General features: G+C 39.6%; 3 protein-coding genes across 3 annotated transcripts; 2 read left to right on the forward strand and 1 right to left on the reverse strand.

Moving 5' to 3' along the window:
• Nucleotides 1-1,383: 1,383 nt before the first annotated feature.
• On the reverse strand, nucleotides 1,384-201,196 carry PPP2R2C (protein phosphatase 2 regulatory subunit Bgamma; the record flags this gene model as incomplete). Its single annotated transcript, XM_080344403.1, is given in 13 exon segments — nucleotides 1,384-1,675; nucleotides 11,897-11,988; nucleotides 16,572-16,741; nucleotides 29,535-29,699; nucleotides 51,280-51,457; nucleotides 53,366-53,478; nucleotides 57,777-57,942; nucleotides 58,552-58,649; nucleotides 97,873-97,923; nucleotides 97,926-97,982; nucleotides 97,985-98,023; nucleotides 200,894-200,974; nucleotides 201,181-201,196. Coding segments are annotated over 13 exon segments (1,518 nt in total).
• Nucleotides 201,197-207,464: 6,268 nt separating this feature from the next.
• MAN2B2 (mannosidase alpha class 2B member 2) lies at nucleotides 207,465-239,151 on the forward strand (the record flags this gene model as incomplete). Its single annotated transcript, XM_080343612.1, has 19 exons — nucleotides 207,465-207,593; nucleotides 211,706-211,852; nucleotides 215,481-215,586; nucleotides 218,636-218,808; nucleotides 220,046-220,161; nucleotides 221,159-221,336; nucleotides 224,347-224,545; nucleotides 227,311-227,501; nucleotides 228,356-228,542; nucleotides 229,462-229,595; nucleotides 231,700-231,956; nucleotides 233,879-234,070; nucleotides 235,000-235,252; nucleotides 235,353-235,463; nucleotides 235,571-235,763; nucleotides 236,399-236,551; nucleotides 236,906-237,018; nucleotides 237,912-238,029; nucleotides 238,922-239,151. 19 exons carry the CDS (start codon nucleotides 207,465-207,467, stop codon nucleotides 239,014-239,016), a joined length of 3,045 nt encoding a protein of 1,014 aa, XP_080199738.1. The 3' UTR covers nucleotides 239,017-239,151.
• Nucleotides 239,152-266,212: 27,061 nt separating this feature from the next.
• Nucleotides 266,213-269,125, forward strand: S100P (S100 calcium binding protein P; the record flags this gene model as incomplete). The annotated part of the gene is made up of 2 exons (XM_080344010.1): nucleotides 266,213-266,350; nucleotides 268,976-269,125. The coding sequence occupies 2 exons, from the start codon at nucleotides 266,213-266,215 to the stop codon at nucleotides 269,123-269,125; spliced, it is 288 nt and encodes a 95-aa protein (XP_080200136.1).
• Between the last annotated feature and the right edge of the window lie 19,233 nt (nucleotides 269,126-288,358).

Genomic DNA, 288,358 nt, shown 5'->3' on the forward strand with positions numbered 1-288,358 from the left:
TTTCTGAGGAGTTTTAATACGAGCAGATTAACAGGCCATCTGAGTTGCGCGCTTTTATTCATGGTTTGAGGAGAAATCTTTTGGGATCTTATTTTTTCTGCCAGAGCTATTAGGAATGCAACAGAACTTAAGAGGACTCCTTGCCCACTGCACCCTTCCCACGTAATTCCTGCATGTGGTACAACACTTGCATGTACCTTCTTTTTCCATTTACATCACTATTTATTTGAATAAAGGTATTTATGTTGAAAAAGCTTTTGTTTGGTTTGTAGTTTTTATTCCTCCAGGAATAATTCTGTCACCCAGCAGTGGACTCATTTAAATTCACTGAGCAGTGCTGAATCTCACAGCACCTTCCTTTTACAGATCCCGTGGCATCACGTGTATTCCCCCAATGCCAGGATTAAAATAACCATGCTGCAGTAAATAAATGAGGGACTTTCTGAAATGTCTAGCAGTGACGTAACTTTATTCCCATTTAAGTCAATCATTGCCTGCAAGGACAGCACTTCTAGCCAAGGTTTGCATAACCCCAACCCCCAAGTGGTAGGACGGGTTTGTGTGTTAATTGCCAGGCTACATCTGACCAGTCAGTCACTCTGGAGTGGCAATACCAAGATTTGTTATAGTCCTCCACACGATGAAGATACTAGTTATTGTTTTAAACAGAGCAAAGAGATTTATGGAAAATGAACTTCTGAAAATAAGCTGGCTGAGTAACTTTACCAGTCTGTCAGTCATTAAGTTGCAAGCACAAGGTTAGTAATGCGAATAAATAAATAAATAAGAGGGTGGTGTAAAGAAGGGAATAGGATGGGTGAGACAGGGCAGCTTTTCAGCAGCAGAGATTCTGCTTCCAGTTATAATTGTCAGGAGGCTCTTCCATTGTGCCACGTGCTCAAAGGGATGTGGCTATTCAGTCGCTCCAACAGGCTTGGCCTAGTTGAAAGACAGGAAAATGTTGCTGGAAAAAAAACAAAAAAATGAGGCAAAAAGCTCTAACAATGTGGTAAATGCTGTGGACTGCAAAAGCAGGCAGCGCAGCGGAACAGCATGGTCCTGCAAACCACTGAGACCCTCAAAAGGATTGATGGGCTTTGAGAAGTCTCAGCCCTCCTCAGGAACACTCCCAAAGTGAATAATTACCCCTGTTTGGGTAAAAGAACCAATACAGACCACAGTACTGGATTTGCAGTCGTGCCTTTTACTCATACAGTTGCAGTGATGGAAAATAGTTGGCTTGCCACCAATAATGATACAGGCTGAGGGATGAAAGGATGCAACCTACAAATCCCACCACAGAAGCCACAATATTTGTGAAGATAACATCCTTCTACAACTCTCAAGAGGCTGGTTTGTAAATATAGAGGGATATTGTTAAATCTAGTGCATTTCTGAGTTCACTTTATCCTGAAATATGTACAGATTGTTTGTCGCTGCTATAGCAATGATGTTCTCAGTTGGGTGCCACGCTGTGTGCAAGATCTTCTTAGTAAAGTCCAAACTGTCAACACTGATGTCATCTTTCCTCCGTTTGCCTCCGACGCAGACTCTCCGGGGCTTAAGAATAGCTCGTGGTTTACTGCTCTCTCGGGATGCCTCCAGGGTAACATCCCGCTTGGTATTTCGGTCAAACATTCGAAAAAAGTTGTTATATGCACCTGTCATTATCACACTGTAGAGAGAAAGAGAGAGAGGGAGAGAGAAAACCAAGACAAAATTAAACAGCAGCTTGTGGGATGTCTACCAACATGACTGGATTGGGACAGTTGAGCTTTAACCTAGAGATTACACATCTTCTAGGTTTAGCTGAGAAAGAATATAAAACAGGATTTTTCCCAGTACTCCCCAGAGTGAATAAGTTTCTTCCAGCAATGTCTTCCCTTTCTCTATTACAGTATTCAATGAAAATTACAGTTACCCCCAAACTAGCACCCTGAAGCATGCACAGATGTCAGAACCCTGACATCAGAAGACTGACTTCAAAAGGCAATAAAAGTAATATGTTTTAATAAGTTATTTTTAATTACCTTCCAGCTTTTTATGAGCTTTTAAGAGTCATATATTTCAGGCTTTTTTCTTTCCCCAGAGCTTTACCTTTTCTGACAGCTAAGATTTAACATGTTTCTAGAAAAAGGCTTAAAAAAAAAATCCAAGTATTTCCAACCTTGCGACATAATAGCAAGATTTAGTACATAATTACATATTTTAGTGAGTATTTTGAAGAAAGGTCTTTTAAAAGGCTCTGAAAAAAAATCACACTGAGTTTGCACAAGTAAATTTACATCCAGAGTAAACCCTTTTCCTTCCTGAAGCCATAGACCTTGCAAGTCTAGACACGGTTACAATTTGCATGTACAATGCTTCTCAGAAGTAAACACATTGATAAACAGGATTCTGTCATCTCTTGTATGAAGTTTGAATGAAGATTCAAGTCAGGATATATTTCTGGGTCTGGGAGAAAGGAACAGAAAATATACCTCGAGCTGTATAAAAATTACCCCATTAATCAGCTTGTAGTTTGAAATAATGGATTGCCAGTTGCTTCATTCCCCCGGTCCCGAGGGGAGGATATTTTGTCACTAACTTTAATGAATTCAGGATTTCATCCATGGCCCTCAGGTTATTGGATTAGCATAATCATGGGTTTCAGAGCCTCGTTCAAAAGCTGTGAACTTTTTCCATATGCGAAGCCAGAGCCACGCTCTGCTCTCCTGTCTCAACCCCAAATAGGGTGTTTTTTCTGAATTTCCATTCTGGAAGGGGAATCCACTGCAAACAGTTAGGTCTCCACAGGAGAAGCTGCACAGTTCTAAACCTCACACAATCAGGGACTATTTTCCTTTCTAGTACAGCCCAACAGAGCATATTTCACATGTTTTGTGTATAATAAACTAACCTCCATCTCAAATGACAGCTACATTTGCTGTTGCTTCCCATTTAGGGGGAATCTGTGTCGAACAGCACACCGGCAGGAAACCATGGCATATGCAACTGTGGGAGAATAAGGAATAAACTACACTCTCTGCCATACAGATGCTCACTAGCTGATTAGATTAGGAGCTCCTGGATTCAGGAGCTGTCTTACACTATGTGCACAGCCTCCAGCCAGTGCTGCCTTGATCTCATTTGAGGCCATTACAAGCTACTGTAATACAAATGAATAACATACTGCAAAACGCACAAATGGGAGCTGTGCAGCTAACGGCTTTTGTACTACCAGTACCGCCTGACAGCAGCTCTGCTCGCTTCAGAGCCACCCAACTAAAGCGGGTGAGTTGGATCTGTATGCTGTGAACCACTAGCAGGACTGCCAGCTCCATCTTCCTTCCATGTTTGCTGATGGCACACTGGAATTTGATGGCAGGTGATTCCACACCGAGCTTTTTGCAGCTCCTGAAGTGCTAAAGGAAACTGCTGCAGATCAGAGGGGCGTAGCACAGAGACACAGTATGTGCTGCCCTCAGCCACAGCTCACCTACAGCTTACACCCAGTGGAGAGGCAGCTGCTCCCCCGAGCTCTGCAGGCAGCACACAGCTGGCAGCACCGCTGCTCTGCTGCTGGGGATGGGCAAGATGCTCTTGTCCATACAGAGCGGCCACCAGCCCTGGCAGGCACCTGCCTCACTGCGCAGGAGAAAGCAGGAGCAGTAAATGCCCTTTCCCATACCTTCCCCACCTGCAAAAGGCCTGGCACAATCCTGCTTAGCTGCTTAGTGAGGCACAAGTTAACAGTCTCACAAGCTAATAAATAAATAAATAAGTTAACAGTCTTACAAGCTAATAAATAAATAAATAAATAAATAAATAAATAAATAAATAAATCGGTGTGACAGCTTGATAAAATGTATCCCAGAAGCTGCAGAAAACCTATTGATCAAGATTAGTGCCCATTTCAGAAATTGAGTCAACAGCACTAAATCTAATGTTTCACTCCTTCCAAATCACCGTGTCTTGTCATTATGGCTCCTGCTGTAATGGTTATTCACAACAGGAGAATGTTGAGGTTATTTCATATCTCAGCGCTAACATACACAATTTGTGATGCAAACAGCCCGGCATAGTACTGCGTTATTTTTTTTGCCCCCGGGCGAAATTTTGAAACAGGTTCGTAATGCCAGGGCAGCCTGTGCCATGGGCTGCAGAGCTGTGGTCCCCAGGGGAATGAGGAGCATCCCTCCTGCTGGAGGCAGAAACTGTCAGGAGAGCAGTTTTCATACAGGCAGAGCACCCGTGCACCAAACGCACAGAGAGATGTTGTCAAGAGTCTGATTTTAGGAGGTTTTGCTTGCAGTAAAACTGCATTTACAGTCCATTTGCTTTTTAATTTCTTTAACTCTTGCATATTTTTTAAAGTCTGGGGCTTTTTTTTTTGGTTGGATTTACTGCAGTTATTTTTTTTAACATATGTAGATGACTACTTTTCATGCTGGCCCTGTTTTTCTGCAGTTTAATGGCTCAGTAAAAAATAGCATTATGTAAATGAGAAAGTGCCCATTCTTGTTCAAGGTCACAAACACAGATGGATTATAACCTTACCTGCTGCTTAAAATAACAATAAAAGAGAGCGAGAACTAGATCGAAGCCTACAATTTATTCCCATTCAGGATAATATAAAATACAATAATGGAATGTAATGTGGTAGGGATAATTATATATGTATATATATGTAAGAACAAAAATTGTAGCTGAATATAGGAAGAGTCTGTTCTATATTTCCAGACTCATTGCTCTGCACAGCAGTGTTATTATGAGTACTTGCACAACACCCTTGCGAGTGTGGCTGGTTCAAGAAACAAAATTAAGCCTCCCCTGTGGGAAACTGCAGCGGGTCTGTGGAATCCTTGACAGAAAATATGGGAGTAGAGATCAGCCTTGAGATATTAAGATTTACCATTGAGAAGGATGGGAGTAAAGGAGTATCCGGAGAGAGGAGAGATGTACCCGTGAGAGAGAAGGGGATAGAAGAATAATATGGATGATAGAAAAATTAACCAATGAGATGTTAGTGCTGTAACTTGTGACCACTAGTGAAAAGACACATGAACTGGTTGGTAGAATTGTATAAAATGCACTTGTAGCAATAAATGGCACCTATTACTTTCATCTTGAAAGAACCTGGTCCATGTCATTTGTCCGTCTCAACTGCGACACTCCCTCCAAAAACCTCCCCACACTAATTCACAGGTATGTAAGGGGGCAGCCCTGAGAAGCTCTGTCTAACCACCTTTAATTTCACTCAGGAAGCAGGTTTACAAGTTGTTCTACCCACAGCCAGAGGTACCGTCATCTCATCCATGCAGGGGTATTTAGGATGCGGAACACGCTCCAAAGCACCCTGAGGAGTGGCGCACTGATAGCTCAGGCTGGAGCAAAGCTGCTGATGGACTGCACCACAGCTACTGCTGACAGGATTAAAAAATATAATTTAAATAAAGGAAAAAAAGAAAAAAATAAGGCAGGAAAAAACACCAATGGCAGTGACATGGCTACCACTGCCTTCATTTCACACATTGGCAGCCTGGCTGGTGCTCTGGAAGGGTTGGCAACACCCCGTATCTGTAGGGTTGTAAATGCATTCACACAGTTCCACGCTACCCCTGGGCTGCCCCGCAAGGGAAACGTTTTAGTCTCTGCACGGTGCCGCCCTGCAGGGCACACGGAGCTCTGTGCTCCCCCTGTCAGAGCTGCTCCAAGCAAGGTCTGAGGGTTTCTGACCATTCTTCAAATGTGCGCCAACACAAAATGCTACTAATTCATCCAGCCTGTCCTGTCACTGGGGCTTTCTTGCTTATTAAGGACACAATCTGAGGCATGTCATTGCCAAACTCCAGTCCTCATGTGGGGTCACTATGGCCCAAAGTCTTATCCTTTTTTCTTTTTCTTTACAAGCAGGGCAAATGTATTCTTACAGAAGGTAAAAGAAGAAACCCCCAGTACAGTCCATTCCTACTTATACTGACTTTTTTTCTTACTCTCTCCCTTGTTGTCATCCTGTTCTCTCCCTCACTTTCTTATCCTACAATCTTTACTCTGGTCTTTACCACATTCCCAGTTAGGTTTACCTTTCCCTCCTCTCCTCTTTTGGCATTTCCCTCTACCCTGCCTTACAGTTTTTATAAAACACTATACCTGCTTCTCTCTCCTGTCAGTGAATAGTCCTCCTCAGCTTCATCCTCTGTTCCCTGCTCTGTCTTGTCTCTTTTGCTTCGCTCTGTCCTTTCCCCTTCTCTGCTCCTTATTTTTGCCTCTCATCTCTTCATTTTACTCCGGGAGGTGTCACTGCTCACCCTTTCTTTGCCATAACCCACTACCTCCAGTCTTGCTTACTCTCACAGACAACTTGCTCAGCCCTTGAAGGCTTTGGGCTTCCATCCTCGCTTTTCTCCTTTGGGTTGAACAATCAGTAGTAGTAACACTGATGTTTAATTTAGGGCCACAGTTTTAGGGTCTACAGCACCACTCTAACAACTGCTTATGGCTTCAGCATCTTGAAGAATCTTAATACCTTAAAACATCTGTCTCTCAATATTTTGCTTTTGGTAATGACTCCTTGTTAAATGAAATGCGTCAGTATGTGGTCTCCCTCTCTAACATTCTGCTTCTGTGGGAAGGTCAATAAATTCCCTACTTCACCAACCTCAAAGGCATCTGAATAGGACTTCATCATTTTTTCTAAATTTCAATGAGATCTTCTACAATATTTTTTAGACATTAAGAATCCATCAAACATGTCAGTCACTAAGAACTATCATATCTCTGCCTTTCTCATTTCTGTTATTTGCATACTTCATTCAGGTTTCTTTATTGCAAGACAAGCTCTTAAATGTCATCCATGTTGTGGCCATCCTTGTGTGCAACAGCTTTTATCAAAACTGTTCCATGCAGCTGTATTCCTGGATGTCAGGGTTTGCCCTGAAACTCTGGGGACAACAGCTGCAACTAAGGCTTGCTTAAAAACCAAACCATACTAGCTTCACATTGTTTTGTGTTGATTTTGTTAATGGTGGTATTTTGTTTTGTTTGTTTTTTAAGACTTTTCCATAATCATTTTTGGGCTAACTCTGACCTAGATTAGTCTTCCTACAGGCACAGAAATTTTTCTTCACCTGCAGATTTCTATCATCCAGAGAAATCCAGTTCATGGCATAGTTTCCCCCCTCAACTGTTGCTCAAGAGCCTGTGGAAGCCATGGAATGGTGTGACAGGACTAAGGGTGGACAGGCTTCAAGGACTAGTGTAATACCAGGCTTAAGGGTGATAGAAAAACTAAACCAGCACTGCTAACCTGCCCCTCACTGCAAATGTGGCAGCAGAACTTCATTCCCTGCAGCAAGAGAGGCAGGACATTGAATCCAAGCAAGTGTGAAGGGAGGAGACTCAGAGCAGCTTCGAGCAGAACTGCCTCCAGACTGGTAAATCCCTGCAAAGGAGTCCCTCAAGGCACCCAGCATGAAAAGGGACCATTTCTTTGACCTGAAACCATCCCTCCAGTTATATTTTGAGCCTCCAAATTTGCAAGATTTCACTAGCATGTGTACCAGTGCAGAACAGCACATCTGCAGTCTCCTGGGACACACAAGCAAGGCCCGCCAGATCTGGTTTCATGACAAGCTGACCTAACAAAAAGAGAAGATTTGTTCCAGGAAAACTCCTCAAAAACATTTTTTCATGGGAATGAAAAATGAGATTTATTATGATCAAGGGAAATGAGGAAGGACTGTTGCAAACAGTGAGAGCCTGTTGGCATACTGGGGAATTTTCCTTTATTCTGCACTGTGTGAAGCAACTGACTCTCCATCACAAAGGACTTTCTTTAAAGTTCCTGGGGAGCTCCAATGGGAAAGCTCGAGACACAGGGTTCAGGGCTTTGGGCCTCTGGTACAGCTGGCTGGGATAAGACCAGGAATTAGAACCAGGGATCCCCAAGTCCTTCCAAACTAATATTTTACACACCGAGCCTTGAGAACAAAATGATGTCTTCTAGCTCTCCAGCATGGAGTGTGCTGCCAGACAGGAATAGACTGTTAACGTCTCATCCACTGGGACCTGCCAATTCCGCCTAATTGGAGTGAAGGCTGACAGATACCCAGTGGGATGAATGACAGTTCAGTAGGAAAGGACTGACTGAACAGTTGTATGTGACTTCACTCATCTGCTTACAGCACGTCACTTATCATGACGGTATTCAGAAGTTTCCCTGGAAGGGTTCCCATACACCCATTAGAAATCTTGAAAAAAATAATAGCAATTAAGGTATTCACTTACTACCATGTAAAATTACTACACTATTTTTTTCTTTTACTGGTTTCTCCTGTTACTCACAAAGAGCTCCAGAAGTGCTAATTTTTGAGGTAAAACAATATGGGTGTGGTTGACAGTGAGAAGAAAACAGTGTCTTGCAGGTCATTATTAATAGACCTGACTTTGGAAGCAAATGGAAGAACTAAATTAAATTCATGTAAAAATAGGGCTCACATGTTCTACACAGTCATGTAATGATATATATAGAATAAAGATGGCATGATTTTAGTGTAATATACTCAACTACAGATAATATGTGCTCATCTGCTTGAATTATTGTAAGACCCCTGCTTGACTCCCTCCCTGACCACTGTTGTTGCCAAAGTACATAGTGATTAATGTGCCCTTCAGCAAATGAGATCGGCTCTGTCTGATCATATTAGTTCCTGTTCATTGGAGTAACTGAGCATCAATCACGTTCTAATCAGAGCTCATGTACATTGATTTCTTTTTGTAAACAGCCTCACTATCAGGTTCTATCATAGCCTAGATTAACTCCTTAGTAATGACAAATATCAATAACAAATATTTTCACCTAAATAATAAATATGCTTTCATTTTTAACTGAACAATCCTGTCACTTTAAATTGTCATTGTAGCTTTAAAGCCTTCAAAAGATAAAAATACCATGTTTAGAACTGCAGTCACTACTGTTATGTATACGTATCAATAATATAAATACTGTATTGCAGCATCTTTTAGGAGTACCATTGTTAATAAGCATTGCTTATCTTTAGCAGGAGTACTTTTTAAAAAAATAAATAAGGATCAAATTAAGTGACCCTACTATTCAAATAAGCTGTTCTTTAAGAGTTACTGGTACCCTAATATAATTTAAATCACGACCCACTAAAAAAATACTTGTAGTATGCAGCAAAATAGTACAATGCATATACACAGAAGCAAGAAGCTCAAAAGAGTGAATGTTCATCCAAAAAATGAACATGAATGCTGATACATCTGACTCTTAAAAAGAAACAACTAGATTAAAGAGAACCTTTTTCTTTTGTCAAATGTTGCCAGCTGTTCTACTCAACAGTTTCTTACAATCAAGAGAAGTGTCGTCTGTTTAGTGACAGATTTGGTAATTGTGCACGACTAACAACGCCCCAGTGTCTGGGCAGTACAATAAATGAAGCCCCCACAATCTAATGTTCTCACTTAATAATTACTCACTGCATTGATCTTTCTAATCTGTCAAGTAGGAACTAAAATATTATGCTCACTTTAAATCCTCATATTGAATAATATTTATATTATTAATTGATAGCTACCCAGAGAGTGGTCTTACCACATTAATGAGGACGGCAGCATTTCATTCAACTGCAGGAGAAAGACTCTGTGTCCAGGAACATGTGGCTGTCCATCCTGTACAATGCACTGGGAATTCCCATCAAGGATAAGCAAAATGGTTTGAAAGGACTTGAAAAGCCCTGAATCTTTGCCAAAGTTTCACAAAATCTGAATGATTCAATTGCGCTCTTCTTCTGTGCCAGATTAAGGTAGGGACCAGCACTGTCCATATTTCCAAGAAAGACTTTAATTTTGGTCTTTCTAATAGGACCAAACTCAAGCAGTAACCAGCCTACTGATACAACCCTGTGCTAAAGCACCATTCATGGATGGGTTTGGCAGGTTCAGAGAAAAGCTCCAAAACCTGAACCTTCCCCTAAAACTTCTGTGGGTAATTCCCACTTTCCAACCATATCAAAGCCATTTCCACAACAGCTGGTGCCCAAGTTGCCCTCATAGCAATCTGGGAAGGGTTTTGCCCAGTGTGGTCCCCCTATGTCATTTTAAATGGCCAGCAGTTTGTATCACAGGGGATACTCAAAGCTGAGTCAAATCCTTGTCAGAAAACACATTACTCTGGCACGCAGACAACAGAGGTAATGAAAGTATAGAGTTTCATTTGCATAATAAACAATACAAGGGAAAAGTTTTATTTTTTAGCAAAGACAGAATCTCTCTGTTGGGTGGGTACAAGAACTGGGCAAAGGAAAGTAGTCCAAAGAGAAGACACCCCTTGCATAGTGTACAGCCTTACACTTCATCTGCATTTGTGGAACACAGGACTGGAAGAGACCTTGTTCTGCACTTCCAAGTTCAGATGCTTGTCATTTTAACCAATGTCACATATACCTGTTAATTTCCAGGCTATAATTACCTGTTGTCACTCAATACCTATTTGCTGTTGTGTCATTATCATTCACATTTATCTTAGCTAGATCATCTTCTTTCCTATGTATACCTCCTTGATATACTTCCTAGAATCAAATATAATCTTGCCTTCTCTTCTGCTAAGCTGATCAAAACCAAAATCCTGCCCTTTCTTCTCTTTAGGGGAGTTGTCCATTTGCCAATTAGTTCATCCACCTTGGAGATGAGGGACAATAAATGTGTAACTGCAGTCCAAAGGTCTTTGAGTAAGACCCAAACATAATGTCACCACTACTCCTTTCTCTGCTGGATATCCCAGTCTTGCCCATTTGAGAATCATATTTGTCTTTTTCACAGCTGCCCCACACTCTGTTCAGTCTGTTTCATAGTCCTTGTGCAGTCCAGGGGAGCAAGCCTGCTTCAAGTACAATGACATGGACCGTGAGCTGAAGGCACAGTTCCAGGCTCTCAGTAAGTGCCAAACTTTTGCCTCTTGGCTCCTAGCTCTGCTGAGCCAGAAGTCACTGTGTGCCATTCAAAACTGGCTTCTATGCTCTCTTTCAAATGCATTTTGTAGACTGATAATCCTTTCAACAGTCACCTAGCATATGAATGTCCCCGTGAGTTGCTTCTAACTGATAAGATTAAGGTTTGTGTTTTCTTTCAACTAAAATCCTCACCTTGCATTATACTCTTGGATTTCATCAATTTGTATTATCCCAATCCTCTCAGCTGCTCAGTTCTTCCTGTACAATATTCCCACTCCCCAAATTTTTGCCATCATTTGCTAATATGATGGCATTAGCACATTATATCCTCACTCAAACTCTCTGACTTGTTGTGCTAATGTTTCCTATGAAAATATCCAATAAGATATTATGTCCAAGATAAAAACCAGGACCCCTCCCTCAGTGCACAGGTAAAGGGACTACTCTGGTGGGGCAGGTGTCAGAAGAAAACGTCATTTATGTCAGTAGGAAGGTGGCAGCAATTTGTGGAGGATCAGTGGGTGCCTGTGACTGCCTTTCCTCACTCCCTGCTTCCAGTAAATGGACTGGAGTGCTGAGGTAGCTCATGTGTAAATACAGGATCACACAAACTTCCTTAGTGTGTTGGTGGGGCTGTGCAAGTTGGCCGCATCCTTTTAAATTTTTGCAGGCTACTTATGATTTTGGTGAAAAGGGACAGAATTTGACAGTTCATTTCCACGAAGGCATGAGCAAAGATTAACAACATCATGTCTAATGAGGTCAGAGACACAACTACACCAATATCCAAACACCTCTTATCCACCTGAACAATGATACGTGACAATGTAAATTGATGTGGAAAATAACCATGTGTAACACTTTACTTTCTGATTATTCCACATCATATGGGAGCTCTTTTGCTATTATAAATGAAGACAGTGATGGACAAAAGGATGGCTTACCTGTCTGATCCATTCCATGCACATTCAAATTTGTCAAAGATGCAGTCATTTTCATACAGGGAACACAACTTGCTCCTAAGGTAATCGTGGACCTGTTACAAATAAATTAAATGTTATTCTTGAAATAAAACAAAATATTAAAGTCCACAACCAGCGCTCCACTCTCTGCTTTATCTCCCACGTTCACTTTCAAAATAAACTGCACAGATTGGTAGCTTTGCAGAAGATACTGTGTTTAAACTCTAAAGAAGCTATCTGTACTTTTCCACAGTCCAATTAACCAGTTGTTACAGAATTATTGTTGCAGGAAGGTGTGAAGCATACCTCCCTTAGCAGGCTGCAGACCACCCCTCTTCAACATATTTGTTTCCTGCTTGGGTGATTTTCTCAGTGCTACCCTAATTCCCAAAGACATTTCACCAGCTGATACCCTAGATGTGCTAATTAATGTGCAAGAAATCTAATTTAAATAGTAGCAAAAATGTCATATGCCGAGATGGGTGGATTCTCATTTGTTGTGGCAGAAAGAACGTGGCTCTATTAAAAGAAGCTGTAGTGTGTGGTATTGCATGTATTTGTGTAAGGTATTTCAGAAGCCAAATGCAGTACAAGGTTGCAGTTGAACAGACTGCAAATTAGAACACTAATTTAGCCCAAGGTTATATCCTATTTGGCTGAGACTTAAAAACAACATTGTAAATTTGCACTTACATACTTGAAAAGTGGGACTAACCAGCAGAAGACTTCTCCTCTGCACCACATATCTCTGCTGAACAGAGGTTATCATAAAGATAGAGATCTCAAAACAAATGTTTCCATCCTTTGCTGAATTTTATGAGTTTTTCTTCTGGATGATTGGTTTGATTCCTCAAGGATATAATGAGCTAGCAAATTTATTAATGCACTTTCACTCCTCACGTTTTCTTCTAGCTGTTGTAAACTGTAAAAGATGTGTAGATGGCCTCTCGGAGCACACATACCAATCCAACAGCTGAGGGGCGTAATTGAGCTCTGGCATACAGAGGTACTGGTTCTTGCAAGTCCAGGAAGACTATTTCTGCTCATGGATGCTCAGCATCCTCCCTCCTCCAGCCTGAGGGCATAAACATTTCTTCTAGTAAGATAACTTCTATCAAGACCAGATGAGGGACAAGGACCTTTCACTCATATTTTCTTTAAGCAATTTTCAATAGCCAAATTGTACAGCATCCTAAGAATATTTGTATCATAAGGTTATGAAGGATTATACACTGTAGTCATGGATAACTTTCATTAATAGATGAGTGACCACTGAGCTGCATATCAAGAGACAATGTCTTATACAGCAAATAATAGGCAAATGGTAGATGCAGATGAAACATTTCACAATTAAATGCATTTCCCCTCATTGCGAGTGATAGGTCAGAACATTTTTAGTACTGATGCAGTTTCTTGCACTCTCTGTAATTAAATCCTTTCATTTTCTCTTTACTTAAAGACTTTATGTTAGCAGTGTAATTTCTTACAGAACTGGAGTTCTTTTGTTTGTCATCTTCATGAGCTCCCAACACTTGGAAGAAATATAAAAGCCAGGTAAGGTAGAAGGAAGAAGTAGATCACATTTGCCTCACTGACTGTCATTTCTAGGTCTTCCTCTTGTTACCATTTCTAGCAGCCATCTGTCATGAGCACTGTCCTGTATACTCCCTTCACAAAGTGTATCCAACCCCACAGCCTGGAGCTGTGCCTTTCTGTCAGCTCTGTCGAAAAGCATTTTGAAGTTCCTCTCTCACATAACTTACTGATCTCTTCAAGGTCTTAGCTCCTTTTTTCTTAACTAACTGCCTGCAAACTTGCACTACTGCCCTGAACAACCAGCTCGCTCTTCATGTGGACCCTTCACCACATTTGACCACATTCAGACCCTCAGAATGACTACAAAAAACTAGCTAGAATAAACACTTGATTTTTATCTTGTTTGCATGTTCATCTGCCACTGCCAAGTGAGGGTAAAATCAGATTTGCCTTGTCTGTTACATATGTTCTTGCCACATATGAATAGCGCTTGAATCCCAACCAAATTCATCCCTAACTAACTACCATTGTCTTTCTCCTTTTCTTCATGGCACTGGTTTAGGTCAGACCTTCATGGAACTATCCAGCCATTCTGTGCTCCAGACTAACACAGCAACATGACTACAAGGGAAGCTGTCTCAGTGGGACCGAACAGTCACAATCAGGAATTGCAGCGGTGACACATCAGTCCCCATCCCTGTGCAACAGACCCTGACAAAAGGGGATCAAGCTATTATCAGCTATGAACGTGTTCAGCTCTGGTTGGTGCCGGTATGGTTCTGCTGGGATTATTCACCTGGCAGAGTATCCTGGTAGGGCTGGCTTGCAGCCTTCAAGCTGGGGCCATTCCACTGTATTGCTCTTTTAGTGCTGTCCAGTGCACGATACTCTGCCCTTTTTTCACTTATGTGAAGCATAAATGGGGGAAGATAATGCTGAATTATTGTCAGCAGATAACAAGTCTCAGCAAGGCTGCTTGGTGCAATAGCGTTCTTTTAGCCACAGCACTGATGAGGAAAAAAACTTGCCTGAGGAATGGTTTGTGGTTTTTTTAGTACTAAAATTGTAACCTGACTGTGAAGTACTACAGTTATACACTTCACTCTTTCTTACAACCCTGTAGGGAAAACTCCTGTTGTGATCCTATTCATCCATCTCTCAGCTAGACAATATCTAAGCGGCTACCATGCAGTGGATTAAATGAGAAATTCAATCTTTTAATGATATACATGTCATCATAATTATGTGAATACATAACTAAAAATGTTAGGTTTATTTGGGTGACCCACCACAAAAACTTTTTGAGAGATTTCCAAGTTTATATATAGAGATTTAGGTATGTGTGAGATACCTCTAAGGCAAACTATTTATTATAAAAGAGTAATTTAAACCACTTTTTCTTAAGACCATAATTCTTTACTCTCTGCAGTTGAAAAACACAAAGGATTGCCCAGCGCAGTTTGATAGTGCGAATCCTATGGAGTCCTGTAACATTGGCTTCTTAAGGCTCCTGAGTTCCAGATTCTCCTTTAGTCACTGCAACGCTCAACAATGCATCTGTATACTCTTTACAAGGCATTGGATAAATATTTGAAAATGAAAGGCAATCCATAGGCTGAAGGAAAGCAGCAGGAACACTGTTATATTTGCAGGGGTTTTGTTGTTGTGGGTCTTTTTTTTTTCTATAGGCTTCTGATCACAATGATCAGTACTGAAAATAATTTTTTAATTGGCCCCACTGCTGAGTGTCAGACTGATTTAAAGGTGGCCAGCTTGTTTCACAGCTGCTGAGATGAGGAAATAAAAGCAGGTGTCAAAGTTAAGACAAACAGGTTGGCTTGATCAAGCTATTCCTCTCCAGGGACAAGGTTGCCTGCTCCATTAGCATAAGTATAAAATATTACCTAAGTTCCAAAAATCTGATATATGCTTCTGTTATATATATCAGTCTCACCCTCCCACTCCATTTTCTCAGCATTTCAACATTTCTAATACATTTAGATTACAAGCGCGGCCATTTTCAGAGCAAAACCAATTCTGTAGTTTTAAAGGTATACAGGCTGAGACTTCACAATGCTAACAAGAGATACACTGGAGATCAGTGACCAAAACGTAATGGGTGCACTGGAAAACACTGGGGCCCACTTTGTCTACTAAACACTAACTAATAAACACTTCCAATGTTGACATGTCACACTACCAAACTCTCATTACATGTTATTCTAAAACCAATCTTAATGATAGCTACTGTAAAGTCCTGTACCCCACCTGCCCTTAGACAGACAGAGAAAAAAAGGGGTTGTTCCACCAGTGTCGCAGGACTGTCTCCATGTAAGCAGTAAAAGCCAGATGAATTACATTTTTCCTACTTTGTGTCCTCTTCTGTAGGTAGCTTAACAGCTTTTTCTCATTGCATTTTCGTAACAAGCAGTTTCTGTCTCACAGACATATTTTCCTTCTTCAAGGCAGAGTTAAAAAACGTAAGCTCAGCCCTCTGCTGCCAAACAGAACAGATGTCAGAGAACAAACTCAGCGCTGGCTGGAGCCACTGGCATTTTGTCTGGATAATAACGCAATGAATTCAGGCAACCAGATGTGTCTGTCTGGCATTCGCAAACTGCTGTGTCAGTGGTGATGTCAGGGTTTAGCACTGATCGCTTCTAGAACTAGGCACAAGGGAGGAAAGCATAGGTGAAGCTTTTATAAAAAAGTTCTGAAATGACAAAGCTGTAAACTCTCAGCAGTCCCAACGGGAGCAGAATAGCAAACAATTAACAAGATCCTTTCCTCAGTTACTTCTGAATGTTAATAGTGGAATACATCACTTGAAAACAGATGACAAAGTGAAGCTTTTCTTTGTTAGAAGCGTCATTTCTTTCAAGAGCCTAATCCACAGAGAGTGTTACCCTGACTCCCCAGGCCTTACACTTCCTTACTAATGCTGAAATTGCCCTTTTCCAGCTACAAGTATGCCACTGTTAGGATTTGAACCACCTTGATTAGCAGCTCTCTTAGCTAGCTGCTTCTCAGATCAAACAATGAGAAATTTAGGAAAACATTCAGTTTTCAAACAGTGAGATGCTTTTATATTGCTGCATTTCAAGACATAGAAGATACCTACCTGGTATGTTTCTACGGGCTTTGTTTCCATGTTCAGATCCCAAACCTTGACAGTGAGGTAATCTCTTGTTAGCATGTATCTACCACTGTGACTGAACTTGACATCTGACACTGAAGAGATAATTTCTGAAAAAAATGATCTGTTACTGGGGTCTTCTGGTTCTTCATAAACTGTTCAAAGAAAAAGAAGCAAGCAAGAAATTAGAATTCTATAAAAATGCTCCATTGAACAATCTCTACTATATATTTCTTGTGAAACAATATAGGTCAATGTACCAACGAACATGATATAGAATTAATTATATGCCCAGCGCTTAATTTATTCTTTTATCTTTATATAAAAATACAACCTGTAAGCTTTAAATGTTACCATAGTTAACCATATAGCTATGGGCCCAAAGCATCACTTTGGGAAATTATGTAAATACACCAGTTTGTTGACTACAGCTACCTATAGCAAGGCAGTTCATCTATGGTCATCCCTTCTGGGGTCCCCATGTCCTTGATTCCAGACACATAGCCAAAATTCAGGTGTCCCTGTCACATGAAAGGTGTACATGTGGTCTCGTAATGGTCTTGGCATCCCTAGGAACAGTGGTTACTCAAAGCCTGCCCTGATTGCCAGAACCAGCTGGCCAGTCTGCAGGCTACTCACTGGTCGTGTCTGAAGGCATCTGAGACTAAGCATGAGAATTTCGAAAAGCAATTGCAATTACCTCTTCCTGAGAGGTGAGCAGAAAACAGACAGTGCTTTACCATGTGGATATGTGAGCTACTTAGTTGATGTGCAATTGCTGACAGTTCTGGAAAGCACTAACCTCACTGTATGTGCTAGTTAGCTGTTCTGTGCACCACATGATCCAACACGGCAGGGGATCATGACATATTGCTTACACCACTGAGGGAAATCCAGCTCCTGTAGCTAGGAGATTGGTCATTCCTGTTCAACAGTACATAATGATGATACTGGATGACTCCATTGAATTGCAGGACCTTAAAACAAATGGTATCAGTGGGCACCTACTTCACCTGTTACAAGTCCACTCATCACCAAGGCCTCTTCATCCTTCCCCAAAACACCTGTCCTAACTCTAGCCCTGCCTGCCAGGTGCCTACAGCAGCTCTATTGCCTTTCTACAGGTATCTGTCACCTTGTGATCCAAATGACCGACCGTATATGGTGGAACTTTAGAGAAAGTCACGCCTTCAGGGTCTTTCAGTGCTCAGCAAAACCAGTAGGGTTTTGGCACCTGGGTCTAGAATATTCTTTGAAAACAGGCAATTTGGTGAGTATCATTTTCAAGTTTCAAAAGCAGGTGAAGAAAAGATGTGTGATGAGACATAAAAATTCAGTAGAACAAGTACAACAACTTTTTACTGTCAGTCAAAACAGAGTTTTTTGTGAAGTCCACTGGAACATTTCTCTCTCAATTAATTTATCTATGACTATGATTCAGACTGTTGAAAGCAACGAGGTTACAGTTTCCATCAGGTGAAATAATGTTCTGCTGAAAGTTAAGGGTGAGTATGTGGGCGAACTATGTGGGGTAATGCAAAAAATTATGGGCAATTTTCTTTGGGGGAGGGCAGTGGAATGCAGCCATGCGTGCACATGGGAATAAGGTCTATATTTAAACATGTGCCCCACATCTAAATGGTAATGAACTACTTCAAAAAGGGGGAAAAACTTTTCTTTTCAGACAGACTGTAAACGAATGATTTTAAATAGCTCTTTCAAAATTTGCCTAGACATTCTGCAAAGCAGGTATCTTGTAATTATCCTGTCAGATTTTCAATAGAAGTCTGATGAGCACAAAGCAATTATCATTTCTCATACCTCTTCCCTTTAATCTGTCCAAACTATGTACTTGGCTGGCAGGAATTTCATCCTCCTAATTATGATGTGAAATTGCTATTAAAACCAGGAAAGAAAAAAAAAAAAAAAAGGCACCAAAAAAAACCAATACTAACTGAACTACACCTTAATGTACAGTTGAGATATATTTTCTTGGCTGTATGTGTCTCACCTAATTCCCAATGATTAGAAGAGGAATAATATTTATACCTGGATATTCCGTATTCTGTTAATTAATGAGATTAAACCATTTCATCCCTTATCTGCACTGTTTATTGCTTTTCTATCCTTACCACAGTAAGTATTAGAAAGCCTTAGATTAATTAATTGCAGAAACTAATGCAGGCATGAAAGCCTCATATCGCTACAGAAAGAAAGATAGCGGTAGAAATTTTAGTAACAGCAATTCTTTGCAGATAGCTCCCACAGTCAGCATAACCAAGCCAGGAAAATTTTCACAGGAAATTAAGCAGCAGCTCCCAGTATTACAGAGAAAAGCTTAGCAAATCACAGCAGATGTCTGAGCAACCGGAACGAGGCATTGCCCTCAGGAAATGAAGGTGAGAGACAGTGTCCTTGGGTCTCAGCTATATCTGGTTTAGCATTAGCATAAGGTTCTGCATACGCTGCAAAAAAAGCATAGTGTTCATTCAGTTTGGCTAACACAAGTTGAATAATTGGAGATAGACCAGCAGTGACAGCCATGCGACCTGGACTTCAGCTCAGGCAAGCAATTCACATTCCACCCCAGCCTCTCCAAGCTGACAGGAGAAAATGTGGTGCCAGACCACCGCTTGCTAAGTCTGCACCGAAAACACATTTTCTGTTCATTACAGCTTAAACTTATCTTTTGGAGGCCACTCTTATGCCAGGGGGCTATCAGCACCCAAACCACAAGACTTGAAATCCAGCTCACTTTTCTATACCTAAATAAATCTTGTTGGACCAGGGCCTGGAATCAGAAACTGTACTGAGATTCGATTACAAATCCTGTTATACTCTGATTAATTTCTTAATTAACTTATTAATAACTAACTTTTGCCATGAAAAAGGGTATTTAACTTTCATTGATATTGTTCTTTGTAACTTTCGCAGAGCTAGTTCTATGAAAGACACAAACCTACCTGTCTAGTTGCAAACTACTGACCATAGGAATCACAAATGGTGTGGTGTGGTGAGCTTTCACATTACACTGCTCAGATTTAAATATGACCTTGATGACAGGACTGTGGAATACAGAAATATCGCAGGATTACAGAGGGAAGCTGAGCATCTCTCTGAGTACAGCCAGTGCTGGAGAGGAGCCTCCAAGTAAGAAGCTAATCCTGCCCCTTACACCACTGGCAGATACATGGGCAAGCTGGGAAGCCTGCTTAGGGGAATAAACATGTCCAGTCCCTTTCTGCACGGCTTCCTTCTCCCAAGTTAAAAAACAGGGTGGCTTTTCACAGAAGTCCAGACTTCAGAGAGAAGGATGGGTTGAGGGAAAGATACTTGCCAGAGCCCTGTTTTCCTGAATGCTGGAGAAAATCTGCAGCCTAGAAATATGCTGTTTCTTTCTCAAAAGGAACTGCCATATGCTGCAAAACAAATTCTCATCACTTGCAGAAAATATCCTTAGTGTTTCTTTAATTTGTTTGATTTAACATGGACGTGGAGACCCTCTTTAGAATCAGTGGACAGAAAAGGCATCTCAAAGGTGTGCCTTTATCATGTAGAAATACATACGGGTGCCTGAAGTGCCACTGCAGCTTCTCATTTAATGTGGGCCTAATTACACAAACTTGAAAGCTATGTATTTTGGACAAGATGCATCCAAAAAAGAAAAACAAAACAAAAACCCACAAAAAAACACCACCACCATAAAAAAACCCAACTGTTCAGCTTCACGTGCTACCTTTCACTGCTGTACAATATTTCAGTTCCCCAAATAAGCAATTGTGAAAGAGTGAAATATCAAACAGTGAGGAACACAGGAAAGTAATAAACCAAACAGCATTACTGTGCACCCTCTGCTGAAAAACAGTGAGCAGATTGTAACTAAATGATATTTTAGGAGTCAACCAACAATTAACCCAACAATAGCCAAAAATAACTCAGCCTCAGAATACATAAAAACCCATGTTCTTATAAAAAGTTTTTCTCCTTGTTTGTTCCATTTCCAGAGATACATATTTTTCATGAAGTCATTGGTATTCTCCAGACTCCAATACCACTGACTATTAATATTTTTGTTTGCTGGGCAGAGCTTTAATCATTGCAGGGAGTAAATTCTGGCATATGTGAACTTTAAAAAATAATAATAATGCTAAAAATGGCTCATGTGGTGGGTGCAGTATCACAATCCAATACAGTGTATAAAACCCTGCATTCTTCCCAAAGTCATAACATTTTCAAAAACACAAAGAAGAACGATCTATTCAAAGGGAAAGCAATAACAGCACCTGAGATAATATGGAGCAGGGGTTAGAAAAGCTATCTAGCTAATATAACTAAAGTTTATCTGGAGCTACTTTTTATTTGTGACCTGAATTTAGAAGTATACAACGGATTGATAGCATAAAAGAAATGTCAACTGTATTCAGTTAAACAAATCTTCCATTGCTTTTAAAAGAGAGAAACATAGAGTAACATAAAGTATAAGCTTTGGCAAAATTTAGTTATCATGGCCTCAGCATTTGACCATAACTACAAGGGCTTACTGTGAAATATCAGTAAATAAAACAAAGAGAAAAGAGAACTAGCAAGGGAGAAGACCATCAACAATAATGCCATGTACCCCCTTAAAGCACAAAGATGTGAACCTCAAAAATTTCTGTTACTCCCAAGCAAAAGCAGAACTAGAGATAAAAGCAACTTTTTGCTTTTATAAAGCAAACTATATCTAAAAAAAAAAAAAAAAAGCCAAGATGAATCATGCTTACATATATTGCAGAACGTGTGATTATCCAGGGGGAAGCAAAAACAAAACCATGGAAAACTTGAATATGAAAGCTCACCAGCTGCACAGATTTGGTAAGAAATTCCATAGGATAAAATTATAACCAGCTTTAAAAAGTCATTCACTGTAGCAGAAAACCAGAGCTGCTGCCAAGGTTATTTTCTTTCTACTATGAACAAATAATAACTTATTAAAGCTTTTTTCCTAGAGCATAACTGTTAATAGTTTGTATCCTGTTCTGAAAACCTCTTTTACAGCATTTAAGTGCTGTTATTTAGATTTAAGCCCTTGGAAATCCTGCACCATGAAATAACTCTCTCCCTCCAAAGACAGTTAATGGATGTAGAAAACTGCCCAGTTCCCATGCAGGGGTCACAGGTACAAATGGGTGAAGATGGTTTTGGCAACACTGGAAAAAGGGGCAGTGAGGTTAATAAGGAGGGACAGGACCACAGGGGCCAGAACCAGCAAAGATGCTGGAACAAGAGAGGGAGAACAATTTTCTATTATGCAAGCATTCAAACAGTGTGAAGTTAGGCTGAATTAAGGACTTACTACAGATAACCTCTGGATTACACGTGTACACATATACCAAGTGTATCTCACCTGGACCTGGAAATACTGGTGGTGGATCAGGTATAATAATCTCCCAGTGGGCTTTAAGTTTCATAAACACAGAAAACAGATGCAGTCTCAGGCCAAACAATTTATTGTCTAAGTTAAGTCTTTCATTTCAGATTCCAAATGAAAACAGCATTAATTTGCCATTTAGATGGCAAATTAGCACCATTCACCAGGACAGCTGTGATTTTGTGTACAATGTATATTTAATAAAGTTTACTATAAAAAAAAAAAAAAACACAAGCTAAATTTTACTGAGTTTATATAAAAGTACTAATCATATTCATTTTTTTTTTTAAAGTCCATGACGCTTGTTACTACTCTTCAACACAGAAAGCATTAATTTTTTTGTGCCATTTAGTTCAACATGTGCTCCAATCTTGAGCTATGTGTAGTTCTGGTCTTACCTCTAACATGGCAGAGGTCTCAAGAAGACACAAAAATGGGCCATAACAATGACTGGAAGTATCAAATTATTTCCACACAGGGAATGACTAAATAGACTGGGACTCCTCAGTCTAGGAAAGACTGAGAGGTTCATAATTAGGAGTGGCATGGAAAGGATGAATGGGTGGCGACAGTTCACTTGTACACTGTCTCTTCCAATCAACAAGTCTGGGTCACCAAGTGAAACTAAGAAAAGGGTAAGTACAGAGCAGATGGTTCTGCACACTATGCCTAATTAGGCCACCAAAGACTTTACTGAAAGACATTCTGAATGGTACAAATTATACACAGGTTCAAAAGTAACTGCACAAATTCAAGGAAAAAAATCCCCAAACATCCATTGGATATGCATCAAGTTCGCCCTCACTAAATTCCCTGTACCCCAAGTTTCCAACTGCAGATTACAGAGGCTGAAGATCATACACTTGCTCTGTTTCTACATTTTCTGCTGATGTTGCTACAGCCCATTAGCAGAACCAGAATACTGGGTGGGAAGGACATCTGGTCTGCCCAGCTATAGTCACTATTATGCTCTGTTTAAAATCTACTTCAGGATTTCATACCAAAGAGTTCCTGAGTTCATTCAAAGTGAACCAAGACCAATTGCAAAGCTCCCTTTGAAATTCATGGTCTCTTTATGCTGTTTAGCTTCATTGTTTGTGGTTATAGTTTGATTTACCATTATTATTTACTCTTTCACTATCTCTGAATGTTTTATTGTTTTGTATTAAGCCAATCTACTCATACATGCACCTCCTTCAGAAATTCTCTTTCAAGATCAGGATGTTTTGCTTATGTGACAATCTTGCCTTCACATTCTACATTGATTATATGTGTGTGGGTATTTTGAGTCCACCTTCACAAACAATCTAAAATACAATTATTTTATTAGACGTGAGTTATAAACAACTAACCACAATTATTTAACATTTTATATTAGCATAGTCTGTAGTTGCTTACCCTGTTTTAAACTGAAAAAGTAGTATTCTTTTATATTTCAATTTTCTATTTGTTTTTATGTAATTCAGACAACACCTCTTCATGCCTTGGTTACTTACACATCGTTTTCCTTCTTTGAGTAAAAGCAAGTCTCTGAAGCTACCTCCACACCACAAGACTGAAATTCCACCTACTGTAAAGCATTCCTTTATCCAATGACCCAACATTAAAACTAGGCTTCTCATCAATACCTCTAGAGATTATGGCTTTTAAAAGTGGAGCCTCAAATCAATATTTAAGAATCTGTTTTACCATCTGCAGTGAGTTGCTGCAGCTTGTCGCAAACCACAAGGGAGAGTGCATTAGCGCTGAAAGGCAAAGCCAGATCAATAGCTACAGATCAGTGGGTGGGAACTTCACTACGCAGTTGCTTATTTTAATGTAACTTTGCCAGTGAGTTTGTTAATAAAAAGAAATGGCGCTAAAGAGAGTAAGGAAGTGAAAAAATGCAAAGCTAATCTAGGAGATCAAGCCTCTTTAAAACCTTGGTCTCACAAAGACTTATGTGTGTGTTTAACACCACATGTTGTGAGCAATCCCATGGAGTTAATGGGACATAAAACCGCAACTCCTCTGCAGGCAAATTCATGCATAAGTCTTTCCAATCTTGATATATAATTTTAGTGATAAGTGTTAAGTGATAAGTGATTTTTTTCTCTGAGACAGGATCTTGAAAGAATAATATTGGTTCATGAGACACTGAAAAGCAGTATTCATTGCTATTAAAAAATTAAGCAAACAAGATAGGAATTTTAATAGACTAAGTAATTAAAGCAATCGTACAGCAATTATTTGCTTTATCTGTGTGTGACTGTGGGAGAGGGGTTAAAGAAACACCTCTTCAATCATAAATCATTTAACATTGCTTCAGGCTTTTTTCTTTCCTCTTGCTATTTGATAGCTAGAAGTACATAAATCAGGGATTTTTTTCTTTCTCTGATTTAATTTTAACATATATTGCACAACTGGAGGACATACTATACAGACATAACTGTATTTCTGTAGAAAGACTTTGGAATTTTCATTAGCGATGTTTTAAATGTCTTTATTATACATTCATTGAAACTGAGCAGAGTGGAAGCTTTGGAGCCCACGTTAAAGGCAATCTTCTACCAAATTTCAACGGGATTCCTGCAGAAGGAAGGATCCCTTCTAGTACCTGCTTTAGCATGTGTGAAATTGTAGTAATGGATCTTTAGTGACAGTCATAATTACGAAATTATCAGGATACAGGCACATTTTTTCATTGGGGATATAAAATCAGCAATGAATAGGTGCCTTTGTAGTGCCTACTTATTTTTATAAATTTTTAAAATTTTATTTTACTTTATAGAATAAATCCAGCATCAGGATAAGGACAACAAGCCTTTATTAAAGCACAAGGTCAAATCATTACAGAAGCTGAGATAAGTTTCATTCCTGTCACATGAAACCTTGCAGATTTTGCCTGAAGTGGACATCACTTTGACAGTGGTTTCTCAGTACACAAAGGGAGAATTGTGGCTGTCTCTCTCAGATGATAACCTGACATGAGACCAGATGCAGAAATAAGAAAGTGTATTTTAGATGTAAAGCTCACATAAAAGAAAAACAAGTTGTCTCTTTTCCAGTCATACAATACGCATCATACACTTGGAAAGGTCAATATTAATTAGCAAATCCAGCAGGGATATTTTGTCATGGGCTTTTTTTTGTGCATCTGGTTGTTCTCTGTTGCAAATGAAAGATAATCCATATTCAGTCAGAGGTCTGAAAGCTGTCTCATCTCTGAAATTCCAACCTCCTTTAAACAACTGGTAAATATAATTAATTTAATTTTTAAAATTCAATATGTTCAAGTAGATTATCCTTGATTTCCATTTTGGCTGCTTCCACAGTTACGAATTCTTAAGTTTAAAGTCAAAGGAATATAAAAATAAATCCAAGCAGATAAACAAGTTGAGTTATACGCCAGACTGACAGGATAGTAGCATTTATACTTGGGGAAGGGCTGGCATTTCTTTCATATTTGGATTTCAAATAAAAATGTGGTAAAGGACTCTCAAGGAAAAGAAGATGATAGTACCATACCTTTGAGTCAAAACCCAAACCCCAAATTCACTCTGCATTGCTCCAAAGACCATTTATACTTTTAAGATCATGGTTACCCATGCCATGGGATTGGGTAGGTACCAGCTGAGATGCTTTGCTCCTTTCAGAGAGAGCCCAGAGAAGACCAGTGTTAGGATTGCCAGTCATCTACAAATGCTTCTTCGGTCAAAGGGAGGGGGGGGCCTTAAATGGACCCTGCTATAGACCCAGATGTCCACAGCTTGTGAAGTCTACACAGAGGATAGAAAGTGTGAACTGATGTTGATGGGGACTAAATGCATTAGGTAAACCCAAAGTTTGCATTTTAAAGACCACCACAGTACATGAGGAAATAAACTTGAAACTGCAGCTCCTCCTTCCTTGAAGTATTTTGTTGTATATTTTGCACATGGGTAATGGATTATTAGAAATAGGTTTTTTTAGTCTACAAATATTAAGAAATCAACAGTAAAAAAACCCTTAAAGCAAGATACAGTATTTAAATAGATTACAACTCCTGAAGTATGCAATGACTTCAAGATCTTAAGGCTATTACATAGAATTTCAGTAGGAGTTATACTCTTGAGTGACTCAAATTTCCATGTTGCATAAGTATACAGCTTCTATTTAGCTCTTAATTCTGAATTAAATAGTTCTGACAAACTACTGAAAAAGCAACTTCACATGCTCAAGCTCAGTTTTGCTTAGCTGACTGATTTATTAGATGATTTGTTGAAACAGTCATATGTACTGGTTCAGTCTGCAAGTTGTCTGGAAGAACAGTATTATCTCCATGCACATTTATAAGGACCTCTGAACATAACATAAGCAAGACAAGATCAAAACCTAATTAGCAACTATTTCTTAATTGAACAGTTGCATATTATACCATTATAAGATTTCTTTAGTCAAGATGTTCTTAGTGCAACGGTATCCTTGTGCTTGTCTTCCCTGTTACCTGAATCCCTTGCATGAGAATTTATGAAATTTGGGGTGGGAAGTAGGTCTTTTATTTCTTGGATGTTCCCAGCTAATTGCTCTAATGACACTTTTGCGGCTATTAGCCTCCCTTGTTTCACTGCTGTCACCGATTTACAGTATACTGCCTTTTTTCTACACTGCATTGCCATGCATGTCGCCTAAATAACACCTTAATCACGATGGTGTTTTGCCACATACACTGTTTTAATGAAAGCTTCCATATTATTTAATTCCCTATTTCTTTCTGCTTGAGTCCAATTTTCATATATGTTTTAAATCTTTACCTATAACCCCATGGGACTGCAATAACACCTTCTTCCTTCTTCCCATCTCTCTAATATTCTAAATAAGGAGGAATATGCATCTCTTTTTTCACCTTCTTTCTAGAATATTTTGATGGAATTTTCTCCCACTACTTACAAAGTCTGATAATACCATGGAACAGTATTATATATGTATCTCTCCTATGATTACAGATTGGGCTTTCCTGGATATCCATTTGTAATGGCCACATTTTGCTTCTGATTGCTCACTCAGCATTGCATGATCTATTAAAGAGGTGTTATAAGAAGCAGTTTCAGGAAGTCTGTTAGAAAAACAACATATTTTATCACACCTTATCATTATCTCAATGACCATTTAAAACTCAGGTACTGACCTGATATTCTATCAATGCCTTATGGATGGATTTAGTGCTCTGAGACTATTTTTTCTAAGGGAAAGAGGTCCCCATTACAACTCATCACACAAATCGGCAGCTTCCTAATAAATCTCAGCATAGGCACCAAGGATGAGTAGATATGGAAGAAGTCTCTTGTCTCCTCCGTGTCACAGCCATGAAAGATTTATAAGGGAAACCTCATAGTGTTACTGCCACTAATGCCGAACAGAGAGATTTTGCCACTGAGTTTAGCAAACCAGAAATCTTCAAGAGCACTATAATTTATTAACATCCTGTGTCAGAGACTTACCCTACAGATATTAGTATGTAATTTATTTATACAGTATGGCACATCAATTATTCATGGCACTCTCTAGCCTTGTATAAATGGAAGGGCCCTTGCCCCAAAAGCTGCAAATGGCTTTAGCCCAGCTATAGAGATTTGGATAACAAAAGGTCTCAAAAAGGAGTAAAATCAAAAGTTCACAACATAAAAAATACCTGGAGGCTGACCATATAAGTTTTACATTAGATCTTTCATCCTTAAAAATACAGGGTGTTTCAAAAAGACGGACCCAGTTTCAAAGCACTGTATTTCACAATAGCACTATGTTACAATTACACAGAAATTTACAAACGGTAGTAGTAATCATTTGAAACTCTATGCCTTGCTCTTTCAAGTGGTAGGAGTTCCATTCAGGGGCAGTTCGTGGTTGCAGAGATATAGGGATTCCAAACTGGGTCCGTCTTTTTGAAACACCCTGTATGTTACTCCATTACAATCTTGGAACAGCACCTGAAATCCAGCACATAGTGATATTAGACTGAATTAAGAAAGTGGGGTTGTGGAGCAGAATGTGAGAGTTTACAGTGACCATAGTTATCACTGTTTTGGCTGAGAAGTGAAATGTGGGGAAATGTGGAAATGCGAGCTGAGCTGGGAGAGCAGGGCACTGATAATGCATGTGCATCACGGGTAAAGCAACTCTAAAGAGGAATCAGTGAAGGTACTAGAGAGACAATCATACAAATATTTTATTTCCCAGACTGATTGGTTTTTATGACATATCCTTCTAGCTTGCTGTGGGCTTTATATAATTAGTTTTGTGTGCCTCTGAGAGCTATACTAGACAACTCCAATCAGCAGTACGTGGGTCGGTTCCTTTTAGCGCTTTGGCAGTTCAACCATGGTTGTATCAATTTTGTGTTGTGCATGTGTGTAGAGAAACAGCTTCTCACTGAGCTAGATTGAGCTTAGTGCAGCAATGCTACATTAAATGGCTATTTTCTATCTCACAGATCTGAAAAATGGAGTTAATCAATGACCATTAGACCTTGTGTTCCCTGCTGGCATAAAATGCCTTCTTTCATCCAGAGTTATTGTATTGTTGTTTAATAAGTTATGATTGCCATTTGGCACAGGGCAACTGAGGCCTTATTAGCAAGAAGAAATGAACGTATTATGGAATAAAAAATCTGGCACAACAATGTGCCAGATTGTGTCACATTGGCATTTCACTTCATGGTATTGAATTTCCCCTACAAGTACAAGGGGATACAGCTAAAAAATATAAAACACTGCTCTGCTTATGAAATTGTCCTGAAAAGTTATTTTCTATAATTGAAGACCACAACCTAAGAGGTTGTGAGCATGTGTACTTCTCCTTGCAGCCAAAAGGCCTAGTCATAGGCTCTTCACCACATTTATTTCAGTTAAAATTAGCTTGTATGCCTAAGCTGTGTACCACTTAAGTCTCACATCTTCAAGTGTTTTCTTCAACTCCTCCTGTCCCTACTAGTAAGATCCACCTAACTTTTCCTTTTCCCTTTCCTTTTTCCTTTTCCCTTTCCTTTTTCCTTTTCTTCCCAATATTATTTACTGCATTATGTCCTCTGTACAGACACGTTAATGAAAAAGTAAAGATAGGGAATACTGGGCTAAATTTTTAGGAAGGACTCTGATATTTTTTTAATCCAGAAAATGGATTCAAAGTTTTGAAGGCTGTTTGGATGACAAAATCTACTTGCTGCAGTATTCAGAACAGTACTTGTATATACAAGAGTATGGTCATCTACTTAAATACTTACCCTCTCCCCCCTGCACCCCGATTTTTTCTTTGTTAGGAATAATTTCTCTTTTGCTAGAGAGTTTTGGGTTCTTCATTAATCTGTGCAATAAGAACCACAAGTGTGACCAGTCACAGACATGACTGTTAGTAAGTTCACAGGTAGTATTAGTAGATGAGAAAACTTTCTTCCTTCTGCTGTTTTCTTTTCAACTCTGCCTGCAACTGAGAAGCTAATACACTGGGGTATGCACACATCTACATGCTGCCCGTGAATAATAAGACTTTAATGACATTTGGGGCTCAAGGAATCAAGGACTTACGCTTGGAATGTTTGTCACAGAGAGCCGATGCCCTCATGTCGCAGAGTCTCAGGGATCCTTTGCTGCTGCTGTAGACAAAGAGATTGCAGTGATGGGGATGAAACTCAGAGGCTGTAATCACTTCTGTCAGGTCCTCCATATTGGCTGGCTTTATATCTACGATGTCTGAATGGAAGTTTAATTAAGGAAAATCCAGTTATATGCAGGTAAACCATGACTCCCACTGCCTTCTCAAAGGAAGTCTGGGTATCTAAATGTCCATAAATTTAATGCTTTTTAGATAAAGATATACTAATTCGTCTGGCAGTAAGGTGTTTTTAAATTTTCATACCATCTGCACCAAACTCAAAGAGCCACTAGTCAACAAGTTTTACAGCAGAAGCCATTAACAGGTGAACATTAGTCCATGCTGTGTAAAGACATCAAAGAAACAGTATTCCAGGGGACTGGAACTATCACCTTCATTGAAACTAACAGAGAGCAGGAAGCTGTATCCCCTGCAGCTGCTATTGAAATCACTGCGCTATCCCAGATAATACAGACTGATAGGGAACATGGTAGAGCTCACATAAGCTCACTCCAGTAAAGGCTCACTGGCCTTTACAATCATGCAACTTAAGCTAAAAAAAAACATATAGCTTAATTTAAAAGCCTCAAACAATAAATGTACTCTTTTGCAAAGGTAAATGCAGCAAATACAGAAGCATTTATACAAATAGTTTTGTGTGAATATATACTAATGTAATATCCTTTCTTTTAAAATGTGCACAGTATTGTTCTTTCTATTTGAATACTTGTGAAAGAAGCATCTGAAACAACATTCTTGGGTTTTTATGTAAACAATGCTCACTACCAAAATCAATATGAATTTCTGTGACTGAGAACTAGACATCTGAATCATTTAAGTGGACATATCACCAATAAAAATACATGAAAGATCAATTTTCTCAAGCATAAACCTGTCAGTTAGATCACCAAAGATTATCCCCACGAAGTACAACTCACATATAGTGCATCTCCAACACATATATATCCACTCATACGTATTCACCTGCCTTGGTGAGCTTAAAACCAGGACTCTATTAGCATGTATTTGGAGGTGGCAGCCAGCCTGTGGAAGATTGCTCACAAAGAAAAGTAGGAAAGAGAGTCCCATTAAGGGCCTGTAAGAAAAAAGTAGATGTAGAAGCATAAAATGAAATAAGGATATATATGTAAAGCAGTACACTTAAATAAGATTGCACATTTTCATATGGCCCTCAGCAATCCACCGTAGATAAGCCATCCAAACATTAACAAATCCTTCGAACAAGAAGACTAACATTACTCTGTTTTACTGATGAGGCTGTGCGAGAGGCAATAAAGGATTTGCATAAGATAACATGGGAAATGCACAACAGAACAAACCCAGATCTACTGAGTCCCAGTTCAGTGCCCTAAACACAAATCATCTGAGTGCCTGGATTCCCTAAACATAAAATTTGAATCAGCTGACGTTCAAAATTTAAACATCTCAGAGGATAAGATAAACGAGAAAATCTGGTTTACTGATGGCAAGAGAAATCACATACCATGATACTAAGCCTGTTTCTGTTCCCACTGTGCCCACTCCCCAAATGGAAGACCTTTAATTGATTTCTGTGGGAATGGGGTACAGTCTACAACCCCCTCTACACTCTATACTTTGATCTTTCCCAAAAATTTAGATCTGGGGCACTCAATGAAATGAAACAATACAAAAGATTCAGAGATAATTATCTTGATGACTTTGCATAGACAAATGCATCACACTGATGGGTTTTTTTTTATATCAAGTAGTTCAAAAAGGAAAATATCAGCAAAATTATTAATATCTCGTGACATTTATTAGCAACTGGGAATGAATTAATGTTGCATTTCAACTGCATTCCCACTTACTCGCACTATCATATTTGCATCCATCTCCAAGAATCCATCACAATTAATATTAGTGCAATGGATATTAAGATGTAGCAATATTTATTTACCTCTTTTATAAGGCCTCACTAAATATTCTTGAAAATCAAAAGGAAAAGATACCTTCATTCAGTTATTTGTATTTGGCAAATCTGCCTCAAGAAATATCTTTAAGTAAAAGCAATTGCTTTCAGTGATTGAATTGATTTCAGGAGTTCAGAGAAATTATAGTAACTCAATACAAGAATTTTACCTCTCAGCAGAGAGATGAGTAATTGCTGAGTGATGAGAAAGATATAAAATATAAATAGAGTGTGTGAAACAGTCATGGTAAGTATCATTTTTCTAGAGGCTGAAGACAATATTGATGAATTTCCCTTCATTGTATGAAATGAATAATCCTATGCTGAATAATGAAATTAAATATTCCATTCTCCTGCCAGAAAAGCAGAAAACAGTTGAAACAGGCTGTATTTCCAGATGTGATCTAAATCTCCACTGAGAAAGAATCTCTTTGCCTACTGAGGATCACAGAGAAAATACACCACTGAAAATTCATTATTTCATTAGATTTAGAAAAAATAAAACAGTAACACTTGTATTGAAGTAAACAATCAAGGGAACAGAGCTGCACAAGAGATTTACCCCAAATGCATTTGTAATAATAGATGGGAAACCAGCCTCTGCTTTGACAGCTATAAAACCCAGTGTATCAAAAGAAGACCATGTTACACAAAAGAACATTTTCTTCCTCTCGTGATTTTTGCCATCTATTTGAAAACAATCAGGTACAGCTTGACATGTGATGTGTGGGAACTGTATTTAAACGAGCATGACATGGTAAGGGCAAGCATCTCCCATGGGACACTTCGCATTTCTGTTTTTCCACTTTCCCTTTGTGTCTTTTTCTTCCTTTTAAGTACAACATCGCATAGCAGGAAAATATAAAAAAATTGGACCAGACAGCTTGCTTCAGAAACAGGCCCTTTGGTGAACTTGAAGAGCTCAAAGAAGAGGGAAACTGGCAGAAACTGATTAAATGAAAATTCCATTGCTAAAGGGAAAAGTATTCAAATGGCACAAATCTGCAGAGTCGCCTCCTATAATAATGGCTTCCCTTGCAATCCAGTCTTCTGGAGATATGTCCTGAGTGGGCCACAGTCCTTCTCCCCCAGTCCACTCACATGCAAATGCCAGTCACACCCAACTCCTGTTGTACCACATGTAACGTGGTACATTTTCAGTGTGTGGACAAAATAGCTGGGACCAAAGACTTCCAAGAGACAGAAAGACCAAAGAGTTAATCACTGGCAGTGCCCTTCTGTTGTCCCAAAAAGGCTGGTGTTCCTGTGCCTGAACATGGTAGGAATTTCCCTAAGAAAATGAAAAATATCTTCCCACTACTTTCACTCCCACACACGCTTGCCAAGAACAAGGCATTTTGATCCCTGGTAGGTACTTGCACTAAGGGAAGGCTGAACTGATCCTTTGCCAGAGATGGGCTGGAATGCAGTGGCAGTCTTTTAATTCATTAACATTAAAACGAGGAAAATATCTTCTTGCTCACAAAAAACCAGAACAGATCTGTCCCTCCTAACCCAACTGTTTGCTGTCTTATACACCAGCTCTCCCCTCCATTGCTTGGCTCAGTGAAATAGGATAAAGCTATGAAGAGGCCAACAGATTTTCTAGATGCTCTCCACAGCAAAATGGAAATGAAGGGTCTAGTACGCTTGGAGACAACAATGGTGAGAGATGATGTTCTTACAGTTGGGTTAGTAAAGCTACAAGACCAGGAGTTAATTTTTGGAAAGGCAACAAAGGTACTCTAAGGCAACGTAACCTTTAATTTTGGCTAAGAGTGCCTATGCTGCTTTCCTGAAATAATTCAAGAACAGAGGTATAACACAGGAGAGCGAGCAGGCAGGACAGGACCTGACTGAGAGGAGAAAGGAGGCGTTAAGGAAAGATCTGAGGGAAGCAAAACAGAAGGAGAGGAAGGAGGAAAGAGCATAAGGCACGATTAACAACCTGTACGACACGCTGTGCGAGGGGTGCGATCAGAGTACACAGTTCTATGGTATGTTCAGTTCTCATCCAGTATTTTGTGCTGCTGTTGTGCAGCTGATATTAAAATGAGTATGACAGGAGGAAGAAGATTTGTTCCACTGCCTCTGGGCCACTGATCTAAGAGAAGTATCCTCCTCTGGGAGAAGTCACTCCATAAAGTTCCTTTTAGTGCAGGTTACAAAGATGACCCTCACCTTGATCCAAAATTTGCATTAATCAGACTTCTCCACTTGATCAGCTAGAATATAAATGAGCACGCCTGCTTTATGCTCATGCCAAAACATGTATAACGAGAATGTGGAAAATACATAGGGTTCCTGCTGAGCCAAAAAGGTTCCAGAATGAATTTCCTTGTAGGATAATGGAAACATAGCAGCCTCCTCAAAACAGATTAAATTCCCTTTGAAGCGAACAGTATGCATAAAGAAATAGCTGCTTTGTCTTCCTGAAAACATGAATGAATTCTATAAGAAACTGAATTTTGTAGACAACGAGCTTCAAGCTCACAAGCTGTAGCATATAGAGGAATGAAACCTTTATTATTTTGGAATCATTTTTATATGATTTGAGGGTTCAATGCAACAAGGAAATGCATCAGATGAAGGCTACAGGAAAAAAACTAAAACTCCCCTTTATTCAACTGCAATGGAGGACAGCAGCTTTCTTTGGAAAGATAGACAGAATTTTCCATAACAGCTTCACAAGAAAATGAAAACACTTACCTTTCTTATTTCAATATATGCTAATGTGATACTGCATTTTTACCCCTTCATGGGACTTGGGTTTTGCAATTTTTAAGCACTTTCAAAATGTAAACTTCAGCATAACGTATCTTCCCAAATCTGGCCATTAGTTCTGTTTTGCACAGAGGTTTGTTCCAGCTCCTAATTTTGACTGCATCTCACACCCACATTCTAGCCTAGTCCTACAAAGATTCACCGACTAGCAGTTGAAATCAATAGCAATTCATAGAAGCTGCCAGGGCTTCAGTTTAGGTAATTGATTACTGTGGTCCTGCTGAGGCTCTACACTTTTACTATAAGCACTCTTCTGAGTGGTTTCCTCTGTCAGTCATTTCGTGCACACTATTTTCATCACAAGGATGGAACTGTGGTGCTTACAAATCAAGCTCTACCAGTTTTACACTTCCTACATGGTGGTTATATCATTTCTATACCATGCACCAGCTGAGCGAATTAATTCCAAAAGCCTACTATTCCAGGTTGTGTACCTCAGGGGAGCAGAGGTAGAATCAGGCCTCAGTATGCTTTATAACATCATGATGTCATTACATCGATCTTTTTATGAAAGCAAGAAGCAAGCCCTAATTTTTAAATAACCACCCATTTACTCCTTTCTTCTAATTTCTTAAAGATACGCTGTATGTTTTCACTGTTGAATGACAATTCTACATAGGCATGTCATGACAGTAAGGACACCATTGGATAGGGTCCAGCTCCTGAATCTGTGTCTTTCTGACTTGTTGTCCCAGAGTCAAGGCCTTCTGGAATGGATAGTCAATAGGTTAATGGATTTGGCCTTTTATTCAAATTCCGGCGTTTTACCTTAGGCAGAGAGATGACCCAGGGTTTATTTTCTAAATACCCCTAATAGCCACAGTGTCAATGCTTTTTATCACACAGCATTCGCACACTGCTCCACTAAAAGCATGTACTGTACGGGTTTTATTAAAAGCTCAGAGAGTTGCAATTATGTTGTCTGTAACATGTGGTTCTTCTGAACCACAAAAGCAGAGACTGCTGCATAAGTGTGTGCTCCCTCAATTGGTCTTGGACCTAATATCTGCTAATACAAGGTATTGATCCACACTTGAAAATTATTTAGTGGTACAATATCAGCCCAATTCCATTTTTAATTCCATGGTCTTCATGAAAATGATTCTACAGATATCATACCGGAGTTGGGAACTCTGGCGACAGTCTCACATCAGTGGTGATTTGCTGAAAATATCAACTTAAATGGCTTGATTTTGATTGGCCATTAAACATCTCCATCAAAGGTGTTTAGATAGTGCCATTATGATAGTACAAAGGCTTCTGACAGCTTTTTTTTTTTTTCCTGTATTTTTCTTCATATCAGGGCTACCAGATACAGAAAGCATAAGAACTGCTATGAGGCCTTTCAGCCCTATGTGGAAGGGCAAGTCATAGACAATTATGCTGAGTGCTGTGCAAGCACAATGTAAATGGGTTGTTCATAATATAAAGAACAAGTACAAAGTGCATACAAAGAAGAGATTAAGTAACATTAACACACTTCTGTGGACTTCTGAGGTTTCTTAACTCAAGGAGTATAGCCCAAGTTAGATGGAAAAAGAGATATTAGTGGAAGAAGAAAAGACATGGACATAGCTAAGAGGCTGCACTAGCAATAACTTTCCAGCTACTCAGCTAGAACTAGCCATGAAAGAGAATTTGTCTGTGTTAGGTAAACAAGGGGTATAAAAACTAAGCTACTGTTGAGATCCTGCTCTACCCAGAGATAGGATGATATATTCGATACATCTCCTGTCTTATTGGTAACACACATTCGTACAGTGTGGATAATGAGGAGGTCTGTGTGCTGGAGTGGTGCTCCTTGGCAACAGCCTCACATTTATGCTCAGCACACCACTGTCAGCACAAGATTGCCCCTGCTTCTCACAATCTAATATCTCAAGCTTCAGCCAGATGTGTGCCTAATTTAGCTCTCTATTTCTGTTTTCTAACGCCATAAAACTTACAAAACATGAGGAGCACAGAGGTGAGTTTAAGAATCAAGATGGCACTGTTTTAACTGGCAGCTGATGGGAACCAGGGTCCCTGAGCACTAAGGGACTAACAAGATTTATTCAAGGCTGAACAGGAAGCCAGGGACAGAACTTAAATACCAAACTTCTGAACCAAACCTGCAACTCCTGGACTTCCCATCTCAAGCTTCATTCGGAATTGGGGATACTTAGCAAGAAATTGCAAGTATTACTAGAAAACATTTTCCATTCATTAAGTTCAAAGCAAAGGAGAGTCAGTGTCAGTGTTTTACAGATAATGAAACTAAGGCATGAAGTGGCAAAGACTTGGCAGAGGTCTGCTAAAGGGCCAGCAAGAGCAATAGTTCTGGACTCCAATTTAGTGGTCTCTCCCCTCTCTATCCACAGCACTCCAGGCATGTGAGTATTCACACAGTTCTTTTCTGGGTTAGTTGGTTCTGAGAAGTTCTTTTGTTATTATTACATTTGTCTTATGGAATTTTTCCCCAGAATGCAGACCAGTCTAAAAACTCATTCTGAATTTGAGAGATCTCATTCCAATCTTTGTAACATCAGAATTACTTTGCACTCCAATTATAATATCTCGGTAGAACAAAACCAAAATGCAGCAAGAAAGCCCCAAGTCTCTGTTACACAAATATTACTTGAAAGAAATAATCTACATATTTTAAATGTATTTAGTAAAACGCCCGCATTTTCATCTGTAGACACAGTCACATGCCTGCTTTAGTGACAACCGTATGCACATGCAAGTTTTCAAGAGCAAAGAAATAATTATCTGGATACACGCAGCTGAGAACAAAATTAAGTGGATGAGTCAACAGAGGAAGACTTGCCTTTTCAAATGCACATCTGCGCTTTCCTGTGTACAGTGCTCAATCACTGAAAGGCTGCAGAGTCATATTTATTTAATATATTTGCATTTTAATTAATTGTGATTTGTCTGAAACTACTGTGGGATGTTTAACGTTACACTTGGAACATAAATACAAGAAGAGCCTCAGGTACATATAAATTATTAACAGAAGAGACTTATTAAGTCACCTATCTCAGCTTCTCTTAGGCAGTATTATTCTATGCAGTAGAATAGGATAAGTGGCACCATGTATGACATACTAGCAAGGGTTCCAAGAAAAGAGTGCAACTTCGACACTATAAGACAAGGACAAACTATAAACTAAAGCAATATTATCTCATAATTCGCAAATCTTCTTTCCTGAAATCCATGAAATGTTTAAAAGATAACTGAGAGGGATTTACTTGGTTTGCTGAATCCAGTCCCCGGTAAGACACAGAAATACAACATATATAACTTTCTAAACTCCATTTTAGAAGTAGCCAGAGATTGTTTCCCACATAACTTTGAAAGAAGAGATAACATATCTATTTTTTTTAATGAATAACCTATGCACTAACTGGTAATACCATCAAGAAATTTCTTCTTGATAATTATTAAAATCCCATGCAGCTGAGGAAGATCTGCCTATTAAAAGGCAGGCACAGAACTTCCAGCTGGAGGGTATAGACTCTTTAGAGAATTTATTTCCCTATATGCAATTTAGTCTTCCATATACCTTTCAAAAAAGCCCAATACAGCAGTATTTGTACCCCTGTAGAGTAGAATAATTCCATATTTTAACTCAAGTTACAATTAAAGTCATAAAGGACTTATTTTTTTTTCAAAATCTAGCTAGATGGAAGTGTCTTCTATAGCATCACACTCTCTCCTTCCCTACATGTTTGTTATGGAAGTAGTCACATAAAATTATCAAAATAAAAAATAATCAGATACTTCTGAAAAACAGGTACTTTATAAACACTAAAGGCTTATATTCAGAATTTATACTGATATTTCTGACTGCAACTAAGCTCGTACTGCCAAGAAATCACTGAATGAGAGCAATGTGAAAATGAAAATGAGGAACAGATTCAGTTCTCTCAAACTCCACAGTGAAAGTTTTCCAAATTATCTATATTAAATTACATAAGACACCTGATTAAAACCTTTTGGCAGGATTTATTAACTAGTTACTTAACTTATGTGAAAGGATTTGCAAAAATGCCCATCAGCTTGGTCTCTAGGCACTGCAGAGAAACATGGATTCCAGGAGTTTTGAAACACCAAAATTATTCTCCAAGGCAAAGGGGTTCAATATTCACAGCTGTATGCCTGTTCGTTTGCTTGATGTGCTTTCAGAACATTGATTCCAGACAAGTCACACAGCTTGTAGTCAGTATGAAAACAGTTAAAATAGACCTATTCTTAACTCTGGTGCTGTAACTGTGTTAAAGTTAATATTGCCTTTATTTACAGGGCATTTTTGTTCCAAAGGCCCCAAAAGTGACCTCCCTTAACTATCGCAATGTCATATGCAACGGCACTACTAAAGTGTAGTCTTTGCAAGTATTATGACAACAGATAAGAGAGAAACATCTACATTAATAAGAATTATCCTGGCTACTTCAATAGTGAGAAAAGCCTCCACGGTCTCAGGTTTTAAAGACTAACAGAACACAGAGGTACAGACTGCAAGCTTTACAATACCCAGGGTGACTGTGTGAGTATTTTTATGACGCCTCTGATCCTGTATGGTATACTCTTCAAGATAAAAGATTTCAGCCATGAGTAAAGCCAGTTATATTTCCTTCTTCATGTTAATACTTTCAAAAGATTGTGCTTTGCGAGGTTAATTTCAAGTCCAAACTCACATGGGAACGAGAATAATTAGACTCATTTAAGAGAATTCTCCCCTCTGGCAGAGCTGATTAAATTATTTATACATTATCTTTTTGTATAATTGTACCCAGAACTGTGTAAATGGGTTTTTTGTCTAAATTTCAATAAATTCATAATACATGTTTTTAAGTTGGATATACCACCTGCACCTGTGGCAACAAAGAATGGCTCATTTTTAAAATGCTTCAATGAGAAATTAATCCAGAGGGAAACAAAAGTATGCAATTTAAAAGCTTCCACAATGACACCATACTGATTAAAACTCATCAACTGAAGAAATAAAATTAGTAAGACAATAAATCTCAGACTGAATGCTGTTATCCATTTCCACAGGAATAACTTCATTGACTGCAGCCCCATTACACTAACATATGAGTGCTACTTGGCTGAGTATCAGCACCATTATGTGGCCCTTTATCTGTAATTTAACATTCCTTGCTATTGTTCCCAAGTCCCTCTGTGACAGGTGTGCTCAACCCCCTTGACCAGACTGGCGGTGGTTCGGTAGAGGCTCCAAAGGAGCCAAAGGCCTGAGCCATGGCTGGGCCATGAACTTCTCCAGCTCCCCTACAAAGGAGCAGAGTGGCACAGTGAGCACCAGTGCCTGTGGGCCCAGAGCACACGTCATCCGAGAGACGTATGAGTAGTGTGTGGTTTTCCAAGCCTAAAGAAAGTTGTGGGTACAAGGAGTCTCATGCACACCTTTACCAGAAAGATGATTTGACTACAAGCCAACTACTTTATTCAATAGATGTGACAGCCTGGGTGAGCCTTCTTGGAGCTCTCCCTGTTGGGCAGCGTGGCTGTATGGGGGTGATCTATCCTTGAGCTGGGACACCTCTCAAGGTTGCTCCAAGACACCTAGAGACCTTTCACCAATGGCAAATCTTTGCTAAGCAATCAATATCACATACAGCCTTGCAGTACGGTATTTTTGAGTTTGCGTTGGTAACTTGGTAGTAATGAAACATTACCAATCCATGTGGCCACCCAATATTAATCACTACAACCTCTGTATTCTTTAACCTTATTCCTTGTATCGCTACCCTTTGACATATACCATTAACCAAGTCCGGGATTAAGATCGGACACAGCCCCGTGTAGGCTCCATAAGGAGTTTAGAAGGTGATGGGGTCCATTCTGAACCTCATGACTCAACAAGGGGGTCTTCCTTACCACCTGCATCTCCAGTCTCTGTATAAATCATTCTAACTTGAGGCTAACTCTATCTTCCTCTATATATTTCCTCCATGAAGTAATTAATAAGGTGAACCTTGCCTGGACCTTGCCATCAAACTTGGTGAACGTCGTAAACCACTCTTATCTTTGGTAAATTACATTATTATTTTACTTCAGTAAAACACATTGCTGCTTCTCTCCTTTGAGTGAGGTGCATTCCACTCACTTTGCGACATCCCCTTTGCTAAGTATCTCAGATTCTGGATAAAACCTGAAAATTCTAATGTAATAAACCACTAGGGTGAAAAAGGAAATATGTCTGGTGATGCTAACATTCATTTCAGGTCTACTAAGTGCTCCTTCTTTCTTTTATAGCAATGAACTTAAGAAAGCTCAGCTCTGAAATGGCTTTTATAGGCTCGGGATTTCACACTATTCTTTATCATTTCCTGCAACTCCAGTCAATTTTCTTTTTCCTTTTTACAAGTAACTATACAATATTAAAAAAACAAGAGTATTTTAATGCCTCTGGCTACATTTTTCCTTACCTATGCATCATTGAAATAATAGCTATGGGTCTCTATTTGGGGACAGCTGCATTAGGGAAGACAGAGGGTTAGATAAAGAAATCCATTAAAAGGATAACACAATCACACACTTATTCATTCAAGTTGTGTATGGACAGGAGTGATAAGTAAGAAAATTATGTATTCTGATTAACAAATTAATATTTTTATTAAACAATAAATCTGCAGTGCAGTAATTATCCCAAGGCTATAGCCATGCTCAAATCACGTTAAATTAACTTCTTTCAAAGCAACTCCAGAAAAAGAAACTGGCCTTTGCCAAGAATGGAACAGCCTCAGCTATAATGAGTTTTTCGCAGCCAGGCTCAACTCTTCCAATTTATTTATTTTGGGGGGACAGCTAGATAGGGAATATTTCCATAGCACTATCTCAGGCCCTGAAGACCCTGATGTCTAACACTCCAGCCATGTATTGTTTGCTTTTGCTGCACTGTGCACTTCAGCTGTCTGGCAGGAGGGTCTCAGGCAGTGATTCAATGCTAAAATATTGTTTAATTAGCTCTGATATTGTTCCTTTGGCTATCAGGCCTGCTCTGTCATCCAGTGCGCTCTGACTGGCTGATAGTCAAATTCCTGAAATAGGAGTCAATTTAAGGTGATGAGAATAGTTAAAAAGCAATTGTTTCTGACAAGGATCATGAAGGATCCTCTGGCAAGACACAAAACCAAACAAAAGTCTTGAAAGACCACTTTCGCAAATTTATTAATGGTTTTCAGAGCTTCCTAAATCTGGACCTAAAGCCTCCTAAAAGATGCTGAGACTTCTCTGTATTTCTTGGAAACAAATCATCCTTAAGATCTTTATAGTACCTACTCACACAACCTTACTGGCTATCATTATTACTTATTGAATTACAGCAATTAAAGACTGCAATTTGCACAAGATAACATGTAAACACATGACTGCTCTTGTTCTAAAAAGCTTAAAAACTGTACTCAGTTAAGATAGTCTACAATAGATGATGACCACATCAGAAACAATGTTGTGTCCAAACCAGACTCAGTTTACCTCAATAAGTGCAGAACTGATTCAATGCCTGTTGCAGAAGCTGTATCCATGTTAGTGTCTACAAGACGAAGTCATTTAGATGATCCTAGAAATGCAGTTCACTCTTGGGACTTTGCACTAGGGACACACAGAATTTTTCTTACAAATTAGTCTGTTGAGAGCTCATGAAAGGCTCTGTTTACTATCAGGATTCTACACAGTTCAGAGAAGATGACAACTTATAGTTACACATACTTACCTACTTACTGATTTTATTCCACAATTGACACTAAAAACACTTCTTGTGTGACTTTAATCAAAGAATTCCTACTGCATTCTCCTAACGAGCAACAAAAAGAACTTTTCCAGCTAACACATTTCTAAAATCCTTATTCTGGTGGTCACATCAGATATCTTGTTTAAAGCTTAAAATTCTTTACTTCATACCACATTTGACTACTGTGGTTACAAAGAACAGGTGCCTGATGCATTGTTTAATTACACACCCACAAAGCCAGCCTGGTCCCCAGCCTAGCAGAGAATTCTTTCCTCCTTTTATGTTCTTCTTAATTATTATTTATCTAGTATTACGTATCCAATTAGTGTGGACCCCTACAGAATCTAAAACAGTTTAAAGAAAAATCAGGAGTTATTTGATCATTGATATCTAGTAATACTACTTAACAGCTCCATTAAAATGATTATTGGGTTTTATTCTGTGAAGAGCTGTCTTTCTCCAGTATAATGTATATCAAAATATTCTTTTTACAGTGCATATACAATTTTGACATTGGAACTCTGCCTAGCGTTGCTTGTACACATAGGTAAGGTGTAGTATGTAGCTAATATTTGAACACAAATAAAGTGATTACTGTGCTTTGTTTAAATTGTCACAGTTTGAGGCTTAATGTTACAAACATCACAAAAAGTAAATGCAAATTGATGCATGAAAAACATATAAAAGAGGCCAAAATGCATTTCACTAATACCTTTTTTGTCTCCAAAAATACTGATTAACTTTACTGTAACTCTTACATCAGCTAACAAAGAGTCAGACACCTTCCTAGCTCGTGGATCTCTTAGGACAGGAGTGTGAAAGTCATTTTCACCAGGGCCACATCAGCCTCGTCGTTGCCTTCAAAGCACTGAATGCAATTTTAGGATTGTATGAATGTAGGAGTAGTTTCCACAGTCCTAAAATTACATTCTTGCCTTCAAAGGCAACAACGAGGCCGATGTGGCCCCTGGTGAAAATTACTTTGATACCCCTGTCCTAGGATGACGCATAAACTTTTGGTATTTGGAAATTCAAGCTATCCTAAACCCATATGATTACAAATCTGTGTCTTGATTTCCAGCGGAATTTATTTCATATACCATTATTTGCGAACGTCTCAACACAATGAGGAAGTCCTCCCAATGACTAAAGAAAACACGAAGTGATTTTTCACTTTCATGCAATCAAGGATTTATATGTGAATGACCCACCAAGAAGAAAATAAAAGGAGAATATCAGAATTTGGGTAGGTCAGCACTCTAGACATGAAATAACATATATGTACTTCACCTTGACAGTAGCAAACCCCCCTACTTTCCTCTTCAAAACTACTGTAAACAGATCAAATAGTACAGTCGTACTTGCTTTTCCTTATCCACAATACTAACTGGAAATGTCAAAAAATACTGTCTGCAAGAGCTCAACTTCAGCAAGCTTTTATATGAAAGACATGTCAGGCCTTGCACCAAAACATCCTCTAGTTTTCTGAGGCATCTGAAAAAGACTATAAGAATTGCTTATACAATTTAATGCAAGGAATCCTTCCAGAAATGAGGGATTACTTTTCATGATTTCAATTATTTTCTTCAATACCCTTAAGCACCATCATATGTATACAGGACAGCACTTTCTTGCGGTCCCATTACCTGCACTTTATAAGCCTCATGCTGGAGCTTGTTCCTATTTCTGAGCCTGGGTATATGACCCATAATCTGTTGCTACTCATACACCCGATGCTTTGCTGACACATAAATATTCAGCATTAGGAATAAGAGCTATGTAAGAACTATAGTACCTGTTGCTAATCCATTAATCACGTCTCAGCAAAACTAAATACTGAACTACTGCAGTGTAAATGTTCCTCAAATTACTGGGTGATTTGGTATCTACAGTTGCATAGGTAATTTCAAAATAGTTTATTTTTAAAGCACAAAGACTCTAAGCTGAAAGATCTCAAACCCAAAGATTAAGAGGCAAAGTCAGTGGAAACTGCCATTTTGCAGAGCTTCAAAAATTAGATTGCTTAAAACCAACCTGAATTTAATCGCTAATCATTGCTAAACAGATAATCATGAATTTCCATCTGATATAATTATTTTTCAAAAGAGAATATTTTCCATTGCTTCAGATAAGAGTAACTTAAAAGAAAAATGCTTGAGAGAGAGAGAAGCAGGGCTAGGTACTACAATCCTTTTCCTAAATTTACCATCAAATAACTAGATGCTAAGCATGGGTAACTTAAAATTTCATTTCAGTCATCAACAAAGTTTTTGCATCCAATTATCTTTCGCAAGGTCAGAATTGTCATATCTTTTTTAAAAAAAAAAACAAACACTGAATTATTTTGCTCTGTCCAGTAAAGCAAGTGATGCCCAACAAAAAACCTCTTTGCTCAGTGAAATTCCATCCCACTGCATTCTGGCAGTTAACAGACCTCTACAGAGCAAACATACACTGACATTTTTCCAAAATGAAACCATTTTCCTACTGTTTCTTCACCTCTGTTACCTTTTTTACAGTATTTCTCTCTCCTGAACAGTTTGTTACTTTACCTAAGGCAGAATTAGATTATGGATGGAAGCAATGGAAAGTGGGATCTCACTGGGCAACTTTTAGATTCTGGTTGAAATTCCAGATTTGGCTCTAACATTCTTTGTTTCATTGAGTATAAAGTGGAGCTAAGACTGACTAACCTCAAAATTTTAGTACAATTATTTTAAATATTTTTATTGCAAATTATTTCATTGTGTTAAAGTATGTCAAGCACTTCAGTAATACAGAGGAGGAAAGATCTCTATCGTGACCAATTTACAATATCATTATCAGCAGATGAGAAATGCCAATGCAACAAAGAATCCAACAGTTAAGTATTGATACTTGGTGCGAATGTTTTGCATTCACAAATTTCATGCAATAGAATTACCTTCTTTTTAATTTTTTATCCTTTTATCCTTATACTGTTCTTCCACATGGCTTTGTAAGATAGGGCACTGGAGCCCTTAGCATTTCTAGTAGTCTGCCGCAATTACAGCACAATTCTACATTTCTCAAAATGCACACAAAACCTCCAGTTGACAGTACTCAGATGTAAGGTAAGTCTCAAAAATCTTTACTTTTACTACTGTCAACTCTGATTTTTACTAGAAGGTCAGCATTCCCCTGCTGAAAAAAGTAGAGACTAAAGAGTACATTACATCAATCCAGTATCTAATCAGCTTGTTGAAAATATGGGTTTTTTCCCTCAGTTCGTCACATAGTAGTGTTTTAATTAGAAAAGCAAAGCAATCATTTCTCAATAGTTACACTTTAAAAGAGAGTGTTAAACCATAACAACAGGGTACATAGTACCTCTGCAATCGTCTGCTTCTAACTTACAGACCTGATTTTAGCTTTGTGGATATTTTCATTCTCCTTTAAAGGAGAGAGAGACAGCGACAATGTATGCAGGAGAAGAAGAGACTCCAGGAAGTAAAGAATAAAAGAAGCCCACAAATTTGAGTTAAAGCTACTCATATGTTGCTAGTAGCAACTCAGTGAGAATAAGATTCCATAGTATAATATATACTTTCTAAACACGTGATACAGATTGGCAGAACCTTTCTCGATAGAATAGGAAGTACTAAAATGTAATTCATGGAGCTCTCAAAATAAGAGAAATAATATCTGCCAACTCCCCAAACACAAAGTGTATGCTTGAGGAAAACAGTGCTGCTGGGGGAGGTGGCGGCGGGTTCTCACACACTAAAGGCATTTTGAGAGTGCAGAAAACACATCCTTGTGCCTGCAGCTTATACACAGTCATCCTGGCTGAGGACTTTTTATAGAAACAGCCTTATCTCACTCAAGGGCATAAACTTGCCAGCTTACAGCTCCACAAATGCCAAGAGAATACTGTAGGTTTACTTTCAGTTCAGCATTCAAATGCATAGAACTGAGGCACATAACAGGAATTTCCTACAGCAAGCTACCTTCCCCAGCCTGGGGGCTTCTCCCAGAGCAATATATATGCCCTATATGTGCACTTTATTCAGCTGCACAATGGGCTGCCACAGACCTGGTCTTCATCAATGTACCTTGTTATTTTGTTGGTTCTATTTATTTTCTTTTCTGTTGTTGCTTTCTTCTTAAGTAAATAGATTTCCCCAAGATACGGCGCCTAACAATCTGACTATCCATGATATGCTTCAAATACTGGAATACATTAGACTATAAGAAGGCCAAATAGTGATTTGCTAATTAGCTTAACCCTTTTGGGACACAGAAGAAAGAATTTTTTATTAAAACGGGATAACCCTGGACTATATTGATCTGACTGAGAAATGAGTATTTTAGTCAAGATGAGTCTCAAGATGAGTACATGCTGGAAACGGTGATGCTGTTTCCATAGCAATGCCATGACAGCCTCTAGAGTGAAATAGTGTGCTACCAGGAAATGAAGGGAGTTCAAGTGCTATGAGCTGCATAGTTCTGTGAGCAATCCCAACATATTCTCATAAAGAATATTTAGTACAGCCAGATAGTCCAAAGATTGCTGCTGATGTCAAGTAAACCTTATCAGTATGCTTCCAGCAGTCCTGTTTTCTCATTCACTACACCCAAGATGACTTATCTAAAGGCTTAAGCTGTGGGCAGCACTGCTAAGCCATTTCAGACTGAACATTAACAAATAAAGCAACCTTTACCTCCCTTTTTTTCCACTGAAGAATATCATCTATAATTAAGGATACTGACTCTCATTCTCTGTAACACAACCAAACACATTCAACCTTTTAGTGAAGAAAGGCTTCATATGTGCAACTATTTACCAGCTGACCTTCCCCCTTTCTCTTCTCTCACCTCCTTCTCTCTCTTGCCTCCTCCTGTCCAAATGATACTGAGCAAATCTGCCCGCACGTGGGAAGCAATGTGTAGAAGGCTTGCATATTCCTCATGAAAATTTACACAGTCCTAGCATGAAAATCACTTGCCTGCTTTTTACCCCAGTTTATGCTAATAGAAAAGCAAACCAGAAAACCACTAATTGTATTTTATTTGCCTAAGGCTTTACCTAAGGCATATATTCTGGTTGAATTCTGCAAGGCTGATTTAAAATATTTTCCAAAGGAGACAGAAAGATAATTAACTTAAGATCTGCATTGCTTTGTGTTTTCATTTTCAAAGAAATGAACGGTTCTCAGTGATTTGTAAAACTGCTAAAATAATGGTTATGACCCTGCTGTTCTTAAATTAAATTCTACAAGATACAGTACTTTACTTGAAAAACACCATAGCATACTGCTGCTAATCCATTCTTTCTCCAGTGTCTCCCTGCAATTTGTAAATGTGTTCCAACATGAGCTGAATGTCCAGAAATTCTAGCACTGTATTTGTTGTTTGTGTCATTGTCACAACCAGCCTCTTGGGTAAACAGATTCATTACATGCAGCAGTGCTGCCTCTGAGGGAAAGTAGAACGACAAACACACATCACTGCCAGATCCCTTATTAACAAATGCCATTTCAAACCAAAATGTTTTCTATTTATTGTTTCAAACATGTATTTCAAGCAATCAAGCCTTGTATGTAAAGTAGCAAGATGCTTCATTTCCATTTTGCATCTAGCAAAAAGATGTAAAGCAAGCATTTTTAAAACAGCCCAAGCCTCCTCCTGCCTCTCTCCATAAGTGTGTTGCAGAAGGCACCAAGCCCAGCAACATTCATTTATAATTTAAAGTGTTTGCTTCACAGAATTTTTTCATCTTAATACATTTCGTCCTAATTGCAACCGGCACACTCAATTTTTCCACCGGAAGCTCATCTGCTTCCAGGACAGTTTTATGTAACTGGGTTTTCTGTAGGACAGTTTCATTATGGGACATATATGCAATTTCTTTATGGGACAGATGTTGAAATCTAGCAGAAAACATGCCCTTGCAATTCTCCAAGGACTTACAGGCTTCTATATGGACAAAAAGATACCTGTGAAAAAACTGAAGCAAGTTTAACATATTCATCCTCTTTTTCCAGTTATGATGGTCTCCCAGTAATTCCCCAATATGAGCATTATTCTGGAATCATCTCACCTTCTTTTGGAACACCTATCTCAATTTTTCAATTTATCAAAGAGTTAAGTAAAAGCAACCTGCCTGATGACCTATCTGGATAGGACAAGTGAATACAGATACAGTTTATACTGTCTGAAACAGAAGTGAATACAGCCTATATAACTCAGTCTACTCTCATGAATATGTACTGGTATCCAGCCACAAAAGTCAATCTGCCACCACCATTGCCAGCATAGCAACAATGGTTTACCTCAGCATTGATCATCCCTATACCTAATGTTCTCTACTATCATTGCCTAAACTCTCTCATCACAATCCTCCCAGATGTTCATTCACGTGCATCCAAAAAAGCAGCAATAGCTGTATTCCAATCCAGGATAGAAATCGAGTTATCCCAAAGTCATCCACGTAAGTATTCCAAAGCTACTGTCTCAGATACAGGAAATGTTTCCTATCTTAAAATTCATAAGCAGATTCTTAATTCCTCTCCCATCACTCCTAGAACATACTCAGAAACCAAGCATGCTACTATAAATTGTATCATTTTTTAAGAGTTAAATCAATGATTCAACCACAGAGTCTAAAACACTTTTTAATCAGTAAATATTCAATGACAGGAGTGTGCTAGTGCTTGAAACAGAGTCCACACTGCTGTCACCAAATATAGGGGTTGAACATACACGAGCAGGAGCAATAACATCCTAAACAGTTATTCCATCTCAAATAATTTTGCTATCCATGTTGCTCTATCAAGACATATTGTAGTACTTATGACTGTAAGACTCAGTCTGCTTTTCATCTCTTACCTAGTATATTGCTAGAATTTGAAACATCACTGGAGGCCAAGTGCTTCCAAAGCCTGCATAAAAGTGTTTTCATACAAAGGGTAAATTAAATGTTGTTAATCAGGGCTATGAAATGTATAGTTTTCCTCAGACATTTATTTACATTTTCTGTCTCTATTTCTTCATCCACAAAATAGCAGACAAATTCATCTATCTACCAGCCTCTTAATTATTTTACACTACCATATTCACAATACTTTTCTTCTGATTGTATCAAAACTCCCATAGTAAGGCTGTTCTTTTCAAGGATTTACACACATTTGGGGTTTAAAAATTCATTTGTGGCTGATATTTCTGTCAGTAAGCTCTTATCGTGACAAATGACTTAATAAAAACTCCTGTTGTTCTCATGAACTATTATAACTATTTGTTTGTTTTAAAAGTTGTCAGAAACATTTCTCTTGGCAATCCACAAAACAGCTTTTAACACAATAAAAGGCATTGCCAAAAGCGAAGACTTATCTTGCATGAGTATTATGAAATGTGATCTGGTTATCATACACAGACACAGAGAGACTGCTGTGCTTGCTCCGCTTTACGTGAGGAGGAGACACAGGAGAGAAGAATTCACAGTAGCCACATATAAAAGTGTCCAGTGAGACTGGAAACTGAAGCTACAGTGAAGAGGATTCTCCATACACAAGTGCTGGCAAACAATTTTCCCACTCTTTCTCTCTTACTAAAGGATATCAAAGACAGATACAGCTGCTCTTTGAAGAGCCACATATCGATTGGTCCTATACAAACAGTCTTATTAAATAGGGCACCATTTACCTTGCCTAATCTAGACAGGTCAAAGACAGAAAAAGAATATGCACTCAGAAACGAGAAGATATTTCCTGCAGTCCCCAGGGTAAAGGCATCTGTCATTTAATCCTGCAAGGGCAGCTTTTTAAGTACACTAAGAGTTGTTTGATTTAATGAAAATGTTTCCTGCGACATTAACAAAGTACACGTTAAGCTCCACAGATGATCTGGCCTATGAAGGAAGAAATATAAACAATCACCAGAGACAGGTGCTTTGTTTTAGGAATTTGCCCCCAATGGGACAACTTCACTTTGACATCTGATAGTCCCTTGTACAAATCCACAAAGGAATATTCTTCTAACTCCTTCTGAAATGCTGAAGAAGAATGACATTATTCTGGGTTGAACCCATAACCTGTTTTTCTTCTTACTGGTTCCTTTATGTTCTTCAAAACACAGAGCAACACTTTTCTTGGCTGCATTTTCTTTTGCTCCTCCTCCACGCCACCCTACTGCAGTACAAGGGGCAGCCTCACAGATCACAGTATCACAGTATGTTTGGGATTGGAAGGGACCTCAAAAGATCATCCAGTCCAATCCCCCTGCTGGAGCAGGAACACCTAGGTGAGGTCGCACAGGAACATGTCCAGGTGGGTTTTGAATGTCTCCAGAGAAGGAGACTCCACAACCTTACTGGGCAGCCTGTTCCAGTGTCTGTCACCCTCACTGAGAAGTTTTTTCTCAAATTTAAGTGGAACCTCTTGTGTTGCAGCTTGATCCCATTACCCCTTGTCCTATCATTGTTTGCCACCGAGAAGAGCCTGGCTCCATCCTCATGGCACTCACCCTTTATATATTTATAAACATTAATAAGGTCACCCCTCAGTCTCCTCTTCTCCAAACTAAAGAGACCCAGCTCCCTCAGCCTTTCCTCATAAGGGAGATGCTCCACTCCCTTAATCATCTTTGTTGCCCTACGCTGGACTCTCTCCAACAGTTCCCTGTCCTTCTGGAACTGAGGGGCCCAGAAGATGACTGGACTGATCCTGTGACAGCTTTCAGGATGATGCCAGCACTTGATACAGCAATAACTGTGTTAATCACAGACCCAACGACTCACCCCAAGCAGGTGAGCCTCACCCCCAACCTCTGCACAGCTCAGACAGAAGGGTTCTGGGAAGCAGGATGATGGAGAACCGGGGGCACAGTCAGGGTAAGGACTGACCTTTCAGCAAAACAAGCTGGAGTAGCTCATCATAAAATGTCATCATGAAATAACCTTAAAGAGTATTCTTGTCAGGTGGATACTTACCATTCAGGTAGCATCGGTTTCCTGTTTACTTGTTATTAACCAACTACAAGACTGCTATTTTTCACCTAAAATTTCCTGATTTTTGCAACCCCTTAGCTGTATTTTATGATATCTGAGTAATTTCTGTTACAAATACTGCAGGGATTCTGGTAAGTAAAGGTATATTTTAAAATCTGCAGAAAAATATTTTTAAAAAGGTCTCTTAAGCCCCGCTACTACTATCAACACTGAGCAAGAAACCATAATAAAGGATACTGAAGCTCCTATCTGTGATTGCTAAATGCCAGAGGTTAATCCTGAGATCATCCGCTGACATGTATGTCTCACAGTCACTGTTGACAGATATTGAGTTGACGTGATAGGTGTGACCATTAGCAAAGATTCTCCGGGGAGTGACTTCTACCATCAAATCCATGGGTTTCAATACAGGCACCTGCCAAAAAAACAAAACACAAATGAGAAAGAGAATAAGATTTTAAATACTTTTTTGCTAGGGTCAGAGTTTCAGTGGAGAGCAAGCATTCAAAGACAGTGACATTATAAAACTCCCCAAAAGTGAATGTAAGCTGAATTTCCCCATGGATGAAATGGCTGGGCAAGGCCATTCCTGCCAAGGGGAAAGGGAGAGCCAGGAGAGGCAGGCACAGCGATGGGAAGTGCTGCGGGAAGGGTGGCACTGGCAGCTGCCACAGAACAGCCCAGTCCCACAGCAGCAGCCACTCTCCTACATACGCAGGAGGCTCTGACAAGCAGCGAAGTCCCAATACTTTGTGTTTGCTAAAGAGTTTGCTGTTAGTTGTAAATCACTTCCAGTATTTCTTCTGCTACTTGATGTCTCTCTCCCAAAAAGTCAAGTGGTTAGAAGGTTATAATCTCAGTGAAACGCAATGAATGAAGCCTTCGAGAACAAAGCCAACATGTGTACTGACATACCATACATATACACATACTCCTGAGAAGCCAAGACCGCTGACTATCACTCATCATTGCACCCTCACTGTTTCCCTGTGTGTCACTTCAATGTCATGCTTCAATAACTAGACACTGCCAATTTATTCCCTATTGCTAAAGCATTCAACACTGTAAGGCTGTGGTCCATGATCAGGACTATTCAGTGCTGTTAAACATGCGTCAGAAAGAACCTATCATGCATCAATCTGCAAGGTAGTTTAAAGAAGAATACACAGAAGTTAAAGCTTTGAGTTTAGCCTGCCACTAAAGGAGCCTCACGTTCACGGGAGCACAGACTAATGTAAATCCTGCTCTTCAGATAGGAGATAACTCCTTTATACTAGTGAGATAAAGAGTAGACTGAAATCAGGTGTACTGTTTTTAAATCAGTTGCTCTGAATGAGGCAGGAACACTGTTCAATATTAATTACAAGTAGAATGCTTCCTTCCATCACACCAGGCTAAAGAATCCCGTGTGAAAGCATGTTAAGTCATCAGGGAGTTATCAGGGAGAATAAAACTGATGTAAACTCTCTAAACATGTTTGTGTTGGTCACTACACCATTGTCCTGGTTTTGTTAAAAACAAGTTTCTCTTTCAGCGAATTTTGCCTGTCAGCTAAAGCCTTCCTATTAACTGCATTTTCCTGGAGAACCAGACACATGTTTTGGTAAAACCTAGCAATGGAATGCTAACTTATTGATAAGCATGGATGGACATCTCGTGAGAGGGGCAACGAGAAACAAGTGACCAACTGTGTATAACATTCCATTCGTGTGAATACTTCATATAAAATGGGAGATCACGAGGATCTCGTCCCTTTTTTTCCCTATGGCCGACATTAGGAGAGGACCTTGCTAGTCGTCCCTGTGAACTGAGGCCTAGTGACAGACTGAATCCAGCTCCGGTTGGCTGCAGAGTCCAATCCAGGACTTTGGGTGCCGGCTCTGCAGTTGCTGGGACTTTCAAGATTGGTTTTGTATATTTTGTGTTATTTTCTCTATTCTTATTAGTAGCATTAGTAAAACATCTTTAATTTTTTCCAACTCTCTTCTCTCTGTCCTTCTTTTTCTCTCCCGATCGCCTGTCCTGAGTGGAAGGGGGGAGAGGGAGGGGCAAAAGGGGGAAGTGGGGGAGGAGAGGGGGTTAACAATGCATCTGCCAGGGTTTTATTGTCACCCTGCAATCTTAACCCTCGACAACCATAAAGTGTTTGTGACTTGAAAATGTGTAATGGATTTAAGACTGTTATCAGTCAGCTAAAACTTCAAGAATAAACATATATATACTTAGCATTAGTAGATATTTATATCTTTTACAAACTTAGCTCCCATGACTTCCTTCTTCAGACACAGAAACAACTGGATTTTGGAAAAAGACAGCAGCTTACCTGCAGTGATGTCACTGTAGAAAGATCTTTAAGTTTTCCTTCTTCATCTTTTAAGTTGTACCCCTCTGGTCTCTTATCTCTTTCAGTAATCTTCCATAACTTGATTGTTTTATCTTTAAAAGAGAAGACAAACAACTGTCAGCATAAGAATTCTCAATGTAGTTATTTACCTTTCACAATATACTCCCTAAAGAAGTTTCTACACCTTGGTTTAGACAAGCCCCTTGCTGAAACAGTCTGGGTCACTTAATTTTGCACATCCAGAAAATGTTGCCAACAGAAAAAAATACTCATAAAGCACATGCCATACCTTCAAACTGAGTCAGAGGTTCCTGGCAGCTGACAGACCATGTAGAGCACAAGCCGCTCTCATGTCCAACAAGTAGAACAGACCAAAACCACTCAGTTCTCACTGCTGAAGCTCAGTCGTGACAATTTGACTTTGCAAAGAAATAACCTTGATATTAAAGCCAGTTTGCTAGTTTACTTGCAAACATGGTGTAGACAGACAGACCACTGATACCTGCCTGACCCATTTTGGGAACAGGCAGTGGTGTATTGGTGTAACATCCTGAGCTCCAGCAAATGAAAGGCTGCATGAAAAATGAGACCTCTCTCTCTCCTGAGGGAAAGCAGCCGAGAAATAACTGAGAAGAAAAAAAAAAAATAGGTGAATTGTGTTGTAAGGGTAAGAGACAGAAGTGGGGAGAAAAATATACTGATCTTACAGGGAATGGAATTAAAGCTAAACTGTCCCTTTTTTCATGACGACTGAAGAATATGATGACAGAGTTAGGATGCCTCTTGTTTAGCAAAGAACCTCTGAAGGCAACAAATAGAAGTTTTAAACATTTCAGACAGAGTTTGACCTGATTTTTGTAGTAGCTGAAGTTGCAGATTTCCCTAACATTGATCATCCACTCCCGTTCTGGTTGTGAGCCCAACATGCCAATCCTAACACTCCCCCACTGAAAAACCAGTGCCAACTCTTCTCCTGCAAAAAACGTCTGCCCCCAAGTCCCTAAGAGTTGTTTCACACATCTGTTCATGGAGCAGCCAAAGCCTTTCCAAAACTTTGGCACTTCAAATGCCACCACAGCTTTCATTAATCTCAGTTCTGCATCATTTGTGATTTCATCGCACTTTCTTCCTTTACTCCTCTTCCCCCAGGTACACAGCAAAGCATAATTCTTTCCCCAGTGTGGCTGATCCAATATTTCTTTCAAATTTTAGGACAAATCATTTTAAAGGCAGGATATCTGAATACATGAATCACTTTGTATTTCTATATTGACTTTAACTTTGATAGTTTTTTCTTTTAAAATTGATTGGTCCACTACTCAGACTGTTTTTACTATTATGCACCTCCTAACAATTGATATGCTAATTTTCAAGCAACAAAAGTACTGCAATTGATCAGCCTACAGAACAACAGGTTAGTTCAATCTGCAACTGAGAAGCTTCCTTTGAATATTCAATAAATTTAATTTGCATCAGTCATGTTAATTACTTATTAAAAATATATATAGGCCATGTCATGCACTTCAGATTTTTATTACATGTAAATAGTGCATTCCTGCTTATCTACTCTAAAATTTATAAATATAGCAATTATAAAATGAATTATAAGAAAAAACTATTTTTCATTGTTGGACTTGACCACTATTGATAAATCTCTTTCCTGAGTGAAAACTATTTTATTAGTAATTAAGGGCATCATAAGTGTTGGTTTTCTTCTTCATCATCTGTTTCTGGACTTTAAAAACTCCCCAGAAATTCTAAGCATGCTTATATTTCACAAAATATAGAAACAACTCTATGAAGTTCAGTATTTGGTCTCAAGGGTGTTGTGAAGTTTAAATTAATTAACGTCTGGTAAACAGTCTGAAATTCTCAGATGAAAGGATCTGTATGGGCCAAATTCTGATCTACCCAATGTAGCTCACATCAAAAGTGGCCCAAATATATTCTGGTACAAAAGATAACAATGAATCCTAACAATTTATTATTATACTACAAAATCAGTTCGGTTTACGACACAAACAAAAAATCTGCTAACTGCAAGCACTGCAAATCCACAGTGGGATTTGAAAACCTTGGTGGTTTTCTTCTACCTCCTTTAATTAAGACACTGCACTCAGAGCTCAGCTGATGACTTGGTGCCAATGTGTGAACTGGAAAAGAACCAAGATCCCCTCCAAGAGACATGACCTGCGCAGGAACAGCCTCAGACAAAAGTCCTTCTCCAAAGGACAGAAGCAGATTTGGGCAGGTGCCGACCTGTCAAGTCTCATATATTGACTGTGAGATTCAGACGGACTCTCTCCTCATGTTCCCTGGCAGAGGGATGCTCCTTCCAGCAAATTCACTGGGCACTGTCTACCTGTGCCACTGGAAAGAACGGATGCTGCTTCAGTTCACTTTTCTGACCAAAACTGTGCTTTGGGCCAAAATATCAAAAATTGCATTAAAATATCAGGCTCAGAAATGAGTAAATATCAACCACTAGTCAAGATATTTCTTCAACCTGTCCAGTATGAACATGTGTGGCAGGTAATGCCCTCATTCTCTGGAAGTCAGAGAAAACACTATTATCCCTTTTTATAGGCATGGAGTTGGTACACATTTCAACGGCTACTCACAGGTAATCTGCGAGACAGAAAGGAATTCTACGTGGACCTTCTATATCCTAAACTTAAAACTATCTTTAAGAGTAGGCCAAGAGGTGAATCTTCAGACTTCAGTCCTGCTGTGCCAGGAAGATAGGAACCCTTGACACACAGAAATGTTTTGTAATTCAAAGCCAAAATCCAAACACTAGTAGCAGCACTTCTGTTCTCCTCACCACAAAGAGGTCTGCCGGGATGCTCCAGAATTAAGGAGGAAAAACTGAGGTCAAAGTATTTTGCCGGGTCCTGGGCTTGCTCAGTGTTTGCTGCAACTGGATTAACACATAGCAACACTAAGACTGATTCTTTCTTTTTCCCATGTTAATATCAAGCAGAAAACTGATATAAAGTTGTATTAGGCCAAATGTAAAAGCAGCATATTTGAGGACTGGGCTGTATTCCTCAGTGTGTCAAAAAAAACCCATTTTAAAATTAAAAGGGAGAGGTTTACTTGTAATAATCTGCTTTTGTATCATGCACTTGGAAAAGGCTGTTCTTAAAGTTATCTGAAGTAGAAGGGATATTTTAACCAAGGGAGAAGTGCAGAAGTAAACTCCCAAATTTCATTATTTTGAGATCAGCAATTGGAATAATCCCCCCAGAGAAGTGGTGGGCTCCCCAACATTGAACACTTTTAAGACTGGGCTGGACAGGGTGCTGGGCCATCTTGTCTAGACTGTGCTTATGCCATGAAAGTTTGGGACACACCATCCTCATGGTCCCTTCCAACCTGGTATTTTATGATTCTATGGTCATTAAACTGGCTAATCATTAAATCAGCATAATTCATCTAAATATAACAGATACATTTAATTTCAAATATTGCAACAGTGCCCACAAAAAGTCAAAAGACAACTTAAAGGAAAACAGACTACAAAACATAATTTGCTATCTACTCTGAATTAATATAAATATTATTTGTTGCTGTAAGTTTTAAATAGAGGTAATTACTTTGCTCTAAAGCATTAATTCCCAAAGGTGAGATTACACTTTTTCTATCAGCTAATTCCCATTTATACTGAAACTTCTATGAGAAAATTTATTCTCTGATTACAATGAGATCTAAGACTTAAAATCAGATATTTTTGCCTCATGCATCACCAGCAGTAATAAGGGTTGTGGGTGTCCAAATGTTTTCTGAATTACATCCTAGGGGGAAAAAACATGAATGGATCCTATGTCAGATCTGCATATCCCCTCTTAGCAATAATACTGCAATTTTTTAACCAACAGGCCTCAAGCGTGTTAGAAACACAAGTCAGAATAAATATCTTATTATTATTCCTACTGCCTTTTAAAGATTTGTGTAACTCTTTAGAATTTAAATAAACCATTCTGAGGATAATGAATAAAAAGAAATTAATCTCTCTCACCTACATTCATTTACATATCTATAAAGCACAAAAGTTATGACAAGTGTAGCAGACAAAATTCTAAATTCCCAGCAAAACACAGCTGCTGAGTCAGGTGATGCCTTTGTCACAAAATTTACTTCAGGGCAGCACTGCACTTTAAATAGCAAAAATGGATAGTGCTCTAAATGTCTGTGGATCGTCAACACAAAAACCCCTATGAATAAAATACATGAATAACAGATATCAGAGTTAGCCTCACATTCTTGGTAAATTCTGAAAGAGGAAATTACTACAACAGTAGATTAAAATGAACAAATACATATAGTCAGCACTAAAATGCACAAAAGGAAAATGCTGGTATGTCCCATATACTCCGATCTATCTTACCATTTGTTGATAAAAGTGAGTGAGCTGCATTTTGCTGTGGTAACCACTTGATCTTGTTTATTTTTTCTTCTATTTCCAAGCTCTTCAAATAATCAAATTCAGGTTCATGGCTCTGGAAAGTGCTGTAAACATTGTACTCCCCCTGATTGTAAGGCTCATTTTTACTCTATGGAGAATAAGAACAAGAAAAACATGTGGTTATGATGGCAATATATCTCCATCTCTTAGGAAAGGTGTATAAGCAGCGTTAAAAATACAAAAATACTGAAAGGGTAATATAATTTCCCATTTAAAACATTATACTGACAGATTTCTTTCTACAAGAATGAAATTTCCAGTAAGTATTGAAGCAACATTTAATAAAAGTCAGAATTTCTAAAGAAATGTCAATTATTCGGGAAAGCTTTTTGCAAAAGATACCGCAGATGGACTGGATTTAAAAGTGAAACAAAGGTATCACAGCAAAGCCATTGTTTTAAATGGAATGGTTCCATCAAACAGGCAAAAGCTATTAAGATAATGTAGAAGTAAAACAAAAACAACCTTCTTTTTTTCTTAGCTTAGAATTTTGGGGTTTTGAGGCATTTTTGTTTGCAACAGCAAACTTCGGAGTAAAAGTTCCTTACTCTCTTCCACTTCCTCTCCAGAGAGGGGACATTCTGTTTTACTGAATCTTGAGCTTATAAACAAGTTTGTTAGTTAGATCCAATTAAAGTATTAAAAATAAGACCAGGTTTTAGCATGCTATTAAGGACTACATTGGTAACTCACATACCTCAGGTTCCCTTTGGAATATAACAACCCGACCCCCCTTGTCACCAGTAGCCAGCAGTTCTCCAGTGTGGTTGAACTCAACTGTAGAAATAATATCAGCTGCGAGGGGAAAGAGAGAAAAAAGGCCAATTTTAGACTGCTACTACAACACAAAGACATTAGAAATATACCAAGCCCTTCACAAAAGATGCAACAATGAGGGATTTGAAGGAGTACAGATGAATTCAACAGCAAGTCATTAATGCAAACAGGCTGCATGCCATTACAATCTGAGTGCTACACAATGAAACAAGTGCAAACATAACAAGGCAAATTTGCGTTTCTAGTACATCTGCAGTTTGGGAGTGGAGGAGACCTCTGGAGAGGTTACGCTTCAAGAAGAGCAATTTTGGGCTGCTACAAAGCTTTCTTCAGTACTGGACACAGCAACAGCCTTGGTCTCCTGCTCTTTCCCCTATCAAGAATCAACTTCTCAGTCCTATTGCATGTATTATTTATTCTTCATCCTTTGTGAGGGTTTTAACATAACCCCCTAGGTCTGGTTTTCTCAAATATGTGTTTGAGCCAGGAGAGCAAAAGCAAAGTACGTGTAGCCAGTCCTGACACAGGGGAATGAAGACAAAACCAGACCTGCTCGCTGAGCAGTGCCGGCAAGAGCACATTCAAATAATGATCTTTGGTAAATCATTTCAGCACCTTAAAAACGTGTCATCAGAAGATAAAAAGATCCCAGTCTCTTCTTTTTCTGATTTTCAACAATTCCCCTTCCCTAAGCAATTGCACCAGCTTACACAAGAGAACTCATCAAAACCTGAGGCTAGTCTGAGTACAAATCACTATATATCAGGATGAGAAGGGAGAAAGAGACTGTGGGGGCAAAAGAACTGGTTCTTCTGTTTGTATGACAGTAAATGCTAGCATCATAATCCACAGTTAATCCTACACTATTAGCATAATTTAAATGCCTAGTGCAATAGTAAATTAAGAAGCCATCATATATAAAATCACAGACAAATGCAGGGTATTACCCAGAGATTGCATGTATGAATCCTCTATAATGATCAGCATTCACTCATCAGAAACATGGGCCAGATTTTTAGAAGCATCAGTAGTTTGCAGCTCCCCTTTAGGCATAAAAAGCTGTGGTTTTCAAACACGTTCATCATCCATCAGTTCATACTGAGAACAATGAGGCAACAGTGGGCTAAGCTCTTTTGAAAACCTAGACCCAAATGAGTTTGCTAAAATTCAAAAGACTTGAAATAACAAGTGGATGTACCATTTACTTGATACATTTTATGAATTGAAAACATCTGTTCCTATTTTTCTTCTAATAAACTAGCAGCTGAGTGTTAGAAAGATTCTATTGCCAGTAGTGCTCATCAGTGAGACAGCCATCCAAAAGCCAGATTCTTACTGGAAGGTTATAAACAATTCATCATCTAAACCAGAAAACTTTAATAATTCTAAAGAAAATATCCTTTTTTTTTTTTTTTTTTTTTAAGAAAACTTCACCAACAAATTGTCCTCCTGTCTAAAAAAACCCAAACAACCAAACAAACTTTCATCTTTTTTTCCTCCACATGTTACATACATAAAGGAAGAACAGGGAATCATAAAGCATGTTTGTAATTTTATTTTTTGCTGAATAAAATGCATGGATGTGTAGACTTCGAGAAAAACGGAACATAACAAGGTGCAATATTTTGGGCAGGAACCCAAAGCTTCTCCAAGTTAGTGGCACTTGATTGTTATGTGGGCTTCCACAGACTGTATTTTATAGGTAATTATCTCAAAAGCTCTAGTCTTACTAGAGTACTTAGGAAGAGTAGTGAGACTCTGCTTATGATTGGTGATGATCTGGGGCTTGGGATGCATTGAGTTTGACCTAAAACATTGCCTTTTTGTTTTTTAATCTAAAAATCTAATCAGCTTTTCTGGCACGTAAGGTTCATTTGTAGTCCTTCCAGGGGAAGATAAAATAACTGTCTGTAAAAGGAATGAATGGCATTTGAACCCATATGTGTGAATACACTTGCTACTGGCCGGGAATATTTCCACAACGGCATGAAATACTCTTCTCTATGGTCACAACGTTCACAAAATATTATATCACACTTTGCAGGGGACATCAGCAAATGCTTAGTGAAGTCCACAGGACAACTTGCACAGACTTCAACAGTAATTGAACCAGGGTTAGAAGACGGCAGCTCTGCATTTTATTATATTGAACTTGTCATTAAACATTGTGTGCAGTTAAGTCATCGTTGTTTAAAGAAAAGCAGCTAAAACATTAAGTATCTGTGGGCAGTGTGTAATTATGTTGTTCTGAGGCAAAACTGTCTCTTTCCCTCCCAAGGTGTTTCTTTCAGATGCATCCCTTCTTTCTATCAGAAAAACTAATTCTGAACTGTAAGCTACCTATCATTTTTAAATTAACTTGTTCTGAAAAAGAGCAAATCCAATATTCCAACCTTAGAGGCTATGCAGTTTGTTGATAAAAAATTATCCTTGAATTGTAAAATCACTTTTATTGATCCTGTAAATAACAGCTGAAAACAACAGCCAAAAAAAAAAAATCTCGTTCAGCAGGTGAACATTAGTCATGCTGTTTTCATAAAGAGATTAGCTAGGCTGGCTCCTAAGACAGAGGAGGTAGGAACAGAATCAATCAAACCAGCTCTTCATACCCTTCTGCAGAACATTCCCCTACGTATTTTTCAGTGCTGTAGCAACATCAGCCACTATGGCCCCATCCTGAAGATTCTTCCATTGGAGAACGGCCCCTTGAGCATACAGAGCAGTTAACTACCAGATTTCACCCTCTCTGGGATCTATAAATGCTTGACAATGGAAGAGCTGATGAATTTGCATGTACAGTAAGCCCTTGGCAAGGGATGGCAGGGATGAAAGACTCCTTCCAGCCTCCTTTGCACTACACCTTCCATATCTCTGCTAGCAGTGCCAAGCTTTGCATTAACGATTAGGATTATCAGAGACAGAGATAATTTACCTATTAAGAGCAATTACGGGTAACCTCAATGCCAACAGGCAAATGTTTCCAATCAGACTTTTTCAAATCCCAACTTTCATCCAGTATTAATCTTCATTTAATCTCCATTTTCAAATTCCCCATTTTGTCTGTGCAGAAACGTATTTAAACTTTGATTTAAAAGTCACGGTGTTCAACATTTTCACTCTGTTAAAAAAGGACAACCTGGACATTCAAAACACAGAGGCTGGCTGAGAAAATCAGATAAAAAAGCTTCAAAAGATGAAAATACTCCAAAGTGGGACACACCTGATCTACATCCCACTACAGCAAATTGTTCCAGCAGGTACTATGCATTGCAGACTTCACTCTCCAGACTAATCTTACATATTCACAGAAAGACATCACATTACTCTGCAGCTTAAAGTGACAGAAAGTTTTTCCTGATCCAGTCTGAAGTGTTTCATCCCCTGACTCTCAGTCACCTCTGTCCTTTTGTTCCTCATTAACTAATTCCTTAGCAACTTCACAATCTACACTCTTTAAATGTGCTTAATGGCTATATTGTACCCTACAGCTGCTGCTTAAGCAGATATATTCAGCTTTTCTAGCAGATCTATGTCTATCAATGTACATCTGTGCACATGAAGTTATCTCCAGCTGCCGGTACTGCTCTTCTCCCACCACCAAAGCAAAGGAACCCTGCAGCAGCCCTCCCTCAGGCTCCGTGTGGTGTGGGATGAAACAATGTTTGGTACACATAGCACAGATTAATTCTGACTCTTATTTGGCACCATCACATACTTTTCAGTGTTCACTTTCTAGCCTCTTACAGGTTTATTTTAAGGGCTTTTATTTGCCTATTCCTATATAACACATGAGGTCCAAATACCTTTAGAATAATTAGGAAAGCCTTATCTATATAATAAATCTTTGCATCATTTGGGGGTACTCCAGCATAACTGGATGTCATTTTCTACCTAGTATGCATTCAGTGAAGAGAAGTCTGAACATACTCATCTTCATACAGCCTTTTGGTCAGAAACCTCAAGCAACTTTAAGAAATGCCTAGCTATAATTTCCTGTGTGTTACTTTTACTAATAATTTCTGCCTTTTGGGGCCTTTCATTTGAAGGCCCTGGTATACTTTATTTTCCTTCAGAAGATCAAGAAAAAGCAAAGAAAATTTTGAAAGCATTTCACCCAGCACAGAAATGCAGCTTCTTGGGCAGCAGAAGCAAGTTTTGAGGGCAAATAACATCACACAACGGTAGAGGGAAAAGAAGATCACAGAATATAATATTCTGTTGAATTGCAGTGTAATCCTGATAGAGACTTAAAGGATTTAGAATGAGCCAGAACACTGGAATTAACATCAGTATTTTTCTAAAAAGAAAAAAAATAGCTGTGAAATCCTCCCAGGCAGAACAGGACAGAACTTCTGTATATCACATCCACCACAATCAGCATGGCAACTCTGCCAGCCCAAACTGACTGAATCAGCATCTAGGTCAGTTTTTTGTTATGCCTGTTCCCAGTGGCTAGCTGGCAATCTTATAGTCTACGTTATTTCAACCAAGTTCTGACCTGGCCTAACCTTGGGTTGTGAAATCCAATAAGATCACAGCGCAATCTGGCATGGCTGCAAGCAATGTTCAGTCAGACTGATACAAAGTCCCTGCGGAGCATAATCTGGATAGAACAACAAAGCAGCTTGCAAGAAAGAGAGCTGTAAAACAAAAGGACAAACAGTAGACAAAAGAGGAGCAGTATTACAGTATCTCATGTGAAGGGAAGGCTGAAACAGCGAGCTGTGTTGTCAGAATTTAGTTTAGACTTGGACCAGAAAAAAAGAGAGTGGAGGGAAAAAAAAAAATTCTGCTACTGTTTACCTTTATTTTTAAGCTGAAGTTTCAAAGGTTTCCTGAAGCAGCTAGTAAACAAGGTATGCAAAACCTCAAAGCTATGAGGGTCAGAGGAATTCTTTTCTGAAATAACTAGTGGAGAGATCTCTGACAAGAAAAAATTCCTACTTGAAACAGCAGACTCTGTAATGTGCATTCACTTTGTTTCACAGCAGTGTTATTCACAGTCTTGCATCCAGGGATTGTATGACACCAGAAACCACCCTTCAAAATTCAAGTAAACACGATGCAAAAATCTCACACATCACACTGTCCAGCCTGGTTGGGTCGGAAACTTAACACTAAAAGCCAACTTGCCAGGAAGCCAACTCCGTTCTATTGGCTAAAAAGACAAGTTGCTGACCTACACAGAAATGACCTGATCACCTCTCCAAGTCACCAAAAGAACACAGGATACAAGCCAGTACACTGGTGGCCATATGAGGACAGATGAGAGAAAAAGAAAGTGCAAGGATGCAAGAGATGGAGAGAGAAGGAGAAAGAGCACACAAACATTTAAAAAGAGTGACAGCATGAGAAAGGGAGCAAAAGAGCATATGTGAGACAGCACATGGACACACGAGTTTGAGAAAGCATGAAAGAGCACAAGGAAATGCCACAGCAAAAGATAAGAAGTAGCTGGAAATGAAGGATCTATCTGCCCCTTTGCCCCTGGGACTACGCATCACCCTGGAAAATCTTCTGGTTTGTGTGGGTTGTGGTTTTTTGGTTTGGCTTTGGTTTGGGGTTTTTTGTATGTGTATGTGTGTTTGTTTTGGTTTGGGTTTTTGGTGGGGTTTTTTTTGTCTGTTTTTGTTTTGGGGTGGTTTTGTTTTTGTGGTGGTGGTGGTGGGTTTTTTTGGTTGGTTGGTTGGTTGGGCTTGGGGTTTGTTTTCTTCTCATTTGTTATAGCTGTAAAACCTGAGAGTGTTTCTGCTCCAAAACACTGTTTGCTCCATGTTCAGTGTATGGGCAATGCAAAACACAACAGGCAGCTGGTTTTGGCCAAAGCAAACTTTCAACATAGATGCTAATAGTGCTTCCGGAATCGGTGAAACAAGGTGATCAACCAATAACGGAATAAAATCCAGAGATGTGTGTCCACTACACTCCATGTAGTTGTTTTCCTAGCTGACACCTTGGAGCCTGGCTTCATTGCTAGCAAGGACAAATACATCAAGGGCAAAATCCAAACAGCTCCATTTAGTCCTGCCAAGCAAGAACAAGGAAGTTCATTGGGCTAAATATCAACTTTCTTCCTGAGCAAAACAATCTCCTCCTGATGTGAAATCCAAAACCACAAGGTCAAATGCTCAAAAGCTCCTGAAACGCTGCTTGAAACATTAAACACTTCAGCAGGGGATGGTAGTAAATAATAGTAAAGGTAGTAAAAATCTTCTAGGCTCAAATCCTCACCAGCACTGAGCAAATCTTTCCCTCTTTCCCTTTTCTCCATCTTTAACCATCCAACTTTTGGATTTTAGAAATGCTACACATATGCATTGAGCCTGGCTGATCATGAGAGGAAAGCAGCTTCCCATTCAGAACACCTGAATGCAGGTTCTGTGCTCACTCAAAGAGATAATTTACTTGAAACAGAACCTAAAAAACAAATCCAAAATTTGCACCCCCTCTAAGCACCTCTAACCACTCGTATTTACTGTTTCTAGCGTCAATCTTTAATACAGCTGTTTTTTCCTCCAATGTTTTTGTATATATTTATTTTAAGAGCTTAGAAAATGCCTACAACAGCTTTTCAACTACATGCTAATTTCTAGCTATATTTCTCAAATTAGAAAAATCAAGAAACAACACCCAACTATTGTAGCATAGTCAATGTGATTTTGGTTTTTTTGTCGACATGACAAATATGAAAAATAAATCACCTGGGTTCTGTGCTCTACGCTAAAAACACTTCACGCTGAATACAAGTCACTGAGATTCAGGCTTTCATTAAGTGACTCCAAGTTTTATTCCTTATTTAAAATCTTAAAGCTTTTATTTCAGAGGTTCTGGCACCCAGAGTACAAAGCCTCCAGGAAAAGAGGCAAAGAGACTTGACCTTCTGCCCATTGAGGTAAATGGAAAGTTTCCCACCATTTTAGTAGCAAATAAGGTCAAGGAACATTTGTCAGATGTGCTGTAGCTGAAAATTAGGACACATTTCTCAAAACTTCGGCTTCAGTTTACATGCACTTCAGTTTCTCCAAGTTCAAGATGACCTGCTTAGATCAGCAAGACTGTAAAGTTTCAGTCGTTAGTTCTGCAGAATACTTAATTAACGTTACTATTATCCTTACCAAAGTCACTAAGTGCTTGTGCCTTCATAATCTGAAATAGTGAGTGGACTGCTAAAAATCTTGCTACACTTCCTTTCAGTACCTATTTAGGGGCTCCCCAATAGCGGTACTGCATCACCTGCAGAAACTGAGCAGCCTCACAGGGAACGGGGGGGACTCTGCTTCTGGCAGGCACCTCTGCCGCTAGCAATGAGGCAGCACCGATCCTCCATCCTATTCAACCTAATCAAACTGGAAAATTCAGCTTCTCATTTTTGGTAATTCTTTGGCAACACTGCTCTTACAAGCAACACTTGAAACTAAGGAAACACTGCAGATCATTCTCTATTTTAGCATAAAGATATGCACAGAAAGCTTCTAAATTTCACAATCACAAAAAGCTTCTTCACAGCTGACCCTGTGTAACACATGCTAGCAACTTATTCTCCTTATTTCTCTGGGGGAAAAAAATGCGTAGGCAGAGGTTGGTGTCTTTTATTCTGGGTTTACCGCCCGATCAGGCAGTCATCTAAGCTAAGGATTCAGTAACAGGCTTAAAGCACTCCACTTCATAGACACCAGCACAATTAGGAAACGTGCCAGTCCACTCCTCTCACCAACCAACACTGAAGGGCAAAAAGGAAAAAAATCACCACGGGCATCACATTATGTATTTACAATTTCCAGAGCAGGGTTTAAACTGGTGCTCACAGAAGGAATCCTGCCTGAGCTGGGAGCCCCTGCTCAGATCCGTGGTACTTCCCACCGAGGAGCTGCACAGCCTGGCTGCCAGGGAAAACCAGATTAGAAATAGTGCTGCCAAGTGTTTAAAATGCTAGGCAACCGGGTTTTATTGAGAGCATAGAAAGACTCTGAACCTCACTCCTCATTTTGGAGCAAATAAATACCAAAAATGGAAAGTGTACAAATTATTAAAATACACTCATTTTACTTTCACTGTCAGAATTGGTTGTGCTTTTGGAGAATAATTGCAATGATTTACAACGAGCAAACATCAAGATTTGCTAAAACGTTATGATAAAACAAGGACAAAAGACCCCACCCATATTTAGAATTTCAAAAGAAAGAATCATTGTTTTAAAAAAATCAGAGAGTAATGAAAAGTCATCCAAAATTTAAAATCAATCCTGAATAACCAGCTTCAATATGTACATTATTTCCCAGGTATTACAGACAAACTTGAATGGAATTTCACTGCCAGCTGGTTCTGAGATTCTTTCCCCTCACCCCCTTAACTGAGCAATTAAACTCCAGGAGCAAAGCTCTCAGTAATTCTGTCACAGCAGTTATGTTCAAAGTGCTTTCCTGGCATTAAACCCCCCAGCCACCCAAGGAAGTCAGTAAGGAAATGTTAGCACTCTCATTTTGCACAAAAGGAAAAATGAAAAAGATCCTCCAGAGTTTTTATCCAAGATCAGAGAAGCAGTTTTGATTATACTCATACTAAGGGACAGATAATCCAGGCTGTGGCTCAGCAAAACATTTCTATTTAATAAAGCTCTTAATCACTTGTCTAGAGACTTAAATGTTCCTGCATTCAGTTCAAATGAGTATGCATGTTGTTAAATGAATATACTGATAGAGCCCTAACAAACAAAGCCTCACTAGATCACATGCCAAGGAAAAAAAGCCCCATTGAGCGAGCTTTTGGGTGAAGCAGGGGAGATATAATCTTAAAAATCATGAAGGGCTGGAGCTAGGAGCTGGACTAGAGCCAGAGTCTGTAAGTGCAGAGTGATGACAAGGAAAGCAGAGACACACCAGCCATTTTGGCACTAGTAAATGAAAGAGAGCTTCAGGACGTTCTTGGGCTTTGCAGAGCTATGGCTTATACTGGTTTATTGTTGAGAGTGGACCTTGACAAGCTTTTGTCTGTGACAAATAGCTCCCCCAAACACCACTTCACCGCGGCTCAGGGCTCAGCACAAGCCGGGGACACTTCTCAACAGGTCGCACACACACAGCCATGACATTCTGGAAACAATGGAATGTCACCCTCAGAGGCACCAGCCCCTCCATGCCTCCTGGTCACAGTGCTACCAAACATCCAGTTCACTCAGGCAGTTGCATTAATACTTAGCAACTGCAGCTCATAGGAACCCATGCTGCACACAGACCAACACTCTGCTATGCCAAATTACAGCAGGGTTTTCTGCTACAGTGGGCAGAGGCTGGGGTTTCCCAGGGAACAAGGGGCTCTGGAGCCTGTAGAACCAGCACAGGGAAAACAAACCACATTTGCTTCTCTCAGTCTTAAAGTATGAGGGTAGATGGCAGTATTTAAATCTACTGATGGGACACTTTGACTACAGGATCCAAATAAACTACATCCAAATACCATAAACAACATACAGCTCTAACTTGTACATCACTGGGCATCTCCTCTGTGACTCCCAGCGGCGAGCCAACAAGCTAAGGTCACACACAGGGCTTGCTGGCTGTCACGGGAGCTCCATGCCAAGCCCTGTAGATACTCATCTAACATTAGCATCTGTCTGCTTGGCAGGCTCCAAAGGCAATTCAGCTGACAACTCTGAATTTGCCTCTGGGTCTGTCACAAGATCATATAACTGTGGGACTTCTGGGAGTGCCAGATCTTCTTTGATGAAAATCACGCACATCATAAGATCCATTCTAAGCATCCTTTGAAATCGGTGTGTGTAATCTTTCAGAATTATCCAGGTATCGTGGCTGGCTTAAGCCAAGTTTGAAGATCATGCAATTAGTTGTTCTTGCTTGCAGCAAGATCTCTTCAGTCCATATCATGATCCCAGGACCAGAAAAATCAGAATTTTTGGTGTTAACATCGGTCGCTGCTACTAATAGAACACCAAATGCTGCTCATAAGCTGGTTTAAAAATGACCCGTTCTGTATCAACTTCACTATCGACCCTACTGTTTTAAAGTTTGATGAGTGTGGAAATTATAAAAATTTTAAAGTGGTTTAAACAATTTTACATTGCTCTGAAAGTTCATCTCATAAAATTCAGTTCACAAAAGGCCAAAGTCTACTTTTGCATGCATATATATATATATATATATATATATATATATATACAGAGAAATAAATGTGAGGAAAGATGGGATTACTCGTGCTTAAAATGAAGAGCATGCTAAATCCCCTATTATGTCAGGAACTAGAGGAACTCCTGGCCCTGTAAGATTGAATTCAAGATAGCTGGAGAGTGCAAAACCCAATAATAAATTTGCCCTCAAGTTTAAAAGCATCGTATTTCTATAATTACTCATTAAAAAAATTACTTAAAGAACAGAAGACATTAAAAATCAATGCACCTTTCCCCAGTCTGTGTCTGTTAAAGAAACTTCAAACACTGGTAACAGCCTCAGGAAATAAACATTCCTGTTTTGGAATATTCCCAAAGGACATCAATTACATAACAGGACTGGATCAGCATATATTACAAATGCTGTGGACAGTGTCTAAAGCAGCAGTTTGCTGGTCAGGCAATTTCAGATTTTTTTCCTTCTCTGAGGAATGCAGCAGCACACAGGTAACCCATTAATTACATAGATCAGCCCTGATATTTCTTTTCAATCTAATAATATAATATTACAAGTGGAAACTCAGACCATTCACACTGAGTTCACAACTGGAGAACATGGACTTCAAAGCTCCATGCCTATCATGTTTTAACACCGAGCGCAATCACTCATTCTTCATCAAAAGGTTAAATGCAAAATATAGCTTCTGCCAGCATACCGCTAAAGCTGAGAAGTTAAAATAAATTGTCTGGAAAAACAAACATCAGTAGGTGAGATTTCTGTCTCCTCTACAAAGATAGACCTAGAGGAATTTTCTTAGGAGCCTGCCCAGATCAGGGGGGCTTCAAAGCATATGGCGATGGCTCATGAATCCACAGGCACTTTCCCCAAGGCCATGCCTCCCAGAGCCATATAGTTTGAGAGCTGCTAATTTGCAGCCCACACAGATAACATTTAGACATCTAAGCCCTTGAAAGAAGTGCAGGGCTTCCAACCTCCTCCCAATATCCTCGGAGCTGTGCCTTACAATCACTGCGGTTGTTAAAACACAGTCCACAGTAATTATTGCCGTGCGGCCTTTGCTGCAATACAGCAGTTCTGAGGCATGAGGCCAACTCAAGTCTATTTTAATCCCACTGTAATTATAAATGATGGATATGTAGTTGAGATGCTTCTGAATTTTTTGTTTGCATGAGGGTGTTATTTATGCTCGGCAGAAGAGCAGCGCAGAGGAAGAGCTGAGCTGGTACTGGCTAAAATGGCATCAGAGCCCACACAACAGCGTTAGCACAACACCATGGCCAAGACATCGCTGCTGTCAGGACACGCTGCCACGTTCAGAGCTAACTACACAACATACCTTTTCACCATCCTCCATTAAGCAATGTTGACATCTCCATTAAACACAGAATGAAGAGAAAAGGTGTTGACAGGTTTCTCTGAGGCAAAGCAGTAGAGAAACACACTGGTTAGTTGTTCAAAGGACCGTGATAAGGGGAAAGTTTTACCCAAGTCAGAATTGCAGAGTAGATGCTGGAAAATTTGCCAAAGGCTGGTTGAGCAGAGAGAGACATTGTGTTCTGCAGGCCTGGCACCAGCTTGCTGTTGCCACCCGACCTCAAACTGCCATGAAGGGGACACATGCGGGCCCATCTCTTAATCCTGGAACAAACTGGCTCACTACAACATTTTCATTTCATGTTGTTACCCCTAAGTGTCACAATACTTATCAGGAAAGTAGCACATAAATTCTTTTTACTTCAGCAAGTAACACGTCACTGCACTCGGCTTGGAACATAAGCTCAGATATTATTATACACGCTGGTTTTAGTTTAATAGCCTTGTATGAACTTGCACAATTAGCAGCTAATTCATGTGAGAGAGAGGTTTGCTTCTACACGCACTCCACACTAACCAGAGGGCCTAGTGTGAAACAATATCATATTAAATATATTGTAAGTACTAAGTATACATCCCTCTGAAACCAGTAAGGAGTTCTATAATTATTTACACTACAGGCTTTCTCCAGATAACAACAGTTGAGTATTGTTTTCTTCCCAAACACAGGAATTTTTTAGAAATAAAATTATTTCCTCAGGATGCTGTAATTTAGAGAGGATCAGATCAGCCTCCTAAATATTAGTCTTGTGCCTTAGAATATATGTCAGCTCAAGAAATTACTGTCTGCTAGCTGTTTACATAGGTGTTCTTGAAGATCCTCAATTTCCAAGCAAAATGTGGAATTTTACATTATTAGATTATCATTCAATCGGAATCAACATGAAATTGCGTAAGCAATGCACCATAACAGATTTTGGATGTGCTATCTGAATATTCAGATAAGGTGTTTACCACACGTAAGGGAGAAATACAAATTTCATATTCAAAAAGCAAAAGTCATCACAAGTCCTGCCTCAGAGTCTTATCACAAAGAGAGGTAGCTCTTAGTTCAGTCTTGCATGCTTAGAATGGATGCCTGAAGAAAGCAGCCAGGGACTGCAAATTCTTTACCTCTATATTTCTCTTCTAAAGTGCTATAAACTCCCAGATGGTTTAGGGCAAAAAGAGCTTGCAGAAAGACATGAGGAAATACAGGCACATGGCTTTAGGCTAAACTAACCTACTAGAGGGAGGTAGTACATTTTGGAGGCACAATCCAGCCTCCAACAGGAACCTCAGGATTTGACCTGTACCTGAGTACACTGACATGTGGAAGCTTAAACAGTCAGCAAAACTTATTTTCCCAGTGAATTGCACAGATTTTTGAGCTCATTTCAATGGAGAAAATTCTTTTATCTGCCCACTTCCATCCTACTGTTGATTGTTCCAAGAATAACCTGGAAAACTGTCTGCCATAAATCTCCAACTATCAAGCAGTCACTAAAAGAGTTCCTTTTTTTCAGAAGTTATACAAATGAGAATCATTATCATACAGGCTCTATTATGAGGAAAGAAATTTATTGTTGTATTAATGTTTCTCCTGATGATGTTAGATGGAGAGTTTTTCAGAAGATGTAGGAGTAGTACTTGGCCAGTTGCAGGTACAAGCATACTGAAAGCCTCAGAAAGTCAACATCAAATCCTATAAAAATTTGTATTTTTGATAAAGGAAAGCGAGACACTATGAAGCACCCAGAAAAATGTCATTCTTGTCATCTGTTTTTTGATTAACTGACAAGATTCACTAGCCAGCTGGTAAAATAATGAAGGGAAGAGGCCAGTAAAACTACACAAAGCTAAGAGAAACTGCCTTGTACTAATTAGAACCAATGTGCAGTCTGATAACACTTTATAGACTTCAATTACCATACTCGGCAGGAAGGAGCTTTCAAACATCTGTATGATGATTTTGCTCCACTGGGATGTCATTTACAGTGCAAAGTATTAAAAACACGGCCAAAAAATCAATTATAATCCTTGTAAATGAGCATATTCTTGATCTAAGGGATTTTAACTTGTGTGTGGAAATTGGCTTTAAAAGGAGAGACAGAAACTGATTTGACAATGAAATGGGCAGCAACTCCCCCATATCAGATTTGCACGAAATTAAACTTAAGGATCATTAAAATAGTAATTTGTATATGAAGTGCAAGAACAAAAGAATACTATTACAAGTCAAGCCTAAGAAAGCAATGACTTACCACATGTGAGGTTCAAGCAAAGGCTTGCTTTATTTAAATTTTTAGATGAATATCCAGAAATACTGTCTATCGATAGTAAAAATATGTATACACTGGGCAGGAACACAAAATCAGATCTTTTATTGTTCTAAACAATTATTTTCATATTTACATAGAAAAACACAAACATGCAAAAGTAATATGGAGAGTAGGAAGCAACCAATAGCCAATGAGAATGTTATTTCAGCTGGTCAATATTTAACACATTAATGCAGAGAATTAAGGATTTTATCCTGTAATCAAAAGAAACCAAAATAATGTAGAAAAAACTAATTTACTGGAGAAAAATCTAAAATATAAAATTTACCATTGTAAAATGAAAAAAAAAAAAAAAGGTGGTTTGAATGGATTAAAGGTTTTCTTTTCTCATTTACCGATTTTCAGACATATCTGTTATCTCAGAGAATATGCTTAGAAGGTATGCAAAAGCAATGCTGAGTTTTCTGCAAGAGCAAATAGGAACAGCATTGGTCAGCTGCAGCAAATGGCTAGAAAATTTGCCAGTCATCCCATCAGAATCCTTAATCACAGTATAAAATCTAGCAGTGTTAACCTGATTCTGCAGAGCACTGACAGGACCACGCACCAAAAGCATTTTGTCCAGATAGTAAGATGAACAAAACTTTTTCTTCCAAAAGGCAAAATGTATTTGCCTTTGTAAGGGTAGATTGATGGCCTACAAATATACTGCTATAACTTAAGAATATTTTAAAGCATGAACTCATGTAGAGTGCAGACGCTTGCTGAGCAATGCCAAAAGCATGGTATTCCTCTGCTCTAAATATTGTCTCCTAGTAATTATGGAGGTAGTAACCCAAGGTGTTGGGTTTGACCTTTAAAGCCCTAAGTAATCTGGAAATCTAACTGAGAGACCAGGCTTTCTGTGCACTTTCCTCTCTCTTTCTTCTCTCCTTTTGCTTTTATAGTGATGATTAGAGAAGAGCTGTCAGTCCCCCTCTGACATTCTGTCATTTGGACAGACAGGACCTGGACCTATTAAACTCTCATTCAAACTTCACAGCTCATTTCTCCTGGTGGGTACCTGGGAAGAAAACTAAGAGGATATCCTGGAAGAGTTGTTTCATGAAGCTACCGCTCAGTTTTGCAGTGGGCTCCTATGCAGATGAGTAATTTTTAAATTACAGGGGGATTTTTATGGTCAAGAAAAGGAAGGTAGTCCAGAACATGGGGTGAGATCCCAAGCAGCTGTGTATAACCAAAGATGGAGGGTGCTTTCACAATCCCTGCCCTCTGCATTGCCATGGAACATCATGGCTGTCACTGGCGTTCTGGAAAACAGAACTGCACAACCTATTTAATATCATGTACTCCATAGCATTAAAATAAAGTCTGAATTTCACATGAAAATTCAAGACACCTCGGTTGATGCAGGGTGTCCACAGCAGAATTTCAGCAGCACAGCAGTCTCCAAAGCTATTTTGAGCAGCAACCATTACTTAAGTAGAATCAGCGAGTGGCCCCATTCCCTATTGTTCGGAATAACAAAGCTGGAACACCTCTAACAGGCTACCTAGGGATTACTTCAGCTAAATGCAGCTTTGTTATAAAAAAATAAAAGGATTTTTTTTCAGCCTGACAGCACCATAAAAACTCTTGTTCACACTGAATGACATATGAACAGAGACTGGCGTTCATAATTTTCTGCTGGTTAAAGATTCATTCTTGCTCCCATTGAACTAAGTGAGGCAAAGCTGTCATTGATCTCAATCAGATTGTCACTAGACCTTAAAGACACTAACCATCAGCCCTTATTAATATGGAATTATCAGTGGAAAACATATTGACTTGTTGATCTAAATTCTTTATCTTCATTCATCAAAACACTTATTTCAAATGAACAAAGACAGAAAACTGAACCCAGACCAAAGGTCATGTTGAAGTTACAAATTGCAATGGCTCCTGATACACATTACCAGCAGCAGCAGCATAATGTGTATTGCACCCAACCAAACCAAAGGACATAATATTAAATGGGAAACACACAGCACATCCCCCCTCAGCTTCCCAACAGTTCATGTTTTGCCTCAATCAGAAACATCCTCCACCTTTTCACATAAAATATGAAAAATCCATAAAAATAATTTCATATGACTGGCTACTTATTTGACGAAAGCCTTTAAAAACAAAAGCCAAAATCAACTTGTGGCTATAAATGCTACAGCTCTTGTAAAAAGCTCTTAAGCTCCATTAGTATTATTTCTAACTTCAGAGAAATAATTAATGTACTATAAAGGAGAAAAAGAGTGGTAAAAATTCTGAATTTAATTATATGAATGGTATTCTATATACACTTAATTGCATAGCAGTAACACAACCACTTTCATTACTCTTTATAGCTTCAGATGCCCATTAGCACAATCCCCAAGGTTCCTTATGAATAATTAGATTAGGAAAGGGGGACTCTCTGATGAAACACAATACGATGTGATGCTTATGAAACAGCACATCTTGAATCCAGATGCTGACATGACAACATAATGAAGAGCTAATTTGCACATCCAAATTAATACCATCATGATGATAATATAAAAGAAATATACACATATAAAATGAGCTAGAGAAAATAATGTCAAAAGAATTGAGATACTTATATTACAAAAATACATCTTTTTGACATTTTAACCCAGTTGGAAAGGTGTAAATAGACTCATGTTCATATTCATGAGCATCGAGCAACATAAGCAGACTTACTAGAATTTAATCCACTAGTTGGCAACACATGGGCGAGCTGTTTAATAAATAGTTATACCCATCAAACATGTGCAGCACTCACATAAACAGGTGAATAAATTTCATTACATTTTATTAAACATCTGTTTCCATTTCATACACTGAATGTTTTTGTATTGTTTGGGGCTTCTTAGGTATAGACCATCAACAAAACCAGCAGTGATGTATTTTTTGAAGGGCCAAAAAAGACAAAAACAAATGGGGTTTTAAAATATTTTAAAGAGAGACAGATATTTCTGTAGCTGTCAAGAGCCATTGGTCTGCATATTTAGGTATCTGAATAGTTAAGAAATTTCTCCCTCAAATCCCCTTCACAGAAAATAATGGGATCTGCACAGAAAGGGAAATAGTTGTCTTTCACTTCTGTGGTTCTCCTTCATGTAAACGTTATAACACAAATATATGTGTTATAAAGCCATACTCTACCGTTTGCTACTCAGACACAAATGTCATAGTTGTCTGCTCCTCTCTCCACATGTTACAGCATATAATCTACATGTATCCTGTTTGCCCTATGCATTTGAGAATATGTTCTGCCAATGCAGAGCACATTAGTCTAAATTATTTTAAACTTAAAAAACAAACAAACAAAATTTGCATCAAGCTAATGGGAATCCTTTAGAATAATTAAACATTATTACACATAAATTCACAAGAAATTACAATACTGCTAAAAGGATATGGCAGAAACAGAAGGACAAAAGTGAATAGATGGAACACAAGCAAGAGGCTTAATACTAGAGGCATAACATTTAAGACATGATAAAGCATCAATCTGTGCAAATGTACTCATTTGCCATTTTCTTATGATACAAGGGTAAGAAAAATCTCATTAAAAGCAAAAACCATCACACTTAAAGTTAATAATAACAATGCTCTATACTAAGTATTTAGGAATTTACTCCAAAATATCACTGAGACAAGGATATCAATAGGATTCAAGTAAGATGTACACAGTTATGCACTTATCCACAGTGAGCACTTATTATGACAAAAGTTCACTAACTGGGACAGAAAGATCTATCTAAATAGGCAACCACCATCCCAAAACAATTGCATATCCTCACAACAATAATCTCAACATTGTGGAAAATAAAACCTGCAGAGGTAAGTGGGATGCTATCATGAAGAACAGCAAATCTTTCCACTTTGGGTAGTTACGATGAAGCATGTGTTATTCTTGTGCATAATATTACACCTATTACATTAACAAAAAGAATTATAGGGTGCTTCATTATTCATTCTAACAAAACACTTCCTTTTAGAAGAAGTTTAAACTGCCAGCTTCTTCATTGCCACATACCAACAGTCTTTGCTTACTGAGATTGATCCAACACTGTTTAAATCACTAGGACTTCAAGGGAAACACAATCAGGACCAAAGTCTGCGAGTAGAATACGTTAACAAAACCAAAAATCAAATAACCAGCAAGACACACAGGCGACATGCAGTGAGGAAACATATGTGAGGCATAAGTGAAAGCTTTTATTGGTATATGAAAGCATTTTCATGAGCTTTTGCCACTGTAACCCTCAAGCTTCCTGTACTTATCTGCCTCTTTTTGTCACCTCTTGCTGTGCACTGTCAAAGTTACAAGATTCTGGTGGCATGTTCGTTTTAATCACCTATAAGGCATCATACACTCTTGTGACACTGAAGTGAATAAATAACACAAGGCCTTTTATTTTGAGAAGACACAACTAACTGCTCTTAGTCATGATGTGTGTTGCACTGACCCAAGTAAAAGACAGCCTCAATTCAAGGTAGCCTTCACTTCAAAGGCCAAATATTATATATATATATATATATATATATATATATATAGCTCCTATGCATCATCCTAAAGCTAATAGTCAATAGTCTCGCAATGCATAAATTCACAATACACCATGGCTAAAACAAGCCGTCATGCTAGTTTTTTCTCCTCTCAGTCTGTCTGCCACCCAGCCCATGCTGTGCAGCAGCACCAAGACCCACTTGTGGACTTAACATGGTGCAAATAGATGACATTTTAGTTTCCTTGTTCCCTCATCTGCTTTCCTCTAATTCTTCGTTGTGTGCTCAAAGGTTGGAAGTTCCACCCCAAAACATGCTACTTCTGCAACACTGTCACGTGATTTAAGATAGTTTTGGCAGATAATGGTTTCTGAAATTACCTCAGGTGAAGTCTGTGCAATAATTTATATACTGTTAAGATCTAGCTTAAATCCATGTATAATTTCATACATGTTTTATTGCTATGGTCTTACATGAAATGTATTGAGCAACAGTAGAACTCACTGAAATCAGGAGATATACACAATCTATCAAAAACCTAAAGAACACAGACACTGACTTAAGGACATCATCTCAAAACAAAACACTGTAATCCCTGGCACGAGAAAATTCTGGCAGACAGTTTCTGTGAAATATTTTAATATTACTTTATTAGATACCAAAAAAATAGGTAGTAAAGGGTAAAATGGTACCAGAGCAGGCTCAAAGCTTTTCAGTATTTTCAGACTACAGCCAGAAAACTGATGGCAGAAGATCACGACCACTCTGGCACCTGCCGTTGTTTGGCAGAGCTGGGACACCACATGGCATGGACATAACATGTACTCTCTTAATATAGTAGTTCTAAACACAAACCTTTTAAATTTAAATAAATTAACAGGACAATGAAAGGTTGGTTTTACTGCTACCTCTGTTACATCCCAGCTGTATTCTCTTCTTACATCAGTCTAGCAACTTAACACAAAAACAGTTATGCAGGGGTTTTTTTAATATAAAGAAATAACATACAGATAAGATTTGCAATAAAGCTCATCATTGATTCCTAATCTCTTTATCACCTCCATTAATATTGCTTTTCTGTCTACAGACCTGTGCATTCAAGCGCTTCCTCATCCTTTAATTTCTCTCACCTGAATAGGCCCATGGGACGTATCACAAGGGTAATATTAAGTATGTTCACGTGACTTTCCAGGATTTTTATGTACGCTTCTGGTCTCTGACTTGCAGAGATCATAACTGGAGCTTTAAGAGTCCTTCTCTGAAAATCAACTAAATACATACCAAAAGCGATGCAAATTTGCCTGGACTGGTGATAACACTTCAGTCTATTTAAGTGCATTCGCACTTGGTAGCAGAAGTTGTTATTAAAAGAAACTCTTGGGAATCTATACAGTTACATTTTAACTGAAGCCACCGTATCTTCACGGTCACCTAGATTTTATAGTTGCCTGAACACCATGTACATTAAAGAGAGATATGTCTTAAAGACTGCACCTTTAGGTTGTCATAATATCCTGCCCTGAAATAAAAATGAATGCATTAACTTTTTAAATAAAAAACCAAATCAAACAAAAATGAACTACGAGCAGTGGGAAAAGATAATTATTGTTTCCCATCTGTTTAAAGCAAAAAAAAAAAGTGTACAAGGGCCATTTCACAAGTCTTCAGCTGGATCTGGAATTTGAGGGGAAAAAAAAAAAGTGTCAGCTGATGAATTACAAGCTTAATTACATCTGGGATAAGACATTTTAGAACCCAAAGGGAAAATGATTTGCTGAATGTCAGTATGCTCAGATGCCCACCAGCGAGCAGTCCCTCCTCCATTCCAGGGTTTCAGTGAAGACAACATACATGTCAACCACAGTAGAAGAAACACAAACTAATGAAACTGTGTGTAAGCTGTAATTACACTGTCTCAGTGAATGGCACTTGGGGTATTGTGAACAGATTGTACGTGTTAATTCACACAGGGCTTAATGAAGCATTCCCTGTTCTACAAACTTCACCTCTTGATTTAATTAACCTTCATACCTATACATGCACTACCTACCAATCATAAATGTTAGGAAACCCTTAAATAAACTACAGTGCTTGTGACGTACATTAGAAAAGCAACAGGGGTTCAGTTTTTGTTCAGTTTGGCATCTCAAAAGGGAACCGCAAGCGAATTATAAGGTTCTTAGATGATAAAAACTCACTTGGCGAATTTGGCCCTAAATCAGCTTTCCCAAACTTAACATCTAGTCCCTTAAAATGAAATTGTAACAAAGCAGAAACAATTCACTCACAACAAAATTTCTAAAATTTTACTGGAAGAGAAACAAACATTGAAATAATCTGTGAGGTTCTACCTTACATAAAGAAGACTTTTAGGTCTTAAAATCTGTTTCCTTTTGCAGAACAAAATAAAGGGCTAACTGACACCTGGCTTGCAGGCACAGCTTTGCACAATACAGATATATAAATACATAAAACTATATCATTTTCACCAACTCTTAGAAATGTTAAGGACACTCGTTATTGTCTCAAATATACAAAACATTATTTTGGAGACCACAGCAGTGAATGTTCTATGAGTTGAGCACCGAGCAGGCTGTTCACACCCACCCTGCTGGCCTCCCATTAGTCTGCATCATCCTGTCACCCAGCACCACAGGGGCTGCACCTTCCAGTCCTGCAGTTTTGATCAGATTGGAGCCTGGATTACAGGAATTCTCTGCTCTAGTCATTTATGGTAAAACACTGCGGCACTGCAAACAAATGGTAATTCCCTGATGACTTCAAAGAGTGAAACATGCACAAAACAACAACTTATTTTGTATTTTCTTCCCGTGCGAGTATAAATCCCTGCTCAGACGCCAGCGCTCAAGGACAGCTATCTCAAAGAGCAAAGGGAGGCTCTGTCTGCTCTCTTCTTCTGGTGGGAACAAACTGAAGAGCCAGGGAAAAGCAAAGCCTCATTTCACAGTTTTCTGCTAATAAAGGATACCAGGAACTGCTGCCCCCGTACTTTGATGAAACAAAGAGCAAGAATTGCACCTCAGAAAGGCTCCTCAAGGGCACAGGAGCTCCCAGGGCTGCTCCTGGCAGGAAGGACTCAGCAGAATTTACTTCAGGGAAGGTTTAATAGCTGTGGAAATGACAAGCAAAACTGACACGCTTTCTCTGCTTCCTTTCCCCCCATGATTAAAGTTTACATAACGTACTTAATATTTTACTTCATTAAAAGTACTGCTTAATACACAAATTAGGAAAACACTCAGTACTGCTTTAGAGGATAAAGGCTGCACTGGAGAAATATTAGTAAATTCTTCACAACGCCAAAAAGCAAGTGAAAGCTGCAGAGATAATTTATGTGAATCTCCAATGCCATTTTAATAGAGTCTCCTACAAAAACTAATCTGCAAAAGTGAGCAAGCATGACGCAGAGGAGGAGAACCAGTGGACTGGATAGAAGTTGGCTGAGGGATAAATGGGAAAGTTTGCCAGCCACAGAAAATGAGGACTCCGTTTGCATTTTAAAATTGAATCATCTGGTTTTTCATTCAGTGCTAAAGACTTACATTACAGGCAAAAAGAAGTAGAAAGACCTCCCTACAGGCCTATGAAGCAACACGGATTGTTACCTTAAAAAGAACAAAACCAAAGCCACCTACAATAAAGCAGGAAAAAAAAAAAATCTACAAAAAGCAGCAACATTTATGGTTCCATTTTGTCACTCCAGAAGAGAGATTTCAAGGAGGGGGCAGAAACCTGTGTAATAGAGGCCATAAAGCAGGATTTTAAATTAACTGAGAATTCAGCCAACCTTGACAACTTAAACAGAAGGTACCAAATCTGTCCTTTTCCTTCACTGGAGCTATGCCGCTCAGTTCACATGAGAATATCGACCAATGTCAATGTCATTTTGGCATAAAGGATAATAATAATTGTATTTATGATATATCCCTCCAAGGCAGCATGCAAGATCACTCAAGCAAGTTGAAATACACCATAATACATGAAAATATTTAATATGTGTTAAACCTATACTTACTATTTTTCACTCCAGTAGAAAATTTTCAGGCAGTGTAAAGCAATATACATTCTGTCTTGCAGTACTTTATTGATGCAACAAATGAACAAGAATGTTAACGTAATGAGAGGAGTAGCTAAGCACACTTAAGCTTACCTCCCCACACTGCTGCTAATTACTCAATTACCTGTAATTACCTTTACCTTTGTTATTCTCTCCCCAACTCTCAGCTCTTGGATCCTGGCCACCTGGTAGTAATTTAAACCTCAAGACACTGATATGGAAAAAAATATTGTGATGCCAGAAAGTGCCACACTCAGAGAGACCAGGGATGCAGAGCAGGATGAGTGACAGTGCAGTCAGTTTTATGTTTGGTATGGGATACGCTCAGAGCCTGCTCTGGTGGGACCACAGATCCATCACTGCCCAGGGTGGTGGCTCAGCTGACAGCAGGGACACTGAAGGTCTCAGTCCCGCTTTGCCTCTCACCTGATAGAAAGTAAAATTGAAAGCAGTGCCTTCAGGCTCCCCAGGGTAAGTCTGAAACCAAATTCTCTCCATTCCCAAGTTGCCTCAACATGGGAAGTGGATGGAAAAGGGTCCTCCCTCCTCCTGCCATGTTCTCCCCTGCTTCCACAGCATTACCAAACAAGGTGGATGCTAACCAAGCAGCTGCACAAAGAGCTCAGCACAAGCTCAGGGGATTCACTTAAAATAAAACTCTAGACAGACAATATGCCATAGTTCATGTATCACAGAAAACACCATTGTCTTCTGGGTTTATAATCAGATTCCTTTTCAAAGTCCAAAGCTGTAAAATAATTTATGGCCCCAGTTCACTTCTATTTGCTATTATGACAATACATAAAGCAAATACAACTGATAGCTGCCTTCACAGTGAGGGCTTTCTGCAGCCCAAATGAAAAAGCCTTTTTTTCACCTTTATTGATACTATTATAGATCTCATTCAACAATTAAACCTAGATTCCCCCTTCTTGTTTTTGTTGACAACAATCACAGATGATACAAAAAACAGGTGTTTTGTTTTTTCTGGGACTCTGAACATTAGGGGTCAGTGAACCAAGGAGTCCTCCGTTTGCCTGTGTGCCATTAAAATAACCCTTGGTCTGCAAAAGCCAAATCTGTATCATATGCATTGCTTCAGAGTGCAACTGATTTGAGACATTTTTACTCTGCAATTTGACAATACAGTGCAGAGCAGAATAAAGCAATGGACTTGGAAAAGCTATTTATAGTGCCTATGCCCCAAGGAGATATAGCTAATAACTAATTCATTTCACATCACACATTTGAATGCAATATGAAAACTTCCCAGTTTCTTATCAGCACAAGAGAAAAGACTCCACTGTGGCTTTCTTTAAAATAATTAAGGATTCTTTGCCAAAACATTTTAATCAAACTAAGTCTCCATAGCAGTCTCTTCTTCCCCTGCCTTATATCTGTTTCCTTAAGAGGTCCATGCCTATTAAAGTTTTCATAAAAGCATTTTGCAACATAGCAGTTTCCCAAGCTATTAAAAATCATATTAATTTTCCTACATAGCACATTTGTTTATCAAATAGTTTTCTACAAGCTGGATTAAAATCCAATATATTATTGGTTGTAGCAACAGGAAACAAAGGGAACAATCTGGTAACAAATTCAGTGAGCAATGCAACTGTAATATCTGCATATGAGGAGGTTTTGGTTTGGTTCAGTTTGTTGTAGTATGGAAAACAGACCAGCTAAGTATTATTCCGTGGACAAGAAAGCTGAATATTTTATTACAAATGATTAAGAATTAAACAACAGATAAGAAAGAAAGATAAGGATTTGTTGTACTCAAGAGACATCAATAACCACATTGAGCTTTTCTCCTGCTGCAACTGCGGCGGAAACAAAGCAGCAAGCAGACACAATGCTCAGTGCAATGATAGCTGCCTAATTTCTCCACACCCACAATTTCTGCTTTCTTTTTCTGTTCCTCCACATGCTGACACCAGGTGTTATAACAGCTTGACTTCAATGAGAGTGCCCTGCGAACAGTGTGGTTTCAGCAAGTACTGGTGCCAAAGCTGTATCATAACTAAACGGGCTGGGGATGCTGCAAGGAACCCCAGCCGGTGCTCCACAGGAGCTACTGTGCTCGTGGGACTGCTGTGCCAGCTCTCACACAAAAATAAGGGTTTTGTGGAGAGAAAAAAAGAAAAAAGTCAATACATAAATAAAATAAATTAAAAACAAACAAACAAACAAAAAACAACAACAACAAAAAACCCCCACAAACTCACCAACACCTTAGACCGTCCTATGGCTCAACGACTTAGCGAACAATGACCCACTATTTAACCTGGGCCTTCTGTTACTCAGTAATTAAAAAGCTAGTTTTTGTCAACAGGTTTTATGCTTAAATTATAATTATTTGCTATACGAAACAATGCAAATTAACTCCATCAATTTGTAACCAGTGCCCCTAGGGCCCCTAGTTTTTATTGAGTAGCATTACAACATCCTAATTTTACCACAGCAGCAGCAGCACAGAAATTATTTAAAATACATATTAAACATAAAATGTAGCTAGATATTGTGAGCTTATGCAGTCATTTATTTATGTTATAGGTTCAGTGAAGATGCTAGGAAAGAACAGAAGAGAATACATATATCCTAATGACTTAACTGCCTTTACGTTTAGCAATCTGGTATCAAAAGTAGTTACCTTATAGATGGAATGCTTGCTTTTACATTTATCAGTCATAAAGTTTACTGGGTAAAACATGGATAAACATATTCCAAATTCCTGATTAAATGTAACAGAAATTATGCAGATCTCTGTCAATAACCCTTAAGGCCTCTTAGAGTTTGAGGATTTTCCCCTTCAGCAGAATGTTCTGATAGCATTAGGAAGTACCGCTCAGTGACAGCTTAACATCCGCTTCCAGAATCAGACCTTTTTTAGACTGTAGAAGGATACACTACTTTGTGTGTGTGTGTTGATTTTATTTTGGAAATGGAGAGGAGTCAGTCTGAGATTTGCTCAGTTTTAGGTTGGGGGAGGGTTTCTGCTTCTATTTGTAGGGGGTTCGGCATTTGTATTTTGGTTTTTGGTTGTTTGTGGGGTGTTTTGGTTGGTTGGTTGGTTTGTTTAGTTTTTTGGGGGGAGGGGGTTTGTTCCATTTTAACTTTTGCATTTCATTGTATTTACTGCATTACTGTTTAGTGACCATGTGCTTTAGTCTAAGTCATCGTATTAATCAGAAATTAATGTGTCCTCATTGCAAAACAATCAAGCAACAATATATTAATGCCTACGATTATTAAAGCAAGCTATCTAAACTATACTGACAAAAAGCAGATAACAAAATGTTGCTAAGTGTAGTTACAAGAGGGCTTAAAAATAACTACTAAAGAAAATAGCATCAGCAGCTTACTCTTTCAGATTTTAGTTTGATCTAGAATGTCTAGACTGCATGCTACACAAGAACATGCAAAGACGCTACACAACTTCTGAAGACAGAATTCAGCTTGGCTGTTTAGATTTCTAAATATATGAAGATAAGGGTACACTATCAGCTATTGAAAGTGACTGCCACTTCATAATTTTTGCTCACACAGTATTTAAAACTTTGAAGAGAAAGTGTACTACCTAGTCATTATATTAACTCTTTAATCATGACTTGTCCTATCCACTAAGTGGCAGATGACTTTTTTTAAAGCTAATATTTAAACTAATCTTCATTAATTGCTGCCCCAATGAGAATAAAATACTAAAATGTAATGACAAATACTAATATTGTATGTAAGATTTCCTATGTTTTCTTCAAAGGTAAGAATTACCTGTTTTCCCAGGGAAATTCCAAGTATTTTGCTTTTAAGTTCTATAACAAAGGAACAATGCATAAGTGTGTAAGTTACCAGAAATGTATGTTCATTAGTTATTAAACTTGTACATTTTAATGGCAAAAACCATAGCACTGCATAATCAAAGACACAGGAGCGCATATCAGGTTTTTGGTATCTTTGCTTATGCAGTATGAGACTGCTCGCATTAGCACCATCTCCATAATGCAGAATAGTGAAAATCTCTTTTGAAAGAGCGAGAAGGCTAAGAAGTGATCTCCTCCTGCAGTGTATTTATAACCGCTGCCCCGCAAGGGGACACGGTTACCGATCATCCTGTCTCCCCATGATGTACCAATAGAGGATCCTGATGTGCCAGTACATCACCTTGTCAGAAGCGACTAGAGCAGCATTAAATAGCAATGCAGCGAGCAAGCGGTCAATGACGTTACAGCGCCGAGCATACATAAAAGTTCATATCAATATTCTGCTGCTGGAGAACCATCAGTTTAGCTGCTAACCACGTTTGGGTTTTAACCACGTGTGTAGTTTTAGACAGGAATGTAGTTAGATAAAATAAACCTCTACAAAAGCAAACATCATGCAACGCTATTATATTCACTCCTCATATATTAACAGAACAGGAACTGAAGCCTCATTTGGAAACTCTCCATTGTGCCATATTCATGCTCTTGCCATGAATTTCTATGAGATTTAAAGATCTGCTTATTTCAGGTTTTCTGCCTTACCTCCCACCATGTTTCCCACTCCGCACTATTTCATCAATGCAGCAAATCCATTAGTCCCACTGGTTGCGGAAACCTCTTACTATATGGACTGTTCTTTCTAAATGGATCAGATTTACCCTCTATTAATAATTGCTTTATCTCCATAGAATCTCATTAATAGTTGAAAATCCAAATTAACTTTTCTCTCCTTACACTCTAAGGTCTCTCTTAGAGTGTGCTTATTACATTAGCACAAACAGTCCTCTCCAAAATCAACTTAGAGATTTCTTCCACCGAACACTTCAAATCTGCACCCTCTCCTACTTACTTCTGGTGATATATTTGTCTTCAGCCCTTTGTGCTGAACAGCTGGAGCTAAGAAGATGGTCTAATAAGATGTGATGTGTATCATCACACTCTAACTCAAGCTCGTACCTAACTGGAGCATCTTGAGTTTTATTAAAAGCATTTAGCTATATATGAAGACCTTTTAAATAAAGGGAGAACTTTTGGATCAAGCTTTCAGAAACAGTGATAGAAGAAACATATCTGCCATGACTATTTTTCAAGATACCTTTCTATACATTTAATAAGGTAAAGAAAAATTAGCTTGTGATTATACAGCTGAATACAAAAGCTGCTGACAAAAACCAACATGAGCAAATTTCCAGCTTTTCCTAACTTTTGGGTACTTCATTAAGACTGTTTTTCATTTAACATTAAAAATGTTCCCGGTTCTCAGGTATTTCTAGATTTTGTAATCAGTGACTATTAAATCCCTTTCATTTATTAGCTGGATTTTAAAACTATCTATCTTCAGCATTTTACTACTGTTACAATACTATCTACACTGCCAGCCAACTGCTGTCCCACACAGCCGTAGTCCTGCTGCAGTGCATGGTTGAGAGCCCGTTTCATCCCCTTTCCTCTCCTTTCTCAGGGGCTGGGAACAGCCTGTCCACAGCAGGCATTAACTCCAGAGCCTGATGCCAAAGCCTATGGTTAACTTCAATTTCCTTTGCCAGCTCCCAGATATTCCCAATGTGGTGTCCAGTGTTTCTCTTGCAGTAGAAGGAACCTCTCTCGGGGCTTTTCCTGTTCAGAAATTATTTTGTTGGCAGTCAGAATTTTCCTAAGGATTGTAAATACAGAGAGGAGCGCAATACTTTATAACCCAAACCAATCATTTAATAACATCAGAATTTCCTAGAACAAAGAAAATGAATTTACCTCATCCAGTGCTTCAACCTGCCAAATGCTGAATAGATAGATATACAACAGATATAAAGACATATCACAAAACACTGGCGGTGGACAAGGAAGGGAAACGTTTGACACAGACCACTATAGACCAGCTGAGTGACATCATAGACACTATCACAACCCAGCAAACAACGATTTACTCATCTTCCTTTTCCACTAATGATAACACAGAAAATTAACAATTATCTGTGTGCCAAAGGTCTGACCTGTTGCTGTCCATTGAAAAGACAGATATATGCTGTCCATTGAAAAGATAGATATATTCTTCAATTATTTGCTGTATTGTACTAACTGAACAAGAGAATTATGGGAAACTTTCATTAACCTCTTAGCAAGTATATATTTTCAAATAACTATATTCAAAAGGAGAATCATCTGTAGACCAATTCTGCAAGGCTGAATATCAGTAGCATTCATTCTTTAAATCTAATATTCTTTTGCCAGACAAGAGAAAACAGATTTTATATATCAACTTCAAAGCCATATGCAGCTTACAAATTGTATATGACCTACAGACTTCTTTATTTTGGTCAGCTGATGATTTAGGCTATGGTTGGCATAGGATCTGCCCTAGCAAGACCTGGCCAAATGGCCGGCCAATCTGAGCTTGCAACCACCCGTTCAGACACCAGATGCTCTCCCAAGTACTTTGTGCACTAGGGAGAGGCCACTGGAAGGTTTTTTATCTGGGCATAACACCAAAACAAGGATAAAGCTCAGCATTTGGATATGTAGGCAATGAACAGCAGCAGCCCAACATGCAGCATGAAGAAACTAAGAAGACACAGGCAGGAAACATTCACCCCCATCTTTTGTCAAAAGAAAAGACAGCTTTGAAATCTTCCAGCTCAAAAATCTAAATCATGTAAAAATCAATATTAATATTCAACCAATGTCATGCTCAAGTAAGACAATTTAAAAATGCTTAATCAGTCTTAATTTTTAGATGTCATGGACAATCCAAGCGGAGCAATAAATTCTACTGAATATCAAAGTCTTTTAAAATGCGAACCAACACTACCACTCCAAAAACATCTTGAAACTGGTAACGTTCTGTGTTATTAAAGTTATCTCCCCTACAGTTGAGAAGAGATACAGGTAGGAGACAGAAGATTTTTCCCATCTAAAACAAAAGCAAAGAGAAGTTCTGACCTCAGAAAGCAGGCAAGTTGGCAGTGAGATTGCTTGCTCATGCCAACAGCTAGCTGAGATACCAAAGCAGATATAAAGAAACTTAATTATTAACTATCACTTAGAGTGGTACTTTATTGACCTATTTTTTTCTTTTGGTGATACAGCTGTTATTTTATAGTCAAGACCTATGCTTTGTTAGAACATAGTCTGTTTTATGATTGCTGAGCATATAAAGTAAATGGAAAATACATGTCAAAAAGGAAATGGAGTTTTGGTTTAGGTTTTCACTTTTTTCCATAGGTAGTAACACTAAACAAAGTTATGCTGCCAACAGTCCCTCTGTCTACCTGCCACTGAAGGCAAGTTTGTTAATCATCTCAGCAGAGGATGTTTCCCACCACGCTGCAGACTCGGAAGGAGCTGGCAACATCAAATGCCAGAGCCAGGCCAGAAGTCTCTTTCAATTAATTTCTTTTTGGGAGTACTGATGAAAAGATAGTCCACAACAACAGGGACAAACTGTACTGTCACAACTGCCCCAAAAACAACAGAATCAAGAGTCAAATGAGATCAAAAATGGTTAGTATACATGACTGTACCTTGGTCTATCATTTGGAAGATATAATCTATCAGTGCAAGCAGTGCAGCTTGTCTACTATATTTAGGGCTAAACCCAGATGGATTCAGTCAAGGAAATCTGAGGATTCTAGATGCCACCAGAGTCGCCTTGCGCACAAGCTTCCTTATAGCTTTCCCTAAAAAACAAAGAAATTCAAGACAAAAAAAGGTGAAAACTTTCCTCATCTAAAGATAATTTTTCAAATAGGAACAAAAGTATTGACTCTGTAAGCAAACAAGCACCTCGTTCTCCCAATAACTTCCACAGAAGAAAAATACTTCCTCAGTGGCATTCCCAGATTTACAAGAGCGTAAGTCACAAGCCGCAGCCCAGATCTTTCTAGCTTCTCTATTGACTTCCATCAGTGTAATTAGCTGAGACTCAAGAGAGTTTCATCTCTTATACTCCTAATCCTGAAGAAGTAGGTACTATTTTTAGAACTACCAGGGAGGTGCTGATAGGTCAGTCCTGATCTAAGTCATTGAAATAATTAAGTACCTTGAAAATTCCTTAGTGTGAAACCCATTGTACAGATGTTGAAGGGATTCAGCTCATTAATTAGTTTACCCTTCGTGAATAACAGTTCAACAGAATGCTTGTTGAAGCAGTGTTTTAAGAAGCTTTAACAGCTTCAGTCAATAAAATTTAAAATGGACCCCAGAAAATCAGTCTACAGGATCTAGAGAACAGGTACTCCTTCCCTTTTAAAGGGAAAATCAAAAAGAGCTAAGGAAAAAAAAAATCATACAGGCATAAAATAAAATGCTCTATTTCAGACAAATAAACTTTATTTCTGTCACCAGAACAGAAGGAGAGGAAGTTAAGGAACTCATTTTATATTAATATCAGTATTCAAATCAATGCCTCATCCCAGGTCTATATAGCATCAAAGAGAAAAACCTCATGAATCTGTGTGGAAATATATTCTCCATTTTCATTTGTATCTTTCACTTTTCTTCAAAACCCTTTCTTTTCTAGAAGATACATTGGAAAGCAAACACATATAAGTACTGAATAGGAAAAAAAAAATCTATTATACATGCCAGGATGATTTCAATGCTTATTTACCCATACTTCCATTTAAACTTGCAGAACTTTGAAATTCAGAAAGATGAACTGCTGTATCAAAGCAGTCCTTTTTATGAAGGCATTTGTCATTATGTGAATCTAGTCCAGAGAGCAGCAATCCATTCAAGTTAGTTACTCAGGTGTGTATCTGCAATCATCCTGCTCATAAGAGAGTTTTCTTTCTACTTACATTTGCACTACTAAAAGCAGTACTTCTAATAAACAGTGAATCTGAATCAAGCCCACAGTATTCTTTTGGTGGAAATGGGGCACATCCTCTGGGTATGCAGACCATCATATCTCTGTTATAATTTCCAAAAGCAGTGGAGCTACAGTACTTACACCAGCAGGGCACTAGTGTCTATCACTACTTGCAGATATTCAGTGTAAGCAGTGAAGAACTATCACTATGTGTATACAACCTGTGAAAGGCAAATAAAGAGACATGCAGCAAGTCATGTCTTTGAACAACAGATCAGTGCACAGAGTATTTTTGTATAACCAAATTTAAATACACTTCCCATCTCTTACATTGCACTTTCCCTAAAAAGGCAGAGCTTTACTAAATGAAATCCTGTCCCTTATGACTTGCCTTGCAAGCTGGGGAGCAAGTAGAGACAGGCAATTATTAGTCATGCGCAATTTCTAAGTGAAGTCATATAGGAATAAACATGTACTTTAGATGTAACCCCAAAAACTACTAAAATTAATATCTTGTATAGATGTTCTTGCAAAAGTATTAAAATACCAGGGCCACCGCAGAAAATACTTTCAACCGCTTGAATATTCTTGTCCACCTTCTGGCTTAAGAATTTCAGATGCTCAACACTTTTTAAATTATATGATCAATGACTGTGGTGCCTGAATAAAGAATAAATTAATTTACCTCTAGATCATCCATGCCACAACTGAAAGACCTCATCTAAGCATTTATTGGCAGCAGACAACTCTATGAGAACTCTGGCAAGTTGTATTCCTGTCATTTTAATAGGAGTCATTTGCTGAGGTTTTTCACTTTTACATTTCAATCAGTTATCCCCAATAAACTCAACTCTGTCCCCACCACTGAGTGAAAACATGGACAAAAGACATCATTTGTCAGTTAAATACCAGTGATGTTGTTATGAGTATTTTGATTTCATAATCATCTTCAGGATGATTTCCACAGTATTTTTAATATCTGCAACACTTACAAATTACCATTATTTTTCATAAGTGCCCTCTATACATTTTGAATGCAAGCCACCAAAAAGCTGTGTCCAAGAAGAACAACTCTCATTCTTTGCGCTCCCTCATGTCCTTAAAAATTTATTTCTAAATTAAGATAAAACCTATATAAAATATCCCACATTTATTATAGTGCAAAACTATCTGCCATATTCTGATTACTATAATGCCATAATAACTGCTGGTTATTTGCATATATCTTGTAACTTTGTATATAGCTCTTAAAAATAAGTTAAGGAACACTAATAAACAATAAAAAGTTCATCTAACAAATAAAAAGCTTATATGAAAACACCAGAAGATAAAACATCAGTGAACTGTGCCATTAAAATCACATTTGTTAAAAGAGGACATGCTTAAAAGCCATATCTCTTGGATGTATGCGTTTTATGTTCTCAGACGTCCAGTGGCACCTAACAAATATGAAACCACACACATTAAATTGGGCCATCCAAAACCATAAACTCTAAAAAAATCTCTTGACCCATCCAGATTTTTCTAGCGTTTTCATTTCACTGAAAAACATGGGAGTTTATCCCTTGAGCATGTGTTTACAGCATAGATTTGACATAAATAAAAATTAATAATTCACCTAAAAAGACTTTAGCCTGTTTGGCTAAACAGTCAATGAGGAGGTCTCCACATTCCACTTAACAGCACGCAGGAATCCCAGTGCAACCAATTAAGACATTACATACTATAAACAAGTACGAGTTTTACTCTTCCTTTTAGTTTGCTGTGACAAGCCTTGGGGATTTTGGTTTTGGTGGGGGGTTTTTTGGTACTGTCTTGGAAAGTGGATTTTTCATTCTGTTTGATGAGCTGATGCACATCTTCTTCTTGATCTCTTGCAAAGTCATGTACCGTGTGCTGAGAAACCTGTATGTCCCAAACATCATAGCCGATTGCTTTACTGTTCCGGTGGCATATACACAGCATGCTGAGGTTTACCTGGATGCCCAGTGACAATGAGGAATTCAAACACTGAAATGGAGATTCTATAGTGGTGGAAAAGTTCATGGTCTCTACCAGTATAATCTAAAGCCTCTCCATGATTCAACTTCATCATTCAGTTACTATTCTTAGTCAAACTCTTGATAAGTGGGAGGTGGTTTTGTTCGTAGTCAGTGAGATCAGAGATATTATTCACTGCCCGCATTTGAGTCCACAGTGGGACATTGTTACCTGCACACAGAAAAAGAAGGGCTACCATGCAAAGCACTGGAAAGAAAATGAAAGCTCTCATGAGACTTCTAGGAGCAATAAGCAAAGACTTCTTCAGGAGATCTTGCCGTCCACTGGGAAAAGATTGTGCCCCTGTATTGTACAGAGCACACAGACCAAAAGCATTCCTACAGGAAATCTTTTTTTTTGGTCTAGTTATTTCCAAATTCAAATATGTGTTTTCACGCACTTATTGTTATCAGGTGCACTGTCTAGATTTTGATGGCCTTTTGCTATGTAACACTGTCTTTTACAAGTGTGATTTCTAGTGATTTTTAAATTTAAATCCAAATTCTAAATTTAACTGCTTTATTTGTGGTATAGCCATTACTTCAGAAAGAAGTTATTTTGCATGAAAGCAGACAAGAGCTTCTTAAAACGTGCAGAAGACTCACAAAAGTCCATCCTCCCTTTTTGGATAGTTCGTCTTTTAGAATACACCTCTCTTTAACTACCTTGTCTTTCTTTTATCCTTGGATCACTGCAGGTTCATATCAGCACCACTATGACTTTAAAATCCTTCTACATCATCTAGCAGTCTTCCAGCATTTGCCAACTAGCCAAACAACAACACTAAAATTGAGAAGATAAGCAGCAGAGTTTGTTAATATACCACTAGCAAATAATATCCTTTCAGAAACATACTACCATTAAGTAACACAACGAAAAACAATCAAAAATGGCCACAGAATTACAATACCTGATAATTTTTTAGCTGGAAAATACTAATGCCTTTGGGGTGATAAAACAACATACAGAAATTAGGCCAGTGATTCAATTTTTACTATCGTCCTGAAAAAGGACTACCACTATTACCACCTTTATTGGGATTTAATTAAACATTAGAATATATACCATAAACACAGACTGTGATCAATATTTTCTTGAAACTCAAATTCTGCTGTTCTCCCAACCTCTATAGATTTTCAAGCCAACAATAGTTGCTCTTTTGATCACAGCTTTAGCCTGTGTGACCGATTTCTTATTCTGGGCTGAATCATCACAAAAGCAAACTGATTGGTTAAAGGTAAAAAAAAGCAGCTGAATACCATAGCAACTGGCTTGCAGCCGTGCTAACAATCAGGAAGGATTTTTTACTTGAACAAGAGCTACAAGTGAAAACACCAGGCCAAAAGCAGATCTGGCACAGTATCAACAATGCAACAGAACCACAGAAGTCACTTACCCCCTTCCAGTCTCTTCCCCATAATACCTTTTGGGCAGCAGCAAATCTTCAGGTTCTAATTAAAATACATTACAGGGAACAAGGTAAAATGTGTGCTACAGTATTGATTCTGCCTATATATCTAGACACTGCAGACTCTTTAACAAAACAAACAGGATTAAATTTTGAAAAATCAAGTCATGGAAGTGGAACAATAATAGAGCTTGATCTTCAGTTTAATTAATAATCATATCACTCCGTAATTAAAAGGATTAAAAGTTTCTAAAGAAACATCTCCAAATGTACTTAACTCTACATTGTCCAAGTTAGAGACTACTGTTAGGAGCACAGCAAAGTAACCCAGATATTAGCAATAGAGACAATTGCTTAATGACAATACCCTCTAAGAATTGCATAATTTCTATAAGGAATACACCTGAACATATTGCTTTGGAGTAACAGTAGGAGTCAGTGCTGGGTTTATATTGCAAGGTTGTTTGCTTGTGATTGGGGTGGGCCCAGAAAGGACAGGGGGGCTGCAGGGGTGGCCTCTCTGAGAAGAGACCAGGAGCTGCCACCATGTTGGACAGAGCCAGTTCCAGCTGGCTCCAAGACAGACCCACCGCTGGCCCAAGCTGAGCCCATGAGTGACACTGGTGGCACCTCTGCGATAACATAGTTAGTTAAGAAAAGGTAAAAAAGCTGCTCAACAGCAGCTGGGAGAGAGGAGTGAGAAAATATGAAAGAAACAGCCCTGCAGACACCAAGATCAGTGAAGAAGGAGGGGCAGGAGGTGCTCCAGGTGCCAGAGCAGAGATGCCTTTGCAGCCCATGGAGAAGACCACGGTGATGCAGGTTGTCCTCCTGCAGCTCATGGAAGACCCCACCCAGGGCAGGTGGAGGTGCCCTGAAGGAAACTGCAGCCCACGGAAAGCCCACACTGAAGCAGGCTCCTGGCAGGCAGCAGCAGCAAAGTTAGGAAGGAAGGAGTGAAATTGAGTTTGGGAAGAAACGGTGTGAGGGGAAGGTGGCTTTAGTTTGGTGATTTTTTGCCACTAACCTACTACATTTTTAATTAGCAATAAATTATTCTTTCTCAAGCCTGTTTTGCCTGTGACAGTAATTGATGAGTGATGTCCCTCTCATCCTTTCATCTTATTTTCTTGCCATGTCCTGCTGAGGAGGGAGAGCGAGAGAGCAGCCAGCCAAGGTCACCCAGCACAGAGTTCTTGAGGTTGAGGAAAGCATAAATCTCTCCTAGAGAACTGAAGCTACAAAGTCTTTGCTTTGAAGTGGATGTGTCCATCTGTTCTAGGCCAGCTACAATAGCTCTTCAGTGCATTGCAGAATGAAGAATTACAGTTCTGCCTCTTCTCCACCATGTGTGTGGTGGCTGGTACTCTGGAGACTATTAGACTGCATAATAAGGACCCTCACCAGTCTGGCTTTACAGGCAAAAAGTCAGTTCTGTTTCTTTGTTCATTATTTAAGAGGCATTCAAAACCTGCTATGAAGTAATAGCAAGTCAAGAAGACCAGGTACAAGGCCCACAGCACAGCTCCTAAACTGCTTTTAATATTAGGGCTAAGTTTTAAACCAAAGAAGTCTGAGTTAAGTACATAACTCCACAGTATCAAATTAATTTATTTGACCTCTATAAGCATCATTCCTGAGCTTTTATTGGCATTAAGGAGTGCTATAACTCACCCACATCTATGAAAATTCAAACACTTTTTTTGCAATTCAGATGAGGGGAAGAAAGAACCTTACTTTGGGTTCCTGAAAGTAGTGGCCCGATTTTCTACTAATGAAATAAAGAACTATAGGGTAATATTTTTGCTAATACGATTCTTTTTTATCTGACAAGAAATGGCCACAAAATTCTTAAGATCTTTTGGCCCTCAAACTCCAGCAGTCTCACAGGGAGTTCATGGTGCCAGGAAACTCTACTCTCAGAGACCACAGACCTTGAATTAACAAAACATACTTTGTTTTTTGGAGGTGATTTCATCATACTGGTAAATTGCTTGACATGTTCTACTCACATTGCTGAAAACAGGCACATTTCTGTTTTGTCTCAGATCTCTGGTATATCATAATTCAGATATCAAATCAGCCTAATTGTAAACATACATTTGTACTTGATATGTACATACCTCAAGGTATGTCTGTATTTATAATATATAGGGTACATATAGACTTTGTTATATGCTACTGAGAACTACGTACCTATCTCAGAATGTACCAAATCCTTTATCTTCAAAAAGATATTTCTTTTAAAGTCACATTTGCATTCCATAAAACAGTGCATAAAACAATTCCCTAGTTCGGCTCCATAAACAGCATATAATTGTCATTTTGGTATCTCAAGTAGAAATAGGATAAACAGGAGAAAGACAATACAAGAGACTTAGCACAGCGACATTCATAGTTTTAGTTGCCCTTGATTTTAAAACACAGGAGTTTGCAACACTTCCCTTACTTATCAGATACGAATGCTTGATGGGCTGATCATAACAGCGTGCTAGCTCTTGCTCATTCCTCCCACTTTCCAAATGGGAATTTTGGTGAGTTTGATATACCTTTGTTTTGTTTATAAAGGATGAAGTGAGGAATTTTTGTTTACTTGAGCTGCTATCCAGCAATTCAGACAGAGAGAACACCACCTGTTTGCAGAAAAATGTGAAGTGGTATTCTGTGATTAGTATTACTTATGCAAGCACACTTTATCCAACAAAGCACCATACATACATGTACGCTGGAGATACCAACATGCTCCTGTAAGTATGGCCCTATCACACACAAGATCAGATTTTGTTCCTGTAACAGTAATTCTGTTTAATTTATGTCAATTACAATCTATTGTATTTCCCAAAAATAGTACATTTGCTCTGAAGAGCTTATGATCTTAAGTCAGAATTCAAAGAGAATTGATTTTTGATTTCTGGCAGGACAAGCCAGAAATACAGTTCCCGATTCTGCGTAATTAAACACACACACTCACTCTCGCCTATGTAAATTAGAAAAATGTAGATCAAGGACAGTAACTTATTATAGCAACAAAGGTCAGACTCAAGGAGGGATGAGATACAAAATTGTCTTTGACCTCAGCTCTGAAAGAATTTTTCCCTGCTCAAAGTGGCATGAAAGAAATGACAAAGATGCACCACCACAGCAGAGATTCAGTGACTGAAGGACGCAATGGTAAGGGCAAAACTAGTGCTTGAGATAGGATATGAAATAACAGAGTCACCTAATTGGTAATAGTCATAACGATGATTTCAGCTGTGGCAAAAATTTTGGGAAACAGCAACACAAATGCTCAGAATGTCAAAGAGAATGCTGCTAGTCTATTACCCTTCATTCACCTAGCATAAAGGCATTATTTGAGCATAAATGCTTCTATTGTTCTTGTCACAAAGTTTATTATGAAAAAAATATTTCATAGACAGTATTTTCACAAATTTTAAAAATAACTTGCACCACCAGGGGTTTTTTGTCTTAAAAAAAAGAAAAGTAAACTGTTTAAGAATATATCTCTGCATGTTAGCTCAACTGATGAGTGTCTGGAAGCAACTAATTAATGGGAAGGCAACTCAGTGGTAAGACAGTAGAAAATGTTCCTCCTAGTACACAGTACTGCTGATACAGCTAGGGAAAAGCATTGCAGAAGTATTAAACACAAAATGGGGCATCTTAGCACAAGCACAGTACACTCGGGCAAAAACCAATCTGCCTGGTTACAATCCAGTCACAGGAAAACATCTAAACCATCAAACTGATGTGGAGCACACCAAGCCTTATATTATTACAACATTCTCATGTAGAAACTCATTCTTTCCCATAATATTTAGATTTCTGAGTTCAAAAGTGAGCTGACCTAGGCAGTTCAAGGTGTTCTGCAAACTAGATAAAGGTGTTCGATCAGTCAAATCTCAGAAGAAACTGTGTTAAAACAGGAATTTAAAACAGACGGATCTATTGAAAACTCTGTCAAAGGTCCCCTGCATTACATGCAAAGAAGAGCAGCTCTGTAGAAGTACAGAATGTTACCTTCTCTGATAAGCTCTTCATCCCATTATGAAAACAATCAACCACAGCAATGACATTAGCTAATTTGCCAAAGGACGCTTGTAGAATTAGTAGCTAAGCAAGAATGACAACTCTTCATTTTAGGTGAATGAAAAGTCTTCCTCTGTACATGGGTCGCTAGTACAGAGTCAGTACCATTTCATGCCATTTTCTGCAGTTCAGTTAAAAAATAGAAACAAAACAGACAGTGTGTGCAATACAGTTATTCAGCACGTGAGAGACAGAAAAATGAGAAAGAAAGAGAGAGAAAAGGCTACATGCCTTTACTTTTATTGTAAATACTTAGGGTTTGCATCATCTTTGGGACATCTCAGACTCTGAATAACAACACACAGAACATGCAGTGTCTAGGTGTGTCACTTCCTCTAGGACACAATAGTTTTCAAATATTTTTATTCATTGCTTGTAAAATGACATAATACAATCAATGAACTGTGGACATCTTTATCACATCTGGTTTTTGTGGTTTCCAAGGTCCATTGTCATAAGGGCTCCCTGTAACCAGCCATCTGAGATGGAAACAACAGGTGATAGGCATCCTTACCTCCAAGTCCATCTCCAGAATCAACCTCATAGATGCTCTCCCCTTCCATGTTGTCTTTAGGACACAGCAGAAAGCAAGATCTTCCTCAAGTGATTTGCTCAGGCTCCAGACAGAAGCTGAATCCACCCACTCTGCAGCCAGCAGGTGTTATCTTTTAAACAAAAACATAAAAACAAAGCCATTGATCCATTTCTGCTATATAACAGAGAGATCATTTAATTTCTCCCGTAAGCCCCAGCTTTTTAAAACTGTGTGTCAGTTAGTTCTACATCCAATATCTCAGCTCCTTATATCAATACAGTCTTTTCAGCAGGTATCTGAGCTCCTTTTCAATTGTAAATTCAACTGCCATTCACCATACAAACCCTCCACTCCATATAAAGAGGTTGTATCAACCTAAATTCCAGGAATATACTGGGAGGGGAGGGAAAGTTTCAGCACAGACCCATGCTTAAATTATGGCCTGACAGGACTTGAAATGGGCAATATATTACCCATCTGCAGGATTAGGTCTCCTCTGGCACACTGTGGGTGCTGTGAAACCAAATTACATTCAGGTTGCAAACAACAATACAGACTGAAAGCACACAGGTCATGTAGATTCACTTTCTTAAGACTACTTTTAGGGTCAATTTAAGTTTAGGCAGAGAGAGCATCTCAGCTTAGCAATGGACTTGATTTGCAGATGAGTGTGAAGAAGTGTAAAGATGGGTGTGTAAAAAAGAACAAACCCACCTCTTGGTTTATTTAAGAGAAAGACAATAAGGGAGCAAAATCTGTCTTCCCTAAACAAAGCCTAAATAGCTAGTTGGTTGTCTACTGGTCTACTCCTGTGCAGCTAGTTTTTACTATCTCCTCTTTTATTCAAATAAAGAAATAGCTTTCAATGAATTAAAAAGTACTAATGAATCAGGAAACATCCACAGATTAGTGCCTTTGAGAGGAAAAAAAAGAGACAAAAAGCAATCAGAACAGCATGGTGTTGCTAGAGTACTTTTGCAGCAAGCGGAGAACCGGCATGTATCAGATGCTCATGTTCTAGACAGCAAAGCAAAGATGAGCTCCACAACTTAACCCCCCCATGTAAGATTTGCAATCTGATTATTTTTTAAAATAAAGGAAAACAAAAACCAAAAGCCATCCAAAAAGAGCACAGAGGCTCCTCTCTGCCACAAATGAACTTGGACAGGCCAAGAACATAAAACACAATGAGAGAATGATGATCAAGTACAAGAGTGACGTGATATATCTAAAACACAGCTGGGGCACCAGTAGTAACTTAGAGCTAGCCATGGAGCAATGTATTGGCTGTCTGTTTCAAATGAGCAAGTAACACCTAATTTGTATTTGCAATTCTGTGGCTTTCTCTTTTGCTTTTCCTTGTCATTAGGACTGCACTCAAATTGTCCCAAGCCACTGCATTTTATTGAGAGGGTAGAAAAGGAAAAAAAGTTCTGTACTAACATGAACTGCCCTGTATGTTTTGCTCATCTCCCTTCTTCAACTTCCTATCAACTAGAAAGCAATAAATATTATAAACAAATCTGTATTCAGACATTAAGTAAAAGAAAATAAATAGTTCAAGTACTATGTTGTTGTGTTGATAAAAAGAAGGGCATACCTAGAAGCTTCACACCAGATGACCTCTACTTCTTCAACTTCTTCAAGCACCTCTCTCAGCATCTGCATGTTTTTGTTGATTTTCCGCTGGTCGAGCCAGTGTACGAGTATACCGTGTAACAGAGCATGCATGGCACTGCAGAACACTGAGCAGACTTCCCATGGAGCGAAAATTGTGGTATAGCCATCTTACACTGCTGATGCCTCTTCTTAAACTCGCATCAGCGATTCAAGGTGTTCTTCTAAATCAGCATTCATGTTTTTCAGAAGGTGTGCTACTGCAACTTGCAAAGGCTGAAGACTGAGAAAGGATCCATGATAACGCTTATTTTTAGTGATGAAGTATCCATTGCAAAAATTTTAGTTTTGTAAAGATTTCCATACATTTTATTTTTAAAATACAAGAATACTTACCAAATAAATAACTGGAACACAGTGGTTATAGTATCAAGCTCTGGCTGCATATTCACAACTGAAATATGTATGTTCCAAATGCTGATTTAGGATACTCACAAGAACATTAACAATTGTAGTTCTTGTTTATAAAAGCAAATGCCATCAAGCAATGAACACTGGATTCCCATGATCAAAAAAGCTCTACTGCAGATGTCACAGGATTTAGTACTGCTTTTACTGGACACATGGATCAGATGAGCAAACAACCATCATTTGAGAAAGTCAACCACAGCCTTTCAAATGAAAACTTTTCTTGCAAGTTTCCTTTTGGAAAGGTCTTGTCATGCTGCTCAGATCTTCTTGTTGCCAGCCCTGGGTTTCATGATGAATGCTACAGTCCTCCCACACAGCAATATAGAAACCGTGTTTGCATAAAGTAATGCCTGACCAAAGGACATGGTTCAATATCTAAAAACTAAACATTGCGTTTTTATCCAGGCTTTATGCCTACATATCTGGAGAAAAAATAACCTGCGCCCAGCATAAATACCTACTGCTGCTACATGTACTTAGACACAGGTGTTACACAACTTAATGTATTTACCCATCTGCAAACAAAAATGTGTGTGCTTATGAAAAATCCATAAAATGTCTCATTCTGCCCTATGATGATGACCTAAATGAAGTCTGCATGCCTTTATCAAAACATCTGAGTGTAGAAAGTAGTAAATTTTAAGACATTCAATGCATAAAGGCTGATTCCTAAAATTAGATATCAGTATTGTGAAATACTAGCATTTCAGTGCAAGGTTACTGAGACATTAAGTCTTCATTGCCTAGTTAGAAAATCACTACTATTATTCTTATGGAAAACTGAGATTAAAAGAAGAGAAACAGAAGAAAAACTGGTTTAAAATAATTTATTATTTTACATATGTTCCTTCTGAAACAAATTAATTGTTCTTTATTACAAACTTGCTGTCTCTCCCCACTTGGCATCCATACAAATGTTGCTTTTAATAGCATTTCACTCACAGACGAACCTTTTTTGGGGGGGGGGGCGGATATGAAACCCCCTATTGTGCTGTCACCTGGCCATGAAAACTTTTTAATTAAAAACTGAAAACAAAATGATGCATCAGTACTGAAATCCAGAGCTGCCCAAATGTAACCACAGCAATGGGGTGAGCACCGAGGTGGAACGCACCGTGCAGAGCTGCTTCACGCCCGGCTCTGCTGGCTGGGAGTTGACCTCTTCTACTAGGGAGACAAAAACCTGAAACATTTCAATCAGCCTTACCGCAGTGGAAAAATTCCACAGCAGAGAAGCAGTGAAGAATGGGGTATGACTAAAGCTCTTTTAGAACAGATAAGGTGCACTAATGAGTTTGATATTTCTTTTAAATTATAGATCACTTGAAACCTACAGTACCAGGTCTCCATTGGTCACATATTTTCGTTTTTTGGCAGTCTTTTCTTCTTGCTCATCCAATTCCTTTCCCCTGATAATAACATGCAGTAGGTCCCATTTCCCACCATCACACCAGAGAGTAAAGCCACGTGGGATGAAACCATCATTTGGCGCTGGCATCCGGTCCTTGGTGAAAATGCTATCATGAGGGAAAAAAAGCAATGAACACGTTTGCTTAAATTCTGTCATCTGAAGTCTCTGTCAGTTATTGAGGAAGCTGTTTCTGGTGTTGAGGGAACAACACATGGAAGAAGGCTTGGGAACAGTCTCAGCAGAGCGGTTGTTCACAACTTCTGCCCAAGTGTAGTTTGCAGAACCATCCGTGTCAGAGCAAGGCAGCAGGTGGCAGGAGGATGAAGTCAGGAAAGCACAACTAGGTACTACTTGCATTATTTTTTTCTTTTTTTTTTTCCTCAGAGCAGTTAAAGAAACCTCACTGATGTTTTAGCATGTGCCAAGGAGTTATATTCCCAAGGAGATTGCAGATCAAAGAGCAACAGATGAATTCCTGTTATTAGCTGCCTTCAGCCCAGTCCCCAACCCCACACACTGCGCAGTGGGGAGCACAGAGGCTGCACACGCTGACCCTGCATCGCGGTGCAGTCCCACACAATGGAAGAATCTGCAGCCACACATACAGTGGTGATCTCCAATCTTTTTGACCTGTCTGAGCATGACAAAGCCACATCAAATGTAAATGACTGTGGTCCCTTGATCTTTCTGAAATGATCTGGTTAGCCCTCCAGCTGCAGATATGGGATTTGGGAGAATTAATCCCCACTAAAGTAACAGAATACTACCATTGGAGTATATGTACATTATGATAACAACATTTGAAAAAGCACAAGTTGTATCATGAAAATCGAAGTATAAGAATATTTATATTTACACTCTTTAAACTTTCAGGGAACTTCCGATTAAAGTAAGAAAGTTCATAGACTTTGCTAGATTTTGCATCACATGCTGAGATAACAAACATGCCAGAATTAAAACGCAAAGGGAAGATGGAAGTCACCACAGTAGCAAACTTCTCTGCTAACTCAGAGACCTCAGCAGTCCCACACACATGCTTTGGGTGCAGTTTTTCAAACAGCATTTTTTACAACAGATTCCTACATAAGCCCAAACTTCTAGGCTGCAGCTAGACAGACTTTCCCTAGATGTATACTGCTGACTCCTGCCCATAGATCTCAGAGGGCCTTTTCAGGTAGTTTATATAAGAAATCATTCATCTCTCTTCACCTCCCTCCATCATTTTCTTGGAGCACATTGCACAAGGCACAAATGGTGAGATTCTCCGCACTCACCAGCCTTTTCTTAATGTTTTCTTAATGTTTTGCACTGGATGTCACTGGAGAATAGTTTCACATGAGAACACACTGGGCATGAGAGTGACTGCAGAGACTGACCTTGCAGCTTTTAGCAACATACCTGACGTCAAGGAGGATAAAAAGTAGAATGCCAGATTTCTAGCACTATTATGTCCTTGTACCAACCTCATCACGGGAGTAGAATAAAACTGAGCAGTCATTCTTCCATCTAGTTCACCTGTCTTGGGGCAAGGTGGGGAGAAAAGATCTGGAAATCTGTCCTGCTACATCAATACAGAGGAGACTGGTGCCAGATCTACTCCTGAAAAGGTTGTGTTCCTCACCGTTTACTGTCAGGTGTATCTACAATGAATCACCAGTGGTACAGCTGCAGCAGCCCTGTGCCTCTGCAGGCAGCCAGCATCACACAACAATTCCTGCTCAACTACTTATTTTTGCTTTCTCGTCATTTCCCTCATTTGTCAGAGGAATTTATTCAAAGTTAATCAGTTAGTCCAAGATTCTTCATACATATTTAAGTGCTTTTCAAAAAAAGAAATCCACATTTTGGAAATGGGCAGAAATCTTGCATTCAGTCAGGCATAACCATGCTTGAGTTAGTCCTGCAGTAATACCCTGACAAGAAGCCTTCCTGACTACCGGAGTTGATAATCGTAATTCCTTCCTAACAAGGCTTTCAGTGGGACTGTTTTATTATTCAGAGGAAGTCTGAGTTGAATAGATTCACCTCATTTCACCACAAAGCTGCATGTTTTGAGATATGTCTGTATGGAAATCTCAAGGAAGTCAAAAGGAAGTTCATTATGTACACGGGCATTTTAAACACTGACAAAATCCTCAGGTTTCAATACCTCAAAATAAGCTCCAACTCGAGATTTTGCAAAAATAAGATCAAGTGCTAACAAAATGGCTTTCTGAGAACAGCCATGACAGGAGATCCATGAATTCTAACCCTGCAAAACAGAACTCACGGACGGGATAAGAATCAGTACCAACATACAAATTCCACGTCTTTATTCCTCCAAAGCATCCATCTGAACTGGAAAGAGGAATGATTTCTAAGCGTGAGGTAGTTAATTTCTGCACTTTTGTTGTTGTTGTTGTTGTTATTAACAAAGACTATATTTTAAAACAACTGCATACCTGTTTTAGCTGCCAAACTGTTTTACCCCTCTCATCACACACAGCACTTGGCTTTCTAGTTGCTTTTCTTTACGTACATATTGTGACCATCGTGAAGAAAGTTATTTCATGCACTAGTGTGCAAGGAGGTTGGCAATCTAGCCTCTATTTTAGCATAACAGAGTCGCACAGAACACTTGACACAAGGTACAGTGTGAACGCTACACTGCAAACCAAGAATTCCCATTGAAAAAATACAATACTCTGTTATCCTAGAAAAATAATTGTGCAATTTGGTTCTTCTGCTAATGGCAGGAACAGGAATGCTGATGTGTGCAGGAACAGTAGAGAACAAGCTAATATTGGTAAAGCCACCTGATGATGTTGATTATGATCTGAAAACATACACTTCATGTTATGGTTTCTGCTCTAGGCATACCCATTCAAAAATGGAGGGCAGTGGCAGGGTATTATATCAGAAATATTTTCTTTAAAGAAGTGCCTAGGAAGCCAATTTCTGTAACTTAAAATTTATTATATAGTTACTAGGAATCTGAGTATTGTAGCAAAGATTTATCAGAGTAATACATCTTTGACATTTACACAAATTGATTGCTGTGCACAGTGCAGCTCAACTACCATTACTAACACAAAGCAAAAAAAAAAAACCCACAGACAAAAAAAACCACACTACAACCCACAAAGAACACCTTAAAAACACCCCCAAAGCACACCTCCTTAATTTTAGTGATTTTCAGGTTTATAGCCTAAATATTCCTTCAATTTAACAAGATATTGTGTTTCTCATTAGAGACAAAGGTTACAAAATAGCTCAATATTTCTGTTTCTAGTAGGACTGTCTGTTTCCAAAGGAGAGAAACTATATTCCATTTTGAAACCTACATTCCTCTTGTAATTAGCAATGGCTCCAAGAGCACATGGCAAAACCAAGGAACTGATCAACATATGGATCAAAACATGATTTGCTAGAAACGATACAGAAAATCTTATTTAAAAAAAAATAAGAGAGACAAAGCCATAACAAAACAAAACAAAAGTGAAATACTAAAAAATACTTTACTACTAGCATGATTTTACTTAGAAGCTTGCAGCATAAAAACAACTTACTTTCCTTAGGTTTTAGCTGAAGGCCTAAAATAAGCATGCAATACATAGTTAGACTATTTTCTCATTTGCGTTACCGTTAATTTTCAAGACAATGTTGAAAAGGTGAATTTATACCCAGCTGTAGTTTTTATAACCAACCAGGAGAAATTTAGTTTGTATGCTAGAGCAACTGTGGAAATCAATTCTTAATCTATGACCTTGCTTACCACAGCTTGAAGCCTTGCAATAAATAAATGCCTTGAGCCACAAATAAGAAACATTTGGTGAATCAAAGAGACAAATAACACAAATCTATATGTGTATATATAGCATTAGGAAGGTCATATAAAATACAATATTGGCTCTTTTCTTGCTCTAACATAATAATGTGTGAAAGGCAGGACACAGTAATTGGCTGCATTAATACCCAGGTGGTGAACAGTCACGGGTACCCATTTTCTTTTCAAATGACAATGTTCACTCTCTTAAAGGACTTATTGTACTCTGCCTGCTTTTTAGTACGGACAATGCTACAATGCTTAGAAATACAGAATATCTGAAAAATATCTATTTTCTTTGTCCTAGCATATGCAAAGTCTTTCTCTAATGCACGTTTAAGCTTCCTTGTGAAATTGCTCAGTGTTTCAGCACTAACAACAGGAAGAAAAATGCCAGAGCTCATGTGTTAACCCTGCACTTAGTCGCAACTACCCTCCCTTCTAAGACAAACCTCTCAAATCCTCACCCTATATGTCATCACTTATTTCCCACAGGAGTATAAGCTAAAAGAAAAAAAGCACCTATAGTAACATGTCAGCATTCATATTTTACAATTATAATTCACAGACCATCACTGTAATCAGACCTGTACCTCTTTAAAAACATACCTTCCATTCTTGATGTATTTGATTGACTGCAGACTTTAAAATCGAGTAGAATAAAATAGCACTAGTTCAGCTAATTTCCTTCTCCTAATGGTCTCCTTCCTGTTACACTGGAATTCAAATGTGATTCTGACTGACTCTCCTTTTTAGATTAGTATGGCATTTTTAGTTTGCACAGCAGGTGACCAAAGTAACGGATAGGAAGGCTTCCCTTATTTTAACCCTAAATAAAGGATGTAATCTAATATGAAATGAAAGAACTTGGAGATTCATAATTACCCTTGAACTGGAATTTTACATAGAAACTGAATCAGAAGACTTGTTTCCTTTAAATATAATGAAAGTTTGAGGTGAAGTAGATCAACTGGTCCTTTCTAAGGTTACATTTTCACGAGATCCTGCAACATGTTGTGATCAGTCCTCAATCAGTGAAAGCTTTGCCATCAATATAAATAAAAAAGATCAAGAACCAAACTGAAATGCCCTTTTCAGTTCTTAACAAAAATCACAGCTGCAGCATCCAAAGGAACATATTTGTGCTGTTGTGGCTTTCAGACACCAACATCAGGTGCCAGCACTCCCTGTCCAGGATGGAAACAGACATTGTACCCCCTGGTGTGGGACACAATTTGGAACAATCCTCAGAATACCTGACTAAGCAGTCAGTATAATGGCTTTGTGTCCACAATTTGAAAAGATAACGTACACTTCTCTTACTGTAACATCCACTTCTTTTTTTAATGTTAGGCGATGCTTTTGATTTAAAGCGCAATGAACAGAAGAACAGCTTAATCCATTTACATTTTCTTTATATTGTCTGCAGTAACTGCAAACCAGCTACTGAAAGCCAAAGGGAAATGTTTTTAGTCTGTGGAACAGGGGAAAGTATGATAAAAGAATCAGGTTGAAGAAGCCAGTGAAAGGTCATAGTCCATTTCATCTATTTTCAACTTTTACCTTCCTCCTTACTGGAAGCCTTTAAATATGTAATAAGTCACTTATTTTGGGACCAGAATTGTCATCTCATTTAGGGAGTGAAGATTAATTAGCAATTCATTATATTGCTCACAAGCATTATTCTTCTTGGGAGCACCCAGTCTGGGACAGTAGCACTGATAAAACCAAAAATGCCGTTACAGGAAAAAACTAGATTTACACTGAAATCACTTGGCTCATCCTACTTAGTTCCACCTATGAGCATAGGCATACCCAAGTAACGACCAGAGAACAACTCAGGAGACTTCTGACCTTCTCTTCTAGGGAAGCATCGCCTTTTGTCCTCCATGTATGGATTTATTCCAGACTAAGGGCAACTTTTGTGGAAATGATGTCAAGACTTATTGGTCAGAACTGACATCTGGAAACAGAGGAGAAATTATCACATTCCAGATGCACACAATGTTTTCATACGGAAAAATAAGATGTGCTTCAGCCTAGTCCAAAACAGACTAATCTTACCAACAGCTAAAGGAGGAAGGCCTGTTTTATGCATGCTTTCCCATAGCTCAAGCGAAGGAACTTTAGCTTGGCAACGTCCTGTGTTTTATGCCTAGCTGGAGAGAAGAACTCGCATTCCAAACCAGAGCCTCTTGGGTAATAGCAGTATTCTAGAGGTATAAAAGCATATGCAGTTCCCAGCTTCCCAAAGACTTGGTGAATGGCACTAACCAGAGCTCTGCGCAGCTGTCAGTGGGATGGCAGGTCCGAGCAGGGCGGCTGCAGACCTGGGGACAGCTGCAGCACCGGTGCTCCCTGCGGAGCTCCAGAGAAGGAGACTGCACAACCTCTCTGGGCAGCCTGTTACAGGGCTCTGGCACTTCAAAGTAAAGACGTTTCTCCTCATATTCAGATGGAGCCTCCTATGCTTCAGTCTGTGCCCATTGCCCCTCATCTTGTCATGGGCACCACTGAAAGGAGTCTGGTCCCATCCTCTTGACATCCACCCTTGAGATATTTATAAACGTCAATGAGATCCCCTCTCAGCTTCTCTTCTCCAGGCTGAACAGACCCAGCTCTCTCAGTCTCTGCCCATAAGAAATCTGCCTAACTCCACCTGCTATGTCCTATCTGGCATTTTTGATTAGTTTTCATGCTGCAGCCTTAAAGGCAGTTTGTTCTAAGTCCCAGAGAGTTGCTTGGTGTATCAATTTGGGTTAGAGGAAACTACTTCCCCACCAACAAAACAACCAATTTTCATGACAATGTGCAGCTGATTATAACCAATGACCCTTACAAAACAATTTAAGATTCAATATTTGTAAAACAAAGCAGTGTATTCACTGATGGCTTTGTATCAGCATAAATGACTAATTACTTTAATCAGGAAGCTCCAAAGATAATGAACTTGATTTATTATAAATACTGGGGATTACCCTCTTATAAAAATGAGTTGCTGCGCAGTTTAGGACACATATTGATTTATGGCACTACTTGTAATTCTCTTATTTTTTATTTTAACATTTCATAATAGGTGAAAAATGAATTAAAGTAAACCAGAGCAAGACACGTCCCCAAGATAATTGTATTCAATTCCACAGCAATACTTATACATTGTCTATATCCTAGTATTTCACTAATAGTAAAGACACAAAGCTATTTTGAAAAATACGCAGTGTAAAAGATTAATTTGGCCAAGATTACAGAAGAAGTGAATATTCTTGCCTTTCTCATACATGACTGTTCATTATTTAGTGATACCTGACATCTGTTGCTGCGTCCAGCTGAACACAATTCAAATCCGGTTTAGTTAGGAATAACTGAGAGAGTAATCAAAACTCTCCAAGGACAGATTATGAATCAATAATGGAATAGGATGCCATCAGAGAGACTTGTCTGGTAGTGAACAATGAAGCATCTTACCATTTTTGCTGCAAAGCCCCTGTGGGAAGCACTTGGCTGCCTCCTGACCCCTACAGCACCAGTCCCCGGCCTCACCCACGAGCTGTTCATGGACAGACAGAGCACTCCAGCCATGTCAGCTCCCCATGGCGAGGCTGACAGATTTATTGCACTACATCCAAGCTACACAATACACTTCAATTTTTTTACAGCACATATCTTTTCAATGAACACCCTCCTCCCCCCCCCCGCCATGTCTAATCTACTAAGATTAAATTGCTCAGGACTTCCTCATACACTCAAAGTCCTCCAAGTTTACTGTCATGGATTCCCTATTCCTGTGTATTTATGTTGCAGAATTTGAGGAACCCTCAGGTGTGTTTTTATATATTTTGCTGCATGGGTGAAGGAAGAACCAGCATGTCAGAGATCAGAGGAAAGGTTTTTCATAGTTCACTGGTAACCAGCAAAGTTCTCTAGCTTATCTTAAGGTTTTGGGGTAACACTGGAGTCCCACAGTGTCCCACGAGACTGTCACACAACTGTGTGAGTGAAGTTGCTCAGTTATTATAATGTTATTATAATATTATAATGACTATTATTTTCTGGTTATTTGCAGAAAATAGTAATTAAGAGAAACATGAAAATATTTTTAACATGAAGAATGTTTTCATAGACTGGAAGATCTGCTTGATCTACCTTCAACTCTGAGCTCAGCTAAAACAAACTATATCCCTCAGGGCATCGCACCAAACAGATTGTCATCAAATAAAGACATTTGACAGCAGGGTTCATCCTCCAGCTGCTTCTTGTGCTCACCAGCACAATTAACATGACCTCATGTTCTGCGTGTTTTAATATATCCTCTCATTGTATCCGCTCTCATACTTAACACTAACATTCCTCTGAGCAGAGGCCACCTCCTTCTTGTGTGTTTGGAGAACCAGCTATGCCTAGTGACTCTTAGTGCTACCACAGCATGAATAACGAGAAAGATATGCATCTGATTATGATTTACGGCAGAGAGTTGAACAACATATTCAATTAAATCTCTGCATTATCATTATTATTATTGAGGCCGGGGTTTTTCCTATTGTGTCATCATGTTTAGTATCTTCTTGCTACAGATCTTCTTTCACATAAAAAACTTATTTTTAGTCACTCATCATTTGATACCTTGCAGTTATTCCCACAACTACATAAAATGGGAGTAAGAGCAGTATTTTCACCAGCACTTTTGTCAAGTAATTGCTTTCTATCAAGTATTTCTTCCAAGTCCAGAGGCATACAGAGTAAGCCCTAGAATTCAGATTACTGCAGTTTGAAAGATATCCATCAAAAGATTACTAAATGACATCTGCTTTGCTCCATGAGGGGCACACATGGGACTGCCCTCTGCTCTGTTCTGTAACCACTCACTGATGACCAGACACCAAGCCCCACTTCTGCACAGCTGCAGAAAAGCAGCATGCTACGAGAGCAATTAGAAAAGAGATCAGAATGTATGAGATACCTACCACTGTAACACAGGCTTCTGAGACATTTAATCAGGCTCAGTTTAGACAGCTTTCAGCCCATGAGAAATTTGGAAGGTGTTTAAAAGTCTTTGAGATCCAATGCCATACTACTCAAGGATGTCTGAAACCACATACATAATTTTTAAGGACTGCTGATGAAGACGCTTTATTTTCTTTGTTGGATTTTTAAGTCACATGACTGGTTTCATACTTAAATCCCTTTCAAATAGAGGTGCCCTCATTCTATGAAGTGAACCATCTGGAGTTCTGCTTTTTTTTTAATCCAGAGTATTAGAGGTCAGAGCGAGGCAAGTGTTCAGGAGAGGATTTGAAACAAACTAAAAAAAGAATGAGAAATATAAATTCAAATACAATCTGACATAAAAAGAGGGATTCTCATCCACAAAAAGAAAATTCCATTATTTTACACAAAAAGAAACCATTCATTATTAAATATTTGTTGGTTAAAACTGGGTAGTATACAGAACTATTGTGGCAGTGAGAGTAGTGCTACAGAACAGTATTTACAGACAGCGTGAAAATTACTGCAACCTGCAAAACTCTTTTAATTGAGTTAATGTTTCAGAAGGAATGTGTTTTGAACAGAAACTTTATGTTAAAGCTCATATTTTAGAAGGTATCTCTGTTGTTTCAGAGAAGCATTAAGACTGGAAGCTTACTCTTCCAGGCACTTATTTTGTAACAATCATTTAATTTCTTATTTTCTTACATTTGACAACTCTCATGGGGCGGCGCTAAATACTCTCCTCTGCAGCTACTGTGATTACTGAGCAAAAAATATGAAATGACTTTGAAAATGATAGATCACGGTCACCGGCAGCCTGGTTTTGCTGAGCTCAGCAAGGAGGAAAGGCTGCCCGACACCTTTATCGGTGCGGTCACTCCTAGAGGCTGTTCTGACTTGCACTGGCTGGCAAAAGTCCCTCAAGGATCACTCGCCAGCAAGAACAGCAGGGAGGAAAAACCATTCGTGTGCACACTCAGGTACTGTCAAGTCCTTCCCAAATCTTCAAAGAGCAGAAGCTACCACAAGCAAGAATTAAGACTTCAGTGTGCTAACTTTACCTTCTGTGGAGTCCTTAGTATAGAGGCACTTCACCAGAAGAGACACTCTCCATGAGACGAGGAGAAGGCGAAAAATGAACAGACGAAATAACTTATCTTTTATATTCAGAATATTATGGTTATGGTCACAGAACCGTCATCAGCGTCACCAAGCACTGCAGGTTAACTATACTGAAAAGACGTCTATAAAAGCTTATTGGATGGGGTGGAGGGGAGAGAAGCGACAAATATACACAACAGGTGTGTGCACACTAAGCTCAGATCTTCAAAATTTCTGCTACAGATTTATTGATTTAAGTTATTACTACAGTAGCCTGTAACAATCCTAAAGCATTCAAAATAGGAGACTCATGGCAGAGCAGCCTATGCTTCAATAACAGAACATGCTGTTTCTCTCCATCAGATTCAAAAGAGGCAGATCAAAGAAGAAACATTTAAAATTCAATGCAAGACCTTATTCTAATTTGAGGACAGAAAAAAATGCATATATATTACAAATACATAGGCATATATCTTTTACATATATATACATATATCTATTGCAAAGTTAGAGCTTCACTGGCTTAGCCTGTCCTGTTATATGTACACATTCCCACTCTCACAACTATAAAATGCACTCTTGAAGGCATCAGCTTGTGCAGAAGGGCAACAGATGTTCTTTTCTGGGTCAGAGCAGATGCAGAACATACCACAAGTTTTCTGTATATGATGCTTTCTCAAGGATACTCATAAGGCTTTTTTTTCCCCCTTCTTCCTTTGCTATTTCTACTGAAAGCAAGGCTGTGCGTGGTCCTGGTATGATTAGGATTTTCTGTCTCTATGGTACTGGCCAAGGAGTGAGGTGATCCTAAATTATTACAACGTACAGTGTTACTATTACAGTCTCATCTTTCTTCCCCTTCCCACTATCTTCCCCTTCATCTCTGTCTCCATCCCACTATTCAAGTGACATGTAACATTTAGATTTTACTCAGCCCATGGAAAACTTCACTTAGATGAAATCAGTAATATTGACCTCAGTGAAATTTTTGGGTTCATACCACACTGCTCTCTGCCTTCTAGCACAGCACTGGATCTCGTTAAAAATGTGAGCAACAAAGTTTGTTTGAGTTTTTTTTCCCCTATCACCAAATGTTGAATTTAGATTTCAGGTTTACCTGGCTCATAGAAAGAAAGAAAAAGACATACTTTGCTGTCCAGGTAAAACACAGCATAACTGGTCACACGCTCTTTGTAGACAGCGCAAAAAGATCTCCTGTTCTACTACAAAAATTCCAACCTAAACTGTAAGCCCCGTTCAGGTGAGAAATAGATCTGCTCACTGGCATTGTTTATAATTCTTTACAGGATGGAAGAGGTTTTGGTTTCGTTTTACAGCACCTTGGGTTTTGTTAATACCAATCACTCCTTCAATCCCATTTCTACGCAGCTCTGCAGCCAGCTGCCTGAAACAGCAGTTCAGCTCTTGCTTTTGCACATTGATACTATAAAACTGATCCTGTAAACAGCGAAGACTTTTTCTGTATCTAACATTAAAACTGTAATGTTTTATCCCTTCATGTCCTGTTCCTGTGAAAAGAAGGCAATGTTTGGGGTCAAACAGGTGTCTACAACACAGCCTCATCTATAAGCAGTTTCAGCACACAGATCCTATATAGCCAAGCTTACAGCACAAGCAAAGTAGTATAAATATTAAGGAAGAAAAAAACACCATCATGATGGAGACACTAGAAAATAATAATCCCTATCAGTGTGAAAGCAGCAGTACTGTGGATTGAAAAATTTTATTGCTTGCAGGCAAGACACAACTCCATTTGCATTGCAGCTTCTTTACCTTCTGTTCCTCAGAAACGTTCAGCTCAAGACCAGTGTAAGATCTGCTCTGAACTTGTGTCAGATTCCTCTACAAGCTACGAGAAAACACACATTTGCACCACCCACAGCAAAGGCCATTATTCCAAACAAGAAATCCCTGTACATTTACTGTGAGGTTCAAAGGCACCAAGCTCACAGCCAGTGCAGTGTCAGCTGCACAGTCCTCCAGTGCCCTCTGCCCCATCAGGGACAGCACACACCACCAGCCACTGGGCAGCACTGGGGAAGGTGGTGACCTCAAACTGATTTCTTCCAAACACACCTTCAAACCATTCAGAACTGGAGAGCCAAGCCTCAATTTAAAACAAAGAAACAAACAAAACCAACCCAAAACCCCTCCAAAATACCCCAAAACCGTAACCAAATATAATCAAACTTTTCTTTCCATTTACATGGATTCTTTTGAATGTTTTTCCGTAGTTCTGGAGGCTGCACAACACTGTCCCATCGTGCTCCCCCTGACACAAATAATCAGCCTTCACTTCAGCACTCCTACAAAATTAAGCAAGCTAGCACTGAGACTCCTTCCTCACAAAATTACAATGTTGGTGGAGACACTAATAATAAAAATATCTTGGCATTTTCAAAAAAATAAACCCTGTTATCCAGAATCAATGTTTTCGTTCAGAATTTCTCTCTGCTGTTCCCATCCTAGAGAACAAACAGGACCTTGTTCTCCCAGCCTGGCCACCAATTGCCAGAATACACTGTATCATTCTCTCCTACTCACTTAGAAAACTAAGCTTTTTTTTTTCTTTTGACAAACCACAGAGCAATATAAATGTCACCATGTCATTCAGCACTCCACACAAATATCCACAGATAAGACCTGGTAGACAACATTACAGCAAACTGTCTAAATTCGAGCCATGTTTGTCCTAAGATTCCGGCTAACATCTCAGATTTTTTTTTGCCTGGAAGTTCAGTTTCCTTGGAATTTAATCACAGGTTATTTTCATTATAGAAAAATTTTAGTCAATCATTTAATTTTATTAAAGTGCTTATTAAGATGCATCTGTCCTTTAAAAAAAAAAACCAAACAAAACTAAGTTTTCTGTTTCCTGAAGCACATTCTTACGTGTTTCAAAAAAGAACCCATTCCTTAATTTGCCTTGTCTCCCTAGAAGAGCCTAAAGCATTTGATCAACCAAAAGAAAGTCTCCAAAAATCCACCGCTTCCTGGCACAATAGAAATTAAAGCACAGGAGAAATTCTTTATGAACTTCAAATGTAGAGAGATGAGCCTGAGAAAGAAACGGCAATTTGACTTTTATGAAAACCTGACTGATTTATGAGCCAGGTTTTTATGGAGTGCAGAGGATAAGAGGTACCTGTATTGTATTTTTGAGGATGATAATCAGATGGCATTCTCATAAGGCCCATGAAAGAAGATTTACATTCTGTATCACCTTTTCATTTTTGTCTGCATACCTTATGCTGTGTTCGCAGTATTTTGTCTGTTAAACTATTTTCAATGTTCAAATATTCTGATTAGATTAAAGTTGACACTCTCAAAAGCAATTTCAATAGGCCTCAATTTCCTAGGCAGTCAAAAGAAAATAATTAAATGGGTGAAATTGTTACTGTGGGATTTGGTGGACTATTTGCTTGTTTGTTCTTTGCACAGAGACTGCTATAAATACACACTTCCATACTATCTGCATTATAGGACTACCCAAAGCATGAGGCAGGGTTGGGTTTCTTTGTGCGAACAAAAAGAATGCATTTCCTGCCCTGTAAGAGTTCACAGCATTGGCAATGATCCTGCAATGAGTTCCACGTGTGCCAACACTTGAACCTTTACACATGCTATAGCAATTCCACAGACTACTAGGAACTAAATAAATACATAAACAAACATTTTTCATATACACTGTTACAAAGCTGTTGATTGATACTGATATCCTGGTCACTAATAAATTGGCTGGAATAAAACTGTCAACCTGGAGATGAATGGAGGGTAAAGCTTAGTCCTTCATGAAACCTGGAGAGACAGGTGACAAATTCATTCCTACAATTACAGTACTAGTAAACTGCAACATGTTAGGAACCTATGATAACTACCTGGTAAGTTTATGAAATCAGTTGCTCAGGCTGTTATCTGAGCAATGAGTTCTCATTTCCAATAGCTTTGGTATTTCATTTTCATGTTTACTTACAGACACCAGCGACATAAAGTTTTGGTCAGAAGGAATTTCCTTCTGCTGAATCTCAATCATTTATTTTTAGAAGTCCAGAGCTGACAGATGAAACTTTTCTAAGTGCATCAAATAAATGGTTCCTTTTGAACAATCTAACATTACACAGTTCCCTTCAGATGATCACACACAATCTGATGTACGCCGCTCTAGCTGCAAACCTGCTAGGGAAACGCTTTTCAAGAGATGCCTGCAGCAGACTGGGAAAAGGAAAAGTCATGCTAGATCTCCTACATATACATACAGGTCTGTATTACCTTCACACATGCAAAGACAAAAAAGAAACAATGTTTTAGCACGGGAGTTCCCCAACTGTGACCAGGCACAGTCCACACATTATTCATTGTGAACCTAAAGAGCTGCTTATTCCTTGTGTGAAATCTCTACCTTGAGCTAAAATTCTGGATATATCCCTTAAACTCTGGTACCTAATGGGTAGTGAGAAAAATGAGTTTGTGAATTGAGCCTGAAGCCACAAACCATCTCACTGGAATTCAGGAAATACATTTATATACCCTCTGCGAGGACTAGTTTAACCTTCCTCTGCTCACAGTCCCTGGACATAACCAGCGAGGCTATGCAATCACTACTACATAACTGGAGGTAAAGAAAGGCTGATAAAACTGAAGCTCTTAAGATAGGGATCTGTAACTATGAACCTAGTACTGAAGCTGTTTCTCATATGACCAGTCATAGCGGAATCAACAGAACTACTTACACAGCTTAAAACTCCAGGATCAAGGTTATGAGGACTACCCTGCTATAGGATGCTCTGGGTAATACCTTGTTTTACAAGTATGCTGTTTTAGATCACCATTATTCAATGTAACTGTTTGGAAAAATCAGGCCCTATATTAATGAGAATTCACAGAAAGCATATGCAGAGACAGAAAAATGAATGCAGTACGAATAAAATACAGTGTGAAGAAAATGATCTGACCATTCTTTCATGTTTGTACTGATGATTAATTAACTGCATTTTTGTACTTGAATTTAAAATAAAGTCTACTATAAAAAAGGTTTAATTGTGATAAGGTATATAATTATCCTCAAAGGTTTACGTGGCACAGAGCCAGGTTTGAGCAGAAATTCTGGACGCAGTTGACACAGGTGTGTAGGAAGACAACTCTGGACCTCTCTACAGCTTTGTCAGTGACTGTGAGAGATAAGCAATGTGCACTGCATTCAAAAGAGCTGAAAAATCAAATCCATGTGACCTATTTTGGCACCATGCAAACTTTAAGTAAGGTGACTTATTAGCAAATATGCCTAATATTATACCACCTAATGCCATATATTGTCATGACAAAGATCCTCAAACTGTTCTTCCCTTAAAATTAATGTATTAATTGGCCCAAAATAACTTTCCAACAGGACTCCATTATTCATTTTTATTAGGAACCAAATTCTGTATTCCTTGCTACCCTGACAAAAAAAAGAAGTCAGGAACTGTTTTAGCTACATATGGAATGAATACTGTTCTGATTCATATCCTTTCAAGTAAAACATGCAAGAAATCCCTTCAGGAAGTTTATTCTGGTTAGGACAATTAACTCTTCTTATTCTACTCTAGATCTTGTGGAAACAGTCAGGAATAGTGCTAATTTAATACAGTTAGTGAATTATACCATGTTCTCTTGTTATCATACCTGTTTACAAACAGCCATAGAAGCAGAGTTAAACAGACTTACAGGCTTCAACTACAAATTACAATCAAGTCATTGCAAATCCTTTACACAGCATCTGAAGCTACCAAAGTAATTCACCATGACCTAAGAGGCTTGCTAAGCCTTTGTTTTCATTTTCTCAACTGTGTTTCTGTATTTAAGAGATGTAAATTTGGCTGAAAACAGAATACTCCTCACTGTATTTGAAGTATGTAGTACTTAAATAAATCCAGGAATGTATATGAGAATTAATTTGCCAAACTTGTGAGAGGTCATTATTTTTATTCTGAAAACTCACATCAGTCACATTAATTCCTCTCACATAATTTATCACATATCTTCTGGTTTGGATGACAACTATCTATTGAAACCATAATACGTGCCCGTTACTTTCATATAGTGTAGAATCTTGCATGTCTAACTTCAGATAGGCAGATTTCATTAATTGTAAAATAATCTAAAAAGAACATTAGTTTACTGGCTTAATTGGTGTTAATATCTAAATTACATAGTAATTATGAAAAGAGAAAATGTTAAGATACGGCTTTACAACAGAAACCTAATAGTTCATTTAGATACTGGAAACCAACATTCACTTTCTTATCAATTTTTGGTGCATTTCAAAGCATGCCTCCTGGTCTAGTGCTCTAAAGCTCCTTTCGCACACATGGCTGCCACCAGGAACTGCTTTTCTTTATCACATTTGCAATCAGACTGCATTCAGTCATTCGCATGCTGCTTTGTCGATGTGTACATAAAGCATGGACTAAGTCTCTCAAAACAAAACAGTGCAAAACCAAAAAAAAAGAAAAAGCAAAGGTGCCATCCAACCACAAAGAAACATCAAAATGTGACAGCAGTCAGGCAGAATAATGCAACCTCAATGAATCCAGCCCACGCCGCTTTACAATACATAAAGTGATCATCTGTTCAAGACCGGTGGTTCATCCAAGACAAGGAGGAGGTCTCCGTCCAGCAGCCTGTCCCGCAAGAACCACTGGCAGCAATAACTGCATGGACAGAGACTCTTCCACCCACTCACCTCCAGAAGTGACCTCTTCAGTACTGGGTTGAGGAGCATTGGCAGGACAATGTGGGGAAGCTTGCATTGCTGCCGCCCTTGCTATACCTGTCCTGTGGAGAAATAGAGGACTTAATTTCCAGGGCTGTCAGTCAGCACCTTCCACATTACAAGCGAAGGAAAAAGAAATTAATTTGACAATGCCTGCTTCAAGCAAGTACATTCTGGGGGGTGGTGAAGAACCCTCGTCTTCTACTGAAGCATTCTGGTTACTTTCACATCTTCTGTGGAGCTCCATTTGTCTGCCCGGCCAGCAAGCTGGATTCTTTGGTTCATGAGTTGATGATGCTCTTGCCAGTTACCTATATATTAATAGCAAGCTGGAAAATGGCCATTGAGAATCAACTTAACTAGACAGCCTAAATAAAATAAATAAGGAAATCATGTTTAAATTAATCTCTCAGCTCTGACATGAACAAGTAACTCTCTCCCTTCTACCTCCCTTTCAAAATGGCAAGTTTCTTAGTCTGTTCTTCACACATCTCCTTCACAGAAACCATTACCATATAAATTATTTAACAGAGAAGCAGTTCTTTTGCTTCTTCTGTCCCACTCATTCCGTAGAGGCATTTTATTTCCACAGTAACCTAAATAGCATTACCACAAGAATCAATCCTAACAAAGATAACTTTTAAATGAAAAAAAAAAAGAAACTTTCCACTATTCTCATGGTTTCCAGCTAAGACAATGGTTTTCAGCCACCAGTTTTTAGTGTGACACATACAAATGCTTTGTATATATAAAAGTGCAGTCATTAGAGACCAGAAAAACCCTATCTGAAATACATGCATAAATGATTCTTTTGAGTGTGGTGATGAATGCAATGGTTTACAATTTCAAAACAAATTCTCTAAAGCCTTACTAACACAACTGTATTTGCTTCCAAGAGTGATCTCTGTTTATCTTTCAGGAGTACCGTGATGTTTTTTGTTGGAGGAAATGTCAAGTTTAGATACAGAGAATTGGAAGCTAATGACCAGCCATTTTATTCTGGTAGGAGTGTGCACTGAATACTGATGTTCACAGGCAGGAACAATTTCCAATAATGAATTGGAAACACACCAGCTTTCATTGCATTTGCTTAGCTTTGGTCAACAGCAATGTTAATCTTTCAAGTGAATTGAGAGAATACAGAGCCTATACATGTGAGGTTTATATATAGTTCAGAACTGCTGAAAAGCATGGAAAGCAAGCCAAGAAAATGATGGTTTTAAGAATATGGCAGAGGCACTACATTAGGGAAAAAAGCCACACACACACACATCTTTTATTGTATCAATTACTTAAGCACAATTTCTCAGCTAAATGTATGCTAAAAAGTAAATGTAGGGGTTTACTTGGGCAAAATATACTTTGGCATCACTCACTTCCTCAACAAAGATGCCACATAGGGTATCTACCTAATTGTTACATTTATGTTTTTGTTTGCCACTGTATACTGCTTTTCACAAAGTCCCCAGTTTCCAACATACTAACCACTTCCAAGCAACAAAGCAGTTTGTCTCTCTGAATATCTACTACCTTGGACTATGATTATGGCTGCCCATAGGCTATGATTATAAACAGACTTTGGCCAAGATATTTGGATGAGGTATCTCCAAAAGAAATAATAACAAATGGTCACATATACAATACCATATTTAATAAGCCCAGTATTTAAATATAGAATAAGATACAGCAGGTTGGCTCAAACAAATAGGACAGTGAGCACTACAGCTAGATCTTCTTTTCACTTTCTAAAACGGTAACTATTCAGAGCAGTAACAGGAATTTCAGTAAATCCCCTTTCCTTCCTGTGACAAATACTAGGAGTGTAAGAAATAACTAAAATCATCATGGAACCTTGATGACCTTAGGTTTTACATACTGCCTAAACCCCGCTCAGTCAACAAAAAGCCGCCCCCAAAAGACCATGATAGATAGAAAATCCATATATTACAGTAACAATGCAGAGATATCACTGATACTTTTCTCTCTAGAGAAAAGAACTCAAACACTTTGAAATGTTTGGGGATAGTTTCTAATAATCCTTGGAAGGACTGGCATTAGCAGAAACAGGTTTTACCCACAACCACAACTGTTACTTCATTTACCCCCCCCTCAAATGCAAACTGGTAAAAGCTAAAACTGAAAAAAAAATAAGCTACAACTGAAAGAAAGAGCTGAAACAGTTAAGAGTGTGGACTTTTGCTTGTTTGCTTTAGTAATCTACAAAAACATCAAACACCAAGCATTTCACACTTTGAGGGTAACCTACATTTGTTTCAAAAACAAGCCTTAAGCATTCAAAAACAAGCACCTTATGCACTGAATGCTTCAAAAAAAGCCTTTCCTATGCTTACATCTTCCTGATATTCTCCCCACAAGTTAACTATTGTTCTTAAACCTCCCATATAGTCTGTATTGACCTATGTATCCCAAGCACTTCAAGAGGCACTTCAACCATACAGGCTATTTCTAAAAAGCATGATCACTTTCGCTGTCTGAGAGAATAGGTCATGGAATAAAAAATAAAACCATTTAGGAACAGGAGAAAGATATATGTTCCAGCGATTAGTCCAATTCAAACAGAAAGCTCTTCCATGGCAGAAAGTACATGCTATTGTTAGGGAAAACGCACATCCCGTCACCATATCCAAGCTAGAATATCCCCTCTTCTTCCTTGTTCAAATATTAGGTAGAATCTATTGTGTACGTAAGGACTGTAATACAGCTCCTGGATTTAGTTCTGCAATTCACCAGAAACTTTCCTGTGAGTCCTACAGAAATCACTGGCTTTTTTACAGTTCATTTTGCCTTTGAGAAATGAAGAAAATGTGACTTTCAGTCTCCATGACTGGAAAAAGGCAAGAAGCCCATTGTGTGGACCTTTAGATTAATGAATCTGTGAATCTATGGCTGCAGCAGTGGATTCATCATTTCCATCCTTCATCTGGTGACAACACTCAGGTGGTGCTTGACCATAACCTTTCCCATTCCCTGTGTGTGAGGACAGTAACACTGTGGGTTGTAGTCCCACCTGCGTGTCCCGCATGAACATGAAGCTGGTGAAGAAAAATGAGCCTGACAGTTTGTACCTACAGCTGAATAATGTTAGTCAGCACTGCTAGGGAGCCCATGTTTATGTTCCAGCATCCAGAAATGATGTTACTAGTACCTGAGCTGTGATGGATAGTCTCCACAGGAAAGGGAACAATGACAGTTTCAATATACTATATGCTATGTTTTTGCTAAGAATTTATTATTTTTTTACAAAAGCTAAAAATAATATTGATTTCTTTCAAGTCTATGGCACACTAAATGCAATTCTTACTGCTATTATTTGAGGTATTAGATAAACATGCCATCTTCCTTACTAAGAAAAAAATCAACGAGTCTTTTGTGAAGCAAAAATGTTTAAGGCTCTTTGGTATATTTCAGCTGTAGGTAGTAAAAAACTTACATTGATTCATGAAAAAACATATAGAAAACTCACTTTGGTGCCATCCAAACTTAGTGTATATTCACCATGAGCTGCAAGACATCACCAATCTAAAAACATCTATGGTGATAAAACTAACAATACAAACTCAGTGCTTAACCTCTCAGAAACTAAGAGAACACAGAAATGGCTGTAAAGCAACAAAATTTCCACCTGTGAGAACCTAGATGGGCTCTGAGAAAATTCAGGAGCTTCAACAAGCAGTGCAAAATTGTTCACTTGAGGCAGAAGTGCTCCACACATCTGGCGGAAAAGCGACTGGCAACATAGCAGCCCAGCTGGAAATGACCTGGGGCCATCCTGGATGCTGGGCTGAACACGAGCCAACAGTGGGCTCACATCAGCAAGCCACATGCTGGGCTAGTGCTGGGAAGAATGTGGCCAGCAGAAAGAAGGAAATCACTCTCTGCCCATCACTGATGAGGCTACATCTCAAACACTGTGTCCTGGTTTGAATCCAGCCCCCAGCTGAGGTGGAGAAATTGGAAAAAATCCAGCAAAGTCCCAAGCACCTACTAAGTTGCTCAGGTGCTTAGGACATTTGCAAAGACTGAAGGAGCTGGGCTTGTTTAACCTGGTGAAGAGATGGCTAAGGGCAATTTAATAGCAGTTTCAACTGCTTGACAGGGATTACAGAGACAATGGAGCCAAACACTTCTTGGTATTGGTGCATGATGTTGCAAGGTCAAAAGGAGCTGATTGGTAGTTTGGGGGGTTCAGACTGGCTACTTAGAAAAGCTTTTTCTCTTGGAGGGTAGTGCAGAATTGGAAAGGCTATCCATCCTTGGAGGTTTTCAGACTCAGCTATACAAATCCACATCCGATCTATAGTTTTGGCAAGATCGTGCTTCCAGTGGGACAATGGACTTGCAGAGGTCTTGGCTCACATACACCATTTCTATGCCTCTACAAAACGCCACTTATAAAACATGAAACTCTCAGGTGTTCTCAGAACAAAATCCTTTTCCTAAGCCTCCACTCCTTGCATATCTGACATCATTATTTTCAGAGAGATGATGAACTAAAAAGCTTTGAGTGTGTAACATGATGGGAGATTCCACAACATGGTTAAGCAAACAAACATTTGTTCCAAAGGGCTGAATCGCTATGCCCCAATCTTTGTCACTGACGATGCAAACAAAGCACAAAGACACAACATTTGCACCAAGAAGTGTGCTTCAGAGAACCAGACCTAAAAAAGGTGACTCATCTCTTTGATACAGCTTACTGGATTTCACAGGAGGTTGACACACTCCCACAAGCAGCAGAACCACGATATGAAAAAGTTAGCCATAATTTTTAAGACTGATTAATTGAAGAAGAGCAATCAAGTTGCTGAAGGGTCTAGAGAACAAGTCTTATGAGGAGCAGCTGAGAGAAGTGGGCTTGTTTAGCCTGGAGACAAGGAGGCTGAGGGGGAGACCTTATCACTGTCTACAACTACCTGAAAGGAGGTTGTAGCAAGGTGGGGATCGATCTCTTCTCCCAAGTAACAAACAACAGGACAAGAGGAAATGGCCTCAAGTTGCACCCAGGGAGGTTCAGATTGGATATTAGGAAAAACTTCTTTACTGAAGGGGTTGTCAGGCATTGGAACAGGCTGCCCAGGTAGGTGGTTGAGTCACCACCCCTGGAGATATTTAAGAGTCATGCAGATGCAGTGCTTAGGGACATGGTTTAGCGGTGGACTTGGCAGTGTGAGGTTAGTGGTTGGACTCTATGCTGAACTGACAGAAACATGGCACCTGTGTCAGTCTTGGCACATATGCAGCAAGGCTAAAGAAAGCTTTTGAGGTGCCTGGAGCCCAAGGCATGCACTTATGCAGTACAGGCCACATTTCTCAGAGGCACAACCTGCAGCAGACCACTTCAGCATGGTGTACAGGGGATCCTCCTGAACTGGGAGCAGAGAGGCAGGGGCCCTGGTGTGGCCTCTCCAGCCCCCTGGCTTGCCCTTGCAGGGGGCAAGCTAGTAGCCAGAGACAGAAGCCACAGGATCTTTTCCACCTGCACCAGGGACATGGCTTGCATTAGGCTTGATCATTAGGATTTGCAGGGTCGAGTCCTGACCCAGCAGAAGAAATCCAAGAGGACAAGACGAGAAGGAGATGTGTCTCTGCCCAAGGGCCCATAGCTCTTCTTTTCTAGACAACTTGGAGTCAGACCACCTGGCCCAGGAAACTTTGTACCTCTCTACATAAGTCAGGGACACCCACCTACACTCCCCATTTTCATTTCAGTTATGGTTTGGGGGTGTCTGCCTGCTTTGTCAAGAGAGCCCCTGGGTGCTCGCTCCTGCCAGGCAGGTTTGTACTCGGTGTGATGCCCAGGAGCTGCTGAGCCGGGTGGTGGGGACGAAGGCTGGGGGTGCTGGCTGGGTGGTGCTGCTCTGGTGGCTGTGACAGCACAGAGGACAGGTCACAATGGGAGCTGTCCCCAGGGCCATCACCAGGCAGCCCCACTGCAGTTCGGCTTGTGCCACTGGTGAGTGCAGCATGCAGGGGGAAGGTTGGGCTGGATGGGGGACGGGGCAGATGGCCGGGGGGTCTCTAACCCAGAGCGAGAGCCGAGCCCCGCAGGCAGGGCACGGGACCGTCCTCGGGGCTGAGGGCAGACGTGCTCGAGGCTCCCAGTGGTGGCAGCTGCCCAGGGAGGCTCTGGGGATTGTGCCGGCTGCTCCTGGTTCCATGGGACATGGTTGTGTGGCAGGGATGGGGCCTCGGGAGCCTCTACTCAGGTGTCCTGTGTCCTTTCACATGGCACAGCCCAGCCAGGGGCTGGCCATGGGGGCGGCTTGGGCAGGATGGGCCCCACGCTGTCTCCAGCCGGGGCCCGCAGCCTGTTCAAGCCTGTCGACACCAGTGCCCAAACGCTTTCCTGGGGCAGCCCGTGTTCCATCCGTGCTGTGCTCACAGACCCCGCTCTTGCTCCCTTCCACTCCCCTCATCTCCGCTCCTACTGGCCCCAGGCACCTCCTGCCCCTCTCCCCCAGCCCCGTGCTCCCTCCCACCCAGCCCTGCTCAGCCCCTTTTCTCGCGTCTCCTCCAGGCCATGGCTTCGGCAATCGCCTTCGCCCTGGCTGTGCTGGTTGTCGAGCACATCCTGAAGCCCGAGCCGCAGATAGATGTGGCTACGGCTGAGCGGATGCGGCAGCGTGAGGAGTATCTGCGTCAGGAGATGGATCAGCTGCTGCGGGAGATGGAGTGGCGCAGGAGCGCAGAAGAGACCACGCTCCTCTCTGCGATGCAGCACTGTCTGTTTCTGGGCATTGCACTAGTCCTGATCCTGCTTGCTGTGGCCTCTCGGCTGATCAGGAGAAGGAAGCTTGCCTTTGAGAACCAGAGTGAGCAGGACAGCTCCAGCAGCAAGGAGGAGGACAATGAGGAGGTGAAAGACCTCAACGGCACACACAATGGTGTCAGGTCTTTGGCTGTGTCCACCCCATTGCTAATGCAGGTCCTGCCTGACACGTGCAAGGCGCTGCAGCAGCTGGTGGGTGACCTGCTTGGTGTCTGCCGAATGCTTTCCAAGAAGACTTCCATGCCACAGATGCACCCAGCCATTGAGATGGACGGTGTCTATGAATCCTGGGGAGCGCACGGGAACAGCATCTCCTACTGCCTGCTCGTGTTCCTGAGGCCACCACCCGGACACTCTTTCAGCCTGGAGCTGGACACCATGGGGCAGCTGCCACCAAGGCACTCCAGCATCCATGTGGCGCTGGACTGCATGTGCTCGAGCGAGCAGCTGCTGGGGGATAGTTTGTGCTTCCTCCACCACCCCGACGACAACCTGCCAAGGGATCAGAGCTCGTACCTCCTGCATACCCTCTGCACGAGCTCTTGCTTAGATGTGGAGAAATTAGCCTGCTGGGTCCAAGAGCTGGTGAAATCAGCCTGGCTGTTTTTGCCTCAGTCGCACCACTGCCAGCTAACGGTGCTGCCCTCCCACCAGTCCTGCAGGTTCCAGCTGACAAGCACCTCCCAGATGAGCATCTACACTGAGATGACTTTTGCAGTGCAGCAAGGCAGCTCCATCGTCTACCTGAGCCTTGAGTAGGCAGAGACCAGCTTCACCAGCAGCGCGCCGTGGCTGGAGACCTGTGGCCTGTCAAGGTGCCACTTGTCAGACGCACCGTGAGGCACATCCCAGTGGGACAATTTCCACCTTAGAGGTCTGCAGTTCTGCACCAGCATCCTGGTTGTTCACAAGCTTTTCCAGCCATGCCTGTGGCCCTGAGGATCTGCTTTCCTCTCACACTGCTTGAGCCCTGGTGACAATTTTGGACACTGGGACAGAGAATTTGCTCATCCCAGAGACCACCTGGGAAGTTTGTGCCGCAGATCTGAGCAAATCAGGCATGGAGGTGACACCACTCAAGAGGAGCTCAGCATCACCAGAGCTTGCGGAATCTCCTCCAGTCCAGCTGAAGATGCCACTGCAACTGAGGCTCCTGTTACCACCTGTAACAGGATGAGACCACCCAACCTGTCAGAAAGAGCTGATCCCCTCTGGGACCTTTATGTGACATAAAGATGACAATAAATTACCTTGTTTGAACAAACCCTCTGGCTGTGTCTGTGCAACACTTTGTTGGGGAATGTGGGCAGGTTGCAGGTTGCTGCCTGCTCAGATGCAGAGGAAGCGGAGCAGCATCTTGAGATAAAGCAGGACCGAAACAGAATGCTTCTCCTGAGCCTTTTTCCATTCTTTTCCATTTTTCTGCTCTGTTTCCATTTGAAGGAGAAGATGCCTCTCTGCATGTATACCTGATGGTACGGAATGAGGGCAAAGGAGTCAGACCTTTCTCAGGAGTGACCACTGACAGGACAGGAACCAATGGGCACAGAGGAAAAAACATGAAGTTCCATCTGAACAGAAGAAAGCACATCCTGACTCTGAGGATGCTCTAGCACTGACACAGGCTGCCCAGGGATGCTGTGGAGTCTCCAGCCCTCAAAACTCATCTGGACATGGCCCTGGGCAGCCTGTTCTAGGTGGCTATGCTTGGCAGGAGGCTGCATCAGACAAACTTGGGGCAAATCAGCCCCCAGGAGCCCAACAGCATTGCCCTGAGGCAGCCTCTTGGGAGATGGACATCATAGTCTCCAAGCGGTGAGTCCTCTGCACATGGAACAAGCACCACAAGCATGGAGTGGGGCTCTAGACACTCTGCTTACTGCACCCATCAGTGACACAAAGGCACCAAGAGCACCGGTATGTCTACAAGCACAAAGGTCAGCAGCAAGGGAGCCAATCCATCGCGCTGGGTGGCAAAGCAGGAGTAAACCATTCATATCGTGACACAGCTGGTCAGTGAGCTAACTAGGGAATGCACCCCACTGAACCTGTTGTTTGCGAACAAAGAAGGACTTGTGGGTGACATGATGGTTGGATGTCACCTTGGGCGTAAGTTGTGCCAGGAGAGGTTTAGATTGGATATTAGGAAAAACTTCCACACTGAAAGGTTTGTCAAGCATTGGAACAGGCTGCCCAGGTAAGTAGTTGGGTCACCATCCCTGGAGGTGTTTAGACATGGTGCTTAGGGACACAGTTTAGTGGTGGACTTGGCGGTGTTAGGTTAATGGTTTTATTTGATGATCTTAAAGGTCTTTTCCAACCTAAATGATTCTATGATTCTATGTGACTAATTCTGCATTTGGCACACAATTTTTTATCCAAACAATGCAACTATGGTAATTCTTCAGCCATAGTCTATTCCTTGATAGTGGGTTAATCTTTGAGGTAATGCCTCAACCAAAGCACTCTGGAATGCTCTTAACAGTAATCACCAACTGCAGGGAGACTCCTCAATCGTTCAAGTATTTACCTAAATGTTCTGCACATAGCTCAAATAAAACCCACCGTGTTATTATGATACTACTACAACATGAACTACTTGGAAGCTGTAAAATTATAATTTAGAGGGACAATATGAACCTAACAAATAAACACAAATCCAAAAGTATCCAAATGTGTAGATGAAGGAGAAGAATTACTGTTTTGTTAAGACATGTACACTTTTTATAGCTCTGGTAGAGATAACCTTGAAAAATATCTATTAAAAAGAGAATTATTTAGGGTCTGAAATTATGTTACTGACATTCATGAAATGTCTTGTATGTTTTTTCAGAGGGATTTAATTATACATTTCATGTAACTCCATCCATTGAAAGATCTTCTGGTTGTCATTAATTTGAATTCTATTGCAACATAAATTAATACAACTTAGACACATTCATCAGCTCTTTAAATAACAAACTGATAATGTGTCCAGGCAGTATATTTTTGAAACTACAATTACTTTGCATTTCAAAAAGTTAAAAAGTAGCCTGAGGCAACATTACCTCAAAGAAAAAATGTGGACAGTAGCTTTGCTTCAAGCAGAGCCATAAACGGCTTTTTTAGAAGAAAACAATATGCAACAAAGGTAAATCAAAGAGAAGGAGTAGGCAAAAAGGTCAAAGAAAAAGAAATGGGTTTGTATCCATTTGTTATTACAAATTTGAATACATTAAGCTCCTAAGAAAACTTGCAAAGATAGTATTAAGGTCATAATGTTCAACAGGGTAACCTTAATAGTACCCTAAATTTAACAGATTATAATATTAATGAGAATTTCCAAGTAGATTTCATAGCCCATTATGCAAAAAAACAAAACAATTATTCTAAATGGTTAGAGGCGCTACAGAAATGCTGCTCTTTTGTCTAAAGAAAATGAACTAACACCTTTAACAAATCCACATTATTTCAGCTTTCAGGATTTTTTTTTCTTGTGAAACTGCAGAGTGTATTTACATTTCCTGACAGCATGTAGAAAAATCTAAGCTTTGTAGAATCTAAGATTTCTGAATATAGTGAAGTTAAGCCAGATTTCCACCTTCACTCGTTTTTGCCCCAAAGAATAAAACCAGTAATGGTTTTGAATCTCTGAAGATTCAGCATACTGAGATTCCCAGAAAGGTTTTTGGTAAGCTATTACTTTATCCATTCTTACACTGAGTCAGATAAACAATTCAAGAAAGCAGGGATTATATACCAAATCTCCACAACATATATAATGTAGTACTAAAGACATAACTAAGGTTACTGTACAAAGTAACTAGGAAAAAAAAAGTGTGTAGAGATTAAAATCAGGACTCTCAAAGACATGTGTTTTTATGGACTTACAATATGTACGTAGAATACAGCTACGTAAATCCAAGCACCCTGATCTAATTCCACTGGAGCCAGGGACAGGATCTTAACAGAATTCATTGGATACTAAATCACAATTACATAAAGACTGTAACAACCTGGGAGGATTTTAAAGAAGAAATTGTTGATGTTTGGTGGAAACACAGGTTTTAGTGTCTTAACAAAAATAAGTAATGCATTTCTGTTTGTTTTTTTTTTAAACCTACCAGAGTAGAAAAAATAAAGCTGAATTAAAAAAAAATATCTTCATACAACTTCCATTATTTCCAGTCACTTTCAGTTCTATAGTAGAGTGGTAAAGTTTAAAAAGGAAACACCACTATATTTTCCCTTATAATAATAAGGTAAAATCTTTACCCCATCCTTCACACAAGTCTATTGATACTAACCTATTTAACTAGGACCTTACCCAGGAAGCACGTCAGGCCTCCTTCTCAAGTCAGAAGTGCCTTTTCAGTAGAACAGTGTAGAAGCAGGGACTCTCAAAATTTCTAAACGGCCCTTTCCTTGCAACTGAGGGTCACATACAAATTAATCAATCACTCCAAGTCCAAGATGATTTTGAGTCACATCTGTGTCCTCTGATGACAGTAAATAATGGTACTGAGTGGCAATGCCAGGTCTCGCACTCACAAGTTTGAATGGATCTAAGTACTGAGAGCAGAAAGAACTCGGCAGAGAGTACCAAATGAGTTATAGTTTTGGCTGGCTCTCCTTTTTTTTGGTAAAGATTTCTGGAGCTTGAAGAGTAGCAAGTACTGCAGATAAAAGCCAAGTATCACTACAATCAAGTCAAGCAGCAAATAGAAAGAGAAAAATTGTAGTCAAGGAAGGAATTACTATATTTTTGTCTCCTTATTTCTTTCTCTAGCACTGCTTGGATCTACATATTCCTGACTTCTCCAAAGTCTGAGAAGGGAGTAATGTTTCCAGAGAGAGACATGTTGAGAATTTAAAGCTTTGGGCCCCTGCTTGAACAGAGATGGAACAATTGTCTTCTGGCAGAAATTTAAGCTGGTATGGAAATTTCACCAAAGGAATTAAAAGATTGTCTGGAAGCTGGCCGAAAGGAGATCAAAGCAACTTTAGCAGCATGAAGACACACACAAAAGGGAAATTCAAGGCAGAGTATTAGGTTTAAGAAAGTATCTGTTGCCTGGGTAGAAGGCTATGTGAACCAGGGGAAAATGTAAATTATTCTGAAATGAAATATTTAGTTTCAAAATATCCATACTCTCTTCTACAATTTCCAGTCTTGACCACAGACATCTAGAAGAACAGATGTATTTCAGACTCAGCTCAGTTTTTGAACTCTAAGAACTGATCAGCATATCCTTCTTTTTCTTCAAGTCCAGTATGTTACTGGATTTGAAATTCAGATTCTGGAACATGTCAGCTACCTGTAAATTTAAAAATATTACTCACAGAGAAACTGTATCTCCTGTCTTATATCACATTTATTGTAGTAAATATATGAAATAGGCACGAGTACTTATGATGGTAAACTGGGACTTTCAAAAAAACCCTGGTATGATGAAATTCACCTCAACTAGGAACTGACAGAAGAAATAAATTTGGGAAGATTATATAGGGTACAGGCAGACCTAGATAGCTTTAACTTAACTGAAGACCCTAGCAGGTTTGGTTGCTGCTAATCGACCAACCACAGCAATACATAGCTCGTTTTTCAACCCTGTTTTTTTTGTAACATAACCAGAGACTTAATCTTTAGAAGCACTATTAAGGGTAAAAAAGTGATTGTTACTTTTCAGTGTTGTCACACAAAGGGCTGGCAGCAGCAGCAATGCAGGGGTGCATCGAGAAGCTGGTGTGCCCATCACCACCGTCATACACTGCAAATGGAAAGAGGAGCAGCATACGGAGCACTGACAGAATCCACATGTTTATTATTCCCATATTGACTAGACTTCCAAAGCATTCTTGTTTTAATATGAACTTCTGCACTTAGTTTATCTGCAATGCAGAAAGTCTCTCCTCTCTGAAATATAAGCTAATAAAACCTCCAAAATCATTTTTTGTCCCCTCGTTCTACGCAGAGAAAGAACATACGGAGGAGGAGGCCAGAACATGTCTTCACTGGGACTCTCACAGAATTGCAGGAACAAGCTGCCCTCAAAATAATCAGTTATTTTACAGAAAGATGACATCAAAAGTGTGCAGTTTTTAAAGCAGTTAGTTTCTATAGGAAAAACAGACCATCAATGGATACAATCTGGGTACCCCAGAGTTGAAAAGAGGAGCTCTTGGGGATTCTGAATTGGATAAAAGCTTCAGGGAATTGTTGGGTTATTGCTTTTAAGAGTTATTAGGATGAACAGGTGCTTTGCCTCATCTCTGTTCCCTACATGCTGCTATTGCACTCTGTCAATAAACTCTGTTCATCCATCCGCAAAAGCAGTTTTTGAAAAATAAAATGAAAACACTTAAAGGAAAATCTTCCTACGCTCAAGCAGAAGGTTTCTCACAGGACAAGGAACAGAAAAAATAATGACTCTCTACATAAATGCACGAGAACCACCACCTACAAGTTAAAACACAAGACTTCCCTAAATTCCTTGTCCTGGATGAGCAAACAGCTGGAGTTACTACATTTAGGTGAAACAACTGCTCACGTTTGCTGCTACAACTGTGTTGCATCTCTTCGAGCAGCAGGTTCCACCCATAATGGCAAATCCTCATTAAAATGTTTAGGTATCTCTTGTTGTCACATGTAGTGAAATTTCATCTAGCTACCTTTCACTTCTTTTGGATGCAGATATTAGCATTATTTAACTAATAGAGCTTGCCTTGCAAACTCCTAGAGGGTTTCACTTATACAACAAAACCTCTAATTTTGGAGTCACAATTTCTGGGCTGCACTGAAAAACTGCAAAAGGCAAAGAACAGCAGCACTTCCATTGTTCAGTATTGAAAGCAGCCTCTGGTAAGTTCCCTTATTCTTCCTCAAGTTCAATTATTTGGATTCTATTATTGTGATAGAGTATATATTTTAGGCATCCTCAGTTAACAACTTGCTAATTCAAATACTGACCCCATTAACCTATGATACAGATCTTCCAAAGAATGTAAAACTGCAGAACTCATACACTCTCATAAGTTATTCTAAATCTGTCAAGCTGCAGAACTAAATAGCATTTCAGAAACGGTAGCTGACAGATGAATACATTAGAAAAATCAGACTTAAAGCCAGTTAGAATGGTTACTGGTAGCTCTAAAGTTAAAACCATTTTTAGCATAGACATTTACATTTTAAATCTTGGCAAAATTCAGATAAGGTTTTTCTATCTAGTCTTAAAATTTCAAAAGTGTCTGGAGTTACTGGATGCATTACCGTCTTGGACAATGAAGACCTATGAATGTATATGCTCATATGCACAAACAAATTTATGGATGGAAATTTCTGGAGTGGAGGTGACTTAGCAAGAGGGACCTTAAGAGCCTGGAAATGTTTGCAAAATTTCAAGAAAGGAAACTGTACCAAACTGGGTATTTTTTAAAGAAAACTGTAAATTCAACTGCTAACAATAATATGCTGACCATAACAACCGAATTCTGTCATTAAAATGCAAAATAAAGGAATAGTTTGCTGTGCTAACCACAATATAACGACATCTGTCATGTCTCATCTGTAATAACCAGGCTGATGTTTGCTCTGTGGAGTCCAAATCACTAATTCCTCCAATTTGCACCAACTCCTTGGCTTTCAGGAACAAAAAATCATTTCCTGTCTAAATATACTTACACTTAACAATCAGAAATTAATCCTTCTGAAAACAAGTCTCCACATTGGCAATCATCTTTGTTAGTAATTATTTATAGCGCAGAAGCATCAAAGCTTTCCACTTTCAGATTTAACATTATGACTATTGCTACCATTTCCCAGGATGACTGTCAAACATTCTTCGAATATCCTTATAGCTTGTATTTTCCCCTTTGCCTCTATTGTGCATAAATATTACAAAAGCCTTAAAAAAGGTGGTTTTGAAGCCGCATCGCAGTAAGCATCACTTCTGTTTCAGTTGGGACAGAGCAGCGATGGGACCCTGATGATAGATGGCAACTTTGCACCTGTGTAAGTCAGCACCACTCACCGCAACCCATGTTCTCGGGGTGGTTCCCTCTCTGCTAGCAAGGGACAAACAGCAGGAGACTAAAACCAGGACAAGTTTGCTGGTATCTTCTGAAGAAGGTGGACTCTGATGTTGGGGGGCTAACCAGTGCCTCTTTCCCCCTGTTCTCTCTGCTGATTCTCTCCCTGCAACGGGACAGGCTCCAAGAGTAGCAGAGAACAAAGGATGGGCAGCCAGGGCTACACCCTCCTCTGGGGAATGGGCTGTTTGCTGCCAATAACTGTATCCACAGGCAGATTCAAACCAAACCCCACATTTAACATATCTTGAAATTAATTTGAAGGCATGAAGAAGTAAAAGAAACATTCTCAGTATCTCTACCTAACTGAAAACTGGGAAAGATCAACACAACGAACTGTTTGTTTATACTCCATACAAACCATATTCTGCAGTAATTTTAGCAGGACAGTCCAAAGGTTAAGCAAGTGAAAACCTTCGCTTGAACACAGAGTAAATTCTTGAAGGTAGGCAGTCTTAAAGTTTTACTATAATTGGTTGATTTGCAACATCATCACTGCTAACAGATACCACTTATTTGTTTCTAATCTAGCACCTTTCTAACATTCACGCAGTGTCACCAAAGGCCTCTACTCTATATGACCCATCTTCTGCAAGCAGAAGCATGGAAATGTTGAATCTAACAATTAAGTACAGACCTAACCTAGAAAATAAAATCCATGCCCATATCATCAATTTTCCAGAAAACTGCAGCTCATCACCACCACTGAGGACGATCAGAAATGCAAAGACATTGTCTCTTATACCCATGGCATAAGGAAAGCTTCGCACCAGTCACAGATCGAGTTTCACTTCCCTGTTCAGCAAACACTGACATACATAGACCAAAATAATCTGTGAATTATATGGGACTGGAAAGACATACAGTGGCCTGCTACAAGCTCTTACTGTCCCATCTCCCAATGCTGAAATTTCTGCTCAGCCAGATTAATACACATTCCAAGCAAAGCAACTGGAGACACACCAGAAAACAGATACTAGCACTCATTCACAAGACTTCTGTGAATGTAACATATATACAAAAGCATGAGTACACACAACACACACAATTCATATTCACATTGCCCCTGAGCAATGAAAAGCAGAACCGTCCATATGGCCATTAGTTGATTCTTAGCATCAGGTGTTCTAGGAATTTCTGTTAGACATATGATAACTCACAGCTACCTATTTCAAGATACCGCATATGTGAATTCTGCTCTGAGCTTCACTGCTGATTAAAGAGAATATACTTGACCTAAATCTTCCACTCAAAAGCAGACTACAGAACACACATCTGACTTAATCTTGTGCTGGTTATTCCCGTATCGCAGACCTGCATGCAGAAATGAAAGATATCAAAACAAATGGGGTGTCAAAACTAACATGTAGCAACGCAAGAGTTTTGTGTGCTAGCTTGGCAGCCAATTTTGCCCTGCATTTACCAGTCCACTGTGCCTATTTGTTGAATTTTACTAACTAATTATTATTACTGAATTTATTATTTGAATATTTCTTTTCAATCATAGCACAATGTATAAATAAAGACATTCTGTTGGAAATTATTTGTGAAATAATGACAGATAGAGTCTGATTTACAGCTATAAATTTGAAAACCCTAGAAAGATTTCTTAAAGACCTGTACCAAGTTCTACCATAAATTGAAACCTCTCAGAGTTAATAGAATATGAAGTTGCATTGACTGGGCACAAATTTAGAAATACAGTATTGAAAATTGGTGACCAGCTCACTGTTTGAAAATTATTTTTATTCTATTTGAAATATTCATTTAAAGTCTTAGATTAGGGAAAAATAATATAGACACATTAAAAACAAAGAGATGGAAACAAGCAATCATTTTTTTTTTTTAACCGAACACTGATAATCTTTATTTTTAGTAGAAACTGGCCCAACAGGCAGAGCGTGCCATGGCTACCTTGAATGCAATCAAATTTATGCAAATGGTGTAACTTTGCACAGTCATCGACTACTTGCAACACCTGAGTCGCATGAACACCAAAAGCACTACAAATGGGAAGAATTAAGGTGACAATTATTTAAGCTCTATTCTGATTTGAGTTGAACTGGATCTAGAGGATAATAAACCAATTCTCAGTCCTTTACTCTCTTCTGTACTCTGCTCCTAAGTAAAATACACAGAAATGTCATTATATTATACATAGATATTTCTATCATCTTCTTTTCTTTTTTAAACAAATGAATCAGTAAATATGAAAGGAAAAGCACTGCTACATTTAACAATACAGATCCCCAACCCCTGTCATATTAATAATTCACAAAAGTCATTGAACTCCATTATGTGTTGTGCTAAAAGATTTTATTCAGAATTGAGTGTCTTAATGTACACTTTTGTTACCTGTATTTGCACTGGCAAAATACAGTCGGCTCTTATTTGCATTTAAGCAATCAAAATAACAGGTGCAATAGTTTTTAGCAAAGGAACATTCCTGAGCAAAGGAACTGTCTTACCACAGGGAGGCTGCTTTGCTAGGTGGCTTTTTTGTTCTTGGTAAAGAATCGGGGAACTTTCACCAGGAATCAGTAATACAGACTACATTCATCACTGAAGGCAAACTTAGAACTACAGAAACAGTTGATGAAGAAAGTGCCTCAATATGGCTAGAAGGGCATTTAAAACCCTTCTTGTTGGAAAACAAAAATCCCCATAATAATTTCCTCTAGTTTCTGAGAAAATTAACTACTCTACCATCCTTTCCCTAGCCAAAACAACTACACTGAACTTAGCCAGCAAATACCTTACTTCCTCTGAGCATATACTCCTCTATACAAAGCCTTACTACAGTGGGTAAAATAAACTGTGGAAGGAAAGTCTCAAATATCCAGAAACTAGTAATGATGTAGTAACATAGTGTAAGCAGTAACAATTGACTACCTTTTTATGGCTGTAATAAAAGATATCCAGTTCTTTTTCTATTGTAAAATATTCAGTGTTATTGTATTGTGTTTCACATTTTAATCTGATGTAAGAACTACATCTATTATTCTCTAAACTCACCATTTAAATATATGATACATTACTGAAATGTCTGAGCTCTACATAGAAAACAAAATATACTGCAAAGTACAGTTTTCTTTCCATAATGATGTGTATGCTAAATAAACCACTCCTGCAGTGAACGATGACACTGACTCTACCTGCATGGTGTTGTTTAGTTTTACATTATTCAATGCTTTTGAATTGTCAGTTTCAATTAGAAAGAAATCTGGCACAGAGAGCGAGCTTGCATAGATCACATTTTATGCCTGCATTTTATCTTACACTGTACTGTTGACCCCCTGAACTTCCATTTTTAAGGTTTACAGGTAGCTAAATCTATTACATATAGTGATTGTGTACTTAAATATCCTATAAACATTTCTATTTACAATGTTTCTAGTCTGTATTTGTCTCTATATCATAATATACCCATGAATAAACTGCATATAGGCTAAATTGCTGAAACTAACTGGTCTTTTGTGCCACTCAGACACTGCTGGCACCTGAGAAAAGCCCCAGATTGGTACAACCAGGTTCTTTTGCAGCTGTGTACTCACTGTCACGGAAAGAGCTTGGCTTGTTTATCATGTAGCTAACATTCTAGATGGTTCTCTTCTTTTGCTAATACATCTTACTCACTACTCCAGGACTTCTAACACTACACAGCACCTATATATAGCTTATTTAATTACTGAGTGGGAGATCATCTGTTGATTATATATACATGCAAAGAGAGCCAAGGTTGCCATCAGTCCCTGAGGGCGACCTGCCGAAATCAGCACGCTAGCATTAGAGATTTATGCCTTTGCAAATGGGGAACATTGCAACCCAGTTTAGTCACACGTGGTAACATTTTACAGGGTACGTGTGACTCTGGTGAATAACTGTCATGTGGAGGCATGACATTAACTGGAGATCCAAACCAAGTTAACTCTGTGCCTTTTAAGCATGTCCTGCAGCTCAGAGTGGCTTGAAGTGCCCTCTTAGAAAGAATTAACAACCAGTCGCTAAACTAACCCGCTCCTTGAAGAGGCAGGTCTTTTGAGGAGGCTGGAATGGGTTAACACTAACATGTCCCTGCGCTTTGGGAATGCTGGGAACAGCAAATTAAGAAACTCCAAAGTCCCAGTCTAGGGTCAGAACTGTCCTAATCCTACTCTTCATTATGATTTCTTCAGAAAGCAGATTTGGCAAGTAAAATAGAAAGGAAAATAGAGATAATTATACTATGAGTGCTGTGGTATGAAAATTTTATCTGTGGAGTACTTTGAATTTGTTGCTGGTACTGTACAGTGACACGTGTTGCTGACAGTGTAATTCACTTTGGCTAAACCTCTGTTGCTTTTTCCAGGCTTGTGTGAACAAATTGCTGCCCCGTGTTGCCCATACTGGACATTGCCTCAGTACCTGTGCTATGCAGATCGAAGCTTTGGATAGTACCAGCGTTTGATTTTCCTGCATGCTGAACCACGTATCCAGCGGTTTGAGTGGGTGAGCAAACGGTTGAAGCTTCAGTGCAAGCCCGGGTGACAGCGGTGCGCCAGGCCTGCCCCCGTGGCTTCTCCCAGCTACACGGACTACAAAGTCAGCAACATCACTTGGATGGAATAAACCTTATTAATCCAACTCTTCAAGGCTACCTACAACATTCACCTGAATAGCACTGTGAATAAAAGAACCACCAAAATCACGCACAAAAAGAAATTACTATATCCTGTTTAACAAGGGGCAAAGTTATGCTTTAACAAGGCTTACCTCTGTTCATACTTGACTTGAGGAAAAAAAATAATACAAGTGACAAGAATAAGAATGAGCAATTATTTCTAGGGTCATTCCAAAACTGTTTCTAAATGAGTTTTGTAAAAAGATAAAGATCATCTAATATTCACAACATAAATCCTGAGTTGCTGGAGGTTAAGACAGGAAGAGTTACCTCTTGCACTTTTCTTAATAAGCTTGTTACCAGCCATTCCCAGAATTAAGTGAACACACTAGACTGATGGTGAGCCTGAGCCAGCAGAGCAGTACCTGTTCGCTGTATTCATCCGATACTCTCAGATAGTCAGATCCTATTCATATTGTATTCGAGATTTTTATGAAAGACAAGTTCATAAATACATTTCTTGTAGGCAGATGAAAATGGATCATTTCCTATAACTTTGATTAAGGAAGAACAGAGATAATAATTTCTTTAGTTAAGGGGAAAAAAGCCCCCCCAATCTGTTTTCATTATCTGCAGAAGATTTTCTTTTAAAATCATTTGGGGGGAAAAATGGCTTTTTTCATCCTCTATAATAAATGTTTCACATGGTTATGATTCAATATGTTTTACACGACACTGGTAATTCTCATTATTCTTCAAATATCACATTTGAGGAGGTTAATACACCATTAACATGATTAACTTTTTAATAGAAGTTAAGCCATATGGAACCAATCTGCACCATTTGGTCATATAAATGACTAGATAGTGAAGGTCAGCTTCTGCCCCACTGCCCCAATGCAACTTCACTGCCTTCACTTGAATTTGCAGGCGCAGACCAAGGGAAGAACCCATCTCTCTCTAGAAACTGAGAGTGTAAGCAGCTTGTTGTTTCTTCCCAAGAAGGGATAATCAATAACAAGGTAGGATGAATCAGTATGCTAGATATGTCTGCATATAACCTGCAGAAAGCCTTTGCCACTAGAGAAGCATTTCTCCAGATAAGTTTGGATTCATGGATAAAAATTGCATCCTTTAACAGAGTTTGGTAAGGATAGTGAATTTTGTTCATTATTTCTCTGTCAGCCATTAAATCTGTAAAATACAAAGTTTCTGAATTAACAGCACAGTTGCTCAAAGAAGCAGCACCAGCGTTTTGTAGAACTTTTTACCCCTGTCAGAAATATAGCAACCACACCATGCAATTCACTGTTCTGAATCAGACACTAAGTGGCTGATCCCAAGGTCTTCAGACAGCAAAGGACACCAGCAGTCCTGTCAGTTTTAGTGTTAATCTTAAGCATGGGTAATGTCAAGGGAACTCTTGGACTGAAGGACATTCTCTGCCCCCAAAAACACACAGACCTTTTCTCTCCTTTATCCCTCCTCCCAACTCACTGTCCACAATTTTCTCACCATCTCCCCTGACAGACTTTGCCTGTGAGGAACACAGGCTCATGTTTCTCCTGTCCAGCCCATCTTCTTCTCCATGTCACACTGTGCCAATCCTCTCTTCTCTGTTCTTCTAAAGGTGTTGTGGAAATAATATATTTTACTGACACAACATCTCCCGGGCAGCTGGTTCCCACAGCTGGGGTGCAAAAGTCAATAAAGATAAAGCACAGCTCGGCAATGAATCACCAGCCTGAACAGCTCTCAGAGGTCATCTAGTCCATCCCTCTGCCCCAGGGGAGGCTCAGCTATCCCCGTGTCATTTCTTACAGACATCTACACCACTTGCTTTTAAAAACTTCAGTGATAGATAGTACACAAGCTCCCTAGGCAATATACCCCAGCGTTTCATCACCACCTTCGCATTAAAAAGTTCAATCTTTCCTCACAGGTCACATTCTTCCAGGCCTCAGGTCCTTCTCTTTCTTTACAAGTCTCATCGGGTCTTTTCTGTTTTCCCCACACAAACAACTCCAATTAAAGCAGTTTCCTTCAAAAAATATTTTTGAAAGTAATAATTGAAAAATTGACCAAATATTCCTGCTGGAACTACATTGTCTTTTTCCACTGAGCAACTGTAACATACTTTTATGACTTAAAATGACAAAATTATTCAAGTCCTGCTTGTTTCAACTCCATTGGTTTTATTGCTGATGTGCAAATGTGGCAGGAGAAACAAGTGCAGGTACTCGCTGTTGTCATGTACTGTGTGTCTATCAAGCCTATTAACAGAAACATCATAACAACAGCTAAACATGAACCATCAAATCAAGGAATTTTTGAGATTTAAAAACCAATTCAATTTGCCATAGTCAAGGTAAAAGTCACGTTTGATACTCTTAATCTCAATGTTACAAAATAATGACCTGCCCAAGAGATGAAATATGACTTTGCTCAAGGAAGCAGTTTCATTAGGAACACGCTGGGTCCCTCAGCAAGGGCAGAGCCCATCAGATTTGGCTCCCAGTTTTCTTATACCCTGTGAATTCATATGTCACCTGATTTTTTTTTTTAATCACTGAAGAAGTAAAAGAGGAAGAGAACTTAAGTAATACTATGGTTAACCCACATCTTCTTTATTATCATTTTGCTCAGGGAACAGAGAAAAAGAAAGTGCATATAAAAGGTCAGAAATACCCCCTTTTGTAAATTAATTCAGCCTGCTGCATGGAGCAGCAAGGACAGGGACACCCCTTACCGAGAGTTTAAAACTCTGAAAAGAGGAGAGAAAATTGTAGTTATTCATAGACAACAATGAATCAGGTAACTTCTCTAATACACTGGATACAATATAAAGTATTTCTTTGTCTTAAATAGTTGATTACAAAAGCCAAAGAGCCCAAAAGAAAGAACTGGGTTTGGTCTCAATAAAATTATTTTCCAATATAACAAAGCAATGCATTAGTGCCTGCAACTGCATTTCTATATGTATATTACTGCCACACAGGCAGCACTAACATAGAGGACCAAATGCAAACATTGTGAAAGGCCTTCAGGCCATTACAGATGCCAAGTGTTAAAGGTTGTTTCATGGAACCAAATCTTTAGATAAAATTTAAAAAAAAAAAAATGAAGGCACATTTTAAGCACCAGCGTAACTTAGATATTCATTACGCATTTTAAACAAAGTATATTACTGAAAAATTGAAATTTGTGATGATCCTCTTTGAGTTGAAGGTGCCCCTGGAAAAATTTCACAGATAAAACCATTCCCTCATGATTTTCATGATCTCTTTAAAAGTGTGGCAATGTCGGATGTAACAGATGTGAAGAATTTTATTACAGCTGACCAACAGAGCATTCCCAAGAAACACCACACAATCAGAGCCAAAGGACTAACACTTTGCTACTGAAGGTTTCCCGTACTTCATTTACCTCAAAATCAGATGTCAACAGATTTCATGATGACTTCTGATCAAAGGGAAATACAACACAGGCTGACATTGATATTCAAGGTGTATTTTGACCCATTTCGGACAAGCCACTCCGTGTGCAATCACAGAACATCCAGTCTTTCCCATCCAAATATCAAGTGAAGATAAAACGTGAGAAGAATCTAAAACTTGCATCAGCAGTGTCCCCCAAAATACTAAAAATCTCCATCTAATTTTTAAAACACTCATAACATAGAAAAAGAGAGAATATTGATTTGCAAAACCCACAAGGGATTATTTTCCTCAGATTACAAAACTGACAGACTTGAAAGTCCAAATTTTAACACAGCTGCACATGCCCATTAAATATACATCTGAATCTCACCATGTAGCAAGTACACTGCAGTAATTATACTGTGCATTTTGCAGAATCTAAGGCATAAATTTAGAAATTCAAGACAAAGTTTCTTCAAATGTTGTTAAAAATGGCTACATCTTAAAACTTCAATCATCATTCAGACAAAAAGAGTTAACCAATTAAAAAATGCACCAAAACATGAACCAGAATGCAAAGAATGTCCTAGAGGCAAGATTAGCAAACAATTACACCAGCCAGTGGTAACAGTTGCAGTACACAGCATTTTTCATTTTTCTTCTGACAAATCTGCTTTGTGTTTCCAGTATGGTGAAATCATCCTGCTGTTTTCTACATTCTAAAAAAATGCTAATCACCAATAATCAAGAGACCATCAGCTGATCACATTTCAGGATGCAGCATGGGAGTATTAAGTGACCGAGCATTGATCAAATGACGACAGAATCTGGAGACTGAGTCTCAAGTAGTATTGGTTGACCCTGATGTTAAGTATGTTCATATTATATAAGCCTACACTGAAGTACTATTTCTGCTGCTGGGAACTGCTGTTAAAACTCTGCACACACAAATATATTTGCAAAGTCAGGCACCTACAAATATATTTCTCCTGTTCAATCAAACAATCTTAAAATGGCCTGCACTAAAATCAACTTTCTGGCAAGGAAATATGGATCAATACCTGATCCAGCCATTTCACTGGTCTCAAGGTAAATTCTCACAGCATTTAATGTGTGTCACCTGCAGGAAAATTTCTTTTTATGTAATAAGCTACCAGCCATTTAATGATTTAAAATGAAGGTACATTTTCTGTTCTCATGCACCTTGCACATACACAGAGGATGGAAAGAAGGCAGTAGTATTTCAAAAGAAGATGCTTACATATCCCTTCTAAATGTATACTGTTCTCTTGGGAACAATCAACTCAGCAATGTCGGTGATGCTCACGCTATAATTACCAAAATGAGATACATAACCTTTATCACACCAGCAAACAGTTAACTTCACAGATTATTTCTCTTACTTTAGTGCTCTCAAATCTTTCATCTTTTTTAAGTGATCAACTGCTTCCAATCTTCCACATTGCAGCTACCGTGCATTCAATGCCAGGTGCTGCACACCTCACTAGCACAAACTCGGCACAATGCAAGACCTTCTTTAGCACATATAGTTTCACAGACTGCCGTAGCATGGCAGAATGTGTTTGGGATTTAGCAAATTCAAACAGATTCTGTTGCTACATCACACAGAAAAATGCCTTGGAAGTCCCCCTGTTTAAAAAGAAGACGAAAAAAAGGAACAGCCTGCATCTCCAAACATGACAGTGCATTCCTGGCACAGAATATGCAATGCAAGAAGAGAATAATGATAGCGTTTATGTTACCTTCAGTCACATAGTTGTGGTCTCGAAGAAAGCTGTGGTTAATTTTTCGTGTGTCCGTGTCCTCGCCCATTTACAGCAGGATTACTCAGCATGCCTATCCGCAGTGGACTGATAGCATCAGCAGAGGTCGTCACAAGAGCACCATCCATGCTGCCACTGCCTAGCAGAGGCAGAGAACACACCGGGCTACTGAGCACAGCATAATGAGAGCTAGTGATGTAGCACAGATTTGGGAGGGGGAAGAATAATGATCGCGAAAAAAAAAAAAAAGAAAAAAAAAGAAAGAAGTAATGGGAGAAAGACGGAGGGAGAAGCAGCTCCGATAAATTACAAATGCAGAAAGCCAGTAGGGAGCTTGCGTGAAGCGAATACAGGCACTTCTCCCGCAGTTAAAGAATAACCCAATTGTTTAGTCAGGTACTCCTTAAACAAGTGCCCACGCAGAGTCTCCTCCGAGTGCCTGCTGCTGGGGGTCTGGCTGGCTGCTGTCAAGTGGCAATCAGCGTACTGCAGCAAAACCCGCCGGAGAGAGAAGGGCTCGGGCCGCTGTGGCTGCTCCTGCTGTCATATGCTGTGCTGCATCAGCGCACGCCCCTCCCCGTCAGCCGCTCGCTGCCCAACCGCACAAGATCTGCATGTAGTAAAGTGAAAAATGAGACTGCAGGTAATTATTTTAGCTCTTCTGCTGGTAAGACGGCCAAGGAAAAAAATTTAAGGGAGGGGATGTGGGAGAAAAAAAAATAAAACAAAAAAAAACTTCAAGCTGCTTAAACGGGTTTGTATTGACATGTACAGCACACTAACGTGTGACCACAATTTTGTGCTAGTCGATACTGTCATATGCAGCAAAAGCAACAGTCGTTCAATGTCAGCCTGTACAAATATTACTGAAATCGCCAAATACCTGCCCATGCAAACGGAGTCGTTAGAGGCAAGGCCACCATTCAACAAAACTAAGATAAAACAACTGTTATCTTTTATTTTTTGCCAGTTTTGTAGATAAAAGACAAATTTAGAAGTGTGAAAAAACTGAGGAGCAGAAAATAATCTCTGCAGCTTCCCTGTAGAGGAAAAAAAGGCTGGACAGAGGTAACATCTGCAGGTCATGGGCTTTTCTTAGACCTGCTGCTTTCATTCACTGCATTACCCCTTCACCTTGAAAAAGCGATGTTGAAATCTGTATACTCAGAAATAGGAAAACAAGAGGAAGTGGAAAATTACTCACTTGTATTATAAAATAAAGCTTGTTCTTTAGTCCAAGTGTTTAATGGCTTATATAACAGCAAGATTCTTTCAAATGAATAGAAAAGTAGTTTCCTCAAATTTTCAGTATCTGTTCACAAAACCATGAACTGTTTGCTGCAGAAGCCATGTATTCAGAAAACATATAAGCACTATGGAAGTTTAGAAATTTGATTAGAAAACAAATGGCTGTGTACCAAAGCCACCACAACAGCACGAAAAGGGAGCATGCAGTCACAAAACCAATTTAGAGGACAGAAGGATGGTCCTGTGGTTTAGGCCCTGGAATTGAACACAAAAAAACCCAGAATTCAGTTGTTAGCATTACTGCAGCATTTTGTGTACTCCTACACAAATCTTGCACAATTTTGGGGCTTGTTTTTGTTTCTTCTTAATAAAGCTAAGACATATGGTTTTTGAAAGTAAATTCAAGCACCCAGCTATTAGAATAAAACAGGCATGTGTCTTTGGAAAAAGTAGAGAATGATGTAAAAACCTGCCCAGGGATAAATATCTCATTTCAGGATGAAGTAAGGTTGGGAGAGAAAGAACAGCAATGGAATGGCCTTGCCTTTCTCATTGATGAAGCAGAATAAAACAGAGCCATCTTCAACCTGACAAGTAACTATTACAAAAAACATTTGAGAAAGTGGAAAAGTAAGAGAAGTCATTCAGTACTTGCACTTGTATAGAAAACATTTGATTTATATACATCTTCTGTAGGTGACAATACTGGAAATGTTAATTCTGCCCTGAGAGCATCAGTCAATACTGTGGTGGTACAGGCAGCTCTCCAGTGCCTGCCCTGCCCTCCTCGTTCATTGCCCATCCTTGTTCATGTACCAAATCCTTCCAGCTTCAGGGTGTCCTGTCTGCTTACACACTGGTACCATCAACTTTTCAAGGCCGTGCACAAAAGCCATTACCTGCCTCAGTTTAGAGGGTGAGCATGGCAGCAGCAACACCAAACCAACCAGGACCTGCTGCCTGATCAACAACATTGTCCTCATGGCTACGCATGGCCTGGAACGTAGTCAAAGTCTTATGTACAAAGTGCTATCCCAAAACAAGGATCCAGTCCTGCCAACAGTTTTGGGTGGACAACAGTGAATCCTATTATTCTGAATTTTCTACCTGTTTATTAGAAGCAAGTAGAGCATAAATACTTGATGCCAATAGTAGCTACAATTCAGAAAGTTACTGTGAGAACCTGTAAATAAGACAAATGATAAACTGTACCTAGAATGTAATTGAAATGAGGAAGGAAGCCTTGCAAACGGTGATATTTATTTTGTATAAAAGGATCCTAATCTATGTGATGGAGCTGGTTTACTTTGTCCTTTCCTGACACTTTATTCTAGCATCTTGCATTTGTTCTTCCAAAGACAAAAGGGTCTTCAAGCAATACACATGGCACACGAAATCCTGACTCCGCTGAAGTCAGTGGCAGAGTACAACAAACAGCAAGTTTACAATCAAGCACTTAATGCCACAGTTAGACCAGTCTGGGTCAAGAAGCCACGTCCCTTCAGCATCTGTGCAGGACATAATCAAACTGTCCAGGTCTTATGAGAATAAACAAGATGCTTCTGCTGGGAACCTGAGCTCCCTACACACTCACTGTAGCTTTTGGAGGGCAATTAAGAGCATCTGAATCAGAAACCTCTCTTTCTCCATTTTATTTATTGGGTGCTTAAGTTTCTCAGTCAGGCATCCAAGTTAGATATGCAGCAGTAGAGAGTGTGGATTCCTCTGTGCAGGTAACACTGAGTAGCTTCCTCCCATTTCTATGATGACTGCTGAAACTGCAAGGAATGTCAACTTCCATGGCATTTGATCCCAAAAATCAAGCAACACAGCTAAGTAAAAATGCACAGGAATAATTTCTATCTATAAACACATGGAAAAATAATATTTGTTATCTTCTTTCCAAGAAAAAGATATAATAGAAAAAAAAGTTATTTAAAATAGGTAATAAACTATGTGAATTACATATAAAGTCTCAAAAAAGCCAAACTGGCAGTCTGTGAAAAACCACTGCAAGTCATTTTCATTGTAAATACCTTTAAATTTCTGTGACCAGAGTGTCTGCAATTTCTACAGTGATTTAGAAAATATTCCTGCCCTTCCACATAAGCTTGGCAATCATTGTCCCTTAATTGTCCTCGGTCAGTTGAAACTTCCTGATTTCTATGGTCCCTCATTTTAAATCTCCTCCCCTTATTTGCTAGGTGTAATTTAAGCAGATAAAAAGTGTTTTCATTTTTATAGGAGCCGAGTGGACTTTTCTTTGTGAAGTCAAAATAATAAATCTCATCCAGAGATATTTTTCTCCTCTCACCATTTGAATTAAAGAAGTTCACAGACAACTTCCTTAGGTATCACATATCTGGATCAGATCATACTAACCTTGTTCTTCCCACTTTTAAGTTAAAGAAAAAATCCATAAGGAGGAATGGAATGAGGAAGAAGCCTTTAACAAAAACATCGGACAATATTCCCTGTGTGCATGCAACTGCTTTCCCCAAGATTATGAGCCAAATCTTTTCTCTGTGGCAAATATTAGTAGTCCACTGACTCAAGTAGGTCAGTTCACATGAGAAAGATTAGCAAAATTCTGCTCTAAATTGGTAGCACAGTGCAAATTTGTGAAACAATGTTTGCAGATTACTAGCTGTACCATTTTAAAATATTATCAATGATCTGGTCAAATATCCAGGGAGAGGACAGTGGAAAAGGAACCTTTGATCAAAAACATATTAGTTATTTGTATTTTCACAGGAGTAAACAGTCCTAACCATAAAACAACCCACTAATTGAGCTGGATACTGTACAAATACAGAAAAGAAGGAGTACCCTATCCTAAAGAATTTACAAGGAAACTATAAAATGGAAGAGCTACATACAGATCAGCAGACGCATTTAAGTAAACAGGGAGTCAGTAATGAGGATAGAGTCCTGGTTTTGAGCTTTCTTCAAAAGAAGGTCATTAGAGACTTTGTGGAGTGCAGCAGCAAACAAAAACTGGATTCAAGAGGCTGAAAAATAACTGCATAACAAGAATAGAGTCAGCAAGGAGGAAGAACAGCTAGGAGGTCAAGAGCTTTTTCTTTTTTATCTCCTCCTCAAAAATGGAAGATAGTAAGTGTATTAAGATGCATTCTAAAGAGTAAGACGTTCAGTGAAAGCGTCAGTGGAGAGTGAGAGGTAAGGAGGAAAGTAAAAGACAAGGAGGAAAGCAAAACACAAGAGCAGGCGTGACACAGGTGCCAATACAGACTGCGGGTGTCAGCAAGAAAACACAACCGTTAAAAGGAGCACAGCAAACAAAAGCTGGAACTGTGCCAGGAGGAGAAAAACCTGATAGGATAGGCAGCAAAAATAATTTGAGGAGAGGAAGGAACCAGTATCTCACTTTGTCAGAGTTTTGGGGAGAAAGACGTGAGAAAGGGGAAGGTAGAGCAAGAAAAAAGGAAGGAGACAGAAATTGAATCAGAAGGCAAGCAGGACCCTGAGGAAGCAAGCAAAACGAGCAAAGATACAAATAGAATTGAGAATGTAAGATTCAGTAACAGTGTAGACTAACAGATCAGGAATTGAAGAAGATGAGAGCACAATCTTTGGCTGAATGACTGTTGATCATGTTTGCTCACTGCATTTCTGTCAGGAAGCTCTGCAGCATGAGAGAGGGAAGAATTAGGTGTTACAAGTCACTTGGACCTGAGGGTTCCTGTTGAACCTGTTGAACGCCTGGCCGTCCTCTTTTGCTCCTGCAGAATGTTTTTGTTCTTCTCTCAAACAAAATCTCAGAAAGAGCTTCTCTTTAGCTTTGTTAGACACATCAGAGCACAGCCTTTAATAATTTAAACTCTCAATATCTGAAATAGAGCATCATCAGGTACTCCAAGTCTCCATTTTACTGCTCCCAAATTCATCACTCAGTCTGAATTGGAGCAATCAAGCTTAAACTGCAATTGAAAGAAATAGTGGTTTAATACTTAAATATTTTCTTTGTCTAAGAAAACTTTTCATACACAGACCATTCCATACTTCATTTAGTAAAACATAATGGCTTTAAATGAAATGGAACTGAATTTTGAATTGGCAAAGAACTTCCAATTGTTTTTGAAGAGCAAGATATTTAAAGTACCGTGATGTTAAAAATCCTTAGAAGTTACACAAATTGCACCAAAAGCAGGCTATCTTAAATTATTACCTTAATGTTTCTGTAGTCATTGCAAGTTTTCAGTGCTTTGACAAAATTTGCTTCTAACCATATCCTAGCATCTGCAAATTATGAAAAACAGGGAGAACTTTCTCTTGTCGTCTTCAAATGGAATAAGGTAATACATATAATTAGTCAGCTACAGAAAAAAATACAACTAAATACTTAGTTAACCCTTGCGGGTTATATTTAACTGCAATTGAATTTGATCACCAAAAGAGAATATTTATGAGCCAGATGCTCTCTCCCATCGTGCACATCTAGTTTAGCTACTCATTTCTACAGTTTGGCCATCAGCAAATTAGTTTTGCTGTTTGTTTATTTATTCATAATGTCCAAGAAAATAAGATTATATAATATAGTCATACTCCTGTTCAGAAATACTGGAGCTCACTGGCTGCCTTTCATTGAAAAGGATAAAGCAACAAGAAATGACAATGTGATGAAAAGATGCTCCCCGGTCTTCCTTCCTCCAGCCCTCCTGACCGAGAAGGGACTCAGAGCTCTGAGCCAGGGACAAGACGGCAAATCCACTCCCTTGGGTTTGAGTAGTTTTACTTCTATCTGAGAATGCTAACTTCAAAATAATGTTTTTCTCTGCTATCTAGTCCTCTCTTAGTACTCCTATCCAGAATGAGCATTCAGTCTGGATCGTACCTTCCCCTATCTTTGAGAGTAGATCTACATTGCAAATTGCAGCAGAAAGACCCAAGCTAAGTTTACACAAGTTAGACTTTAGAGTCCAGCCCAACCCTCATGGCAGAGACTGTAGCGGGAGCTGAACACCTTGGAGGGAAGTTGCCCTGCAAGAGATTGAAGTAGCAATGGTACAAACATCCTTCCACCATTACCTGATGCCTACTTGCAAATTAATTAAGCCAATAGCTTTATGATGGTAATAAGTGTATCATAAATGACTCTGATGAGAGTTTGCTTTAAAAATAAAATTCTGTATGGCCATACATTTCTGAATAGTCTTATTTATACTTGTCCAATAGCCAAACATAACATATACAGCACTACCAGCTAAACAGAAACATATATTGCCAAAATTTAACATAAAAAATAATAAAAGAAAAATTACATAGATCATAGCTCTCAAGAAAAAGTACATAATTTTGTCTTATTCTGACACCTCAACAGCAATTGTTTAGAATCTTAACATTTATAGCATTGAATTTATATTTCAACACACACTCTTCAGTTACTATATATATTCAATTGAATATTTAATATTAAAAAGTATGATGTGGTCCAACAATTCTGAAAAGCCTAATGGCTGCTAGCACAATTGGAAAATATTATGTTATTCAGAAAGGGGAACTTCAATCAGCATACTACCTTTAGCTGTGTTAAATCCAAAAGTAACAGCTCCTCAGAATAAATAATTTACTTTTTGCCTACATACTTTAGACAGATAATAAAACTAATGCCTCCCAGCACCTGGAGATTTTTGAAAGCAAGCAATTAAAAATTATCACCAAGTAATTTAAATTACATAAGACAGTTTACTTCAACATCTTCCACTCCATCTGTTCCAGTGAACATAAGGACCCTTAGCAGAGTCAGTGCCACTGTAAGGTCTGCGGACAGCCAGAGCACAGGATGAACTGAATCCACACCATGCTCATGGTTTTTCACACAGGAACAAGAACTTTTGCTCTTCTTTCTTGTGGTGTGTTGGTGATAGTGGTGGACTTGACCAATATGGAGAGCTCTGGGCATAATTTAATGATCTTTTCCAGAACTGAAAGAAAGCAGCCAGGATATCTGGGCATAATAGCTCCTGTGAGAAGTCCCCCTAAGGCGGGAGAGATGCCCAGAGCCATGACGTGCCTGTGCCCCCCTGGATCCTCTCTAGGGCCACTGTGTCACTTTGGTTGGGAAGTCATTGGTTTCCCCATCCTACCACAGCAGCTGCACACACCATGGCCATTTCCCAGCTCCATACAGGCACATTAATCCGCAGTCTGGTGACCCTACGCTGGGTCCTGTTTTCAGGTGTTTCCCTTAGAGAAAGGAATAAACTGCAATGATAAACTGTTTCCTATTGAGTGGCTTGAGTCCGATCAGAGCAAGCCTGCAGCCAAAGAGCCAGAGCTACCAGGCAGGACTCGCAGTAGCATCTGGCAATGGGGAAAAGTGCAAAAGAGCCCAAATTCCATGAGCTCAGAACCTTGGATGGCACTGAAACACTGTATTGGAGACTGTGACTGAATATTTGAATATGCAAATCCTATAAAATGCAATCCTATGCAATCCTATAAAATGCAATCCTATGCAAGCCTATAAAAACATGATGCTAGTTTCTCCAAACTAACATTGTTATTACATCCCTTTATGCACACAAATATTTGAATTTGAATATTTGCCTCAACCTTTAGTGGTTTAAAATCACATCTAAACCAAGTCCTGTAATCGATCAGCTAATGAGTACAAGGAATGAGTCAACAAAAGCAAGAAGAAATTCCAGTCAACATGAATAGTTCTGCACACTCTAGGGCAAGTTTTCATTTGCCAAATTTCAGAATACAGTAACAGATTCCAGCAGGATCTAGGTTTAGCTACAGAGATGGAGAGCAAGGTTGCAAAATGATAGGAAAAGGAAAAGCAGGAAGAACAGGCAAGATGCCAAAAGGAGAAGCTGGAAGTTTTCCCAGAATTTACTAATTTTGAGATTAAGCCTGTTCAGTGACTGCATCAGGAATGGGAAGAGTGGTCCAAGGGAGAGGGTAGAAGATGAGGAATCAAAAGACTAAACACTAATTCCAGCTGTGAGGCTTTAGCCAGGTCATTTTCCTTATGCTTCTTTTTCACTCTTCCTCTGTCTTGCCTATTTAATCAAAAATTACGTGGGCATAAACACTAGTTTTCCTCTAAAGTCATCAAATGGAGACTCATGCAGGACCCTGAGCAATGCTGATACTTATGAGATGCTGTTCCCATGCTATTATAATAAATCTTATCTGTTTTTAAAACAAGCTTCCATGTCCTCTAAAACATAAGGTGGATTATTTTCTCCACAGCAAACAGCATCACAGAAAAAGATGATGTAGAAATTACAGCCTTCTAGAAGAAGGGTTCAAGATGAGTCCCAGATAGAAAACCTATTACTGACAGGGCCTGTCACTGCCAAGCAAGCCAGACACACTGATGAACAAACAAAACTGGAGCCTGGGGAGGAAGGCAGGGTTGGGGACAACTGTTGAAAGAAATGCTTCCAGCTTAGCCTTTACTCACAACAAAGGCTACTCTGCTCCTAACAGTTCCTCAAATTGAAATATAAATATATATATATATATGTGCATATATATTCCAAATGAGAAACTGGGGCTGGTATCATTGCATTACATGCTGGAGAAAACATATTATTCATTTTGCAAATTTAGTTTAGTTTTAGAAATATTTTCTACAGATATTCATTAACTTCTATACTTACAGCATCACTTGCATGCTGCCTCATGCCTATTATACGAGGCAGCATGGACCTTGTCAGCACTACCTGGTGTGTATGGGACACTCTCTACAGTGATACCCATGACAACATCCTCCCTCTCAATTACCCTACAGCACCAGCAACTCACTACTATGTTCTACTGTTGTGCAGGGAAGAAAAACCTTTTAAATTTATGCTTCTGCATGCAAGCCTATAAAAACATGATGCCAGTTTCTCCAAACTAACATTGTTATTACATCCCTTTATGCACACAAAAAGCAGGAAATCTATCTACGTCACTAAAAAATTACAAACCTGCAAAGCAGCAACAGGTCCTAAGAAGAGCAGCTAAAATCCTGCTGAAAAGGGCTGGAAATCATGAAGGGAAGGTGTTTCAGTGGTTGTTCATGACGCATGGATCACAGGCAGCGCTGGCGGCTGCTGATGGGCACTGTCACAACAGTGGCGGCTCGGGAGCTGAACTGCTCGCTGCCTCCCCGGCACTTCACGCACTGTCAGAAACGGTTTCCAGACAAGACCTGTCACTCCACAGCCAGGCAAGACAGCAATTACAAAACTAACTTCATACCCCAAGACAAGATGACCCACATCCTAAATCACTCCGTAGACGTCAGGCCCTGGACATGAAACCAGATAAGACAGGAAAGCCTGAGAAGAGACTAACACAGAACCTGTAAATATGCACGTGGTGTGAAATAATTACAAAATTGTCGCTTGGAAGCACTGCACAACCCGAAGAAATTATGTTATAAAACATAATGAATAGCAATGGGCTGGAACACACATTTAAGTAGTATTCTGATGTGGCACCTGAGTGGAGAGACCACTACACAGTCAAATCACTGCAAAAGGAAAGCAGTTTCTAAAACAGCTTCTAAAAATCAGCATTCTGACAGGATTAAGCTGATAAGATACAGAAATCCCAGAGAGCTGGAACTTGAATAATCTTGACAGAAAAAAAGGAAAGGGAAAAACCATCAAAGCAAATACAAAGAGACAAACTTCCTGCACAAGATCAAGAGAGGAAACAAAGAAAATCCTTTCAAATACTGTCATGAAATATCAGAAGCTGCCTGAGAATTTGCTACACCTCTAAAACATTTTTGCAACTTAAGCAAATAAATAAAAAGCAAACCAACTTAGCAGATTGTAGTCGCTTTCACATTAATAAGCAAACCACAGCCACTCTTCCTAACACTTTGTTAATTCAGAACTTAAAATCTTTCAGGAGGCAATAATTCAGGAATAATTCCTGCACATGGCAAGTCTATTAAACAAAATCAACATGCAGGATTATTTATTACTGTCTTTGCATTCTACACATAATCATACAAAGATGACAGCTTTGAAGGGAACTTAGCCCAAAAGACTACGCTGTTCACAAGACTGAAGAGAAATGACATGACACATGATAGGACATTCATCCTGACTCCTTCCTTCCACCAATGTGTTTCATTAATTCAGAGAGGCGTAGTGCAAACAACTTTTTCTCCAGCATTACCTTACACCACAAAGAGCAGGTACACATTTCTCTGTTCTACAATAACTAAGGAGAGATGAGAATCCAGCGGTTTGGGAGCACCTGCAGACCCCAGCCATTCTGGGACAGGGAGAAGGAGCTGCTGCAGAACAAAAGAAAAGCTGTTCTGTTTCTTCCTTGTACATGAAATGTACTGCAATACTGCAATATGGTTGGTACAGCCTCAAGACAGAGGAAATCTCTCAGAAACCAAATTGTGTCAATATAAACAAGGATTTTGCTGTTAGACTTTCCTCCAGATCATCCAAATATTGAAATTACTACAACATCTGAAGTACAGTAAAAAATGCTGCACCTGCTGTAAGAGCTTCAACCTCTGGTAAAATAAAAGCTAAAAATAAATCCAAGTTATTAAAAGAGAAAAGGAAAAAAAAACTAACAGAAAACAAAAACATAAGCATTTAATGGTGTGAGGAAAACAAAATTCTAAGCAGAAATGTAGAAAGAAAGCTATCACTGAATGAAAATAAAAGTTCACAAGACATGCTAAGCCCCAAATTTTGAGGAGTGTGAAACCTCACACTACACTGCAGTTAAAAGCAAATGCACCTAAATGTTGTGTTCCACTTCTTGCCACCTTCATGCCAACAGCAGGAATCAAAATTCAGAAAAAAGAGCAAATCACAGAGGTGATTTGGCATTGCAAAGAGAGAACTGCAAGGTAAACAATGACTGAGAAGACTCCTCGTAGGAATAAGCTGAAAGGAATGGAAGCACAAACATCAGAAGGAATTATCAAGACATAGTAAGCATAAATTAAATAAAGGAAGACACATTGCTTATTTTGAGCCATACTTAAAATAGCGAGTATAACTGGTAAGTCATTAATTGATTTTGCAACTGCATAAAGGACTAAGAACCTACAAATTAAGTGTTGCAATGAAAACAGCAGAGGGGCCTGGCCCCAGGGAGAATCTGGAAAGGTGGGGGCAGTGCTCAGCCTACCCAGGGCAGACACGGCCGGCTCGGGGGGAGCTCCCTAGGATCAGCATCCTGAAACACTGAACACAGAGACATGTGTGTTCCATTCTGGAACGGAGAGGTCTCTAATCAGATCACAAAGGAGACATGCTTGCTGATTTAAGACCTAGAGTCTGATACTAATAAGAGCCCTAAATAGTTGGTGCCACTAAGCAGTCCCTGAGAAAACTAGGAGACAGCCTTACCTTATTATATATAGCATGCTGATAACTTGTATGGGAAATCCAATATCATTTCATTTTAGTTCAAGAGAAAAAAATTCTGAGTATGGACATTTACCATATCTCCTGCTGAAGTTACACCAGGTGTCAATAAAAAAAAAAATGGCAGTGTTTGTGAAACCAGAAATGACCCCAACTAAAAAGAACACAAATCTGTGTCTTAGTGATTGAGACTCTTACCAAAGCAAGTGAAATTTTGGACTTTTTGAGCCTAACTTGAGGCCAGTTCAAGTTTTTGCACTTGCAGTTACTTTATGCACACAAAAGAAACTGTCATCCAAACAGGATCTGGAAGCATAGCTACACACAACTGTGTGTAAGAGGAAATTCAACTTGGCAAAAGAGGCAACAGGAGCCCTCACTCAACACAGGCCAAAATACGCCAGTGTGACGTGTTGTTGGAAGAAACACATCTGCTAAGCAAAGCCAAGCTCTGGTATGTTAGCAACCGCTTTAACAAAAACGAAGCGGAGGGGTAGCCACTTAATGATACCATTTTTGCTAAACTCTGCAAAATTATATTTAACCTTACAGCTAGACAGGGACTAACACAGCTGCTGCGCAAGCAGAAATACCAGGCCTTAAAATATCTATAGTGTGTAACAGAATGAACTAATTTCAACTAATGAACTGCTGAGCCAGCACAATGCAAAGACAGGAGCATGGCAAAAGTATTGCATTAATGGGATGCTTAAGACAATTATAAATCAAAGAAAAGAGAGCGATGTCTCTAAGGTTCAAGGAACCACTCCCCGGGGAGAGGCAAGGAAGACCATCTACATGACACCTTGCCTAAGGGCATGGTGACCAGTGATCTGAGGACTGGAGTGGAAACAGTAAAACAAGACGCGAGCAGTCTGGGAAAACAGAGGAGTAAGATGTGGGTCCTGGCCATTTTGATGGGGTAAAGGAAAATCCAAAAGTCATCAAGGTGGGTGCAGCAGAAGATCTACACAGCAGACCCCAGCAGCAGCAAACTGACTGAGGTAGAGGTGAGTATCTGCCTGAATGACCTTGGTGCACCAGAAGGGATGTCCCTCAATTCCCTATGCCATGCGTGTGGGCTGTTAAGGCTCAAGAGAGGGGTCTTGTGTACCTTAGGGGTTGGGAGTGCTTAAGTAACTGGGAATAAAAGTGTCTACCATAACCACAAAATTACATATGCTAATGACTACAGGCTGCTTCCCACATCCACTGTCACTAGTGTAATCTCTTTAGTTATAGAATTCCTCTGACAACGCGTCCACCACCATTCTTATCTCATCACTACCTACCTCACAGACTGAATGATGAGATTGCCTGTGATCCTTAGTAGTTCTGCTTTTCCTGTAGCTAAGTAGCACTGATTCTCAGCTGTCATTGCCCCGCTTCGCCCACAAATGCTGTTAACCTGGATAAGCTGCTAAAAATCCTACCTACCTCCTCATATAACCATCCTTCCTTGCCAGATATTACTGTTGCATACCCCCTCCACAGAAGCTAACCCGCGTTAATACAGTGTCAAAAACATAACAAAAAGGAAATACAGTTGCATTTTCTGTTGGGCTTAATGTATGCATGCAAGAAATACTCTAAGCCTAGCTTGAGCTTCCAGGATAATTCCCTACTTAGTTTCAGAAATTCAGTGCAGCAGTGGGAACAATCTACTCAGTTTAGCCATTTCCATAAACAGGCAGACAATGAGCTTGATTTTTTATTTTTGTATTTATCACATTTGTATTCAAGCATATACCTAAGCCCTGTGTTTAGGATCTAACCACAAATCTCATCCTCACAACAGTTAAGCATTTTTTAAAAATTTAACCAGATGCAATTAGATTAGAAGAGATTATTTAAAATAAGATGTGACAGAAACCTCTGACAGCATACATTTTGCATAGTTCTATTTAAAGACATTTAATCTAAAGACTTACTTGGTAACACACTTGGAACAGTAACTTCTATGACTCCTTGGACAGTAATTAAGAATGTCTTCTTAATTATTCAATTCATCTATAACAGACTGGGAAGATTTATCTTTCATTTGTGCAAATGTAAGGGATAGACGTAAGCATTTTAAGTTTGCCAGAAAACACATAAATAAACTGTAATGTCATATAATATAATTTCAGAGGAAGTAGAGTAAATCCATATGGATTGGTAAGTAAAATAGAAAACACAAAAGCAATTTAACCTGAAAGCTTAACTGAAGTTCTTCATCAACACTGCAGCTACCTAAATCCCTTTTTAAAGGCATGCCGCTCTCCAGCTACTTGCTTAAGGTAATGGAGAGGCTGAGAACACAGACGTTCAATCTCCACTTCATATTTATAAAATAACACGTAAGAACTGCAGTCTCGTTGGCCTCTTTTAGCTGGGCCGAGGTGGGTTTCAGCTTGCAGGCTGTGGGCTGACAGGCTCTGGCAATCCCAAGGAGGCAGAGCCCCTCATTTCTTCGCATCAGCTACAGCCCCACAGAACTGGGGGTCTGGAAGCTGATGAACCAAATTTTTGCCAATCCATTTCCCCCATTTTGCACAGCACAGCCACCTTATTTCCTTAAAAGAACTATTTTTAACTGTAGAGATTTTTTATAATATAACCATTTTCAGTTTATTCTGTTCTAGTCAAGGCTTGACCAGAAAGCTTTTTTTTTTTCCTTCCTGTAACACCACACCAAAATTACTTGATAAAAGGTTTAATGCTCCAAGAATGCCAAATCTGTAATTTTTATTTACTGAGTGACCTCTGAGCTTGACTCCTTGGCCCTCACTTGGCAGCATGACCCTTGATCACAGGGCACTCACCATAGCAAGAGTTTACAAAGATTTCACTTTACCGCAAATGGTTTCCAACAGCAAAGGATCCTAAATCTCAAACTTCTGAAAGACCAGCATTTTTTTGGACAGAAAGAACCTTTTTGCATGAAACAACTTTCACTATAATGATTCTGCATTCTGATAAAAAAAAAATATATATATATTTTTCCATTTTGAAATTCAGCATTTTTTTGCAATGCAAATTGGTTTTGGAGCTGAAATACACAAGTATTGGAATTCCATATTTTGCCATGTTATTTAAATTTTCCAAAATGGAAATAGTCCAGAATCAAATGGAAAGAAAAGTTTATTCGAGGTGAAAATGTTAATCGTGCTTCAGAGAGTATGGAAATTCCTATAAGATGTCCACTCAGTACCAATCCTTCCACCTTTGAGGTGACAATAACCAGACAGAGGAAGAAGCCAGCGCAGAGTCCCCTGCCTGGTGCTGTCAAACAAAACTGTGCTCAAGCCCATTCACGGCTTCCATCGCCAGGCATGAGGAACCACATACAACCAGAACACACAATTTGGGAGCAATAAAATTGATTAAAGAGGAAAAATCACTCTAGCTCTTAGAAATAACAGCTGTTAATCACCATTGTAAATATACCGAAAAGAAACAGTACAGACATAGGACTGTAGAAACAATGTGCCTAATGGAAAACTTGTTATTTGAAGCTAGGAAAAACTTCAATAGTGTTATTTAGCAGCATATTTAAGTAGCACTGCTAGACTTTTAGCAAATTGTCAAGAAAAATGCAATCAGAATTAGTATATATTGTAGCTTGTATTCTACAGATACCTCATTAATGTTTCACATTTACATTTGACAGTCTCATTTTTGAGATCTGACCATGCCAGCAATTGCTACTGCTCGAATTGCTATCAGTCTGTGAGGTCATTAGGACTTTTTGATGACATCATTCAAATACCACAATGTGAACTCATGAAATAATGATGGCATTCAGTTGTAACTCATAGCAAATGAAGGAAAGACTACATAACACCCAACAGGAAAAAAGTTTTGAGAAGCACTATTTGTCCTTGAAACACAATGGAGAGTACACACGGGAAAATTTGATATTTACTACTTATGAGATGATCTTTGACCCCTTCTCCTCTTAGAAACTCACATTTCTACATCAGCACTCCCCAAAGCCAGCGCTTTGCAGTGGTGTGGGAGAATACGTTACCCGGCTGTTTAACAAAAACTCAATTTCTGCCAAATTGAAGAGGGTGTACTGGAAAGCTCCCAGTTATTCACTGGAACAGCTAGAATTTGCCCAAGAATTCTAAGATTATGACATTCAACGAGGGGAAATGCAAAGTCCTGCACCTGGGGGAACAACCTCAGGCACTAATACAGGCTGGGGAGCCACGGAGCTGGAAAGCAGCTGAGCAGCAAAGGGTCTAGAGGTCCCACTGGACACTACATTGAACATGAGCCACAAACATGCCCTTGTTGCAAAGACGGGTAATGGAATGTTTGGCTACGTTAGACAACATATTGCCAACAGGAGGAAGGAGATGATCCTTCCCCTCTACTCTGCACTCATGAGGCCACACCTGGAGTGCTGGTTCCAGCTCTGGGCTCCCCAGTACAAGACAGACATGGACAGACTGAAGAGGGTCCAGCACAGGGCCACAAGAATGAAGAACAGCCTGGCGCATCTCTCCTATGAGGAAAGAGCTTTGGCTGTTCAGCCTGGAGAAGAGAAGGCTCAAGAGGATCTTATTAATGTATATAAATACCTGGAGGAAGGGTGCAAAGTGGATGGAGCCAGGGTGTTTGCAGTGGTGCCCAGTGACAGGACCAGAGGCAATGGGCAGAGATTGAAACACAGGAGGTTCCCTCTGAACATTCAGGAAACACTATTTTTACTGTCAGGGTGACTGAGCAGTGGTAGAGGCTGTCCAGAGATGTTGTGGCGTCTCCATCCTTGGAGATATTCAAAAGCCACCTGGACATGGTCTTGGGCAACCAGCTCTAGGTGGCCCTGCATCAGCAGAGGTCACCAGATGAATTCCAGAGGTCCCTTCCAACCTCAACCATTCTGTAATTCTGTTACAGGTGAAGTTCAAGAACAAAAGCGAAGTAAACATATGGTTGCAGCATTTGAGATAGAAAAAGAAAAAAAAAAAAAGGCAATTCTACATTACATTTAACAATCAGATAGATTCCCCCTCAGTCACTTCAACACCGCACACAATTTGTGAGGATGGTAAATTTGTCCCAACATCCACTTTGTAGCTGAGATGTCCTCAGATGTCCATCTGTGCAGGTAAGTGTGAGCACAGCTGTGTCCTGTAAGACAGCTCTGGCCATCAAAGATGGCAGGACTGATCCAGGGCTTTCAGACCGCTCATCCCCATCCCCAGCATTGAGGACATCTGGGGATTTCACACAAGCTTACCAGAGGACGAAGAGTCACTCTCCTCCCCAGCTCTGGGTGTCCCTGAACTGGAATTTTCTTTCAGCTTCAAGATCATTTCACACACACAGAATCACAGAATATTAGGGACTGGAAGGGACCTCAAAAGATCATCTAGTCCAATCGCTTGTTTCTTTCTTACAGTACCATTAGAACTCTTGAAAACTTTTAGTGTCACATATCATGAGAAATACTAGGCGTAACAATGATTCTTCTAAATTCTGTTGCTGCCATCAACCTTAGAGTTTCTGCCATTAACAAGAAACTTACTCACTCCTACTTCATTTTACAGTAAAGAGGTGCTAGTGTTGCATTGCCTATATTCTGTTTAGAAAAAAGGAATCCAATTAGAATGGATTCATGGCAAGCTAGACCTCGACCCTTAGTTTTGACTTTGCCTGCCTTTTGTTTGTTTGTGAAGCAATGTAATTGTTTACATACAATATAAATTGAATCTGTGGCATGTGAAATCCAGACTCTGCAGACTCTGTAGGTAACCTAGGGTTATAGGTTAAAAAACACTGACATCATGACAAATTGCTGTAATTTGAGGAATAATCTGAAATCCTGCTGGGACACAATTGAGTCTGTTGAGCCTAGTTGTTAATGATAATAAAAGCTGACACAGTAAAAATGATAAAATTAAAGAGAACATCCAGTAATATAAGTACCTCCAACATATGACATTGACGATCCAGTTAAGGAGGCTGGTAAAAATCTCATCAGCAAGTAACTTAATGCTCCATTTCCAGTTACAGAAAGCTCCACTCATTTGTAGAAATGCAACCACTAAGTGCTTATGTGTTTTCTTGCTTACATGCTGTCATAACTTTTAAAACATGCAGTTTTCATTACATCTTCAGAAATGCAAGGTCATAATTCCACTTTGTGATTAGTTTCTATCTATATATCAATAGATTAAAACTGTATTTTTAATGTAGTAGACCCATGACACCTTTCTCTGTGTCTTTGACATATCATAAACCAGCTGGCAACATAAAATATAAATTAGCTAGCTATAAGAACAGATGAATCATTAATTACTTACTCTGTACCAAAATAAGAGAGACCAATTTTACAGTATTAAATGGCATATGTAGCTGCTAATTTAAAATTATATTAAAAAAACCCCTCAATAAGCAGTTTTTAAAACACTAATACACATTGCTATTTTAAAATATTAATATTTATCATAGTTTAAAAACATGGTTACTGAATTTTGTTCTGGCTTATTTATTTTTATTCTCCAACAATACCTAGATAATATGGATTAGTGTATGTCATTATAAGCATCTTAATATTTCTGTTCAGTCTTCATATTGAATTGTGTCTTTCACATGCCTCACACTGCAGATCATTATTCTCAGCTTTGCAGGATCAGAGGATAATATCTTCTCACAAATAAAATTTACGAGACAAGTAAACCATATGCTGCAAATGTTAAATTCACATACATGCTAAAACTAAAGCTAACCGGATTCTGATATCTCTTCCTTTTGATAGTACCATCAACAGAGGGATGGAGAGTCTTCCATCAAAAACTGGCTGTAAAATTAAAGAAGAATAATACAAAGAGGGAATAGGTAGATTGGCCAAACCTCAGAAACCACTTGGATTTGCTTTAGAAGTGCAGGAAGACTCTGGTCCATCCTTTGGACTGGATTCTGCGATAAAGTCTAAAACATTAACACCACTGACACTTGGCTTGCTTCCAAACCTTTTCCAGCTTAATCCCTAAAATAAGCACTCAAAATTGAAGATTGCAAGGTTAAAAAACGCTATGTCTTTATTCATAATTAGCAACCAACTGCTACCACTACCCTTTCTTATCGTATAGCAAATTAATGCAGTTGATCTGCCTTTGAATGGCAAACTGTGTTTGAATGATTTGCAGGGTTTTTTTACACCAGTGAAGGCTTTGCATGGGGATCCAAAGCTGCACACTCAGCCCAGTATCTTCCTGCAGTGGATTCTGAAGGTAATGACTGTTACACAGAATGCCCAGTGTCTTTTGGCACACTTCTCTTGCACAATGTGTAGGTGTCTAAAGTTTTACATTACTACTTATCAAAGATGTTCTGAAATTACTACTGGCTTATTTTCATAAGCTATTTATTTTATTCTCAGATAATTTCTCACAACAGCTTGTCTTTACTCCTCATCACATCCAGCAGCTTCTCACCGACACGCACCAAAGCAAGCACCAGGGTCAGGCCAATCAATTTTCTTCTTAGCAGGATTTTCTTTTATTGAAGTAGGAGTCTTATTGAAGGAAATGGCTTCCAAGGGCCACAGAACAGAAAGGGGAGATACTGCCCAAGCACAAACTTGTGCAAATTAGGTTTTCATTCAGGGCAGACAATTTAACCACATCACAGCTGATAAGGAAACGCAGCATGAAGCCCTTTACCGGTGCAAAGCACATCGAAGAAACGGTTGTAAGACAACTTCATAAAAAAGCCACAGGTCCCCAGGTTAAGTTGATTCATTTGGTCATTTCTCCGCCCAAAGTGCTGCCACTGATCTCTCTGTTGCCCAATAGGCTTCTGTCAAGTTCGGGAGACTCTTCATAAAGGTATTAAAGGTCTACAGATCAAACAGATTAAAAGTTCCAAGTACAATTTTTGAAGTAACGTCACAAGAGGAATATTTCCTGTCTAACAAGACTTTCAGAAAAATTTCTACAGTCAAATGTTGTAAACTGTAATTGAACACACAATTAACAATGAAAACTGACCTTTCTTCTCAACACTCTGGTATATGGGAAATACGCTTAGTTACTTGGTTTGTCAAAATAAAAAAAAAAAAAAAAAGTGAATCACCGTATTTTATTTTAATTTTCAGTGAGAATAAAATATTTAAAATGCAAATGTATTTTAAAACTGCACCACAACAGAGCAATTGGAATTATACAAAGCTGATGAGTGCTTTGTCTTACTTTTTAATACCATATTTTTGCAGTATTCTGTACCAAGGTTTTTAACCTTTTTCTATCAAAACAAAGCAACTTCATATAAAGAAATCAAGGCTCCACACCATGGACTGATCCCATTCCTTATTTCACAAGGACCTTCACCAATTTCACACAGGACACCCTCTTGAAACAGATTGATTTCATAGGAACTTCTGCCTGGATCAGAGTATGTAAGATTGGGGCCCTTATTGCTTTGATCTTATACAAACAAGCACCTGCTTTGGCACACTTGGTACTGACTCCACATTTCTAAAATTCAAGCGTCTTCTGGGGCACATCCCCAGCCCTTGAAGAGAACCCAAGATAGAATAAAACTTCAAGAGTGGCATAGCTTCGTATCTTGACAGTATCATTTTGAAATTTCTTTTATAAGATGTAAAATTTGTAATTTTAATCCCCCTAAAAACAACAAACAAAAACTATAAGAAACTCTGAAACACGTGATTCAACTACACTACACAGGTTAAAGGACAATATCCAGTACATAAATGAAAGAACTTTTTCCAAGTTTTTTTAAGCAACAAATCATAATTTATAACAAACGACAGGAAACAAATTCTAATAAAGTTTCACTGTATTTCTACAGAAACTAATGACAAGTCTGAAAAATGAGGCTAAATATAGACAACACATATGCAATGAAAGGCCTCATAGGTATCTTTATATATAATATGTGCCATTAAGACATTAGGCCATCTAATGAAGTAGCTGATCTTTACAACACAGATTCTCTCAAGTCTACCATTCCAACTTTCAAATCCATTTCCAGATATTAGAGAAAGATCTATATTGAAGAAAATAGATAATAATATAATTAATCAAAATAGATATAAAATATATACAATAAAGAAAAAATATATTTTAAAGCTTTTTTAAAAGTTGCAGAAGGAACAGTTGAATGTATCTAATATTTTCCAGAGAAGATTTAGAACAAATGAGCAACGGAAACCTGACTCTTTCTTCATAAGAGTACTTAGGTATTCCTGTGTTCATTGCAAAGGTGAAGAACACAAGATAATAACACTTTTAAAATACAAAATTATATCTCTAAAGATATCAACTTCCATTCAAAATCTGCTACACATTTGGAAGGTTATGGAGAAATCATTTGAACAGCACAATCAATATTAAACACTATATGGAATGTCATCTTAAAGTCACATTTAAGCTAGGTATATAAAGTCGCACACATTATGTAACTGGACACTACCTAACATTGCAGAAAAATCAGAGATCTTTACTATATTCACAGATTTATGATCTGGCTTTTATGTCTCATCAATAAATAACAACTAGTAAAATTATTTGGAAATGCAGAAACTTTAGAGACAAATCAGGAAGAACAGACCCTCAGTTAATTGCCATGACTTTAAAAATATTTTAATGTAATTTGTGAACTGAAAATGCAGTTATAGGTGAATTCCACACTTCATATCATATTAGTGAGGCTTTTTTTTCCTTTTTAAAAATATGCTGAATTTCAAGCAAACTTTATTCAAGATTTCAGGACATGACCCATTTTGAAGATGCACCTTACTTCATACTGAAGATGCATATTACCTAACACGATACAAATAGGTCAGTGCTTCTGTTCTAGTTCTTTTTGTTATAGCTAAAATCAGTACAGACTAAAATTAATACACATAGTAGATAAAGAAAATAGAAGTTATTACCGTAGCAATACTCAAGAGATACAACCAGGTCAGAAAAACTGGATAAAAGCAAAAGCGCCACTTCAAAATCAATGGGTACTGTGAAAAGATGAGTTTGGAAACTGCAAAAACAATTGTGCTTTAGGCAAATAACCACTATACAAGGAATGGAAAAGGTATTCAGTAACATGTTCAAAAATACAAAACCAATAATCTACATCACCATAGTATTATGTTAGTAAAGCATAAGGTGATATAGCAGCACGCCTCTGACTTTTAAGCTGAAAATCATCAGAAAATCAATAACTTATACTTGTAATACTTCAGTAACAGCAAGGTAAGGAGCTGCCAGGATCAATTTAAATCTATAAGCCAAAGTAGTTTATACTTAAACCTACAAATGTAACTCAGATGCCATTTCCTTCTAGAGTTACAATACGCCCAGTAGGGCATGAAGTGTTTTTCATCACATATATGATCCAGTACAAGTTAAAAAATAAAGTTTAGCCATGCTTCTCAAATTTCTAATGGTCAGATAAAATCCAAAAATATTGTGAAACTTATTATCAATTGCAATTACAAGCCAAAATTAATGTCCCTATTATTTGGGATGGTGTAGCCATGAGATTTCCCTTCTGCTCTTGATGGAAGCAAAGGATTTCTCTGGCTTCTTGTGCTGGCCCCTTCCTCCCTCCCACTTCCTTCCCACCTTGCTCAGTTCCAGACACACTCCCCCGTTTTAATTGCCAATATATCAAATGTATAAACTAACATTACAATAATTGCTACCTCTAGTTTCACTTAATAAACATGCAAACAGAAGACCTGTACCACTACTTGCATATAACCAAACTGTGTCAATTCTTTAGCGTGCTTCTTTCCATATATGTTGCATTCTCATTCCACACTCATGTTCTCTTTGTGCCTTTCAGAAGACCAGCCCCAAGGGATAAGGACACAATATTTGTATGCTTTGCAGCAACATTTATGCACCCCCATTCTCTTACATAATGCTGCTGTGGTATGACAAAGTTTCCAGCTCTGTAAAGGACAATGTCAACAAGATACACATTCAGAATTTATCTTTCATTTGCAGCAGCCCCTTTTTAAACAGCTCCTATTCCCTTTATTAAAATGAGATTGTGTATCTTTGAGCATGAAGAAGAGTGAAAATCCAACAGTTGTAACAGCAAATACTACTGACATCTGCAAATAAAAGCATAAAATCAGCTACACATGCTCAAAGCCCCCTCATCTCAGCATCCTGTCAGGAACAGCAGCCTCAGGACAGATAGAAAGAACAGGGGCAGCATAGAGAGAGAACTCTCCTGGGTTCCTGCAATTTGTAGGTCAGGGATTACCTCAGTATACAGCTTTTGGATTTCAGTCTCTCCTGGATCTCTCTTCCATGAATGTATCCAATTGTTCTTGAGCATATAAGAACCACTGATGTCCTGCCCTGTGGCAAGAAGGTCCACAAAGTGTTCTCAGTCAAGGCATTTTCAGCAGTGCATAGTGATACGTACACATGAGAAATATTAGCTCAACTTATAACCATATGCATTTTAATCAGAAAACAGAAAATCGGGGGAATGCATTTTATGAAGTGAAAAGCTTTTTGTTTACAGTATCTCAGAGTTTCATGTAGTGCTTTTTAAATGCGAGATCCGTTAGGGCTTTTAAGTCTGAACATTAGCATACTTCACTTTTTGGTAAGAAATGGCAACATTTGGAACACCTGCTGGCTCTTAACAAGAGCAACTTGCCTCATACAGAAACATGACACCATCAGCACTACATCTCTATTATGGCTGGAGACCAGAGAGTCTAATGTCCCACTGCAGTTTAAGTGGGCTGGTTCCCACACACAGTGCTGTGGACCAGCACCTTTCAGATCAGCTAGAGTCATGTTCACACTGGCTTGTAACTCCTCTGGGCTACATATGGTGCCTCTGCGACACAATGAATGTTGTTTAGGTTTTTTTTCAGTTCAAAGTGCTTGAAATGCTGAGAAATGAAATGCTGGGGATCTTACCAATGCTTACAAGTATCTGATGGGTGGGTATAAAGAGGATGGGACCAGACTCCTTTCAGGGGTGCCCAATGACTGGATGAGGGGCAACGGGCACAGACTGAAGCACAGGAGACTCCACCTGAATATGAGGAGAAATTTCTTTACTTTGAGGTGCCAGAGCCCTGGAACAGGCTGCCCAGAGAGGTTGTGCAGTCTCCTTCTCTGGAGACATTCAAACCCACCTGGACACGTTCCTGTGCAATCTACTCTAGGTATACCTGCTTTAGCAGGTGGGTTGGACTAGATGATCTCCAGAGGTCCCTTCCAACCCCAAACATTCTGTGAATCTGTGAGAAAGTTGTGTTGCACCACGCCAGACCCAGTCCATGACGGCAAAGGCATGTACATACAGGCAGGCCAGGCCAGGGTATGCGAAGATGCAGTAGTGCCAGGACAGTGCTGAAGGACGGTGACACTGGGCACAGCCCACATCTGTGCTGTCTGGAGCAGACCCTGAATCCACCATCCCGCTTGCTGTGCTGGAGTTTTCTCTTGAAGGGAACTACTCCAAAAGGAAGTACAGGAGCTAAATTATCACTTCAAGTGAGCAAAGTAGGGGGTCGAGCCAAACTGGCACCATGCAGACACTGTGCCTGTGTCTATGCTGCTAAGCTAAAGAGTCAGAGGATGTGTCTAGGTGCTGGCATGCAACTTCTGTACTGCCAAGTTGTTACTGCAGCTCCCAGAATCATTTTTGTCTTTGCTGGATAGTGCTCTCCTCCACAGTGCCTGGCAATGGTTCAGAGATAAAATGGGCCAGGGACCACACCAGCGCGTAGTTCAGATGTTATCATCCAGCTTCATTCTGGAGAGTAACAGAGTTTAGCTGTATGGATCCACACCTTTATGTTTCTTGGCTTTAGATGCAAAGCAGAAATTCTGGTCCTTTTTATTTACAAGTGCTATCTCTCAATCACAGCTGCATTCATAGCTCCGCATGAGCCAACAGCTCAAGACAAGATCATACCCCTTCCTATCATTCCTTCCTTTCACAGAAGCAATGTCAAAGCATACCCATACACATGCTATTATGTATACCAAATTAATGAATTAAGGGCGGGGGGGAGGGGTGGGGGGTGGGCAACAAACATAACAAGACACATTATGTTCCAGCACAAAAATATCATAAAATTCTGTAATTTATTGTACATTAAATGGGTAATGAGTACAAAGCAATAAGTATGTTAATACCAATTTTTACTACCTTTCCTTACACACAGATGGCAGAAGAGTTGTCAATAGTTGCAAGGATTTTGTCAGCAGAAGCCCATTAAGGAAAATGCTGTACCTAACAGAAAGCAGGTTCATTTCCCCAGTGACTACAATGCATTAGTAAAGGACTGATTCAACACTACTTCGAAGTTAATAAAAAATACCCTACCCACTTTAAAGAAGACTGAATTAGTTCTTAGAGGTGTATAAGAGCTATGAATCTGTCATCACTCAGGACTCAGCAACTAATCTCTCAGTATTGGAAGTTTACTTTCCAGGCAAATCCATTTGGGATTTGCTTTTAATTTAAAATAAATAAATAAATAAATAAAATTCTCACTGTTTTTAAATTCATCCCTAAAGTCTGGTTGGGGTTTTTTCTTATTTGATTGTTATTACTTTCCTCATTTTGCCAGGGCTCTGCGAAAACACTTCCTCAGATTGATGTTTGAACTTATACTTTCTGAAGCATAAATAACATCGGCACTATCATTAACCAAAAATAATAACATACAGGAGTCATAATAAAATATACAAAAATAATGACAAAAACAGACCAACCAAAAAAGTGCACAGTATGGAAACTGCCAAAGAAAAGTACTTCAAGAGGGCCTAAACACATTAAAAAGATCAAGCTCAGTATCCTGAAACAAGCTTCACACTAGATACTACTCCTGGATCTTAACTGAGTTGGTACAATGTATAAAAATAACAGAGAAAATATTTTGTGTGATTAATCTTTGAAGGTACATCACATTATTAAGAAACATTCTTCTAATATAGTAGGGAAAAGCAAGAACATTTTCAATTATCATGTTTTAACACATACAAATTTAAAAGGCCAAAAAGAAATCTCTTCTTCCAATATAGAATTTACCTCCTGTGACATTTGAAACGAAATTCTAAGTAGTTTTAGAAAACAACCAGCAAATTCAAAATCCAAAAATGTAAGCTTATAAAACTTGGGATTAGGAAAACGTGGTAAGAAGTATTTCCACTCTGAAAGCCTACTGTCTTGCACTACATTTTATTCTGAATTGATTTTAAAAGGTGAAAAATTACAAAGGAGACAGGAATCCAAGTACAGAGACATTCACACCTAGATGTTGACCTGACTCCATCACAAATCAATAGTATCTGAGAGCTGACAACTGTTCTGTAAACAGTGTAAAATGAATTCACAAACTCAGTTCAGCTGTTGACTGAACCAGTTTGCACATCACACTGAAACCGTCAGAAGAATGGGCATCTCTTAACCCACCAACAGCAGAAGAGCCAAAGACTGAGTAGGTATGTAAACTGTGCAGACTTCCAGAGACATATCCATGTATTAATTTATATCGACTGAGGGACACTATACTGTTTTAATTCACCGGCTGTAGTTCAAAAGATTTAATGGGATCATGATGAAGGTGCTTTCACTCAGATCTGTTCTCCCAGTTCAGATACTTTTGTTCATTTCTCATACCCACATTATTCTGTATTTCTTCACATTACAATAATGTGTCTTCCAGTGCAGTGTTTAATGCCAAATTTTATGCTTGTTTTCCCCTCTTGCACCTTCAGGTGAGGACTCTGGAACTGCAGATCAAACAACCCGCTTGTTAAAGCTTGTCCTTAATCCTAGCAATAAAATTCTTGAATTACTATCAGAAAACATGAGACCCAGTGTTGAAAAATCACAATCATTAAGCTATTAATACAAATGGGATGATAAGCAAGTCTTCAGAGTCACTTTGGAGCTGGGTCTGCAGTTTCAGAGAGCTCTTTGCAGAAACTCGCTGTAATTTACAAAATGGGGATTGGGAGTTCAAGGTATCCACAAAAGCTTTGGATTGTCTTTATTATGTCTTCCAATTCATAAAATGGTTTGGGCTGAAAGAGACCTTTAAAGACCATCTGGTTCCAACCCCCTTTGCCATGGACAGGGACACCCTCCCCTAGACCAGGTTGCTCAAAGCCCCGTCCAGCCTGGCCTTGAACACTTCCAGGGATGGGGCATCCACAGCTTCTCTGGGCAGCCTGTCAAACGTAACCTGTTCTCAGGTTACACTGAGGACAAGACATCTTCCAGAATTATGTCCCCCACCATAGCCCATTGGCTGAGGTACGTAGAATGACAACAGATAGTTGTGATCTCGTGCAGGAAGCCTTAGTTGAAGTATACCAAGGTGAACTCCTGTTCAGTACAGAAAAATCTTGGTCAAAATGGCAGTGAACAAAGATGATATGCACCACTGTTATTTAACAAGATGAAAATCCCCTCTGCTAGTACAGAAGTGGAACAAAATCCATAGCTATATAAGAAGTTCCCAGAGCTCTGTTTTGCTTTGCAGCATATGTGAGATAACAGACTACTACCTTTGCCTTAAATTCTTTTCTTATGATATCTGCAAAGCTTACAGCATTGCACTGCAGTTGGTTTATATCCAGATACAAAATTTTGAAATGTTTTCATTTTAACCATTTATCAAAAGTGGAGTTCATTAACAAATACATCCCTGAAATTTTTCCTTTTTCTGTACCAGGTACTGTGGAGACACTGAGTATCCACTTCATAATTTTTTAAACCATTATGGTACTGATCTCTAGAACAGGAAGAGCTGTTGCAAGTGGAAGGTGAAGAAAGGCAAAAGAAAAACAGACTCGTAGAATGGAAGGATGATGGGGATGTAAAGGACCTGAATCACACACTACAAAAAAAATAATAAAAGCTCACACAGATTAAAAACAAATATATTTGTGATCCAAAGCAAACACTGCAGCTTTGTTCTACAAGCATAAAAATGTTACAATTGGAATAAAATAAATAACTTCTTAATTTTACTCCAGAATGCTGAAGCTGAAGTTGAGTATGTTTACTTAAAAATGAATAACAACAGCAACAAAAATAATAAAAATAATAAATGGCTTGTACATTTTTAAAAGTTTCTGCAGAAGGCCCTCCATTTCTTTTAGTGCTTCCTGTCCATGTTTTCTGCAAAGAACAAGAACATGTCAAAACACACCTGCCTCCTGTTTCGGTTTGTCTGCAGATGCTGGTAAAAGAAATAGAGTAAGAAATGGTTTCAGTTCTTTTCAGCCTCAACGCACCATTAAACACTGATGCTTCAGTGCATGGGCTGCGTAATGAACACTTACTTCCAATCAGGATTCTCTGCTCTTCAGGTTCAGGCTTTTCTTTCACAACTGCACTATTTGCCTCCTCTCCCAGTAGCATGGCTCGTTATGGCTGACAGCATAATTTGCTATGCTAATGCTTAACTGTAAAAGCAGTAAACATGGCTTCTCTCCAAAATAGCAAGCAGAAAGATTATAAAGTCATAATTCCTGATCTTCTCATAAAATAACTGCCCAGGCATTCTGTTCTCCATCTGCTCTGTGGTTATCAATCTGTGATGCACCACCTTGCAGCAAGGACTCAAGCTGTGAGGGAGGTGTCATGTCAGACAAAAACAGAAAGACAGACTTCCAACCTGTGCAGGGTAATAAGACTGGAATAGTGTTGCTAATGGTTTTGTAAAGTCCTTCCTCAAACAGGGACAACTGCATTTTAAGTAAGAGGATGAAAATCAGTATGCAGTTTCAGTTCCCTAAAATAACCTTAGAATATTTAAGTAGGAGCTGTAGTCCATGTAAGCTTAACCTAAATTACTTTAATCTATTTCATTTTTATGACTAAACCTCCACTCAACACTATAGCTGAAGCCAGATCCCATATTAGCTCTCAGCTTTCAGACATGGTGAATACCAACATTTTTGGTTTAAAAGGACTTTTGTGACTCAGTACATCTCATGTTGCCTTGGTTAAATTCTTCATTCTTCTGTTTCAGCTGGCAAGGAAAGACATAGCTGCTGTTTGTTCCATTATACAGGCTGAAGTCTTGCAGTCTGGGCTTTTGTTTTGTAATCACCAAGATAGGAGAATGAGAGGACCGATTTCATTATAAATATTAGGAAAATACTTTCATTCGCACTTTCAAAGCTAAATAGGCCATAAAAAAATAAAGACCCCAGTTATTCCCCATTTCCTCTCCAGAGCCTTCTAATTAATTTTCCATAATAAAAGGAAGGTTAAAGATAGGGTAATTGGCGAAAACTTTACAGCCGAAAGACAGAGTGGTCTATTATGCCCCCAGAAAACATACCTTGCATGACCTCCTCTGAGCTCTGAATTCAGTATTTTCAGCCAGCCATTGCAGCTCATTCACAGCAATGCTCATGTCTTATTTTCTTCTAGAGATTCAAAACTAACCTCTCAGACAAAAAAAAAAAAAAAAAAAAGGGTCCAATTTACTGCTTTAAAAATCTTAGACAAAATTATTCTGGAAACTACCTAAGCTAGACATACTTAATATCTGTAATCTGTAGACACATGCGGAAAGCATCAATTTCAGGAGACTCCGAAAAGAACACAAGACACTGGAAATTGTGGCTATTTTATATCCATTTTCTGCTGCTTCCACTTAGCACAGTTATTCTTTTGATTCCATAAAGACCAATGGAAGAGAGATACAGACTGATGAGTTTCGACGATTCCAGGGTTCATAAGCAAGTCCCCGGGTGACTTAGCGTGACCCCCTGAACACACCACGCAATTTCTAGCTGAGTAAACTGGACTGGGCAGGGCAGCAGGACAACGCGGCCCTTTGCTTCCAGCACCTCTGCATTGCTCTGGGTGGATACACCTCTTACATTTACTCTTACTAACAACTAGATTTTCCATTGGCCAGTCACCTGAAGAGACAAACCATCCATCATTCACTTTCCAATTACAAAATACCTCTTGTTGTTGTGCCATCACGACTGTTATAGATTAGCTGTGTTTTCACCCATTCCTACCATCTCTGTGTCAGGTTGGTCACTCGGTTCTACCAAAGCTACCTGATAGGGATTCTCTCATCTTTCTTCCTTTACGCCCTATGATGACATTTAGCTCCATTTTCCAAAACTAAAACTTTTCCTCATTGACATTTATTTAAAGATTTTTTTCTTTTTTTTTCTTTTTTTTTTTTTTGTCTTTTTAAGGAACTGTTGCTGATCCTACCATATTTAGCCATGCTATTTCTTGAAGTCAAATCCACATCTGCTAAAATATCTCCTCACATTTTTAATTATTTCAGTTCCTATGTCAACTTCCATTGCCCAGAAATTGTGCAAACCACTTTGTTTTATTTTTATATAAACAAATTAAAAAATCAGTTCTTGAAAAACATTATTTTGTTATTTTCATTCTCAAGGTCATGAAGCCATTAGTTGGCAGTCCTGTAAGTATTATGAGTTAGCTTATTGCCTTGCAAGTAGTTTCAAAAAGCTTTTCACAGAGACAACAATAGATTGTGCAAGCAATCTTCAACAGAAGTGAAAAATTTATGATATTTTCCCATCTGTGATGGAAAAGGCTTCAAACAGATAAGGATAATTTGAAAGTCGTCTTACAGGTACAGGTTGTCTATTCTTCCTAACAGTGCAGGCTGCATCTACATGTTGCCAAGCAATCAAATAAGTTTACTGGATCATGTGATGTTATAAAATATTTAAAGAAGCAGCCAAGCTGAACTTCCAATTTATAATCAGGAAAACCTCTTTAGATTTCAACCCAAATACCATTCTTGAATTCTAAAATCAGCACTGTCTTATATAAAGGTGGTTCTGAAAGGCTACAAGAGATCTGCAGGACACTGCTGAGTACTCCACTGAGTAAAGTAAAAGCTGAAACAGCTGAAATCTGTCCTCTATAATGGTGAATTTTAGCATTTCTACTTTACTAGTGCCCAGAGATTCCTGTGATAGACCAGAGTCTTATGTACCAGGCACCACACAGAAGCAGCACTGTAAATCTGACAGAAATTTATATTCTAAACTAATTAAAAGGATATTCCAGTCCAGTCACTGTTGCTGAGCAAAGCTTAAGATGTAAACAGGGCTTTCCACTTCTGACAGAGAAACATGCAGTCTCTGTACACTAAAGCCTAGCAGCTCCAATCTGTCAGCAGCCCTAAAAGAAAACTAGTAATTTCCCAGAAAACATAACCAGATGATAACCATAACTGTAAAAGAGACAGTAAGATCTTGAGACCAGTTCCACAGACCAAACTCAGAAAAGGAAATCAGATACAAGATGTACACAGATAATAAATTGGTCTCCATTATGCAGAAGATCAGATTAGAGGAACACTCTACTCATAACACAATGCTCTGCAGAGACAAATGAGTTTAGATGCTACAGGCAGTACAGAGCAGTGCTCAGCCTGCTCAAAAAAGCACAACTGAGGAAAAGGAAAACAAACCCAAAGTAGGCTAAAGTGACTCTTCTTTTACAAGGTTACAGTTCAGACCTCCCTGCAGGTCAACATGCTGCACCATGCAGCCAGATCCTTGATGCTCCTATGCTACCTTATGTGTTACAAATCCTCACCAGAGAAGAGGCCCAGGTAACAGCGAATATATCCACAGACCATCACCAGAGTGCAGAGCTGCTGTCATCAGCAAGGATTTGGTTTTCTCAATCACATCGTCTTGTCTGAGGTGAAGAACCACCACTGGGGAGAGACAGAACCCACCTGATCTGGACCAGGAAGAACATCTTTGCCAACCGGCTTGCTAACCCCAGTGAGGTGGCTTTAAACTAGTTTCTTCAGGGAATGAAGGCCAAGGCCCTGAGGCAAGAGAGAAAAAGTCTCTATTGCTGTGGGTAGGGTTGTGTTATTGACTTCCTTACCAAGTGAGTGGAGAGGTTTAAACCACCTGAGAGGACAACATGGGACTACACTAGCAGTCCAAGTTCTTGCACTGCATTGGTGACAGTTTCCTAACGTGATCGCTCAAGGGGCTCACTAGCAGGAACGCTGCTTAAGCCACCGTCAACCGATAGGGATGAACCTCTTCCAGAGGGATGGACTGTAGTGAGCACAAGAGACTGAGCTGACGGTACAGAGAAAGGCTGGGAAGGTAAGAATCAGAGTGGGAAGGGATTTTAGATTTAAGCTTATTCAAGGGAACAGCAGGGTAAAAATCCCAGAGGAAAAGGCACAAAGAAGAAGAGTTCCCAGGAGAGCTCCCTGATTTTTACTGAGAATTGAGGAAATAAAAAGACAGACAAAAAGCAAGAGTACAATGCACTGCTCAGGAACTTGAGGACAAATTCAGGGAGGCCAGAGCTCCCTAGGTAGGGACTTTTCGGGCAGCAAGTAGGGAAGCCGCGGGCACAACAGCTGTGAAGGGAGATTCAGAAAATATGTGGGTGACAGACAGCAGAGAGAACACAGTGACAAATGACACGAGAAAGACTCAATGCCCTTTTTGTCCTGATCTTTACAGAAAAAGCTTCTGCACAATCCAGAACGCCTCACATGGGAGGCTGGACTACATAATGTGAATATCCCTTCAAACTACCATTTCTGTGACTAAGCCAGCAAGCCAAATAACCAAAAATACCACAGAATTGAAGTACAATAAAGGATTTATCTTGTAATCACAGTGCACTCCCTAGTATTTTTTATAATGACTCTCCATACTTTAAGGTAGATATATCCTTTAAAGAAATATCCTTGGGGGATTTGAAAGATGTAATTTTTTTGCTCCAATTATAGTTGTATATCAGTATGAGCAAGCCATTCTGAAACATGGTTCTGAGTTTGTCATTCTCTGCGCATTACAATCAGAGATACACAGACTGTCATCGGTAAGGCAAGACTGAAGAAATACGTGGCCAGTAGACTTTAACTGCTCCTAAGCGCTAATGATTTTATCCTGTTGAATTGCCTAGTGCCCTGTAGCACGGCTGGAAAGGACAAGCAAGCACAATGAGAAAGGATGAGAGAAATAAGGGGAAAAGCTCTGTTCCTCTAATCTATAGAGTTTGTCTTCAATCCTCACCACCAAAGCATCTGAAACACCTCCCTAGAGTGTGTTTCCAGATCCTTTGTCATGTCAGGTGATGTTTGCTCTCTTATTCTCTCCCCTGGGTACACAGTGTTTCAGGAGAAAGTAGTTTTAACACTTACGCAGTTGTCTGTGCCTGGAAAACATAAGCATTCCTTATGCAAGGAAAGATGATCAAAAACGTTTTAAGAAGGTGCTTTTACTCTGTTTTGAGAGAATGATTTTGCTTTTTTTTCACTAAGAAATCATAAAAAGTTCTCATGCTACAGAAAACACAGAACATGAGATTACCTAAAATTATATTTTTAACTTCCCAAAACTGCCAAGATCTTATTGATATTATTGAACTTGTTGCTTTTAAGATAAAGTAACTCAAAATGTCATATGTATAAGAACTTACCTACAGTATACTTACATGCCCCTGTTCTCACCTAACCTGAACCCTGGAAGCGGCCTCATCCCTTCCCCCAGAATAGTCTTGGCAACAGTTGTTTCACACCATCTTGAACAGAATGGCAAGCACCACAGCTGATAAACACTGTTCCTTTAGCTTGACAGTTACTTTCTAAAATTAACCTTTCATATTTAGTTACTTAATCTACCTACAGTCCAATTATGAAAGCATTTCTTATTGAGCACAGTATTAACTTATTAATATTAATGAAATCACATGCCTTGTCTATTGAGCACAGTATTGACCTCGTATTCTCCTGATTATCATATAAAACTATATTAAAAATTGAAATTCTCCATTACACAGACAAGAACCTGCAAAAAATCCTACGGCTCTTTTATAAATTGGTGAACATAGGAACAAGAAAATAAGTAATACTAGGTTATATTGGGAAAAATTTATTCACTGAAAGGGTTATCAAGCACTGGAACAGGTTGCCCAGGGAAGTGGTTGAGTCACCATCCCTGGAGGTGTTTAAGAGATGCATAGATGAGGTGCTTAGAGACACGGTTTAGTGGTGGACTTGGCACTATGAGGTTTATGGTTGGACTCGATCTTAAAGGTCTTTCCCAACCTATATAATTCCATGATTCTGTATTTTTTCAAGGCAAGATATATCTGCTATAGCTCAGAATCAATTCCTATGAAGAAGGAACTATTTTGGAGATGAAACTTGCTTAATTAGGTATTTCCCACTTAGCAACTACTTAGTATTTTTCTAAGCTACTTAGCTGGATAAAGTTTTTAGCATTATAATAATTATTGCTACATTTTCATATTCTTAAAGGAACAGCCATATTTAAAATGTCATATTGGATTAAATGAATAAAAGCAAACAAACAGACATCATTTCTGTAAGGAAATCAAACAAACATGGACAATAGTGAAAACATCTGCTTCACAGTAGTCAACGAACTCAATATTCTGAACAAAGATGAGATTTCTGCTTCTGTCAATATTATATAAACTCTGAAGCCACTGTCAATAACACTCCCACAGAAACCTACATCCAAACCTGGTTAAACCTGGATCCTTTCCCCCTCAGAGCAAAACAAAAAGAAATTGACCCTCTGCCCTCTGTGATTCACAAGCTGAGTCTCCACCTCAAGCTATGAACCTCAGAATTCACCAGACAGACAGACCCTTCAGGTCCCAGGTTCCTCTGGACTTCACAACACTGTAAACTGTTCCAGCGTATTGTGGAATAATTAAAATAATGTCCTATAATCACACCAAAATAACAGGAACTTCTGATGTTTTAGTACTAAGGGATACCAGTTTAAGGACTTCTTGATTTTTTTTTTAAACTTTGCTGCCAAAAAGGCTAAGATAGGTCTTTCAGATGCTTTATAATAAATAAATAAATAAATAACCCTCATTATGGTTTAATTTCCAATGAAATCATGAAAGTGCAAAAATCACACAAAAAAAGTTCGGTTTAAGTATGCAACCATGGCTGCAGCAAAACATAGTTCTGATCAAAGCATAGATACAGATAAGAGCCAAAATGAGAATACAGAAGTCTCTTCCTCTCAGCCTCCATTCTAACCCAGCTCCCGACTATGGTGACACAGCTTTAGAGTACATGAGCAACAACTGCAAGGTCTGATTCCTATGACACAGCAGAAAAAGCTGATGCAGAAACCTTCTAATGTGGTACCTCAGTTTAGAGTCCCTAGGTGGCAGAAGGCTTCATAACCCCAAAGATCTGATCAGGGACAAAATTCAGACCCCGAGAGAAATGACTGTGGCATATTTTCAACAACCTTCATTTTTCTTGTCCACTGAATTATGCTTCACGTGTATTGATGCTTTAAAGGTATAAGGCTTTCAGTGCAGTGAAACAGAAGGCTCGAAGCCACAAAGATGATTAAGGGAGTGGAGCATCTCCCTTATGAGGAAAGGCTGAGGGAGCTGGGTCTCTTTAGCTTGGAGGAGACTGAGGGGTGACCTTATTAATGTTTATAAATATATAAAGGATGAGTGTCATGAGGATGGAGCCAGGCTCTTCTCGGTGACAACCAATGGTAGGACAAGGGGTAATGGGTGCAAACTGGAACACAAGAGGTTCCACTTAAATTTGAGAAAAAACTTCTCAGTGAGGGTAACAGACACTGGAACAGGCTGCCCAGGGAGGTTGTAGAGTCTCCTTCTCTGGAGACATTCAAAACTCGCCTGGACACTTTCCTGTGTAACCTCATCTGGGTGTTCCCGCTCTGGCAGGGGGATTGGACTGGATGATCTTTCGAGGTCCCTTCCAATCCCTGACATTCTGTGATTCTGTGAATCAAAGTGGCCAGCCAAGAAGCAGCCAAGGGCTCCACGGTCACTGAAGGGAACAGAAACAGTCATTACTCCAAAGATCTGAAGCACAGCTACAGAAAGCTATAAAAAATAAGATTTTTTCCACAGCTAATTAGAAAACATCTAGCACTCCCAGCAATGTGCATGTACGTCCTTAAGAAGTACTCACAAAAGGCCAGGACATGAAGGGACTTTGTTGTGTGCACAGACTGGGACAGAAAAGCACAGGGAAGGTCACAGATCATCCCCCTCGACAGGGCAGCTGATGGTGCCAGGTTCCCCCAGCCTGGTGAAACAGAAAAAACACAGCATTTGCAGTCAGCAAAGCTGATTTTATGGTGTTATATTGCAAGAAAGTGCCAGACAGAATTTTAACAGCAGTGAGGTTCTTCCTGGGGCTACCAGCTCATGGGTCCAGCCTGAAAATATCACCTAAAGGTATTCACAGTGCAGTGCCAACCTCCTGAAACCAACTACAGTTTCTCCCTTCACTGATAAAGTGATACATAGTAGTTACCTAATTGGGCATAAAGTATACTTATATAGGACATCACTCATCAACAAAATGTTCATGCTACCTGTTTGATTACTAGAATCCATAGGAAATGTTAGGGCCTTTTCCCTCCTTCTCAGCTCTACATGCTCATCTTTCAAAAGCAATCATGACAATATTTCATTTTGATTACATAAAGAGTTCTTACAGACTGAAGAATCACTTATTATATTTAAGTGACATATACACTTGAATAGAGGAGTACCAAATAACCAAATTTAAAAAAAATGTACTTCAGTTGCATGTTTGCTAGCTAATTAGATTTTATTTATAGCTCCCAGCCTTTCATTCACTATTTACAGAATTATAACCCTAATGCCACCAGCCTCCAAACTAAACCAGAAATCTCTCTGGTGTCCCAGTATGCCAGGCCACAACACTGCATCTTTAGCATAATGAATTGTTTCTTTCCTTTGGCTTTAGCAGAAAAATTTTAGTTTGCCGTAATTGTTTCTAAGCCCGTTCTTTTTTGTTCAAACACACAGAAGCATTTTATCTCTACCATGTAGAGTTACTGGTAGTTCCTCTAAAAGCTTGAATGTACTACCAAAACATACAATGTCTATGAGAGGAGAACACAGCTGGAAAGTGAGTTTTCATATGTCATTTACTACAAATTTCACTTGAGACAAATTAAATATTAAACAGAAAATTAATAACAATATTTTATACATAAATCATCTGAATAAACTAGTAATTACTTACCATATGTGTTGCATATTGATTATCTCATTCTCCTTCATAAATAGCTTTTAGGGAAATCAATTTTCAGGGTCACCATCTAAGTCCTGAAAGAAAAAAGCCTAGCCAAAACACCAAAAACTTCGCTTTTTATGGGAGAGGAGTTACCAACACAACCATTGCCTAAAGCAAAATAGCAAGTGTTCTACCTATCTAAACTTAACCATGACTTGGTGGCTAATAGCTTAGACTTCCCTTAATATCTATGAGGTCATTTCTTTAACATGTACAGATTCAGCTCAGTGAAGCCATGCCCTTGGCCTGGAGAGCTGCATGTAAGCCAGAGTTTAACAGTTTTATTTAATACTTCTTCTGAGAAAGTAACTCACAGCTTCAACTTGACAATGGAACTAGGCAATGCAGAGACATATGAAGACATAAGCCTTATCCAAAGGAATTATGGTACAAGTTAATTTTAAACTAGTTTAAAAGCTAGTTTCAGATACAAAATTAGAGCTTCAGAAAAAGTGAAGAGGCTTGATGTGATGTATCAATACACTTACCACAAGTATAAGCCCTGCACTATATTTAAATAGACAGCATTTGAATACTTAGCTAAATGGAAAGCACTCAAATTATGAGCTACAGCTGTAAAAATAACAGCTGCTCTACTTATTCTTCCTTGAGGATCTGGTTAGATTAACACATATGTAACAGTTATGATTTATTCATTGGTTCCTGAGTAGAAACATAAAGTAGCTAGACTGAACTATAAAAAACAGGTTGGTATAATTTCTCTTTTTAACACACTTGAGAAATAGCAATATGAACCCTCTTAGCTTGTATAAGGCCTTTTTTCTTGTTTTAGAACAGCTAATTTGTGCACATGATTCAGTTATCATGTGCACTGACAGACTAGGCCAGGAAAATAGTCAACACCACATTAAGAATGTCTTGATTCTCAGCTTCTAAAGTTCAAATACAGAACCATAAGCTCTGAATACAAACCAACAAACAGTTAGTAGAAACAGGACAGGAAGCTTTGGGCTTCTCTAAGCACACATCCTTTAAGCTGTTAATTTTAAAAAATCAAGCATTTAGGAGCCTGATGATTAATACCTAATGCACTGAAGTGGTTACTATGAGGAAAATAGCGCAGGTCTCCCTTAATGCCCTATTGGCCCAATATGGCAAGTCTGAAATCGTCATGTGGCTTTAGTATCAGCTAGACAAGCAAGACTTTGATAAATGCTGACAGATGTTGCATTCATGTGGTACTTCTAAAATTTTTATACTAATGCATACAATTGGAACCAGAGGTGATAGGCTTCTGTAGCAGAGATGAGACCGGAAAAGACATCTTCCGTGAAATAAGAACCCCTCCAAACCTCAGGAAGCTGCTGTAAGGCAAGTGCAAAGGGTTTTAGTGCATGGCAATTAAAATTCTCTGCCATTTAATTTCTGAAGTTCATTTGGTAAAGAATAGATAAATAAGTACTCATTTGTGGAAGTACTCTGTTGTTCAGGCTGTCGGCAAAATCCTGACAGAAAATAGTTTTACGACCTTCCTCGCAAAGACACGATTATTTCAGCCGACAATCAGAGATATCTGGCAGAGGCACCAAGGCTGGTTGGGCTTTTCTCAGAAGAAGATGATTTGCACCTTCATGTTCTATTGCTTGAGATCAGAAAGAATTACCAAATAAACACATGCTGTCTACAGCCAAGGTTATTTTATAAATTGGCCTCAAACATATTCTGAAATCACATTAAATTTTCCCACAGTATTCAACGTGAAGCTATATGTAGCACATATGCTCCAAATTTAAAAACAATCCCCACAGAAGTAAACCATCTTTATGAGGTTTAATGGAACAAAATTTCAAATAAACTTCACAGTCACAACACAGTTGTTTGATTCATGTATGTAACTTTTTAAGTACATAACAAAAGTGCAATGAAACAAAGAAGAGTAGGTAATCGCAATGCCAGTTAGGCAGTGTCCACAAAGATGTGTCCACAAAATGTAGAAACAGAGTGTGGCATATGGTGACTGTCCATTGCTAGTTACATACTCTGCCAGTTGGCATTACAGCAGAAGCTTTAAAAATAGATTTTAAAATACCGTGGTATCCTTAACTGATGAGGAAGGACAGAACTGGATTTCTCCTTTTGTGGATGAAAACTGTTCATTCAAGTAAAAAGCCACTCAGCGTGAGCAACATTTGCTGAACAGCCTCAGCTAAGCATCCAGCATGTGCAATTATACTGAACAGGTATACAAGGAATAAAAAGGGATAAAAGCAAAGAGAAGCATCATAAAGCATCTTAATACACTAAAAACGATGTCTATACACCTAGGTACTTGAAGGTAAATGAGCAAAATCCTTTCCATTTTCACTGAAGCAAATTCCCAATAAAGCAAACAGCACTTTGCCTGTTTAGGTCCTCAGTTATAAAACTTACAGGAGAACTGCTGATCCCCACACAGGCCTCCTCACAAAATTAAGAACTCTATTTCTCATGAAAGTGAGATAAATAATGTAGTTTGCAGCCTAAAAGTTGTCTTCATAGAAAGAGAATTATATAGCTCTATCAGAAATGATTCATTTAATGCGTTATGAAACAGGCCAGACATAATTGTTCAAATCAGTTCCCTTTTCTGATCTTCAGTGTCTCTCTGAAAGCTTGATGCTGTAATATCAAAGCTACAAGTGACAACTTTCACCAATAGAAACTTTCATAAATGAAATCATGAAACAAAAAGCAGAATAAATACTTCTATTAACTAACTTATTTTCCTAGTGTCTTAATATTAAAGAACAGATAGATCAAATGCATAGCAACTGTCATCAAAATAGTCCAGCTACAGCCTCTAATTTATCAAGTCACTCACTGCCTGTACCCCAACAATGTCAGCAACATTTTACGCAGAAGAACCAGAGTAACCAGTTATTTCCTAACTATATGTCATACTTTCTCTAGCACAGAATAGTAACAAAGTGTGTGGGTTTTCTTTAATTTTCCCGAAAGTTACTGAACACCTCCCTTCACTAGCAAGTTACTATCAATTTCATGCTGTTTTTTAAACTTGTCTAATAAAAACATTAACTTTCAAGCAGTGACAATTTGCAATTACACTGAGCACAATGTTTCTAACACTTTAATTTTATACACATCTCCCCTAGGTAGCATAACAATGTTTTCCTAATTTGTATATGTGAAATCTAAATTACAAAAAAGCAAAACTGCAAAATCCAAATCTATTCGGCTCATACTCTGCATTTGATCTGCAACTAGAGAGTAGTTTCTAAATTTTACCCATAAATATCCATATAGAAAAACTGCGATCAATGCAGTAAAATACTGCATGTCTAGTCAAGCAACAAATGATAGAACTAAAAGAAAAAAAAAATTGAAAATACAATTAGATATATATTCTGTGGCATGTTTATCCACAGACGATTACTATGCTGTATCAAAGGAATAGAAAAAAAGCAACAAGAAAGCATTCAACAAATTAATGTAAGACTTCAATAATGCCTGCAGATAGAATTATTAATTAAAATATCACTATAAAGACTGTTAGCCCTGAGTGAAGACTGTTAGCCCTGAGTGGAACTATTTCGGCTTTGATATGAAAACAGATGTACAGATCTACAAAGAGATGAGGGGTTTTTGTTGACATGTTCACCTGCCTGATCTCTGATGATTCTGTCAGACATTTCAGAACAAGGCAAGGCACAGTGAAGCACACCAAATCAGCAGGCCTAAAGGACTCTTCAAGCCACACATGGCTAGGCTTTTCCCCAACGAATAAAGAGTTTACATTTTTCCTCCTACCAGCAAAAATAGCAAATGCTTTCTTCTATTGTGTGCTAAAACAAGAAAATCTGAATGCATATGCCACTTCTTCAAATAAAAAAGTACAGGTGCAGAGATACACAGCATATATAGAAAAAAAAAGCTGTAAAATAAGGGTTGTGTTCTTTGTTTTTAAAAATAACTGATTTTAAAATCTATTAAAGGTTGTCCCTGATATTTAAAACACCATGATATAATAGTGAAAGCAGACAATTGCCCTTGAAATCCAGTGTACTCAGAAATGTTTGGAGACTTAAGCCCTGAGCCTTTGCATGAAATCTAGTATGTATATTTACACAGTATCATACTGAGGGGGGAGTTTTAAATAATGTCAGAGTAGCTCTCATTAAAGTTACAATTAGCCTAGACTTCTCTGCATATGATGCCATCAGGAATCTGAATTACACTAAGCTGCTGGCAGTGATGGGGGTGGTGGGTCGGCGCAGCTGCTGTTCACCTCTGGAGATCCATGTGCACAATGCTCACCCCAACTGGACACACCTACCATCATCTGACAAGAACTGGATCTCTAACTGGATCCAAAGACTGGCAGGATTCCATAGAGATGGATTAAATGTTTTATGGGTGCTACCTGCATTCATTAGATGTCGTTTTAAACGTCTTATCTGCCTGCAAAGAAACGAATGTCTTCAAGAAAAGTTTAAGTATATTTATAGTCAGTTAAAATGTATAATAATTGCAGCCTTAGGTCAGCAGATTCCATTTTCTGGACATATCACAAGACCCATGATAGCCCATACCATTGAAATTGTACTTTCACAGGACTTGAATAAAAAGAAGCCATGCTGACTGTTAGGTAGAAGTGTCACTACAATGGACTCAAAAAAATGTAACATCCTCTCCATGCCAGCATGGAATAAAGTGGCTACAGGCATAGTTCTAACCATAGTGAAGAAAGCATGAAAAAAACCTGAAGAATAAGAAAAAAATAAAGCATGAGATTCTAAACAAATATTTCTGTAATTCACAAAAAATGTGCCTTGAGGAATACAAACATCTAACATATCAGAACAAAAACCAATTGCAATATCAAAAGATATTTGTAGAAGATCAATCTCTTTGCTACTCAGGACACTGTAAAAATGACATTTTAATTATCTGTGTATATTACAGCACTAGAATAATAACCACTTTAAATCCTGCACATCTGTTGCTGTATTTTCCCCGTATTTGAAGGACACAGAGCTTAAACCTCACCACATACTCACCTCCTACCAGTGAGATTTTCCTTTTTTACATGATATATTGTTACTTTGCTAAAAGCCAAATCACTTCACCCGATCCAGGAAAATCAAAAGGAGAAAATCTCCCATTAGCTGATCAGCTGCATCAGAACAGGCTGGCAAAGGGACCCTGTGGGCCAGCACAACACAGTTTAGTAAGAGCAACTGTGTCCCACACTGCAGCACTGGTTGTGCTATATTACACTTCTGTCACCCCAGCTCCTTCTATCAGCACATCTAATACTCAAATACATTACATGCCTGTCACGTTATAAGTCATCTGAGCTGTAGTAATCAGAATTCCCATTTGAATAACGTAAATCATCATAATGCAACCTAAGTCCCTTCTCTACAAACAGCAGTGCAAACAGCCATTCCACAGTGCTCAGATGTTGACCTCTGAGACTTCAGGCCGTGCTGACTGTCCATTGACAAGTCTGAAAATATGATATGACAGACTTAACCATAAAAATATAACAAATAACCCTTTTGATTTTATTATTTATCATCTACTACATATATTAAAAAAAAATCCTAAGCAAATCTCTGTGAGGATTTGAAAAGCTGTGACTTAACAGACATTTCAGTATTTTCAGAAAGCAGATGTATCTATATTCTGTATCCCTAAATTGCATCCCAAAGAGCGGAATGAAGACAGCAGCTACTACTTCATGGTTTCAAGTAATACTTTACAACTTTTCCCTAAAGAAAAACAACTATTGCCTGAAATGTCTCTCTTTCTCTCTCATACACACAATTCTTAAGAAGTCATTTGCCAGCAGTGCAAATGCAAAAAAAACCCCAGAAACTAAGAAATGCCCGAATGTACATATATCCATGACTGGTACATGCTGGGATCATCTCAAACTTTCTGCCTTACTTTAGTCAGCACAGACAATGGGTATAGCTCACTTAATGTCATACATGCAGTTATCTTGTTTTCTCCACGTTACTCAGCATGTGGCCCAATCCCTTACATATTTTATATTGTTTGTACCCTTCTGTATAGACAAATTTCAACTGACTTTAGTTGCAGGAGCGTCTACTCAGCAATTCAGCATCCCAACCTATATATCTCAAATGTAAAAACACATGATAACAGACAACACATTTAAACCTGTGCTGCTTCTCACCCTACACAGAAACCTCACTAGAGGGACAGCGATAGATTGCAGCTCTACAAAATGCTGACAACATGTCTTCCAATTTTCACAACAGATCAGACAGGGCTTCCACAGAACAACCTTCTTCATTTCACTGCTCTGACTCATCTGTTCAACAGGGCGAAAATTAAAATCGCACTCATCATATAATTATTATACTACAATGCATACACATAGGGCATTTAAATGAGGCTGTACAGGCAACTGCATGCTTGATACAGCAGTTCTGAAGTATTCTATAAAAGGTATTCAAAAGTATAAAATTTCCAAGCTCTTAAAAAAGCAAAAGCATTCCATCAGATGACAGGAAACTTAATACCTTCCCAGATCACCTGCAACTTTGAAATCATGAAGTCTGCTGGAAAATTCACTGTTTCTAGAAGCAAGGAGATTGCTGTTATCTGTAGAAAGCTAACAATTTGTGGAGCTGGTCCACAAGCACCTTACCAAAGTATGTACAGACTCACTTGATGCTACCACTGATGGTGTGCAGACTCCTACCATCAGAAGTGAAGCAGCAAGCTGTGTTGCACTCTGGGCTCTGTAGTAGGCTCATCTCTGAGTCTCTCCTCCCCTTCCACTAATGCCCCTTCCTGTGCTTTTACCCCATTCCCAGCCTCTGTTCAGGCAGCTCCTTCACATCACCGCCAATACCAGGTACTACAAGTCCCGTCCACACACCTGGATCTCCGCAGTGCCAGTCCATTCCTCCTCCCCCAGTATCCTTTTCCAAGGTACTTCCAACTGCTAGTTCTTGCTCTGGGTCAAAACAGACAGAGATTCTTCCTTCACTGTGCCTCCCTCCGGCAGACAGAAAGCTCCAATGCCATTCAAAAGAGAATAGAAAGGTGTAGGACTTCAATCCCCCCCCAAAAAAACCAACAAAAACAAACAAAAAATCTCTGATCTGAATCAGAGCAGAATTGCAATCAACTTCAGTTCTACACTGGACAACATTCACTGTATACAGAAATGCCAGAAAATTTTTAAAAAAGAAAAGAAGAAACACCAGCATCCACTACCTACTCACCTCTAGCAATGCTTAAATGAGATTATTTGAACAGTCATTTTTTCAAAGGTTTACAAACTGGTCAAAGCAGAGCAGGTATTCACAGGGATACTGAAAGACACTCCTCAATATATTCAAATTGACTATATTCACCTTGCCAAATTGAAGTTCCTGCTTCAAAGCATGCAAGTACTAGAGCTTTTCAAAAGAAAGGTTGATGGAATTCTTTCTTTTGTTAATAAGTTAAAGGAAACCAAGCACTTTCTTGTGAGTCTTATGCTTAAAGTCAAGTACATAGTTTTCTCTCGAATTTTCTGTGAAAAATCAGCCCGAAGCAAATCCGGAAAAAAATTATTGTTAACCTCAACAGTTAGGAGCTGGTCAAAGTTGGAAACTGGAAATACAGTCCTGCAAAAGGCAGTATACACTGCCTTCTTCAATAACAGAGCACTACCAACTACTCTGCAAAACTTCTGTCACAGTTAACAAGTATAATTCAAACATCTTTGTGATAATTTTGACTGGATGACAGAATAAATGATTGCAGATAGATGTAAAATACTCTAAATCCTGAAAAATTAAATTGAAAAATTGCAAAAACTTTTCACTAATTCTTTCCAACTAACTGTAACTGACTAAAATACATATTTTCAAATGAAGAGAAATGACAAAAATCCCGAACAGATGGGACATTGTATTCTACATACCAATCCTCCATCTTCTACTAATGGCGACTAACAAATTCAAGTCAAATCGTATCTCACACCTAACAGCCCACGACACAAGCAGATGGTTTTAATCCCACCAAGGAACATTCTCTTCTCTGCTGAGAACTGCAAGGTGACGTGGCCATCCACCTTCACCAAAGTCCTACGTTCCATTAGGAAATCCATGTCTCTGGGGCCATATGTGCACTAAGAAAGATACACACTTGAGGAAAAATATCTGCATCAGTAGAGTTACACACTTTCTCCTCTGATGGCGGTAACTGCTGAAACGAGGACCCTGTTCACAACACTAAGAACTTTTGCCACTACACAGAAAGCAGTTCCCTGCTCAGCCATCCTCTGCCACAGCATCCCCATCGCCTCAAAACTGGGTCACCAAGATCACCAGTAATCCTTGGCAGTATCGACTGTGCATTTCACTTCCCCGTGTCTAAAACCAGAGCAATTAATTGTATAAAATAGCAACATATAGCTGCACCAAATCATCCAGCAACACTGTTATTAATCAACTTGTAATGAAGTATGAATGTAAATTTTGTGTTTTCTAGACCCTGTGTCTACTTATGTATTACCATTTACTAGAATAGCTCAATTTCAAGTAGAACGTTTTGCTGTTTTCCAGTTACTTCTAATCCTCCCAATGTAGTTCTTAGTTTTCACTGAATTTGCCCCTATTTATTTCAGTTGAAATACTAACACCACAACTATTAGGTGTAAGAGGATAAACAGAAGGGAATAAAACCACCCTTGTATAATAACTATTCAGACTTCAGGAGAGCCCCAAAATATTAGCCTGGTACACTGGAGCAAGAAAAGTCATCAGGATGTTGTTGTGAGATTATGATCATAATACAGTTCTTACACAAAACCAATATCCTAGGTATTCACTTTATTGAAGGGGATCTTGTTTCAGCTGTACTTATGGCCTTATGCACCAAATTTTTACCTGGAATTCCACTCAAATTCCAGCACTCTGCCTGCCCCTTGAAGAATTCCTGTGGCTCACAATGCCCAGTCCCCTTCTTAACTTCAGAAACAGTAAAACCCCTGTGGAAAGCCCATACCAACTTTTGATCAGATGGTAGCCAGAATTTACCTAACCTTTCTGTGTTTATCTATTAAGAAACTGAGTCACAGGGAATGTTTAGCTTTAATGTTCAGTTGTAGTTTAAACTTCAGTTCATACATTTTTACATACAAGGAAACCCACATTTCACATGAACTAACAACTTTATTTTAAACACATGTACAATAATATGTGTGCAGTTCATAGCTAGCTTTTGAACAAAACAAAAGAGAACAATAAAAGCTTTTGGAAGGCGGTGGGCTGCAGAGTGAATTCCCCCAACCCTGGCTTTGAGGCAGACTGTGATGGTCCCTCCAGGACTCTGCCTGGCAGAGATAACAGACGCTGTCAGAACAGGCCTCCTAGAACACATTGCCCAACTGTCTGGGAAGGGCAGGATCCAAGGATTTCCCAAGGAGAACATTTCCACATCCAATCAGTCTTTCAGCTCTGCCCAGAAAGTCCATAAAAGGGCTCATATTGCAGGCTAAGATGTGATGAAGGGCTGAGAAAAATCAGTCCGGGAAAAACTAGATGATGTCCAAATTAAATTTTTTGTAGTTTACTGAAGAGAAACTCTAATCATTAACCTTCCTTATCCTGTGTCACTTCCTTATCTTTTTTTTAAATAACTGGTGAGATACAATTATGTTGTGATTTTTTTTTCAAATAAATTAAAAGGTATTAGCATATCTCTAAAAGGGATTTTTTTAAAAAAATAATCATGAATGCTCAATCCAGCCTAAAGATATAAGTACCCACGTGAATGGGACTTAATATACCAGTCTTCAACATCACGGTCGCTCTCCCCACTGGCCACATCTGAAAGGTTAAGTAAAACATATCATATAGATATTTCAGCCAACCAACTTCTGGAAATCCTATAAATATTATTTATAAAACATTTTTCGTGCCAAGCAAGTATCATAGTTGAAATATTACATATTTCTAATTTTAAAACAAGGACATTTCCATCTCTTCACTAACTGCAATAATAATGAAACATGTCTAACATGACCAAACCAGGGAACTGACAGACTCAGCTGGCAAACAAAGAAACCAAAAGAATTGTAACAGATATTGAAAAGAAATACATTCCACATGCTTCAAGATATTTTACAATGGAACCTTAAGCTATGTATGTGGTTGAATAACAAGATGTATGACTACATGCGGATAAATATCTGGTTTATTTATCCTTGGTAGGCAAACAAATAGACCTCATTAGTGAAGTCAGTTCAGGAATAGGTCTAAACAAAGAGAAAAAATAGAATCAGATAAGGAACCAGGCCAGATTATATTTCACATTCAATATTACTCACTTAAAAATAAAGGAAAACCCAACAAAAAGGCCGAGATAATAATATAATCTATTGTTTGTACAAGAAAGCAAAAAGATATGCTCATCCAACTGCTCTCTTTTCCTCAGTTTTTCATTACTGCACTGTTTCAATAAAATACAAATAATAGTAACAGATATAAGATGTGAATCTAAAAAACCTCTGGAAATGAAAATTTATGACTCTCCTAGCAACTGTATCTCACACGCTTGCATATATGCAATATTCTACATGGTATCTGGTGTGGGCTTTTATGCTTTCACAGCAATGAGGTTGAATTATGGTTGCTGTGGGAACTATATCTTTTGAATTTTTTGACTTGTGCTATCATCTGAACTCAAATATTACATTAACAGAGGTAAGCATTTACGTTGGGGGGTTTTGGGGGGTTTTTTGTTGTGGTTTTTCTTTTTTCCCCAGAGAAAGGAAAAAGGAACCTGCATAGGTGGATACATATTAACTATTTTTACCAGAGAAACAACACACAGCTCCATGTCTGGAGAAGTACAGTGCTCTAATTACTCTCACATCGCTCACACAGAATTAAAATAGAGTCACATCAAACCTGTGAGTCTAATGCAGCAAGGTACCTAGTAGTATGCAATTATGTTGTTACAAGTTTGGGTGTTGCAATCTTCCTTTATTTGTTCAACTTTTTAACCACAAGATTTAAGTACACACTTTCTTTCAGGTATCTGATGAGAGGCTTTATATACGTATGTGTCAGATGTTCTGCAGCTCCTTCGTTAAGTGAGGACGCTTTGCAAGTGTGACAGGGCTGTCACAGTCGGCATTGCCCAGCCCCAGTCAGCGCAGGCTTTGCTCTGGGTACTTTATGAAAACACAGTAAAAGGACGCGATTTCTGCCATAAGAGGATTGAGAACCGACATTTGACATGTAAGACGGGTCACAAGCTGCTACAGAGACTCACTTCAGCACAGGAGACGGAGAGATGGCCTCTTAGACTACGAAAGATCTTCTTTAGCAGAGAAGATTTGTCTCACAGTAGAACCAAGCTCAAACTTTGAGGTCAGTTTCCTTGAAGCAAAATATTCTTTTTACTATTTCCCCAGTCGTACATTTTATGTTTTTATATCATCAGGAAAAAGGGAGTCAGTCCTTTAACACACCTCTGTGCATTTTGGGAATTGCCACTGAACAATTATGGCTCTAAAATCATAAGATTAGAAATCGGAAACAACAATTTGATATTGCAGTATTTTTAAATTGAAATCAATTACATTGCACGGTTTCTTCTTCACAAAAAGTCAACATAGGTATTACATTTTAAGTAAGATTTTTAATTACTGGGGAGGAGCATGAGGAGACGGAAATCAAAAAGCAACATAAAGTCACAAAGTTCCTGAGGCATGGTGGTACCTTTCTGAAGAAATATCAGTGCACAGCTACACTAGGCAGACCCACAGGTTCTCCTTTGCTTCCTCTTACAAAAGGTGAGCATTCCACTAGGACAAGTATTCCTCAGGACCACAGTCTCTAAGACACCCAGGAAAAGCAGTTGAAGTGACCTATGGCTGTGATTCCCTGGCTTAGAACAGAGGAGACACAAGCACTGAAAGCAACAGCTTACAACAACAAAAAAATCTGTTCACGTGAAAAACTTCAGGAGAAAAAAATCACGCATTTTTAATTTTTCACAGTATCACAGTATGTTTGGGATTGGAAGGGACCTCAAAAGATCATCTAGTCCAATCCCCCTGCTGGAGCAGGAACACCTAGGTGAGGTTGCACAGGAACATGTCCAGGTGGGTCTTGAATGTCTCCAGAGAAGGAGACTCCACAACCCCTCTGGGCAGCCTGTTCCAGTGTCTGTCACCCTCACTGAGAAGAAGTTTTTTCTCAAATTTAAGTGGAACCTCTTGTGTTCCAGCTTGATCCCATTGCCCCTTGTCCTATCATTGTTTGCCAACGAGAAGAGCCTGGCTCCATCCTCATGGCACTCACCCTTTATATATTTATAAACATTAATAAGGTCACCTCTCAGTCTCCTCTTCTCCAAACTAAAGAGATCCAGCTCCCTCAGCCTTTCCTCATAAGGGAGGTGCTCCACTCCCTTCATCATCTTGGTTGCCCTACGCTGGACCCTCTCCAGCAGTTCCCTGTCCTTGTGGAACTGAGGGGCCCAGAACTGGACACAATATTCCAGATGGGGTCTCACCAGGGCAGAGTAGAGGGGAAGGAGGACCTCTCTTGATCTACTAACCACTCCCCTTCTAATACACCCCAGGATGCCATTGGCCTTCCTGGCCACAAGGGCACAGTGCTGGCTCATGGTCATCCTGTTGTCCACCAGGATCCCCAGGTCCCTTTCCCCTACACTGCTCTCTAATATGTAATTTCCCAATCGATTTTTCAAATTTTTCAAATTGTAGTGCATAAAAAAATAAGATTTATTCTTAAAATGTGACTGATTCTTATTTTAAATTGATTATATCTACTTTGCATACCATTATGAAGGACTCCAAGTCAGGGCTTCTTGCAAATAAAAATCTGAAGCACGGGATATTTCCAGAATAAACATTCAATTTCAAAGCAGAGTTTATAATGCTAGCACATGGGCATACCAGAGAACCTCCAAAAATAAGAGTTTTCTGATAGACAAAAACAAATATCAACAAAAAACAGTTTTTGTATTAAAAATTTCAAAGACCATTATGTTTACTCAATAAGACAGATCTAACAAGAAACCATTAAGTCTTGCAAGAATAACACTTCTTGCTCTGCATCTTTGAGTCTAGTCATAACACAGGAGTTTATTCTGGGTATAAAGAGAATGAATCTTAATATAATTCCCATCTCCCAAATAAATTGTGGGTTATTTGTGTTTCAGGGTTTCTGCTACTAAATGTGGTAACTAGTAATGGTGGTTGTTCGAAATGGAGAGGCACATCATTAACAATGCAACCATGCTAAATAGTTTTACAACCCCCTTTTGAATGACACCCACTCTCTCTATGAACAGAAACTCAAATCAATGGCCTCTGTTAGTGTCCAGACTTATTTGTCTCTGAATTTAGTACATCATCTTTAACTGTAATACCAAAATAGTTCCAACTAAAATAATGAAACAGTCTCTTGCATCATATTTCTGAATACTTGGTAAAAATTACAATATACTATAGGTAGAGAGAGATTTATGAGGTTAACATTTTGTATATTCCTGCAATCAGCCCAACTGTCAACTCCATTTGCTGTGACATGAGCCTCTAGAAAATGTGGTTGTAAATAAAAATAGCCAAAACATCTGGGGAGTGTATGCATTCTGAAAAGAAATTGTATTTAATGGAAGACTTAAAAACATACAAATAGGCTATCAGATTTAAGGAAATATAAATATTTAAAATACAGGTTGTTTCTAAAAGATGGACCCAAAGCAGTATATATCTTTTTGAAACACCCTGTATGTTATATTTGAACTCTAATAGCCATGTATCACACATATGCAAAATATTATGTATATAAAACCACCAGTATTTATTCATGTACTTATTCTGAAACTTCCTGGAGAAAGAAAACATCAAACACACATACACTGATCTAATTTAACTTTCTTAGATTTTTATACAAATATTGCATGAACATAAGAAAAAAGTGCTCGTGTGTACAGGTATGTTTGTGTGCATGTAAAAAACACATTAAGAATTTTCAAAAGCATTTTACAAAAATAACTCAAAATAAGCCACAGAGTTCTTCATGTTGGTACATTTATGTTTTGGAATGTTGTACATGACTTCTTAATGTAATGTGTAAATGTTCTAACAAAGCAGTTTGCATATGTAACCTGAAGGCCACATGACTATAGCACGTATAGGTATGAATGAAAGCAGTCAGAGGTTTACTGATTCGAAGTCTTAAGTAAGTCAACAGCAGAATACTACCACATGCAGCAATATTCAGTGTCAATTACAAATGAAAGGCTTAATTCCCACCTGCCAGTGGCACTGTAAGGACTTTTACTCCTATATTTATTCCCAGAAAAAGAAAACTCCACTGACACCTCAAAATTCACATGTAGTGTATAAGGTTGAACACCCACAAAGAAATAAGCAGCACAGTGCTGTATTCACTCTTCTTGATGAAAAACAAAGACAAGCTTCATAATACTAAGAGCATCGTCCTTGCCTCTTATTGACAAAAACCACAAAACATATTATTAAATTGAGAAAAGACTCACCTGTTTCTCAGTACACTAGTTATCTTAGGAAATGAAGTCGCATCACTGCATCAGTTACTAATACAAAACAAGCAACAATGAACCTGGAGATATGATAGTTTTGACAAGATTTATCGTTACAGCAGGCAGCAATCTTGAGTTCTACCAACCAAGGAATACCAGAACCTAGCTACATCATGCACTTTTAAAATATGCCCAGAAAAGTCTGTTCTACTTCCTGACCATCATTACAAGTTTTAATAAATAAATGTTATAATACCTTCTTCCAGTACCTCATAGTATTACTTTTATAGCCCACAAATGCTATATTAAATCACTGCAAACAGCATTGCAGTTCTAAATTATAATCATAATTACAATTATAAGCAAACTATGAACTTAGTGACCAAAAAGGACAAACAAACAAACAAACACACACACACACCCCCACCACAAGATACTTTGTTAAGTTCAAAACTGCTAGAAATTTATGAGGTAGCTCCCTCTTCTGGATTACCAAACAATGACAATTCAATTTAAATGGCAAGATGCAGAATTTGGTTAGTAAACAACGCCTTTCACTATTTGGGGGTTTTATCATACACCATTAAGTGATCAAAAGAAGACTCACAAAGATGCGAGCTACTGACCATTATTCTGAATAAGGAGTCTATATCTGAGCAGCATACTAAGAGAGAAAGGTAGTTGAAACCCCTGAATAGTTTGATACCATTTTGGAATTTTTTCATCATAAAAGCATGCAAAAGAAAATACATTGACTTCTGCATTAAATCTCTCTGCATTTTACTGATAAATGCATTTTACTGTATTTCACTGTAAAGAACCAATAAATAAAAATATTAAAAACAGGTTACTTTGCTACCTGTATGGCCTGCAATATGACTTCTGAATCCATATTTGCAGAAGTTAAGCTTCGGAGTTACAATTCTTGAAACAGAAGAATTTATCTTGGAATTTATTTCAGCTTTAACAGGTTCATACAGAAAAAAAAAACCTGCACAGTAGGAAAAACTCTGTGCATCAGCTATTCAGACATTCTCTGAGACAGCTTGTACAATTTCTGCACTCATATATAGACTGGAATTCAAAAAAAAAATCAGAAAAGGGGTACTCTCTACCCCTGTATAAAGCTCAACTCCATAAAGGAGTCGAGGCTTTCTGACTTTACCTATAATGGAAGAGGAGGCTTTGGAAAGACCTGGTGATTTTTTCTGCCTCTCAGCTGGAACCACAGGCAATTCTCTGCTCTCTAAATTGTCCATCCCTATTCAAGCTGAATGATAATGTTTCATTTAAATACAAAAATTAGTCTAAATGGCAAAGTTGTGACCCAAATGAAATCACTGTTTACTTCACCAGTGTTATTATTTATATGAAAAAATCACAACATAAATTAAATTATTCCATATGTAATAAGAAAGAAGGAGCATAAAAGAAGTCCCTGTTAAATTCTGGACTAGGTAACTTGGAAGCATGATTTTTGACTTGCTAATACCTGCATAATCAGGTGCACAACGGTGCGATTTCATCTTTCATGATACACATACCAAGTGCATCTTAAAGGATGCAGCCAACTGAAACACCCAAGGAAATTCTGATCATTCAAGCATGGACAAAACCAAAATTGCCAGGAGTTATTTGGATGGAACTGCAAGGATCATGTAAAACGGTAAGCCCTGCAGACCTGGAAACAGTGAGAGAGAGAAAACAGCTAAGATTTGCTGTCTGGGCACCTTCTGCAAATGGCAGGTTTCCAGTGACACAGAGGGGAGACCCCTCTGCCAGACTCTGCAACAGTCAATGGACTGAGACTCCCCACAATCCCCTTAGGAGAGAGAGGAGTTACGGGCGACAACGGGACAGTAAAATTAAAACTGAGGAAATCAGCAGAAACTAGAAAACCCAAATGAATATGTAAGTAAAGACATTAAAAAAAGAAGGGAAGGAGGGAAGGAGGGAAACTAGAGAGTAAAAAGGCAACTGACTGAAGACCACATCCTGGAAACTGAGATTATGAAGGCTGCAACTTCTGGCATCTAAGAGTTAGAGAATTAGCTAAATAAGTACAGCATGTTAAAGGGAGTGAGTTCAGTCTTTGAAAAGGGCAGAAAAACCTGAAAACCTGGTTAAAAAACAAAAACCTTAGTCTGGTTTTCAAGCTTCATCTAAACAGCAACACCACTTTTCAGGTTACTGAAAAGGAGCTAACATCTTCAGTCCCATATTTACAAAAGACAAGAATTAACAAAGTGTTAACAAAATATTTGCTTTACGGTCAAATGACACTTAATGACTCTTCGGTGAAAACACACTCTAGCACCCATATTAAGTTCCAATAGAAACACTCTGAAAGCAAGGGGTTTATAAATCATTGCAATTAAATCATCTTAATGCACTTAATTAAGTAGTTAATGTACTCCATAAAAATCAAACCAACTCTTACTCAAAACACAAAATTAAGAAACAACAAATGAGAAATGTAAATAAGCCACTCACCTTTTCCTTTTCATAACAAGTACGTACATATACTTTCTGGTATTTTATTATCATTCAAGAAGTCTTTTTTATAGTAATCTAAAGAAATATTTGAATGAAAGATCCTTACAAAACCCACATCATGTATAAACAAAGACTCAATAAAAGAAAAAAAAAATCACAAAATGGCTTATTATTGTAGATAAATGTCACTAGAAGTAAAGCTATCATATGAAAAAATATAACTTCAATATACCTTAAGCCTTCCTCTTTGTCTGGCATGCTGAACTGTCCACATTGAAACTTAACGTCAGATTGTGCAGCAACAAACAGAAGTATAATTGAATGCCCACATTTTCTTGTAAAGAGTAATTTACTGGGTCTGGTCTTACACAGCCACATATAATGTTATAATGGGAGTAAAGTATGATGATAACAATTTTCAGACAGGAGGCCTTTCCCTGTGCTGCAGCAGCACCCAGACATCAGTGATAGTTAAACAAACAAACACCAACATAAGCGTAAAATAAGGAGGGATGAAATACAGGGAGCTGCTGCATGTATAAACAGGGATGTACCAGAGGGTACGTTAAAGTACACGCAAACCCTGTGGCACACCTTGCAGTGCTGTGTGCAAGCTGGTAGTGTCATAAATGTACGCTGGGGTAAGGCAAGGGGTACACCAATCCCCTCCAAGTACTTTGGCTTCCTCTGAAGAAACCCAGAATCATGCAGTGCAGAACAGGCACGGTTCACATTGTTAAATCTCCAAACGGGACAACTGGGAGCCCAGAACTGTAAAGCACATCCATCCAAGGCCTCATGGAAAGACAACATCCATTCATGGTGATCAAAAGAAATGTTGGCAAAGTGTGAAGTGTTAAGGAAAGAGCTGCTACCACGCCTTTTTATAAGAGATCAAGGAAAAGTCAAATTGTTTGCTTCAGCCAAAAAAGGAACTGAGATGTGAAAGCATTTATAGATGGAGACTTCCTATTTAATTAGACCTTACTAATGAAGGCATGACTCACAAGGACATTACTTCAGTTGTAAGCTTGTACAATCACATTGCTTTCCATGGATATCATGTAATAACGGAAAAGACAGTATTAAACCAAATCCAGACTTACTGTCTTTGATTGAAAACTACAGTAAACAAAAAGCTATTGGAGGTAAACCTGACAGTGACTGAATTCACAGTCATCAGTTCACAAGTCTTCAAGTCTCTTCAAATGCTACATTATTCAAACAAACCTTTACATCAAAATAGTATGTTATTCATGTTCTTAATAACTATATCTTAAAATTACTCAGAAATAAAATGCAATGTTAGAATAGCACAAGGTAAGGAAAGTTCATGTCACAATTCACAATGCACTAAGGCTAACAGGGCTTTCAGAGCACAGAGTTACAAAAAGGACAAAAAGAAAATTGACACTGTATGTCAATTTCAAGTTTCAGATGACCTAACTTTAAGACTGAAAAATAAAAATATTATTTTTTACTCAAACCTTTCATTAACCATATAATCATTACGGAATGTAATGCTATCCAGGATTATGTAATGCCATCTTAAAATTCACAGCATAGAATATTTCAAACATGCCTTAAGTTATACAAAGTTTGCAAGAAGCCTACTGTAATTTGGAACTTAAAGCTAAGGGTCCACTAGATAGTCTGTGCAAATGGTGCAAGATTTGACTTTTCAGAAGTGCCAAGTACTAACTGCTTCATAGCTGACATCCAGCTTCTATAAAAATCACATCCTTAACTTCTATATTTCATTTTGCTAGCCAATAAATGGATACTCTAATACTGTTCTTCATACAGCTTTTGTGAGGCTGCACTTAACGTGAGCAAAGTGCTTTGAGATCTTTAGCATGAATAAAATATATTTTGCACTTAGACGTTAATTATAGAAGTAGCAATATTTGAAACAGGGTTTTGTTTCAAGGCAGCAAGACTAAATCAAACATTATTATCTTGGCTTTGATTGTGATGTTTTACTTACTATGCTCTATTTTTCCCTTGCATTTGAAATATGCAATTTTGCTTTTCTGTTATGTAAATGAATGTTTTTCATCTAACACATCTATTTTTGGAAAAAGAATAATTTTCTTTCCTAGTCTAAGACAAAAATGTTACAGAACACAATTCTGAAGTCTAACTGACAAGAGCCAGCCATGCAATGCAAGGCCACTGCACGCATTCAATAGCAAAAGCAGCAAGAGGTACCCAGAGGATTCAGTGAACTTAGAATACGAATATGTAAATGTTTATTTATACAGATATAGATAAACACATAATATTGAATATACACAAATTAGTCCTTCTGTTCATTGGTTGGGTGGTTCTAATCAATGCAGCTGCAATCACAAGAGTTGTAGCCCTTCTGAAAAGAAAGAAGAACTGGGATAAGGATGGGAAAAAAAAATCAAAGGAACAAACCATTTTAAGTTAAGGATTCTGTTTGGCTCTGTGTAATTTAAGTTATCTGAGGCAAACTTCAGCAAAGGAAAAAGGCTTCATCCAAAGCACTGGCATGCAAAAGAGGTCAAGCCACTTTCCATAGAAGTCCTTCCTTTAAATATTGTTTTTCAGCTCTTCAAAGTGTGGTGATCGCGCTGCTGTATGTGTTCTTAGATATCAGTGGCATTCAGATGACACGTATTCTGGAAAATGCATGCCATATTTATATATAGTCCTATTAACATAAACAGGGTTTACTACCCAGAGATGACTTTAACTCCAGACCTTGTGTGACCAAATTACACTGCTTCAGCCACTTTCCTGTCCTCTGAATTTCACATATTCCCATGCTGAGTAAAGAAGAGGAAAATATGTAACATTTACACTTAAGTCATGGAGTAAAACTGGACATCCATAAATTGCAAGTGTTAAAGAAAACTGAAGTCAGGGTTAGCAAACTAATTTTTAAAATTATGTCATGTGGCCAAAGATGACCTGAAAAATCAAAGAAATAAAACGCTTGTTGAGAAGAAAATACTACAGTCTCAAAGCAGTGCTGAAACACTGGTATTTACCCAGACAAATAAGGTTAAGAAGCCTATTTTACTTATCAAAATCTTTAAATGAAGGAAATGCCCACCTAAGGCTTGTTTTCAACATTCTGTGACGCCTAAGAAATGCTGTCACTCACTCATTACACTCTCTCACACGGATGTAATTTCCACCCCCACCTATCGTCATCACATCTGGTTTGGTATGCAGTTTCACCAAAAAAAAAAAATCTAGGAACAAAATCATAACATATTTTGATAAATGCTTTAGTATGCAAGTATTTGTAATTACACACACTAAGTATACTTTTATATATAAACCACCGCAGAATAATTGGGGGAAAAAAAATAAAGTTATTCCAAAGCCTTGATCAAGATGTAGGTTATTATTAGTACACTGGGGTTTAAATCACTTCTCCAAACAGCAAGATGTAATATAGAACTTCACATCCCACAGAATCAAGACAATAAAGCTAAAAAAGACCCTTAACAGGTAATGTATCTACCTGCCCTAAGGCAAGATCTGTAGCTTTATCACATTAACCCATGTTTGTGAAACAAACCTCAAATATCTCAAGTGAGTAAGATTTCACTATCTACACCATATATTCCAGTGCCTTCACCATAGAAAAGCTTTCCTGATGCTTAACCTGAAGCCCATCTATGACACTGCGTCAGTTTCCTCGGCATTGGAAAGTTTTTCAGCCCAGCTGAACTTGTGGCACATTTTAAGCCCTTACAGACATAAATGCATTCTCCTCAGAAATGCATTAAACCAACAGGCCAGAACGCCGAGATGAGGTCCCAGCTCCACCGAACTCACTGAGAACAGACACTGCAATACGCTCACGGACACTGCACACTACCCATCATCTGGCGCTCCAGAAAATATAGATTGACACCTAAGTTTAAATACTCCGCATGTTCCAAATCATACGTGATTCAGAGACAGAGGGGAGACTTTCTTGCCCTGGCACCCAAAGGCTGCTCCTCTTCTGAATATTCAAAAATAAAACTTTCTAGGCTACCTTTCCCTTCAAAGTTAAGGGAGAATAAAAAAAAAGACCAGAAAACTTTCCAGCAGCCTCCCCCGCACCAGTAACCACCGATGCCAAGGCCAAGAGGGCTGATGCACTCTAGGCCACTAGCTGTGAAACCCAACTTCTCCCTCAAAACAAAAACACGACAAGCCCAAACACAGGAGGACCAACACACCCAGACAACCAGCAGCCACCCCCAAGTACCCACCTCCCCACTGAGCCTACACGCCATCATTGCCCCCCACAGGCCTCACACCCCAGGCAGTCGCCACTTTCTGCCATGGCTGCTCTCCCGCCAACGAGCCACATTCCTCCATGTGCCACCAACCGAGGGGACGCACCCCGCCTCAGCACCCCTGTACTCACCTTCAGAGACCTCGAACTCGGCTGCTCCATTGAGCTGGTAGAGGCACCAGTCACCCGTGCTCTCACCCGGGGCGCCGGCAGCTGGGCAGGGAGGAAAGGCAGAGTCAGCCGCGGCAGCCGGAGCCGGCCGGGGAAGAGGGCTGAGGGAGGGAGACGGGAGAGGGGGCAGTGGAGGAGAGAGGCAGAGCCGGAGCAGTAGGGAAGAGAGATGGAGGGAGCAGAGAAGTGAACGGAGGGATGACAGGGCACCAGGGAGGGCCGGGGGAAGGGAGGGCGTTTCCGAGTACCCTGTTTGTGGGACATGTGTGTCGCCCTCCGAAAGGCGCCCAGCGCTCTGAACTGTTATTTGCTTTGCTCCCAGCGCCGGTAGCTCGGGGCGCCTCCTCCTTCTCCCAGCGGAGCGGGCGGCGCAGGCAACCGGCGCTGCCTCGGGGCGCTCGGGGAGCCGGGGGAGGGCGGACGGGAAGGAGGGGAGGCTCCGCCCGGAGCTCCCGGCGGAGGCGGCGCAGCCTCGCCAGGACCCGCCGCTCCGCGCCCCACCGACCCTGCCGCGGCCCCAACAGGTGTGAGTGGGCACGGAGCAGCCCCAGCAGCGCGGCGGGGCCCCGGGGGCTGCCGGCCGTGCTGCCCCAGCGGAGCGCCGCGGGCTGGGCGGCCGCTCTGCCGGAGGCGAGCCCGAGCCACGGCGCCACAGCCTGGCCTTCCTGCCGGGCTCCCTGCGCCGCCCGGGGCCGAGGGTCCTTCCTGCTGCGGGTTCAGCTTCAGTCGTGAACTCCCCGTCAGGTGCCTCGGTGGTGCCGTGTCCCTCCACAGTGCCCCAGCCACAGGTGCCCACGGTGCAGCCAGCCTGGCACACGAGTGCGTGTCCCTGGCCGCAATCAGGAGCCTGGACACACAAGAACCCCTGGAGACCATCACACACCAAGGCCTTGCCAGTGTCACCCGTGCTAGCATCCGTACCATCTCTCCCAGCTCACCACACTGAGCACCAACAGCTGCGTTTTCCTCACGACATTCACCTCAGTTCTCCTACCATCACAGACTCACAGAATCACAGAATGTAAGGGTTTGGAAGGGACCTCAAAAGATCATCCAGTCCAATCCCCTTGCTGGAGCAGGAACACCCAGATGAGGTTACACAGGAATGTGTCCAGGTGGGTTTTGAATGTCTCCAGAGTAGGAAACTCCACAGCCTCCCTGGGCAGCCTGTTCCAGTGTCTGTCACCCTCACTGAGAAGAAGTTTCTTCTCAAATTTAAATGGAAACTCCTGTGTTCCTGTTTACCATCGCTATGCTGTGTAGGCTATCTTACGCATACAGGCTGCAAACGCCATATGAATTGTCAGGTTTTATACAAGCTGAAATCAGTGCAAGGCTGGAGAGTGGTTTTCATCTGGTCCACGGACCCCTGTGGATCTGCAGACTGTCTTTACATGTAAGTAGGAAAGCAAGCCTGTTATCAGTAAGCCTGAGTGCTCTCCGTAGTGACCTTTGCCTCCACTGTAAAATCTTTAGGGGAATGGCAAATTTTAAAACTGAAAGTCATTAACTTATGTTAATAAATGCCTTTATTCTTACAGACATCCACCCAAAAAACTCAACAGGAGGGAAACGCAAAAGTACATTAATTGTTCTGTTCACCAGGTGGCTTTCTTGATATTCAGTTTAACATAATTGTGACTGCTTAGCTTATAGCTGGCAGCACCCTGCCTACGTTTCCTGCCTTTTTGAGGTGACAGTGTCAGAGGCCCACATATAGCACAGCTCCTGTCAAAGAGAGCAAACACACTTTGTATGGGCAATTGAGAAAAGCTTAAGAAATAATACAAGAAAACCATAATCAAACCATACTAAGAGATTAGGAGCCAAGAAGAGGATAAAATATCGATGTAGGCAGCTGTCATGGCGCAATTACACTGGCTCCTCCGTCGAGCTTTTTGCTATTTGTGGAACGGTATGTAAATGGTGGGGAAGTGTTATTTTTGGCAGAAATTCTACTTGATATACCTGCATTCATCCCTTTTTGTAGCAAGTGAAGATCCTCCTGATGCCTTTAGATGTGTAAACTGTGGGCTGTTTGCTTCAGTTTTTCCTACTAAAAGTATTCTATTCAAATATTTGTATTCTTCTTCGCTGCATCCAAAACAATGTCACACTGTGGCCTCTCTGAAAGAATAAGGAGGTCAATTACACTTTTTGAAAGAGATAGGTTTAAAATGGGAGTAACATTCTGCAAACATTCTCAGCTACTTTTAGAAACAAAGCAAAACGCCAATGCTTAAGCTTTCCTGAGAACTTCACCTAAATTACAAAGACCATAATGCCTTCTGAGGTAACAGAACATCAGTTCATTTAGACAGTGTGTGTATAAATATCCCTCAGCAATATGTTTGCTGGATATGCACTAGTTTTCCTGGAACTGAAAAGGTTTAAGCTGATGATTTTGGGGGGTGGGGGGGGAAGAAAAGTATCATAAAGCTGTATTAAAGTAAAGCTTCATCCAGCTGCTTACAGTGATACTAATTCCTCCTACAAATTACCTACAGACCTTGATTGCTCTTCATGACAAGGTATTATTATAAATAAAATTAACTTTAGTATTCCAGCGATAGCTTCTTCTTTTTGGAGAAAACACTAGACTACCATATTAATTACAAAGCAAGGGTCCCATTCTGGGAGAATCCATTCATATTAGATTTAAATTTTATAAAACGTAGCAATTTTATGCTGATCAACTTGGTATTACTTACATAGCATTTTTCATTCTGGACTTCAAATATTTACAAACTTTGTATGTTCAAAAATTCACCCAGTTTAGTATGTAATGCAGTGCGCATTATTTTCTTTCTAAAATGAGGGAATAGATGCAAATCACATTTAGAGCATGTAATCTGTTTCTGCAGGTGACTTGAATATTGGGATGGGTTGATTCACACCCAAGTGCCAGCCATTCTAGTATGAGTTCATCTTTTATCTGTGTTAGATGGACACTCTTAGGCTATTTGTGGTTCTTTCCTTCAGAGGATGACTGGTGTAACTAAGTTTGGAAACCAGTAATGCTTAATCAACAAAGGAACTTGGAGGTGAGAACAGGTACTGCCTTCATATGGCGTCCTTTACTTTTGCGCTGTTGGAAATGTCCTAAAAGTTTGGTATGTTTGGGGTTGTGGGGTTTTTTTTGTCATTTCAGGATTGTAACATTGCTAAAACCACATAATGTACTCAAACTAGAACTTGAGCAAGGTAGTCAAATTATGCTACGGTGTGTTTTAAAGAGTCAAAATTTACAAAAATAGCTTAAAATAGTTTGGCTTTCAATATCATAATGATATATTGGGCAGAAACTGGTCCAACTGCAGACAAAACTTGTTTGATTGTTTGGCCTCCATTTCCCTATAACATGTTTTAAATTATGGGTTGTTTTTTTTTTCCTTTTCACGTCTTTTTGGTTCTCAGCATAGGGTCCACCTCTTCCTAGCAGTGATAAAACAAGTGGATAAAACAAATTTAAATGGGATTAGGTCAACCACATAAAATTTAATGTTGCTACAACTTCAAAAAAGATGCAGACGATAATCCGTAATGAATTATTGAGAAGATGCGTTCAATCCAAAATAATTTCCTAGGAAAAAAAAAAAAAGTGTAGTTGCCCAAGGTGCAGAGTTCTATGTATCTCTGAGCAATCTAGGTTTATCTCTTTGAGCAGTATAGTTTTATAAGGACCCCCAGGGCTGGAGGTTCAGCCGGAGAGACCTCAAGGACCTGCCAAGCAGCTCTGGCAGCTCACACAAATCCACTCATTTGAAAGAAAAACTGCTGTAGCTGCTTTATTATTATTATTATTATTATTATTATTATTATTATTATTATTATTATTATTATTATTATTATTTTAACAAAGCAGCTCCTCCTGACGAGCCAGCACACACAGAATCACACAGAATCACAGAATCAACTGGGTTGGAAAAGACCTCAGAGATCATCAAGTCCAACCCTTGGTCCAACTTCAGTCCATTTACTAGATCATGGTACTAAGTGCCATGTCCAATCTCAGTTTAAAAACCTCCAGGGACGGTGAGTCCACCACCTCCCTGGGCAGCCATTCCAATGCCTGACCACTCTCTCTGTAAAGAATTTCTTTCTAACATCCAGCCTAAATTTCCCCTGGCAGAGTTTAAGCCCATGCCCCCTTGTCCTATTGCTGACTGCCTGGGAGAAGAGCCCAATCCCCACCTGGCTAGAACTTCCCTTCAGGTAGTTATAGAGAGTGATGAGGTCACCTCTAAGCCTCCTCCAGACTAAACAACTCCAGCTCCCTCAGCCTCTCCCCATAGCTCTTGTGTTCAAGTCTCTTCACCAGTCATGTTGCACTTCTCTGGACCTGCTCCAGCACTTCAATATCTTTCCTGAACTGAGGGGCCCAGAACTGAACACAGTACTCCAGGTGTGGCCTCCCCAATGCAGAGTACAGGGGAAGGATCACTTCCCTTGTACTGCTGACCACGCTATTTTTGATACAGAACAGGACAACATTGGCCTTCTTGGCCACCTGGGCACACTGTTGGCTCATGTTGAGCTTCCTGTCAATTAGTACCCCCAGGTCCCTTTCTGCCTGACTGCTCTCCAGCCACTCTGCGCCCAGCCTGGAGCGCTGCAGGGGGTTGTTGTGGCCAAAGTGCAGCACCCGGCACTTGGCCTTGTTGAACTTCATCCCATTGGAATCAGCCCATATTTCCAGCCTATCCAGATCCCTCTGCAGAGCCCTCCTGCCTTCCAGCAGGTTGACACTCCTTCCCAACTTCGTGTCATCAGCAAATTTGCTGATGATGGTCTCAATCCCCTCATCTAAATCGTCAATAAAGATGTTAAACAGGACTGGACCCAACACTGACCCCTGGGGAACACCACTAGTGACTGGCCGCCAGCTAGTTGCAGCCCCATTCACCAGCACTCTCTGGGCCTGGCCCTCCAGCCAGTTCTTAACCCAGCAGAGAGTGCACTTGTCCAAGCCATGGGCTCCCAGCTTTTGCAGGAGTATATTACGGGTGACAGTGTCAAAGGCCATGCTGAAGTCCAGATAGACCACATCTACAGCTTTCCCCTCATCCACCAGATGGGTCACCTGATCATAAAAGGAGATCAGGTTGGTCAGACAGGACCTGCCCCTCCTAAACCCATGCTGGCTGGGTCTGATCCCTTGTCCATCCTGAAGGTGCTGTGTGATTGCATTCAGGATGATCCGCTCCATAACCCTGCCAGGCACCGAGGTCAGGCTGACAGGCCTGTAGTTGCCAGGGTCAGCTTTGGAGCCCTTTTTATGGACTGGGGTAACATTGGCCAATTTCCAATCATATGGGACCTCCCCAGTGAGCCAGGACTGTTGGAAGATGATGGAGAGCGGCTCGGCGACCTCTTCCACTAGCTCCCTCATCACCCTAGGGTGGATCCGGTCTGGTCTCATAGACTTGTGAGGATCCAGATGGCTCAGTAAATCACCAACTATTTCCTCCTGGAATACAAGGGGGCTATTTGGCTTCCTATCTCTGTCATAGAATCATAGAATGCTAGGGATTGGAAGGGACCTCGAAAGATCCTCTAGTCCAATCCCCCTGCCGGAGCAGGAACACCTATATGAGGCTACACAGGAACATGTCCAAGTGGGTTTTGAATGTCTCCAGAGTAGGAGACTCCACAACCTCCCTGGGCAGCCTGTTCCAGTGCTCTGTTACCCTCACTGAGAAGAAGTTTCTTCTCAAGTTTAAGTGGAACCTCTTATGTTCCAGCTTAAACCCATTACCCCTTGTCCTACCACTGGTTGTCACCGAGAAGAGCCTGGCTCCATCCTCATGACACTCACCCTTTGTATATTTGTAAACATTAATAAGGTCACCCCTCAGTCTCCTCCAAACTAAAGAGACCCAGCTCCCTCAGCCTTTCCTCATAAGGGAGATGCTCCACTCCCTTCATCATCTTTGTTGCCCTATGCTGGACTCTCTCCAGCAGTTTTCTGTCCTTCTGGAACTGAGGGGCCAGAACTGGACACAATATTCCAAATGTGGTCTCACCAGGGCAGAGTAGAGAGGAAGGAGAACCAATCTGGACCTACTAACCACCCCCTTTCTAATACACCCCATGATGCCAACCACCCCCAGAGGCCAGTTGTCCTGAGGGCCATCTGTCTTACTGGTAAAAACTGAGGCAAGGTAGGTATTCAGTATCTCAGCTTTCTCCTCATCTTTGTTAACTATATTTCCCTCAAAGTCCAACACAGAATGGAGGTTTTCCTTGCCACTCCTTTTGTTATTAACATATTTAAAGAAGGACCTTTTATTATCCCTGACAGAATTGGCCAAATTAACTTCAAATTGCACTTTTGTTTCCCTGATTTCTTTTCTGCATAATCTAGCTATTTTCCGACGTCTTCGTGCGGTGACGATGGTGCCGCGTCCCGGCTGCTCCCCCACCGGCCCCGCCCCGAGGCGGCCGGGCCGGGAGGCGGTTCCGAGGCGGTACCGGGGCGGTGCCGAGGCGGCGGAAGGCGGAAGCGCTGCGGGGAGCCCGCGGAGTCACCATGGGCACCCCGCTCCTTCTCCTCCTCCTGCTCCTCAGCCTCCCGCTGCGGGCCGGTGGCCAGGGGGGGCTGCGGGTCTTCGTGGTCCCCCACAGCCACATGGACGTCGGCTGGATTTACACGGTGCAGGTGGGGCCCCTGCGGAGCGAGGCTGGCCGGGCGGCCGGTGGCTGCCGGGCTAGAGTGGGCTTGTGGCCTGGTGGGGCTGAGCGGTGTGCGCTGCCCGACCGCAGTTCAGCCGCATGGGCGCCCTCAGGCTTGCAGAACTGCCCGCAGTCGTGTAGCGCCAGGAGGGTGTCTGCCTGTTCCTGAGTGAGGAGTAACCCGGGTGCGGTGCCGCTCCTGCCCTGAGTCTGACCCGCGGTCCGCGCATCGCCTGGCAGCGCAGGATCCCGCTCCTTCGGAGGTAGCATGGTTAGCTTGGGAGCTGTGCCCATGAGTTTTGGGGTTGTGTATGCCTGTGTTCTGCAGGATATTCCTGGTAGATTTTTTTTTTTAATTTAAAGGAAAATCTTCACTCTGGTGGTCTGCTTTGGTTATGTGGCAGATTTTCTTGGTCTTTTTTTTTTTTCTTCAATTTTGAACCAACAGTGTGGCCTGGCAGCCAAGAAGGCCAACCATGTCCTGAGTGCCTCCAGCACAGCATTGCCAAGTGCTCGAACGAGGTGATTGTCCCACTCTACTCCGCACTGGTGCAGCCTCACCTGGAGCACTGTGTGCAGGTCTAGGCAACAGAGGATAAAAAAGATACTAAGTTACTAGAGAGTGTCCAGAAGAGGCTACGAAACTGGTGAAGGGTTTGGGGAGGAAGCCATATGAGGAACAGCTAAAGTCACTTGATTTATTCAGCCTGGAGGAGACTAAGAGGAGACCTCATCACAGTTACAGCTTCCTCACAAGAGGGGGAGGAAGGGTAGGTGCCAAACTCTTCTCTTTAGTGACAAGTGACAGAGCCCAAGGGAATGGCAGGGAGATGTGCCAGGAGAGGTTCAGGTTGGACATGAGGAAAAGTTTCTTCACCCAGAGGGTGCTGGACACTGGAACAGGCTCCCCAGGGAGGTGTCACGGCCCCAAGCCTGACAGCGTTCAAGAAGAGACTGGACAATGCCCTCAGACACATGGTGTGAACTGTGGGGTTGTCATATGCAGGGATCAGATGATCCTTGTGGGTCCCTTCCAGCTCAGGACATTCTACGATTCTACTAAGCCAAAAGCCCAGGGAAACTTACTTTCTTCTCTTAGAGAGGAGAGCAGGATCCCAGGTCCTGATGGCTGGGGTGGGATTGGAGCCTAGTGCTATGGCAATGTAGTAACAAAGTAATTTTTGCTAAATAAATGAGACATAGAACAAAATAAATCAGGTGGGGCATCAATACCTTTTATGTTTGTTAGTCACAGTCCTGAATTCTTCTTCACTGGCATGAATTTGTTTTGTTTATGTGAAAGATGCTGTGGATACTTCACTCACTAGAGTGATACAGCATCAGATGTTAAAGGGTGAATCATAAAAAAGAACTAATGGCTCAGCAAGGAATCTTTGCTGGGCCTGTATTTTGTCATCCCTTTTTGGGAAAGATGAGTGAATTTCTTCTTTAATACTTCAAACACCTGCTCAGGAATTGCATTAAAGAACACAAAACTAGTTTTGATTTTGGGTCAGTTAGTAGCTGAAGATCTCCTCTGAGAGAAGTGAAACACTGTTCTGTTTTGGGTTTTTTTTTTTCTTTTGAGAAGATGCAATTGCTTGAAGCCTCAGTTCCTCTGCTGTTAAACCACAAGCATCAGCAATTCCTGTAGTCAAAAACCGCGGAGACTACCCATGGATCATTTCAAATGCCTCTGTAGTAAAGTGAAACATGAAGGAAACTCTCCATGGGATACTGATGTAATCCAAACCTATTTTATGTTTTGGGTTTGCTTGGTTATTAGCTTTCACTCGTGACTGACAACATACTATTTTCTTTAGTTTTGCATTTCTCCATTTATAATGTGAAAAATAAGTGTTTTATTTATGATATCAGAACAGCAATCTCTTCATTGTGTGCTGAAAATTATAATATTGATGGAGAATTCCAGCATTGGATATATAATAGAACTCTATTTTTTTTGCCTCTCAAGGCAAGCTATCTGTTGCGATCTGATTATAACAATGGCACCATAACGTACGTGAGATGTGGCATCTCACAAACACATCTTACCATAGGTGTGAAATACACCTCACCAGTGTCTAGAATGCAGTACAAACCAATTTTTACACCATGGTAGAAGTTTAAGATCTATATTTAAATAACTAAAATCTTACCTTATTATTTATACTGGGTCATTGCATATTGTATGGAGTATCTCATGAGCTTAATAGAAGACATACATTGGAAAGAAAAGCCTCATTGTTGCTTGCAAGTATCCTGGTTTGTGAGAACAATTATTTCAATTCCCACACAGGTGACTGGGGTTAATAAGCTTCATAGAATTGGGTAATATCTTCTTGTTTAGTTCCAGTGTACTTTGCCTTGGAATAGAGACTGGCTTGCCTTATCTCCAAAATACCTCAAGAAAATATTTTCAACAAGTTACCACACAGAATATTTTGGTAATTATTAAATTTAAAAAGGCCTTGTTCAGCTCTTAAAATCTAGTGTACTCCACTTAACTATTAAGAAGTAAAATTGAGCATAGTGTTGTAATCATTGTACATATACTTGGGTTTTAGGATCTGTTGTTTGTAGCCTATTGCTACAAACAATTGCCAGTGAAAAATGAAAATTCCTTAGCAATCATTTGAGTGCGTTACTGTTGAGTATTAATAAAATGTAGAAGCTATTCCCTTAGTTAAAATTTCACATTGTATTAAGCTTCTAATAATTATCTTGATTTTAAAAAACCACTTAAGATGTGATTGAGAAATAATTGAACAAGTACTTATTTAGACTAGCACTACTTAAGTAATTCCTCCTACATGCAAATGTTTTCCCTTTTCTGATGACACTTCAGCATTTACAAAGATAGCTGGGTGTCGATTGTGGAAAACAAGTGATTAGGAAAAGTTCATTTCTGATTTGGATCGCATCATCCCCTTCCTAATTCAAAATGTGATTTCATATAGGAAATTCCTCAATTAAAATTCTGGATTCATATTTTACATATCATGCCCATTAGTTTTTAGGTGGGTGAGAGATCTATATGTCAATCACTTTCAGTATATATTGTGATATGCATTCTTAAGCAAGTACCAGTAGTTTAAGTAGAAAAGTGTTACGGTTAGTGTTAAAATAACTGTGCTATAACATGCAGATAATTTTGTTACAAGAAAACATGGCCATTGCAGGGAATTCTGGGATCTTTGTTGTTGCCTTTAGGCATTGTATATGATTTTGAAATCAAGTAAGGGATGGAAGACTGGACTTTGTCAGCAGAAGTTGTTCTGGCAAGCGTAAGTATACACGAAGTATCTTCATGTGCACAGCTTTAAAGTTGTGTTATTTGTTTGATACCATAGGATAGAACCATGTGATAGGTTATTTGATGGATACAGCTGCCATGTGTGCATTTCAATAGAATCCATAGGCCTTATTCTGGAACACAGGTTGCTTTAGGAGTGTTGTAGACTGGGCAAGTGCAGAGATTCTGTGTGATTCTACGTCAACAAACTCCCTCTAAGAGTCCTTTGCCAGTTTGGTTTTAGTTTATCCTAAAACATCAAGCAGAATAGAGTTACTTTTTATGACTGAAATTTCTAGAGCCATAACAGTTTCATTTACGTTATATGTATCACTGTATTATACTGGTGACACACACCTGCAGCACAGAGTCATACTCACTCTGAAGAAACAACTCTGATAATTCAGGCCACCAGAAGAGCAGAAGTGGAAGAATAAAGTGTGTGAGTTTTTAAACTATGTTGATGCTTATAATTTATGGTATTGTTATTTTAAGGTAAGCAATGAGGGACAGGGCGAGTTCTTCCCACTACATCAAAAAGAAAGCTTGTGTTGGTGTCTGCACATCATAGAGAAGCTACATCGTGATCAAGTCAGGTCCCCAGTCAGAGGATGTTGTGGAGCAGAAGGGCCCACGGGCTGTATGTAATCAGAGACACCTCGGTCTTTCTGAGCGTACAAAGGAGATGTGCAACAAATGCGACGTGTTCGATCTCTCGTTTCGCCAGCCCAATGAGTGTTCAAAACAGCCCATTTAATATAGAAAAACAGAATTTATTTTCCCCTTTTTTTTTTTTTTTCCAGGAAAGTATGCATGCTTATGCAGCAAATGTCTACTCAACCGTTGTAGAAGAGCTAATGAACGGAAAGCAGCGCAAATTTATTGCTGTGGAGCAGGAATTTTTTCGACTCTGGTGGGATGGAGTAGCCACAGATAAGCACAAGAAGGAGGTGGGTTGTACTGGAGCCATATTTCCTGCTAGCAAAGAATCCACATTCTTTTTAGGGGGCAAAAAGGGGCAAAGTACTTCACCATTTGCTTTTTACCCAGGTCTTGTGTAAGCTGTGTCTGAATCCGGTACTTATTATGAAAGGAACTTAACTCTAAAGGCAGTTGCAAGAGGGTAAAACCCCAGCTATAGATTAGAGCAGGAGGAGGTAGTAACCTTTGCACTGAAGACTCCGTACACTTCACAGTTCTTGTTTCATCAGTGACTTTCTTATTTGGGGTCCTCTGAAAGAGGCTACACCAATATCTGTTAAACATCTGAAGGTCGTAAAGTGCTGCCTAACACTGCTCACAAGAAGGAACCTTTTTTCTTTCCAGTTAAGGACTGCTCAAAAACGTGCCATGTGTGAACAAGGATAATGCAGCAAAGAGGTGACTGTGGATTCAACAGCAATAACTGTTTCTTGTGTTTATTTATTTATAAGCTGTGATGCCTTTCGGTTTTTAGAGCTTTAGTCCTAGTAAAGACATTGTGAATTTCTGTCATTTCTTCTTTCTTCTGGCACAAAACAAGCACCCTGAAATCAATGACTGGGCTGGTAGCCTAGCATTGCAGTGCAAGATGTTTAAGTTTTGGACCCTAAAACCGAAGGGTATACAGGTGTAGCTTCCCACAGGTACTCACTAAGAACTCCATGGTCTGTTTTGTTTCCAGGGTCCCGCCAACAGCAGCATATTAACTGCAATATTTTGCATCTCAGTTTGTTTAAAGTGCTAGATATTTAAAGTGTCATGTAGAAAAACACCTCTTACCTGTTTTTTTTTAACCTAGTCAGTCACCAAATTCTGAATTTATTGTTTAGAATTTAAGTAATAGTGTACAACCTGCGGGCAGCTGACCTTTGATTGAGAGGTTTTGCTGTGTATAGGCAGTTCCCTGTTTTTGTGGGGGCACTTTGCCCATAATTTCCTGTTGCAGGGCAATTTTCATGTCTGTTTTTAATTAGAAAACTGTATTGTAAGTCTGGGGTGGGGGAACTAAAAAAAAAAATAGCATAGGAACTACTGTGTGCAGGAACAGAAGAGTACTCTAACTTTCTAAGGTAAGTTGATCTTATAATATTTCAGGCACGCTGTGCTGCTGTAACCCAAATACAAAGTAAAGGCCTATGTTTCTACTATCTATTCTAGCTATTATGTGGAACCCAGAAGAGTAAATGTGTATCACATTCGACCTCAGTAGTGCAAAACTAGTACATAGGATTTAGCCTTTAATTTCCTAGCCTAATTACTGATAATTGTTGCTTTTATGCATTTTAGTCAGTTCTCTAGTTACTTTATATTTGCTTCTCTGAAAATTAGAATTGTTAAAAACAAATTCCTCTTAAACCTGCGTCAAACTTTTAATCTCTAATAATATGTAAGAGCTATGATGCTTGCTGATAAGTAACGTGGTTTTAGCATTAGCAAGTTACAAATGTTAAGCCTTCAAATTAGGTCACTCTGGTTACTGTCCTGCTTTTTCCACTTGAACTCTAGCATTAATGATTTCCTATAGTACAGGCTCACTGGTTTTAATTTTGTCGTTTTTTTAATTAATTTAGTATTTTGCCTGGAATACAGATTTAATTTTAGTTTATTTTGGAATGTCTGCTTTGGATTAGAGCAGTAGCATTAAAAGCTAGTGAAAGGTGTACCCTGGGTACTGAAGCTGATTTTACAATTCAAACAAGAGAATATATAGGAGTGAAATGTATTGCAGCAGTATGCAGCCAGATATTAACTTCTTAATCCTCAGTGCATGCTATTTCCACGTTATTTTCTTGTGTGAACCGTTCCCATTGCCTTACCCTGGCTTGATGTCTGAGTGTTTCAACTAGGGGAAAAAAAGATGTGTAGCCACTTCTGTCTGGTTTGTAGGTGTGAGTAGATGTAGGGATAGTAGTAGTTGTCCCAAGGACCACAGATATGTTCTACCACTGTAGCAGCCTGCTGCTTGTAATATTGCTGTGACTGTTTCCCGGGTTCCTACTTCCTTTTGCCCAGTTCTGGTCAGCAAAAGTGCTTGTCAGTATAGGTTTGGTTTTTTTTTTCCTAGGATCAGATTATTTAAATTTCTTGAAATATTTTTCTCATGTTTTCAATCTCTCAGTGGTTCCACAAAACTTATATTAAATAAACATTTCCATGTCATAAAGTTTGGATCAGAGGTATCTTTTTTGGACATCCATCCGAATAGGGAATAATAGCCACAGATGCTTTTCATGTAGGTCAGGACCAGTTTTGTGCTGACACCAGATACCAGTTATCTGGTCTCCCAGCATGCTAATCAGTCGCCACAGTCGGCTGGAACTAATTTGTGAATGCTGAGCCCTGAAGCATTTTCACAACATTGTGAACGAGAGAAATGATTATAATCAAAATTGACAATCTGGCATCATATCTGAGCAGACACAGGGGCATTCACTGAAGGTTCCTGGGGAAATAAACATAATAGCTCTGGAATTGGCATCTTACATGACAGATTAAAAAAAAAGGGGGGGAGGTGGAGATTAGAATACATATTTCTATAAACTTCCTTTCTCAGAAGTTTTTCTTTGAAGTTCTAGGTAGTGAAGTAACTATAATAAAAACAGAAAACTAACACTTTTAGAAAGGAACACGGACTGTTACTGACTCCCTCCAAACACTGTCCCCCCCTTCACCCAGCACATTAGCTGAAAGTTGTACTCGTTAGCATATTTGTTTACTTCTAGTTTCTAGCAGCTGAAAGTTTAAGGAAAAAAAATAAACCTTGAACAGCTGAACAGGTTGTAATATATTGACAGATTTTTTTAAACTAGGAGAAAGAGATCAGAAATTAATGTTAGCCGGTGGGTTTATTGGGCAGGCAAACATGCTACACGTGGAATAACTATTTCTTAATAAAGCATCCTGCTTCTCACAAGATGAGCAACCCGTCTATGCTCTGAAGGCAAGGTAGATGCATACAGGGTAGAAAGGATGTGTTTGTGGCCCCAGTGCAATGGCACCCTCTGTCTCTCTCCTAGATCCCTCAGATCTCAGTCTCCAAACTGTACCAGAGGTAATAGATGAAGGGAGGTGGCCGGTGTCTTTTGCATGAGTTGGCATATTGCTCTCTCATCCAGCCACTCAGTGCCTTCCCTAAGCCAAGACAGATGCAGCAGAAGGCAGACTTTGGGAGAAGCAGTAGTTTCTTCTGATTTAATCCTCTAGCTCTAGCTGATTTGAGACAGGATCCAAGGCTGCTGCCAGTGCATTGTATGGGGACAGGTCTGGCGTTTAGGTGGTGGAAAGCCATGGTAACAGCCCTACTGAGAAACAGCACATGGTCAAGGTCTACCTGGCAATGTGTCCTTTGTGCCTGCTAACTGGTTTCGGTGTAAGCTGGGTATATGAATGCACTGTGCAGCACTTTAGTATGCTTTTTCCCCCCCTTCTTCTTTTGATAGCACTTGGTACAGACAGCCTTTTATCCCACTTTTCTCCTGGATGCCTTCTTGACAAGCGTTGTGTGTAGGTAATGTGCTGTGATCTGAAATGAACCTGCGGCCTTTTGGTTAAGACTAAAATGACGTTTATGTTCAGTGTCTGATTTCCATATCATAGGTCCATCAGTTGCTTCAGGAGGGACGACTGGAATTTGTCATTGGAGGGCAAGTGATGCATGATGAAGCTGTGACACTTATTGATGATCAAATTTTACAGTTGACGGGTATGCATATTTGCATTTAACTTTTATTTTTCATTGTTATGACCTTGAGGGTTTTGTTTGTTTTCCATTTCTCCACTCCAAGTTTGCTATTATTTTCTTACTCTTTAACAACTGATTAAAGCGTCTTTTATTTTTGTTTGCCCTGGGTTATCTGTATAAAAATCCTTCCTTCAAAAAAAAACACACCACACAACAGTTCTGCAGTAAACAGAAGGGTTACTAAAAGCTGGCTTGAAGTTTAATCAATGGTAATTATAAACTCCTTTGTACTGTAGGCCTTTTGTGTGTGCGTGTTTGAGAGCTGAAGCTTCTGGGAAGATAGCTGTGGTGAAATTGAGGGTATGAAACGCTCTGAAAGAAAATACCTGGTGGTAATTTGGAGCGTGGGGAGGTTGTATCATTTAGGTGAAGTCTGCAGAACCTGGGCCATAGATGTCACTGAGGTCATCTGAATTTAGTTGAAAGGCTTGCTTGATGAAGAAACCCCCATTTGTAATCATGATTAGCAGCCTCTGTTAGAAATAGGTGTGTATTTTCAAAGCATGCCCTATTTCTCATTATGATCTTCTAGCTTTTGCTTCCATCCATTTGTATCACAGAATCACAGAATGTTAGGGATTGGAAGGTACCTTGAAAGATCATCTAGTCCAATCCCCCTGCCGGAGCAGGAACACCCAGATAAGGTTACACAGGAAGGTGTCCAGGCAGGTCTTGAATGCCTCCAGAGTAGGAGACTCCACAACCTCCCTGGGCAGCCTGTTCCAGTGTCTGTCACCCTCACTGAGAAGAAGTTTCTTCCCAAATGTAAGTGGAACCTTTTGTGTTCCAGTTTGTGCCCATTACCCCTTATCCTATCATTGGTTGTCACCGAGAAGAGCCTGGCTCCATCCTCGTGACACTCACTCTTTATATATCTGTAAGCATTATAAGGTCACCTCTCAGTCTCCTCTTCCCCAAACTAAAGAGACCCAGCTCCCTCAGCCTTTCCTCATAAGGGAGATGCTCCACTCCCTTCATCATCTTTGTTGCCCTGCGCTGGACTCTCTCCAGCAGTTCTCTGTCCTTCTGGAACTGAGGGACCTGGAACTGGACACAATATTCCAGATGTGGTCTCACCAGGGCAGAGTAGAGGGGCTGGAGAATCTCTCTCGACCTACTGACCACCCCCCTTGTAATCCACCCCAGGATGCCATTGGCCTTCCTGGCCACAAGGGCACAGTGCTGGCTCATGGTCATCCTGCTGTCCATGTGTGTTACACCTCTCCATCAGATGAAGAGTCTTTCAGTGTTTAGATATATCTCCATCTGGTTAATTAAGAAAGCAACAGAAAAAGAAACATGCCACCACTGTGCTATAGACGCCTGTTACAGGGCATGAGGGAGCAGCATGCGTTTTTGGGGTGGGACGGGATGAAGCAGCACAGCTGTGTGCCGGGACTGGTACAGCCCTGCGTGTGCCGGGGCTGCGCTCTGGGCAGGTTTCTACATGGGAGAGTCGAGGGTCAGAAAACACGTCTGTCATTTGCTGGATCTGACTGCAGCACCACTAGCCTTGCTCCTTGCTCATCAGCGTTTATCAGCAGCTGCTTTTGCATCTCACTGAGTCACCACGTCACATGCTGGCCAAGAGGAAGAGAGGGGATGAACGCTATTTATTTTTTTGTCATTTGACTCCTGTGTTTCAAGGTTGTTATTTGGGCTTAGTACACCAATTACACTAAGACTTCTCTAAAGAAAATACTAATATTAACTCAGGAGTCCTTTTGTTAAATACAAATACAGCTTTTCTTTCATTGGAGTTAGCTGCAAAATAACATGATTTCTAATTTAATATTTCAATTTGTGTATAAACATATTTTTATTAAAAAAATAAAATTCAAGTTTGATAATTTTTTTCAGCAGGAACAAGAATATTGATATATTTTTAAATCCCCGTTTATTTTTCCTGAAAGCACTCTGGTCAGATTAAATTTGAGCATACAAACTAAAAAAACCATATCCTTGCATTGTATGTGGAGTTCATCTTAAAAAGACAAAGCCAGTGCAGACATTTGGGGTCTACATTTCGTGTCTTCTCCTGTCTGTCCAGCCAGCTGTGTTTTAGAATAACCTAGCAAACTCTGCCTAAAACGTGCTTCCATCAGAAGAGTTAAAATAAACACGCTGCTTGTGAATATTTTCCCTAGAGAAGACATTAACCATGGGAAAGATGAAGTGAAAAGAGAATGCCTTGCAACCTCAGTTATTCAAACGTGATATTAAAATTTGGAATGGAGTTAGTCCAGAATGGGGAATGTGTGGTTGTATTTACAAATAGTTCTGAGCACAATTCCAGAACTATGAAATTAAGATTTGAGATTTATTTTTTTTTTCCTGATGATGAGAATCCTAGTGCGATATGCTGGAGTTCTGAATAAAACTTACTGCTTAGCTGCTTGATTTGCTTTCATTTATGTGTTTTGTCTGAATTTATTCTATTGTCTGGTCTTTCTAGTTTGGGGTTTCTTTTTTTGAAACTCATTTCAATACAGAATTAATAACATTGGTTGTAAATAACATCTTGTATCAAGATTGCTATTAACCTTTGGCTTTTCTTTTTCACAATTGAGGATCATGTTCATATTAGTTTTGTTTGCTGGATGGCTTCTCTGTCCCGTTGTCATTGATATGAGTCTGAAATTTTCTGAGAATGGGTGGTATGATTTGAGCAAACACGAACTAAACCTCAATTTGTTGTTTTCATGCAGACTCCAGCCTGGCTATTCGCATTAATCTGCAAATAACTACTTTTTCCCAGGCCTGTCTCTAATCATAATTCCTTTGTGTTATTCATATTTTATGAAGTTAATAAGTTATACTTGGCATAGCAAAATAAAACACTGGTGAGACTTTCTGTTTTGAATCATTAAATTCCTGAAACTTTAAATGCTTTGGAAAACAGCAACAAAGAGCTATCCTTCAAGTGCTTATCTCTAATACTGTATGCCTATTAAATTTACAAAATGAACTTGTAAAAGTATTCCTAACATAAATAAATTGTGCTTTGCAGAGGGCCATGGATTTTTATATGAAACTTTTGGGATCAGGCCTCAGTTTTCTTGGCACGTTGATCCATTTGGAGCTTCAGCTACAACACCAACTCTTTTTGCCCTGGCTGGTTTTAATGCTCATCTTATTTCTCGGATTGACTATGATCTGAAGGATGACATGCAGAAAAACAAGGTAAAAACACCCTTAGGAATGGAACCCATTGCCAGCTTCTACTTACAGTAATCTACACCACAGCATTAAGATCAGCATCTCTCTGATCTGTGCAAGAAAATGTAGATATTTCTTCTCTAAAGGTGACATGCTGATTGCATCTGGTAATGGTGAAATATATTGAATCTGTATAATGTGGTCAGGTAATGTCTTTGTGACTTCTGATTGTGGATAAAGTATAGTCTAGCCTCAAGAAGACACAAAATACGGGCAGTTGGGCAAGGTGTAAGTTGACACTGAATTAGGAGTATTGGAACTGGAGGCATCTAGAATGGGTTTCAGTTTCACCTGAGAAAATCTTAGATATATTGTTTTCACTGTAGACTGTTTTAAAGTGTAGTATGCGTGTTTGGCCCATGTATGTATGGGTGCTTGTTGTGCTCGAAACATTTATTTATGCCTGTAAAACTGATAATACTAAGTCAGGGTGGCAGCTAATATTATTTTTTGCTGAATTCAGTTTTTGTTTCATGTTCTGCCTTCTCTTACACAGTGTCCCATACATAGTAAATGTTTTTCTTTTTGTATCATAATGTTGGATCCTGATCAGTCATCAGTTTTACACACTAAATTATGTTAAAATAAGGGCCTTTGACTCGTATGAGCTGGGCATTAGGCAGTTTTTATGAATCTTGGGTGAAAAGTGTCTCTGAAAAAGACAACAGAATTCCTATTGAATTTGGTGAACCCAGGACCTACTGCCTTATGTTTGCAGTGAATTGCAGTACTTCCATTCAGCTAAATTTTTTTATGAGCTTTTGACAATTGTTTCACATCTATTTTTTTTTTTTCTGGCACTTGACAGTCTGGAGGCTTCCAAAACGGTGAAAATTCTGTTTGATTAAACATCGATTCCCAGTGACTACAGTGCAATCCAGGCTACATCTGGGTCTCTCCTAGCTGAAGCAAGTGAGATGTAATACCTAGGATAAGCTAGACTTAAATCTGAATTTTAGCAGTATGCTGGCAGTGTGCTGCCTCCTCCTTCTTCGTCAGTTCGAACAGAAAGAGGCAGCACTGTAGCCTCTTTCACAGAGTATGGGACCTTGCTTAAGCTGGTCTTAAGTATTATAAAAGCACTTAAGGTATTACAGGTGGTGGAAAGTAAGATGGGCGCTCTGAAGTCCTAAGTTGTTAATGATGGTATTTCTGCACTTGGCATCAAGGGTAACAATTTCTTACCTTTTTTGTTTTCCAGAAGCTTCAGTTTGTGTGGCAGGGCTCTCCTTCTTTATCTGAGAAACAGGAGATCTTCACCCATGTTATGGATCAGTACAGCTACTGTACCCCACCGCGACTACCTTTTTCAGACAGGTCTGAAGATTTCCCAAATAGGCAGAAATATTGATCGCTTCTGAGAGTTTATATTGTTGCAGCTTAACCATTTTCTTTGGCTGTTTTCTTTCAATAGTATTCTACTGCTTTCTCCTGACTAGCAGTAGGTCAAGGAGATGTCTAGACTCTGTAGATCTCAGTCAGGATTATTATGCAGCCCCAGCTACCCACCATAATACGTGAAATTTGCTCAGTACCTAACAGTTGAATGCTCAAAAGTGACACTACTGACAGGCATTTAAAATGCTTCAAAATATTGATAGACTTTAAAAATAATGTTTTCTAGCACCAGGAGTCTTGGAGTACAGGTAGTGCTTTCATCTATGTATATGTATAAAATGACAGTCATTATTAAAAAAAAAAAAAAAGTAGAATAAAAATATCAATTGCTGTGAACAGAAAATGCCCAAAACAGGACTGGATGTTTGTTTCTTTGCCTGGAGAGTTAAGATTTTAGAACTCCAGGAAGCTCAGTATGGACTCGGCTATTGCTAATTGATTTTCTATGGGAGATTCTCAGCATTATATTGGGCTGCGATTGTGTATATTATCTGTGTATAAACTCAAGCGACTAAAATTTTCCATTTACTTTGCGAAAAATATCCAGGAGCTCTTGAAAACTTTTTTGTTCACTGGCTTATCCAGTAAAATAATCTTTGTAAACAAAGTCTCCTTGAGGGAACCTCCTCATTGTTACAAAGCTTGCTGGTTTGTCCTATGGTTTCTTTGTTCTGTGCCAACAAGCAGCAGGGACTTGGAAAGTTGCACAGTACGAAAAGAAAACTGGACAAACTTCCCCCTACCTCCACCCCCAAATAAACACTAAAACCTAGATAGTAGCAATGGATATAAACTGATTTTTATTTTTTTTTTGTCTCTTACTCCCTGTGTGTCTGCATTTTATCTGAGCCGCTTTGGATGTGCTTTTCTGAGTTGAATAAATCCTCTTTATTTATTGCTTTCTTCTTCTACTTAGATCAGGATTTTATTGGAATGGAATTGCAGTTTTTCCAGATCCACCCAAAGACGGTGTTTATCCAGACATGAGTCTCCCTGTTACAGATACTAACATCCATCTGTACGCACAAGCCATGGTGGCAAACATTAAGGAGAGAGCAGCCTGGTTCCAAACAAGTGATGTTTTGTGGCCGTGGGTAAGTGCAGATCAGCATTTGTTTTAGAAGTGGCAGATACCTCTGCAGTGTGGACATGAGGGAGATGGAACTTTGCTACAGAAGGTACTGCAAAAATGCAGGTACAAACCATATGTTGGTAAAGCGTTTTTCTAATAAGTGGGGACCAAATGTCTGGTTACTAATGATTGTTAAAAACTAGAACTCCCTTGTATGGTCTGCAAACTGTCTACCATCCCCCCCCTACTTAATAGAGAAAGAAATGTGACAATGTTGTGAACATAACCTCTTGTGAAACTATATATTGCAATATTGCTTCGTTTTCTCTCCTCGTTTTGTCTATTTAAATGATCTTTTTACATAACTGCGTAGCACACCATGTTAACAGAAATGATAGCATTACAAGAAAATGTATTACATATTGTATAGACAAGGTCTTTGCTAACTGGTGTATAATGATTTTCTTATACAATCCTTGTATTTTAGTTAGAAGCACAAATATATCCCAGCTTGGTCATCCAAACAATGTCCTACACATAGCACTGATATGCTCTCACTAGTTTTAAATTCTTAGAAAATAATAACTTTACCTAAACTGAATATACAGTTTGGTTTTGAATTTTGGTGGATTCTGTAGGTCTCATAATTACAATACCAAAGGATGACGTGTGTTCTTAAGGGGGCTATTTCACCATGGTATCTGTTGTTACAAAGAGAAAAAACATTTTCTGGCTGATGCAGCTTTGAGTCACTGATTTGTTTTTCTCCTGTGTTTGTGACACTGTTGCTTTTATTGGTTGGTTGGTTGGTTTGTTTTGGTAGAGGTTGAGGAGAGAATGGGATATAATACTCTGTATTAGTGCTATAGTGAAAGTTACATAGGAATGGGAGGGAGTTTTGAATAGCTTGAATAAATTAAAAATGTCTAGATCCAAACCTGTGGTTTTGCAGTAATGTAAGAAAATTCCAGTCTCTGATTTCCTGATTTATGTGCTTGTAATAATGAGCTTTAAACAAAGTAATAAAAGGTTTTTACTCATTCATAGTGCTATGTAAAGAAGTAGAGAGGAATAGATATTTGGATACCTCTATATCTAAGCTTATATATTTTTTTTTGTGATTACAAATAGTTTGGAGTACTTGGATATTTTTTTCCTTCAGTTAAAAAATCAGGAAATAGACACCTTCCCATTTAAGGTCAGACTTCACATCTGGACTGTTGGCACTTTTATAATGAGTGACATGGACCAACAAGTGTTCATTCATGATATGAAGTGCCTAGTTGTGCAGGAGGAGGCACTGGGCTACGGGGCGGTGTAAAAGTTTTAATCTGCCTCTCAAGAAGCCATAGCAGGAGCTGTAGAAGAGGATATGGAATTGTTTTAAGGGCTGGAACTGATCCTTGAGATGTTTTCTGGCCTGTGTGGTTGAACTGACTAATGTATAACATTCTTGTGCAAAGTTGTGTTCAGAGAGTGAGTGGATGTGTTGACTCACTACAGCAGGTTCTCCTGGATGTCCTTGTTCTACAGAGCTACAATGCTCCTCAGTTGCTCTGTTCTGTGCCCGTGTAAGCAGAGTCTGCCAGCCCACCACGTCCCCTTTTGTGGTGCAAAGAGTCTGCTTTTTATGGTCTTCATGGATCATGAGTTGAAAGTAGTGCTCTATAAACATGAAGTAGTTTTGACTGGTAAACATGTTAGTTCTTCCCCACAAATTTAGCTGCAGTCAGCATTAGGAACTCTGGTTTGCATTGACTGCCGTACTTTTCACTATTTGGTTTGATGTATTTCAGTAGCTCATCCCAGTTTGAAGCTGTTTTCCATTTTCTGCTGTATGCATGCAGATCATCTCTGGGTATCTCAGAAGAACTTTCCTGGTTTGAAGGTAGAATTTCCACTGCTCCAATCAGTGACTTATCCTGTTAGGTCCAAGGGACAGGCATGTGCACTAGGATTTATGAAGGATGTGACAGTGGCTTTACTCGGAACACCTAGTAAATGCAGAAGGGATGGGGGTGGCAATCACGTCTGAGAAAGGGGAAGAGTAATTGCCTTTGAGTTCAACTGAATTCATCAGGTTCAGCTTGTTTATGAGTTGAATGGGTTCAGCTTATCAAGTTAAAGTCCTCGAGCTCATCAGGTAAAGGCTGGGGCTTTGAAGGCAAATTGCTGAAAGTATCCTTATTTTGAATATGATCTCAAGATTGACTTGTGCAGTGTTTTCTATCTGAAGCACAGAGAAATGAAGATGAGGATACATTAAGCTGGTCTCAGTGTTGGAGGGCTTCAAGTAGGCCTTTTTATGTGGCGAAGGTTTCTTAGCATGTTACTGTGCTTCAGATGGATGCCTACACCATAAGAATGCACACGGCTGACCGACTCATTTTGTTGTTCAGCTATTGTAGTTCAACAAAGGCATGACTAGTTATGCCTTTTGTAAAATGTTTGTGTGTGCAGATGGTCTGCCTTAAGACACCTTCAACAGAAGGCAGAAGTCGTGCAAGTGTGCTCAAAAAAAGGCTCTTTGATACACAGTGTATCACCTCTCTTAACTATCTGGGTGAGCATCAGAAGTACGATAGTGTACTGTCATGATGGAATATAAGCAACAGATTGTGTGACTTTTGTACTATGGGGATCTCTGTCCAGATTGTTTTGTTTCACATCATGTCCTCAGCACTTCCTAAAGCTGTAAGCATTCTTCAGAGAAGAAAATAAGAACTTCCTTATTTTCTGCTAAGTTGGAGAAGTGAAGTGTGAATAGAAACAAAGGTCGTCTTTCCGGGCATGTATGCATGCATTTTTCCAGTTGCTACCACAAAATTGCATACTCTTGCTCAATATGCTATGTCAACACACTTCTCTCTATCTGTAATGCCGGTTGGTTATTAGCTGATCTGTGCAAGTAACACTACCCATTCTTGACATTTTTTAACAAATAGCTTTATATGGGCAGACCAGTGTTAAAAAAGGTCCTGCTAAATTACATGACCCAAAGTCATTCGACTGTTCTGTTTTTGGAATTTCAGGGCTGTGACAAACAGTTCTTTAATGCATCTGTTCAGTACTCCAACATGGACCTGTTGCTGGATTATATTAACAAGCATTCTGATGAGCTTGGAGTGACTGTCCAGTATGCCACTGTTGGGGATTACTTCCAAGCAGTTTATAGCAGAAATCTTACATGGGAAATTCGGGACTCTCAAGACTTTCTTCCATATTCAACAGGTAATTAAGTTCACAACTGTGTAATGTCCGCCTCAAATGTATGTATTTAAAATATTAATAAAGGGAAATTGAGAAAATGGGAAATAAAGAGGGAGAACACCATCTCCTCATAACATTTATTTACACTACCAGCTGTCATCAAATAGATAAGTTGCTCCCAAATTAGTAGTCTAAGAAAGATTGTAGGGCAATGCTTGGACTATTTCTTTGGAACCATTGGAAGCAATGGGTGGAGGAAAAGACCCTGAAGGAAAGAGTATAGAAATGGGCAAGCTTGGCAAGAAATCTACCTCGAGGTTTTTGTTTTGATGTCTTTGAATAACAATAGAGTGTGAAGGAAAGCTAAGCATGAGGCATATTCATGTGTGTGATGTCATCCAAATTTGTTAAATGACCTGAAGCAATTTATAGATACTTCACTAATCAGGTTCTGTTACAGTGAAAACAGTGAGTGATGAGATAAACCTGTAGGCCTAGGCCACCTGGCTGAAATTCAGTAAGATATTGCAGTGGATGGATGAAGGGGAAAAAAAAAGGCTGCAAAGTAAGTAACACACTGCAAACCAGTTAGCAGACAGCAGTAATAGCAAAGGTGCTTGGCAAAGGTGTACCAGCACAACTAATACGAGATTGGAGGGGTCCTGTCAACTCTCTAAAGCTGAGATCCTAGGACTCATTCTGCTTCAAATACAGATTTTGACTATTTGTTTCACATTTGGACATTTAACTTGGAATTCATACTTTGCCTCCCATGCGTTAGCATGCACAAATGACCTGTGGTCACTTAGGTATTCTGTAGTATTGGCTGTGCATGTTGCACCTCTCCTCCTCTTCCCCAAAAATGAACCCTAGTAAGGACACAGTGCTCCTGGATCCAGGGAACTGAAAGGAAACTGATAAACTGAAAGACACCTGGAAACAGATGAAGGGCCAAATAGAGCCACGTCCCATTGTTATTGTTTAAAAGAACTGGATTATGTGTAGGTTAGAGCTGAGATGGGAAACATGACATGGAGTAATCTATGAATGTCTGAATGAGTAGTGAGGTAGGTAACCAAGGAACCAAGGCAGTCTGACAGCGCTTCAGGTACTTCTCGATATGCCATATTCAACATCCCTTTAATTCTTTTCCCTAGTAAATTTACCTTTTTAGGCCTCATATCAAGAGCTAACTTCTCAGTTTCTGAACTCATTAATTTGTTTCATTGCCTGGATTATCATTAAAATAACATTGGCATCATTAAAATATATAATTGTAGCTACTACTACTTCATCACATTTTTGATACTGTGGCTGTATATCTTGGACTATTAGAATCCAAATTTAGGTTATATGTCCAATATTCCGTAACATGTCTGTTAACTTTTAAATTAATAAAAATAACTATTGCTTCCTGTGAATCATTGCATGGTCTGATCCCTTACACACTTACCTCCCTCCAGGGATCATGTCATATTGAACAACTCACTGATAAATGCATCGCCAGGCTTAAGTGCTAATATCCTTTTACATCTGGGCTCTTACCTGTATCTTTAGGCATAATTTACAGGCAGCAGTTGATTGCCATTAGCTTGCGTAATAGCAGCACCTTCAGTGTTCCAGGTGGGTGCCCACACAGAGGTGCAATTTCTTCCCCAAACAACTTACTGTGCCTTGCAATTGCAGTATAGATTTGAGTGCACTTTCTCCCACATACTATTTTGCTTCTTGATGATTAATCCTCTCTCATTCTTTCTATGCCATTTTATTATGAGTCACTCACTGGGCTCAGTGTCACTTTTGACATATGCCTTGGAAACTCAAGTTTTAAGTCCCAGATAAGTATTTCCTTTTTCTGCTCTACATTCATTGTAATGTGCATATGCATATGCGACTCTTCTGCTTGTAACCTTGAAAACTGAAATGGAATTCATTCTGGTTTAACTTCTAGCATATTTTTAGGTCAAAAGTAATTTTTCCTAGAGTTTTTGAGCTAAAGATCCCATTTTCTAATTGTTGTCTTTGATCCTATGCTGACAGCGGATTGTTACAGTTGCAAATATGCACTTTATAAAGCACTTTCTGCAACTTCTCTCTGGAAAAACTATTTATCAGTAGTATATTTTTTAAAAAACTCCCCCAAACCCACTACCAACAACAAAGCTAAGTAGGGATTTAGAGGTTTTGAAAGCAAATATTGGTTTTCTTAGTTTACTCTATAGGATACTAGAGTGTATGAGCACAAATTAACTGTTGAACTTTCCACTGACCACTTGAGGGCATCTTTTGATGCAGTTTGCAGTGCTGCAGGAGTTTGGAGTCATGTTATCACATCACTATTTCTACTCCATTTTGAGGAAATGAAATTTAAGATAAATCCCTTTGACTAAAAGGGCGGAATGTAGAGAGCTTGTATCAAGCAGCAACCAAGGATTACAATTGGCTTTATTAATGAGTAATAAAATATGCTTCAGTGCAACTTCTAAGGTTGTTTTGTGCAGACCCCCAAAGAAGAAATTTCTGCAAGCACAGGTTAACTTAGCCAATAACAGCTTTGTATCAACACTCCTGTTTCTGGGCCTGTAGGAAAGATGGTAATTTTCCAAAGTGCATGTTTATGGCTGTGCCTCTTTGTAGGGCTTATGACTATTGCAGTTGGTGGCTGATGTGTAAATGCACAGGAGGCTTCATGTAAGAAGCTGTACAGTAGTAGTCTAATAAATAACAAATGCATGATAATTGAAATGGTATTTTGACACATATTGGATCTGTTCAACTCTTAACAGAGGCATTTCAAGCATGGACTGGGTTTTATACATCTCGGAGCACGTTAAAGGGAATCGCAAGGAGAGCAAGCTCACTGCTTTATGCTGGAGAGTCCTTTTTCACAATATATGTCCAGAAACACCCAGAAGGTCCTGTTTGCAAATATAGAGCCTTAAAACAACTTCAGAGCCTTAGATGGGCAGTTTCAGAGGTAAAGATTGATTTATTTTTTAATTTGAATTAAAATGTTTGTTGCCCAAAAGCAAAACTTTGCTTAAGCATTTCTGCTGGAGTGTCTCAAAGTTGCTTTTATGTTTTTAGAAATATCTTTCCCCTTTAGCAAGCCATAAGTAAAAACAAAGCAATTTTTCAAAAAACTGTCTTGAAACATGGCTTTAGCCCCTTAGCCATACATTCAAGACATGGTAACTGGCAAATATTCAGCTGGTAAAAGAATATGTTGTTTCAAACTTTGCATGTGAAATTCCTTTTCTTAATGTTAGCTTTATTATTTAGAAAACGTTTTTAAAAATGAATAAACAAGCAAGAACTGAACTACCTGAAAATTACTGTTAATGTCTACTTTTGCAAGTCAGAAGAGGAAGGCCAGATGTGCTTCTTCAGAGTTCAGCAGTTAACTGATCAGATTCATGCCATTAACCATTTACAGGGCTCAGTGCTATTCCTGGTAATAAGTGTTTTGTGAACTAAGTTGTTGACTGGACCTTAGCAGGAAATTTAAAACTTACCTTGTTACAGTATTTTTGCTGCATTCTTGGTTTGGTAACTTGTATTTTTTTCCCTCTAAGTATGTAACTTTAGTAATTTCTAATTAATAAAAGAGGGATATGTATAGAGGGAAATCTGTGTGTAACTTGTCTTTGACCATTTCATTCTATAAATGGCAATTTGGAATAGGCAAAATGTCAGTCTGTGAACATAACTGTAATACCTTATTATTTCAAGTTATATGTCTGAAGGTTAGTGGACCATGTTAATACAAATGCAAACCTGAAGTTGTCATCTTGTTGCATTGTGACCTTTCAAATTGCTCTTACATGTAAGGTCCAGCATCACGATGGTATAACAGGCACAGAGTCTCCCAAGGTGAAGGACATGTATACAAATAACTTGATGTACGGAATGTTCAACGTAAAGAAGCTAATGGCTTCCATAATCTTTGACATGAACAATGCAAAGAAGGATGGAGAGGTTTATTCTTCTGTTTACAATAAACACTCAAGAATACCAGGTACTTTCTAACACAGCTTTTCTAATTTTTAGGCTAACTTATGAAAGCTATCATGTTTTCCTCCAAAACAATCCGTGTACTCTGTACCACGTCAGTTCTGTGAACCAGGGCTGGAAAATCCTGTTTTCTTTATGAGACCTCCTAGACCTGAGGCAAACTCAGATGAAATTTAAGAGTTCTCAGATCTCGAGCATCTGAAACCAGAAGCCTTAAACTGATGTTAGGCAGAGCCTTGCCCCAGTGCATGTATTAGACCTGGCTCCCAAATTCAGACTTCAGCTCTATAACAGAGGAAAGGAAGAGGTGCTGATCATGGTAATTACTAAACTAACCTTACTATGCAACATAAGATAATGCAGTAAGAAGCACAATCACAGTTAAGAAATGTTCCTACTGTAGTGTACTGCCAGCTTGTGTAAAAAAAAGAAGTAAAGGATTTTTTAAGGAGTCTGTTCTAAAGACTGTACATCACCTTTTATCTTTACTTTGGAAACTTTTTAAACTGCCAAATGTAAGTAGTGCCGTGGGCTGTGCAACAGACTGATTTGGTTTTTTACAGGGTTGTTTTTAGATCAGGCTTCTCATTTAATCTTCTGTATAACTCAGATAATACTGCATGACAATGAGTTGTGGTAAGCTGCTTATTTTCACTAAATGTATTTGCGTTCAGCTCAGGTGTTATTTTCTAAATACACAGTGTCTTTTTGTTGGGTAAAGAATAGAAGAATAGCAGAGAAGGGACTTTGAGGAAGTACTCTAAAATGTTTTCCTTTTTTCAATAATGAAGTTTTACTGCAGGGTTTTATGTTAAAATTTTATAAGATGGTTGCATCTAGACAGATCTCTCAAATAGTTTTTAATATCACGTTTTAAAAATACATCATTTTAGTGACTGATAGCTTTGTTTGTGTGTGCAAAGGTGCTACAGGTGTTGACCAATATGTTGTTGTCTATAATCCACTGGCATGGAACATCACTACCTTTGTCACGGTTTCTGTCAGCCACTCTGCGATGGGTGTCTATGATGAACTGGGACATTCTGTACCAGCACAGGTACTTCAACTTTGTTTCTTTCTGTTACTTTTCTTTCACTTGTCAGTTTGCACTGACTTCATCCTACCTCCTGTCAAAGTGTGGTAATATGTGGTATTACAGTGAAAACAAGTATTAGTTCAAACTGGGATTTTCCTAGTTCTTTCTCAAGTGATATTTTTTAATTGCCTGTTCTCTCATTTAGAATTTTTTTGTCTCACTGTCCAAAAGGGTTTCCTGCTCTTCTAATGTGTTTGTTTTGTTCTTTGCACACCTACTCTGTGTAACTTTGCACTTCTTATCTTGCTTTTCTTTCTATAAAAACCACTGTTTCAAATAAAGCTGTTTTGGTTGATGCCCTGCCCTACAGTTGGCAGTTTTGTTTGTACAATGAACACATTGTCTTGGGGAGAAGAGATTTAAGAAACATAAGTCTTATTTACAAGCTCAAAAGATACTGGGGACAGTCAGCTGCCATGTGACATATCATTCTGTCATAGCCAAGCTCCAAGACAAGGCCAGCTGTTACCTGGGAGAGGAGAAAGTGGCCTCAAATGAAAGTTAGCCCAAGCCATTCTCAGAAGCATCTGCTGTAGAGAGTGCATCATCATCAGTGGTTTGATAAACCTGTAGGAACACCTCCTGCATGTAGGGCCTGACACAATCCCAGGTGCTCCACTCTGTTCCTGAGATGCCAGATAGCTCAGCAGGTTCTGCCAGCTGGACAGTTTCTATTATCTGTGGCTTATGACTCACCATGCACCAAGGCACACTGTAGTCAGGTACTGATACACAACAGCTGTCTCCTGTTCCTGCATACACACGTGATGATGGCATATGACCATACTGCCTTTATCTGGAAGCCATCAGCCTCTTGGGTTAACACATGGTCATGCTTACCTGTCACCCACTTACCTTCCAAATGTCCAACCATCTGAATCACTTTAGCCTCGTAAGATACAAGGAAGAGACATGTGTTTAAAGCATTTAGTTCAGGATTTATGATGCCCTGAAGTCAAGCTGTCATTCTTTATTTTAAAAAGACAAAGTTCTTGGTTCCAGAGTTGGTCTCTACTCTCTTTTGCTGTAAGTTATTCAAATATGCATATGGATAGTCACTTGAGGCTAAATGAAATCTCTTTACCTGTGCTGAGAAGGTGGTTTTGGGCCTTTTTCTTCCAGGATATACTGTGCAAAAGAACATTCAAATCACATACTCCTTCCTTTTGAGAGAAAGAAATCTTTAGCTTAGAACCCTGAAGTGACTATGGGGCTGAGAGGAACTGAGGTTTGGCAAGTGCCCTTCTGGCTTCTGCAGTTGTGTAGTAAAGGGAGAGAAGGTCCTATTGATACCACTAAGGTTAGGAGGTCTGTGGTCTGAGTAACTGGACAAATGGCAGTCTGCAGTGGGAAGGTACAGACAACTTGCTTTAATTTCTGGTTAGTTGTAACTAACCTTTTTGTCCATGTAATCTGTACAATATTTCTCTACTCCCATTTTCTTGCCCCAAATGAAAAGTAGTGCTGAATTATATAACATTAATGGGCAGGATACATGTACTTGAAAGATGGCTAAAAACTGTTGTTTAAGGTATTTTGGTATTAAGTAACACTGGTGTTCTGTTTGCTGTTCAAAAGTATGCTACATGCTTCTGATCCCGTCTCAGTTGCTTATGGTGAGGGCATGTCTGGGTGCTTCCTTGTCTTGTCAAGAGCTTTCTCATACTTGCACTGGTCACCTACCTTATGTTTCAGTCTCTTTTCGGTCATTTGACTGATTAGTTTAATTTATGATTATTTCTGCTCATATAGACATTTCACAATATGATCTTAAACTGAGATCTACGATTCCGTGTTCGTATTAAAATAACATCTAATTTTGTGATTTTCTTAGTGGCCCTCTTCCCGTCACAGAAAGGCTAAGCTTAATCCAAGTTCACCAAACTCCCAATTAAAAGCACCACAGATCTACATTGTAATTGAGAATTGCAAGAATGGCATGTTGAGAAACTTATTTTTAAAGTAGTAGTTAATTTGTGTAATTTAGGGCTTACAACACATGAAAATAGTTGCCTTGCTAATTAATTTTCTGTGATGGAGCGTTCTTGTGTATGTTAACATGCAGGTTCAAAGCTCAGTGGAGTCCCATTCTGCCTATGATCTCTATATTCTAGTTGAAATAAGTGGTCTGAGCTACAGAAAATACAATGTTAAACCCTTGAATGGTGAACAGTCTGCATATATTGGAACATCAGTGAAGTACAAGCGAAAAGATATAACTCGTGCAGATGAAAAAAGTCAACGGTTTCTTCCTGTGGTTAACAACTGCTACCAGGTCTTGTTTGACCCAAACACAAATCTAATGCACAGCATTACAGAGAGGTGAGATTGCCTGCTTGTTCTTAATAATGTTTCCGGTTCTGTAAAACCCTTTGTAAAAATAAGTCCAAACCTTAATTCTGAGACTTAGCTAACAAAATGTTCTTTACATTCTTTATGGTTCTCTTTTATCTCCTGTTCATTTGTCCTCCTTTTTACAGGAAATACCAACACTAACAGAGGTGTGATTCCATACTATTTCTGTAATGTTCTTGCCCTGTTTAACCATGCAATTGGTCTAAGGTGACATATCACAGTATTAACTAATAGATCAGCAGAATCTCATTGTTCTTTAGAACTAAAGAGGGTTATGAATATGTATTTGTATTAAAAATAAATAAGCACATACACTGTGCCTACACAATGAACCTTAAGTGATGAAGCAAGAACTTTTACTAATCAGTAGTTTTGCAAGTCCTATATCACCCTTTCTATGGTAGAAAACTACAAAACTTTTTGAAAGGAAACATTTAACTAAGCAAATTCCATTTAATCTGTCAGATAAAGTGGAAGAATAGTCAAGATTGAGGTGAGATAGAGGTTGTCTTTCTTAGCTCACACGAATTGGCCCAATTCCTTCAGCTTTAGTGGAGCTGTGCTGCTTTTTGCCTGCTCAGGGTTCAGATTGTCAGCTATATACTGCTAGAAGAGTTGACCCCTTTGACATTGGCCTAGTGACTATTAGACCTCTTTCACCTTTGTGGTTTTGTTCATAATTCTGCCTCCTAGAGCAAGAACTTGTTGTCCAGTATAGTTAAAATCAGCTTTAAAAGCACAGATGGGCCTTAACTAAGAGCCTTGTAGAAAGTGCTTTCTCAAAGTGCCTCCAGATCTATGAGGAATATAATAAGGAATATAACGAGGAAGAACAAAAATCTATATTAAAGTTCCATTTTCTCCATCCTGTTCTGGCAGGCAGCAAGGACTGGAATTCAGTATGTAGGAGAAATAGGATATTCATTTTCTTTACAAGCCTTCAGGATGTTTGAGTTTCAGGAAGTTTGCTTTGGGGTAATGGGAAAAAATGAGATGTCGGGTCAGAATGGGAGGGAAGGTTCAAAAATTGGGATTGGCTGTGAAGCCTTATGAAGTTTAGCTGCAAGACTAAGAACTTCTAGGTCCTGCCCCTGCAGTGGACATGCCCTATAACAGGAGTAGTAGGTAAGACGTGGATATGTTTTGCTCCTCAGTCGTTACAGTTTGTAGGTCACTGTATTAACACTAGCTAAAAAGGCTGGCAGTTTCAATTTATATGCCAGAGTAAGTGACTTTTTTCCTATTTTGCCAGCAAGGCTCCAAAAGTAGAATAGAGCTGGTAACTGAGGGCAATAACGTCTTAAATTGCCTTCATATGACTTACCAAAGGTTTTGATGTGGAGTCATGAATAGCTGGACTGTAAGCTTCAGGGGAGAAAGGAGGAAACAAAGTAGGTACTGAGCAAGTGTAAAATTTGCTATCCTGTTGCCATTATATTTGTTACCAGTGTTAAATATGGAAATTTGCATCATGCTGATTTACCTAGCTACAAAGTCACTTAAATGCACCTGATTATTCATTAGTGTGGTGCGATGTACCTCATTTTTGTGCAATTGGTAGTTTTTGATCCTGTAGCAACTCTCACGTTAAAACAGTGAGCTACTGTAGATGTTGTTTCTGTCTTAAGATGTTTCCATTTTATGAAAGTATAAAATGACATAAAATCATTTATTCACACACTGACAGATGTCTTGACAGGAAGCACTTTAATTCTCTGCTGTTCTTATTTCCTAAGTCTTATAAAAGCATTTATTCACTTTGAGGAAATAGATTTATTTTTTTTTTCTTACTTTCCCAGCCTCGTTCCTGTTGCAGTTCAGCTTTGTAGCTATTATGTGCGAAATGTGTTTGTAATTAATATAATTTTGCCTCTTCTGCGGATTTCCAGGGAGACTAACCAGACTGTCCAGTTGACCCAGGAGTTCCTTGAGTACCATGTGAATGGCGACGTGGCGAAAGGACCCATTTCAGATAACTATTTTTTTGCCCCAAGTGGTCCAGCTGTTCCAGTATCAAAAGCAGTGGGGTTGGAAGTGGTTTCTGGGAAGTTGATGACAGAGATACGTCAGTATTTCTACAGGTACAACACCATTACAGCTTCACTTCACTGAAATGTTTAATTCTCTGTAGATTCCTATGAGTTAGTTCTGTATAGTTACTCTTAAACAGCAAGCTCTGTGTACTGTTTCAGATTTAGACAAAATAACTAGCATGCATCTGGTAAATGTAGTGCTGAGCAAGCACATCCTTTAAATAGCACATATTGCTGCAGGGAGGGACGTGAAGGTTGTTCAGAGTCATCTTCTGTGGTTAACGTCATAGTGCAGCTTCTTTTGGGATCCTGGTTCCATACAACTCAGTGAAAATTGAAGCTAACATCTTATGTGGGTGAATTTGGACTTAATGATTCATTTTTATAACTGTGAATATCTTCCTTGTAAGCAAATTAGAGAAAGGAGATATGAATCCTACCCAAGGACACACTGCCCCCTGATGAACTAGCTACTTTTTTGTGTTAAAATTACATAAGTCTATAACCACTTTTAAATCTGCTTGTTTGATTGAAGCCTTTTGCTTTACATGGCAGTGTACAAAGACTGTAGTTGAGAAGGACCTTTGGAATACAGTGGAATTCTTGCATCAGAATTAATGTTGCCCAGATTGAAAGAAATACGTGTGTTCTGTAGAATGTAAATGTGTTGCATAGGGAGTCATAAATATTCAAATTTTTCTGTTAATTTTGAGAAAAACAGAGCTTCTCAAATCAAATGAAGAGTCCTCTTTACCCTAAAAAAACTGTAGGATACCATTTATTCCAGCTGAATATCTGTACATTTGAAAATTAAATTGAAATTTAAAATAATTGTATATGTATGTGAAATATATAGAAAACAAGCAAGAAAGTTTTCTATGTGTAGGATTTCATCATGAATGATTTGCAAGTTTTGACATAACTGATCAAGTGCTCCACTTCATAAACTCTGCATATCTTTCCTCTGATCTTTATAGTAATGTTACTGCTCAGGATTACACATATGCAGTATATACCAGGATATATACAGTACCAGAAGGCTACGATGGGAACTTGCTTTGCCATAGGATAGAGCAAGAATACCATGTTGGGCCTTTGGAAATAAATCGTGAAGCAGTTATAAGAACAAGCACGAATTTGAACACCAAGCAGCTACTCTACACTGACAACAATGGATATCAGATCCAGAAAAGACCATTCAAGGCATATGTGGATAACCCAGTGGCTCGGGTAGGCACAAAGGTGTTATCCTAAATTGGTTGTGTCTTCGTTCTCCATTACTGTTACCCAAGTCAATATTATCTCTGCATGATTTACTGTGTGTTTTCAGAACTATTATCCCATGGTCCAAACTGCCTACATTGAAGATAACACCACAAGGTTGATGCTGCTTACAGAAAGAGCTCATGGTGTCTCAAGTCAAGGAAATGGACAAGTGGAGGTAACATATAAATTTATTTTTTCTTTCTAGGAGAGCACAATTTCATGACTGCTGATAATATAAACATGATGGCTGATTGCTGTAGTGACATTACCTTCCAAATACAGGTGATGCTTCACAGGAGACTGTGGAACAACCATCAGTGGGACCTGAGTAACAATCTCACTTTGAACGACTCCTCAGTGGTTCGCCCTGTGATTTGGCTTATTTTAGGAACCAAGGCTGTCAGCAATCTTTTGTATCGGACAAGTGGACTGGCATTAGAACACAGGCCAGTAGTAATGTTTGGAGCATTATCAGGTAAATAATTTGAATGGCTTATTTATTTTGCTCTCATTTATGCTGTGAAGTTTGTAAATGTAGACTTCGAGCCTCCTGTGTGGCAAAGTTAGTATACAGTGAGTTGGGAGGCAGATTTAGAGCCTGCTAATTGCTTTACATTAATTTTAAACATGGATGTTGTCCAAGTGTATGAAATGTTTCTCTTGTTACATAATTATCTCTGCTTTCAGAGGAAAATAAATTTTAAAACATCTAGTGAGAACAAAATGTCCATAGAGGGAATTAGTGCAAAGTAGCTAGTGCACCATATAACAGCTTCCTGGGTGCTGAGTCCTTAATGACCATTTTTGAGTCACTCTTTTAAAAATATTCCTTTGACATGTTAACTAAAACTGAAGCCTACTAGTGGAATAGCACGTTCAAGCTGCAGTGAAATTTGCTTTATCGAAAGGTCTAATATACTTCTCCAGCAGTCAAAATCATGCTGCTCTCTTCTTTGTATCTCGGAAGGCATTGGAAGCGAAAGCATAGCATCTGCTTTGCATCTGCCTTGGCAGAAAGAGCAAAAATCTCTTTACTCTTCCACAATATCCTCACCACGCTTGTGTGTGTGATGGATTTTTAATGTTTTCTTTGTTTCCCTTTGCATGGAGGAGGTAAACCAAAGCTACCCAGACAACTTCAGCAGCATTCAGTCCATGAGTCACCTGTAACTCTCCCACCTAATCTTCATCTCCAGACTCTGAGCATTCCAGGGTGGAGATACAGCTCTGATCATGCAGAGCAGGTCCACAACGTCCACATGGGTAGGTGCTTTCAACAGGGTGGCTGGATGTTACACTTAAAGAATGTGCCTTTCTCTTCTATGGCTAGTACTTTTATTTGTTCAAAGTGTTGAATACTTCTATCAAGAAAGCTAATTGTACTGTATGATTGCTTTACTCGGATGGTAAAATATTTCTCCAGTGTGAGTTTGTCATGCTTGTTAGTGTCATTCCTGTCAACAGGGGGAGTTGGGTATTTCTTGCTCTTAGTCTTGTTGCTGATTTAAAAAAAATGGAATTAAGTTCACATTATGAGAGTGTAAAGCTTAAAAAAAAAAAGGTTGAAAAATTTATTTTTAAAGTAAGTAAATGTTTGCATTTTGTTTTCCCTTAAAGGTAAACAGAAGCAAGGTGATGCAGACTTCAGTCGTGTTCTGCTAAGAATTAGGCACTTGTATGAAGTTGGAGAGGATCCTGTGCTGTCTCAACCTGTGACCGTCAATCTGAAGGTAAATTTAATCCTTCAGAATATCACTTAAAGTGGCTTTGTTCTGGAGAGAACTGGTTCTGAAATGAAACATCCCATGTACCATGTGCTAGAGACTCTACAAAAGATGGATACAAAAATACTAGTATAACTTTAACCTCGAAGGGAAGCAGATCTTATTTTTACTCAGCTTTGCAAGATGGAAGCCATTGTTTCAGATGAAGCTGCCATGGGCACATCATGAAGATCTGCTTAAATACCTATAAGACTGTTCCTGTTGAGCTCTTGCTTGTATAACACTTCCTGCAGTACCCCTACCGGTGCAGAGAATGGGAATGTTTTGTTGTTGCTTTAGTTATTTCAGGTTGTACCTATAGTTAATGGAATGTGGACAGGATTAAAGAAAACAAACATGTTTTTTTTCCTCTATTATTTCTACAAGTTGCTGAAACTTTGATCACTTCCATCATGTAGTGTGTATTTTCAGTTTCTTGTTTATTTGATCTTTCATATACAAGAGTTTATTTTATAATACATGGCAGGGGTTTATTATTTTAAAATATGAAATCCTGATTGTGATGACAGAAACATGGCAGACAAGGTGTAGGGTTCTCTGTTTTGTTTTTAAGTGCAGTGTGAGTTTCAGTTCTTTAATGGAGAGGTTAGGAGGCTCTGAGCTTTGCTACAGCACAGAGGAAGCTCTCAGCACCTCAGCTTCTTAGTTTGAAGCCTGGTTAATCTGTAGTTGCCCTTATGTTGCATGACCAAGCAGTTTTTTAAAGTCTCTGCAGCTATGCTTAACGGATCAATGCTAGAGATGGAAATTCTACTCAGGTGTAACTGCGTACTAGACCTGTGAGTGAGATGCTCTTTTCAATAAACTATGGTTTAATTCCTTGTTTTCTTTACTCACAGTCTTTGCTACAGGGATTAGGATCAGTGAAGCAAGTGGAAGAGCGATCCCTCACAGGCACCTGGGATGTAAACACTTTGACACGGTGGAAATGGAAGACTGTAAAATCTCCAAGCAAAGGTAGGTGAAATAAGGTAGTTAGCATCTGTATTGTTGTTGAACATTGAAGGCTGATGAATGGTGTAATTAAAAATATAAAAATACTTGCAAGACTAAAAATGTATTGTTGTTGTATATGACAGACCTAGTATCTGGCAGAGCCTGCAAGCAATAGCATTTAGCAGAGATTCCCTGCAAGTACTAGACTGCTGTATTTCTCTGAGGGCTTGTTTTGCCTGGAAGTGTTAAAAAGCTTCAAATCTTTCTGGAGTTATCCTTGTCCATATAGAAATGGCTACTTTATTAATTCACACTTGTGACACAGATTGATTTTGTTAGATGCGGATGAGTTGTGTTAATCTAAGTGTGAGCCGGTGCTGCAGAAAACCAGACAGCTGCGGTTAAAAATCCTCACTGTAATCAGCTTAAAGGACGGTGTGGATGTGATTCAAGTTTTGGCAGACACTCAAGTCAAAGGCTGTGGATGACCTCATTTCATTTCTTATTCCAGTTAGTTGCTTGGACATTGTCCTGACTGTCACATCCATGTATGTGCCCTGTGAAAAGCTTGCAGAGGTTTTGGGCTGGGCTAGGTGGGAGTTTAGAGCTCTACTTGACCGGCAGCTAGAAACTTGCTTGCTGTTTACTCATGATGAAGAAAAGGTGCATGAATGGGGAGTCGTTCACATTTTCTGTGTGAGTCAATGTGTGAAAAGTAGATGGATTGTTGTATATTTTAATATTATGAATGGGTGCATCTTTGGCTTCATGCTACTTATGGCTTTAAGGAGAAAATCTGCTCAAACACCAGCTTTCAAGGAAGGGATGAGTTAAAACTGTTGAGATAGAATAATATGTATATTCAAGTGAAGCTGCTTCTTGAATAAATTACCAATGTTTTTGTGTTTTACAGGATTCTCCAACAGTACAGAGACCTCAGAAAACTGTACAGTAACTATTCACCCAAAGGAAATAAGGACTTTCTTTGTGTACTTTCAAGGTCAATAAAGTTTGGCATTGTATTTCAGGATTGAATATGTAGTAGCCTCCAAATTTTGTTTCAAGACATGAGTGATTATCTTGGAAAACATTCTACCACTTTTAATGAAAGGAATAATAATTTTGGAATAAACTCTACATTGTATTAAACTGTTGGCCTGAGCTGTGGGTATTTTTGTTAGTTAATTATTTACAACTCACTTTTTTTCTGAAACATTCAATTCAAAAATACAGACATGACCTTGGTATAGCAGTGTTTGCTGTGGGTGTTTTTACAGTAATTGCTTCTATGATGCTTCACTGTGGAGCCCGGACAAAGCCCTATTAGTCCTACAGTCTTGAATTTTCTTTCTAACGAGTGGTGATCTCAAGTCTTTTCTTACAGTTTTTATTGTTAGAGGAGATGACTTCCAAATCACAGAATAGTGATTTGCTGGATGATGTTCTGTTTCTACATGCAAGGAAGTATGCCTGTCCTGTTTCAGCTGCTGTGTGTTTTGGGCAACAGCTGCAAAGTTTGTGCCTTGATGTCAACTGAAGTTGAACGTACCATTTGTATTCCTTTTCTCTAAGTTTGTTTAAATTGTGTCTCTTAAGGTTCAGGTCTGATTGGCTTTACTTGATAGTATGCCAGTCCTGGATGTTCATTCTTGTGTTCTGGGTAAGCTAGTCTGTCCACAGAAGGTGTATTTTTGACATGGCCAGTAACTAACTCGTCACGTAACCTGAAGCAGGAACACTGTTCTTATGACACTGTGAGGTTTCATACTTCTCAGGCTCAAAGAACGTGCACAGTGGTTTTGTTTCACTGATGTTTCATCAGCATCAAGTTGAACAGTATGGAGGACTGTGTTCAGGGTTAAACTGGCAGTAAGTGCAAATTCTAAGCAGATCTGGGTGAGCAGCAGCAGAAGGAAACCTGAAGAGTGGCTAGCTTTCCTAATAGCTGCTAAGTGTTTATGTCCAAAAGGAAAGTTGCATTCTTCTATTTTTCCTCTTAGTTCTAATCAACATGGAGCTGTAGAATCTGATTCTGTTCACATGCCATTGGGTATCTCTACTTATTTTACTTATTCACCATGAAAATGCACATAGCTGAGATGAGAATCAAGTAAATCACTTCACTGCAATGGCAGTGATGAATTATGCTTGGTGCAATATTTTACAAAACTGTATCCCTGATGAGTGAAATGTCAAACTGAAAGAGGATATATAAAGATTTAAAAGAGGAAAATATAGATGCCTTTTCAGTCAATAATTCCAGATCTGGACTTATGTAAAAATGTGGTTTATTGTGGTAATTGTTCTGATTTACTTCAGCTGTGCACCAATAATTTCTTCCATGTGGAGACACTGTTCAGGAACAAAGGAAACAGTGAAAAGGGCTCTCCCAGAATAGCTCTCATGGAGTAGTTGTGCTGGAAGAGCTGTGCTGGTGGTCAGGTTTTTTTGTGTAGACAGCCTGTGTATAGTGACTGGTTGCATCTCATTAAAATCACTGCAGAAACTGCCACATTCGGTTACATGGTGAAGAAAGGTTGTTTCATATTTTCTATTGGTTGTTTTTCATACATGGCTATAAATACTTAGTGAAATGGCAATTGAACCTGCCCTGCTGCAGTAAAAGCCATTTTCCTGCAACATTAAGCCCAAAGGGGAAGTATATAGCACTATAACTAGGATGCAGTAAAGCACATGCACAAAACAAAGAAAAAGCTACCATCATATTTGGGAAATGAAATGTGTTCAGCTAAGTCATTTTCCTTGCTTGTACATCTTTTCTCATTCCCTACTTGGTTGTGCCATGTAGTATAATGCGTATAGTGTGTACATTACACCCTGGTATGATTACAATTCATACGTTGTGACTGAAAAGATATTCACTGATACACATACTGGTAACAGCAAGTCATGCTGGTAGATTATAAAAATGGAACTGGATCTTCAGTGGGCAATTGCATGGTTGATCCTGACTGAGAGTAAAGGATCCTGCAGCTGCTCTCTCTGGGTGCTGCTTTCCCAGATGTCAGGCTGATGTGTTTCTAGTAGGCTGTGTTAGAACAAATCCTACAGAAACCTGCTGTGTGCAAGATACTATAAACAGGAATACCTTATTACCAGCAGATTTATCTGTTGGGGAGAGGGGAAGGGGGAACAACACCAAACAAAACCAATCAGAATATTTTATCTGGGGTTATTTCAGTGCAATTGGCCATCAGGGAATGATTTGCCGGAGTCAAATCTTGTTTTGCACCAGAGGCATCCAAGACTGTAGTCTGTAAAAAGCATGGCCTTCCTGCTGTAAGAAAACACCGTTGCATATCTTATGTGGTTTTTTTCCTGAGAAATCTCAGTCTAAGCAAATTGAAGCCTGCAGGCATTCAAATCTCTGTAGAAGGACCCGTTTAGTAATCATCCTTTTTTCCTCCCTCACATGTATCAAGATAGTAAGGAGAAATATTGCGGCATTACATCAAGATTTGATAGAAATCAGGCCACTCTCTACTTAAATACTACTTCAAACCATATATCAGATGGGACACAGAAGAAAAGAGGGTGGATGTAATGTTACAAGCAGAGGAAAAAGTCACGCATGCATGCTGTACATTTGTGCCATGGTAAATTAAGCTTTGATTTTAATTTTAGTTGGAGTTAAGGAAGTAGCAGTTAGAGTGGAAGATCCAGGAGGAGACAGCAGAGCGCTTGGGTGCTGGGGAAGGAGAGGATGTGACCAGCAGCCAGGGTGAAACTGATGTAAAAAGTCTGAAATGCAGAAGCTTCTGATAACAGATGATTTTGTCCACAGCTCCAGGCTGCAGACGCTTTGAGATGCTTCTGTTCTGGGTATTGTGGCAGATGATTATATTTTGCCTGGGAAGTTAAATTGTATTTGTTCCATCATTCTGTGTAATTTTGAGGAGTGGAAGTTTGAATGTCTTCGAGAGCTGGTGGAGTCCTATTTGTGTCCAGCGACAAAGAGGAGCTCTCAGTAAACCCTGTTTTTCCAGTGCCAAGGCCACTTCTTCATGTTTTCTCTGTTGGCTCTAGCATTTCTCAGCATCTACTATGGCTTGTCTTGTACAACTGCAAGCCTCACTTACAAAGTTATAAGGAAAATACTTCCAGGCCCTGAAGATGACAGGTTTTGCCCTTACTTGGCAAACACATGGTCAGGTTAGTTATATTCCACTTCTCATTGCCATATTCTATCTCAATACTTCGAGTTATATCCACATTCCTGAAATGTAGGTATTAGTTATTTGGACTCACAAAATAAATTAATATTTGTTATCTTTTTTGCTTTCTAGGAAAAGTTCATTCAGAACCTCTATTTTACATTAAGCCAGGTGCAAACCTTAATTAAAGCTAAAGAAAGTAGTTCGTCTTTCATGCTACTATTTATTAATACCTTGTTTAAGAAAGTCCTGCCAATTGATGTATTGAAGCCAGTACCCTGACCATCTTTTTTTCTGTTGTGTAAGAATTACGTAGCTACTCTTTTGAAAGGGAACTTTTGCAGATCACTTGAGTCACCACATCAGCTAAAAGAATCACTGGCATTCTTAAAAACAACTTGAAAATTAATTGTGGTGTCTACAATTGGCATATTTGTTTTGTCAGTCCATTTGTGCTGTGGAGCTGTTTTAGCTACTAAGAAGTAATTTATTATTCACAGTTGGAAAATAAATTGTATTTTTTCTGTGCTAGTAAATCAGTGTGCTAAGAAGCGTCCTGGAGTCAATACCAAGTTAAGGTTTTGGTGGTTTTGTTGGGATCATAGCTGGACAAAACTAATAATGTGTCTATGTGTTCTATACGACACATAGAACACCACTGACTGTCCTGAGAAGTTTTGAGGTCTGTTAGAGTTAGGTTCTGGATTAAAAGGTTCAAGTGGTAGCATGTTTTTCACCTTGTGTTTGAGTTGGAAAGGGGGAAGATTCATGAGTTAGGCACAACAAAAGGCAAATTTCCATTTTCATCAGAACATTCTTTTGGCATTCCTGAAACTTTCTCAAGGGTTTGTGATGTTTTGAAGGAGGTGTTGAAAAAGCAAATGTGATTTTTTTCTTAATTACCTGATAACATGTCTTTGACTTGCTACTTCAGAATTTTATTTCAAGTATGAAAATTTCAGATTAAGTTTTCATAACAAATAAATGTCAGTGGTATTTGCTCCATCTTCGTATTCCAGTGCAGCAGAATTGCAAACTCATTTGGACTACTGTTGCGGTTGAGACGGACAAACGACATAGACCAAGTTCTTCCAGGATGAAAGTAGTAGATGCCATTTATTGCCACAAATGCATTTTTATACAGTTTTACCAATTCATGTGTTTCTTCACTACAAGTTACAGCAGTAACATCTCATTGGCTATTTTTGCTATCATCAATGTTACTCTACTCCCTTCTCTCTCACGGGTACATCCTTAACATCTCCAGATACTCCTTTACTCCCACCTTTCTCACGGGTAGGCCTTCATATCTTCAAGGCTAATTTCTGTTCCCATGCCCTCCATCAGGGAATCCAAGGACCCACCATAGTCCCACAGACTACCTTGAGTTTCACATAGACTCTCCTCAATGCTGCTGTAGAAAGTGGTAACTTTCCCAGCTAACAGTAACACCTCCAGAATGCTGCTGTCTCATTAATACTTGTGTTACAAGCTCTCTAGCAAATCTGACATCTGGGTAAGCAGGTGGGAGGGGGTTTAGGTCCTCTTTATTTTAAAGTTTCAAATGTATTTTTTGGTGTGCCTCCTCTGGTGTTCATTGAACGTTGTGGAGAAATCTTTGGGAAGATGGATTTGTGCAAAGCATGCAGAAGAGCCTGGCTGTGACCATCGTTGTCTCTCCAAGGACAGGGAGCCCCTGCACTGAGCAGCTGCTCTGCAAGCACCTCTGGCACAGCGGTGAGCAAAGTCACGCATTCACAGACTCCACATTCATCTGTGCGATTTCCAGGGTTAACTAAGCTTAAGTTGAAGAAATAAAATGTAAAAGGATCTTTATGTTGTAGGTGCTTTCCTGACCCATTAGTCATTTTGTGCCGTGCACAGATCCTGGCAGCAAAGCTGCCTTAAGAAATTTTGTCACCATCTTTTTGCACCTACTCAGCGGTACTGTGATGAGAGTTTGTGGGGTTGTGCTGGAAAATGGTACAATGAAGTAACCTGGGCTAAAAATAACGTTTTTTCACAGCCTCTTTTTCTCCGTGCTAGTTCATTTCATCTGTAAGAGTAGGGGCTTTGGATTAGAACCAAAGCATCTTTCACAGTAAATAGAAGCTACCAGCACTATTGAAAAAGCTTCACCTAGTCTCTAGACAAAATGTTCTGCATGCTGGGGCTGCCAGCTGCATAATTCAACACTAAATGCATAAATGTAGATATTTAAATACAAGAGAGACTAGTTTTTCCCTTGAATTTACACATGCACACTTCATTTATTCTACGTCTTTGATCAGTAGTACCAAAGATAACATGAATGTCAATGCTAACAGAATTATTTAATATAATTTTAAAATATGTTTAAGTATAAATTATTTGCTTTAATATAGCCTTTCATTCACTTGAATTAAAAGATATTTGTTTTGTCCTCACTAGCTCTAAAAGGTGATAACTAAGTCAGCTGGGTACCATCAAAAATTAGAATAGCCTACAACATTTTGTGACATTTATTTTTGCTATTGCTTCATTTTTAATTTTACTTGGCAATCTAAACAACACTGGAAACTACCTCTGTAAGGCAGACACTGAGAAGCAGGTGAGCTGATGCATCCTGCTTTTCTTGCTGACACATGGAAAGAAATGGAGCTTTAGGCTTCAAATGTGACATTGTCTTCATTACAAATTGCAGTTCAGTTCCTTCTGGACACCTGCCCAGTGCTGCAGTTAGTCCTGGGAAATGTTGTGGTTGATAGGTTCTTATCAGGTTCTTATCAATTTCTTAATGTAACTGATTCATGTTTTCGGCATGTTCTACTTGATTTTTATTTTATTAACTTCTGTCATTGCCAATTTGATGTCGTCCAACTGAATGTGTTTGTGAGATCTGGCACCTTTGCATTTGAAACATCTGTCAAGGGAATAAGACTGGACAAGCTGAGAAAATTGAAGCAATGTTCTGTCTTCCACTTCTCTGGATAGGCAATATAAGTGATTCTGGGCTGGAGCAAAAATCAGTACTAGAGAACATTAAGCAGTATAGAGTTATCTGTATTTGTAGAACTTTAATTCAATAATTTAAGGCAAATAAGTTTTTCAACATGGCCCTTAACTTGATGATGATATAACTGTACCTCATTTTATTTAACCCATACTTGCAATCTTCCTGAAACAAGCCTTAGTTAATATATATGTGACACTAGCATTGCATTGGTGCAACTGCACCCATATTGGTAACAGTGAGCAGCGTGGTGGTTTCTCACTGACGTTACAGAACGTTGGGGCCACTGCGGATGTGGTCTTCAAATCCGGCCTTCCTCCCTCGCTCCTGCCAATGCAGCTATGCTACAGTTAAGGCAAAAATAGGAGGGAATTCTTCACAGGAGGGAAGAATTTAGGCAAGACTTCTGCAGGATGACAACAAAATGTGTGATAAGACAAGAGTAATACTTGGCATCAGAGTAACTGATGTTCAATCGTTGTCTCTTTGGCTTTGGATAAGATTCATCTGGTTGGCTGGAAGAGGCTGCTGACAAGCATGTGCACAGTAGTTGATGAAGTCTCATCTTCATAAAACGCCTTTAAATGAAGGATTGCGGAAGTGCAGTGGCAAATGTTCACGAGACCAATGTTCATACGGAAAAACAGTTCCTTATGTCATAACAGAAGAGAGGCTCGGCCGGTGTTGACAGGTAACCCGTTAGGACACAATTTAAAATTTGAAGAAGAAACGTTCTGATTTCAGACAGGATGGCTGGGCTCTAACACAGACTCGTCTGTGACAGCAGTTTCAGAGAGTGTAGGGAAAATGGGGGTTGCATTTCAGTTTCTGTCATCCTGACCACATGAGGGAAGAGGAAGCTAAGCTACAAATCTGACATGCTCTCATATGTTATTTCACTCATCTTCAACAAAGACACCTGATGCAAATGCTAATAATCCTGCATGATGATCATCATTTCACTGAAACTTCTTCTAATGATGTGTTTTGGTTCCTTGGGTAAGTGCTATTTATTTTTGTTATTTTGTTTACAGTTAGTCACCTTGAGACTTGTGCGTGAGACAAGGGGAATGTTAACTATATTTTCATAACACTGAAATAAAAATTAAAATGCATGGGGAATCAAAAAGTATTTTCACAAAGAGATTGGTGTAGAAAAAGTGTAGAGGAACAAATCACACACTTTGACACCCAAAATGATGTTAGGTTAATGCAAGCGCCATTTTTCTTAGACCTTCAGACTTGAATATTTATTGCAACACGCATTGACTGTAAAATTTTAAAATATTAAGGAGGTTTTGTCCTCAATTACATAGGTACTGAAATACAAAGCAGATAGCATTTTGTGTTTCTTATTCAATACAAATTGAACTGGATAATAGTGGAGGTGTTCAGTATAAACCGGAAAATGCAATGAAAGAGAAGGCAAAACTAAGAGATTAAGCAAGGGCAAAATGATTTTTTCATCAATATTTTTCAGAAAGACAGTAAAGTCACAAGAGGGAAATGTAGCACAGCCTGTAGCACAACTGTATTTTAAATCACAAACAAATAAACAGGAGAACTGAAATTAGTGAACAGTTTTCTGACACTTGAACAGCTTCTAAGTTGTCATTTACATTCTACATCAATTCTTTCCCTCCTTTTTTTTTTTCTGCTGCTTATATTACTCCTATAGTCCATATTCATCCCTGCGATTTGTTGAGCGCTGCATTGTGGAAAAAGTAGAGGTGCCAAACTCCTTTAGGTATGATGAATATGTGGCTTTTTCTAAGGAAAAAAGGTTATTTGCATCTGATAAAACCTATCAGATGTCATTTTAGGGGCAAAATCATCCCATAATTTATATGCTGGTGTGTAATGTGCTTGCGTTACAAACAAATTTGGAAGAAAATCATGCAGTTTACTCTCATTATGAGTAGTTCTTCAGTTTAATGGCATAAATGCTAGAAAAAAGGAAATTATAATTCATCATGCAGCGTGTGAAACTAATGGTCTCAGAAGTCATGGGGACAGATTTTATAGGATCAGCCCTTTTGTGAGCATCAATGTCGTTAGAATTTTTTTTTTTAAAGTTATCTGATATCTGCACAGTGGTTTCACTTCAGAAGAAAATATTTTCTACAGTATTGCGCATTATCTCCTGTAGATCACTTGGCATGTGGACACTGAGTGATAAAGAGATTCAAAACAGGAAAGAGTAAAAAGTTTGATTTCCTCTCATACCACCCAAGTCAGCCTTTGCCAGAAACCAGGCAACAGACCTGATGAGACAACCATGGTCCGCATGACATATTGTATATTTATTAAACTAAGGAGGTGAATCTGATGCTATAAACTACTTGTCAGCAAAAAGTTAATGAAAGAAGTTCAAACAAAATTGAAGAACCCACCTCAGAAATGCTGTACATTTGTAACCAGTTAGGAGCAGTGCAGGACAACCACAGGGTGACAAATTTGTAGTGGATTTTTCTTTTATCGTGATGAGTCTTTCAGTATTCACTGATGAATCCTTCTGAGTTACTCCTTTTGGTCAGGTCGTTCCTTATCTGGCAGATGGAGTGTTTCATATGCTTCAGACTCAACCTCTATTATAAAAGCTTTTTGTTGAAAATAAAAAATAAGTATATTGGTAAATACACAGAAAATCTTCATTTATTGCACTCAAACAACAATGGAGAGCTTTAACACACCAGAAAATTTCCTTTAGCCAGAAAGTAATTGCCATTGTTCATAGGAGAAACGGGTAGTAACTAATCTTAAAAAATAATTTAATAATGATTTTACAGTATTAATATTATTTTAAATACTGTGATTGTAGACATCACAGCTGTAATTTTATCTCTTTGCTGCTTTAACTTCTAAATCTATGTGTATTTCTCCACTAGCTATAGGTCCCAGTAATTTAACAGTCACCCAAAAACCAACGAAAATACATCTATCAGTTGGAGACTACACTGAAGTTGCCTGTATTTGGGAAAAATCTATTGTGAGGTATAGAGTAAGCTGGTATCTTGTTAATAAAGAGAACATCACCAAAACTATATCATCAAAACTTTGCTATGTATCCAACCTCACCCATGAAAGAAAGGACGTGCTAGTGATAAAATCTGCCAATGTAAATGACACTGGAATTTACTACTGTGAGATAATTATTGAAATACCTTTCTGCAAGAAACTATGTGGAAATGGGACAACAGTGATTGTTGAAGAGAAAGGTAAGCTAGCAAGAACATATGCATGCCATTTAACTTGTCCTCATAAGACTCTTCAGTTTTGAACTATTTTATACATTTCCTCGCTCTCCCACATCCCTCCCTCAGTGCTGTGGATCTCAGGATGAACGGGACAAATACAGAGAGGACCTAAACAGCTCTTCATGACAATTGACTTAAGATCTCTCGCTTAGCAGCCCCAGCATAGTGTTTGTTTTCTTCTCTAAGGAATTATTGTTATAGTTAAGGTTTACAGAACAGCTGTGCATCAGCTGTGTATTTCACACAAGACCCAAACATGGTTCCTTCTCAGGGATTTGGTGGTGAGACAGTGAGTGAATCTGCCTTGCAGTAAGGAGTGGCTGCAACAATTGTATGGTTGCTCTGTTCAGTAGTACATACCCTTCAGTAACCATTTTATCTTTTTACTACAAGTTCTTAATAAAAAGTTGGAGATAAATCAGTATGGAAGATAGAGCAGTATGGGCACTATATTTTTAAGGATTTTTGTCCATAAAATTGTTGGGACAAAATGTTTTGTATAGGCTGTCTTATTATTTTATTATAGCCATATGTTAACCTTTACAGAGGAGGCATTTAAGGCCCTAATTCTGAATCAGCATTGAACAGCATTAATACAATCACTATTCAAACACAAAATTTTCAGCAATAGGAGTGAAGTATATTTCACCTTGAATTATGGAAAGAATGTATCATACCTAGAAAACCATTTATCTCACTCCTGTTACACAACTGCCTCAAGACACTATGCATCACTTCTTGAAGATGCTGATCTCTACCTGTCTCTTTCTGCCTCTCAACTGTAGAGAAAGACTAGGGGAATAGCTCTGACTAGACCTCTAACATTAGCAAACATCACTCATATATCAGCTGGTGAAGTCACAGGCAGTAACTTTTCCGTTCATCCAGCACAGTCCAGTTTTGGAAACTGTTTTATACTGTTGGCCAACTGGTAGTCCAAAGGGAGGCAGAAAAAGTGTCAAATATTTAGAAAACATCAGGGGCAGAGAATGAACGAAGTAGTGTTCAAAATGTTGGGAAATGAAAGTAAAGGGCTATTAAAGAGTTAAAATAATTGTTCCTAAGTTCCTAAACTGAGTTGAGTGATTTGATCTCTTTCTTGGTCAGGTAATAATAGCCTTAAATTACAAGAAGAAAAGACTCATATTAGACACTGAGGGGGAAACTGTCAAACTGGATGAGCTATTGGAGAGATTGATGCTACAGTTCATCAGATGTGCACCCCTGAGGAATGGGGAAGCAGAGATGACCTTGCACTTGGGTGGGGGATGCGCTGATTCACTCCTGAACTCACTTTTTTTTTCCTGTGGTGTTGTTCTTCTATTGTATCTTTGAATAGTACATAACTTTATATAATTCCAGAAGCTCATTCATTGAAAGAGAGGGATTTGCCAATATGGGCTGTTATTCCTTTCTTAGCGGGAGCAGGAGGCTTGTATCTTTGCTACAGAAAGAAACAGCGCTCACAACTTTCTGGTGAGTATTTCCGTTAACACATACTCTCTAAGTACGTATGCCTGCTTTGAGATGGCTGGACAGGCACACTTCAGAGGCATCACCAAGAGGAACTGCAGTGTGTAACTTTTGCTCACCTGGTCCTGATCTGCTATGGACACCTCAAGCTGAGAGGAGGGATCAGAGGCACAACTTGTAGCTGAGTGTTCTTGCAGCCATTTGCCTCTATTATTTACCTTTCCAGGAACAGCAAGCACTTAGTTTGAAGATCTTGACCAGGCTGGGGTATTGGAGGATATAAATTCTGATAATTTCTTAGCAGACTGAAAAAGTGAGGAGCCAGAACTTAGGTCTGCATCATAGTCTTACTCCTCATAGCGACACCTGGAAGTGACATCTGAAAGATCCAGCCTCGGGAACTCTGATCTGATCTAAGCTTTTTAAGCTGTGAAATTTTTTTTTAACTAATTATTTTTGTTTAGGTTTGGGTTTTTTGGTGTTGTTTTGGGTTTGGTTTAGGGTTTTTTTAAATAAAAATCCTGAAATGAACAATGGAAGCAGCCACAAACCAGTGAATGGCAAGAGTACAGGACCAGCATAAATGTAGAGCATCTGCAGGCGGTGGGTACAGATAAGTGACATGTAACCTAAGGCAGCCTCTTAAGTAACTGTAGCATGAGTATTATGGTTGCAATGTGAGGCTTAGTCAGCTTGTGAGCTGTCAGGGATATAGGTGGAATATCTATAACTTGAGGTGCAATTCAACTTGCAGATTAAAAAAGGAGGAGGAGGGGATTTAGACAAGTGAAGTCCCTAAGCTCCTCTTTCGATCAGTGGAGCTGACACAGGCAACTGTATGAAGTGACCCATTGTAGGTGTCTACTAAGGGTAAGCTGATTAGTTCTCTTGATCAGTTTTCATGGCACAAACTCCACTGACCAGCTCTCCATCGTGTAGGGGGAGGTCAGAAACCTGAAGGCAGCTGATTTTGTCTGCAAGCTGAATACCGTTCTGGCACCTGCCATCAAGACTGACCATAAAGGGCTCTGCTCTCCTCATTCCAGAGCTTTGCAGAGCTCTGGCAGGGTACCAGTGTGACTCTGGAAATGGACACTGAGCAGGCAGTGACTGTGATTTGGTTTTTGCTAAGGTTCTGCACAGCTTGCTGTGCCAGCACGAAGGCACCAGGAGGAGCAGATGCTCGAAGTTGCAGAACTTCATGGGAGAAACGAATCCACCAACGAAGCAGCTGAGGAAAACTCATCATGTAGTTCTGCTGAGTGGGTAAGTGGTTTATAAAAAGACTCTCTCTCGCTATGAGAGAAGTACTTTCAAAATGAGGCACCAGGGAATGAGCTGAGCAGAAAGCATGCAACAAAACGTTGTCCCTAGGACAGCATCTTGCTGCACATGAAAGGTTTAAAGAAAAAAAAAAGTTTTCTTGCAAGAGATAACACTCAGAAATAAGAAAAAAAAATGTTTATATTGTAGGACAGTATTGGATTCTGTTGTTATATTTAGTGACACTATAAAATTGCCTGGAAAAGAGCGCAGCAAAAAGTGCAGAATATCAATATAGAGACTGCATGAAAGAAGTGCATAAGAAGCAAAAAATGGCAGTAAAATCCCTTTACATATAATTATATATCAAGCTCAAGGGGTCTGGACCAGCTTCAGCTCATAGGATCATTACAGCACTTGCTGAGAGCAGGTAGCAGATTGTAGGCAAGCTCCTTTTTCCAGGCAGTCATTCATCTTTTAATTACATTAAAACATAAAGTGGACAAGGGAATGAAGCCCTAATTTAACTGTTGCATAGGCAGGCGCAACTTCCATCACAACCAGCTGGACAGGCTTTGACAAGCCACACAGAGGGGATGCAAAATGCTAAGGCCCATGGTCATGACAGCATTTATTGAGCCTACGGATTCCTGAGTTCCCCTATTATGGAACCTGGCCTCAGTCTTGGTTTGGTCATATTGGTATAGAAATAATGGTGAGACAATACCAGGATGTGGGTAGTAAAACAGTAATATCTATTATTGTGCAATAGTCATCATTCTGAAAAAAAAATGTATAGCTGTGAAAATTCATTTCTTATAATACGTAGATTCCCACTGAAGCTGAGAGACTTGCTTTTACAGGAGATATCATAGCAGAACATTTTAAAAATACAAGGCATGAGATGGTCTGGTCATAGTAATATAATATTCTAACTACTAGCTATAAATGGATAACTCTTCTACTTGTTAATATTTAATGAAGACATAAGAAAACAGGGTCGAGAATGGGAAAGCAAGCATCAGAGGTGGTGCAGAGTGAAGAGTAGTAGCCATTAACTGCTCAGGGTCTGCGTGGACAGAAAGACTCATTCAGAGAATGTGTGAATACAATTACAAAAGACCTTTTGTTGTTGCTTTATAATTTAGCAGCTGTGAGCCACAGTGACATATCATTCTATAGAGTCAGTGTTTTCATGTAACAGACCTTTTTGCTATTTTAAAGAAAGCAGAGTGATTTCATAGTGACATCATTGAAAATGTTAAAGCATAACTGGATCTTATAAATCATTCAAGAGATCCAGTAGATCAGTAAAGCCAGTACATACAATGTGCATGGACACTGTATTTCAAACAAATTAAAACAGTAGTGATGAGCAAATGTTATGGTGCCTCTGGAGCTACCCTCATTGCCTTTCAGTTGTGTTGCAGGACATGATTGCTTTAATTTAAATTTTCTTTCTGTTTGTGCAAAAGTAAGTCTCTAAAAAGTTCAACCTAGTTTTTTATGTTGCTTACGCTGTTTTTTTAAGCCTGGAAATTTGCTGTACATTCTGGGAAGCCTTGGGCATCATTTCTAGAACAGAGAACGTGAAGGTTCTGTATGCCTCTGCAAGGCTATTTACAGTCTCCAATTTATGTCACGTTTTTTTGCAATTCTTGGGGTCGCAAATGCAATCTTGTATCACAGAACTTGAATTGAGGCCTGAACTTTATTTTCACATGTATCATATGTCATAACAACACTGAGCAACTAAGCCAGGTGACAACACATAGCTCCAGGTATACAAATTAGATTAACCTGAGAGTGAATATCCCCATAGCAAAGCTGGCTGCTGTAGTCAGCTTTTACTATATGGCCCTTGTCTCTGCCTCTCTGGAGATTCATCCTGTATTCACTGAATTGAGATGCTCAGGGAGTGTTTCCCAGACATTTCTGCCAGCTGCAGGGGAATTTAGCTCTTAAGGGAATTCTTGGTGCAGTTGATGTGTTTTTCATTGCTAAGTTCTGCAGGTTCCAGCCCAAATCTAAGCACTGCTGTAGTGTTAATGCAAACTTCCAGCTTACAGAACCACACACAAAGCACACTCCAGAGGCGCTCTGGATGTGCAAAAATGCATAGAAGCGTGACACAGATTAGCTGGCCGCACGCACCATGGCTCCTGTTTGACATTCAGCCAGCAAGTATCTCTCTCTATTCTGAACACCATTCATTAAAACAAAAACATTAAACCCCCATAGTAAAGCATAACTGTGAGGACAAAAAGCAACCACTTGGTGACTTCCACTTTTTTACTGGTTCATGCCATGTCAGCTTGAGAGTTTGATTTGATAGGTCTGTGAGAACCGGTCTTGGTGCACATTTCAGGCAGACGTTTCTCAGGTTTAGCTAAAGGACTTACCTGAAGATCCCAAATCCTACATGTGCTTAAAAAATTATTTTTGCACAGTCCGGAATAACATCTGAATACCACAGCAGTTTCCTAGTTTACTGCATCAAAAGAGCATCCAACCAGAAGAAACAGTGTGATGAAGCTTTTTGGAAATACTGGAGTTAAATTATTTCAGATTTCAGAGAACCTGTTTACACTGGAACTTGACATCTTTGCTATTCTAAATAAGCACTTTCTGCCTGGTACCTAATTAACTAAGGTAATTTAATCCAAACATAGGAAGACTTTGCCTTTCAATGTTAGTACTGAGACACTCTCTACCTCTGAAATTACAACCCTATGGCCTGTGTTTCTCTCTGTTCCCTTGGGATGTGCTAGATGTGGTGTCTTGGGTAAAAGTTCATTTTCAATAGACTTCACGAGTAAAAGTTATTTTGACTGGAGTTTTCTTTGCTTTTTAAGGCTGTGTCTACAATTTATGAATCACTTGATTCTTTTTTGCGATGAATCAAGAGGAAAGGATGACAAATCAACTGCGACTATTGCATCCAATGCAGCAGGTGAGCAAAGCCCACGAACTAGGGCAGCTGAAAAAGTCTCAAACAAGAGTGAGACAAGGATGTGTCGTCTACTTCGACATTCAGAACCAAAAGGACGATGTCATAACCAAAATATGGCTAAATAACTATGAAACTGAAAACAGTACCATAATTTGCTGCTGAAGAACGGGTTACGTTCTTCCTGTCAGAAGCATGTCAGTGGGACAATCTACAAGAAAAAAGGTTGATTCCGAGCAGTCTCTGAATGTTTAGTCGCTAACAAAACACGGTAAGGACTCCGTGAATTTGGAAGGTATGTCATTTTAGAAGACTGTCTTCAACTCTTCCCTGCATGTCCAGAAATAACAAAGAATGTATTATCATACTTTGAAAAATCTTCTGGACATTCTCTAACAAAAATATTACTTCAAGCAGCTTGTGTATTAATAGCAGAAGATACAGAAAAAAAATGCACATGGTGGTAATTGTTTGACCAAATAGACAGTACTACACATAGGATAGAGTCTGATTTCTGAAACTATCAGCGATGACCATATCATAGCAAAAGTGGTATGCCAAAAAGGGTTATATTCCCGTGGAAAGGGACTGCTAGTCTTAGTTCATTCACACACTGTGAAAAATCTTCCAGAGAAGGTACTCGCCTGTGCACAATGAAATAATAGGTTTAAATGAAGCTATATATAATATTATTATGTATAATTATTATCTAACTGTGGGGGATGCTTGCATGAGATCTGCATGTTAACACTTGTTCCACTTTTGCCAGCTCTAGCACTTTGAATAAATCGCTGAAGAAATAAATCAAAACTGAAAATTTAAGCAAAACCTGGCTTCCAAGGTCTCAACAGAGGTGAAGAGTATTGGCAGCAAAGCTAATGGCACTTGTTCAAGAACTGCTGAATACTAAAAGCAGATATCTGGAATGTGAATGTATTTATGTGCCAGGGTTATTTCATCTTCTGTTATATTTGTTTTTCAGAGCTTAGCTGGAGGTTAGATCACCTTGCCTGCAAAGCAGGGAGAAACATCTTCACTGTTCCAGCAGTGTGCTGCACCTTGTACCTGGCAGTGCAGTAGATGCAGATGAGCATTCCCAGAGCCCTTAAAAACAGTTTGTGTAGTCAAAATGTGTGGCTGCCTTGCTGCTCAGTATCCTGTAATTAAATCCTCATGGCCATACAGCATAGCTCATATTCTGGCTCTGTCTATGCTATAGTGACTACAGTTCACAAAGCTACCTCTTGAATTACTGTAGCTTAGCTGTGGTCACTGTTTGGTGTGAATACGCTTTCCTGGGTTGTTCTGTAACCTGCCCTCAATGCTTTTCTTCAGTGAATATACTGCTGTCCCAAATACACTATAATCACTGCACTGTGAATATACCCTGTCTGAGAGAAACTATTATAGTACATCTCATGATATTTATGTATAACTTGAATAAAGCAAAAGGATTTTATTTCCTTCCTTTTCAAGTGCAGTCACTCGAAAATCTTTATGGTTTTTGTACTGGAACTCATTATTATAGCTTGCTTTAATGCATGGTGAAACATTGTCATGTGCCATATTCCTTCGAGGCTCACCAATGGGACTCTGGATTTCCACAAACCCTGTGACTTTGTCCCTTGCATAAGAAAGTGACAATCAGTACCAGGGGTGGTGACCTTCAGGCCAGGTCCCTGATGAAGGAACTGCTCTAAGTGGGTGCAGTAAATTTTGATCTTTCCATATATTACTAGTTAGTTCTCTATTTAAAGCAGAATGAGGATTGTTAAAGGAAAACCACTAGATGAAGTGATTGCCACCAAACCACAGTTTAATAGTCTCCAGATCATATTTTCATTACAACACCATTAAGAAACTGCTGATTAAATATGGTTCCTACCAGCAAAGAATGCCGCCATATTAACAGCTGCTCATATTTTGTATGCTAACATGATCATTTCCAACATCTGGCAGTTGAAGACTACACTCAGTTTATCATGCCCTATTTTTATCTATGGCTGGCAGTGGCTATGAGCCAACAGAGTCTTTTCAGAGCTCACACTCTGAATTTGACAGCTATGCATCATGTATATCATGTATATCATCTCTAATTCTGTACCACTTGGAAGCAACAAACCCTGATGAGGATTTTCGAGGGCAGGCAGAATTCTGCTTTTTTCTTCTTCGTGGTTATTTTGATAGATTTAAAACATAAGGAGCTCTGTAACCTCGGGACATATTCTAGTGTCTGGTATGATCTCAATTTTAGCTGTTTGTGGCAGTTGCACTTTCCCACCTGAGAACTGGTGTGGCAGTTGCGCATCCCCCTGTGAGAACTGGAGCCTTCAATGGGGCAGTTGATGGCTCTTTTGTGGGACCTGGAGCCAGCTGACAGGGTCGTTAGCAGAGGAAGGGCCCAGAGAAGCTGGGAAGCTTCTGGAATGCCCACAGCCAGATCTGATCAGACTATAAAACGGGGCTCCCTCTAAAGATTCCCTTTGTATGGTCTTCTCAGAGCAGAGAGTCTGCTGAGCTAGAGCCCTCCCCTTAGACTGGAAGTCGTCTAAAGAAACTTACCGGGATTGGGAGCGCCTCACCTCCTCATTTGGGTGAATGATAATTTACTGGATATACCCTTGAATAAGTTCTTGCCTAACCAGATGAGTGTAAGTCCTTGCCTAACCCATGCGAGTGATTATTTCTTGAGGCGATCCTGGAGTCAGAGGGCTCTGGTCTGTTTCATGTGAGTGTGTGCATGCACACTGTGGATCCTCATTATTCTCATTTTGCTGCAGCCCAATAGTCTCCTCAACTGATCATAGTCTCCACCTAAAACTGACTTTGAGGTGCCTCCATGACACTATTCATTTAACTTGCAGTATACAGGGTGTTTCAAAAAGATGGACCAAATTTGAATTCCCTATATCTGTGCAACCACAAACCACTCATGAATGAAACTTCTTCCACTTGAAAGGGCGGGACATAGAATTTCAAATACTTACTGCTAGATGCCTCTCCCTGGGTACAAACAGCCCTCAGCCTCAGTCATTTGCGAGATGGTGACCCCACAACAGCTTTGAAATTGGGTCCATCCTTTTGAAACACCATGTATAATGAAGCCCATCTACTTAATGACAGAACTTGAAGACCATCTCGGGCCTTTGCTTTTAACCAGTTTTGGTGGTTAGTCCTTCTTGAACAGGGTGCTACAAAATGACGATTCCATTCCAGTTTCATTTGAGGTTCAAAGTCCTGGGTTAAGTACAGGCTGAAACACGCTAATTTAAGAGAAAGATGGGCATAATGTGTTCCAAAGCCTTGTATGTGTTCTGCTGTGTTTTCAAGATCTCATCAATGTACTTGGCTTACTCATAGTCCTAAAAATGAGGTCTCCTCCCTGTCACATTCATGACCCTGGTTTGGAAAGGTAGTATAGTCACCTTGAGACAACAGGCCTGAGCTCTTTTTTTCCTGCTCCATTGCACAATCATCCAAGGAGGAGTTGCAGTTTAATTAATCTACCTAGCACCTAGGCAGCTGGTCTTAGCAAGTGGGTATGGATTATTTTGGTCTGACTTCAAATACACGTTTTTTCCAAGCCCTGGGCTGGGGTTCTTTCATAATACCTGTGAATGAAGAGTAGGGAGCAGGTATTCCTGGATCTCCAATAGCAGGCAGGATGATGAGGTGCCCCAACCAATGTATTGGCAAAATAGTCATGTTTGTTTGTGATGCTATGACTAATGTTCTTGTGCCTGATAATGGTGCTGTCAGAACAACCAGGACACTAACGAAGTTGACTAAAACTTGTTTAAAACTTGATTTTATCTAAAGTGGTTTCTCTGTACTGCTGACATCAAGAAACACTGCAAAACTGCCACTTTTCTCAAAAACTCAACAGCCACAGCCCAGGCTTAAACTGACTTAAGGATGTCTTCATTCTACTAGTTAAGAACACACTCAGTTTAAAATCACTCCTCCTTTAGGCAGGGTAACTCTGGATAGAGGCTAAATTTATACAGAAAGCCTGACCTGTGTCAACAGGAAGGATTTAGTTTAAATTGTAATTTTTAACTAGTTCCTAGTATTGCTTGGGGAATAAAAGTTAAAATTAATACTCTGAGCTAAAATGTTTTTACTTGTTTCTCTGTTAAGGGCTAAAATCTTCAAGCAGATACTAAATTTAAGGAAAAACACCATGCAAGGGGAAACTGAAGTGTACCATAGGGTCCACAGGGTCCATGTTTCCACTAACCTAAAGAGGTTGCTGTGTTGGCTTTATTCTGTCTTGATGAACTGTGCTTTCAAACTCAAATGCATATTTGTGTCCTGCATCTGTTTCACCATCAGACTTCAAATCAAGATATATTGCCACATCTCCTATAAATAACAGCAGAAAACAGGGCGTAAATCTATAAGATGATCAGATATAATTTTTGCCATCATGCTAGTCTTGGGTAGTTACACTGAAGGCAGCTGTGTCATGGTTTAACCCCTGCTGGCAACTAAGCCCCACACAGCCACTCGTTCATTCTGTCTTGGTGGGATGGGGGAGAGAATTGGAAGGGTAAAAGTGAGCAAACTCATGGGTTGAAATAAGACAGTTTAATAGGTAAAGCAAAAGCCGTGCATGCAAGCAAGGCAAAACCAGGAATTAATTCACTACAACCCATCAGCAGGCAGGTATTCAGCCATTTCCAGGACAGCAAGATGGAATGGTTACTTGGGAAGACAACTGCCATCACTCAGAACATCTCCCTGTTCATTCTGCTTCTCCCAGCTTCATATGCTGAGTGTGACGTCACATGGTATGGAACATCCTTTTGGTCAGTTGGGGTCAGCTGTCCTGGCTGTGTCCCCTCCCAGCTCCTTGTGCACCCCCAGCCCACTCTCTGGTGGGGTGGTGAGAGGAGCCAAAAAGGCCTTGATGTGCAAGAAATGGTCAGCAGTAACTAAAACTCCCTGTGTTATCCACACTGTTTCCAGCACAAATCCAAAACATAACCCCACACTAGCTACTATGAAAAAATTTAACTCTATCCCAGCCAAAACCAGCACAAGCTGTAAAGGCATTTTTTATTATTATTACTTTTCATAAGTGGTCTTGTCTCAGTATTTTGTAAACAGGAAAATGCAAATATAACTGACAAATGAATACACAGAGCAAAAGAGCATTAACCAATTTATCTGACCAAGAGAAAGGACACATGATAATCTATAAATGCTTCTGATTTTCTACATAATACAAAATACTGAGATGGGAGGAAGGATTTTGATGGACTACTACATTCTAGTAACAAGGCTTTGGTTAAGTTGCCATGGTCTGGTGCTGGGCACTGGTGGATTTTGTTGTCTGATAGGATATGACAATTAATTGCTTGTCCTTTTTCTAGAGTAGAGCCAGTTGGCAAGACTCAGCAACATCTTATACAGCCAGAGTTGCTCTTATCAAAGTTATTTCATAACTTTGTCTCACAAAGTATTCAACTCCACAGAGGCAGAGCAATATAAAAAGAATAAGGCAGAGAGGGACTAAGTACAGCACCTGTGTTAAGTATTATTAGCAGACTAAAGACAGAGGCTAGAGATATAACTAAACAGTGCAAAGATGCAAAATAATAACAAGAAATTGGGTCTGTCCGGTACCTCTGCTCTCAAATGCTCTATGTTCTGTTATCTGCCAATGTGCTTGTCTTGTCCTAAACTTGAAAGACCAGCTCTGTGAGGCAGGAATGCTGTGTCTGTACGCTGTCTGGCCTAACGCAACTGCAGTCCACGGTTAGGGCTTCTGACACTGCTATGGGAATAAATCATGAAAGCAAGTAATAGGTGTTGCTCCCTTTTTCACTTCATAGCTTTTAATTCTGGAGACAGGAAAAAAATCATAGGCATATCTAATTAAGACAGCAGACAAAGGTCAGGTAATAAGGTGGCAGACATTTCCAAAATACCACTGGGCTGACTGGGTTTGTTCAGATACGATAACTCTCCTTCCTCAGTTTAGCAGCTGTACAATAATATGACTTCTCCTTTTTAAGTTTGTTTTAAAATACCATCTAACCTTAACCTAAAGACTCTAGGTTTTATCTAAACAAGGACTGCTATTGAGCAAGAAAGGAAATGGAAGGAGTAGCTACCATTTCATTCAGGCTCTGTGAGGGGAAAAAATGAGCTAATATCCTCTGGGTAGAAAGAATAAGAGCTGGTTTCTCATCTCACCTTCAGATCTGCAGTGTGATAGCAAACTTACGTGAGCAGTGAGCAAGGGCACTGAGTGTGAGAACCTGAGACAGACTCGGGCCATTTTTAAGACACCTTAACCAGTAATTGTCACACCAGTGGCTACTCGGTTAAATACACCCAGTAGGTAGTCCATCTAGATAGATTTAAACACATTTTAAAGGTAAATTTTGGCCAAAATAATACGAGTCCTATATTTATACCCATGACCATATTTCCTCAACTCACTCAAGTGGCCTCTGGCTTTAGTTAAAGTCTGTTCATGGTTGGGTTTCTCTTCCAACTTGAGGACTCTCCCAGTTCCGTGCAGGTCATTTTTTATATCCCTGTTTGTCGAAGGCCGCCTCTTTTTCTGATAAGTGAAACCTGAAGTTAAATTGTCTGTTGCAAAAGCATACTCCTCTTCCCATTTCCCACCCCACCTTTCAGTATTTCTGAGCCCAGAGTGCTCCTTTACTGCCCCATTAAGAATGAGAGACCAATGTCAGTGTTTGCCTTCTGAAAAAGCCCTATTTGTTCTTAGCAGTCACACTACAGCCCATAATTACTTTCTGGAAACCAAAAGCAGCCAGTTCTGTGAAATGTGTGTGTCTGGGGACCTTCCACTCAATCAAATTGCCTTGTAAATCTTCCTGACTGTGTATATGGATATCACCTCCCTTTACACACAGTTCTGTGGTGGCAGGTCAGCCCTTCTCATTTCTTCAACATATGCATAAATTAATATTTTTAAACAAAAATATACATATATCTTTTTAGGGGGGATGCAAAGGTTTTCTCTCAATGTATTGCCTGCAAGGGCACTCCACCCAAAGCATCTTTCTCTTAGGATTCCTTCCCTCTGAGAAAATATTTTTGTAGACTGAAGGAAAAAGAGTATTGTTTAGTTCATGAGAGCTTAACACAGACAAAATATTCTTCTTTGCATACAAAAGTCTTTTGAAAGCTTTTTTGGAATTGCCTCAGTCATCCTTTCATGTCTTTACCTCTCTCTAACAAATAGGAACTTCCTTTTAAAAGGTTCACTCAGTCTGTTCCAAAGTTCACAAAACAACCATCCTCTTTTGCAGCTCATTTATCTTTTTATTTTTCTTTGGGTTTTTTCTTGTTCTTTTTTTTTTTTTTTTCCCCTCTGTCTTTTTTTCCTACTGTTTCTGACTAAGCCATAGAGCAACTTTTTACTGGGCTGGTATCTGAATAGGATTTTATAAGTATTAACATCGAGCAAACGACTGCTTGTGCAAGACTGGCTGACAAGTCGCAGTACTTAGAAACCATGCCTACAGCACTTGTGTGGACAATATACAGTTTCCCTAGGGTGTTCCCCCTCTTTCTACCATTAAAATAAAAGAAAAAAAGTAGTCTTGAAAGCCTCGATATCACGAACCTTAAAACTGCAGTATTAAGTAAACCCTGTAAAGATTAGCATCCAGGAAATTATTCAATCAAGCATTGAAAACTAGACAGAACTATTTACACTGCAAATATAAATTTATGGGCTGTAATATATGCATTGATTTTAGCGTCTGATATGGCTATGTGGAGTACACTAATAAATGTGTTTGCATAGAGTCAACACACAGTGATGAACGTCTGTTTCCCATGGTAGAGCTTTGCCAGACGACAGTTTTGTTACCCCAACTCTCAACTCAGAAAGTCACACCGCCAGTTAGTTAACCTGGGGCTTCTCCATTTTACCTGCCCTTAAACTTCCCTTAAACAGTATGTGAACTTACTAATTGCATTTGCAAAACATATTTAAGGCTATATTGAGAAGTAAAGAATAATAAAATATTGAAAACCTCTACATACATAATTACCAGAGCCTACAGTGTGTCACTGACCACCACACGCTGCTTGTATGAATCCTCTTCTCCCTATGCCTCATCAGTGCCTATTTAGTCTAATCTTTCTGTGTTTTGCAAAACAAATGTAGTAATTGCATCATTTAATCACTAGGCATAAATAAATATACCATGCATTGCAGAAATGAAATGACCCCTAAAAACTGTTAACCAGACTTAGAGCAAGTTTTCAGAAGCAGTGCAAAGGAAACCCTTGTTCTTTAGGAAACAAAGTGTGTTGATACTCTAAGTTCAAAAAAACATCCAGGACACTGGAAAATTTGAGGGTTTTGATCATTTTATCTCAGTGTGGAACATGCAATGATTGTTCATGGTTCAGATCTTATTCTCTTGCTAAGAGAAAAATAAAGTGCTTTTCATACTGCTGCCAAAATACAACTTGAGAGAAACAGTGAATTCAACATTTCAGGTTGTGTTTTCTTCCTCCTGTGCTTCTTCCATTCAGAGACATAACAGATTTGTGGAAATAGTCAAAAAGTCCTTCTCATGTAACTTCCTGCACCTTTTGGAATAAGCTGTAAGGGATGATAAGCTCTAATAGAAGTTTAACATCTCAGCAACCCCATTTCAGCTGTTCAGCTGGCTGTGACACAAATGGCTCTTTAGAGCAGAGCTGATAAATGTATTTATTCAGACTTTTCCAAAACAGACGCTGCTGCAAAGAGTATAAGATAACAGTTATTCTGTAAGAGAAAATCAGCACAAGGTCACACAAATCTCTTGTAAGCCTGAACATCTGGACAAATGCCTTAAAATTTGAGTATATCTGAATAGTTTTTGAAAATTCTGTGTGTGACGGTCCACATCTGTATCACTTAAATAATATAAACTTTTGGCCCAAGTTAGGAACAGCAAGGCCTATTTCTGTACAAACTTTTAGTAAATACTCATCCAAGCTGTTGCCTGTACCATTCTTCAAAGAAAGAAATCTGAAAAAAAGCAAATAATGGATATTCTTTACGTTAAAATAATAATAGAAAATTTAAACAAGCCCACAGAAACTGCTTAATCTCACTGGGGAGCTGGATGGATGGGTTGCCATCAGAACACTGCTTGCTCTCCTGTGTGTGTCTCCTATTCATGCTCTGCTTTGTTTTTGCAAACACTTGTAATAGCCTGTGCCTTGTGCGCAGAACTGCTGTTTTTAACGAAAAACGAATTGTAAGAAAATATTTAAACAATACAAAAGGTGCGAATTGAAAAGTCTGAGCAGCACTGATGTGTGAGCACATGCATGAATACAAATGTGACACATTAAAATACAAAACAACACAAAGGCACCAACCAGGCAGTGCTGCCGTGCTGATCTTCCAATTTGTAGAAATTCAAGCCTTGTGTTTTATTTTGTGTTTTAGTGCTGCGTGTGATCTTTGTTTCCAGAGGAAAATGGGTCAATGACACCTTTTCTGCCAGGTTATGTGGCAAAGGTGTGGACATACTGACATATCCTGTTGATCTCCCCACCTGCCTTTCTGGGGCACTTTTTTTCATTCTGTATAATTAACACCAATGTTCATGATTCAAAGTCATGAGAATGCAGGAAGCAGACTTTTTATTTTCTTAGGTTTTTCCTTTAGAGGGAGGAACTGAGTTTTCCTTATTGGCTATGTTTAATATTCATGTTACAGATATATATCAGAAAAGGACAAAACAAGTTCCTGGCCTGACACACCAGCAGCTGCTGTTGTGTGTGTATGCAAACACCAGACAATGGTTCACAGCTCACAAGGGCCAGTTGTTTGCTCTCTTCTTGTTCCTTCTTCTGAAGGAAGCCCACAGGTTTCAACATGCACTTTAATGTAAAAACTTCAAACTTCACCTTACCTACTTAATGAGAATCAGTTGTAACTATGTCATGAGGTCGAAGTCACGGGAACAAAGCGTTGTAATGAACTGTTCGGATAAAACATACAGCCTGAGATGTTGCTGTGGTTTTCTGGGAAATGCAAAGTACTTCGTTGGAGAATGTAACATGAAAAATAATGAGGTTTTTGTCCCAGAAAGGTACTAGATTTCCATGTACTTGTGATGTGTAGTCTTGCTCTGAGATGTTTTAGATGTTACAGGACAGATTTCGCCTGGGGAACAGGTGGCTATGAACGCCTGGGAGAAAGGAGTTTAATTCTTCTCAATCAAGAACTGGTTTTTATGCTAACTTGTCCAGAGCATAGCATCAGTGGAAAATTATCTTCAAGCATGCAGAGGTATGTCCAAAGACATCCAAGGTCAGGTTTAGTTTTGGGAATCCATAGTCAGGATCTTCTACGGAGAATGCACCCTGGTGTCTATCAGTATTATTCATGCATGATGCCCTAGTTTGGTAGGTTTCCTCAAATAATTTGCTCTGTGTGTTCACTCTGCAGACACTAGTGTATATGTAAGTCACCTTAAATGAGCTCCTCCAGGTCCAGTGTAGCCACCTGGATTCTGGCAGAGGCCAAGTTATCCTGCTGCTTGACCACAAATTTAACTTGTTCCAAACTCAGTGCAGCTGAAGCTGACCAGCTTCCATCACCTGAGCTACCGCTGACCACGTACCACTCACCTCCCAGCACAGACCCTCAAACAGCTCTGGTATGTGTAGATGTGGGTCCAATGTGTTTGGCCTTCTAATGGTGGGAGACCACAGTTTTCAAGCAAATTGCAAAGTTCATCAGAAGCCACAGAGGACCAGAGGAGTTTAAAGTGGCCTTTTATTTTCAGTACAGTCCATATTATTGCAAGGTTTGATGCTGCACAGGGTCAATAGCAAGTTATTTCACTGCAGATCAAGATGAATTTTGATAGTGGTTGTTCACTCAAGTATCACATTTATTTGTTCAGATATCCCCATCTGAGCAAGTTCTTTGTGGAGTGGCTTTGCAAGGCTCCTTTTGCTGGCCTTGGAGAGATGTTGGTTCATCAGACTTGTTGCAGACATCCACTCTGGCCTGACAGCAGGCCATGGGGGACTGCGTTAGAATCGTAGAATAGAATCATAGAATCATTTCAGTTGGAAGAGAACTTCAGGATAATCGAGTCCAACCATAACGTAGCTCTAGCACTAAACCATGTCCCTAAGAACCTTGTCTATACACCTGTTAAACACCTCTGGGGATGGTGACTCTACCACTTCCCCGGGCAGCCTGTTCCACTGCTTCACAACCCTTTCCACAGAGAATTTTTTCCTAATATCCAATCTGAACCTTTCCTGGTGCAACCTGAGGCCATTTCCTTTTGTCCTATCACTTGCTACTTGGGAGAAGAGACCAACACCCCCCATGCTACAACCTCCTTTCAGGTAGTTGCAGACAGCGATAAGGTCTCCCCTCAGCTTCCTCTTCTCCAGGCTGAACAGCCCCAATTCCCTCAGCTGCTCCCCATAAGGCTTGTGCCTTATGAGGTATCCGCTTGTGCTTTGTTAGCTGGCTGCATCTCAGACCTCTCTTTCGATCTGGTGAATCTCACCCCCAGTGCGTGCTAGCGAGCCATCTGGTCTGCAACAAGGCAGAGAGGGCAGCCAAGCTCTTGTCATGGCTCAGCACAGGCAGCACCTCGCAGAGCCCTCAACTATGGTAGTGAAGGAGAAGCAAGATGCTCCTCTTCCTCCTGAGCAGGCTGACGTACACTCTGCCAAAGCTGGGCCATCAACCCTCTGCCCAGATGGGGATATCTGAAGGAACAAATCTGATTCTTGAGCAAACAGCAAGTATCAAAATCAGATTTTCATGTGTTAGTCACACTGTGTATCTTGAAGGAGAGGCTGGTTTCTACTGGTGAGCTACTGCTTGTACCAGCCACGCCAGGGTGATAAAGCCTGGGTTTTGAATAGCTGCCAGCACAGAGGTGTGTACTCCCAGTGGTGCTCGGATACGGATGTTTGCTAAGGGAGAACTGTCCCTCTGGTGTGCCAACACTTGGATGGGACAGTTGCATAAAGCACTTCAGAACAAGAACAACGTCCATCCTCCGAGGGATCCCTGAGGCTGCTCCTGTTCAGAAGAAAGACGGACTCCAGCAGCAACATGTCTCAGCTGGAAACTGCGATGGGAATGACCATTGCTGTCTTTGACCAGTATGCAAAGACTGATGGCAACAGGCAAACCCTCACCAAAGCAGAACTGAAGACCCTTCTGGAAAAGGAGCTCCCAAACTTCCTCTCGGTAGGAGAACAGCATGGCATAATTTCTGTGTAGCAGGCACAGGGGCTGACTGCAGACAGATTTTGGTGCATCTTAGGGGAAATTACATCCAGAAATATGCAATGGTTTGTAGAAAAATTTTAAATAAAAAAGCCTTTGTACATATTATGTAAGACTGATTCTAATATTCAGGGCCATTCCCTGTTTACTAAATTCATCACTCGAGTTATCAGGACAATGGCTTTGAAATAGTTTGGATTTCATCTTCAGAATTCATCTACTTTTGTTTCTCCCTGAATTTATAAGCTCATGTCATGTCACAACTGCTGTGAAGGTACTTCCATTGCCGCAATTTAAGATCTTAATTGAAGATGTCTAAATATGTATACAGTTATTTTCTCTAGGTATTTATACTACAGACTTGGTATGCACATCAAAATGATGCATAAACAAGAGCAACACATGAAGTCAGAGCAAAATGCTTTGCATTTGTCCTTAATACTAAAAGACCTGAAAAAGTATTTTACAACATAGATTTGTATGTAAACATCATGTGCATTTAAGTAGTTTTCTTTCATATATATATATATATAATTCATATATATAATTTCAATTCATATATATCGTTTTCAATCCATATATCTAATTCATATAATATATATATGAATATATGATTCATAAATATATATAATTCATATAGAATTATATATATATACGTATATATATATATAAAATTCGTATATAATAATAATAATAATTTCCCTCAGTAGAAGCTTTAGCTACCTGGAAGACAAATGCTTTTCATTTTCAATTGGTTTTTATTTGCTTCCATTCATGAAAAATCCAGAAAACACTTTTAAATCTCAACAACAAAATGGCAATTTGGGGGCATGAAAATCCTCCAGGACATTCAGATGTGCTCTAAAGAAAGTTGGGGAGCCACTGCACTAGACAACTACCAAATGGGATGATGCTCAAAGGTTGTTCCTGGCTATGGTTGCTGGCCAGGCACCACCTTTTCCAGTTCCCCACAGCTGTTCTTACTAGTTCTACTTATTTCCTGAAAGTAATGGGAAAATTGGAATTTTCCAGGGAGGTAATTAGCTGAATGTCCTCTTACGTTTTAGTCTCCACTTCCCTTCCCATCTTACTATCTTATCAATGACAAAAAAAAAGCCAGTCCTTAAAATGAATTTAAACCAAAACTTCTTGTCTTGCAGACTAATAACTGCAAGGGGAAAAAAAAAAGAAGTCTGACTTCCAGGAAAAAAAAGTTTTACTTGCATTTTACTGACTTGTATATATTTTTTTTTATTTACAAGAATGTTCTGGGACACAGAGTTTTTTAAGTATTCATAAATATTTCTGGTCTTAGAATTGGTGATACCTGGTACAGCTCACAACTACCTGGAAAGGTCTTGAATCAGAGGCAGAAATAAATCTGTACCATAGGACTGAAGGATTGGACTCAGTTATAAAGAGTCTGCAAAAATATAATTCCCCCACGTGCATTTCAGAAGTAGTTTAGAGACTTCTATCTCACTAAATAATTAGAAATATTGGCTTATAAAATTAAAACTGATTGCAATTTGCTAAGTGAAAAGGAATAAAACCTTCCAGACATATTCATCAGTCAGATCTAGGGAATCGGTTCAATTTTTAGTGATTTTAAAAGTGCATATATTTAAAGTGAAACATGAAATTATAGAAAGAGAAATTGAGTTAATTAGATGATGATCAAGAAGTGCCATCAGATTTCAATTAAGGTAGTCATTCTTTTAAATTCCTGAAAAATTTCCAAATGTTTCTATAATTTCTTTCTAGTTTAATATCAGATTTGGGGGGTTTTGTTTAGCTTCAACAAAATCCACATGGTTGTTTCCTACCTTAGATAGGTGTCTACCGCCATCCCTTGTTTATTTTTAAAACTGCATTTTCTAAAATTACTGGAATTAATCAGTGTCAGGACTCAAGCCAAAAAGCCCTCCTGTGTGCTGCCTCGGGGGAAAAAACCTTATTTTTAGAATTATTTTGGCAAAATTTAAAAAATATCTCCTTTTACTTGAATGGTGCCTTACTTAACATCAGCCTCAAGACAGACTGGTTCAGTCAGCCTGTCAGAATTATGGCAACTTAGAAAAAGCTTTTTTGGGTGTTTTTCCCCCATAACCAAAGCTCAGCATCACGCTTGAGTCAGGAGGTGCCTGCCCGGCCACCAGCTCCTGCGAGAGGCTTGTGCCGGGCACCAGAGCCACAGGGACCACCTAGAGCACTTTTGAGGCCATTTTTGAGGCATCTTTTATGGGGTAACAGTGCTTAATGAAGCTTAAATCTGATATTTGTCCCAGGAATACACCGTTTTGCACAAGTGCAGACTGGCCGAACTCCAGCCTGGCCTGTCCACGGGAGATGATGGGGAACACATTTAGTTCAGCTGGGCAATGTCCTCAGGGCTTTGCATTGCACAGCTTACCCATTATAAATGTTGTTTTAAACAGAGCAAACATTCTGCTTCATGCTGGTGCGTGACTGCAGCTCTCAGGTGTAACAAACCCGGGCCCCTGTTTGGGGTGACAATGGGTAGTTACGATGCCAGGTTATGGTTCGTGCCCTCTCTCACCTCAACCTGCTCCTTTTCTTTTGCAGTCGGGGAAGGACAAGGACGCCATTGATAAAGTCTTCAAGAACCTGGATGAAAACGGTGATTCCCAAGTGGACTTCAAAGAATTTGTCATCTTTGTGGCAGCTCTGACTTGTTGCTGTCACAAATATTTTGAGCAGAAAGCAGCCAAATAATTGTCAAACTGCTCACAAGAAGCTGCCTTTGCCTGTGCTACATATGCTAGTGGTATGGATGCCTTCACTTCTTCCATGTACTGCCAGGCAGTTTGCAAGCGTATTGGGCTGTGAAAATAAATCCTACTGCGCCTACTTCCCTGTCTTGAATCTTAATTTCTGCTCCTTTGTGGAAGAGCTCAAGTTTAACGGCTCTCACTAACTCTCACTGAGTATTTCCTTTTTCTCTGCTTTCTAAAATTCTGTTCTTAGCCAAAAGGCTCAATATCCATCTCAGCACAGAGGCAACACAAGGGTGAACGCTGCTGGGGCCACGAGTCAGCTGCAGGCTGCCTTTCTGACATAGCACCTCTGGGATGCAGCTGCCAAGCTTCAGTGACAGAGGCTGCAGCTTAAACCCAGGCGTGTGCCACCAGGGCTGCCTGTGTGCCTGTTTGGTACCCCAGCTGTGCGGCTGTTGCAGGGCTGCCATGTAGGCTCCTCCTTGGTTAAACAAAACAAACAAACAAAAACAAACACAAACAAACAACCCAAACACTTTTTTTTTCCCCAAAAAACATGATAAGGCTTTTGCATCAATATAATATTACTATACGATTGACGATATAGGTAGGGTTGCACACTATAAGCATTTTATTTTAAATAAATGTAAATACCCCCCAAATAGCATGCCATAATATTTCTGCATGGAGCAAGACTAATGACAGCAGTTCTTGGTTTTTACCTGAAAAAGTCTGTACGGAGAAGTGGGAGTTTGCTTTCAGCAGACACCAGCTGTGACTCTGCAGCTGGAGCAAGACTGAACCAAGTCGTATTTCAGAGCACTTTGCAGGTGAGAATCCCAGTGCAAACTGCCAAAAAAAGAAATCAATTGTAGGTCCATTATCTGCAGAACAGCCCTGTTTGTTGCTATTCCCATCTTATGCCAAGAGTCAGGTCATTCCCTGCCCTGCTGCATGTGCAGAGGTGCTGTGCAGGTACAGGTGCCGCCACTCCACGTGCAGCTGCACGTTCCATCTCCATCTGGAGACCACACTGCACAGCACACGTAGGAACAGGAGCTCTGTAGCTGCAGGGCGCTGCTTTAACTGCAAAACCATTTTCTTCTTCCTGCTGAAGCCTGGTACAATGAGCTAACTGGTCAAGTCGCATATGTGGAGCTGGACCAAGAACTTGGTTTTGCTGCATTCCCCGAGTGTGAAGTTAAGCCACAGGTTCAACCCATTCATAACCATGTATAAGCATACATAGGTTTAAGTGTATTTTTCTTTTTCGAGATGAGTTTTCATCTTTTGGGGCCTATTTGATTATTTCGTCCTGTTTTAACCATTACAGCTGTCCTTTCAACTAGCTGCATTTTGTTCCTCAATTTGGCTGTACTGACTAAATGGACTAAACACCACATAAATCCTAATAGCAAGGGTGCAGTGTCCCAAAACCCCTTAATGGATGTGACTGCCCACCAGAGCCTCATGTCCCCCCCACACCAGACGTGGCTGCTGTGCAGACCAGCACTGTACCCAGCACAGATACCCGCAGAGTATCTGTTTGGGGTCCCCAAACCCAGACAGTGTTAGAGCTGTGACTGGAAGCAGTTTGCTGGTGCAGCTGCAAACGGTGCTGCAAAGGGTGCTGTTAGCCTATGGTCATGGTTAAATCAGACAGAGAACATACTTACTACTCAACCAAAAACTACCGACTGGTGCCCACATTCACACCTTCTCCCCGGCACCTTGCTGAGAACAGATGCCCAGCTCAGCAGAGACATACAACAAAAAGCTAATGAGCAGTTCTTCTGCATTCTCCAACAGACTTCATAACAAGTATCTGCATGCAAGAGGGTGCTCAAAAAGCGTATGCCTGTGTGTCTGCCTCTGTGTGTCAGCGTGCCCGTCCCCTGCTGAAAGGGACAGCAATGACGTGTCCCCGCTCCAGCGCTACTACAGACTGAGCTCCTGTAACAGACCATTCTGAGCACGGGTCTGCCTTCTGTCCCCAAATTCTTATGACATGACAGTGTGGCACAAAATCATGCTGAACAACATTCAGAGGGTTGCTGAGTTCCTGGATGGCTGGAAATTCATTGTGTCACATATATTACACGTGCAGAAATAACATTACTTGCTTTATTGGCAACAGTAATATTTCTCTGTGCTACCTGAGCAAGAAAACTACTAACTACAAAAAATGTGCAAAAAGCTCTCCAATCCAGGCTTCCCAAATTAGCCTTTCTTTTTTTTTTTCCAGATAATACTCCATATAATTTCAGTCATTTGATATATCTTTATAGCTCTAATCCCAGGTGTCCCTGCCTGTGATTGCTATGCAGCTCATCACCTTCAAGGGCTGTCAGATTCCAGTATCACATCTCTCACTGTTTTGTCAAGATTATAAATGAGCGAAGCACTCTCCTTATTGTGAAGGAAGATGACTATAAATTGCAGAAGTAAATTTCATTGCCTATCTAGCTAGCTAGTGGTATAAACCATCCTCAGGTGAGGAAACTTAGGTGATACCTGTCACTAATTGATTGGTGTATCCTGATTTTTTTAAAATGTATTTTTCCAAGTTCAGTATTACCATCCAAAAGGTTTCCTCTATGTTGCTGTATTATACCCATTCTCCTTGAATTATTTTTTTTTACCACTGGGTGGCACTAAATGCAACCTTTTTATTACCCGCTGAGCCCAAGATTCTAGGTCTCATTGAGACAGAATGTAAAGAATTTTTGTTAAGATTAAAAAACCCCACACACGCACACAAAACCACCACACGAAAGTGTTCTTAACATCATGGTAATTTTTTCTAAACAAACATTGCGTGTTCCATCCAGAGCAGGGATCGCAAGGGAAGGAGCAGGAGCTGAGAGCCGCACTAAGACTCCATCTCTTGGGCTTTCAGTGTGGCTTAGCTGCAGCATCCTGGTTTCATCCTTATGAAAGTTCTTTCCCCTTGTTTGCAAATTGAAAATCTCTTGTGCAATTTATTACAGTTTTGTTCTACATCCCATTGAGATCGCTTTTAAAACATGTATTTTAAAGAGTGTATTGGTGAAAAACTCCTGTCTTATCAGCCCAGAGATTCACCTTACTGGTCTATTTTATCTATTAGATGTTTAAACCACGCTGTTGAGCAGTGAGAGCCGTATATCATTGTGAGCAATACTGTAATTTATCTCATATTTCACTCTTATTTTCTGAAGTTCCTGGTCCTGGTGTCCAATAGCCACACAATTTCACTCGCTCCCTAATGCCATTTTGCCCGTTTCCCTGATTTTGTGCAGCTTTTATCTGTGCTCGCAGGGCATTTGAACACTTGGTTTACTCTATTTATCTGCCCTTCTGCTCGCAGCATCGTGAAGACACTTTGTAGCTGCTCCACCTCCACCTGCCATGAGCTCCAGCACCGTCACTTCTGCGAAGGAGAACCTGAGCTATCCCTCAACCAGATCAACTGCACTGTGAAATGAGCGGGATATTATTTTTCTCATTGTTCCTGCAAACTCTTACCCTTGTGTTTAACTCTCCTTAGGCCCCCTGGTCCCACCGGTACCCACAAGGGCACCTGGAGAGCCCGAAGTCCGTGCCCAGGGGCACAGGGATGCTGTGCGCTGCTTTGCTAAGCAGAGGGAGCTCTGCATGCTCAGAGCTGCAGAAAGAGGGGGAAGAAGAGGAGTTCGGGTTTGGTTTTCTTTTAAAATTTTTCCCTGCAGATCTTTCAAAAGCTGTAGCTCAGTGATAAATATTCATTTCAATGTAGTACTGAAAATTCAAATGATGACACCTCAGAGAGAAAACGATCCAGGAATAAAAGAAATTAACATATAGCTCCCACCTTATCACAGAAAAAAAGTGATTTTGCAGAATGTATTATTTAATTTAAAAGCATCTCAGCAGAATCCCTTTAATATCTTCCAATCCACTAATTTTCTTCCCCAGTATTATTAATTTTTGCTATGAGCCCACAGTTTCCCATGAACATACTGTGTATTTCCTTCCCTGAGTAAACTTTTGTCATTCAAGGTTCAAGATGCTAGGCCTGGTTTTATACCAGCTCTTAGACCTAAGGGTATTGAGCTCAATTAGATAGTTTAAGAAACAGTATAAGGCAGATATAAGAGAAAGGAGAAGACAACAAGAGCAGCTCAGCAAATTTGAGCAGGACATGTTTGACTTAGGTTAACAGAAAATAAGGTATGGGAAAAGATGACAATATGGGAAATCATCATCTGTGAAGAGTTTCAAATTAGGCAACGCTGAAAGGCAGAGGTCAAAAAGTCAGCCAAGCAGCAAACCAGCCAATAGGTATTTTTATTCTCTTACACAGAAAAAAAATAAATTTATATTAACAGCAGATACCTCCTATAGATGAAGATACATCAGTATATATAGTTGCTATTTTAAAATTTGGTGAGGTACTGTCAAGGCTCTTCAGTTTTTAAAATTACATATTGAAATCTTTTCTCTGAGTGTATATACAGGCATAACGTTACCTAACCCTAAAGCCACATGTAGTCACGCTGTGTCTCAACCTGGGAAGATTCCTCATTATTTTACCTTCAAGTTCACCGGGGCTCATGCAAAAAAATAATTCACCCAGTCAAGCATCATGTTTGTCTCCCCAGTAAACCCAGTTTGGGGGCAGAAATGGAACATTTCTCTCCCCAGGCCCTTTGACTATCCCCCACTAGCAACATGCACCTTCAACACTTGACCTATAGTGTCAAGATCAAGCTCTTCATAAAATACATTTTAGCTGCTGGTTTCCTTATAAAAGGTGGGTAGAGGAGGAGGAGGAGATGCTACCTGCCTTTTATGCGGCAGTCTCACAGTGAAATGCTCCCGTAGGAGCTGGGAATTTGCATTCAAACCTTTCCTCAGCTGAAACCCACACATGCCAGCTGAGCGCATTAAATAGCAGGACCGGGGTGGCAGGAGGCCCAGGGTACCTGCCACCTGCTCCCTCCATCACATCAGAGACTAGAGAGGACAAGGAGGCCTGAAAAAGGGGGCAGGAGAAGCAGCACATCTCTGTAGCCTGGTAAATGGAGTCTGTAGCCAGCAGCGCAGGTGTCTGTGTCCCAGATACTTTATACAGGCAAATTCTGTATTTTAATCCATATGTACTTAATTCAAAATGCACAGCCAGCATGACTGAAAAGACACTCTTCGCTAGGTAAATTCCCAAGCTATCAAGCGATTGAGCTGTGGTCGTTGCTCTGGTCCTCTCTCATGGACTATGTTCTCCACAACAAGCTGAAAAGTTCACAGCAGAAGGGAGGAAGCATCTCAACCCCCTCCTCCTCCTCCTTATCCTCATCTTCATCCTGCTCCAGGCAGACAGTAAACCCTGTAAAACAGTATAAAACAGCGGGTGACTCCCAGCCCACCACCAGCAGAGTGAAAGTCCTTCTGGCATGTCCCCCATGCGAGCCACTCAGCAGCACTTGGGGAAGCTCTGAAATGAAAAACAACCCAGCTGACTCCTGCTCAGACATCTGGAAGGAAGAGGACAGACCAAGATACCTGCTTTGCTAAAGGGGGTTCATGACTGCAGCGTTTGGAGGCAAGGTTTGGATCCTGCCCGGTGTCCTCTGGGACACGACCTGCTGCCGTCTGTGTGCACGCAGCTCCCCCACAGATGTGCTTTCAGGTGCCTTTCTGCGATACCTTTCTCACATGCTGGGGGCAGAGCCTCGGGGTTTAACACAGGTTTCTGCAGTCTGCTCAGATCCACCCACCTGGAAATTAGTCATTCCAGCAGCTAATTGACTATGCTTTTGTACAGCTTTTTCAGGCCATCTTCTTCCCCAGACTCATTCCTTTTATTTTCCCCTAGTCAATAATTTTTTTACTCCTGTACTAACCTGAAAACCTCTGGGTGACAGCTCCATTCTGGAAACTGCTCATTGTCTAAAAGAAGAGAAAACTTTCAATTTTTTTAAAGGCACAGTTCTGCCACTCTCCAGCAGGTGATCAGTAGGTGCATACACGACATTATACTTCAGGACTGAGCATCAGAATATTATATAAACAGGTTTGGTTTTGCCTAGTAAACCTTTCCATTATATCCAAATAAATGCACTGATTTTTTTTCTCTTTGTGCTTTTACAGCTTCCTATTTAGATGTAATTGCCAATAACATTTTCTTTAGTCTTATGACAGGCAGAAGTAGGTCTCTAAAGTATTAGGTAGTGTTGCATTCAGAAAGAACAAAATGTTCCTGAAAAGAAATGGATAAGAACGCTGAGCAGAGGTGCTGCAAGAGCCAGGAATTTCCTCTCCAGGATGTAAGTACAAGCACAGAGAGACCAAACGGACATTCAGGCCACTGCCACAGTTTTAGCCTTGCTACTTGAAAGGGTTTCAATCTGATGAAGGCTTGAAATCCCAGGACTGTGAGTTTGCTTTGGAAGCAGTTTAATGTTCAAATATTTATTTTCCCTTACTGCCTCTAAGTTCTTGTTATAGTGATTATAGCTCCCTTCTTCCTCCTCATGTCCAAATGCTACTCTGTAATTTAAGTCTGTGACACTTTGACCAACTAGTTTCAAATGAAGATGTTCTGAAAGCCACTGATACACCACGAAAGTCAATTTTGTGTTTCTGAATTAACTTCCTCACCTGTGTTGACCTCAGATAGTTGTCTCCACATACTTTTCATGAGATTTCATATTCATCAGTGTAAGTTAATAGGTTTAAAAGGCTGAACAGTAAACCTGCAGACCAAGTAAAAGGCCGAAGACCCTGTCCCCTCTGCTGCTCTTTCTGCGGGTACTAAGAGGACTGTCTGAAATAAATATTCAACCTCCCATGACAAAAATAACCTCTTCTTCCCTATCACTGACTTTCCAGATGAAATAGCTGGGAGAAAGAGAAAGCCCAGAGCTGCAGCTGTAGGGGAGCTGGAAAGGATCTGAAGTAAGTAATAAATCTCAAGTAAATCAGGGATGATGCTAAGTTTGTCCTCTGAGGGCTCTGTAGTTGGAGGCAAAGACACGTGCCTTGCCTGGGGCTCAACCTGGGGGTAGAGCTGGGAGAAAGGGAAAGCCCAAAGCTGCAGTTTTGGGGTGCTGGAAAGCATATTGCAGAGCGAACTCAAGGCTGCTGCTTGATTTCACTACTACAGAATACGTGGTCTGAACACATAGCTGGGTGCCCAGTCACATGCCACCGTACTGAAAGCCACATGCCTTAGGCTGGGATCATTCTCAGGCATCATTTCCGAGGTAGGAGGATTTTAGTCTGGTTCTGGCAGGGACAAGTGCAATTCCTGCAAATGCAGCTACTGCCCTACCAGGCTTTTGATAGGGAAACTGTCGTCTTTCTCACATCTAAAGGCAGCAGCAGCTCCTCGCCGACAGCCTGCCCTTGCTCACAGACTCTTGAGGCGCATCACCTTGTGAGAAGGTAACAGAGAAGATGACAAAGGGCAGGATGAAGCCACGGCAGTGGGGTGAGGCAGACCTGCAGGAAAGGACACTTTTCTCCAGCTGAATTTGAGCTCTACCCTTGTTTTTCCCTGCTCCGCACGTTTTCCTCCTTCTTTTCCTTCCTGTTTTCTTCCTACCCAAATATGAACGAGCTTTTCAGCAGAAAAGCCGCTCTGTGGTTTATTTTGTAAATAACAAACTGAAGCATTTGCCTCCTGCTAAGTCCCCAAAAATCAAGCAAAAGAACTGCCCTCCCCTTGACAGAGGCGGCTGCTATTTTGGCTCACAGTTCAGCCAGCACAACGTCGTCCTTTCTAGTGAGACTCAAACTGCTACATGGCAGCTCAGTCCTTCAGCCCTCAGAGAATGAGCACATTAGGAGCTGAATATAAGCAATGTTTGCTTCCAATTTGCTCGGGCTATATCCAGTTACTTTATTAATGGACTGGTTTGCAGCAGGGTTCAGATAAAACAAAGCCATGCTTTACATTTGGTTTTGCAGTTCTCCCAGTTTTAGAGCAATGAAAACGAATAAATGTTAATGTGGGATATTGTCTAGAGAAGCATGAGCTAAGGATCTCTCTATGGGCAGCCTGTACTCTGCAGAGCTAAGGAAAGCAGAGAGACAAATAATGTTATTTTCCTGATACCTTTGATTAGGACAGGATGGCTCTTCAAGAGACAGTTCAACAGCTTTAAATATCTGTTTAATAGTTCTTTTTGGGATAAGGAGCATGGTGCTTCCCTCTACCAAGCAAGTCCAGGTTCTTCCTGCAATCCCACTTCTGGATAAAATTCTCCTCCATAGGAATCTTTCATGCACTCAGGAAAGGTGCAAGAAGGCTTTTTAAAGAGATCCAGGAGACCTCCGGACCAGCTTTCTGGGAGATCAAGAATGCAGCTGCTGACAGCAGCGTTCAGGTAGCGATAATTCTGTACTTCAGAAAACAGTGAGTGAGGCTTCTAACCCCTTAATGGGAAGGGGAGACAAGTATCACTCCCACCACCCACCTCGCAGATGAGGCTTTGAGACTCTGGACAAGATGACAGAGAGAGGAGATAGCTTTATATAGGTTTCTACTATTGCAAAGCATAATTTTGATGACATCAATACTTTGCCTCTCCGAGATGAAAACATCCAATATATGTGCTTGGAAATGCTTTCTGTAAAGGCAGAACCATCTCCTCAGTGCAGTGCAAACCATGTTGGAAGGAGGCTGTCTTGTGAGATGATGTTTGGAGCCTGCTATGACCTGACCCCACGCCTGGGCTGAGACCCAGCAGTGCTGCACGCTCTGCCATCCACAGGCTTCTCTGTAACTCGAGGAGGTCAGCTTTAAACCAAGGGCTTTAGCGGTGGCTATTTGCTGCTGGGCTTTTCACTGGTGGTGTGACCTCTGCCATTTTTCAAATCTACCTGTTCTTTGAAAGAGTCTTCTTCAAAGAAATGGAAATAAATTTTTAGTATATTTACTTTTCTGTGGTACCTATTACTGTATTTGGCTTTTTTTTTTTAAGACTTGGGCTTCATTTAGCATTCTAAAAATAAACCAGAAAATTGTTTTTTATACTGCCCGAGGAAGGCTAATAGGTTTAGAAGTTTTGCAATAAATACCCATCTCCCCTTGAAATTTTTATTTCAGTCTTTGAAAAGGTACATAGTACTGAAGCACAGCTGGAAAATAATATAAGAAGAAAAGGAAAATGTACAGACCTGGTAAGCATCACACTTTAAAACCACACAATCTCTTCAAATGTCATCATATGCCAGCTATACTTGGGACCAGAAGCAGTGTCCCTCCTCCTGCCAGGCTACAAGAATGCTAATACATTGTCATCAGACAAGATGTGGACCTTGACAGAAAGATATGGAGATTAAGATTCTTGCTTGGAAAAGCCCTCAAAGAGATTTGGAAAAAGTGCTGGGTCCTCAATTGCAGTTGATAGCAAAGAGTACTAAGTTTCACAACTGGTCAACAATACGGGGTGATAGAAGACGATTCATGATAACACACAAAAGAGCCTCAGATGCTTTGCTATAGGGTATCATTTGTTCTCTATTTACATAGTGCCTTTGTTTCAAAGTACAAGTGACGGATCACAGCAGTGAAACGGAAAGCAATACTTGACAATGAAAGCAAACAAGCCACCAGCCCTGGATCACAAGTGAGAACAATAGATTCGGCTTACAGAGGAAAAGAAAATATCAAGACAGTGGGAGAAGCAGCATAAAAGAAAGAAAATAGATTCCTATGGCTATATTTAGAGCTGAAATTGTGAACAATAAGGAAGTGCTTTTTTTGCTGCATTGCTTTAAGGTAAGATGCAGGGACCATGTCCACTTTTGGTTTAGACCCTTTCTCATGTCCTCCTTTGCTGGTGATGGTGCCTCAGTCCATTGCAATGGACACCGCAAGTTTTAAATCATCAACAGAGTGTGTCTACATTGCACTGATAAGCCTGACCTTACGAGAAGCACTGCAGTACCTAGCAAAATAATTTTAGCTTTGGTTCTGTTCCTCAGATATCTGCATCACACATGCTCTTTGCCCCCTTTCTCCCCAAAGAGATTCTGCCTCAGCCTTGTCACCATCTACTCTCCACCAGCAGAAACAGCACCCCTTCTCTCCCCTTCTTACTCTCCTATGTGCTCTCTGCCCCTGCTCCGGGAGCACTCTGCATCTGGGCTAGGAATCACTGCAACACCCTGCAAGACAGAAGATGATTTTTTTTTTAAAAAAAGTGACTCTTCTAGACATCATGGAGATGAGATGGACATGGTGAGGATCACCTTTCAGGGCATTGAACCAAGACAGCAGTTACCCTTTCTGCAGAGGAAGAATCAAACCCCTTCATTGTTGGCCAAATAAAGCCAAATGTATTCATTTCCATAGGCGAAGAAGTGCTATGCACAACCAGCAGCTGAAGGACTGAAGGTGGTGGCCTTGTTGTCCTGCAATCAGTTCCAGCCTGACACGCCAGACAGGAGTAGACTCTGTCTTCCCAGTCCACCCTGGAAAATCCTGAAAGCAAACGCCTCAGGACATGTGGTAAGGTGGGGCCTCAAGATAAGTGAGAGATTCTGTAAAAGTCAGGCAAAGTTAGCAGACACATCTCCGGCTTTAGCCCTCTAAAAGCCCAGGAATTAAAATTATAATTAATAGCTATGCCAACAGGTTTTAGCTCCACTTAACAAAAGCCCTCCCACAAAGTTCTCAAGCCTTCGTTTTCTTTCCAGGCTGGCTTTTGCAAGATCAAGGACTGTTTGCTCCAACAGACTGGCCACTGACCTACATAGAGCAGCAAAGCTCAATGCAATAAAGGGCACAGCTGAACTGCCTTTTTAAAAATAATCTAAGTTTAGAAACAATTTAGATGCTGGTGTAGCCGTGTGACTCCAGAAGCTGCAGAGCCTAAAGCCAGTGGTTTAATCTGTACCTGACTCTTGGCAGACCATGTGCTGCTGATGATTTTGCATCTAAAAAATCACTGTTTAAGTTCTTACTAGTTCTGAATGGCAAAGGCATGGATGGAGGCACAAAGAAACCATATTTCTTGACAAGAAACAGTCTCTAAACACAGTATATTTTATTAATTTAAAGAGGTCTGCTCTAATTTACGCATACTGCCCAAATGAGGTTCATATTCCTGACCTAAGCCTCCAGGCAGTATGGCAAGATAAGTAAAAAATGTTAATAATATCTCTCATTATATGTCTCTAGTTGCTCACATGTCTTTTAACAGTTTTCAGGGCTGGGATTTTCCAAACTGCTCAGTGTTGGTCTAACTCTGACTTTGTTCCTTACAGTGACTGAGGCATTCATTCAAAAGAGATCCCAACATGAATATACAATTTCTTTTCTACTCTTATGGAGTAACATTTGGCTTGTTATATCACGTTAACTCAGTCTTCTGCCAGCCCTGAAATAATTTATCCCTGTAGATCCTATATTCGTCTTGCTGTTATTCAAAGTGGTTGATGTTTGACGCCCAGAGTACATAATCAACCTTACAATTTCTTGGTTTCTATCAGGAGATGTTAGAAGTGCAACTTATGTCACATCTAAGCAAAAAAACCCTTACATATGAGAAATTACTGGCCATCCATTTTGTGATCGAACACATACAGCAAGATTAGTGATCATCTGTAGCTCAGCTGTTATTTTTACTGGGTTATCAAAGCCCTGAGGAGGATTTTGTAAAGCTATTTAGCCTGAAGGAAGGGATTAAAGAGGTTTCTCCCCATGAAACATCTGTTGCAAATGTACTCTCTAATATTCGGAGCAGAATGTTAAAATTAATCGGAAAGGAGAAGAGTCTCTTCCCTGTTCAGCAGCCGCACTCTCTGCTCAGCCACCCCACGGAACAACCCACTGGTTCTTGCCCAGCCCAAACCAGAAGCTGCCCCCACCACCAGAGAACAGAGGACTCCTTTGGATGCTCCACCCCTCAGCACCCTGATGGGACACTTCAACTTTTTCCTCAGCTCTCTTCCCTTTTGTCAATGAATGAGAAACTAGGACTTGAATTGACTGTTAGAGACAGGAAGGCCAACCATCCATGATCTCGTTCTCTTCTTGCCCCGATTCCCAGACCCTAAACTCATGCTTTTCTGGTGTATGCACTTGTACACCTTTTTTTTTCCCAAACAGGTACTTGCTGGAATAGTGCATAATCGTGCCTACTTAGAGCAATAACTGATTATTTTCCCAAATGGAGTCCATTACCTACAATCTCTCTATTTGTGCAATCTGGAAAAAAAAAAATTCCATGCTCACCTAAAAAAAACCCCAAACAAAACAAACAAAAAAACCCCCCCACATCACCACAAATAACCAAAAAATAATAATATAACATTAAAGAAACTTGGATACCAGCAGTTCTGATACTGATGCGGCCCAAGAGCTGTTTTCTGTTCCTTTCTCCTCCTCTCACAGGGCTCTCTCAAGCCCACTTATCCCAGCCCTAAGATAAAGCTTATATTCTAGGGGCAAGGATAACTTTTTTCCTCCAGTAGCAGACAGGACTAGCTTGTGCTATGCTTTTACTGCTTACAGTATTGCATTCGATAGTATTTGGGGAGAAAGGAGATAACTAGTAATAACCAAGCACATCCACTACAGAGTAATATATACCAAGCAAATTTAAGGGCTAGAAGAAGTTGGATAAAAAAATAATTCTCGGTTTATTCTCCTGCTTCATGCATGGGAGATTTTCAGAGAAACTGAGGAGACTAGACTTGATGTTCCTCATTCTCAGTGCTTTTTTAAATTACTGAGTTTTAAAAAAAGTCAGATTTTTTTTTTTTCAAAGCAAAAGGAGAAGTTATTTAATTCTTCTTCTCTATATGAGAAGGGGAAGAATTATACACTCACACTTCTATATGCTGGTCTTAGGAAACTGAAGCTTCAGGAGGATGGAGGAACAGTTTACTAGTAGTATGACAGTAGTATCCTAATAAAAACCATAAGTGACACTGAGCACACTGCACTTCTGTCCTCAGCTCAGCCACGGGCAAGTGACAGATCCCTTAAAAACACATCATCGTCGCTGCTGCTAGTGAGATCCCATCAAACACAAGAAGAGAGGTAGCACAACTGGTGCCTGCTGAGGGCTTAGTAGGACATAACTGTCCTTGTCACTCTGCGCTCCCAACTCAGAGGAAAGGGACTGATGTGTCTCACTCCTTTGGGCCAAATTCACCTTCTCCAGGTGAGCGCAGAAGCAGTGGCACAGCAACGATGCACCTACTGTGCACATGTTAAGAAATGGCAAAGCAAAGATACTAAAGCCAAAAACCCCTAAAGCTGGATATTTGGGGAGCTCCCAGGAGGCCCAGGACTTACACCTTGTAGTCATCCAGGAATGGAAGAGGTTTCTTCTCGCAGACCCAGGTTCTGGTAACAGAAAGTAGAACAAGAAGTTTTAAAAGACTGTTTCAGGCTGATATATAGAAGAGTTCGAGATTCAATTTCTGGTGCTGAGTATGAGGACAAGGTCATAAATAAGAAGGCAGACAGTAAAACAGCAGCAAATGCCTGTGCCTGCTGCTGTAATCTCAAAGATTAACTGTTAGAGGCATACCAGCCAAGCTTGTCCACTATGGCATGAGCATTAAAAAGTCCTCAAGCACTTCACTTGGTTAGAGTTGTACCAGAATTCCTGGTGAATACATCCTGAAACCTGACAGTGGATACAGTAGCCAAATGACCAAGACTTCTTTCCAAGGCAATGAGAAAGGGGAGACAAGGCTTCTCCCATCACTGGTATACACAGGCTACGCCGCAGTAATCTGAGAGTCCACCCTCAGTGCCTTTCCCAACCTTTTGGTTGAGAACAACAAAACAGTGAAGCATGTGAGCTCTTGTCTACTAAAACTGGAGTAAATCCAGAGTAATGTCACCAGGGTCACAAAACAGCCTCTAAATAACCACTGAAAACCTGGCTATATTAAAACTGGTGATATGTGATTAAAAAAAGCTATAATTCCCCTCAGCCTCTGTGCCCACATCCAGGTGACAGGCTGCCCCCTCCATGGGGATGGCTGGGACACAGCGGTTGGCTTGGCAACTGCTGCTGTAATAAAATATTTTCCCTCCAAATCAGAAAGTATTAAAAACATACCGACAAACTGCACCCTGCATTTTTCTCATGTAATAAATCTGCTTTTATATTTAAAGACCATACTTCTTCCCCTGGCAGGACAGAACTGTGGAATATTTCTTTCCTCAGAAGACACTGCTGTACCAGCCTGATTTCTGGAGGGCTTGTGAAGGCATGACGCAGAAGCTCAGAAGAGGAGCTTTGTGCAGGTTGCTGCTGGTAGATGCATAGGGGAAGTTCAAGGGACATCCAGAGGCCTTGCTGAAGACACTGCAAGGAGCAAGTCATTATACAGCTCACAGACTCAGGTGGCTAATACAGGACAGAGGTCTTCCAAAGCCCTCCCTATCCTGGGAAAAGGATTGTCACTTGGTCACATCAAAAATTTCCTGCATTCCCCACAGTGCATGAGCTCCCACTCCAATGCACTTCTGAGCACGGCCCAAGGCAAGTGGAAGCATTTACTCATGCTGTAAGACCCCAACAGAATATGTAAAGGTTGTTGTGACCTGTTCTTAAAGCCATTTTCACTCAAACTATTCAGATAATAACTTCTGTTGAGGAGTGGGTGTATGAGAAAGAAGCTAAGACTATTTCCAAGCATGCTCTGCCTTTAGGGGCTGCTGCCTGGCTTTAGAGGACACAGAGCTGTTCCCTGAAAGGAGTAACCAGAAATAACTGCAGCCTTACATGACCTCTCAAACACAGGTGACAAATATATTGCCTTGAATATAATCTTGGCCATTCTATTTGATAAAGGCAGCTAGTAACTAATTATTGGCTGGTGGTTATAGAGCACTCCCAAGTACAGGAGATCTGGGATTCATGGTGTGAATAGTAGTTGCCTTTTTTCCTACATTTTTTGCAAAATAACTCTGAGGAGGCACACAGAGAAGCAAAGCCTCTGAAACACATTTAATTAGATAAGCTAAATCTGCAATGTAGAATTTGGAAACTGTCCAGGTTTGGATGGATAATTCATTAATCTTGCTGGGTGATAGTGGACTCTGCTGATTTATGTGCAAATCAACTGCTGCTCTTCTGGGTTCCCCTTTCACCTCCAGCCCAGTAATTCATTTGTCTACCCCTTCTCTTATCTAAAGCTTCTGAGGTTTTTCACATTGCCATCCCTGAAACACATGCACACGATTGCTTTTTCAGGACCGGTTTTGCAGGGGTAGCGAAATGGAGGTGCACAGATTAGCACTCGATGGGTAATGGGGCCATGGAGGAGATGACTTCCCAGGTACCCAGTCCTGTGGGATTTCTGATGTATCTTCTTATTAACCAAGAGACACCCTCTTTAAGGGAGGAAAGAGGGCTCTGTATATCTCCTGCTGTGGCCCTCACTGATATTTATTTCCCTGGAAGCAGACTGTAGAAATAAAGAAATCAAAAGGATTTCAAACTTGCACAAGGGCTGAGAAGCTTCTTAAAGCAGCTTCAGGGCCAACCACAGTAATTGAGATCTTCTGAATTAGCAGTGCTGTGTGTGTGTCAAAGGGTACACTGATGAAGAAACACAGATTATCCTTCATATTGGCGAAGTACTATCTGGGACAAGCTTGCACAATATTATAATCTAGAACTCAAGGTGTCTTTGGCACTTGCCCAGGTAACTGCACCCAAACCGTAGACTGCTCACAGGTTGAGGTCAATTCACTAGAATCAGTCACCACCTTTTACTATTGTCTGAAAAGTGCTGGAAGTGTGTCCCAGCCCCTGCACGCTCCTACGTGGAGGCCAGGGACAAAACCCAAGCTGGTCCATTGAGCTGCAGCCAGCAGGGAAGGGGCAGAGCTCTCAGTGAGCACAGGGATGGCTTCTGCTGCTGGAGGGACAAGGGAGATGTGAAGCTGGGGGTGATGTCTTCAGTGGAGGACAGAAAGCAGAGAGTCCTCAATTCTTGAAGCTGCACAGCAGATTAAAAGGAGGAGTCACTGCCTGGCATTCTCCCTCTCAACAGCAAACTGCTGGCCAGCTGCTGTGGAAGGAAGCTCATCAGTTTGCTTACAGTGTCACTTGGAACTCCAAAACAATTCTTCTGTAGCTAGAAAATATTTGGGCTTAACTGACACTGATAGCGCTGTGACCCCAGGGAAAGATATGATGAGGGAGGGGAAGACAGGGCTGGAAATGCCAGAGACGTGCTGTGTTTGCAGAGCAGGTGCCGGTCCCCGAGCAGCCTCCCATCACAGAGCAGGTACTCGACGTGTGTGTGCAGAACACAGCTGGTAACACATCTGTGCTTCAGAGATCACTTCAACTTCATCAGCCTGTAAGCAAGAATCAAGGCATGTCTTACAAATAAATAGTTCTTGACTGACAGCACATGTGAAGGCTGATTTCAGAAGGCTTTGTGTGCTGGGCTGGCTTATTCTGTGTGTAATAAGGTGCAGGCAGTGACTGAAGCATTTCCTGCCACTCTCTCCTCCTTGGTGCGAGTTCCCTGATACTCGCTTACACATTTGCTTTCACAGTGTCATCTGCCTTTCTGCAAGGGGTGCTTGGTTTTGTCTGTCCTCCCGCCTAAGTTTTGCAAACCTGTGAAAGCAGACTATCTTTGAGACATCTAACACTCGTTTCCTCTTGGTTGAAAACTGTGAGTTTCCATTTTGGTAAAACAGTTGCGGTGTAGCTCTATTGCAGGAACACTCTTCCAAAGCCTGATGTCCCTTCAATTAATCATACTTTCAAAAGAAAATTATTTAATATGTCAGAGCTGAACAAAAGTGCAAATAAGTCATGCACATACAATATCAATTACCCATTCAACTCTAAAATCATTCAAGCCTCATAAAACTCCTTTGCTGGTAGCTGGACCTGTTAGCTGAGAAAGTTCTGCCTGAATCCAGTCTCTTCAAATCAGAACTGAAACAATTTATTTTGTGTGTGTGTGACAGAGCAGGGAAGGGTGCCAGTGCTTTATTATTTTTAATAATGGAACAAGAAATAAGAGTTTTATTTTTTCCAGGATTCTCCAGTAAGTTTTTTTTCACAATCAATATATATTTTTTCAAAGTAAATACATTGCTCTCTTGCTGGTTGAAATATCTCATAATTTTAAGCTGAATAAAACACCTGTTCTCTAAGAAGCTAACAAGCACAGATAGCTGGCCAGCATCTAGGTTTCCAATGTGGTTCGACTCTTGCTGTCCAGACAATTCTTTGAATACAAAGGCCAGAGTGAAAGTGTTGCATTTATACTGTATATGTGCACTTCAGCTCAAGTGAATTTAGCTGTGGACACATACTGACTCCATTTCTTCTAACAAATATCTCACTATTGGTCTCAACAGCACATATCAGCATCTTTTCTGCAGAATAGTCACTACCATTGCTTGTTCCACTTGCCATGTGTGCATGCATACAACCCAAAAAAATCAACACCCCAAAGCAAAAAACTGATGAATTAGTAAGCAAAACCAAATGGCATAAAACCAGGTACTGCAGGAATATGGTGAGATTGGAATAATCTAATTTACAGTTAACAAGCCAGTTTTCCATGAGAGCAAGAAGCCGTGCTGGAACCACACCAACAACTTCTATTCTTTCTAACAAGTCTATTGCCACCTCAATTGTACATCAGATGATTGTCCTGGTCACAGATGTAACCCAGATTTAAAGGTCAGCCTAGAAGAGGTCCAACAATCCTCATAGCAAAATCAAAGAGGTATATGGACTTCAGAGGAGTGAAGAACTTTGTTAATGTAAAAAAATAAGGCAAATTCTATCCTGATGCCATGAATAAAAGGATATTAAGAAAATCAAAAGTTCTCTATTAAGAAGTACAAAGTCGCCTTAGTCTAAGGAGCCCCAAATTAATATGTGTTAATAGTAGTTGAATGGTTACTATGTGCTTCCACAACAGGATAAAATGAAGCTGAAAAGTTTCCAACACTGTTTACTGATGTACTAGGACGTGGTTTAGAAAGAGTCATTAATTTTTTAAAGTATGCAATGGAGAGGCAGAACTGCAAGACAAGGTGACAATCAGCCTTCACCTGTCTCATTCTTTTGGTACCCTACCGATACAGTCTTAAGATTACAGCCTTCCCTCTCTGCTTAAAGATGGACTGACGGACTGTCAGATTAGTCCTACCCTTGAGCAGATTCTGCTTTTCCCTTTTATCTCCCAGCTTTCACTGCCTTCTGCCTTTTTCCATCTGATTAGGTGAACTATCAAGGCATATTTTTGTGATGAGCAGAATACCCTATCCCAGTGAAACATGGATGAATTTTCAAAAGAACCTAATCTTGGTTTCAGTCAGGTTTTTGATGAACAGAGAAGCAGCAGCCTGTTAGTCCCTGCAATGAATCCACCAGGCACTCCTGGAGGTTAACCGATGGGTGCTCATGGCTCCAAAAGGCCTCAAAAAATGTTGCTTTCTAAACCCAGGCTCCATTGCTATCAGCTCTCTGTCTTCACTATATCTTCTGCACCTTCCTGCTGCCTCCTCACCCTGAGCCTCCCTCCACCTGTCACCACCACCCTGCTCCACATCTCTCCTGCTCCTGCCTGCATCTCCTGCACTCAGGGTTGGAGCCACGCCAAGTGGCCTTGGTGGGGTTTATCAGCTCAAGATCTGCCAGCAATAAGTCTTGGTTTCCGCCAGGACCAGCGTAACTTGCCACCTAGGTGTGCCTCTGCTGTTTGAGGCCATGTGGGCATTGAGGAGCCTCCATGTCAACCAAAGCCAACAGAGACCCACGCTGCCATTCCTTCCAGCCAGGCCATGCTGCATCAGGAGCCTCTGCACAAATTGCTATGTCTACATATCACTGTGACCTCCCTGTCAAAAATAGTAGCTTTGGTTTTGAAGTCGGTATGAGGATGATGCTGCACCCAGATTAATGAGCACACTTGCTCTCAGCAGGGCCAATTAGCCAAGGTAGGCAGCTGGGTTAATTCAGTTCCAGGGCTGGCTTGTTTTCTGCTTGTGACCTTGTTTGCCTCTAATTTGGGTATCTTTACATGCTGTCACACTACATCTTGAGACCTGGCAGCATCTATGCCACTTCTGAAACGCCGCTTAGTCATTTAGCTCATATAAGCCTTGTTACACTCAGCAGAGCTATACATGAATATGTTTTAAATATCTAAGCACCAGCACGCTTCTCAGGTGGTTTCTGGAATCCAGCCCACACAGTCATTTAATGCCAACCTGAGAGTGGCTGATTGCTGCTTCATGCAAAAC

This window comes from Nesoenas mayeri, assembly GCF_963082525.1.
Source record: "Nesoenas mayeri genome assembly, chromosome: 4".
Classification (NCBI taxonomy): domain Eukaryota; kingdom Metazoa; phylum Chordata; class Aves; order Columbiformes; family Columbidae; genus Nesoenas; species Nesoenas mayeri.